We start from the raw sequence: 288358 nt of genomic DNA, 5'->3' as shown, positions 1-288358 counted from the left end.
TCGACATCACTTCCGTCTCTGCCACAATGCACTATTTCCACAACCATTGAAGCAGGCACCACTGGAAGGCTGAGGCCACATCGCCATGCTACCCCGCAGCGCGGTCTCTTCAGTAGGCCTCACTTCATGAATGTCAAGCTGCAAACCTTGTGTCTATGAAACATAATGTGGCGAAAGTATAAAACTACCATGAACAATCCTACCAGTTCACAGGCCGTAGCTTTGTAAAGTTTATAATAATCAGATTTAACTTGTATCATTAGCCACTGAAATGCAGTCAATGTATGCTGAGCGTGAACTGCTTGTGCCATCAACTTTGCACTGGTGTTAATTCAACTCCTTCACTGTCAACAATATTTTTGTCAGTTTCCCCAAAGGCATCTTTTAACAATCAAAGCTAACAGGCACTTGAGTAGATATTTATTTGCCACTGAATGTGCAAAACACAATAAAGAAAAAAATATTTGCTTCTGAAGCTCCATTCCATTGATTGTATAATAAGTACAGTTATGTCACAGACCAGTAGCAATAGAGTTTCACCAAGACAGTGTTATTGTTTTCTTTTAAAATAATATATTTGTTAATACCTAATCATAATTTAACGCATTAGTTAATCAAACCCGACGATGCGTTAACTGACAAAAGGCAAAGGAGGAAAAACCCAACCCCAACCAACCAATTTTCCCCTGCAACCGCTGCAACCGTGTCTGCCTGTCCCGCATCGGACTTGTCAGCCACAAATGAGCCTGCAGCTGACGTGGACATTTACCCCCTCCATAAATCTTCGTCCGCGAAGCCAAGCCAAAGAAAGATGTGTGTGTGTGTGTGTGTGTGTGTGTGTGTGTGTGTGTGTGTGTGTATGTGTTGGGGTGGGGGAATACCCAAACCATTACAGCATAAGCACAATTTTAGAAAGCCATTCCAAAGTTCAGTCTTACAAATCCTGTGTTGAAATGCAGACTCTTAAACTGATGCCCAGAAGTAACCATGAAGGAAGTGGGAGAGAATGAGTGACCAAACTGCGGAAAACTCATGAATCCTTGTTGAGTTTCTTGCTGAGAAATATCCTTTTGGATAAACGGTTGTTACAACTCCGCTTTTCCTTGTGTAGGGGAAATGAAACGAGTGACTTGCATGATGCTTCCGCAATGCAGGTATGGGTGAGTTGAAGTGACCTTTCCTTTGGTCGCGGTGTGGTTCGATAATTCCCCTGAGCTGAATTGTCCATTTCATACAGAGTCATTCCACCTCAGTGTTCCATTAGAGGGCTGGTTGTTAATAAATAAATGTTGTTTCCTTCAGTGTTCTGCTCACGTGACTCTTTCACCACCTGTGTCCATGGATAAAGCAACAAATGTTCTTTTCCTTCCTCTAGGGTATCAATTTTGGGTATAGACTGTACAAGTTGTTCTTTTCCTTCCTCTAGGGTATCAATTTTGGGTATAGACTGTACAAGTTGTTTCTACCCAGTCACTCCACAGGTGTGAATGGTTGTAGCTGGTACTAGCCCTTAAAATGATACTAACACTAAAAGAATTGGGAGCTTATAATACCTCTACAACAAAGAAAAATTTGAGCTGTAAGAGCAAAATTTGAAGTGCAATGATTGAAATAATAAGTTCACTATTGTTATGCGATATAATACAAATATAACAATTTTCAGCAATGAATAAAAATAATGTTTCAATTTGCTGTGAAACATTGCAAACTTAATGTCTTGAAATAAAAAAATTACATTATCCTTACCCTTAATATTCATTATCATTAAATCATATTCCTGTAGAATTAGACTCCAGTTTAACAATGGTCTATTTTCATTTTACTTAAGTACGCTAAGGGATTATGGTCAATATACACAACAAGTAGTCCCTGATCTTTGCAGATGTAAACATCTAAATGCTGCAAAGTCAGTAAAAATGACAATGTCTATGGTGGAATGATACTTTTGATGTTCATTGAATTTCTTGAATAAGTTGGCCACTGGATGGTCAATATCATTATAATTATTATTCTTTTGTAATAACACTCCTCTCACAGCTTCATCACTAGTATCTACTGCTAAAAAAAAATGGCCTCTAAAAGTCAGGTGGCTTAAGCACAGGCGGGAGACATAAAATTGCTTTCAGTTTATCAAATGCTTCCTGACAAAGTTCTGTCCAAACAAACTTTAAAGCCTTTTTCAGAAGGTCATTCAAAGGAAGGGCGATATCAGCAACATTTTTTACAGAACTTTCGATAATACTCAACCATTCCTAAAAATCTCCTAACAGCTTTCTTACCCGTAGGAATGGGGAAACTCAGAAATCATCTGAAAAATTTTAGCCTGAATAGGCGCCAACTTGCCTTGACCAACAACATAGCCAAGATAAGTCACGGTGGCATGGTAAAATTAATTTTTATCTAAATTAGCAGTAAGGTTTGCTTTTGAAAGTTTGTCAATTTCTCTAACACAGAGATATGTGCTTCCCAGGTGTCATTCCCCATAACCAAATCATCAATATAAGTGTCTGTATGCTCTAAACCTTGAATCACAGAATTAATCATTCTTTAGAATGTCCCTGGAGCATTTTTCATTCCAAATGGTAATTTTTTTATTCATGTAACCCTGATGAAGTCACCATTGCAGAAATTTCCTTTCCTCTGTCTTTTAAGGGAACACACAATAACCTTTTAATAAGTCCATCTTCATAAGAAATTTAGCCTTTCCAACCTTGTCCACACAATCATCCACCCTTGGGATAGGATAAGCATCTGTCTTGTTACGGCATTAACTTTTTTAATAATCAATGCAAAATCTAACTGTCCCATCTGGTTTAGGCACCAGGACACAAGGTGAACTCCAATCTGAGGTAGAATATCTCATAATATTATTCTTTAACATATATTCAATCTCTTGATCTACCTGTTTGCACTTTTCAATATTCATTTGATATGGATGTTGATTGATAGGCTTTACATCTCCAACATCAACATCATGACAAGTTATTGGGGTTCTCTTAGGCACTCCTCAAAACAAGTTCCTAAACTTTAAAAGTAGCTGTTTCATTTGCTCCTTTTCCCAGTGCTGGAGATGAATGAATTTAGCATCCAAATTCTGCAAAACAATCAAATTAGACAGATGGATTGGGACAATGTTTTGTTTGAAGTGACCCTCATGAGAGTCAGCTTGTACCATCTTATGGTCCCTAAACTCCTTAGATCTATCAACAACCAATATCACTGGTGAAGTCTATTCCTTGCTAAAAAATGAGTTCTCAAATAAGGTTTTAACATGTTGACTTGACAACTCTGCATTTTATGTCTCCAATCAGGTGTTCTAATCATGTAGCTGACTACGTTCACCTTTGATCCTCTTTCATTCGGGCCTGAAAATGTAGCCCTAAGGGATTAGAATTTGTTGGGAAAATGATTAACACCTTATCTCCTGGTTTAAAAGTTTTCACCATAATTTTAAAAAAATCATACTAGACCTTCATTTTGCTTTGAGCCATTTTCAAGTTCTCTCGAGCTAGTTTATAGACTTTCTGCAAACAATCTTTAAACTTTGAAACATAATCTAACAAATTCAACGTATATCCTCATTAACCCATTGTTCCTTGAAATAATAGCCAATTGGCACTTTCTTAATTTCATCATCAGAGAAAACCTTATCTCTCACTTCAGTAAGATCAGGATTTCTGTTCTGCCAGAACACCAGAACTCTGGTCCAATCAAGAAGGGAGTAAAGGTTTTGGCAGGTCATTACAACCTGAGTGCTGTTTTGTACTATCACAGATTCTGGAAAAAAAATCTAATTTGGAAAAATTGGAAATTGACATTTGATTATTTCAAATAAATTTTACATAAAATATGGGAAGAAATCTCCATTTTTTAAGAGCCTAGATTAGTAATATGCCTTCCTTGTACATTGCAATAGTTACATTACAATACACAATAGCTATATTACAACATAACAAATGTGTGACTAACAAAAAGTAGATTTCGGATTGTGTTGAGTAATTGTTATTTGCAGATATGTCTCATGGCCTAATATATTTCTCTATGGACATAAAGTGCATATTAAATCCATACATTGTGAAACATGAAAGTGTGCAGATGATGTAATTGTGGTAAAAACTCAAAAAATACTCAAGGAACTCTCAGGTTGACCCTGTTTTTGAAATGCAGTGCAGTCATTTATATGATGGTCCTGAAACAGAATCTTGGCCTGAAACAGAATCTTGGCCTGAAACATCAACTATCTCTTTCCCTCCAGAGATACTGCCTGACCTACTGATTCCTCCAGCAGTTTGTTTCTTGCAATAAAATATGTTCTGACCAGCAGATAATTTGGTTATAGAGCAATTAAGGCAGATTTGCCCCCTTCATAAATTATTCTTATAAGAACCTAGTACATTTTCCTCCATTATTTTCCAGAATAAAGGAAGTGTAATAGCTTAAATATATGGATAGCAATTTCATCAGACACTCTTTTCAGCAGTGGAAAATGCTTTGATTATTGGGAGTTTGCCAGGAAGTTTGGTTGCTGGTCAGAGATGTACTTCATGGGACGGGATGGGGTGAATGTGGTGGTGAGTGTTAAATGTGAGTTGCTCTAGTAGGATATCAAAGTTAAGTTAAAGGATGATTTGGGAAAAATCCTCCTTTTTTTGAAAAGTTCATAAAACCAAATAACTATATTTTCAATTGGCAATTAGCAAGAATGAAATTGAAACAGCCAAATTTCAGGCATGTGTTAATTGATCATTCATTAGACAAGGAATCGCTAAATACTCAGCAACTGAGGGTGCAAAGTGTAATCAGGCCTGACAAAGCAAGGTGTAGTTGAATTTCCAGGTATGTAATTGGTGGTAGTGGAGCTTGAAGAACATAACACGGCTTGATAGTTGGCTCTTTGCGTGTTGACAGAAGATGAGAAAAAATTTATATGAGTTGGAAAATATCCATGCCTTGGAAAATCTGGCTCTAAACCTATAAGAAATTTCACAATCTTGAAGAGAGCATAAATGTGTGAGATGAACATGAAATATAAGGTACAATCCACACAAACCGAAAAAGCAATAATCTATATTTAATAGAAACACAAAAATGCTGGTGGAACTCAGCAGGTCAAGCAACATACTTAAGAAGTAAAGATGTATAACCAACATTTCTGAGCTGAGCCCTTCCTCAAAGTATATCTTTACCTCCTATGGACACTGCGTGACCTGCTGAGTTCTTCCAGCAGTTTTGTGTTTTCACTACAATTACAGCATCTGTAGACTTTCGTGTTTTATACACTTTATATCTATAGAGAAATGTTTCATTCTTATTATAGTCTTTCTTGTAAAGATCTTTTACTGCTAGCATTTATCTTCTGATCTACTTGCTTATTATCTGTGTTTCACTGATAACATTTCAGAAGGAATAAGTTTTAAGGGTTCATACTGCAAGTGACTTTGTTGAAATAATGATTGTGCATCAGATTGTTGAAATGCATGTGTACTTTCTAAATCACACAAACACACAGGGCTACTTTGGATGAAGCTTACCTAAAGTGTAGAATTTTATTCATGTCTCAAATGGATTGATAGTTTGCAGATAGGGTCTCAACCTAATATTGACCTGCTGGAGTTCTTCAAGCAGACCATTTTTTTGCTTCAGATTCTCTCATCTTTATCTACTTTATGTCTCCTTAATAGGTAATATATTTGTTTTACTTTGGAAATTTTAAAAATTCTTCAACTTTAAAAATTAGTCTAGCATAGTACCCCATCACACCTCCGAACAATTTGAATCTGGTGAATTAATTTGCACATACACAATTATTTACATGATAAAATATATGAGAACCAAGTTTTGCATGGATCATTAAAAATAATAGAAACTCTTGTCCTGAAGAGCATAAGAACTTAAAACTGAAAATGAGGTACACAAGAAGATATGAGATTTAAAAAAAAATGCTGGAAATACTCATTTGGTCAAGTTGCATCTGTGGAAATAGAAACCAATTTAATGTTATGGTTGAGGAACTGCTTAATGATTCAGGTTGTTGATCTTTCTTTAGCTTGTCATAGTATAATTAAAAATCAACTGAAGAATATTAGTCCAGATGACAAAAAGTATGTTCAATTTTAAAGATTTTTTTTGGAATAAATTAAAAGATGAAAGAGAAGAGGAGGAGAAGTTTAGAGAAAGAAATATAGACCTTGTGGTCTTTCGACCGTGAGTCCACAAAGATGATATGTTTGACTGGAGTCAATGTATGTCAGGAACCAGATCTTAAGCATTACTTAATGAAAGTAACGTGGCAGTGGAGTTGAGGATAACTTCAAGTTCAGATAGAGAGGATAACCAAGTTCATGTAGTGTATAAAGAGGGAGACTGACCAGATATGCATGAGAATCATCAAATCTGATAGTAACAGCTATTAACCTGAGACAACAGGACAGGTTAAAAAATATTATTGGGTGGCTACATCGCCTCTCTCATCCGGGGAGGTGTACTATCTTGGGCACAAATTGATATGCACCTGGTGGGAGAGAGGATGGCATTTATTTATAAATGGGATGCATAATAGCTGTCAGGAAAGAAGGGCAGCCCCATATTAATATCTCAAACAAAATTAACCAATGTTTGAACATCAAAGTGGGGCTGTCCCCAAAAATACTCCTGACTCCTAATAAATTAATACCATTAATGGTAGGTAACAAGATCCTGGACAACTGGGGCTGTTACAAGCAGGGCCAACTAATGTCGTTTGAGGAACTCAAAAATAAATATGATTGGCCAAATCAGACATTCCACTCCTATCTTCAAATAAGATCTTTTTTTAACGGGACGTATTGGGTCCAAGTATGGCCCTACCTCGGTGCAGTGCCATAGAGACCATGATTCGAAGGGGGAGTGGAAAGAAATTCATTTCTGTCATGTATTTCCTGCTGCAGTCAGATGGACCCAAACTGGGCCTCCATAGATTGAGAGAAAGATGGGGAGTCGGACTTGAGTATTGTAATTGATGAGGGATGCTGGTCCGACTTATGCCTAGACGGCATGATCAATGCAAGGTACAGGTTAGTGCACCAGCTGTATCTAACGCTATAGAAAATGAACATGTCAAAACCAGAACTCTCAGACCAATGCTTCAGATGTGGCACGGCGACTGGGATGTTCATGTATACATCCTGGCCATGTGCCAAGGTGAGGCCTTTTTGGGAAGAACTAGGCAAAACCCTAGAGAAAATCATAGGTAAATGATTCCAACAGGACCCAGAGTTGTTCTGTTGGGAAACATAATGGACATAAGGCTTACAATGAAGCTGTCCAAATTTCAAATCCAATTTGTGTTAATCTCATTGACAGTGACCAGGAAGTGCATTGTGGCTACCTGGAAGTTTGACTCTAATCTTAGTATCGAACAGTGGAATATAGAAATGCAGAGCTGTGTTCCCTGGAGAACGTAACATAATTTGATAAACAAATATGACACTTTTCGAAGGATTTGGCAGCTGTACATACACCACATAGGCGTATTCCCCCATTGATTCCCCCATTCCCTGCTGTGGTGTCCTCTCCCTTGGCTTAATCCCGATCAAAGAAAGTCAGGGATATATATCGGCCTCTCGATGACCCACCGAGCAGTGACAGTCCCTGTCCCTAATTATTATTTATTATCCAGGTGTAAAGTTTTCTGTTGTTGGTCGAAATCTGAATGAGCTGTCTCCTGTGTTATATATGGGGGATAGATGGACTGGAAAAGACACAAGCTGGTGTATGCAGTCAATAATGAGAATGGAGTGTATGTAAATTTGAATACGAGCTGCCGGGATGACACTAATAATATATATGATTGTGCAAGCTTGTGTGAAAATATAAATAAAATATTTTTTTTAAATCATGTCACCGTGGGATCTTACATTATTTAAACTGTGGCAATTTTCAAACAATAGGGATGAGTCAGATTAGTTAATGACTCATTCAAATACTCCCAAAATTGTGGAACATTCCAGAATGTCATCACGCAATCCCGATCTGGGTCATTTGGGTCAATTCAATGTTATTAACTCAATTATTATTTTAATATTTTGAAACTTACAGATAATCAGACACACTATTGTCAATGTTATTAATTTAAATTTGTGTCATAATTTCCACTTGTCAATTTGTACTGATCTGCCAACAACAATAAGTAGGCTTCCAATGCCACCTGCTGGTTGATGTAGGAGGAAATTACTTCCTGAGAATTTTTGACAGAAACTTGCCTGTTTCAGACACCATTGCTGCCATGGTTTGAGCTGCTTATATTATTTTACCCAAGTGAAAAGTCTTTATGTTAAGCTTCCTGTGATTATCTCATGCTACATTATAGATCTGCAAACAGAAAAGTGAATAATCTGAGAGAGAGACAGTTAAAACTGGAACAGCGGATGGACCTATTGTGTCTCATTGTGGTGCTCAGGAACTCTTGTTCTTTTGCTAATTTCCACTTGACTTTTGTAATTTCTATTTAATTTCGAATGTAACAAATACTCTTGCCATTATTAGATGCTCCTTTGGGTGCTAATCATTTCATCTCTAAGGCTCTGACATGCTTCTTTAAATAAGACACCAGGACCTTAATCTATGATCTGTAAGGGCTGTCCCAGATTTTTTTTATTCTTGTTCTTCATTACTCTATTTAAAAAGCCAAGAAGCCCAAATGCCTTTTGATCAGGTAAATTATTTTTCCACTATCACAGGCATATTTATCCACAGTCCGAGTTTCCCTATTCCTGAACTCATCTAAATGGGTACTTTTTAGCTTGTCTTGCCTTTCCTTCTTCTTCCTACTTAGGCATTAAGTTACATCAGTTTTTTTTTCCTATTTCAGTAGGCTGGTGCTGTCATGTTGTATCTCTTGCAAGCCCAATGTGTTTTACCCACCCCTAATTGCCTTTGTGGAGTAGTGATGACCTGCTTCCTTGAACTGCCTTGGTCCAAATATTCAAATGGTGAGTTCTGAGATTTATAGCTAGAGACAATGGAAGAATAGTGATGTACCTGAAATTAAGAGGTAGTTTAACTTGGAAGGCACATTTACTGCTGTTCCTGTGCACTTGTCCTTTTCTTTCAAGATAGCTCATAGGCTTTATTAAGAAATCATTTAGGCAAGTTACTGCAATGCACTTAATAAATGAGACCAAATTTAGCCATTGAATATCAGAGACGGAGAGAGTGAATGTTTAAGTGAATGAGGTAGATGCAAAGCCAGTGGACCTCTTTTTCTGATATGTGTTGAATATTGGTGGAGGTCCATTTATCCAAGTAAGGAGAAAATATTCCTTTAGATTTCTGTCTTCTGCATTGCAGATGTTTGAAACACTTTATTAAGCATGTGACCTGCTCATGTAGCATATAAAGATCAATTTATTGTTATCTGCTTGTACTTCTACTTACTGTGACCTCCATAATGTTTGGGACAAAGACTATTTTTCCCCCTTTATTTGCCTCTGTGCCCCAGAGTTTTAAATTTGTAAATAACACAAATACGATTAAAGTGCATATTCCAGATTTTATTCAAGGTTATTTGCATACATTTTGGTTTGACTATGTAGAAATTACAGCTCTTTTTCTACATAGATCCCCCATTTCAGGGCATCATAATGTTTGAACATTTGCCTTCACAGGTGTTTGTAAGTACATAGGTATTTTTAATTGCTTCATTGGTGCAGGTATAAGAGAGATCAGCTTGCTACTAAGCTTCTGATCACCTTTGGCGTCTGTAGTTCCCATTTTTCAACCCGAAGGCTAGACTTGTTCCAATGAAGATCAAAGAAGGAATAATGAGGCTGAAAAACAAGAATAAAACAGCATCACCCAAAACTTAGGATGACCAAAACCAACTGTTTGATGTGCTCAATAATCAAAAATGACTGGTAGGCCAAGGAAGAGCTCCACTTCTGAAAACAGAAGAATTCTCATTAATAGGAAGAAAAAATCCCGAAATGCCTGTCTGACTGATCAGAAACACAGGTCAGGATTAATAACTGCAAACAAACTGTCGAAGCACTAGAAGAGTTTTTCATAGCTAAAAACTGGAAAACTTTGAAGTCCATTTGCTGAAGACAAAATGTATGGGGATAAGCCCCCCCCAAAAAGCAAGAGCTGAAGATGGTTACAGTAGACTTCCTAGAGAAGATACTCAGTACTTCAGATGACAGATGCAAAATATTCGAGTACTGCCATGCCCTTTACCTCCATGTTTCTGAACCATAATTGACACCTTACTTCCTTTTGGGAATTAAGCTTATGAAAATATCGTGTTTGTTTTTAATGTTGTTTCATGATCCATTCCTTGATATGTTTTCTGCTCTAATTAACAACATTAACATTTTTCCCTGCATGTGTTCACATTGGTGGGTTCCCCACAGATTTACATGAATTTTATTAGTCAGAAACATTTTGCAATTTTATTTTATCCTCTGCATTTTTAATCCTTTTTACTTATTTGGGGAATTCTAATTTGGCTACCTTTTATTTCATCATCTTTGAAATTTGCCAGTTTGGTGCACAATTTTTCTCTTTGAAAGCTGCATTTGACTCATTGGCTGTTTTATGTGCCAAGTTTTTATATAATTTTTATGTATTTTTATTTCCTAAATAATAGACTTTCTCCATTTGAGTTTCCTAATTATGTTTGTTGCTTTGTCTTCCATGAACATTCCTAAACTAGATAAATAATGATGTTTGTTTTTTTTTCAGTGCTGCCACTCGTAAGTGCTCTTAAACACTTCAACTATTGCAACTAAATACAACTTTGTTCATTGAGTCACACGACCGGTACTTAACCAAGGCAATTCAAAAGTGTCAAGGACATTTATTACAGATTCAGGTGGATTCTCCTGAGATGATGTGGGTAAAAGGGAAAGGCTCCATTATTGCCATGTAATAATACATTTAGAATGTAATATACATGTAATTCTTTAACTTTGTCTTCCGTAAGGAAGATAGAGAGTCCAGTGCCTCTCTCAAAAATGGGTTATTGTTTCCCACTGCTTCCCTTGATAAGTGCAAACAAGAATATCCTCAGATCAAGATTGGGGTAGACATTCTTTTAAAAGAAAGCAGACCAAGAGTTGGTTTAATGAAAGGTCATTGACCTGAAGGTTAACTCTATGCAAATATTGACTGACCCACTGAGTAGTTCCAGCAATGTTGTACGAGCAAGAATTGAGCATGGGATTAGTTTAAGTTGTTCTTTTCTGACTAGCATGGAATGAATGGGCTTTTATATTGTAAACATCTGTAATTTTGTTTTCTCAATTGGATACCTGCAATGACGTTGGTAGTATAGCACCTGAGGTGAGCTCAAGTAAAGTTAAAACACTCTTCAATGAGATTCTCCTCCATTTCTTAGTCTCTGTTGCTACAAATAATACAATGTGAAAAGGTGACACATACTCAGCAGGTTGGCCCACTTCTGTGAAGAAAGAAGACTATTTCTCTTCTTTGATGCAGCAAGATTTACTGAATGCATGACACATTTTTTGGGTTTCTATTTTTCACAATATTTTCTATATGACAAGATATCAATAGAGTTTATCAATGTGGAAGCAAGGGTTTATAAAGGGTAGGCCAGATATCACAAATCATATCAGATTCCTAACTAAAATAGTGGACAGGAGAATGTCTGTGGATTTTATTTATATGAACTTCCTAGAAACATTTGTTAAAACTTTTGGAATTACGGGCAAATCAGCGATCAGACTAAATGGCATGAGGCAGGTTAGGGAAGGTTCTGAAATTTGGCAGGATGTGATTAGTGAGGTTCTGCATTGTGACAGCAAATAATAATGGCATTTAAACGTAGAGAAGATTAGGGAGAACATAACAGCTGTACTCAGAAAGGATATGATTAAGAAATTGGCCATGAGGCCATGTGAATAGAACTTTGGAATAAGAGAGGAGTAATCACTTTGATTGGGTTGTACTCAAGACCTCTCAAAAATCAGCAGGAATTGGGAGAACAGATATGTAAGCAGATTGCACAAACGTCCAAAAGCAATAGGGATATTGTTGTGGGGGAGTTTTACTGCCCCAGTATTGACTGGGATTACCTCCGTGTAGGGACTTAGATGGGGCTGAATTTATTTTTAAATCCAAAATATTTTTTTGAGACGTACGTAGGTAGTCCCATTGAGGCTCTACTTGGCCTTATCTTAGAAAATGAAATTGGGCAGGTGGTGAAATGTTCGGAACAATAGCATTATCTACAAGTTTTTGTAGTCCACTTTTTACCGACCTGAGGGAGAGGGTTTCTCTCTCCACCGCGGGCCTCTTCGAGCAGGTAAGGCCTTCTCCTTCTTCTTCCGTTGTCTTCTCTTCCTCTCTTCTTACCGCTGGTTTCGATTTTTCTTTTTTCGTCGCCATCTTCTTTCCACCTTTATACTCACTTTTCTTTAATTTTTATTTTTGTGCCTTTGTGTTTTCCTTTGTTTTTTCTGACTTTTCTGGAGAGGGCTGGAGTTCACCGTCCGGCCACTACTCCATCACGTGACTCCTCCTCATTATCTACAAGTTTAAAGGTGTTTATGGAAAGGAGTAATGTTAGTGTGATGAGGAAACAGGTTTGAAGGGTTGAAAGAGTAGCAATCCTGGACATGTGTTAGTGCTGAACAGTAAACTTGATTTACACATGGGGGGAATAAACAACGGGACAGACACACCATGCACATCAGATACATTAATGCCAATGATCGCAACACCACACTCTGATTAGCAAAGAAATACAAATCTAGTTGCAATATGTGAGCGAGACATGACAGTCTCTCCTGGGTTATAAATAGCCCCATCCTTTTCCAGCATGCACCTTACAATTAGTCCTCCAATGTTACCCTTAGCTGGAAACCTGGAGTGCAGCTCAGGGATGATCTCAAAGGGAATAAAAAGAGTGAACTAGTCCCCGTGCTGGGTTTTTACCCTGCAGTCGGCTAGGGGGCTGGCCCAGATAGGCCTATATGATCTTAGGTGGGGTCTGGATTCGCCTGCCAGCCAGCCCAGTGAGCTGACTTAAATTGTTGGACGCTAGTTCAGTTCTTTCGTTCTCCAGCTCTCTGGTTTGCGTGACCCGGTCCACTTGTTCCATGATGTACCAATGCTCCTGCAGCATTTCCACTTCACTTTTTAACTGTTTAGATGGGCTTAGATCTCCCCAGGGCTTCATGTTGGTGCCTCAGGATGGCTGCCACCAGCCAAAAAGCACCTCGCTGGCTGAGGAGGGACGCAAGATAATGCCCAAACTTCTCCCATCATGTGTCCAGGCTAACTGACCAGTTCATGGGTTTGCAGTAGTCTCCCAGCAACCTGGCCAAGCTGCTTTCTTTTTAAAGCATTATATATTGATTTCAATAAAGAACTTATACAAACAAAAAGGGTACAATTTAATAAGATAGTATGGACAAATACATGAACTAAAAAAGATATTCCGTATGTCACTAAAATAAATAAATTATATCCATAATTCACATTCTAAATAGTATATACCTTCTTTTGGAAAAAAAAACCCTCTAATAAAAAAAAAGAGGAAAGAAGATAATAGTAAAAGAGAAAAACTCAAACCCTTTACCGTGTTGCCAGATGCTATATATAACTGGTATTAAAAGAAAAACGAAGGTTAAAAAAAATAAGGAAGTGCAAAAGATACAAGTCAAACACTTTAATTACATTGGAGAAAATTTAGAAAGTAAGATAATGAGTCATAAACTACAAATTTCTGAAACCAGCACTATTGTTGGTCGGCCCCAGGATTCTGTCCCCTGTTCCAAAACATTGCAACAATGCGTTTGCCCATCTAAACACCTTGAACCCTGCTGGCAGCAGCAATTGTAATGAGAGAACAAGTTCAAAATGTTCAAAGAGTAACAATCCTGGACACATGTCAGTGCTTGACCGTAAACTTAATATACAAGTGGGGAATACAGAACAGGAGACACACACACATGTAAACCAGTAATACATAAATCACGCACATTGGATCCAAGTTAATTGCCAATAATCACAGCACAACACACCTATTAGGAAAGAAATACAAATCTAGCTACAATATACAACAGTCTCTCGTGGGTGAGTGACATAAATAGCCCACACCCTTTACTGACAAACATCTTACAATTAGTCCTCCAACATCACTGATGGTTCGCAATCTGAAGTGGAGCTCAGGGATGGTCTCGAGGGGTAAAAAGAATGAACTAGCCCGTGTGCTGGGTTTATATCCTGCAGCTGGCTAGGGCACTGACCCAGGTAGGCCTATGGGACCATAGATGAGGAGGGGGACCAATTCAAAAGTATCTTTACTGTGGTTAGGTCAGACCTTGATTGATATGGGGAAATGACTTTTGACCTGCTTCCTGTCCGGCTGGTCAGATGGACCTCTAGGTGTAAGAACATGGAAAATCTTTTGCTCTGACCAGCTACCTGTCCGACCTGTTGGATAATCCTCCAGGTTACAGATGTTCCTTGAGGAAAGGCCTGCAATCTGAAGGGGGCTGGATTCATGTTCATAAGGAAGGATCTGGCAAAAGTAGAACAGGAGTGGATGTTTGTGCGTAAAATGACAGCAGACACAAGGAAACTTTTAAAAGAGAGTTAACAAGTTCAGTGCCTGCAGGGTGTAGATTAAATGGAATATTAGGAAGTGAAATAGGTGTGGAACACATGCACTAAAAATGATAGTTCTCTAAGGGAAGTGGAGTCTTGGGATTTAAGTCCACAGTTCTCTTAAAGTGGTAATATCGCTAGAGAGAGTGGTAATGGAAGTATATAGTATACATGCCTTCAAGGTTGGGAATTAGAATATGAAAAGTGGGAATGTCACATTTTTACAAAACGCAGATTGGACTGCACTTGGAGATTTGGGTACAGTCTAGTCATCACACAATCGGGAGCATATGGTTGTGCTGGGGAGAATGAAAGAGATTCCTGAGATATTGCTTGGATTGGATTGGATGACTTTAATCATTGAGAAAGATTGGAGAGGTTGGGTTTGTTTTCCATGGAATGAAGAAGACTGCAAAATGACTCTACAGATGTACATTAAATTATAAGAGGGAGTTGCATCTTTTTCACATGGTGGGAATCTCCAAAAACAAGAGGTCAAGGGTTTATGTGGGAGAAAGGAGTTTTAAAAAGGAAATTGAGGTGAAATTATTTTTGCACAGGATGTGATTGATACTGGGTAGGGGGTGGAGCAGATACGTCACTACATTTAAGATTCATTTAGACAGGCATGAATAGCCACGACATAGAAGGATACAGATATGTCATGGGTGTGGGTGGGCAAAAATCTTGGCACGGACATGGTGGGCCGAAGGGCCCACTTCTGTGCTGTACAACTCTAGGATTTGAATGGGGTGGAAATCTCTGTACCCAAGTTTGGAAATGACACAAATGAATGTACACTACAAACAGCGAGACAGGAAATGAAAGGGCAAAACTGTGTTAGATGAACTTTGGTCAAATGAGCGATGTGTTTGGAACTAAAACCGAGAGAATAACACACTTTATAAATGAAGAAATCCTGGAAGCAGAGGGTATGCAGGGAGACTATGTTTATTGATATTTGACCCGTCGGCACAAGTATAAAAATATTCCTGGAAGCCTCATCATTATATCTGGAGGAGAAGAGTGTAAGGGAATTGAAGCCATTCTACAGCTGGTTAGACCATACTTCCTGTGAGCAAGCTGTTCTGCCACATAAAATTAACAGATTAATGCACTCTTTGTTTCACTCTGCATTTGTTTTGTCTTATTTCCTACTTCAGCCAGGAAGTTAAGACAGATTAGTGGGAACCATCATTTATATGGCTGATGTGAAATGCAACACTGAAGCACATTGTGAATGCTATCCAAGTGCTATGAGCAAGCCACTGAACTAACCAGTAAAAATGATAAGTGGTTTTGTGACTGTGGAATGTACTTGGCTGCAGCAGAGTTTAGTCTGTGCATAACATCAGTACGCTGAGCATTATAAATAAATCTATCAACACAAATTACCAGATAAAAAATTAGTATAAATTTATGGTGAGTTTACATTAGAGAGAAATAAAAAGAAGTTTCACAAATGCTAGGATTCTGAAAATAGAAACATTTCAAATTTGTCTTGGCTAGTGAGCTGTTCAATTTGCTCTCACTGAAACATTAGCAATTCTCGAGGGGATTATACCACCCCTGAAGAATCACCATCCCAGGGTTACAGACCCAGAATAAGGGATAGGCAATTTAGGACTGAGAAACTTGTTCATACTGAGGTTGATGGATCTACCCCTAGAGAGCGGCAAGGGCTCAGTTGTCAAAACAGAAATTAATAGATATCTGGATATATTTTGGAATGAGGGCTATCGGGATAAGGCAGAAAATAGATGAGGAGGAAGGGAGCAATAAACATGTCAAATGTCATAGCAGGCTTGAGGGGGTCAAATGGTTTGCTTCAGCTTTCATTTCAGGTTCCATAAAATCAAGAATGATACCAAGATGGAGAGAGCTACAATATGCTGGCAACAATTTGCAATAGTAAGATGAAAAGGGAGATGAATGATCCTTGTCGGATAAATGGGGAAGGGAATGTTTTGTGGTAATTTATGTCAGTATGCTGACTGTGGTAAATACCTGTTCAAGAAAATGAAATTCAGACAGCAGTACGAAGTTAAGGGAGGAAAGTTTAGGGGGTACATCAGGGGTAGGTTTTTTTTACATAGAGAGTTGTGGGTGCCTGGAATGCCTTGCCTGGGGTGGTGGAGGCTGAAGCATTAGGGGCATTGAAGAGATTCTTAAACAGGCATGTGGATGAAAGAAAAATAGAAGGTTATGAGCTGGAAAGGTTCAATTTTTTTTGATACGCACTTTGAGAGGCAAAGTATCTGTACTGTGCTATAATATTCTATGTTCTGTTATAAAATCTGGCAAAGGCATTGATACAGTATCTGTAAATTTTAAGGTGCCTATTTTGTTGCATTGAATCATTATTTTTTAGTTCTTAGTCCAAATTGGGTGTGCAAAAAATAAAAGGCAATGGACAAAGCTGCGTAAAGACATTTTACACCAGCGGGGGGGGAAGAAAAACATTAAAAACTAATTTGCATAGTGTCTGCTGGGACATTCACCCCAGAAGCTATCAGTTTACTGAGCAACTAAGAAAGGAACAATCCCCATGGCAGCCAGACATCCTCAAAAAGGGGCTCTTTCTAGAGTTCTTGCTCCTGTACCAGGACACAGAAACACAAATTTCATGCTGGATCTTCCTTTCACCTTCCCTTCTGCAGAGGAACATTCAAGTTTACACAATTGCTTCTGTACAGTCCCAGCCTGATGAGATCAGGTTTCCACCACAGAGCAGTTTTCAGGATTTGTGATACATTACAAGCAAACACCTTAATGTCCTCAATATGCAGCAGGGCCCCATTCCTGAGAAGCTTGGTGTCCTCATAGAGCAAGAAGATGCCATTTATGAACCCATCCTCCAGGAGTAAGGGAATGCTGTATGTTGCCTGACTGATATCTAACATGAGCCGAGATGTACCATGAGTGAACTCACCAGAGAAAAATAAATATGTGCACCTCTCTAACACACACTTCATCGTGAGCCCAATTCTGTTTAGATTGTACAGAGAAGTGAGTTGCAGGAAGAATGAAGACATCAGTGATCAGACACTCATGACTTGGAGCCTGTGAAGGGCTGAACTGTGGGTTTGGTGGACCTATCTAAATGCCAACAGATCACAATATCAGTCCTCTGAGAAATTGCTATATCCAGGATATGATTTCTACCCCTCAAAAGGACACCAATTCACTTGTCATCAAACCCTCTCAGGCCGTCAACTTAACCAGGCCTTATCACCACCCCATCTGCTCCTTCATTTGACTGTGGACATTTGGGATAGCTGTGAGCATTCAAAGTGAATGAGAGCAGCCTCCCAGCAGTCTGTCTGCAGCCACAGAAAGGATGCTGCTATCCAGCACAAGGGCATAAATCCCACCTGCAAAGTTTTCAAATGGAAATTACTGTCTGCATGCGAATTGGGTCAGTCCAGATTTTTGGGCGTACTTTTAAAATTCAAATCTAAGGAGGAATAAAAAAGAGACGTATAGGTATGCTTTGATAGTTTATTCTTTAGCAAATGCAGCATATTTTATTTATCAAAACAAGCAGTTTTAAAGAAGAATGAAGTCAACACCACAAAAATTTAAACATAAAATGTTAGCTTGTTTCCACTGTGCATTTGTGGCACTTATGCATGCATACACGCATTTAAAAAAAGACATTAAATTAAAACAAGTTTGAGAGTTTATGAAAAATCTGGATTCTTGCAATAGTGCAGAGTTTGGCCTTCAGATTTTTTGGACTTCTACTGTAATTGAATTGTCATGTCCACTGAGATCCAGTGGAAAACCTAATTTTTCGTGCTTTGCAGGCAGTGCCCAAATTGTCACAGACGGTAGGGTGTCTAATTAAAAGTCAAACATCATGATCAATCTACTTATGTATTGTTGGATTTTACTTTACTAGTGTCCTGAGAATCAGTTATAATGATAATCAGATGCATTGCCATTGAATGGTCACATTGCACACTGAAGTCATTCAGGTCAGAGGAGCTGGTATAGTTGTTTACAATGAGCTGTCTCGCTTATAAGTTTTCTTGCTATTCTTCTGCTTCATGTTAATGTGCCGGAGGAAAACCTTGACCTTGGGTAGCGAGTGACAATTAAAAATGATTGCTTTAATGCAATAGAGCACATGATTGTGAAGCAATGATTAATACCATATTAATGGAGAAGAGGCTATTTCACTCATTGAGTCAATGGTAGTTCACTGCAGTGCAATTTAATTGATCCTAATTCCTTATTTATTCCTGCAGTTCTGCAAATTAATTTCCATTTAATCCAATTTCCTTTTGAATTCATTGTCCATCTCTATTTCCATACTCCCAAAGACAATGGGTTGTGGGTCCTAATGGCAAAAGGATTGATGTGATGGGCTGAAGAACCTTTTACTGTATTGCTACTTTTCACTCTGTGGAGCAACCTTTCCTCATAATCCAATTATTTAACTACACCTTAAGCCTGTTTCCCTTAGTCCTTGTAACAGCAGCTAATGGGAAGAATCTCTCAACCTCTTACACACCTTTATATCTTCCATTGGCCTCTTCTTTCCAGGGAGAACAACCAAAGCTTTTCCAATCTAACCTTGTGGCCAAAGTCCCTCTGTTAAAGATCTCTCCTTCCCCAGATTACTTCTATTATATGGAGTGCAAACAATAAGATGCTGGAATGACTCGGTAGGTCAGGCAGCATCCATTGGAAGAAAGGGAATAATGGTCGATCAACATTTTGGCTAAGGACGCTTTAATGAGTGAAACTGCATCGGCAGTTCTTGTGTTTCTCCCCTCTTGTATGTTAACCAGCATTGGATGCAAAACTCCACTTGTGGCCAAATTTATAAAGATTAGCGTAGCTTTCCTCAATACCTGTCACTAGAAAGCAGAATATCCTTAATGGCATAAATACTCCCCTACTTACGATGGTCCGAATTACAATTTTTTGAAGTTATGATGGTTTGAATCTGTAGTTTCAATTTCGAATTCTGATTTGTTCCTGTGCCTGCAATATGCTGTATGCTCTTCTCTCACGATGATGGGCAATGGCAGCATCACATGAGAGTATCACACAGCATAATCTCTCATGATGCTGACTCAATCACACTCGCAGTCTCAGTAGTGATCACGCGAATGAGTGCACTGTATCAACCCATCATGTCTACTAAACGCCCATGTGTGTCTCCTGCTTTTGGTGAGAAGGAAAAGATGAAAGCAATTACTCTGGAGATGAAACTCAAGATATTTGCTCAGCATGAAGGCAGCAAGCTCGTAATGGCTGTAGCATGAGTTATTTTTTTTCCAGTGTGCAATAAAGGTATTCAAAATTTAAATTTAAATAAAATCAACTTATGATATTTTGACTTATGATAGGTTAGCCAGAATGTCACCCCATCGTAAGCACCTGATTAACTACTTTTTAAATACGTATTTCCATCTTCAAAATTCTGTACACAATGCTTCTTTGCTCCTGTAAATTGTTTCAAATTGTGCACTCAAATCAATGTTGTCTTACATTTGGTTTGTAGCAGTGAACCATGGTTCATTTACCACTGAGAATTCGTTAATTCTGCCCCATTTTGCACTATGAAATGGTCAATTGGTAAAGTAGCTGAAAATGAATTTCACTTGGAGAACTATGAGGGGTTACTCATTGTTGAAGGAGTGCAGACCTTGTTGCCTTGATCACTCAATGCATTTCCCTTCCCACTGCACACAAATGCGATCAGCATGTGCCTCTCTGTCAAGTGTGTTGGCTACAATGGCTAAACTGCTGACTAGCAGCCCTCAAGCAGAGTGGAGAGTTTCTGGAAAAAAAAAACCCACATTTCTTTGCTTGTTTTTATTATGTTAGCATGGTTCCGCTCAGACGTTGTTTAGCAAATCATTCTGTACTTGGATCAAGCATTGCTGTCTAAAAATCAGTGCAGGCAAACCTACACAGAATGGTGTGAGCAGATATTTTGCATCATCTCTCCTCCCATACCTAAGTATTGGTTTTAATAACATGGCGATTGGTGATCATTATTTTGCAGATGTTTTTGAGAAGCATCCTTGAATCAAGGAACCTGTTGTTGTTATCTTTACTGACAATAAATTGCCTCTGTCATTCAATTAGGAAGTGAGGCTACTCATCCTGAGTGGGGACACTCACCTGGTGGTCTTTGTGGTGCACCTACAATTTTGTTTGGCTTCTGATGACTTCAGGTTCCGGTCCATGATCCTTTGTCTCTGGTTCTCCAGGTTGCCCTCCCTCTGAAACTGGCTGCTGTTTGCAGTCTGTAAAGTTGCATAATGTGAAGCAAATTGCGATAAAGCCTCCACATATACTTCCTGTGCATTTTCTCTTGAAGAGATCGTTTGTGCTTTCCTCTGTGGTCCTCCTCTGCTGCCTTTTGCTTTTTCAGTGCTCAGCAGGTGTGTCTGGAATTGAAGCTGGTACAAGGATCTAGAGTAGTAGAGAGCAAGGTTCATCCTCAGAGATAATGAAGAAAATGCCCTTTGGCCGATGGATTCTGCACTAATCATCAATCACCCATGTTTTCGCTTATTCAATGTTAATCCCATTTTTTACTCTCTCTGTATATTCATCAACTCCACCCCCAACCCTTTGGATTCTTACATTCTACCACTCACCTATGCACCGGGGCAATTTACAGTGGCCAATGAACTTGGAATGTAGGATGAAATGTGAGCACCCTGAGGAAGCCCACATGGTCACATTATCCAATGTCAGTATTCAACTGGGGTCTCTGGCATTGAGGTGGCAGATTTACTAACTCTGCCATTGTACCACCCGCATTGAAAATAGCTAGCAGCACAAGCTCTTTCAGGATGAACACGCAAGGAATCTATCTGGAGGATCACCACCATGATCTTCTCTCGATTAGTTCATTTTGAACTGCATAGTCCTTTAAAAAAATACCGCTGTGATCTTGCTTTCAGTCTTCAGTGGCCCTTTCATTTGTGCTCTTGGGTGCAGTTCTTGTGTTTTCCAGCAGGTGGTCTGATGAGCACATTGGTGAGAGTGAATAAAAGTTGTAGCAAGTCTCATTTACATTAATGGAGTTAAACAGGAAAGTCTGCGGATGCTGTAATACACATAAATGCTGGAGAAACTCGGCAGGGAATGCAGCATCCATAGGCAGCAAAGGGATATAACCAATGTTTCGGGCCTGAGCACTTCATCAAGGTATGAGCAAAAAGCAGGTGGGCACCTGGATAAAAGGTAAACGTTTCAAGTCCAAGTCCCTTCCTACCTTGGAGTAAACTATTTACTTGTAAGTTGCAGAGAAGGTAGAGAGGACAAAGTAAATATTGATGGAAGGTGAAGCAGGGGGCAGGCTGTAGATGTCGCATTGAAATGCTGAATAACTCAGCAGGTCTTTTCAGCACTGAAAGGAGGCAAAGATATATTTCCAATGTTTTGGGCCTGAGCCCTTCTTTAAGGAAAAATAAATCAGAAAAAAGCAGAAACAGGATATTTCAGAAAGTGTCAGAATTCAAACAATGAGGGAGGAATCCAGACCAGACATGATAAATTCTCACGTAGTCCCTTATCATATCCAGTTAACACCTTTTGTTGGTCTGGATTCCTCCCCCATTGATTCAATTCTGAGACTTTCTGATATATCCTTTTCTGATTTTTTTCCTTGAAGAAGGGCTCAGACACAAAATGCCGGCAATATATCTTTCTCTGTTTCCTATAGATACTAAATAGACCAGCTGAGTTCCTCCAGCATTTTGGTGCGTTTAGTACAATCACAGCATCTGCAGCCTATCGTGTTTCACTCTTTTGTAGATATCATCAGGTTGAGGGGTTAATGGCGTACAATTAGAGAATGTGAATATAAATAAGAGTATAAAAATGTGAAATGCAAGGCTTCGAACATGCCCTATAACTGTAATAAGACTTCTTTACTCCTGTAACCAAGCCATCTTGTAATAAAGGCTAACATACCATTTGTGTTCCTACTTGACTGTGGAACCTGCTTGTTGGCCTTCAGTGAGTATTCACACCTCGGTCCCTTTCCCCATCAATGCTACTCAGCCTTCAGCCTTCTAAACCTCACCTTGAATGTGTATTACCATGTTATCCATAGGAAGTTTTTAACAGGGTAGATAAGCTTAACCTCTGACCACTCTCTTGCCCAAGATGCATTTGGCAGAAAAGCCAATTAAGTTTGATGTCTATTTAGAATCTTGGTGATTCTTGCCAGAAAGTCCATCCTGTATACAATAGGAGAATATTTAATCTAATCAAATTATGAAAGACTGACTGGATGAAAATAGCAGTAGCTAGTTCATTGAGAAAGCAGTCAATTTTTATCATTGAAGATTTGGTATTTCTTCTTTTCAAAGCTTAAATGAAACTTCATGAATTCACCTACAAAGATCAAAAGCTCTCAGGGATTGTAGATGATGCAGGTCCTGTAACATCATTGTCATGTCTTGGAGTGCAATCACTGGGTTCACTACAATATAGATCTGAGGTAATGGACTGAGATGATCACAATTTAATTGCTTGTACAGAAAAATGTGACAATCAAAGCCTAATATGAAGTTGATTTCTTCCAGTACCTGCTGACTATATTAGGTAACAAATCCAAAAATAACCTTGGAGTCAATTCCGAGATTAATTAGTTTCCAAAATGAAAACCAAAAAAAAAGTGCAGCAACGACATGGTGGATCGGACAATATCAGTGGAGTGAAAAACAGAATCAATGACCTTTCATCAGAGCTGTAGAATCATGGAGGTTTGAAGAGAACAATAGGGAAGTCAGAGAATAGATGCTATTGTGTCCCTTTGATTGTATCATTATGCACACTTCTCTAAACTTCTGGCAGGTGGTTCATTGACATTTCAGAAGATGACTCAGCTGGTGAATCATTAAGCTGCTATATTTTACAGAGTGTAGTTAAGGTAAGGAGTTACAGCTGAAGCAAGTCTCAGGTTATCGATCTTGAATCCCTTTGTATACACCAACAAAATCACATTAGTCGGCTAATATTGTTTCATTTGAGTCACTCACGAATACATACTGTTGTTGACCTGTAAATCTAAATGCAAGAAGATATGAAAAACTATGAAGGAACAATCTAGCATTGCAGTGTTCAGATATAAAGTGCATGATTGGGAAAATCTGTAGTTTTTAAAAAAAAATAGGTTCTTGTAAAAAATAATTTTCTCTGTTATAAACATTTTGAAGAAATAACTAAGTCAGATGAAGATCAAAATAATTCTGCAGCTTCAGTTATTTTGCACTCCCTTGATTAAGTTGTGACAAAACTTGTTTTTGTTTGCAGTTAACTATCAACAAAATCCATTCAGTTGTTTAAAAATTGAATATTCTCTCAGTTGTGCAGTGAGCAGGGCTTTAATTAAGTTCTTCTCACATTTTTGTGTAGAAGTCAGGCTACATTCCTAACAATTAGAAAATATAATTGCTATGGGTGGGCACAAATGTTATTCAATTAAAAATGCATGGCATAGTGCAATTAAATTCAGGGAAACAGTTACAGCATAATAATAAAAACAAAATGCTGGAAGCACTCACTCACTCAAAGGGGCTTCGATCTGAAACATAATTCTGTTTCTTTTATTTCAGATTTCAAATATCTGCAGTTTTGTTTTGATATTTGAACAGTAATAGCAGATGGGTACTACATTTACTTAAACCAAAAGAATGCAGTAGTGCTTATTGCAACAAAATTCACTATAATCAGACAAAAGATTTACATAATTCCATTCTAAACAATCAAATTAAATAAATGACTGTTAACTAAAGTAAGCTGGGTTATTAGTTTGGATTCTGTTACAAGTGCAACCAATTGCACCTATTCCGGCTCATATGTTACTGGCAAATATTTGGTGATATTTGCCTGATTTTTAGAGCTGCTTATGGCCAGGCAAATATCACAAAGCATTTGTCCGTACCCTAGAAATCTATTAAATTCTTTGTGTTACCAAACTTCCAATTTTCTCTTATATCGCATACTAAATACAATCTTGTATTGATTTCTAATATCCCCTGTTAACGTCAGGATCAGAAACTTCTAGTTTAACACATAACAGGCCTCAGGAATCAATTTAAGATAATCAGTCATACACATTTTGTATCTAACATTTCCAACATTCAGGTCTTTTTACGTTTGTTTTCCTCTTCTGGTATTTTGAACGATTCATCTCTTTCTATTTGCATCTTCTCCAGAAATATCATATTACCTAAAGCTCATTGAATTGACAACTTGGACATACCTTGCATGAAACTGGCCCTTCAGATGGCCTTAATTTCAACTTTTCTGGTTTATGCTGAACTGCTCTCCTCTTCTCCCCTTCCCTTCCCCCTTCTAGTTCCCCTCCCCCCCATTCACCCAGCCATCCCTCCTCCCCTTGCTTGCTGCTGTCCCCTCCCTCCCTTCTCCACCTATTACCCCTTGCCTTTGCAACCATGGTTCCCCCCTCCCCCACTCTTTTATTCTGATGCCTGCTGACATTTTCCCACACTTTGTTAAAGGGCTCAAGCTGGGAAACGTTGGTTCTGCATTTTTAGCTTTGCTAATACAAAGGAAACTGTTTGACCTGCTGAGTTCCTCCTGCATTGTGCTTTTACTTAACTATGGTGTTTACAGATTTTAATGTTTTACTTTAGTCCCTTCAGCCCACTGAGTCTGCTCAGATCATCAGACACAAAAGTGCTGGAGAAACTCAGCAGGTCATGCAAATTCCATTAGGAAGTAAAAGGTAACGATTGTTTCTGGCCTGGATCCTTCATCATATACTGGATAGGCCCAGTTTTTTTTTTAATCTGACTTTGGCAGATTAACTGGAATATCCATGATTTAAAATATTGCAAAAACAATTATATGATTGAGTGTCAGAGGTCACATAACTCCCTGAGTTCAACTTGGAAAACAACCATTTCAAAATATTGCCAAAATACTTTTAGATTCCTGTTCAGTCCAAACAGAATCATATTTTTGTTACGATCCAGAAGGAAACCATTCCCCTCACTGAGTGAGTAACTGCTATTTTGTAGACCAATCTGATCCGTCCCTTTGGCCTGCTTTTTCATTATCACCTTGAAAATGGTTTAGCCTTCAGATACTTGTTCAATTCCCTCCTCTAAAGCTCCTCAGGAATCTACATCAAATGTACATTCAGACCATTTAGTTCAGATAATGATTACTCGCTTTACAAAGAACACAAAGCAGTATAACACAGTGCAGGCCCTTCAGCCCTCGTTGTTTTGTCAACCCATATATTCCGACCAAAAAAAAACAAGATCCTCCCTACCTCATAACCCTTTCATTTCCTTTAGGAAGTAACTGTCTTCTTTTAAAAAAAATCTTATCACCCCTGGATCTTTTGCGAATTGCTTTAAATCCTCCTCAATATCCCTCAAAAGAATGTTTCCAGGAACATTGGACAATTATACATAAAAAAATAAAGGCACCGGACTCTAATTTGGTAATCCTTGAAGCCAGTGGTTGAAAATAATTTCAAGATAAATTGAGCAATGACCTCATGCAAATTGGGCTATGGTGGTGCATCAGTGATTTTGTTATTGGATGTCTGTAGCATGCCTTATCAGTGAATGCAACCACGTACAATTTAGAATCCCATGCCTTCAGTTCACGTTTATTTTTCATTTATGAAAACTTCTGCACAAATTTAATTCCACAATGAGCTCACAGGGTATTGAAAAAAAAAATGAATGGAACATAAAAGGCAATGCTGTTGAAATTCAACAGGTCAAGTGTTGTTGAAAAAGATCAATTGGAGTTTGGAATGTATTGAATCTTAGTAGTTACTTGATTCATTAGATGCCATCAATTAATATTAGACTACTATGACTATATGTAACTTAAAAAAAGATTACATTATCATTTGTTTCACTCACACAAATATCAGAATAATATGGGTTATATCAGAATTAGTTAATTTAGGCCCTATCTGAAGATAAAGTTAATTTAAAATAATCCCCTTGCAATATTAACTGCACAATCTCATTTCTTCTTGGATTGCATGTGTTTAATTGTCAGTTGAAAATTATTGATTCTGCTTGGAAATACTGAGTGCTTCATTGCCAAATGATGTGGATTAGAAAAAAATTACTAATTGATTCCATTGCCTTTCTTAGGGACCAGAACAAACATTGCTTATGTGCTTCTTCATTTTGTGTAGTATTTTACCACATAAGTAATCAATTAATTGTCTTCACAAGTATTTTTCTGGTCATATTTAGTCATGCTCAAAATAAATCAGCTGAAATTGTTTTAAAGAAGGGAGAGCATATTACAATGTATGTTTATTGAGAATGTAATAGGAAGCAAGAAGAATTAGAGACAAAGAGCGAATAAAAGGGTGGATTAAGTGGAAAAAAGACAAAGGAATAAATTGAGGATGGATTTCTTTGGGAAATATTGTGTTAGTGGTTGAGAAGTTGTGAAACAATGGCAGGACAAATGTACAAAACAAATATTGATTCTTCACCCATTGTGGTAAACCACTGTTATGTTATGATTGGCTGCTATCGGCTGGAAACGCCTCCCGAGACCAATCCTACCCATAGCCCTTTGCCTGCTCCACATTTCATTCTGCCTTGATCAGTCGAAGAGGTTAATGGCTGTTCCAGTCTATAGTTAATAAAAGCCTATCAGTTTCACAACTACAGTCTTTTGTGAAATACTGAACAACCATGAGTAGTAGCACAAAAAGTATATTTTTCTTGGGAATCATCGTAAAATATCTATGTGGGTTATGTTTTCCCATGTTAGTAGTAGAGTAATCAGTCTCTATCAATTGGTGTACAAATCCCCCCAGATACACCTTTTTAACTGGAAGTCCAAAATCATGTTTGCCATATACTTATCACAACATGTTACAAGTATCAGTAACTTATTTATTATATCTGAAATCATTTGTTGCTGATCTTTTAGAAACTATGCATCAGTCAATTTCCATCTTGTGCTGATACTTGGTTTAAGTCTTTTATTTACCAGCATTAGAAGTCCAGAAGAGACTTACTGGATTATTTTCTGGGTTGAGAGATCATCATGTCACAATCAGTGGGGATTGGTAAGAACATCTTCTCCACACTCTCAGTGTACCAAAACACCACAGGGGCTGCATTCATAGCCCCTGCTCTACTCACTTTACACCTACGACTGTGTGGCTTGGTACGACAATAACACCACCTACAAATTTACCAATAATACCATGGTAGTGGGTTGTATAAAGAAAGGTGATGAGACAACATACGAGAGGGAGATTGTATGCTGGATGGTGCACCAATAACAACCTTGTACAGGTACACAATCTTTTATCCGGAACCCTTGCAGGACAGTGTGATCTGAATTTCAGATTTTTCCAGATTTCCACTGCCCCAGATTTAAGCCCACCCGAATTGTGCTGCCGTATCTACCCCCTTCCAGTCGTGCTGGCGTCTCTCTCTCCCCCTCGCCCACCCGAGACGCGCTGCCGTCTCTCTCCTCCCTCCTGCCCGCCCGAGTCGTGCTACCATCTCTCCCCCCCACCTGTCCAAGTTGCACTGCCGTCACTCTCCCCCCCCACCCAACCAAGTCGCGCTGCTCTCTCTCTCTCTCTCTCTCTCTCTCTCTCTCTCTCTCTCTCTCTCTCTCTCTCTCTCTCTCTCTCTCTCTCTCTCTCTCTCTCTCTCTCTCTCTCTCTCTCTCTCTCCCCCTCCATTGTACCAGCACCAGGAAAAAAAATGATGGATTTTGGAGCTTTCCACATTTTAGATGTCTGGATAAATGATTGTGTACCTGTACTAAATATCACCAAAACCAAAGAGCTGATTGTCAACTTCAGGAAGGGAAAGCCAGAGGTCTACAATCCAGCGATAATTGAAGAATTAGAGCTGGAGAGGGTGAGCAAATTTAAGTTCTTGGGAGTCTCTATCTCAGAGGATCTTCCTGGGCCCAACACACTAATGGCATTGTGAAGAGAGCATGCCAGTGCCTCTTCTTCCTCAGGAGTTTCTGAAGGTTTGACGTGACATCGGAAACCCTACCACATTTTTACAGATGTGTGGTGAAAAGTGCGCTGTCCAGCTGAATCATGGTTTGGTATGGGGACACCAATACCCCTGAGCATAAAGCCCTCCAAAAAGTAGTGAATACAGCACAGGACATCGTAGGCAAAACCCTCCCCAATATTGAATACATCTACAGGGAACGCTGCTGTCAGAAAGCAGCAGCAATCATCAAGGATCCACACCACCTGCACATGCTCTGTTTTCACTGCTGCCACCAGGAAAGAGGTATAAATGCTACAAGACTCACACCACCAGGTTCAGGAACAGCTGCTACCCCTCCACCATCAGACTCAACAACAAACTCAATTAGGGACTCATTTAAGGACTCTTACTTGATTTTTTTTTAAAATTCTCAGTCAGTTTGTATACATTTGTTATCTGTTTATAGTTATTTATTTGTTTACATGTATGTGCTATGTACAGTTGTTTTTTGCACTACCAATAACTGGTAATTCTGCCTCGCTTGCAGAAAAAAAGAACCCAGGCTTTTCTGTGATGTCATGTATGTACTCTGACAATAAATCTGAAATAATAAAGGACGTGAGGTTTGTATTCTTTCAGAAGAATGAAACGGGTCTTATTGAAACAAATAAGACCCTTGGAGGAAATGTTGAGATGGTGCCACTTGTGGGGAAATCTCAAATGAGCGAACATTGTAACAAGATGAGGGGCAGGTTATTTAAAACTATGATGTGTTGGAATTTCTTGGAAAGGGCGTTGAGAATATATAGAATACTGGAGTCTGCAGATAGAATTTGGTGAGATCAGAGAATTGAGGCCAATGGGGAACTGGAATAGAAAAAGAGATGAGCCCAGGAATAGATCAACCGTGATCATACTGATGAGTAATTAAAGCTTGAGGAACTGATTAGCTCCGAGTTTCTTGTGCTCTTAGACATGAGAGAGCTAGAAATCAAGAGAAAGATGTTTCCTGTCCACTGGTGCCAGATTTAAATGGATATTTAAAAGTTATTTTTGAAGAAGGGCAATATTGGCCATTCATTTTGTCTAAAATATATTCTGCTGTGGAAAGATCATAGAAACCCTTTCATGATTGAATAAAGCAGAACTTTCTTTGCTCATAATTAAGATGCAAAATGAATAAGAGATTGGGTGATTCTTATGTGTTGTGTTAAAGATAATTATGTTTGATGAACAGTCATTTTCTTTAGAAACAAGGAATCATGATGTCCTTTAGTCATGGGTCCTCTACCGGCACCACCTACGGCTCCTAGAACGCTTCCACCAGCGTTGTCTCCGCTCCATCCTCAACATCCATTGGAGCGCTTTCATCCCTAACGTCGAAGTACTCGAGATGGCAGAGGTCGACAGCATCGAGTCCACGCTGCTGAAGATCCAGCTGCGCTGGATGGGTCACGTCTCCAGAATGGAGGACCATCGCCTTCCCAAGATCGTGTTATATGGCGAGCTCTCCACTGGCCACCGTGACAGAGGTGCACCAAAGAAAAGGTACAAGGACTGCCTAAAGAAATCTCTTGGTGCCTGCCACATTGACCACCGCCAGTGGGCTGATAACGCCTCAAACCGTGCATCTTGGCGCCTCACAGTTTGGCGGGCAGCAACCTCCTTTGAAGAAGACCGCAGAGCCCACCTCACTGACAAAAGGCAAAGGAGGAAAAACCCAACACCCAACCCCAACCAACCAATTTTCCCCTGCAACCGCTGCAACCGTGTCTGCCTGTCCCGCATCGGACTTGTCAGCCACAAACGAGCCTGCAGCTGACGTGGACTTTTTTACCCCCTCCATAAATCTTCGTCCGCGAAGCCAAGCCAAAGAAGAAAAAGTGTGTCTTATCCTTTTCTGTAACAATGGTAGTTGACATGATTAACAACATGTTTATTGTCTTTCAAATATTTAAAATCTTTGAATTACAAACAATGTAAACGGAAATATTTGCAGTCTAGTTTTGGAGAGGTTTTAATCTTAAAAGCATTATTAAGCTTTCAATGCCTAGATTTTTATTGGCTGAAAATTTATCAACCACAATATGTGAACTTTTAAAAGCTTAAGGAATCAGGGAAAATCTTCAATGTTTTGGACACTGGTAGTTCCAGTCAACTGATAATAAATGTTGACTTTTCCCCTTATCACAATGTGATTTCAGGGAGAAAAAAAAGGCAATCGAGCATCTGTTGTCCAGCAATTTTTATTTTCACTTCAGGAACTTACAGGCACACACATGCAACATTTTGTGTTACCTTATAATTTAGTTGTGAGTATTTAAATGTTATTTGAAATTTCTGTGGTAAAATTGTATACCTGGGATTTTCCTAGGTAGCATTCAGAATGTCCATGCCTTCTGTGTGAATATGTACAAATGGAAAAGGTGGAACACAAACTTATCGTTTTCGAGGAAAAGTAGGCCTGCTGAAATATTCAAGTCTCTTTTGTTGTCATGCATGTAAAATATACAAAATTGTTTTCCTTTGTTTGCCCTTTATGGGTCCTCAAAAGTTATCACTAGTCCAATGCCACTATCAAGACTAGAATGACAGCAAAAGAGAGAGGTGCCTTCAGAGACATTAGGCGCTTTCAAATTCCAGCACCCAGGTCACCCTCCTGGGACCCGGATGAGATTACTGGGGCATGTGGGCAGGATGCGCCTTCCAAATAGCAGCCTAAACTACCTGTTAAATCACCAATCCTCTTTGGTACCAGGATGATGGTGGCTGCCTTGAAATCCATGGAAACAAAGGAGTTTTGCAATGATGTGCTGAAGATCTCCATAAGGACCTCCATCAGATGGTCTGCACAATCTTTCAGTACACGGCCAGTATGTTGTCTGAACCTGCTGCCTTGTGTGGATAATTTCTCCTCACCTCCGCTGCAGCTTTGCAAGGATCCTGCTTTTCAGGGTGAGGCTGAATTTTCTTCGGCACCAACCTCTTCTTCTTATCCAGTTGTGCACAGGAGATGTTCAGTCTGGGCAGAAGGGGGGCGTTGTTGTTGTGACTTGCAAGGTTTTTTGTGATGTGTTATAGTTTTGATATCTTGCCACATGAACCTCGTGTCACCGGTGTCCCACAGCTGCCTATGGATATTCTGTGTATACCCACATTTTTCCTTCCAGATTACACAGCAGAGATCAGGCTTGGGTGATTTTAGTGCCCTCCTGAAGGCAGCATCATGAACCTTGCGAAGTGTCCGGTCCTCTGCATTCAACCACGATTTCTGGTTCGCCCTGGCTGTGTAGCATTTGATCTCCATGACATCCTCAATGCATTTGCTGATGTAGACAGTCCCTGAACTCATGTACTTGCCAATATTTATGTTGCCATTTTAGGTGGCTGGATTCCTGAAATAGCTCCAGTTCATGATCTCAATGCAGTCCTGAAGCATTGCTGTGATTCCCCTCCCCGTCACCTCCTCCCCCTGCCACGCCTTGATCTCCCTCTGATCTGACTTTATTAATTTTTCCAATGCAATGCATGCTGGGGTTAGCAGGACATGTATGTGGTCCAATTATCCAAGGTGGGGTGAGATGGGCCTTGTACATACCAGGGTCATTGGTGTACACCCAATCCAGGGTGTTCTCTCCTCTGGTGGCAAAGTTGGCATGCTGTTTAAACAGTGGTAAGACTGTTTTCGGGTTGGCGTGGTTGAAGTCACCTGTTACAATTATATCAGGGGTGGGACATCTGAGCTTTGCAAATTGCACCATAAAGCTCCTTCATGGCTTCACCCTCATTACCTGCAGGCAGAACCTAAACTGCACCAATCAGAGTGGCTGTGAATTCCTTGGGCTGGAAGAAGGGTCTGCATTTCATCAGGTACTCTATCTCTGCTAAGCAGAAGGTCTTTGCAACAGATACATTCGTGCACCATTTCTCATTGATGTAAATACACAGACCCCTCCCCCCCCCCACCCTCCTCATATCTTGCCAGAAGCAGCAGCATCTCTGTCTGCCCTGAAGGAGATAAGGCCATCGCTGGATCGCTGAGTCTGGAGTGGAGTCTTGGAGCCATGTTTCTTTAATCACCAGAGCACAGCAGCCAGGCAGTTCTTTCTGGTTCTGATGCAGCCTCATTTTCTTTTCTTGTGATCTTACATTTGTAAGATCGTCAGGAATGCCTGCCTGAATGGGTCAACTCTCAGTCCAACCCTAAAGCTGGCCTACTTGCCCTGCATAGCGCTTCTGACAGCATCCAAAGCATCTCCAGCAATCCGCTCTGCAGTTTACTTCAGTCTGGCTCGCTTCCTTCACTAATTTAAAACCGTTCTGTCACTTACCAGTCAAATCCTCCAGTTTGAAATTCAAGGCCATATTTCTTATTTTCTCTTGTGTTACCCGATCATAGACAATATGTGTAGGGTAGGGAATTTCACCGTTGTATAGAAGCCAAATTGGCTGCTGTCACCTCATGAGCCTTCACTTTTTTTTAATGCACTCCTTCCTGGTGGTTAATCTTATGATCAGATCATAGTAATTTAACAAAGTAAATTGGCTAGGTTAATTATTGACTGGGAAATTGCTGAAAATTAAATAGGTGCTATTTTGATTTTTGTTGCTGGCAATGAATCTTTCCCAAACCAATGGGAATTTTATCCATGATTTTAACTCAGTGGGTGAAATATAAAGATAGAATCACTTTCCTCCGAGTGGCCAAGTAGGCAAGAGAATCAGGGCAAAGATGTTTTGTTAATATTTAAACTTTTTCTCAATGGGAGGAGGAAGAAAGCCTGGGCTTAATCTGGTGTAAATGTTCTTACCCTTCCAGCCTCTCCTTCCAAATGTGGGATTCCTGTAGTCCCCAACTACTCTTACCAAATCACTATCATGGAACCAAAAAAGACATTCAATTCAATGAGGGCAATGTTCCAATTGATCAAAATGTGTACATGTGTACTAGTTGCTATGTTCTTTTGTGTTCTGTTGGACTAGTCAGGTTTTTTTTTGGAGTTGCAGCATTAACCTTCATTACCTTGATTATTCTTCAAATAATATATAGAGTCAAAAAGAATACATTTAAATTGCATCCAAATTTTGTTCCTTTCTCAGTTATGAATATGTTCCAGTGTTCACGTGCACACTTGGAACAAATAGACGGAAACTTTTTCTCTATTCCCGTATTGTTTATACATACTATTAAACAGGCCAAATTTAAATGAACCTTTACTGAATTTATACTTGTCCATAAACAACAAACCAAAAGAATTACAATAACTTTTTGTAAGTTTTCTTGCATAAAATCCACTAACAAGTCTATGAAAAACATACAGGTGGATCTTACTTTCCAGATAATATCACTGTTGACAAAAGGTACAGTGTGCTTAAATAGAGCTTATAATACAGCAGTATCACAAATGATCAATATCTATATTTTTAAATCAGTAGATTATGCTCCGCTCTGGTATTTGCTTCTATTTTCAGTCTGTCTCTTAGACATTGTCATGACCTTTACAGGTGACTGGTGCTGCATTGAATCGACTACCTTCATTGTTTCCACTGCAGTTATTTTCAGAAGTGCTATGTACAAATACATCATGATTCATTTGCATTCCATCATACTGAGAATGTTTACTTTTCAATTACTCTTCAATATTTGAATTGCAGGGATTATTTTCAAAGTAAAATTGGATAATTTGATAACATATCAATAATTGGTCTTCAGCTTTATCCGCACTTAGAAAGTTTCCTTTAAAACCTGTATGGTTTATGTGCCTACTTGATTTTGATTATGTGGCGCCAGCAGGGAGATCCAGCAATTAAATTACCAGATTCGGAGCCAGTGTGATAGCATCTTGGCCCTCAGGCTTTCTAAGTAAGATCACTAAATCTTAATCACTGCAATATGACCTGTGCTCCATTTTTACCATTGATAATCAATTGCATTATATTTATGTTACCAAGCTGTTTGGGTTTTAGTGTTTCCATGATATCCTGTTCTTTGATACTTAAGGAAACTAATATTTTCTCCAAAGTATTTAATCTCAGACATTTAAGTGACATGATTTCATTTAAGCTTTTTGGCGATAATTACAAGTTTTTCATTGTTTTATCAACAAATCTTTATTGCAAATTATTGCTGAGTTTGGCTGTGTTTGGTTAAAACAATAATAACTTGAGAACAAAGAAATCCTGTTGGGTCAGAGAGTAAAAGGATGAGTACATTGCAATTTCAAACATTTTTATGATGAATTGCTGTGAAATGAAATGATGTTACAGTCACAGAAGTTATTTAATATCTTTTTCTGATTTTTTTTTCAACCCAAATATTACTGAAATATTAACTCTGTTCTTCTTTCCACAGACACTCTCTGGCCTGCTGAGCATCTCTGGCATTTACTGTTTTATTTCAGGATTCAAGCATCTGGAGATTTTCACCTTTCTGTAAATGGCCATTTTAGTTTCTTGACTGTGGTTCCTGTCTCATTGGTCCACAGGCGACTAATTTTGAGGAGTGATTATTTACCCGCTTCAGAATGGTAACTTTATGGCTGAGAAATTCAATTTATAACATGAAATTTCACTGTTCATAACCAAGAGAAACCTCTCCCCTTTGTTTTCACATAAACTTCCCTGCTTTGCTTCACCAAACAATATTTCAGAGCGTGTTTTCACCTTTCTTAAGTCAGCTATTATTCAGATTTTAGTGTCATAAATTGAAATTATATTCCAGGTGATCAATGCACATTTTAAACTTCTGGGCTTTTATTTTCTGCTATTTAATCAAATCACATTCCCTTCCCTACTTTGCTTCACCAAACTATATTTCAGAGCGTGTTATCACCTTTCCCAAGTCAGCTTCATCTCGTCCACTGACAGCATTCGAAACCTCCTGTGTGAAAGGGAACATAGAACATAGAATAATACAGCACAGTACAGGCCCTTCAGCCCTTGATGTTGTGCCAACCCATATATTCAATTAAAAAAATACTTAACACTCACAACCCTCTATTTTTCTTCCATCCAGGTGCCTCTCTTCTTTTCTTTGGCTTGGCTTCGCGGACGAAGATTTATGGAGGGGGTAAATGTCCACGTCAGCTGCAGGCTCGTTTGTGGCTGACAAGTCCGATGCGGGACAGGCAGACACGGTTGCAGCGGTTGCAGGGGAAAATTGGTTGGTTGGGGTTGGGTGTTGGGTTTTTCCTCCTTTGCCTTTTGTCAGTGAGGTGGGCTCTGCGGTCTTCTTCAAAGGAGGTTGCTGCCCGCCAAACCGTGAGGTGCCAAGATGCACGGTTTGAGGCGATATCAGCCCACTGGCGGCGGTCAATGTGGCAGGCACCAAGAGATTTCTTTAGGCAGTCCTTGTACCTTTTCTTTGGTGCACCTCTGTCACGGTGGCCAGTGGAGAGCTCGCCATATAGCACGATCTTGGGAAGGCGATGGTCCTCCATTCTGGAGACGTGACCCACCCAGCGCAGCTGGATCTTCAGCAGCGTGGACTCGATGCTGTCGACCTCTGCCATCTCGAGTACTTCGACGTTAGGGATGAAAGCGCTCCAATGAATGTTGAGGATGGAGCGGAGACAACGCTGGTGGAAGCGTTCTAGGAGCCGTAGGTGATGCCGGTAGAGGACCCATGATTCGGAGCCGAACAGGAGTGTGGGTATGACAATGGCTCTGTATACCCTTATCTTTGTGAGGTTTTTCAGTTGGTTGTTTTTCCAGACTCTTTTGTGTAGTCTTCCAAAGGCGCTATTTGCCTTGGCGAGTCTGTTGTCTATCTCGTTGTCGATCCTTGCATCTGATGAAATGGTGCAGCCGAGATAGGTAAACTGGTTGACCGCTTTGAGTTTTGTGTGCCCAATGGAGATGTGGGGGGGCTGGTAGTCATGGTGGGGAGCTGGCTGATGGAGGACCTCAGTTTTCTTCAGGCTGACTTCCAGGCCAAACATTTTGGCAGTTTCTGCAAAACAGGACGTCAAGCGCTGAAGAGCTGGCTCTGAATGGGCAACTAAAGCGGCATCGTCTGCAAAGAGTAGTTCACAGACAAGTTTCTCTTGTGTCTTGGTGTGAGCTTGCAGGCGCCTCAGATTGAAGAGACTGCCATCCGTGCGGTACCGGATGTAAAGAGTGTCTTCATTGTTGAGGTCTTTCATGGCTTGGTTCAGCATCAAGCTGAAGAAGATTGAAAAGAGGGTTGGTGCGAGAACACATCCTTGCTTCACGCCATTGTTAATGGAGAAGGGTTCAGAGAGCTCATTGCTGTATCTGACCTGACTTTGTTGGTTTTCGTGCAGTTGGATAATCATGTTGAGGAACTTTGGGGGGCATCCGATGCGCTCTAGTATTTGCCAAAGCCCTTTCCTGCTCACGGTGTTGAAGGCTTTGGTGAGGTCAACAAAGGTGATGTAGAGTCCTTTGTTTTGTTCTCTGCACTTTTCTTGGAGCTGTCTGAGGATAAAGACCATGTCAGTAGTTCCTCTGTTTGCGCGAAAGCCTCACTGTGATTCTGGAAGAATATTCATATCCCTATTGTTTCAGCCTCCACCACCATCCGTGGCAAGGCATTCCCCCCAGCTCTCTGCATAGAAAATACTCCCCTAAACTTCCCTCTCTTCACTTTGTACTCCTGTCCTCTGGTGTTTGATATTCCTGCTCTTGGAAACAGACACTGGGTGTCTATCTATGCCTCTCATAATCTTGTCAACCTCTATAAAGTCTCCTCTCATCCTTCTATACTCCAAAGAAAAAAGTCCAATCTCTGCAACCTTGCCTCATTTTTAAAATCCAGGTAACCTTCTGATAAATCTCCTCTGCACCCTCTCCATAACTTACACATCCTCCCTGTAATGAGGTGAGCAAAACTGAACACAATACTCTAAGTGTGGTCTTATCAGAGATTTGAGGAGTTGCAACATGACCTCTCTATCCTTGAACTTAATCCCCCTATTAATGAGGCCCAGCTCTTAGGCCTACTTAACATCAACCTTGCAGCAACCTTGAGGGATGTATGGATTTGGACCCCAATGTCCCTCTGTTTATTACAAGCCTTTATCCAATTATTAGAATCTTACACAAGCTGCACAATGTTTGCTCAGGTTCCACAAACACTGGCACAGTCAGACACCCATCTTCAGGTTTTTCCAAACTAGGTTTAAGAGAAAATGTATTTCTCAATCTATTTAAAGTAATTTTTGTGCACCACATATGTACGATTTGAAGTAATAAGGTAGACTTTAGATTCAGTGGTAAGCTAGCACTGTCCTCTGAGCATGGTGAAGGACAGGAGATTGGAGAAATAGGTGGCAAGATATCAATTGGGCGGTATGGTTGGTGCAATGCTATTACAACACCAGTGACCCTGGGTTCAAATCCGGAGGTGTCTCTGTGTTCTCCCTGTGTTTCCTTCGAGTGCTCTGGTTTCCTCCTACCCTTCAAAACATACAAGGTTTGCAGGTTCAAAACATACAAGGTTTGCAGGTTAATCGGTATATTGGGTGGCACAAGCTTGTGAACCAGAAGAGCCTGTTACTATGTGGAATGTCTTTTAAAAAGTTGTCTTTGGTCATCCTTCAGTGGGAACTTGAAGTTACCCTTCAGTGGGATTCTGCATCTTGATGAGTGTTTTGTGCTGGAGAACCAAAGCAAGTTCTGTCTGTGAAAGACAAAGAAAGACAAGCAGCTAAGTTAACACCAGAATCATCTGAAATCAAAAATTGTTAAAACAAAATCAGTGCCAGCCATTTCTCAAAACATTCCAAAGACTTTGAAAACATTGAAAAACTATAAAAGAATCCATAAGCAGACTAAGTAAAACATTTAAAACATTTAAACATATTTAAATACTTTGATTAGAGATTTTGAGATTTTTTTGGGGAGACTATTTGACCTTTTTAATACTAATTACCCAATTTGAAGGCCTTTCTGAATGACCAATCTCCAACCTGTGGAGCCCCTTCCTTTGAACCCAATGAGAGTACATCATTTACATTTTCTTGGACATGGCATTAAATGATTCATTGAGATCATAATATGTGAAGGGCATTTGTCCACATTCACCTTCCTAAGCTAAGTTCAATGGGCTCTCCAGTGTTGGAAACTATTGTGTTGCGCAGCAGAAACTTACTGACAGGATAAATTTGGCTTTACATGGCTGCATACAGATATATGGAAATCTGAAGGGGTCACGGTCATTTATCTAGGAGTGTGACAAAGAATGCTAAGGGCTTCATCACCATCAGCTTGCAGGGAAGACCCTGATGTGTGTGAATTCTGTTCAGGGAAGGCGATATCAGAAGTAATTGGTCAAGTGCCTTTTCCTCTTGGGTTATTTGAGAGATGAATGCTTGTACATCAGTGAAGCTGCCAGACTTTGTACAAATCAAGTAAGATGGACATGGCCTCTTGCTCCTCAAAGAGAAGAATGGATCATTTGAGAACAACATTTGAATGATTCTCTGGCTCCATTGAAATATTTTCTCTCCTAGTGCAGGAAAATAGAATGCAGGCCAGCAAGGAATGAACTGAAGATACCTCTACATATTTCACAGTTCAACACAATAGAGGACAAAACTAGTTCTGATATTCCTGACTTCACAGTTACCTGATAACAGCTAAATCACAACTTCCTGCAGTCACTGCCAACATATGTAATATTAACTGCATAATGGTAGGATTAATGATACTGACTTGTATCTTTTTTCTATGATCAGGGCCTTTGTGCTGCAGAAATAATCGATGAATGTATCCATCAAAGAGTTCTTTCAAGGGTAAAGGCAGGACAATGCTGATTTATTTTGCACAGCAGGAAACAACAGTCCAAAACGTTCCATTCTTACCACGCAAAATCTTGAATAGAACCATAGAGCCATTGAAAACGACAGCACAGAAAACAGGACATTTGGCCCTTCTGGTCTGTGCCTAAATATAATTCCTTTGGTCTCACTGACCTGCGCCCATTCCGTAACCCTCCAGTCCTCTCCCTTCCATGTATCTACCCAATTTATTCTAAAAAATAAAGAGTGAACCCACATTGACACATCAGATATTAGCTTGTTCCAAACTCCTACCACTCTCTGAGTGAAGAAGTTCCCCCAGATGCTCCCCTTAAACCTTTCACCCTAAATCCATGTCCTCTCATATTTATCTCTTCCAGACTAAGTGGAAAGACCCTACTCATATTTACTCTGTCTATTCCCCTCATAATTTTGCAAATCTCTATCAAATCTCCCCTCATTCTTCTACGCTCTAAGGAATAAAATGCCAACCTGTTTAATCTTTCCCTGTAACTCAACCCCTGAAGACACAGCAACATCCTAGTAAATCTTCACTGCACTCTTTCAATCTTACTGATATCCTTCCTGTAGTTTGGAAACCAGAACTGCACACCAAACTCCAAATATGGCCTCACCAATGTCTTATACAACCTCACCATAACATCCAAACTCTTGTACTCAATACTTTGATTTATGAAGGCCAAGATGTCAAAAGCTTTCTTTACAACTCTGTCTACCTGTGATGCCACTTTTAGGGAATTATGTATCTGTATTCCTAGATCCCTTTGTTCCTCTGCACTCCTCAATTCCCTACCATTCACCGTGTATGTCCTGTTTGTCCTTCCAAAATGCAACACCTCTCACTTGTCTGCATTAAATTCCATCTGCCATTTTCTGGCTTATTTCTCCAGTTGGTCCAGATCCCTCTGCAAGTTTTGAAAGCCTTCATTGCTGTCCACAATGCTCCAATCTTAGTGTCATCAGCAAACTTGCTGATCCAATTTCCCACACTTTGTGTGCTTTGGTTCAATTTTATTCTTGATAAATCATTCGAAAGAGCAAGCAGTGGTTGAAGGGATTGCTCTGAAAAGTCTATGTTCCACGTTTCATCTCTACCCAACTAGGCATCGACTTGAATATGAGAGAAAAGTCACCACACTCATTTCTCTGCATCTGATGCCGTATCCTCGGGCCAATGATATGAATTCTGATCATTGAGGAGTGTTACAGAGTATATAGAAATGTTTTTGGGAGATATATTCGGAAAGGTTTGTTAGAGTAGGTTACATACAAACACTTTAAAATAGATCTTATTTAAAATACTGGAGCTGTTCCCCATGCTAGACATATCAGGGCCTCAGAGGTTTTGCAAGAGCTTTGAAGAGTCCTCAAGAGCTTTGAAGAGTCCTCAAGAGACTTCACTAATGGATTGTTGTTTACAAAAAGCAACAGATGAAAGATAATATCAGAGCTGCTTCTGTCTGTTAAAGAGGATCATGTCGATTTTCAAGCAGAGAGTCAAGCAGGCTTTCTCTCAGAGAGGGGCGGGGGTGACTCAGAGTTACAGCCAGCAAAAGCAGCTGGAACTGGAACAGGATAAGCTGGTAAGCTTATGGAAAACCCATTTGTAACATGGCCTGGTCAAAGTCCTTGTGGTTCATGCAAAAGGAGAGGATTGGCTGTCTAATGTTTCACTTGGAATAAGGGAAACAAAAAGGAACTCTGTGGTGACCTGAAAGAAAGAAGTTATCATCTGGAGAACCCTGAAGTGGCAAGTTTTTTCAGCAAGACACTGGAGTGACTGATGGAAGTACATCAGTTGTAGATGTCCTGGAACAACAAATCTCTCTTTGAAAACTGACAAGAACTTTGGAAAAATGCTTGAAGCTGTCATTAAAGATGAAATAGTGAAACTTTTGGAATGTAAGGGTTCAATCAGGCAGATGCAGCATGGTTTTAGAAAAGGAAGATCTTGTTTGACAAACTTGTTAGGATTCTTTGAGGATATAATGGGTGTGGTGGATAGAGGGGAACAGGTTGATGTTGTATATTTGGATTTCCAGAAAGCATTTGATAAGGTGCCACACAAGAGACGGGATAAGTGGGAGTTTTTCAGGTTGGCAGAGAGTGGTAAGTGGGGTGCCGCAGGGGTCGGTGCTAGGCCCACAACTGTTCATCATTTACATTGATGACTTGGAGGAGGGGACAAAATGTGGTGTAGCCAAGTTTGTGGATGACACCAAATTGAGTGGAAGAGCAAATTATAATGAGGATGTGGAGAGTCTGCAGAGGGATATAGTTAAGCTGGATGAGTGGGCAAAGGTCTGGCAGATGGAGTACAATGTTAGTAAGTATGAGGTTATCCACTTTGGCAAGAAAAATAAAAGAGCTGAATATTATTTAAAGGGTGAAAAACTACAGCATGCTGTTGTGCAGAGGGACTTGGGAGTGCTTGTGCATGAATCGCAAAACGTTAAGTTGCAGGTACAGCAGGTTATTAAGAAGGCAAATGGAATGTTGGCCTTCATCGCTAGAGGAATTGAATTCAGGAGTAGGGAGGTAATGTTGCAACTGTATAAGGTACTGGTGAGACTGCACCTGGAGTACTGTGTCCAGTTCTGGTCTCCATATTTGAGGAAGGATATACTGGCTTTGGAGATGGTCCAGAGGAGGTTTACTAGGTGGATCCCTGGCATGAAGGGGTTGACTTATGATGAAAGATTAAATCATCTAGGATTGTATTCGCTCGAGTTCAGAAGAATGAGAGGAGATCTTATAGAAACATATAGGATTATGAAGGGTATGGATAGGATAGATGTAGGAAGGTTTTTTGAGCTGGCCGGGGAAACTAAAAGGAGAGGACACAGTCTCAAGATTCGGGGGAGTAGATTTAGGACAGAGATGAGGAAAAATAGTTTTTCCCAGAGAGTAGTGAATGTTTGGAATTCTCTAACTAGGGAAGTGGTTGAGGCTGCTTCATTAAACATATTTAAAATTCAGTTAGATAAATTTTTACATGATAAAGGAATTAGGGGATATGGGGAGAAGGCAGGTAGGTGGAGTTAGGTCATAAATTAGATCAGCCATGATCTTATTGAATGGCGGAGCAGGTTCAATGGGCCATTTTTGGCCTACTCCTGTTCCTACTTCCTATGTTCCTATGTTCCTATGTAATCATTTACCTTTCAAGCACCAAAGCTTGGTGAACTTAATAAATTTTAAATTCTGTGCACAATATAAGAATTGCCCGCAACCAGTGAACTTGGAGGAATGAGAAGTGAGATTGGACTGTGAACTAAAGAACTTTTCTGAACTTACACACACATTACATACATGTGCAGTTAGAATTAGAAGAGGGTTAAGTTAGGTTAGTTAAATCAATAGTGATAAGTTAAAGTATGATTCTATTTTCATGTTTAAAGATAATTAAAAGCAACTTTAGTTTAATTAACCATTTGTCTTGGTGAATATCTGTTGCTGCTGGGTTTTGGGGTCCTCTGGGCTTGTAACAGGAGCAAAAGCAAATGTGACAAATTGATAAACCTTTTATGCTTGTCATTGGATGGAGAATGGAAGATTTGATCTCAGGTATGAATGGATCAATGTTGCAGGGTGTTATGAGACTACCTTTTTTCCATTATCATTAATCACAATGAACAAATGGAGTCCTTTTAGATGTACAGACCTCTCCAGCTGCCTGGAATCTGGAACACAACAGGATGAACTTTTATTGCTCTCACATCAAGTGAACATGAATGAACTAGATCTCGTCGAGATTTATGAATCCTACAGGCGATAGCATTGATTGCCTTGTTCAAGGAGTTAATGTTATCCGATATTAATGGGAATCCAATTAAAAAAAAATTTGCAAATTCTGACTAGTGTTTTGTAAAATAATGCATTAGTCCCTACTTATTCATGAGTATCATTCAGAGCCAATAAAGTTGAAAGTGGTGATCATTCTCACAGGTAAAGTTTGCTTCTTTTGAGGGCAAGTCCGAGGAATCTAAAATTCTTGTTTTCCACTGGAAAAGACAACCTCAGTTTGGAGAACTGAGGAAATGAGCTCTGTCTTTGCCTCTTTGTTCCTCCTCTCTCCGCACCCTCCTCTCTCCGCACCCTCCTCTCTCCGCACCCTCCTCTCTCCGCACCCTCCTCTCTCCGCACCCTCCTCTCTCCGCACCCTCCTCTCTCCGCACCCTCCTCTCTCCGCACCCTCCTCTCTCCGCACCCTCCTCTCTCCGCACCCTCCTCTCTCCGCACCCTCCTCTCTCCGCACCCTCCTCTCTCCGCACCCTCCTCTCTCCGCACCCTCCTCTCTCCGCACCCTTCTCTCTCCACACCCTTCTCTTTCTGCACCCTGTTGAAAATCTGGACATTTTCAGCACCTTCCAGAACATTAAGAAATTACATTTTTTTTTTGACCTGTGAAGCTTTACTTGATGCTTCACTCCTGGTTCTCGATGAAATTCTCCAATTATATTTGGCTTGGGTGGATTAAACAAGTGTGTGCAACTGGAGAATAAAGAAGCAATATATGTTGGTCTTCTTAAAGTTGAATGGTTTGCTTCTTTAAATGTTACTTTTTAAAATTATTTATTTTAAAAACTTAGTCATGCAGCCCTTCCCACCCTCGAGCCCGTGCTGCTCAAGTACACCAAATCAACCTCCATCCCCCATAAGTTTGGAAAGGTGAGAGGAAACCAGAGCACCCAGAGGAAACCCATGTAGGCACAAGGCTAACTCCATACAGACAGTGCCAGATTCAAACCCGGATCACTGGCCTTGTAATAGCGTTGCACTAACTGCTACGCTGACCCTGTCACAGGGCTGAGTTTGCTATTGAAATATTTTCTTAAATATTTTCTTCCACTTTAGTTTATTTTTTTCATCCTTGTTCATCATCTCCTCCTTCCATCTGGCAGAATTTTCCTCACCCTCAAGAACTTCTCCTCGGATATATCCCACTTTCTACAAGACAAAACGTGTGCCATGGGTACCTGCATTGTCCCCAGCTATGGCTGCCTTTTGGTTGGCTATTTCGAACAATCCATGCAAAAGGCCTACAGAGGCAAAGCTCCTCAAATCTTTCTCCACTACATCAATGACTACTTTGGTGCTCCCTCATGCACCCATGATGATATTGTTGGCTTTATCCACTTTGCTGACAGCTTCCACCGTGACCTCAAATTGACTTGGTTCCTCTCTTGCAACACTCTCTTTTCTTGATGGCTCAATCTCCATGTCAAGATATAGACTCCTGACAGATATCTTCTACAAATCCACCAACTCCCACAGCTACCTTGACTACACCACTTCCCAAACTATCCCCTGTAAAGATTCCATTTGTTTCTCTCAATTCCTCCGTCTCCATCTCATCTGCTCCCAGGACGAGTCTTCCATGCCAGATCATCCGAGATATCCTCCTTCTTTAAACAATGTGACTTCCCCTCCACCATCATCAACTTGGCCCTTACCCACAGATGTACTCTGGTCCCCTCTGTCCCCATGCTGAACAAGGACAGGATTCCCTTTGTCCTCACCTACTTGGCTTTGTATCCAACATATCATCCTCTGCCATTTCTGCCACCTATTACATGATCCCACCACCAGACTCATCTTCCCTTCTCCTCCTCTCTCCACCTTCTGCAGGGATAGCTCCCTCTGTGATTCCCTCACCCGCTCTTCCTTTCCCATCAATTGTCCTCTATACATCTACCCCTGAGACCGCAGGTGGTTTTCAAGTGAAGCCACACCACTTGTGAATCTGCTGCAATCATATACTTTATCTGGTACTCCAATTGTGTGCTCCTCTACATCAGAGAGACTGGACGCAGACTGGGTGATTGCTTTATTGAGTATCTCGGCTCTGTCTGCCACACTAGCATTGATCTCCCAGTGGCCACCCATTTCAATACCCTGCACCATTCTCTTGCCAGACTGAGACCACTTGCAATATGAATGAACAACATCTTGTATTCCATCTGGGCACCCTCCAACCAGATGGCATTAACATTGACCTCTCCAGTTTCTGTTATCTTCCCACTCACCACCGCCCCCACCCCCAAATCTTTTCCTTGTCTTCTCTCCACTAGCTCTGTATCTCTAGGCCATTTCATGTCAGGCCTCCTTACCTTTCAGACTGCAGCCCTAAAAGTCTGCTCCAATGTCCCATTCATATTGAGAGGTGCCTTGTGGCGCCCTCCGGAGCCAATGGAGGTGGGGTGACTGGTGCTGTAGTGCCAGCCATCATAAATTCGCAGCAGAGCAATGGCTGTCTTTCCTACCCATAATCCCCCATGCAGCTGGAACTGCTTAAACCACAGAGCAGTTCCAGCTGCATGGGGGATTATGGGTAGGGAAGACAGCCATTGCTCAGTTGCATTTTGAGCCACAGAGAGTGGCCCCAAAGGCAGATGTGGCCCGATGAGGCTGTTACAGCCCGTGCCGGCCACCCCCTGACAGCTCCCGCTGCCTTGCAAACTCCCATTGTCCTGCCAGATCCTGCTGCTCTGCCGGCTCCTGCTGCCCCAATGGTCCCCACTGCCCCGCCGGCTCTCACTGCCCTGAAGGCTCCTGCTGCCCCGAGGGCTTCCGCTGCCCCAATGTCTCCCACCAGCAGCCCCTGAGAGGGGTGAGTAGGGAGATGGGTCACAAGATGATGGCATCTTCAGCCCGCCCCTAACCAGCCACTTGCACCAACCGTACATTCAGATCAGGTGGCAGAGTTCAGTGCTCCACCAATTATCCTTCCCCGAGAAGGGTTGGAATCGTCACCTCGGAGCTGGCCACAGCACATTCAGGAAGGTATGTCTTTAACTGTAAAGGCGAAGAACCTCCGCCTTTGCAGACAGGTGTTCTCCCTGCTTGAAAATGCTTTCTCTCTCTTCCCTTTTCCCTCTGTCACCTTTCACAGAGCCAAAAACTACTCCCCCTCCCTTCTCAATTCTCATCTTTCCTTTCTCTTGTCCTCTTATCATATCCAATTATCACCTTTTATCTGTTGATCTGCACTCCTCCCCCTTTCCATTCTTTCCTTTTCACCAGTTTTTTAATGTAGGCCCCTTGCCTCCTATTCACCCACCTCTTGAGGAAAGACTAGGTCAAAAAGGTCGGTAATATATCATAACCTCCTGGACGCTGCGAGGCCTGCTGAGTTCCTCCAGCATTTCTGTGTTTTTATTCAATGACTAAATTTCACTTAATGAATATTAGTTCCTTATTTAATCTCAAATACATGTTGTATGTTAAGACTTTGCTGAACTGAGTAAAAAAACTGAAATGGCTTCATCTAATTGCATTAGTTTCATTGTATTTATATTACGCCTAATTATTATCTCAATATTTAAAATAAATCTATAATTCTTGATGTCATTTTAAATGGAATGCAATTTTTAAATTTCCGCATCTTCCAATACTGTTTATTTATCTTAGAGTTCTTGGGTCATTGACAGATTGATACAAAATTTCATATATTCTAAAGGCAGTGATGTCAGTTTTTTGATTTCCCTGGATTGCACGCACTGTTCAGTTCTATTATGTTTAAACTTGCTGTCTTCCAAAACATTCCTGCTGGTGTTCTGTTCATGCATGGCTTTTCACCATCCTGATGTCTGTGATCTGAACTTGTCAAATAATGACATCTAAGAAAACATCTTATGGTAATTACTAAGTGTTTCAAACCCCTCTAATCAGGATGCAAAACAGATGCAAGGAAAAGAAATACACTATGTCTAAAGCCACTTTCATGTGGCCAGAATACCCAAATATAAAGCTGTCTAAAATACCCAAATGCCGCTGTTGGGAGGCCACCTGAAAGCAGAAAACCTGTCCTCGAGCAGCATTTACTCAACCCACCTTGGGGAGGTATATTCTCTGCTTCTGAGAGCTCCCCCTAGGCACCTGAAAGCAGCAAGGCAGTTTTTAGGTACCTAGAAGAGGATGGGTTGATGACATTCAGCCACTGACTCCCCTCCCCGGTGCCGACAGCCCCCCCGCCCCCACCACTGCCTGACAGACTCCTGGCATGGGACGTCAGGGCTGAAGTGGCCAGCTTGGGACTACAGGGCTGGGATGGCTGGCATGGGACTACAGGGCTGGGGTGGCCGGGATGGGACTTCAGGCCCCTAACATCCCGCGCTGGCTGTTCGAGCCCCGTAGTCCTGCACCAACTGCTCCAGCCCCGTAGTCCCACACCGGCTGCCCCTACCCTGACGCAGGAACCAGCATTTGTTCTGCGGCACCTCTCCCCGCTGCAGACCTTTCAGGTGGTAGAACACCACCTTCAGTGCTGTCACCTGAATGTCTCTTTGCAGACACCTGCAGCCGTCTCCAGAGCTGCATTCTCCCAACAATTCCACCTGAAAGCGGCTTAAATGTGACAAAATTTCCAGCTATTGCTTGGATTTTTGGAGCAATTGAATATACTTAAAAATTTTCAATCTTTGTAATTGATGTTATGTGGAAGATGGCCGCATTGTAATGGCGAACAGGGAGTGGAGTCACATCATGACAGCTGTCACCTCTGTACAGGCTTTAAACAGCCTATAAATGGAGCCGACGGAGGTTTTATTTAAAAATTCTGCGACAGCAGGGTCTGCACCCAAGTTGGTGGCGCTTATGATTGGCAGCAGCCATGAGGGGTTGTAGACTCTGGGGAAGCACAGGCCACCAGAAAATGAGGAGAATGATCCCCATTTGAGAAGGAGAAGCAGAAGAATTGACCCACGGGATGGGGGCCCCAGTGGTGGGCCAATGAGGGATTCTGTGGTTGAAGAAACACACAGATGGCGGGCTGCTAGTGACTTGAGGTGAGGAATCGATGAAGGCCGTGGGCTGCTGGTAAATGTGGTCAAACATTTCACACCAGGTTGGAGTCTGGCTCAAGAACTGGGTGAAGGGGTATCAGGTGTTGGGGTTGGGATGCGAGAGGCTACCGAGGATGACGAATGACTCCTGATTGGGTCTGCGGTGATACAATCAGCGGATAACTGTTACTGCCTGCACCTGTCTGCATTTCCGACCTGCCTACTGCAGGGGAAAACCCACTGTACCTGCAGGGAGCTAACCTGGGAGGTTAGCTCCACCTACTTCCTGCCAATCACTGGCCCCATATAAAGGCTCATATCAGCCCTTGTGTAGGCAGTAGAGCACATGGAGCCAGAAGGGATACTGAACCTTGTGTGCAAGTTTTAAGCTAATTAAAGCCTGTAGTACAGCCTTTGTAGTTTGAGCTTGTTTGTTCGCACTGCAGAGCATCACAGTGTCCGAGGTTCCAAACTGGAGCTCGAGCTTCTGATGGTTTGGTCTAGACTTTGTGTGGCTGCGGAGGCTGCAGGAGGGCTGGAGGCAAATCTACAGACACTCAATGATGCTGCGAGGATTCTCTTTTTTCTTTTCTTTCTCTGTAAGAGGCACTTCGTGCATTATCTTCCAATGGCGAATCTGCCTGCCTTATTGCAGACAAAAACAAATTCCATGTAATATTACACTGGCATAAATTGAATCTTGAACTAAAAATTGAATGGAAGCGCATTACAGTATGCAACTTTTAAATTGCAGAGTCTTTTTAAGTCTGAAGGAACTGAAATCAGCATCAGCTTTGGACTAAGTTGGAGGCCACTACAGAACTGTAGATCGAAATTAGTACTTGGACACAGAGGTGGCTGTGGATTGCACTTGGAACCATAGAAGCATAGAACACTACAGCACAGAAACAGGCCTGTTTGGCCCTTCTAGTCTGTCCAAACCATTTTTTGGCTTAGCCCCACTGATCTGCACTCAGTCCATAACCCTCCATACCTCTCCCATCCATGTACCTGTCTAAATTCTTCTTAAATGTTAAAACTAAACCCTCATCTGGCAGATTGTTTCACACTCTCTCATGTTTCCCCTAAACTTTTCTCCTTTCACTCTTAACTCATGTTCTCTGGTCTGTATCTCATCTACCCTCAGTGAAAAAAAAACAATCTACATTTATTCTGTCCATCTCCCTCAAAATTTTAAATACCTCTGTAAAATCTCCCTGCAAACTTCTACACTGCAGGGAATAAAGTCCTAATCTCTTTAACCTTTCCCTGTTACTCAGTTCCTGAAGTCAGGGCAACATCCTAGTAAATCATCTCTTTATTCTTTCTATCTTATTGATATCTTTTCTGTAGTTAGATGACCAAAATTGTACACAATACTCTAAATATGCCCTCACCAATGTCTGTACTCAGTACTTTGTTTTATAAAAGCCAATAAGCCAAACACCCTTCTTATAACCCATTCCACCCGTGAATTATGCATCTGCATTCCCAGGCCCCTCTGTTCCACCTCACTCCTTAGTGCCTACCATTCACCGTGTATGTCCTTTTTTTTTGGTTTGTCCTTCCAAAATGCAACATCTCACACTTGTCTGCTGTAATAGTTTTCCAACGGAGCCACCTTTTGGCACCACTGTACAAAATGCAGCTTCTACTACATTGGGCATCTCATGCATGCAACAGAGGGTGAAAAATCTACCCATGTTATGCCAGTGATTTTTCTTTGCTCTTTTGATCTCTCCACTGTATGTCCAGAGAGCATGTTCAAATCCTACCATGACTGATTGAAAAGGTGAATGCAACTTTTCCCAACTTATTTTTCTGTTTTGTCTTCTTTCCTTCTCCCAAGGGAAGAAAGCTTAACTCTGGGCTGAATCTACAGATTTTTTTCCCAACTATCTTGCCAAAGTAGCCTGTAGTTTTAGGGTCTTATCTCAATGATAGAATGCTTAGGCACAGTGACACACTGCAGCCAGTACCGTCAGCTGCCTGCAGACTTGATCAGTTGATGTTGATTCACAACATACCATTAAAATTACAAATTAACAGATAACTCCTGAAATGAGTGCTGAGATTGGAACAAGTGACCAATCCATTCTTGTTGATTTTGTTGTAGGTTGCTCACAGGCCTATCTGCTCATTGCATTTATTGCAGCATCTATCCAATGATTGCTTCTGCTGTGGGGATTGAGGGGTAGGTGGTGGTTGGGGTGGGGGGTTGTCAGTGTCCAATTCTAATTAAAGCTAGCTTTACTACGTAGTGCTATTCTACAATGCTTCAAGAAGGTATATGCTGTGATATTCAGAAACTTGTTATACAAGCAAGTTTGATAGCAGTGGAGAAGGTAGAACACGGAAGATGATGATTTCCAGGTTTTTCTTTAGACCTTGCAGGTGGAGACAAGCCTGATGCATTCAGATGGTGGTGACAGGATTGACCCTGAAATCAATGCCAGGAATCAAACTCCTGAGATGGGGATGGAGTGCATGAAGAAATTCCTTGAATGCACACAAATATTCCAAGTGAGTGAATACATCTTCAGTACTTTTTCTTACCAGCTGTGTGACATATCTTAGATTCTGTTCAATTCATCATACATCTCTTGTTTGTCTATTAACAACCTTTCATTCAGCACTCATTCTGAACATTGGCATGTTCCACCACACCTTTGCATTCTACGCCCTTTTGCAAGCCTCACACCCGCAGCTCAAAGTTTGTACACACTGCCTGCTTGTCACCATGTCAGCCAAACCACACAAGTGGATTGCACAACTCTCCCTGATGGACATTCTTCTCCCTTTCAGAATTAGGTGTGGTACAAATGAACGCAGTTAGGAATTACCTTGCAAGTCTGTGACACCCAAAAGGGCTCCATGCTTGCTGATAGAGTAGGACCAATATTTCTAAGATCTTGGTTGAAATTGGGCAGAAAATATTTAACATAGTGGTTCTTCCATGCTTGATATTTCTTTTCACTAATCACTTCCTTCCTATCCCAGTCTCACATCAGATTTATGAAATGCAGATGGTACAAGTTAGTAGCTTTTTCTTTTCTGACTGTTATCAACATGTTGTGATGGCTCAAATTCTGTTGGCACAGATGATCAGTCCAAGACAAAAGAATCTTAAACGACTGCTAGAATACTGACCATTGGCCGACACCATACATTGCTTAAGGCCAGCTGAAAGTGTGGAATATCTTTCACTTGTGGACCAAAACAGAATTGGCATGTAGTTTGATAAAGAGATGTTCATATATTCACTGACAGCCTATAAGATGTCTGTGAAGGCTGGTCTGCTGCCTATGGGTCTCAAGAAAATCAAATGGTCTCTCCTTAGAGACAGTAATGGATGGGAAACCACGCTGCATTGCCAACGTCCCTGAGTTCGGGCTCAAGTCAGCAAAACTCAAAGTTCCATGCCACTGTCAGTTTGACAGCCACTAGTAACATAATCCGTGTTTGCTCAGAAGTTTTAACTGCATCTTACAGCAAATTCCAGAGAGAGCATCTGTATTAAAGTGTGGGGTCCCACACAACATGTTATCCTTTCCTGTAGTTCAAGGCAAGTTTTTGAACCCTCAAATCCAAATTCTTTCTGACGACTTGTCCCTCTCTACATTTCCTCTCCATATTCTCCCAGACAGCTGGAGTTGGGAGGAATGTTAAACACAGAGGAGAATGCGTTTGTACAGAAGCTTCATATCAGCAAAATGTCTAATAGCACATGCAAAAGCATTCCCTGTTGATACTTGTAACATTACACAGCCATAGATAATACTAAAGTACTTAAAGTAATTCAGCTGGATGAGTAACTTACTTGTAGGTTGCACCCACTGGTGCAGGATCTTTTGCAGTTGAAAATGAGCACACATTGTCAGTGGTCTTCACAAAGCTCTCACTGATCTACTTCCTCTGCATGCTTTTGAATACCTGGCTAATCTCTGTGCCTCATTTACATAGCATCCAATGTGACAGAACTCCCTGTGCACACCTGTCACACACACTCCTTTGAGATTCTGAGGCCACACACTACTGATCCCATTTTCTTGTTATAAAATTTTCGTTTTCAATTTATGTGGAGTAACACAATGTTATTTTCTGTTTAGCTCATTTATATTCTCATGCAATGCTCAATTAGAATACATTTACATATTACACAACCATTGAAATTACCTTTTTTATAGCAAATATCCAGATTTTTCACTAACATTTTGTCACAGTACGATTGATATAAATTGATTAAATATTTGTTCAGCAGACTACGGAATGTCACTGTTATTTAGGATTGAGGTGTGCATTTGTTCATTAAGCTATTGCTTTGTGCAAAATTTACGCCAAAAGTATTAAAAGATCAGGACAGGAATGATAAAGGTCCATTATTCCATTAACGTCACGTCATATTACATTTAGAATGTAAGGCAGATAGAGAGCCGCCACTTTGTCCAGCACCCCTCACAGAAACCTGCAGCACCTGGTGTTCCTAGGCACTGCATCATCCTGGATGGATATTTCATTCGCTTTTAATGATTCACACCCATCCAACATGTTTTATAAACCATTTGAAGAAATAACAAAGTGGAATAAAGATATGTCAACTCCTATAATGTCACAGTCTCGGTTATTGAATCATGTTAAGCATACTTTAATAGTGTGCAACGATGAAAAAGCACGATTTCTGTGTCTAAATAATAACAAATTTAAGAAAGAGAAAACATAACAGTTCTATTTTTAAAAAATAATAATTTTTGTGTTGGCGTAACTTAAGGTTTACTTACAGATGCTTGTTATTTTTTGTAACACCTATGTTGCTTAGTCAGATATTTGGTACTCTCCTGATATCTTGATATTATGCAGTATCAAAGGTGCTACAAAGGTTTCAATTTTTTTTAAGAGGTTTATTCACGGAGAGAGTAAATGAAATTTTCAAATTGTTTTTCACCTGATTTAAGACCACCTCATGCTGATAATGGTCACCTCGATGATGTCCTATTCAATAGAACATCAAAGTTTGATCCTAATGATCCTAAGTCTATGATCCTAATGAACTCCTTCAAGTCCTGAAAATGGTACCAAGTAATTTCTTCGTTTAATTTGATTCAATTCCTCCATTCAGTCAAAGTGATATTTCTACCTCTTGTCCATGGATCAGATTAGACCAGGTATTGAACAAAACAACATATTTGCTTCATGCACATCAAGCAAATTATTAACTTGAATAATGTTTTTTCTTTTTTTTCTTTGGCTTGGCTTCGCGGACGAAGATTTATGGAGGGGGTAAAAAGTCCACGTCAGCTGCAGGCTCGTTTGTGGCTGACAAGTCCGATGCGGGACAGGCAGACACGATTGCAGCGGTTGCAAGGGAAAATTGGTTGGTTGGGGTTGGGTGTTGGGTTTTTCCTCCTTTGCCTTTTGTCAGTGAGGTGGGCTCTGCGGTCTTCTTCAAAGGAGGTTGCTGCCCGCCAAACTGTGAGGCGCCAAGATGCACGGTTTGAGGCGTTATCAGCCCACTGGCGGTGGTCAATGTGGCAGGCACCAAGAGATTTCTTTAGGCAGTCCTTGTACCTTTTCTTTGGTGCACCTCTGTCACGGTGGCCAGTGGAGAGCTCGCCATATAACAGGATCTTGGGAAGGCGATGGTCCTCCATTCTGGAGACGTGACCCATCCAGCGCAGCTGGATCTTCAGCAGCGTGGACTCGATGCTGTCGACCTCTGCCATCTCGAGTACTTCAACGTTAGGGGTGTAAGCGCTCCAATGGATGTTGAGGATGGAGCGGAGACAACGCTGGTGGAAGCGTTCTAGGAGCCGTAGGTGGTGCCGGTAGATGACCCATGATTCGGAGCCGAACAGGAGTGTGGGTATGACAACGGCTCTGTATACGCTTATCTTTGTGAGGTTTTTCAGTTGGTTGTTTTTCCAGACTCTTTTGTGTAGTCTTCCAAAGGCGCTATTTGCCTTGGCGAGTCTGTTGTCTATCTCATTGTCGATCCTTGCATCTGATGAAATGGTGCAGCTGAGATAGGTAAACTGGTTGACCGTTTTGAGTTTTGTGTGCCCGATGGAGATGTGGGGGGGCTGGTAGTCATGGTGGGGAGCTGGCTGATGGAGGACCTCAGTTTTCTTCAGGCTGACTTCCAGGCCAAACATTTTGGCAGTTTCCGCAAATGTTTTTTCTATTAATATTGAAAAGACTGTATTCTAGAAATGGGGTTGGGGGTTATCTTATGAGGAAAGATTGAGTAGCTTGGAACTATGCCTATTCATTGGAATTGGGAAGAATGAGAGGAGCATCTTTTAGAGACATAAAATTATGCAAGGAATGGGCAAGATAGATGTTTCCACTGTCAGATGAGATTAAAATCAGGGGACATGGCTTCGTCATTGAGGAGAGTAGGTTTAGTTCAGAGAATAGTGAATCCGTGGAATTCTCTGCTCAAGGAACCAGAAGAAACGGTCTCATTGTCTCATTGAATGTATTTAAGGCACGAATATTTTTGAAGAGCACCGATAAATAAATCTTTGAAGAATAGGCAATTCGAAGAGAGGAGACAGCAGGTACAGTAGAGGTAGAGCTGAGCCACGGCCAGATTAGCTTGATTTATTGAATGGCGAAGCATGCTTGACCAGCCAAATGGTCAATTTCTCCTACTTCTTATGTTCTTACATAGGTTGGCACTGAAACAACTTGAAAATAATTTAACTGAAACATTAAGTCAAGTCAGCTTTATTATTTGTTCATACCATGCTCAGAGGGTAGGACGAAATAACATTTCTCCAGGACCACAGAGCATATTTACATAGATATACGTTAGGAAAGACATTAACACATGAAAATATTAAGGTCTTAAGACGTACACACTGCAAGTCTACAGTACACTATCCACATCTGTACTGGGAGTTAAGGAACCTGATGGCCTGGGAGAGAAAGCTGTTTCCCACTCTGGATGTAAGGGCCAAAGTGCTACGGTTCCTCCTGCCATCTGGCAGGAGGGAGAATGCAGGATGTGTGGAGTCTTCCACAATGTTTATTACTTATCACCTGTGTCAAGGAAAGCTAGGAAGAGGTTTCCCAACAGTCATTTTCCACTGACTTCACTATCCTCTTCAGGGTCTTATAGTACATCTTCCAAACCAGGCAGAGATGGAGTTGCACAGGATGCTCTTAATCCATCCTCTATAGAATATAATGAGGATGGAAGGAGAGAGATGGACTTTCCTCAGCCCTTGCTGAGATCATATATTCACATTTCAATTGAAATCCTCTAATTAATCATACATCATGATCCCTGTCCCTGAAGTAAAACATTCTTTCAATATTAACCAACATTTAATAGCAAAATCAAAGGTGTTTTTTTGCAGTTCTGTTTTTTATTCATAAATGAGACTTGAACTGAACCTCTTATGTTCTCTCCAGGTTGTTTGTGATGAGGACTTAGATATCAGGTATAGATCTATTGGTTTGTAATGCTTATCATCACAATGAACACAAAGTGTTTGAGAAGAGTTTCTTGTTTTAAATGCTCTTCTGGTTTTGAAATTGTTCAACAACGCTTGTTCGCTCTGCGCTCAATGAGTTATTTGAGGTGGGATGTATAAAGCTTCATGAGCTTTTGTGTCCCATTTACTCTGGCTGCACCATTGTGACTGCACAGTAATGTGACTTATCAAAAGTTAGGCGGACTCATGGAGCAAGTTATATCCTTCACAGATTCATTGATTCACTTCAACTCAAGCCATTGTTCAGTATTTTAAAATTCCCAATGTATAGCAACCAAGCAAAGGCAAGTCATGGAATTTTCAAAGCTGAAATACAAAATACGATCTGCCTGATGACCGATAGAAACATATCTTGGCTTTTATATTGTGGTGATATGTAATTACACCACTAGGTCACCAGGGATCATCCCGATGACCTTGTATATAAAGCAGTCCAGAGCTACAGTCTAACCTTCCAGGTTCATCTTGCAGAGAGACAAGACCTCTTAGTGTACATATTAGTTTATTAAAGCTGTCGTATACTCACACCACTGGTGTGGTTATTGTCAGTACAATGTAATAAACTAATATGTACACTAAGAGGTTTTGTCTCGCACCACTGGTGTGGTTATTGTCAGTGAATGTATAATTTCTAGACAATTATTGTGGTTGAAGTAATGAGATAACAATGAACATTCAGTACTAATTCATCCCTGTGAAAAATCTCTGTTCTACTCACATTTTCTATTTAATTATTCTGACCTTTTCTTCCAACATATTCAAAAAAGAATTATTTTTATGTTCCTTGGGAACACTCTTCACTCTCTTGCTAGTAAATATAAAATGCATGTAAACCCAAAATGTTTTAACTTCCCTTTCATTCATAAACACCCTTGTCCAAAAATTGGATGTTTATCTTTATGTGGTAGGCTAAGAATATTTGTCCTATTGCCAAATTGGAGACATCAAAAATCATATTATTGGGATATTATCACTTTAAGAAGTCATGATCATGGTTCACTCATTTAGAAATGATGGAATATAATTTTCTTATTTGCAAACAGCAGCTCCTTGCGAAGTTGGCAGTGGCATCTCATTTGCATTCTGCTTTCTGGTGCTTAGAGATCAGACAGTCTGCATCCAGTCCACCTGCTGTAAAGGAGGCTGCATCGGGAGCACTGGATGCTATAAAAGACCTCTACAGATGCACAGGTGAAGCATTGCTTCACTTGGAAGGATTGCTTGAGGCGAAGGAGTTGTGGACGCAGGTGTAGCACTTCTTGTGGACACAATAGACAGGATGTGGTCTGGAAGATCGCTCATTGAGCTCCCTCACTCTGTCTACTGCAACAGCAAGAACTTCCAAGTGGCCTTCCAGTTCAATTCTGTCCACAGCCTCATTTAATGCCGTTGAGCCCATCCGCAAATTGGAGGAACACCACCTTTTATTCCGTCTTGACAGCATCAATATTGACTTCTCTCATTTCTATTTACCTGCTCCCCTGGTCTCTCCCTTTTCCCTCATCCCCTTGTCTCCTTTCCTCCAACTCCCCTCCTCCTTTCCTTCCTTCTGCTGTCAGACATCCATCTGTCTTAGCTGTTTGCCTTCTTCCCCTATCTCTTGGCCTCTTTCTCTTCTATCCTCTAACGTGTACCTCTTACCCATTAGCCTGTGTTCCTCCTCATTCGCTTTCCCCCATCTTCCCCCCACCATTTTATTCAGGTATTTTCAACACTCCTGGGGAAAGTTTCTGGCCTGAGACATAGCTGCCTTTTACTTACTCAGCAGGTCACGCAGCATCCATAGATTTTCCAGCTCTTTTGTGCGCTGCACTAGACCCCAGCATCTGCAGAGTTTCTTGTTTACCTACAAGCATAAATATGTTCAGTTTTTAGCCATCTGTTTCACTACCCCATCTACCTCACAGCTTCCTTTCTTCCATTCCCAACACAGATCTCAAGATTTCTAAATCCTTGATGTACGCTGTACTCTTTAGCTTTGATTTTGACTGCAGTTCCTCTACACGAACATTACATATTGGCAAACCACCTGCTAATTTTGTGATGTGATTTCACTTCTTTTGGGGAGGAGGTGTTGTAAAAAAAAAACAAGCATCAGTGATTTGTTGATCAGCTATTTATTTTTCCCATATGGGTATATTAAATTAAAGTCTATAATTATCTGTCATCTCTTCAATCGACTATTCATGTACAACACAGCAGGGTTCTTCTGCAGAATGATCTTGGATTGCTGAAATAAATGGGGGAAGGATCATGTTGATGATATGATCTGAGATTTATACAATGGAAAAATTGGCAATGTAAACCATAATTTAGATGTTATGTTCGTCAATCCACCTGTGGCGAACTTACGTCATAATTTTACTGAAAATTGAATTATAGTGTTCTGGGTTTGGCAGTGCATTGGAGATGTGCAGTTATTGGCTTTTATTCTAAAGGAGACTGAACAGAGTTCTGTGTCAAATGCAGTTTGGGGTTTGAGGTTTATAACTGTTTTGCAGAAGAGACTGTCTTCCTGCAGGTAGACCACTTAAACTTCAGGTTGATATAATGAAAAGAGACAGATGCATGTTAACAAATGAACAGGATGTTCTTACAGGTATCTGTGCATTATGAATTTAATGTGAACTTATTACTTCATTGACTATTGAAGATTTAACAATTTTTTTTAGAACTGTAGCTTTGGAAAATGGTAATTTGCAGCAAATAATGCAAAATAAATTACAAATGAAATTATATTGAAATGATGCCTTTGTATAAGGTTTTAATTGGATGTAATCCATGCAATTGGACACTGGAACAATACACAGCAAACTCAATTACCGGAGGAAGTTTTATAATTCACCCTTCAACAATATTACATGCTTTGTTTCAAAATGAATAGTCTTTTCTTTTGAAAAACTGTAGCCAATATTTTTTTTCTTTCTGAGATGCAAGACCTCAGAGCTCAAACATAAAATAAGGTATTTGCATTACATGATTTAATAAATATATGGTAAAATGATCCTTTGCCAGTTTAGAATATAGGCATATAAGTCACAGTATTTTGTACCAGACACGTTTGAAGGACAGCACCATTTTTTGGGCCAATGGTGATCAAATGGCATTGATCTCCAGCAAAAAAATACAAACTACTAAATGAACTCAATAGATCAGGCAGCATCTATGGGAGGGAAAGAAACTGGCAACACTTTGGGTCAAGACCTTCCATCTGGACTGGAAGTTAGAGATAGCCAATGAAGAGGAGGGGTGAGGCAGGATCTGACAAGTGAAAGGTTGATCCAAATGAGAAAGGGTTTGATAGGCAGATGGGCCCAGGTTGGGGAGGGGAAAGAAACTGGATAGCAGGAGTATAGAAGGTGGGGTTGGAAAGAAGTGGGTATGTGTGATGATCTGGATGCACCAGAATAGGGAGATCAAGATGACGATTAGTGCAACGCTATGACAGGACAAGCGACCCATGTTTGAATCTGGCACTCCTCTATGAGAGGTTTGCATGTTCTCTCATTCCTCCAGGTGGTCTGGTTTCCTCCCATCCTCCAAAAAAATTATAGGGTTTGTAGGTTACTTGGTCCATTTGGACAGCACAGGCTCATGGGTGAAAAGGGCCTGTTACTGTGTTGTATCTCCAAAAGAAATTAAAATCACTGCTAAACAAGAAAATCTGTGATTGTAGTTTACATAAAAATTCTGGAGAAATTCAGCAAATTAAGCAGCATTCTTTATGTAGCAAAGGCCTGAGTCCTTTAAGATTTGAGCAAAAAGCGGGCAGGCACCTGAATAAAATGGTGGGGAGAAGGGCAGAAGATATGAGTGGGGTGGGGGGGGGGGGTTGCTGTTGTATTTGGAAGAGTATCAGGTTTGATAGGTTCACAGAGAGATGAGTCTGGGGATGTGTTACAATTGCAGGCAACTTTTTTGAACACACAGGAAGCAAACAGGGGAGAACGTCCAGCCAATACTTTATTACTCTACTACTAAACAACTATATAAACATTCATATCAGACCCAGGTTGGACTCCGATACCAATGACTGCCTATCTTCTACATGCTCATGCATGTGTACAACTTCTACAGAGAGGGATTTTCACACACACTCCCAGTCCCTGTACCAATGGGGGGTGGGGGGGGGGGGCGTGGGTCTCTGCAAGCACTGATCTATCATTGTTCTACAGCTCAGCTTAAGTGTAGTGCACACCTTACCCGAGACTCTTCCAGCGATATCCACAATTGCAACCTGGCTAGGAGCGATGTCCAGGGCTTAGAACACGAGGCAGAGAGAAATAAATGTGCTATGCAATGATGTTTTATACAGTTCTGAGCTGGGCGTTTGTCCAATTATGATACTGAGTAATTTAAATGAGCCAACGGTAAAGGTGTTCACTAATGAGTGGCCGGAGTCCAACCTTGAATGGCAGGTGAGGCGACTTCCAAACAGGATTCAGACAGGGAAGACACGTCATCATCCGCAACCCACAATATTCCAGCCAGACAGTGAAGCCATGTGTTTCTCCACAATCCATGTACAACAGAGGCACAAGAGAATAAACCTGAGAAGTGAAGGGGAAGGACAACTACAAAGCTGGAGGAAAGTAGACAGAGGGATGGGAGAACAGAGGGAGAACAGGGAATTACCTAACAGAAACCAGAGAAGTTGATGGTAATGCCATCAGGTCAGACAGTGCACAGTCAGAATATTAGGTGTTTCTCCTCCAATTTACAGGTCACCTCAGTTTGGCAGTGCATGAGACCATGGACTGGCATGTCAGTAATGGGAGTGGGGTGTGGAACTGAAATGGTTGGCTACAGGGAGATCCCTGCAATTGCTGAGGACAGAAATAAGGTACTGAATGAAATGATCTCCCAGTCTGTGTCCAGTCTCTCCAATATAGAGAAAGCCCCAACGGGAGCATCAGATACAGTAGATGACCCTCATACATTCACAAGTGAAGTGTTGGTTCTCTTGGAAGAACTGTTTTGGACCCAAATGGTGGTGAGAAAGGAGGTGTAGGCACAAGAGTAGCAATTCCTGTGGTGACGGGGGTTGCTGCTGAGGGGATGATTGGTGGGAAGGGAGAAGTGGATGAGGGAGTCACCCAGGGAGTGGTCCCTGTGGAAGGCAGAGAGGAGAGAAGAGGGGAAGATGTGTCTGGTGGTGGGATCATGTTCTAGGTGCTGGAAATTACATCTGGGGGAGAGGGGGGCAGGCCAGTGAAGGTAATGGAGGGGGTGAGGGCCAAATTAATGATGGTAGATGGAATGCTATGGTTTTTGAAGAGAGAGAACATATTTAATGATCTGGCATAGAAGACCTGGTCCTCGGAGCAGATGCGATGGAAATGGAGGAATTGTGAAAAAGGAATAGAATACTTACAAGGGACAGGGTGCAAAGTGGTATAGTCAAGGGAGTTGGTGACTTTGTAGAAAATGTCTGTAGAAAGTTTGCCTCCTGAGATTCAGGTTGAGAGATTGGAAAAAGGGAGAGTGTGGCTAGAGAAAGACCAGGCAAATTTGAGGTTGGAGTGAAAATTAGGAGCAAAGTGGATAATGTTGACCAGCTCATCATGGGTACGTGAGGCAGCACCAATATATTTGTCAATTTAGTGGAGCCTTGCCTGAGTAGGCTTGCAGTACGACTGCTCCACATAGCCAACAAAAGGCAGGCATAGCATGATACTCACGTGGGTACCCGTGGCTACCTATTTGAATTGGAGAAAATGGAATGAGTCAAAGGAGAAGTTATTAATGGTGAGAACAAGTTCTGCCAGGCGGAAGAGGATGGTCGTGGAGGTGGACTAGTTGGTCCGTTGTAGAGAAAGAAATGAAGGCTTTGAATACATCTGTGTGAAGGGTGGATGTGTACAGAGAATGAACATCCATAATGAAAATGAGGTGGTCGAGTTCAGGAAACTGGAAGTTGATGTGATGGAGGGCATGTGAGGTATCATGGATGTAGGGAGGGAGGGACTGAATTGGAGGGAAAAGTGGAAATGAGGTAAGATAATACCAGTTTGGTGGGGCAGGAGCATGCAGAAACAATAGCTCTACCAGGACAAGTGGGTTTGTGGATCTTGGGTAGCAGGTAGAACTTGGAGTGTGGTATTGGGAAACAATGAGATTAGAGGCGGTGGGAGGGAGCTGAATGGACGTGATGGGGTTAGAGATGGTATGTGAAATAGTTCTTTCGTGGGACCCTGTTGAAGGGGTAAGTCAGAGGAGGTGTCTGAGTACTCTCGCCTGGCTTCGGCAACAACAACAGCTCCTTTGATAGTGTGGTTGGGAATGGTGTAGAGAGAGCTGAGGCAGAGCATTCTGAGTGGGTGAGCTCTGCTTCTCTGTGTCCACTCCTCAGCATCTCTCTTCCTTCCTCCCAGGCTATGGGCCTCAGCACCCTGGACCCTTCACCCTCTGGCCCCAGCGGGCACCGTCTCTCCTCACCCCCCATGGGCCTCCACGCTCCTCGGGCCTGACTCCCTCCACTCCTCCTTATTTTGCACGTTCATTCCAGCTCTTTCCGGTTCCTCGCTGCACTCCTGCTCCTCGGTCCCAGCGCCCTTGGTGCGGTGGAGTGGGAACAGGAAGAGGACATTTCCAGGTGGCAGGAGGGAGCCTTAATCTCATCACCCATTACTGTGGGAGCGCAGGTGGTGGCTCCTAGGTCGCAGGCTGGTGACGTCGTCAGCCTGCCCCTAAGCAGCCGCATTCAATGGCATTACCTTTATGGAGCAAGGTGGAGGGACTCTCTTCACCTCTTGGGCTACGCCCCGGACGAATCGGAGTCCGCATCCAGCCTCTGCCATCAGCGTTTTTATAAAGGTAGGTGAAGCAATGTAAAGATGGAGAATATCCACCTTTACATTAACTTTTTTCCACTATAAAAGACCTTCTATTTCAAAATGCTGCATATAAATCTGTGATGGTACTGGGGAATAGGATACACTAATTTTCCCACACTTGCATGTGAATTGCATCTTGTTATGCTGGTGAAAGCATTCGTGAGATAAGCACATTGCCATCAATCTGCACAGCAGCGACTGAGCTATTGTCTTCACTGCTCTGATCCTTTGTTCCTGCCTTATTTTTGCCAAATATAGAAGAGCAAAATGAACTAAATGACATCAATTATAAAGCAACACCGTGTCTAATTCATTGGACACACTCCTCTTTAATATTTCTATTTGATATCTTTGGACATACTTCTGTCTGAATGTGATAGACAAGAAACAATGGTTTTCGTGAATGTTAATTCCTGTTTTCTTACAATGATGTGGAACTGTTCTGAATGCCAACTAGAAAATTGAGAGCAGGATGGGAATGGAGCTATGATTGCCTTTCTCCCATCTCATTTTATTTTATTTATAATTATAGCGCATGGTAAGAGTAAACTTGGATGTTTGTATCAAACATGAAGTTTTACTCATTATTGCTGGTTGCAATAAACAAAAGCAACTCCGATAAAACATCGTTATTACAAAATTATTGCATTTTTCTCTTCAATAGAACTGTTTGAACAAGACAAGACTCTCATGCACCGTTTTGATCTAATTCTTTAGTACGTAAAACAACGAAGTATTTTTCAAAATATATTCATAAAGACCCTTCAGCAAAGAGCTTTTGACGAGAAACATTAACCGTTTTTACTTCCACAGATGCTGCCTGACCTGCAGAGTATCTCCAGCATTAATGTTTTTAATTTAAGATTTCCAACATCTGCAGGTTTTTTTTTAAATTTTCATGAGTGTTTTTCATGAATACTAAATATTTTGCTTTGTTTTGCTATTTTGTTTCCTCCTAATTATTTGCTGTTTGCTTTGGTGTGAGAAAGCATTCAGTTATAAATACTCCAGCACTTTTGTGAACTGCATTAGCCTCCATCAGCAGGTTTTCTTGTTTATCTTAATTCCTCATCACTACCTCAGACATTTTTATGTCATTTGACTCTGGAAGTAACACTTGGAAATAACAAAAAAAAATTGGAATAATTCCTTTATGAATTACCCCATTGTGTCTGGGGACTTTAATTAAAAATGATTTCCTACTCACTAATGACCAGTAATGAGATTCCTCTTTTAATGAAAAACAATGATATCTCATTTGTATAATCAGCAAATTGAAAATGAAATTATGGGATTGTGCATCTTTTAATTTTGTGGTATTTGAGAGTATAATAGCAGTTGATTAATAAAATGACCACCTGTCATAGGGTGACACAGTTGGCATAGCGGTTAGCGCAACACCTTTACAGCACCAGCTATCGGGACTGGGGTTCGAATCCCACTTTGTCTGTGGAGTTTGTATGTTCTCCCCATGTATATGTGGGTGTTCCCCTGGCGGCTCTGGTTTCCTCCCACCATTTGAAACGTACTGGGGGGGGGGGGTTGTAGGTTAATTGGGTGTAAATTGGGTGGCATGGACTAATGGGCCGAATTGGCTTGTTACCATGCCGTATGTCTAAATTTATATTTAAAATTTAAGTGTTAAAAGTTTCCACCAAGTGGAAAACATTGCAAATCAAGTTCTATATATACTGAAACCTTTTAGAGAAGGAACGAGACAGGTACATTGTTGTTGGCTTATGTTCAAAATGTCAAGTGCTTTGAAATCTAAACTAACCACAGGCTTATGCAGTGTGCATAGTCTAGAAATCCAGCCCTGCTTTTGCTCCAATATTAATTCCATTATGTATTCCTATGAACGCATGGATTGTACATTTCTCATATTCTACAAAGAATGGACAATGATTTTACCAGCCACCTATCTTGAATTTTTGGATACTTTGGCAAAATATTAATGGCACAGAGAGTGACCATTTTACCCATCTGTCCACCTGGCCTTCAGCTTCTAATCCATACTTAGCCCGTTATCTCACACTCAGTCCACAGCCTTCAGTCAATGGCATTGAAAGTGCTCATTTAAATTCTTCTTCAATGTTGGGAAAGTACCTGCTTCGACTGACAGCTGGTATTTCCTTAGGTAATTGCCGACTCTGGGCTGTCTGTGTCTCAGCTTGTCTTTGACATTTTTGCAAACTCAGCTAAAACATGGACATGTGAAAAAACCTGGGAATTTGTGCCTGCTGTTGGATGCAACATTGTGCCAAATGGCAGAACTTGGCTTTTGAAGAGGGAAGCGATGAGCACATGGCATCTGCCCTGTCACTTCATGGTGGGGAAAGCTGATGACTCCATTCATTTTAATGGACCTGCCAAAAGAAAATATTTGTTCAAATTACTTTATATACTTTTATCTAGTTTTAATTCATCCGAGAGAGGGATTATTTGTTTTACTCAAATATCTGCACGTCTCCAAGTTAGAAATAAACAAATTGATTAAAAAGCAGTGGTCCTCAAACTTTTTCTTTCCCCTCACATACCACTTTTAAGGAATCCCTATGCTATTGGTGCTCCGTGATTAGTAAGGGATTCCCTAAGGTGGTATGTGAGTGGGAAGAGAAGGTTGAGAGTCACTGCTCTAGACCTAATTATTACTGAAATATTTTGCTTGAGGAAAATGGTCATTGGTCCATTTCCTTTGGAGTTATGAAACAGTGCACATAATGAGTCAATTAGGTATGATCAAAACAGTGGTTTTTGAACCTTTTCTTTCCACCCACATACTACATTAAGCAATCCCTTGCTAATCTATAGCATAAGGAATACTTAAAGTGGAATGTGAGTGGAAAGAAAAAGGTTGAGAACCTCTGGATTAGAACCTTATATAATGAACCTAAAGCTAACATTGTAATAAATGAGCAGGTTTCTTCTCCATTTGAGTTAACTAGATTTAGTTAAGTATGTCCATTATAACCACCTTTATTTATTCTAGCCATACAACCACTTGCAGGATTGATTTGATCTGATCCTGATATTAAGGAATTTAAAGATAATCAAGAGGAATAGAAAATAAATTTATTTGCTGATGATGCTTTGATTTATTTGACAGAGCCATAAGATTAGGGGATTAGGGGATATGGGGAGAAGGTAGGTAGGTGGAGTTAGGTCATAAATTAGATCAGCCATGATCGTATTGAATGGCGGAGCAGGCTCAATGGGCCACTTTTGGCCTACTCCTGTTCCTACTTCCTATGTTCCTATGTTCCTATTTGATACGTAAATTATATTTACAATTGAAAGAATATGGGAAATATTCTTGGGATAAATTGGGATAAAAATGAAATTAAGCCCCTCACTATAGGGGATTATACTCAGTGTCAAAGAGATACCCAATTTAAATGGCCAACTAATGGAATAAAATATTTAGGGATACGGGCAGATATTAAATTAAGTAACATATATAAATTGAATTATTTACCTTTACAAGGAAATTGGTGAAGATTTGAATAAGTGGATGGCATGGCCAATAATATGACTGGGAAGAGTTCACTGTGTTAAAAATAATATATTTCCTAGAATATAACACCAATTTCAAACATTGCCAATAATTCTATCACCAAATTTTTTCAAGAGTTAAATAATTATATAAGAACATTCCTCTGGAAAGGTACAATGTTGAGGGTTTCTTTAGATAAATTGGCATGGAAGCTTGAGTTAGGAGGCTTAAAACATCCAAATTTTAAAAATGAGGTTTCTTGCTTAATTTTTTGAAGAGGGAAAGAAGTCAGCAGGGATTAGAATAGAAATCGATAAAATGAGAGAGAGAATTTCAGAAGATTTTATATATAAATGAGAACCAAAATTAATATCTGGGGAGAGGGGAGCACTTTTGTTAAAACCTAATTAATATCTGGAATAAGATAAAGAATGAAATTAGAATGGTGGGGGGAGGGGGGTTGTGCTACCCAAAATTCCTTTGATCCAACATAGACATTCCATTTTCAATAGTAAATCAATTTTTAAACATTTGGTCTCGTAAAGGAATTAGATACATAGAAGATTGGTACGAAAGAGGAAATTTAATGTCATTTGAACAATTAAAAAATCAATATGGGGTACAAAACAATGCACTTTTTGTTATTATCAATTAAGGGCTTTGTTAAGAGATAAATTGGGTCCAACAATGTCATTAACGAAATGTGGTGATGTGGAAATGTTGATTTGTGACAGACAAATAAAGAAATTTATTTAAGCTATGCACACCTTATTGCAGAAGGGGACTCCCAAACAGGGGACATATAGGTCCAGACAGCGATGCGACTTGGATTTAAATATTAATATTGATGAACAAAATTGGTCAGAGTTAGAGTGATATATAGTATGACAAACACAATAACTGTTAGGTACAGATTATTTGAATATGACTTTTAACATCAATTATATCTCACGCTACAGAAGGTAAATAGATTGAAATCACATTTATCAGATCAATGTTTTAGATGTGACCAGGAGATATGTACCTTTTTACATTCTACTTGATCCTGTCCCAAAGTGAGTCTTTTTTGGGCAACTTTTTTAGAATAGGTTACAGGAATTAAATTTCCACAAAATCCAGTGTTATTTTTATTAGGTAATATTGAAGGGATAAGATCAAAATTGAAATGATCTATATATCAAAAGAATCTGTAAAGATTTCAGGAAAATGTATAGCAGTAACGTGGAAATTGGACTCTCCCCTAGGTGTGGAGCGATAGAATGCAGAAATACATAGCTGCGTCCCTTTTGAAAAGATTATTTATAATCTGATAAATAAATATGGTATACTTTTGAAAATTTGGCACCTATATTTACAAATTGTGGGAATTGGTTTATGGATATTTTTCCTCAACTTTGAGAACCTTATTAACCTCCTTGAATGAATTAAAAGGCATAACTGGTTAGAACCATGCGGTGAGAGGTGTCTTCAGGAAATCAGGTTTCTTTTCTTGATTTTCTTTCCTTTTCTCTTATTTCTTTTCTTTCATGCTTTTTTTCTTATTTCTTTCTTGAGAATTTTTTAAGGGGGATGGGGTTGGGGAGTTTGGAGGTTTTACTTCATGATGGACTTGATACTTATACCTGATATTGTATTTTGTATTTGTATTTGGCTATGTACATGTATGGATAAAAAAATTTAAAGCCACCTTATCTGCTTCATCCTACAAAAGATTCATTCTCAGGTTGATTCATGTCCCAACCCAAACTTTATACATTCTGTCTTCCAAGTCCTCAAAGACCCCTAAATCCAATTTATCTTACAAATATCATTTCTTGCATGAATATTTGTGTCATGATCAGCTCTGTTCGACATTGAAAATTAAACCACCAGCTTCCCCTCTCCATCCCTCTCTGTCTTCCACAAGACCGCACCCTCCATGACTCCCTTGTCCACTCCTCCCTTCCAAATAATCACTGACATATCTGTTCATGGTCTCATGCACTGTTCAACTAAGATCACCCGCAAATTGGACCTCATATTCTGACTGGGCACCCTCCAATTGCATGGCATTAATGCCAACTTTTCATTTCTGTCAGACCCCCTCCTTCATCTATCCCTAGTTCTTTTTTTCCTTTAGTTCTGTCTGTCTCCTTTCTTTAGCTCTGCATTCAAAAGCCATCTCTATTCCAATCAATTCTCACCTTTCCTCTCTTCTCCTTCTATCCTTGTCTATCTTTTGTCTATTAGAGTATGTTCCTCCTTCTTTCTTTTTCTCTAGCCTTTTAATGCAGGTGCATACCTACTTTTTACTCATACCTTGAAGAAGGCCTCAGGCCCAAAATATCAGTAATATATCTTTATATCCTAAAAGATCTGTTGAATTCCTTTATCATTTCTGTGGTTTTACGACAATCACAGCATCTGCAGACTTTTGTGTTTCCCATCCTAATCTTGCCACCCTTTCTTCGATCAAATGTCCAACTGCATTAAATAATCTTTCACCAATTTTTCCACTTCCTGATAAACTCTGAAATGGTTCAGAAAACATGGAGATTCATCTCCACTGTCTTAGGAGTCATTTAGTATGGACAATAAATGCTCACGTTGCACATAACACCCAGAACTTGAAAATACTGAAGAAGTTTTAAAAAGTAAGTGATGTTAAGAGTTGGGAACTATAATGGTTGATGCAATCAAAATCTTTAACAAAGGTCCTGAGAGTACAGTGGTAAGAGAGCACAAACTTAAAAATGTCAATAAATTAACTGAGTTGTTTCATAAAGAGAGGAATGTCAGCCCCATCAGATCACTTCCTCTGCCAGGTGAAATCTTCAGAATGCTTCTTGTATCTTAGAATAACCACAAGCGTGGGAAGTGTTGCCAGATGGAGGAGCCTATGTTCCAGGTTTTGGATTTACAGCATGTGCTGTTGTCACCACATTCAATCCATAAGACTGAGAGATAAAGTGCTTGAGAAGGTTAACTCCAGATCCCAACAGTGTGAAGGTACAACTGCTGTGCAGCCAGGGAGGACCATAAGCAGCTGAAGAAGGAATGCGTGGAGTGCCACCATCCATATTTGGCTCTAAATGTTAGAAATCGGTGTTGGTGCTGTGCGATTGCTCAGCAAAAGGAGGTGTAAGGCGTTCCTTCCATCCGATAGCCGACAGGTGTGGTATCTCTCAATCAGGGACACATGAAGCCATGGATTGGAGGTGGTGGGTGGTTTTTACAAGCAGATACTACAAATTGGAATTTATGGTTGTAAAACTAAAAACGCTAGGCATACAAATCTGCTTATCAATGGCCAGGGTTACCCATCGAGTAAGGACCCTGCAACTAAAGAAATCAACAGGAAACCACTTCGGTATTTTTCCCTTGTATAATCATGAACTTAACATCGACTATGGTCTCAGCTGAAAGATGAAGCCTTCACTGAAGGAGAAGAGGCAACAACTACAATTCGGAGGGTCAGAGATCATGATGGATGAAGAGACATGATCACCCACTCTGAACGGCAAGGCACCTGAATGATGATTTTAAAAAGTAAGAGCTTATGCAAAAAAAAACACAGCCTAAGCAGTCTATGGCACCATGGACTTCAAGAGTGCCAAATTAGCAGATTTCCTGGGCCACTGAATGTTATTCAAATTAATCCAATACTTTTATTTCTCTTTTTATAAATGTAACAATGCGGTACAGGTTTTCCAGTGAACATGATGAGACTAAAGGCAACAGCAAATATGCAAGTACTCTAGTCTTGCTGCAAACGCAAACCTGCTCACTTCATGACCCCTTGTCGGATGCAGTATTATGGGAATTTTACTGGGATTGAATAGAGAGGGGGCAGATGGCAATTCCTTAGGCTGTAGAATGTTTTTACCACCATGTTACATTGTTTCCCTCATCACAGGCTCAGGAACATTCTCTGGGAGAGTAGATGAAAAGCAAGGAGTTGTGGTCCAATTCCATAATAGTGACCAACCTAGAATTAGGAATAGAGCCCTTCGAGTAGAAATTAACAAATAATTTATAGAATTAGATCCAAAGGTGAGTACACTCTGCAACACTCCAAGTACAGGTATAAGTGAAAAGAGTGAGATTTATGCCTAATTCATATTTGATTGACACCATCCTTCCTGGAACTAAATAACTTTCTTGAATGGAATGCAAGCTAACAATATGGTAGCAAACTCACTTAAAGCAAGCAGTGACAGGTGCAGAGCATACATATTCCACTGGTCCATCACCTGTCAGAAGCCTTAGCAGTTACTTATAGATTTCTGATATCTTCAATGAAGATGTTTCGAATGCCTGCCATTTCACCCAATTCCTTTTCCATTTTGCTCTCTCCCTCTGGCCCTTTTACCATTTCTTGTTGTATCTCCTTCAGTACTATCTCCCTCTCTCTATCCACTCATGCACTTTATTTAATTTAATCAGTGAATTGATATTTTAGGAATGATGAGAAGTTATGTGTGAAGGTAAAAGGAGACATTTGCCAGCATTGTTCCAATCTACAGGGGTTTCAGCGATAAAGCTGTACTGAGGAAACAAGGGTTGTTGAAGTGGCTGCAAAGAAGACGGAGGAGGTTTGACAGATTTTGTTGGTTTGTGTAGGGGAGGCAGAGGGAAGATGTTCTCAATAGCAAGTGAGTCAAGGATCACCAGACACAGATTTAAAGACAAAATATAGACTGGTGAAGTCTAACACTGAGTGTGTTGTTGAAATTAGCATAGATGCAGAATTTCTCAACACTTTCGTAAAGCAACCAGATGGATAATTGAAGGAAAATAATTAGAAGGGCTTTAGGAAATGTAATATGGCATTTGAAATGGAAGGCAAGGAGCTCATAGAAAAATTAGAGGAGTGGGAAAAAAAGACTAGAAAATACAATAAAGACGATAAGGTGCTTTGCAGTCAATAATTCATTGAACAGTCCACTGTACAAGACAGAGCTAAATGTAGGCACGTGACATGATGTCCTTTGTGTTACAGAAGAATGACAATGATATCTTGACATTTTTGAAGCTTTTCAGGTGAGATAAAGATAGAATAAGAAAATAGAGTCAGGATTTGGGGAGAGGAGGTTGAAGAAGGAATTATAGCTCTGGAAATGGATTCTGGTCCAGAAGATCAGTCCATCTGCGATGAAATAAAGAACACAAAGTGGTCAGTCACTTTATAGTGGGCATTCTAGACCTTTCCATCACATCTCACCTGCCCCAAAGGCAGGTAGGGATTTTTTTGCTACCCAGAGAAGGTAGGATCTGGAAATCACTGCCTGACAAGGAAATAGAATCAGGCTCTCTCAAGGCATTTAAAAATTCCTGCTTTAAGCACATCCGGCACCATCACCCACAAGGTAACAGATTATGAAATAGTGAGATTGGTCGGATAGCTTTGACTTTGGTTGAAAGCTTTGAACTGTCCTAGTTTCCATCACAGCACCATCCTTGACTTCAGATGCATGGTTTGGACTTAGCTTTTATGAAGTCTAAAATCTCTACCTCACTTTGACAATTAAAATGCTGCAGTGTTAGGATGACATTTAAAGTTCTGCAATTTTGCGCCTGAATTTGCCATCCTCGATTAAACTGATCTTAAAAATGCACAGCCTTGGTATCAACTTTTGGTCCAATTTTCTTCCTCCACATCTAAGATGCTGGTATAATTCACTAATGCACAGGTCAACTCTTTTCTCACTTTGCCTCCTACAAATGAAAATCTTCTCTTTATCTTCTCCTACTTTAATAAGTTTTAAGTTTAAGTTTAGACATAGAGCATGATAACAGCCCATTTCGGCCCACGAGTCCTTCCCACCCAATTTACACCCAACTAACCAGGGTGCATATCGAATGGTAGGAAGAAAGTGGAGCCCCGAGGAAAACCAACATAAATACGAGGAGAATGTGCAAACTCCTTGCCGACAGCGCGGGATTTGAACCCTGGTCCCAGTCATTGGCTCTGTAAAGGCATTGAACTAAATGGTCAACCTTATGCCTATTAAATTTAGGAATTTTTTTTCCCAGGCCTGCTGAGGTTATTTTTCCCAACAACTCAAGTGAATAATTTTTTTTTCAAATAGGATGTAACAACTTGAATATTCAGTTTTTTTTATTTGAATAATATTCAAAATGCAACGTCCAAAGGCAAAATATCAAACTAATATGTTGTTGAGACAATAATATTTTTAAAAGAGACTTAGAGGAAATGTATTTTATAATTTTAAATATTTATTTTGCTCTCAAAACATCTGTCAGCAGCATTTAAAAAAAATATGGCCTACATTATTAAAGCAAGGAAACAATTCTTTCACGTGATGGAACAAAATCTGACAAGCATTTCGCTTCTCTGAAACTATTCCTATTTCATGAATTACATATACAGTATAAATATAGTGTATACATAGTTATAAGAAATCACATTCAATCAACATAAATAATCAATTCTTTTGAATATTTCTACAAATATTATAACTTCATCTAAATTCAATTTACAGAGACTTGTTTTAGGTCATATCAATGATTGAAATAAGGCCCTGTTAAATATTTAAGCATTATTTTATTTTTTTGAAAAACTTTGGCTGTGTGGGAATTACAGTAAAAACTTGTGATTCCATTGCTGCAAGAGTTAGTAATCATTCCTGTCAATAAAAGCAATACAGATTTTAATTTACCGGGAGTTTAGCATCCTAAACCTCCCTTCACAATGTCAAATACTTTCACTGAAGCAGACAGCATTTCTATTTTAATGACATTGAAGACACATTTATATGTGACTTGGCTTTAAAGCTTACAAATAATACAATCCATTTATCAAGCTGAAACTTGGAACATCGAAAAATTACGTGCATTTGATCTTTGAATTATAACATGTGAGTAGATATTTTTGTTCTTTTCCACTGTAGCTTTGTTCCATACACTTGGTTCAAAACAGTTGTCACTTGTAATGAGAAAGTACAACACATCTCTTCAACTATGAGACTCATTCACCCACATTTCTTTTAGAAGCATATGTTATTCACCATAACAAATATTTACAAATTACCTGCTCCAATCGTGAACGGTAATATTTTGTTTTGTGGTGCTGTAAACATAGTTTTGGATTTTTGTTGATGGGGTTCATGTTTAATGTGAACAGAAACATTAAATCCAGTTCTGGGATAAAGCCAGACTTTGTGTGTCACAAATTTGTTTAGAACAATAATTTCTATAATTCAATATCACTTTGGACAGATGGATTTTCGTGTTCCTGAAGATAGCCATCACGTAAAACTGTGTACCTATAAATATAAAAAATAAACAGTAAACAGGAGATGAATAAAAAAACAGTAAAATTGTACTTTATGATCTAGAATATATAGAATTCCCTTGTAATGTGTTCATGTGATTTTATAATCTGCTTCAGTATGTGGTAGATTTCCACCATGTTGCCTGGATGTAAACCTGGCATTGCAGAAAAGCCTGATATTTGTTGGTGTTCGTCTCATTTTAAAACTGGCCAACAATCTGAATCCTGCTCAACTGCATGTAGTTATTAATTTTGGTTGCGTTTTTAGATCTTATCCATTACAAGCATTTCTCATTTGCCAAAAGGAGGGAAAAAAAGAAAATAACTTCTATTTTATGTTAGTAAAATCACTCCATTCAATTAACTTTGAAATATTGGTTAATTTGCTTTGAAACTTTAAGGTTCTCCTGTTCCATTTAATTAAAACTGGTTAATTCAACCAGATTTGATTTTCTTAAAAAAAGAGAAAAACTAATTTAAAATAATGAATAAGACAATGCAACCAGATCAAATTGAATTTGTTTTTTTTTTAAACCAATATTTATCCTGCAGGAAACATTAAATGCACGAATGGACCATCAATTTATTATCAATATTACACAAAAGAATCAAAGTTTGAGTTTATTATTTGCCACAAACATCAATGAGATTATAGCCAGGCACTCAATTTTAATGATGGTGAGTCATGGAAAAATATTGGGGTTAAGTGAAACTATTGGGGGGGAGGGAAAGTGGCATCATGCGGAGAATTTCCTTGCTGGTTTAAAACATGCTATGGTATCTTTAATAATAACATGACTGTACCTTATAATAAAATCTCATTTGATGGTCCAGCTCTTTCTCACTTCACTGAAATTACATCTAGACTATTTACTCATTCTCTGGAATGGAGCTCAGACCCACTTCATTCTGAATTAGAAACATTTGCAAAAATTGTGTTATGGTGGACCTGTTGAAGGCATTTATGCAGGTTTTCAATTTGGGTCTTTTGTTTTCATAGTTAATGAGGAAGCCATTTTAATTAGAAACAAAATGGAAATAATAAAATGTTAACCTAGTATATTTTACTGTATTTGATACAGTGGGCATATAAGACCCACTCTTTCCCCGAAAACATTGGCTCAAAAAATACCCACGGGTCTTCTATGTGAAATTGAAATTGACCAGGTCACTAGCTACTCGCCCAGCTTCAAGAGCCCCGTCGAGGTGCTGTAGCTGTCAGGAAGCCGGCCTTCCCTCGAGAGGGGGAGCTGTCACCACCGCTGCTCACTTCCCCTGCTGAGAAAGCAGACTGCGGCGGCCCCCACCAGTACCACAAGACCGCCCAGAGCCAGTGCCGCCGCTCACTCCCCCCAGTGAGAAGGCCAACCTGGTGGCCCCCACCAGTACCAGAGTACCATCCAGAGTTGCTGCCACCACTCACTCTTCCTGGTGAGAAGGCCAATAACAGCAGCCCCGCCATTGGCCCAAGAGGGACAGGAGGAACCCATTCGCCAACTTACCTGTAAATATCCTGAAACTTTTTTCTCAATATTCCATGCTGAAATGGGAGTGGGGTTTTTATATGCCATCAAATAGGGTAATTAAAATGTGTTAATAACTCATACTTAACTTGAGCAAAAGGGAAAGTTATTTCTGATTGGTTCAAGAGGGTACTTTGAAATATTTATTGAGCATTGAAACTGATTGTCAGCTTTTGTAGTTAAAGGTTATTAGACTGTGTGAATGAATTTGAACAATTTTTACACTTATTATGCTTGCTAGGAGAAACCCTGCAGAAAAGCACATAGACTATTGATGTTGGAATCTTGAACAAAGAAGATGCTGCTTGAGGAACTCAATGGATCAGACAGCATTGCAACAATTGAGTTATGGCTGACCTGTTGAAGGCAGGTTTTCAATTTGGGTCTTTTGTTTTCATGGTTTATAAGAAATATTTCCATGGGTTGAAATAGTCAGTCAATGCTTTTGATCAGAACCATTTATCGAGACCAAGGTTTTTAAAAAAATGTAATTTGGATTACATAAATGGGGAAAGAAACAAGGAAAGGTGCCAAGATGTGATTGGATATAGGACAGAAGGTGTTGAGAAGTAGAGAGATCACTAAGGTGAGGGGGAGGAAAACTTAGAAAGACAAAAAAAAAATGGAACCAGATGGGTGTGGGTGTGTTATTATGTTTGTAAGTAAGAACCACATTTCCCAGCATGCAATGCGTGCAGATGCCCAGAAACCAGAAGTGGCATATGATGGGGTTGTTGCTGGAAGTTGGTTAAAGCAGCTCAAGAAAAATAAAGTTGGTTAAGTGTTAAACCCACATAAGGTTATTCTTCTGGAAAGAACAAGAATAAAATGGTATCAAAAGTGTGTCTGAGTGAATAAGAGAAGACAATAATTTGTAAGCACGGATAAGTTAAGTCCTCCCATACTGATGCAGTTCACTGGCAATCTGGCCAATAATTGGAAATGCTTCAAACAACAATTCAACATTTATTTAGAAACTGGTGGAATAGGAGAGACTGATTGAAAATGGAAAGCATCTATGTTTCTGCAATGATGGGTGAAAGATGCCTTGGACATCTATAACAGTTTTCAAATTGACGAGACAGCTTTCATTTTGGATACTCTGACGACAAAATTTGAGGAGTATTTTGTTCCAAGTAAAAATGTCATGTTTGAGAGATTCAAGTTTTTCTCCTGTGACCAGGAGCAAGGTATGAGCTTAGACCAATTCTTAGCTGAGCCTCACACACTGAGTAAGTCCTGTGAATTTGGAGATTTGAAAAATTCACTCATTAAAGACAGAATCAAGGCCATCACTGGGGTTGGTGTCATCCAGTGCAGTAACTCATGGTATCACCCCCCCCCCCACCTACCCAGGGACGTATCTACGGAAAATGGCACCTATAGCAGGGGTGATCAACCTCTCGCGAGATCTGGCCTTGGTGGTCACCATGTTGTATTTGGCTTCAGCCTTTTAATAAATTGAGAGTGAACAGAGTGGAGAAGAAAGAGATGTCTGTTCTTTGTTGGAAGGGGGTATTGTGGCGGCATTGGATGGAGGGGGGTGTTATGGTAGCTCTGACCAGAGCACATTGGAAGGTTCTAAAAGTAAATTAGCGTTGAGTTTTAGCCTTGTCGGTATATTGATACATGTAAGCTGGGTTTATGATAAAATAATTTTGTAATTATAACTAACTACAGGATTATTTTTATTAAAAATAATAAAACACTGCCCAAAAATTTTATAAACAGTCATTTTGATATCACCCCCTCTGTTGGTGTGGTCTGTAACCCCCCTAGTGACACCAGTAGACAGAAGAGTTTGCGGAATCCCAGGTAATGGACTGTTGTGTTAAAAAAATCTGACTCTGAAAAAGGCTGTGAATATGTGTAGGGCAGCAGAGACCACATGAGCAAAAGTTAAGGAGCTGCACAAGATAGACACCACAGTTAAGGAGCTGCAAAGGATAGATACAACAGTTCATGCAATGAAAACAGATAAGCAGAGCACCAGGAATTTCCCAAGGCAACAACAAAGCAAAATGGTAGGCTCAAACGGCAAATGCAGCAGGTGCGGAGGAAGACATATTTGAAAGATGTGTTCTGCCTATGGAAAGTCCTCCTATAAATGTAGGAAAAGGAATAATTTTGCCAGTGCTGATACCAAGAGAAAGGTACACACAGTGGATGAAGAGATAAAGGAATTCTTTGTGGATTCACTACAGACTATTGCTGGAAAAACAGAAAGGATCATTCCAATGACTGTGAATGAGACAGTAATTCCATTTAAGCTTGACACCAGAGCCCAGGTGAATCTGTTATTTATGGATGATTACAAGACCCTTACCATAAAAGCAAGATTTATCCTGTGAAATTAAAAGTGACAGGCTACACTTTTACTATTCCAGTAAACATAAAGAGAAGCATCTAAAATCACAGCTACTGATTGTAGAAAGGAGAGTACAGCCAAAATTAGGTCTGCATGCATGTAAGGAGAATGACCTGGTGAAAAGAGTTTTCATTATGGCTTCACAAGCCAAAGATAAGAAGACAACACTCATGGAAGAAAGGATAACTTCAAGCGATACCTTAATGTACGAAAGAACCAACATGGCATGAATGACAAACTGGATAATGAGTTGGCAAATAAGGATGGCTTCTTATGCCAGCTAGAAGAAAAGAATCAGGAACTGAAAAGGGCCTGACAGAGAGAGAAAATGGCGGAAGAACTCAATAAGCAACTGTCAGACTGTTAGGTACTCAGATAGCACCAATAGAAATTCACAAAATCAGTGTAATACTTAAAATAATATTTTATTATTAATTACTAATAATACAACAACTTATCTAACTTATGTAAACTTAACCCCCAACTATGCATATATATACATGTGTGTGTGTGTGTGTGTGTGTGTGTGTGTGTGTGTGTGTGTGTGTGTGTGTGTGTGTGTGGATATACCCAAACCATTACTGCTTAGGCACAATTTTGGAATGTTAGTTAAAATTTTAGTCTCAGAAATCTAGTATTGACACGAACTCTTAAATTGATGAAAAGAAGTGGTCACAAAATTGGTGGGAGACACAGGGTGCCAGACTGTTGTAAACTCACAAAATCCTTGTTGAGTTGCTTCCAGAGCAATGTCCTTTCAAATGAGTGGTAGTAAAAATTGGCGTGGGGGACATGAAGTGAATGACTTTCACAAAGCTTCCAGAAACATTCTGTGGATCAGTTCAAGTGATCTTTTCTTTAGTCACTGTGGGGTTCAACCATTCCCTTCAAAATGACCTTTCCTTTGGTCACGGTGGGATTAAACAAGTCTCCTTCAAAAGTAACCTTTCCATTGGCCACACAAAGCCACTTCAGCACCATATTCCTCAAAGAGCTGCTGCTTCTTTAAAAATGGCCCCTGATTAAACAGTGTATTGTTTCTTTAATCTGTTGGTTGCATGGTCTCTGCACCTATGTTCCAGGGGCACTTCCTCTCTCTTCAGCAGTAGTGAAAATGAGTACATGCTGTCCCAGCCTGCCAGCCCACAGGTTTGCAGCTTGATTTGTTCTCTTAAAGTGACAGTCCCTCTCAAATGAAAATCAACTGGGAGCTTGTAATAAGAGGCAGTGGACAGATTGTTGACAGAGTCTAATGAGCAACTTCAGCTGCATCTAAAAAAAGAATGGATACATTAAAGGATAAGAATATATTGATACAAGAGATTGAACTCTTAAGAAAATAACTTGAAGAGTCTCTTCATGATAAGAAATTGGAAAATGCAACCCATCTTCCTTCAACGACAAAGCATGCAGGAGCCAGCACAATATCAGAAGAGGAACTGGCAGCTCTGTTATTCACTGCAGTAGCTGTGGCCAAGATTGTGAAGCCTGGAATGAAGCTCACAGAGTTGTCTAATGGATATGTGGAAGCCCAAGATCAATTTTTATTGGTAAAACATGATAATAAGAGATTGAATATTGGATGAAGTTGTGAAAGAGGTGGCGAAGAAAGCTCCGCTTCAAGTGCCAACTTGAAGAATATGAATGTGTGCAAAAATCTGTGGAAATCTCTCAGCTAAATTAGAAGATGCCATGAAGGAAATTTTCCATCTATAAAAATGCACTAATGAAGCAAATAAGCTTCGTTACTCAACAGGGAGAATCAGTGTCAGACCTTTCACAGCAAAATAGGATGCTTTTGATGGAACTAGAAGATGCATGAGGAAATCATATCTTTTGTGAAGGTGAAGTTAGTTCTGCTGACATAAGCAGTTCCTCTGAAGTGATTTCTCAGCATCTGATGACCTATTGAGGAACTGCAACAGCAAAATCAAAAGCTACTGGTGATTATTTGAGAACTTGCTGATAAAGAGGGAAAGGAAGAGCAGGTCAAAAACTCTTCACAGATTTCTGAACTTCAGCTGAATCTTGTTGATGACCTGAATAAACTTGAACAACTTTGTGAAGCCAAAAGCCATCAGATGCAACTGATGGAAAGAAACTGACCACAAAATGTAGATACTTTTGTTATGTAAACTTAATATTGTTTTTGTGAAAAGGGAAAAGATATGTTGATATATTTACATATAAGAACTACATTTCCCAGCATGCAATGCACATAGTTGAAAAGGAACAGGAAGTGACAAATGATGGGGGTTGTTGCTGGAAGTGGGTTGAAGCAGCTCAAGGTCAATAAAGTTGGTTAATTGTTAAACCCTTGGAAAATTGTTCTTCTGGAAAGAACAAACATAACAGTGGGGATTACCTTAAATCAGAAAAATTGATGTTCATGTCATTAGGTTTAATGCTGTTGAGAAGAATTGGATGTGTTGTTCTTCAAGCTTTGGTTTGTCCTCAACCTGACTGTGGATGAGGAATGATACATCTCTGTTGGCATGGTTGAGAGAGTTAAAATAGTTGGCTGCGGGAAGCCCAAATTTAGAGTTTTTAAGAATGTTTCAAATTTGCTATCAACTATTTTGTACAAGATGATTTATCCTGCTTTGTGGAATTTTTTTAGGAAGTGGATGGCCCTGGAAAGGTCGGTATTTGTTGTCCATCTTCAACCACCTGCGAAAGAGGTAAGTGAACCATTTTACTGAACCTTGGAGAACGTAGTCTTCAGATTTCAGATTTATTGTCAGATTTATTGGGATCACATATTACCCTGAGATTGTTCATTACTGTGGGCATGACAGAATTATCACTTGTTAGTAGTCCAAAAAAAATACACAGCATAAACATGTAAACAAATAAAGAACTTTAAACGGATAACAAATGTAATACAGAGAGAATTTTAAAAATCAATAAATTGCACAAGTAAGAGTCCTTAAATGAGTCCCTGATTTTATTGTATAGGAGACTGATGGGGGAGGGATAGCAGCTGTTCCTGAACCTGGTGGTGTGAGTCTGTGGCATCTATACCTCTTTCCTTATGACAGCAGCGAGAACAGAGCATTTGGTGGGTTGTGTTGATCCTTGATGATTGCTGCTGCTCACCGCTCACTGATGGCAGCATTCACTATAAACTATGGGTCCTCAAAATGGTTGATATTGGGCTCCCAGGGGTTGATGGGACCATCCAGAAGGTTGATGAATGCCAGGGGTTGAAAAGGAGTCAATAATATCAAGGACAGTTGATAACATGGTGGGGGGGGCATCAATATAAAATAGCACCTTCATCATCATCCCCCTGTCCAGCACTGGCCACTGGCACCACCCACCTACTGTCCAACACCACCACCAACCCCCCCCCCCCAACCCACCCGTCCAGTGCCACCACCCACACATCCCCTGTCCAGCGCAGACAGGGGGTGGGGGAGGTTTGCCTGCCATGAACCTTCATGTACTGCCATCACACCCCCCTCATCATGCATGCACCAGCTGGCTTTGACGCATGAGCGCAAGAAGAAATGTGGTCGCGCGTGGCCTGTGAACCCCGGGATGCTGCATTTAACAGGTAAGTGCCTTTTCTGTCCCTTAACCTCCTCCATTTGAGGGGGTAAGGTGCTGGACAGAGGACAGAGGGTTCAAAAGCCGGACTGTCTGGCCTAAAACTGGATGTCTGGCCACCCTACCCAGTGCTGCCACCACCGTCTCCACTGCCCCCCCGCCCCCTCCATCCAGTACCAGTATTCCATGCCTGTGAGTCAATGAGAGACCTCTGAAGGGGTCAATGGCCTAAAACCTTTTGGGACCCCTGCTATTAGATGTTCTTGATAGTGGAGAAGGTTTTGCCTATGATGTCCTGGACAGTATCAGCTACTTTTGCAGGGGTTTATGCTTAGGGGTATTGGTGTCCCCATACCAGACCATGATGCAGCCGGTCAGCACACTTTCCACCACATCTGTAAAAATTCAGAGATTTTGGGTCATCTTTTTTAAAATGTGCATTTTGTGGCAGATATGCTAATTTTGTTGGACTCCCACTGATATCCTGTCAGGGCCAGGAAACCACTGGTGTGGGTAATTGGCATATATAAATTATTAAAGCCTTGTCAAAATCTAACGGCAACAAATCTTTCAGAACTATTCAAGCTAAAAATAAAGTCTAGGTATTTATTTCTATTCAGACAGGTAACTCTACTGTTTGATGGACAAGCAAGATGTGAATGTGAAAGCAGGGTTTCAACAACATACAGCATGGATTAATGTACAGCCCACACAACAGAATGTCATGCAGGTTTGTGTACAGTGAAATACACATTTTTAAAAAAATCAATGTATAGGATAAAAATGAAGAGTAGCTTTTAAAAACATTGACAGTGATCAGACATGAAGAGTCAACGTGTAAAGATGGTACAGACCTAATTGCTATAGTATAGAAAGAAACACTGGATCCTTGGCCAAAATATTTTTTTGTTCCATAAACATAGGAACTGTGCCTGAGGACATGAGAAATGAAAACATTACATCTATTTTTTTTTTAAAAAGCACAAAAAACACCAATGATCATCATTCAAATATAAGGAAGTTTACAGCGGTGTCCCCAAGAATAAGTTGCTGGGATTATAGCTCCTGTTACATATTACTTGCCTGGACACATCTTAGGTCTGAGGACAAAATTTATTCACGTCATGAACGATGGAAATTAAACAGCAAGGTGGTTAGAAACAGTTTGAAGGAGGATTTTGGCAGCCTGGAGAAAAGGCTGGATATATGCAAGGTGAGAAGAACAAGTGAGGAGAGTAATATAAACTAAATTATACAATTTTAAAATGGGTGCAGGAGTTTAAGGGCTCTTAATTTTGCACTTTATTAGTTTTTTTTTTCTTTCTCTGCATTGTAGAAAATGTAAAGGGTTAAGGGTTAGAGGTGTTCAAAATCTTGACATTACTTTCCAGAGTAAATAAACATAAATTGTTTCCAATGGAGAACAGAGTGGTAACCAGGAATTATAAGCCCTTTTTAGATTGGCTAACCGGTAAATTAGCGGATCAACGAACTGGTTCAAAATAGGATTTTTGCCGTTCACATTGTAGCAGTGTTAACCAGTTCTCTGCGCCCTTTCGCACTCACCACCTGGCATCCCAGAGCAAAGGGGCATTATCCTCCAGAGGTGACATCCTGCACATCTCCTGTTCCTTTCACACAGGGCTAACCGGTATGCTGATTCAAAACAAATCGGCGATGAGATACCCTCCCTAGGCGGTTCATCCCCAGGGCAATCTGATGCCTGCATGCCCATTGGTGAGCATTCACACTGGCATGTTAATTGGAAGATTGGTATTTAATTACTGGATTAATGTGCCAGTGTGAATGGTTGAAATAGGAAAGAGAGTATCAAATTTCTGTTATCTATAATCCAATTTCTGAAGTGATTGCAGAAATAGAAACTTCAACTGGAAACGTTCAACTAGAAATGGAATAAACATTTGCTGTGGAACAATGAGGAGGAAAAATGGGAAGATCCAATTATTGAATAGACCTTTCAAGGAGCATGAAAGGGGTATAATATTTGGAATGGTCTTCACTAATATATCATACGTGTGATTGTATGACCTGTGGATGTCGAGTCATTAAGGATGAGATGGATTAATTTTTGAACTACAAGAGTATCAAGGGTTATGGGAATAACACAGGAAAATTAATTTAATACCAACAATCAGATCGACAATGACCTTATGGAATGTTGAAGTAAACTTGCTGGTCCATGGTTTTAGTTCTGGCACCATTGGTTGGTTTGTCAAGTTTTTCCTAGCTTCGGTCCAAAGGTCAGTCTCAAGACTATGAAAAAAAATTAAGTACAGCAGCCAAAACTAGTGACTTGACATGCTTAACTAATGACTTCAGGCACACAGGAGACTGCAGATTTTGGAATCTGAAGCCAAACACAATGTGTTATAGGAAGCTAATAGATCAAGCAGCATCACTGGGAGAGAAGGAATGGTCAATGTTTTGAGCTGAAACTATTTATGAAGACTGAATGATGTTGGTAGAGAAGAAGACAGCATGGGAGGGGCAAGGCAGGCAGTGCCAGAGAATATGCTCTCTGAGTGTTCACCAAGTGATTACCAAGATATTTTGAGTATTGCTAAGGCTTCATGTACTATTTAGCATTGTGTTGCAAACATAACCAAGGCTGTAATGTTGGTTGTTACAGACACAGATGCAAGGCTGGCAGAGATGTTTCTACCTTTGTGCCAGCAATGTTCTTTGCATATTTACCTAGTTTAAAGTTGTTTATTTCTAAAGAAAATGCACAAGAACACCATACAATTATACAAGCATGTAACATAACATCTGGTACATGGTTTGAAATATATTTATAACATGGGGATGGCAAGGGGGTAATATTTTCCTTTAGGCATCTCCGAGCATCCAAGAATGATTGTAAACTGCAGCTCCATTTAGCACAGCCTTGTTGCAAGTTAACAACTTGACAGTGGAAGTGAGTTGTGAATTGTCTCTTCTTGGATAATTAAGCCTCTAATTGACAATTAACCATTGGCGATTGAATTCTGAAGAGGTTCCATGCCAATCTGGTAGCTTCTATTTCAATGGTCAATCTCTGCTAATGGTGGTCAGCTGAAGTATAGTTTAAAAACAATTGTGGATTTCATGTGGTACTTAAAACCACTCTTGCACTTTATAGATGGCATTTGAAGAGAATCTTTTTGAGAAAAGCCAGAAAGTGTGATGAAAACAGCATTACCTTGCTATTGACATTTCTCCTGGGCATTCATGGGGGAATTCACCAAGAAGTGAGTCCTTTGTTATTGCTACCAATTGAAGTGTTTATCAGAGTTGTTGGGAGAAAGTAATTTTTGGTTACATATTCCTTCCCTCTAGAAGTGAACAATAAAGAGGTTCTGTAACCAGTTGGTACAACATTAGTTATTGCAAGTGAGTAGGATGGGAGGTGTGTACGGATATTTTTCCCCTTGAAAGTAACTCTCTCTTACTTCAGTTACTCCTTTTCCTCAGTCTTTGAAGTTTCTGATTGTGAGTCAAAACTCCATCTTGGGTGGAAGATTGTGTATTTAAAAACTACAAACTACAGGAACATTTGCTTTCAATTGATGCTTTGGGGGTAAATCTAGATTAGTTTTTATCAGCAGATAATTATTAATTGTTTCAAACAAATGTCATCGTTCTAGAAGCATGGAAAGAGGCCCTTCAACCTAACTTCCCCATGCTGACCAAAATGTCCCATTTGCCTGCTCTTCCCTTGTATCCCTCTAAACTTCTTCATGTATCAATCCAATTTTTTTCTTAAACATTACAATAGCATCTGCTGCTTCAACCACCACTTCAGCAACCCTTTCAGTTCACCCACCACCTTTAAAAAAAAAACTGCTCAGGTGCTTGTTGAATCATCTCTCTTCTTCCCACCACACCCCGGTTAAATCTGTTGTTTTGTTACCAATTCCCTACTCTGAGCAAAAGACACTCTATGTTCACCTAATCTATTCCTCTTATAATTTTATATTCCTCTATGAAATCACCCCTCAACATCCAATTCTCAAAATACAACGAAATAAAAACATGCAACTGGAAATCTGTTGTGAAAAGTTATGGACCTGAAATGTTAATGCTGTTGCTAATCTGTATAGAAGATGCTTGACATTGGAAATGTCCCCATTATTTTGCACTTTGTTTCAAATAGTCCTGTCTTATTAATAAATTTAATGCTTGTTTTTATCCTTACCTCAAAAGAACGTGAGCTTGAAACATTGGTGGCTTTTTGCCTCCAATGTATACTGTGTGACCTGCTGAGTTTCTCGATTACTTTTCAAGTGTTTTATTACACTCCTGAATTTCTGAGGACCTGTTTCTCTTTCCCTAAAGCATGTTACGCTTGTATGTGTGTAGTCCATAAAATGCCCACAGATTATATTTTTCTCCTTGCAACATTCATTTTGAATTGCCTTGCTGAAACTGAAATGGTGAATGATAAAGTAACTGCGTGGCAATTTGTTTGAAACAGTGTTCCACATCCAATGCTTGCAACACTATATAACTTGGCCAGAGAATCAATTGCATGTCAGATGATGCTGTTGGAAGATTCAATGAATCATCCCAGCATATTCCTACCTCCAGTGTTTCAGGAAGCAATGTCCATCACCTGATTCGAGCTCTATCCATGCTCAAACATCTCTGGATCATTTCAGATCTTGAATGGTCTGTTCTATGTTTCTCAATTCATTGTTTTGTTGACATCAAGGATAAGATTTTCTGATTGAAGGATAGTGGCAGCTTTTCCTTGAGTAAATTGTCAAGGCTTTGGATTTCTGAGAGCTGTTGAGCTCATGTGGCATGTTGATCCTGGGGATCTGAATGAAATGCAAGGACAGTTGCCACTTAAACATCAAATTCTATGCCACCAAAAGGTGAATTTTTGGGGAGCTCATGACTTTATTTTCATGCTAGCTGTGGTAGAGATGGACTAAGTCAGCAGATTACGGTACTATAAGGGGTTTCTGCATGTGCTGTAAGTGCGCACTTCAGGAATTGACTTAATGGTCCCACTCCAATGGCTTTGCTTGCAGGCAGAGGCAATAATTGGAACAACAATGTTACTACTTGGCACCACATGGTTTTTGGATTGTCATATTAATTATAACAATTGAGTATATCGATTGGGAATATCTGTATCAAATTTAATAGATGCAACCTCCTTTGTCTGTTGAATGAGCAACTCTATCAATATGTAATGTCTACCATGTGCAGCTATACCTACATTGCTCTATTCTGTGCAATTACCATCATATTTCTACTTTTTGCATCAGAGGTACATGGCCAAAGAAACAAAGTAATGGGAAAGGGGAGGATGGCGAATAGCTTATTGGTTTAGGCATCGTAACAGCCAAGTTACCACCTTGATATGACCAAGGTAAGAAAGGGAAGCAAACTGCTCACTGCAGGAAGAAGCTGACCCTGTTTTCACTGAGGTTGATGAAACCGACTCACTGGCTATCTCATTGGCTTACACTGGATCTTTGCAGTTAATCATTTACACCACATCTTCTCTGAGCACCCAAGGTGAGAAGAAAATAAAGCTCCTGTGGAAAATCGAGTAAGTTGTAAGGGAAAAACTACAATATTAAAAACATTAGAGTGTCAGCCTGTCATCTGGATTCATGGGATACCACCAAATGCCAGCTAATATAGTTTTTCATAAGGTTGCTGTCTTGTATTAAAAAAAGACTTTCCCACCTCGCCATACTTTCTTCAGCTGAAGGGAAGAAGGTTCATGATCAGACGCGACCAGTTTAAGGATAGCTTCATTCCTGCTAGTATCAGACTCCTGAATGAACTCCAAAATAGAACATTACATAACCTTTGCTCTGTACTGACTGATCTCTCACTCTCTAACTTTGTGCTTTTATACTGCATGGTTTTTTTCTTGTTGCATGAGATATTCACTGGATTGCTCACAAAAGAACCTCTATCGGTGCAGGTAATGATGGATATGAACTTGAGTTCATGGCAGCTAGGTGTGGCTGTTATGGAGTGTATCAAGGTGGCTGATTCGACCAACCTGGGCTTGGAAGTTTCTTTTGCGTAGGGGACAGGTGTGGGGAAGCAATAGTAACAGTGAACTCCCAGCTTGAGGTTAAACATGAGCAGCAAATGAAGCAAAGAAATCATCCAGACATTGAGTCATTTCTCTGGCTATGCTCTGGAAAGGCTGAGAATGAGGTCTTGCTGTCAGGTGAGGACTTGTACTGCAAGTCAGAGACATGTAACTGTGTGTGGGTGTGTGGGTGTGTGGTGTGTGGGTGTGTGGGTGTGTGGTGTGGTGGGGGGGGGAGGGAGACAAAATTGTACTTTTGTGTAGTAAATCTCCTAACAGCATTAACCTTGATCAAACAAATCATGTTTTTCACTTAGCAGTGATTCCCTATGAAACCTAAATCATTGCAAATTTGTTTGGGTGGAACAGATGTTCCTGCATCATTAGTAGAAAGCACCTCACCATTTCAACGAGAATATTTCCAAGATAATCAAAAAAAATCTGAATGTTCACTCCCTGAATAGCTTCCTAACATTTCTAGCAGTCATTTAAATGCAATACTGTACAAATAACATTCACCAGTGGTGGACTTGAGATCAGACACAATTTAAGGGCTAGAGTTTTGATCATCAATTTGAACAGAATTGGCTTCACTGGTGTATGATATTTATTTGATGGTAAGCACTTGACATTCAAGAATAGAGAAATCAATGTGCTATGCAATTTAAATGTGCTTGCTATTTAAATGTATTTGCTATTGCATGAAGAGTGTAATCTCAATTCACACTCTAGGGTCAGGAAAAAGAGACACGCTGCTCTGTTCTGCCACTTTCAAGTAAAGTCAAATGGCGTTTATTTGTTGTTCATACCATAAACCTTGCAGTATACTGTGAAAATGAGTTAATGTTTCTCTGGACAGTGGAGCTGGTTACTTACCTGGATAAATTGCCTCAAACCTTTTTTATAAATAACATATCACTTGTAAGTTTAATGTTACGAAGACTCGCAACTTGTGGGGGGGGGGGGGGGGGCAGGGGAAACTATTTCGTAATCTGGTATGAGTGCCAAAATGTTTCGGTACCTCTTCCCAGATAGCAAGAGGGAGAATAGATTGCTGTGGAAAAATATCCATCATGGCAGGGAGAGAGACCCCAATAATCCCCTCAGCAGTCTTTACTATCCGCTACAGGGACTTGCATTTTGAGATGATACAGTTCCTGAACCAGGTGGTAATGCAGTTACATAGGATGTTCTCAATGCATCCTCTGTAGAATGTAGTGAAGGTGGAAGCTGGACTTTCCTCAGCCTCTGCTTGATGTAAAGGTGTTGTTGGGCCTTCTTGGCAATGGCTCTAGTGTTGGTTCCCGCATCTATTTAAGAGCCAAAAAGGTTCGAGTGGTTGGACTTTTGACTTGCCAATTAGCTAAAAAATGGTGATATCTTTAACATTTTTTATGATATTTATATCCATATAGTTAAACAAGTTGTTCAAAAACAAATAATTGCATGAAATACCTTGTGGGGTTATAAATTTTATTTAAAATTGATGGAATTCTCATCGTCTACTACACTGCAATATATTTTGCCGCCTTATAATTTTTTTCACAGTCCTGGAGTATGTTAAACATTCAAGAATCCTGCAAATGTCAAAAGTACTAGTACATAATGGGAAAGAGATTTGTATCCTATAAATTTTAGATGCTATAAATGTAAATGGCTAGAGTAAAATACAATTCTGAAACCAACTAAAGATAAAAAGTAAAAGTTCTTGGAAAAATAAATACTCGTTCAATTTGCATTATGACGGCAACAGTATGAAATCATTAAAAAGTGACTGTTAACACTGTTTCAAACAACAATTCCAGAGATTAAATTGTGCTTATACTGCAGTTTACTCTCTGACGTTATTGTGGTAATTGAATTGGTTATAGGTCTTAATGCTGCATAACACATCCAAATTGTTTCCTTATTGCAGACTTTGAAAGTAACAGCATCATTCAATAGTTCTTGCATCATTAAAGCAAGATCTCCAATTTTTTTCTTTCATTTTATCAAAATTAAGTTAATTGCTAATTTTAACTGTGTTCAGTTGCATTTGTGACTTTTTTCTCCTTTAACCCTGAGAACCATTCACCAACCTTAGTTTAAAATTTCATAAAGACTGTTGTCTAGAAATTCATCCCTGGTTTGAAGTAGACAGCATTGAACATTCAGCTCTGCCTCCACTGAATGAATTTCAGAATCCGTAGTGTTTGACTGAATTTTGAGTCCATTGTTGCAGTTCTGATTTTTAACCTTGGGGACAATCGATGTTGGTGAAGTCGGGTTGGCCTGAGCAATTTCAATTCCCTGAACTAATTTGAATTATTCTTGCTGAATCTTGTCTAAATCTGGAAGGAATTAAGTCAAAGCCTGTCACCTGGTGTGTGAAAGATGAACCCCATCAATACAATAGGGGGTGATCACTGATGTAACATCAATAATGGGAAGGAATTAGCATTGAAAAGAAAGGCTAGTACAGGTATACCCTGCTTTATATAACTAGAGTGTTTCTATGGAACCTTTCGTAAGCCAAAATGGTGTAAGGAGAAGAAGCGATTACCATTGATTTCTATAGAAAAGATTTTTGAGCGTTCCCAGACCCAAACAATAACTACCAAATAACACACAAAGCAAAAGAAAACACTAAAAGCAGGAATGATGCATTATTTCTATTTTCTTTCTTTGGCTTGGCTTCGCGGACGAAGATTATGGAGGGGGTAAATGTCCACGTCAGCTGCAGGCTCGTTTGTGGCTGACAAGTCCGATGCGGGACAGGCAGACACGGTTGCAGGGGAAAATTGGTTGGTTGGGGTTGGGTGTTGGGTTTTTCCTCCTTTGTCTTTTGTCAGTGAGGTGGGCTCTGTGGTCTTCTTCAAAGGAGGTTGCTGCCCGCCGAACTGTGAGGCGCCAAGATGCACAGTTTGTGGCGATATCAGCCCACTGGCGGTGGTCAATGTGGCAGGCACCAAGAGATTTCTTTCGGCAGTCCTTGTACCTCTTCTTTGGTGCACCTCTGTCACGCTGGCCAGTGGAGAGCTCGCCATATAACACGATCTTGGGAAGGCGATGGTCCTCCATTCTGGAGACGTGACCCACCCAGCGCAGCTGGATCTTCAGCAGCGTGGACTCGATGCTGTCGGCCTCTGCCATCTCGAGTACTTCGACGTTAGGGATGAAGGCGCTCCAATGAATGTTGAGGATGGAGTGGAGAAAACGCTGGTGGAAGCGTTCTAGGAGCCGTAGGTGATGCCGGTAGAGGACCCATGATTCGGAGCCGAACAGGAGTGTGGGTATGACAACATTGCAGCATTTTTAATTATGACGAAAATCGCACACGAGGGCTTCAAGTTCAGTCTCGAGCCATTTGCTATTGCGTTTGGTTTTGATTTGTATCCTTTCGCAGTCTTTTCATCTGTCAGTTCTTGGTCATGGGATGCCAAAACCTCTTCCGCATCGTCTTCGTTCACTCCCACAAACCCAGCCTCCCAAGTCAGATTTGTTACTTTTGTATTTTTGTTGTTGGTTTAAAGCCTTTAAAATAGTTCCCTCTTTGGGACACCGTTTCCTCCAAATGCCATTTCTCATCGAGACTATTAACCTATCGAGAGCATCTCCAAGGTTGCCGATTGCCAATTTTATATTGCAGTCTTTTGCGATCTCTCGCAAAGATGCTTCAGAGTTGCCCTCTCTGTCAATGGCTCTTACAATAAAACACATCACACTGCGTGTGGAAAGCCTTAATTTTGGCTATTCAGCATTGGTTGCACAGTTGCAGCAACGACGTCATATTCAACAATGAGAACACAACACGAATATTTCCTCCATACTCGGTAATGCCAGGTGGATGAGCAGCAGAATTATTGACAATCACAAGACACCTATTATTGATTTGATTTTTCTCTTCAAAAGGACTAATGTATCCACTCTTATACTCAGAAAGTACTTGGGTGTTCCAACTGCTTGGATGTGAACAAAACACAACAGGAAATGCATTCTTATCTGCTTTTAAGTGCCCTTGGATTTTCTGAATGGTACACCAGTGGAGGGCTGTGAACCGGATCACCAGTGATGGTAATAATAGGCATTAGGGTAAACCTGTCCTTCAATGCCTTGTGTCCCTTAGCCTGCTTTTCTTCCATTGAAAGAACATCTTGCTTGGCAATTTTTTCCAGTAATTTGCAGTTTTGTCACAGTTGAACACTTGCTTATATGAATAAGCACCTTCAGTGATTGTTTTCTTCAGTTCTTCTGAGAAATTTTGGGCAGCTTCAGTATCAGCCGAAGCATTCTCTTTGGTAATCTTTAAGCTATGAAGCTGCCCTCACCTTAAACATTGATCAAACCACCCATGACTACCTTTAAATTCCGCTTTCCCAACAGTTTCATCACCATCATCCAATGCTTTCTGTTTCAGCTTATGAAAAAGAATGACTGATTTCTCCTTAAGTATAAGCTAGCTTAACGGAACACCATGCATTGTACACTCATTGATCCGCTCAAGCAGTAGACTTTCCATTTTCATTGGATGCATAATATCAGTGGCATCACTAGTGTCGATGTCACCCTCCACCCCCCCCCCCCCCCCATGAACCAAGTGTACGAGCGTAGGGAGTGTAGAAGAAACAAGTGTGTATTCTTGTATGTCCAGGGTGGCGGTATTAGCGGTGCTGAGTTGGGGGGGTGGGGAGAGAGTTGACGGTGGTGGCATTGTTGTCCGGGGGGGGGTTGGCTGGTGACGGCGCTGAATTGGGGGGGGCAGGGGGTGTGACAGAGGTGCTGACCTTGTAGCACCTGTAGACAAAACCACGTGATTCATTTCAGTGTCACACTGTCTGATAATGTCACCTGGTGCAGTCCACATCTCTTGCACCCTGCTAGTGACAATATAAATCAAGATAAAACACAGATGTTCACAGACACAGTTCAAAGCCTTGATGCTGGGTGTAATTCCAGGGAAAGAAGCTGCTTGAGGAGCATGTTCAGCCTCCATAACAGCCCACATTTTTCTTAAAAGTGAAAACCCTTTTGTAAAAGTGATCACTGCTTTCTTTGTAAAAGCAAATCTTTGTCATTCAAGTATTTGTAAAGCGGGGTATACCTGTATGTGGAAATATCGAGTCCTTGTTGAGCCAGGAAGGTGATTCTTGCTCATCCTTGTCTTTTGGGGATTCCCATTGTAATAACTGAAATACCTCTTACCAACTTCTGTCCACACTGGTGCTTTCCATCAGCTTTTGCTTGTGGACATGCCAATCTTTACATTAAAATAATAGCATGTGGGATAACAGCCCCAGTCCCTGACTCTACAAAATAGATTGCCTTTATTACGTGCTCCCAGTTCATTTTCATTTGAGTGGGACTGTCACTTTAAGAGATCAAATCAAGCTGCAAGCCCTGCAGGTTTTGGAGATTGACAGGCTGGGGACAGCATGTACTCAAATTCACTACTTCTGAAGAGAGAGGAAATGGCCCTGAAAAACGGAGGTGGAGACCGTGTGACCAACATGTAAAAAAAATACTCTGATCAGGGGCTATTAAAGGAAGCAGCGCTTGGAGAAGCATCTCTTTGAAGAGAAACTGTGCTGAAGTGGCCTTGTGTGGTAATAGACACACTCTCTGTAAGAAGAATGAGTATATCCCACCTGGGCCAAAGGAATGGTCACTTTTGAAGGTGTATTGGTGTACTACACTGTGAGCAAAAGGGAAGGTCACTTTGAAAGGCTGACCCATGAAAGGGTTCTGGAAGCAGAGAAATACTGCATTTGGATCATAACCATTGTGAGGGCTATTTTGGCTGACCCACAAAAGGGTTCTGGAAAGCTTTGTGAAAATCGCTTGCTTTGTGTCCCCTCTACAAAGAAAAGAGGAGTCCGATTGCCATTTGTCTGAAAAGGACACTTCTTTGGCAGCACCTTGACAAGGATTTTGAGAGTTTACAACGGTCTGTCACCCTAGTCTCTCCCACCTACCCTGATTATTTCTTTGATCATTTTAAAGCCTGCAGGACAACACTGGATTTTCTGAGACTGAACTTTGAACTGACTTTCCAGAATGGAACTTAATCTGTAATGGCTTTGGGTATTTCCCCCCCCCGCACACACACGCACATAATTATATTTGTGCATAGTTAGTAGATGCATTTAGATAAGGTGGTATATTATTGGTATTTAATAATAAAAATATTATTTTAAATATAACACTGTCTTGGCTAGTTTCTATTACTGCTGACTCAGTACGCAACACCTTACTGAATAAATGATTTCCTTCCTCAACTCCTAAATTTAATACAGGAATTCAGCATAACATTTTAGTACATTTTAACAACCCATCCTTCCCATATGCATCAATTGGTCTGGGTTCAAATCAAGATTTTTATAATATTTAGAAATCGACTTCAGATCCAATGATAAAATAAGCAACTTTTAACAAGTTACTTTCCTCTCCAGTTGTCTCCGTCACCTACAAGCCATAAGGCTGCCTGCTCTTAGGCACATGGATGAAAGAAAAATGGAGGGTTATGAGGCAGGGAAGGTTTAGTTTATTTTTTTAAGATGTGTGTGTGTGTGTGTGTGTGTGTGTGTGTGTGTGTGTGTGTAAGAGAGCTCAACTCAACATTGTGAGCTGAAGGGTTCTTATCTCTTCACTGGCTCTACGTCTGCTTCTTTGGTAACCCCTGCCAGTCATCTGGTTCTGCCCAGCCAAGTGTCTTCCAGCTTATGCTGCTGTTTTTCATTATCTTTGACGTCTTCCAGCTTGATACTCCATGAGTCACTGCACATATAATAAGCAGAAGGATGTTCCTTTGGAGCACAATTCAGAAACTTCAAAGTGTGGAATTACACCCCTCATTAGCATTTTTCTGTATTCCCAATCTTATGAGCATTTAGAACTACAAAACTCTTCAATGCATCTTTTTCAAACCACATATTATCCGTTTAGGTTTAGAAAGTAAAATGTGTGACGTGGGTTGTCTGTTTCCTTTTTGAGCTTCATATGTGCAACGCAGGGAAGTATGGCAGCTGCAGTTAATTACCGTTTTCATTATTTACAAGAGGAACCATCTGATGCATTCACTCACTTTCCATTTTTAAATTGCCTCTTCTTGGCCTCCTGTATCATCCTCCAAACATTTTTTTTTTGTGACTCTCTGGTGAAACTGGTACTTCTTATCTGTGATTTATTGACACTGTATCTTTCAACATTATTCACTGTCTGTCACTGACAATTTCATTGCTTCTCATTTCTTTCCAAGCTATTAAGTGCTCAAAACCATTCATTTATTTAAGCTTCCAAACTGCTTTCATGCTATCTTCTCAACTGGTGTACACCCAATGTCTTCTCATAAACAGAAAATTGTAGGAAACAACAAATCGGGCATCATCTCTGATGAGAAACAGTGTTAAATTTTCATGTCAATGACCCTTCATTATGGACTGAAAATTGGTTTACAGACAAGAAACAAGATTGAAATAAATGGACCCTTCATAGATGTCAGTCAGCAATTTGTGGGGTACAAAAATTGGCCTTTAGGCTTCAACTATTCCCAATATTTATCAATGATGTAGAACTAAGTAAATCAGATTCAAGCAACTATAGGGAGAAATTGAAAGCTGAGAAAGGTGCAAAAACATTTCTCGGCATTTCAGGTGTTTTGTTTAATGCATACCAGTTAGCTCCATATTCATGAGAATATTGAAGACTGAGGGGCGATTTCACAGAAATATGTAAAATTTTGACAAGATTATATAGACAAGATACACGGAGGATATTCCTGATGGTTGGGGAGTCCAGGACCAGGAGTCATAGCCTCAGAATTAGAACCAAGATCAGAAGAAGTTTCTCTGCCTCAAGTTTGGTGAACTTGTAGAATCCTCTCCAACTGGCCAAGTCACCATCTCATCAAGAAGGGATCCAGGGATATGGAGAGAAAGGGGAAACTGCATATTGAACTAGATGATTAGATTTGACTATATTGAAAAGTGGGGCATGCCCAAAGTGACAAATAGTTAATTCCTGCTTCTATTTTCTCTTTCTATAATGCTGATTGTTTCTAGCAATTTCTAATTTTGTTTTAAATTTCCAGCACCTACAGTTTATTTTTAACTTTCAATTTTCCTTCTAAAAGCACATTAAGTTTCTATGTCCCTGGCATTGTGGGGAACGGCCTCTATTTTAAGCCTCTCACTCTGTCTCCTTCTTCAATAGAGTCAGAAATATTCCAACAAAAACACTTCCATCTTCTATCCTTAGCAGTGAAATATGGCTTGAGGCAGATGACACACTAATTCCTGTCAGATTTTGACAGAAGTAAGTCTTCAAATAGCAATATAGTCAATAAAGTAAATGGCTAAGAGCCATTAATTTCCCACCATTAATCAGAAGGCATTAATCATAATTTGTAATGATAACTTATGTTGGCTTTGTGCTGGTTGGTGGTGCTGGCTTCAGTCCTTTGCTTCAACCCTTCTCTTGCTTCGGCTAAAGAGATGAGGAATATCCTCATAAGACCAAGATTAAGCTTCAAAACATAATGGGACCAAGTTGTGCTTGATTGTGTCCATTATGCAAAATAAATTAAACAGTGATGTATTATCAACAGCTCACTTATCACATTGCCATTTGTGGATCTGACGCATGGACAAGTTGGTTTCCACTATTACCTGGATTGTAACCATTTGGAGCAAACTCATTGGCTATGAATTATTTTGGAACTGCTATATTAAACAGAAGTTGTTCCTGTGAAAGTTTAAAGTAGTTAGACTTGCAATCTTTAATTTTGTCTACAAGTCAGAAAAATGTAGATTATAAATGAAATTTCATAAGATTATTTTTTATTTTCATTTAATGCATTTCTTTAATTTTCGTATTAATGCAATTTATTGTTCAAGAAAGAGCACTTATGGAATTGTAATAGTGTCCATTTTATAAAAATAAAATAGACCGATTTCTGTCCAATTATTTTTATCCTATCCAGATCTTAATAACTGGAAATTTGTTCTCCGATGTTTGCAAAGGTGGAATCAACTCCTGAGAGATAAAATAAACCTGTCTATGAATGAATTCTTGAACGCACACACAGAGACAAACCACCCCCCACCAATGTTTTGAGGGACAGCCAACAAAAATGCTGATCCTGATGCGACTTTGAATCCTTGATCATATTTCTACTTTATAGAGGACCAGCCCCAAACGCACTGAGAAAACACTTGGTCTGCTCCTCTCTGTGTGTGGGTATATGAAGGTTTGAATGCACAATTAAGTCTTGCTCCTCTGAGTGCGAAATGTATTTTGTGGCTACATTGGGAATCCTTCACTGTAGATAAAAATTATACTTGCAGCACTCCAGTTAACAGGGAAATGGGAATTCATTAAAAAGCACAGTTAATCCTCAAATCGATAGCAAGGTTTAGCAGTTGAGAAAAGATGAATACTAACAGCTGGAAAGAATCCAGTTTTGATGTCATGCATGCCTATTGAACTTGCAGTGTGGTAAATTGGATTTAAGTTCCATTATACAAATACATTGCTTCACTTCACTATGCACACTATACAACCATTCCTTTTTGTAGTTCATTACCTATATTTTAGTGTTTTTTTTCAATGTTCTTAGGAGTTCCAATCAAAGATTAGTAGAGATAAAAATCAACAACATTAAGACTCATTTCTTCATTTGTACTTGGGTAAGGGTGAAATCTGCTTCCAAGGTATGATGGAAGATTTTATTGACCTACTCAGATTTACACTTCAATAAATGTTCTTTGTGTATAGATCTTTACTGAAGTCCTCTTGAATAAATGAAATGCTGCAAATTATCTGAGATTTAAATTCTTTTGTACATTGTTGCATCTAGAACAGGTGATAATTTTTCTGCATTGACTTCAGATGGAACCACTTAATATAATTGTAGTTCTGTGTCTATTCATCCAAAAGGCATGAGTGATGAAAGTGGCATTAAACAGTCTTTTATTTATTTATATATATATTCTTGCAACAATCACATAGGTTAGAGGGAAATGAGAGTGAGAATGGAACTGATGAAAATGCTCTGAGAGATGACACTGAATCGAACAAAATCTGTATTGTAAGAATAAATGAGAGAAAGGTGTACAGCACCATGCACATTCTGCAAAGAATGACTGTAGGGAGATAACCTGCTACCATGCAGCATTGCACTGCTTTTGGTGGTGGTACACCACCAGCCTACTGCAGGGGGCAGCCTCTGTACCTGCAGGAGTGTAAGGGAATAGGGCAACACCTGGCCGGCTGCCAATCAGTCGGCCTGAATGGATCAAGCCCCACCCAGTCAGGTGTCATTCGCCCTCCGGGATTTAAGCCTGTGTCGGCCTCACACTGAGTTGCTGCAGCCACAGCCAACCTGGCTCTGTGGAAGTTTTTGTGGATTAAAGCCTGTTGTTCAGTCTTTACCTTGTGTGTGTCTGATTCTGTCTAACAGCGCACCACAGTAACCAAGGTAATTTTTGTTGGTTGTATATGATTTGATGCATAATTGTGTTCCCCTCCCCCATTCCATCTGCAGTATCTGCTGTTGCTCTCCCTCCACGAAGCCCCAGTAAATCTGGAACTTTCCTTCCTTCTCCACAATGACGAGGATCCCTGCACCCTCTCCAAAATGCTTCTCTCGGGTTCTCTCACTTTCTGTCTTTTTTCCTCTCTCATCAGCTTCCTCTTGTGCTATGCTCCCCCTCCCTCCCATTCTCCCTTTCTAACACCATTTATTCTTCTCTTCCCACAATATAAATTTGCCTTCCCCTCTGTGGAGCGCATCGAAAGAATCAAAGGCTTTTTGATCCAAACCAAGGCTTTTATTAACTAGAAGCCTGGAGCGTATCACATGTAGGTTGACCAGTCCAGAATGACCTGGTCTGGCTAGGAGCAACCCTTTAAGACCTGCCAGTAGGTGTGGCTATGCACTCAGCCAATCACAATCATCCTACACTACAATCTATGCATACACACTGGTGATAGAATCTGTACTATCACACCCTCCCACTGTACAACCTCCTGGCCTTCCCCTCACCATAGTTTTTCACCATATCTGGTTCTTCTATTTACTTTGCTGGCTAACCAGTTGTACCACTGCTTTTTCCGCAAATTCACTGCCTCCTTTCCTCTCATTGCTTGTTCTCTACCTCCCTTCCACATACTATTATCTTTTTGTTCTTCATACTTTTCCACTCTTTTACCTGAATCAAGTTAATTATCATCTGACTACATGGGTAACCTGATGAACCCCTCTTTCTCCGGATCACAATGCACACACTATGCAGTACACAGGCATTCAAGTCCATAGATCCAGATCACTACAGAAGGAGCAGGCCGTTCTTTGGAAAGACATCTCTTGGCGTAGTGGAATTTCTGGATGAAAATGGAAAACAATGATGGATACGCAACAACTGTGGCAGAGTCTAAATGACAAAACCTGCTACAAAACCTAATGCAGTAGGAGACATCAACATTTCACTCCCAGATGAACTCAATGCTTTTTACTCCTGATTTGACCACAAGAACAAGGAAGAAGCACCACTGTGCACCCCCATGTCCCCTGATGATCCTCTCCTGTCTGTCTGTGAGGATGAGGTGTGGACTCCCTTCAGGAGAGTGAATCCTAGTGAATCAGGATGGAGTATCCTACCAAATATTTAAAAACCTGTGATAGCTAACTTTCCAATGTATTCACAGATATCATCAATATCACACTCCAGCAGGCCTCGATTGTACTGGCGCCCAAGAGTGCATTAACCTGCCTAAATGACTATCAACCAGTGGTACTCACTGATGAAGTGTTTTGAAAGGATGGTTTGAAGCATATCAGCTCATGTCAGCAGTGGCACAGATTTGTTCCAATTGCCTACCATAACAACAGGTGTAAGATGGGTGCCATAAATGACTACACAAAACCCCTGAACACTGGGACAGCAAAGATGCATACATCAGGATGCTCTTTATCAACTGCAGTTCAGCATTCAACTCCCTTATCCCCTCAAGACTGCCACAGTTGTTGCGTATCCATCATTGTTTTCCATTTTCATCCTGCAAACTCCAAGACCTGGGTCTCAATACCCCACTGTGTAATTGGATCCTCACTTCCAGACTACCATCAGTGAAGATTAGTAAGAACATCTCCTCCACATTATTTATCAGTAACGGAGCACAACAGGGCTGCTTTCATAGGCCCCTGCTCTACTAACTTTACTCTACAACTGTGTGGCTCGGTTCGGCGACAACACTATTTACAGAATACAGGCCATCAACCTCACAGAGATCAATCTCCCCAGGCTGGCTGTTCTGATTTTGAAGCTCCATTCCTGCTTGATGCTGATAATGATACTGTGTGATAGATGTGAAGGGTCATCTATAATTCTTTAAGCCTTATTGAAGCAATGCTCCTGGTAAATGTTGTTAATGGAGAAAATGGAGACCTCAGTAGCCTTCTTGGCTGTTTTGATGATCCACTGTATTGACTTTCAAACTAACGCTTTGCAGCTATCATTTGGCACTTTATATTGTTCATTATTTAACCCGCCAGTTTTTGTTAATTATGTTGATGTGCCTCTGTTATTAATTGTGAGACTGCCATGTTTGTATGGATGATTAGAAAAGTTGTATAATGGATTACCATGTAATTTGCATACCATTGCCAGAAGTATAAATTACTCCCAGTGTGCATAAGCATGAGAAATTAGTACTGAAAAAATCTTGCTCCATGTATCATTCGGCCAAGCAAATGCTTTGAGAGCATCTATTGCTTGGCTTTTTTGCATTGCATCTCTAACAAGGTGTTAACAGATGTGTTGTTTGATGTCCATTATTTATAAAATTTAGGTTCAACAGGATGTTGGATCCAGTTAGAAATAATGGGCAGGTCCAGTTTAATCTGGACAAGTTGAAGGGTTGCACATTGGGAGGCCAGGGGAGGGGAAAGTTTATAGTAAATGATGGGGCATTAATATATTTTACACCCTGGGGTGTAAAATCACTGAAAATGACAACATCAGCGGAGAGGATTATAAAGAATGCATATAGCATGCAAGGTATTGAGTATCAAGGTCAGGAAGTCATTTTGGTGTTTTGTGTGCAATTCTAGTTGCTGCAGTACAGGAAGGACGTGGAGACTTCGGAGAGGGCACAGTTAAAATTCAACAGGATGTGGCTTGGATTGGAGACTCGGCTATCTGGAGAGATTGGACAAAATTGCAGTAATAGCAATGGAGAGTGGGAAGCTGAAGGACATCCCAAGAGAGAAATGTAAAATTCTGAAAGGTATGGATAGGGTAGATTGTCAGTATTTTTTTTCCGAGAGTAGAAATGCCAAATATTATAGGGCACAGCTTTAAGCTGAAAGGGTTGGGCATTGGAAGGAGCTTTACATAGTGAACTTTGTTACACAGAGTATGGTAGATGTAGTCCACACTGCCAATTCAATATAGATATGAGAAGCATTTAAATGGTTTTAAGGCGCACACATGAACGGGTGGAGAATGTGGACAACTTGCAAGCAGATGTGCAGTTTAAATTGGTGTCACAATTGGCATAGATATTGTGCACTGAATGGCCTGTTCCTGTGCTGTACTGGTGTATGTTCTATGTAAGTACAATGCTGATTTGAATTGTTGAATGAAGATCTTACCAGGGTTGTGCAGCACAGTGGCTCAGCTATTCTGAGCTCTGGCAGATCAGATTCCAACCTAACCTGCGGTGCTGCATTGAACTGTGGGGAGTCTCCTAAAGTTGCTCCATAATTTCTCCCCCTTCCCCCCTACAATCAGTTCAAATGTGTGCAGGATGGTAGTTTAAGAGGCCTCTCGGATAGATCTAATATGGATGCTTGAATTAATGGAACTAGAGGGAGCATAGGTTACAATAAAATTACTCGAGGAATGAGATTGCTTGATGAGCCAGCATAGAAAAGATGGGCCAAACTGGCCTCTTTCTGTCATAATGAAAAATGGCGAGTCTACACAGTTGGGTAGAAGAATCCGCCACCCATTAAACCAATGCAGGAAAGTAACTGGGTTAGAAATTCTTCACTCTGTGTTTTCACTAGTAGAGTTGCTGCACAGGATATCCTCTTTTGCCTCAAATTCTGCTCGACAGTTTAAGCATTATTATGAGGCTGTGCTGTCCTGCCATGCTGTCATGCTCAAAGATGTGATCTCCCACTATTAATAAGGAAACATGGGAATCAGATTGCCAAGGAGGATGTGAGTTTGGTGAGTGGTGAGGGAAGCTATTGTTCGAGAAAGTATCAGAAGAGGCATGAAGATTTATTGGGTGAGGTGGTGTATGACTGGGCTGAGGGCAGAGAGAAGATCATAGGCACTGGTCTGTCAGGGAGGGGGAAGGGAGGGTACTAGTTGGGAGAAGGTAAAACAAAAAATTATAGGAAGGACATCTACTTCATATTGTGCATCAATGGGCCTCAATTATTTAATTAAGATTTTCACTGTGTTTGTGAACCGTGTTGATAGAGTTAAAAAATATTGCTGGTGACATCTGTTTACAACCTTCTGAAGTTGCTCTGCATTCAGGGGTTCCAAGTGAGCAATGAGAACCAAAGTTGTGGAAGTGGGTGTTCCAGATACCCATGGTGTTTCAGATAAGAACCAATAAGTCGACCATTTTTAGTTTTATTCCTATATTCTATCTCCTGTTTTCACCTGAGAAGGGCGTAAAAGTCCATTCTCCTTACCCCTTCACTTTTCATTTAAAACTAGACATATCAGTATTTTCTTTTTGATGATTTGAAAACTATGATTTAGCCACTTAACATACTCTGGAAACAAATTAGTGTGAGTTCATTGAATTTTGAATCATTTATCATGAACTGACTTGGTAAGGAAGGGGATCGCAATGGACGCAGGACAGTTTTAAATGTTACATTCATTAGTGGTTATTTTGTTCCTGGAGAAATGGTTTGTTCATTTATTGTCCAGTACTGTAGCAGGTTCCCTTCTGATTTCCAGATATGGTTGTATCAACACAAGTAGATGATAGAAAATAAAATTCTTTGATCGTTAGTGTAAAATGTTCTAATCTGTTGACAAAATGTAATGCTTCTTTTAAACCACAAAGTACTAAGGGATATGTACAATAAAGCCCCTGGTATCCAGAATTCAAGCAACCAGCAAAAAAAAAACACAAGAAAATAAATAAAAAAATAAGAATAAAAGTTTTTTAAAAAATTGCAAGTTTAAAATTGTAAAACTAAATGTTCTCTTCAGTAACGCATGAACCTTTGAAGATGGGAGCACATATTCAGTCAGCAGAATGACTTGGTCATGCTTTGCTTGTTGCAGCTGTTTCAATAAAGTTGTGTAAAATAGCAACAGTGTTGCCCAAGATGAAGAGCTGGTTGATGCCGCTCGCTGTTGGGGTGACTCTCTTAAAGTGTCTCCTTATCCCTGCTTAGTAACTCACCCTAGTCAGAGGTTTTACCTGAAAACTTCAGAGGGAGGGGCTCATTATCTATAATCTTACTGTTGTCTTTCAGGCAGCTCCATGGAGGGGAATGAATCTGCAGATGCAATGACACTTAAATGTTTTCAAAAAATATGGCTGAAAGTAAAGTCAAATGCTTTAAGGTTTATGTATTCATGCAAGTGAAGTTTGTTCTCTGTAAGCACAATATAGCACTTTTGTCTTTTCTCTTTAAAACAGTTTATTCTTAACGCAGGAACATTAGTTGGGCTTCGTAAGAGGAAGTCTCAAGCAAATGGAAAATACACATATGGCATCTAGCAATCCCCATAGGTACCTGATATAGGCATTTACTGTATATTGGGGGTGGGGGGGGGGGGGGGGAGGGGAAGAGAACAAAGCAAGTTTATTTTCAAAATGACTGAAAACTAAGGGTAACTTGTTTTCTCTACATTATTATGGTTAAAGATTCTGCAGTTGAAAGAACAACCCAGTCTGTCTGATGGATGGAGGACAAGATCTGCACAAGTAAAATCTAAAGATTTCCAAATTGCATTCAGTACAAACCATGAGGTAATTGTTATAAATAATAGAAGAAAATTATTTCAAATAATACTAGAAACTTGGTTAAAAGGGAAGATTGCGGAATAATGTAAAACACATATAGTGGTTATTTATTTTTACTAGTTGACTAAGCATGACTGATGTAAGAACTCGAATAATATATTACCATTTTTAAAAATAGGATGTCATGTATTTTTAATTTAAAAAAAAATTTAGACATACAGCATGGTAACAGACCATTTCAACCCACAAGTCTGTGGTGCCCAATTTTCACCCAATTAACCTACACCCCTCCAGTACGTTTCAAATGGCGGGAGGACATTGTAGCCTCCGGTGAAAATCCTCATAGAAAAGGGGCGAACATACAAATTTCTTACAGACAGCACAAGATTTCAACCACCCCCCCCCCCTGATCACTCGTGCTGTAAAGGCGTTGCGCTAACACATATGAAAAACCGTCCTCCCATTTTTCATGTGATTTTTGAGCCTACTTTCTAATAACTGTAGGTTAGATTATCCACTAAAGAAAATTATATCGACCTGGAAATCATTTAAAATAAAACTTGGTCTTATTGATTCTTAATTATAATTCCTGGAAATCCTTTAAATAGTTAACAGTTTTGATTAGAGTGTACTGAACCAAAAGATGAATCTGACTTCCTCCCCAGATAATCCACCTGAAGCTGCATTTATCCAGCAGTTTTTGATATTTTGGATGTCAATTTTGTGCAGTATTTAGCTTTTTTTTATATATTAAATGTATAAGACCTGTTTTAAATCAGACTTGAAAAATACAGCAAATGCATTCTTGTTTCTATTACTTTGGATGATGGTGTTTGAGGTCACAAATGTACAGTAAGAGAAATCCGGCAAAAAAGGAAAATGATTTGCAGTCATTGGTGTGAACCAGAGTTCAAATAATTTGGCCAGAATTGTGATGTGTCATGAGCTTATCAGTGTCAAAATTCACATTTTCATGGAATTATTAAGCAAATTCATTTGCCAATTAATGAAGTGATTGAAAATTAATGGACAATACAAAATCAGTCATTGATAATTATAAAACTGAGGTTGTTTGGCCAGTTGTGATTACTCTATTCATGTTTTATGATGATATTAAAGTGCAGAGATTTAGAATGACAGGTTGGGTTTGACCCTGTCAACAGCACTAAATGCACCTTGTAATAGCAGCTGTGCAACCTAATCACATTCCGAATTTTGATTTCTATCAGGTGTGAACAGTTAACAGGTTTTAAACAGGTTATATTGAAGTGTCCTGATTCTGACAGCAATGTTAGGAAGCTTGAAGAAACTTTGAATAACCTTGCCAATAACACTGGACAAAGAAGATTTTGCTTTCTGAACACTTTTGGGTGTATATTATGGATCTTGGGCTTCTGATCATGAAAATAACCTGAACATTTTTTAATCATGTTCCATTTATTAGATGCACCCTATTTTTGTGATTTACTGTTATATTTTAAATCTTCTAGCATATTGCCCACAAGACAAACTGTTTTGGTCAGTCCAAGCATGGGCATGCACTCAGTGCAGGTACTATGCAAATGTTGTCTTTGGCCTGTGGCTTGGGCAATGCTTTGTCAGGATAGATTTAGACAGGCTATAAAAGCAACTAACATGCACAGATGCTCTGCATTAAATCGATATAGATTGAATGCATGTTGATGCACATGTTCTTCAGGCAATTGCATACTGAGTGAACCTAACAACAGCTTTTATTCCAGAAGATTCAATACAGCAGAAATGTCTCATCACTGTTGCAAGAGCTGTGGTGCATTCTGTGACATTTGTGATGAGTAAATGCTTAAGAGTGAATGCACTTAGTAAGAAAGCCTATGAGCTCTACTTCAGTTGTAAAATTGGTGTCCATATCAAAGCCTGGGCTCCTCACGTTTGTTCTACAACATGTGCAGTCAACCTAATGCAATGTGTCCACATCATTATGTGATGGGACACCAGGTGATGACATGGTGTTAGGACGTGGAATCCCAACTGTCCTGATGTATCAGTTTAAAAAGTATCTAAAAAATGAAAGCTTAGAATGTTAAAAAAAACTGTTAATTGTTTTAAACACTGAAGTTACATTTTAAAAACTTCTCCAAAAAAGAAAAAAAAAGATTAAAAACGCTGCAGACTTGCCTCGAGCCGGACGTGAAGAGCAGACTCGAGGGCCTACAACGAGTTTGAGACAGTGGACTGGAGTTCGAATGGATCCTGTGACAAGTGATCTTGAGGTGGAGCTATCTGCTGGTGCCCGCCCAAAGCAATGGGGATATGGCAGAGAGAGCTGAGAAAGAACCCGGAAGTAAGAGCACGTATGTGCAGTAAGCCAGGTCCCTCAGCAACAATGTTGGAGATAGAGTTGGACTCAGAAAAATCTGCAAGTGACAAGGAAGATGAAGAAGAAATAATAGCTATCTGAAGAGGTGACGTGGAAGGAAGTGAGATCTTTAAGTAGTAAAGGTAAAACTGGCCATATAAATAATATTGAGTGCAATAAGGAAGGATTTTAAAGAAGTTAAAGAATCAGTAGATAAAATTAAGAAAAAAATATATAAGCTGGATGAAAAGGATGCAGCAGGATGTGCTACAATTGGATGATCGAGTATCACAAGTCGAAGATAATCCTACTGCTTTGAACGTGGACATTCACAAGCTTTAACAAAAGGTGTTGGGAAAACTCCAGCAGGAGAAATAACATCAAAATAGTGGGCCTTAAAGAAGGGCTGGAGCAAGAAAACGCTATTAATTTTTTTCAAAAGTGGATTCCTGAGGTTTTGGGAGAAGAACATTTTAGATATTATTGAGATTGGAAGAGCTCCGAGAGGGAAACTATCTCCAGGTCAGAGACCGCAATCAGTGTTGATTATACTACTTCAATACCAGGTGAGAGAAAAGATTTTGAGATTTGTGATGGAAGGGGCAAGAGATGGGAAAGATCCCTTTGTATATGAAGGAGAAAGTGTTGTTTTATTCTGACATAAGTGAAGACCCGTTGAAGATTGGAATGTACTTTTTTTAAACATTTTTTGCTTTTTATTTCTTTAGATTGTCAGAAGAGATGCATGATGGCATGCTGGACAATGAGTAATGGAATTGATGAGAGGGCGGGGTGAAGGGATTAAGATAGAAGAGATTGAATATGGTTAATTAAGATGAGTAATACATTGAAATCTGTAAATTTTAATATTAATGGGATAAACGGGAAGGTCAAAAGGAAGTGAGTATTAACACATATCAAGAAAATGGGAGTAGTCCTGGCTTTTCTGCAAGAAACCCACTTAACAGAAAAAGAACATTTGAAATTGAAAAGGAATTGGGTTGGAAATGTAGTGACATCTTTATCTAATTCTAAGGCAAGAGAAGTGGCAATTTTGATTTTTTTTTAATTACTAATTTAAATTCATAATGTTGAGACTGATCCAGCATGAAGATACATAATGATAAATTGTCAAATATATTTGGAGTTTATGACATTTTTTATGCCCCTAATGTGCATGATGAGAGATTTATTCAAGAAACATTTCTTAACTTAGCAGAAGAGCATGAAAATATTTTAATTGGAGGATATTTTAATTTTTGTTTTGATCCATTATTTGATAGATCAGCTAGAGGAGTGGAAAAAAAAATGAAAGCAGCTAAAGTGACATTGGTTTTGATGAGGGATTTAAATTTAATAGATGTATGGAGGAGAATACATCCTAGAGAAGGTTTTTTATCCAAATAGGCATGAGTCTTATTCTAGATGTGACATTCTCGATTTTAGCCCGGATGCAGGATAGAATTTTGGAAGTGGAATATAAAGCAAGAATTTTGTCTGATCGTTCACCTTTATTAATGACAATTGTAATTCCTGATAAAGAGAAATTAGTATATGGTTGGAGACTGAATACATCCTTGTTAAAGAGAACAGATTTTTGGATTTTTTTTTAACCTGAGAACATATTTGAATATTTTCTGAAATAAATTTGAACTCTGTAAATGTTAAGTTTATAATATGGAATGCACTGAAAGTGTATTTAAGACGACAAATTATAAGCTTTACCTCTAAGATTTAAAATGAATATATGAATGATTTAGTTAAGTTTGGAAAAATAAATAAAAATTTTGGAAAGATCTTCAAAGGAGGAGTTCTGAAGATGAACAGACATTTGATCAAAAAAAACTTCAATATAATGCAAACTTTATAGAACAGAGAAAGCAATCACTAGAACTAAGCAAAGGTATTGTGAATTAGGTGAAAGATCACCTAAATTTCTTCCATGGTGATTAAAGACAAAAGTTTCAAGAACAATTAACTCAGTTAAAATTACTCTAATGTTATCAGTTATAAACCTCAAGAAATAAATGAATCTTTTAAGATACAAAGATAGGGGGAGTTGTGGATAATGAGGAGGGTTTTCATAGAATACAGAAGGATTTAGACTGTTTGGAAAGGTGGGCTGAAAGGTGGCAGATGTAGTTTAATGTAGGTAAGTGTGAGGTGCTTCATTTTAGGAGGAATAACCAAAATAGGACATATGCAGTGAAGGGGAGGGCATTGAGGAATGCTGAAGAACAGAGGGATCTTGGAATAATGATTCAGCGTTCCTTGAAGGTGGATTCACATGTAGATAGGGTGGTGAAGAAGACTTTTGGTATGCTGGCCTTTATAAATCATAGCATAGAATATAGGAGCTGGGGGGTGATGTTGAGACTGTTTAAGGCATTGATGAGGCCTATTGTGCGCAGTTCTGGTCTCAAAATAATAGGAAGGATATAAATAAGGTTTAGAGGGTGCAAAGAACGTTTATAAGAATGTTGTCTGAATTGCAGTATCTTGAATACGGAGAAAGATTGAGTGGACTGGGACTTTATTCATTGGAGCGTAGAAGATTGAGGGGGGGATTTGATAGAGCCATTTAAAATTATGAAGGGAATAGATAGAGTAGATGTGAATAGACTCTTTCCACTGAGGGTAGGGGAGATTGGAACAAGGGGTCATAAGTTGAGGGTTAGGGGGCAAACCCTTAGGAGTAATATAAGAGGTAGCTTCTTCACTCAGAGAGTGGTAGCAGAATGGAATAATCTTCCAGAGGAGATTGTTGTGGCAGGTTAGATGAGCACATGGATGTGAGGGGGTTGGAGGGTTATGGGCAAGGGAGTGGGTAGGTGGAACTAGTGGAATTTCATGTAAATCGGTGCAGACTAGAAGGGCTGATATGGCCTGTTTCCATACTGTTAATTGTTATATGATTTATTTAGGTCAGAATCTTTAAAGGATGACAAAAAAAAATAGAGGAATATTTATCTCAGATAAATATACAAAGATTAAGATTGGAGGAACAAATAGAATGGAGTACTTCAATAAAAGAGAAGCAATGAGTTCATTACAAAGTAATAAATCCTGAGGAGAAGATGGCTTTCTGACTGAATTTTATAAAGAATGTAAAGATTTACTAATTCCTATCTTTATGGAAATATTGGATCAGACATCAATATCTCGTATATTTCCAGAATAATTTTCAACAGCAATAATTTGATACCAAAAAAAGATAGAGGTCCTTTGAAACCTTCATGATACAGACCTATATCATTGTTAAATATAGATTATAAAATTGTGGCTAAAATTTTAGTGAATAGAATTACTAATTTTTTTACCAAATTTAATGAATGGATCAGACAGGTTTTATGTGAAAGAGATTATCTAATGTAACTAGACTTTTTAGTATTATGCATTTAGCACAAAAAAAGAGGATAGTTAAGTTTTGCAGTGGCTCTGGACATGGAAAAAAACATTTGATAGATTGGAATGGGACTTTTTATTTAAAATATTGGATAAATTTGGATTTAGACAAATTATTATAAACTGGATTAAGGCATTATATAATCAAGCTAAAGTAGTGACAAATGGACAGATATCTGTTCCATTTCAATTAACAAGATCTAGTAAACGAGGATGTCCTTTATCCCCAGCTTTATTTGTATTATCTATAGAACTGCTGGAAGAAGCAATTAGAAATTATTCAGGAAAAAAGGGATTTGGGGTTAGTCAAGAAGAGCACAAAATGTTTATTTGCAGATGACGCTTTAATTTACTTGACAGAACTGGAGAATTCTTCACCAAAATTGTATATTAAATTGGAAGAATATGAAAAATTATCAGGATATAAAGTAAATTGGGATAAAAGTGAAATTATTCCACTTACAGAAGGAGTCTACAATCAATGTCAAAAAGGTACTCAATTCAAATGGACAAAAATGGAATTAAATATTTAGGAATTTGTATAGAGAATATTTTTTTTTAATTATGCAAATTAAATTATCATTACTTAAAGGTTGAAGAGGATTTGAATAAATGGATGAATTTACCTATAACATTAGTAGGTAGGGTAAATTATGTTGAGATGACTATATTTCCAAGAATACAATATATTTTTCAAACTTTTCCAATATTATTACCTCAATTTTTTAAGGATTTTATTAAACATGTAAGGAAATTCCTCTGGAAAGGTAAAATGTCAAGAGTCTCTATATAAAAATTAACATGGAAGTATGAATTTGGAGGATTACAGCTTCCTAATTTTAATAATTAACAAGCAGCACAAATGAGATTTCTTGCATTCTTTTGAAGGAGAGAGAAAACCAGCATGGGTTAAAATAGAATTGGAAAAAATAGGAGAGAGATTAGCAGAATGTAAATGGCATTCAAAATTAATGGTTTGTATAAAAGAAACACCATCATTGAAACAATTAATGTTTGGAATAAGATAAATGATGAAATTAAGGGAAGTGTTATTTCAAAATGATCGTGCACCCTTTTGAAAGGATAACCAGTTTTCAAGTAACTGGTCCTGTAAAGGGATCAAGAATATTGAAGATTGTTATGAACAGGGTCAATTGATGTTGTTTTAACAATTAAGGAATAAATATGGGATAACTGGTAAACCTCTCTTCTTTTATTTCCAATTGAGAAGATATTTAAAATAAAAATTAGGTTCAGCTATGTCATTACCTAGATGTAGTGGTGGAAAATCTCATTAGACTGGGCAATATTTAAAAAAAACATAATTTCTACAATGTATCTATTAATACATACAGAATACCTAACATGAATTTTATAAATCTAATCAAAGGTGGGAGACAGATTTGAAAATTATAATTAATGAATGACGATGATCATTGCTATGCTGAGACTGTTTGAATAATACTATTAATGAAAGGAGTAGACAAGTTCAGTATAATTTTCTACATCAATTATACCTTAAACCACAAAAATTGAATATAATGAAATCAAAATGATCAGCACAATATTTTCCATGTGGTGTGGAGGTGGGAACTTTCTTGCATTCAACATGGTCATGTCTCAAATTGTCAGTTTTGGGTGGATTTAGGAAGAAAATGTATTTTCACAAAATCCAGATTTATTCCTATTAGGGAATATACAAGGGAGGAAACATAAATTAAAATTATCAATATATTAAATGGAATTTGTTTAAATTGTATTAGCAGTGGCAAGAAAATGCATTGCAAATACTTGGAAAACAGACTCACATTGGGTATGAAAAGATGGAATGCAGAAATTGAGTTGTATTCCTTTAGAGAAAGTTGTATATAATTTGAGAAATATAGTATATTTGCACAAATTTGGCATCTCTATATGTAAACATTAGGTATAAATATGTAATAGTCTTTTTCTTATCCTTTGAGCCCTGTATTGATCCTCTCTAAATTTTCTATATAGAAGCTTGGTTAATGTCCTGTGTGTTTTATTGTGCATCTCAGAGGAATTATTGAAGATTTTCTTTTTATTTTACATTATGTTATACATTTAAATCATTTCTTCTTCAGGATAGAGGGGGAGGAGGGTAAGAGTATCCTCATGTAGTGTATTTTCAAATGTTGTTATTGTATTCATTGCTAACTACATGTTTGGAAAATTTAAATAAAATATTCAAAACATTCATTCTATGATTTTAAACATGCTAAATTCAATAAAAGTTAATTTAATGTTTCTCCAACTTCCTACATGATACAGCAAATCTGAAATTTTTTGCATTCAGCTTGAAGTCGTCTATCATAATCCCCTATTTTTTTAGGAAGCAAACCTTTTGGGGGGGGGAGGAGAAAGTTTTGTCCAGTGTAGTTTGAAGTCATCCATTCTCAATTCTTCTCAGTTTGAATTCTTCGCTGATTTTTTTCAAGGATGCATCAGATGTTGGGTCTTTTTGGGCTTGAATGGGATATATACTGAAGAATCTTTTAGCAGATGGTGAGGAAGGATTCTCAAGGCTTGCAGATGGATCAGGACCAGCTAGTAAAGTGGGCTGAAAAATGGCTGATGGAATTTAATGCAGACAAGGGTGAGGTGTTTCACTTGAGGGACAAACCAAAGTAGGATAGGCATGGTAAATGGTAGGGCACTAAGTGTATTTTCTTTAATTTTTAAAAAAGGACCTGGGAATACAGATACATAATTCCTTGAAAGTGGTGTCACAGATACATAGGGCTGTAAAGAGAGCTTTTGGCCTTCATAAATAAAAGTATTGTGTATGGGATTTGGGTGTTATGGTAAAGTTGTATAAGATATTGGCGAGGCTAAATTTGGAGTATTGTGTGCAGTTTTAGTTACCTCACTACAAGAAAGGAATCAATAAAATTGAGATGGTGCAGAAAAGATTTATCAGTATTTTGCTGGGACTTGAGGAACTGGGCTACAGGGAAAGGTTAAACAGGTTAGGACTTTATTCCCTGGAGCACAGAAGAATAAGGGAAAATTTGATAGAGGTAAATACCTTGTTGACTGAGAGTAGGTGAGATACAAATCAGAGGACATGGGTTAAGGTTGAAGGGGAACATAAGGGGGTGTAGGTAATAAGATGTCAACTGAAGTGGTAAATGCAGGTTCAGTGTTCACATTTAATAAAAATTTGGACAGTTACATGGATGGGAAGAGTATGGATGGACATGGAATGGTACAGGTTAGTGGGAAAAGTCAATAGTTCCAAACAGACTAGAAGGACCTAAGGGCCTGTTTTCTGTTCTGTAATATTCCATGGTTCTATATTGAGAACCACTGATTTGCCAAACACACACAAATCATTAGTGCACAAATCTGGTCCAATATTACAGCAGTGTTTTCTTTAAATAAAGCTATGTTTAGCAAGTGGCGTGGGAGTAAGATGAAGAATTCCACAGTGATCTTATAAATAATGATGCAAATAATTGATCCTCTTTGAAAAGAGCAATTTCTGGAGGCTTTTTATGACTACGTCGATTAAATATTTTGTTTAAGAGGAGCAATGGGAGAAAATTAAAGACCACCATCTCCCTAAAAGTGAACAGATGATTGGGGTTATTTCCTCGCTGGCCTGTTATTAAGGTTACTGTACTCGGAGACTTTTAAGCTTTTGGAGTTGATCCAATTAAGTGTGCAAAGTCATAAGGTTGTTCCCGCTTTGGATTGAGCTGAGGAAAAGGGGCAACTTGAGCTGAAATTGTCCATGTGAAACCTTAAAACAGTCAGGGACCAGCAATTCCAAGAGCCGGTGATTTTTCCAAGGAGGGTTTAAGCAGATATTTGAATCTTTCTCCTCTTGAATTAATAACTCTTCTGAGAATTTGAAATTTTAGAAAACTGGTGTTGGACAAATTTAAAAATAAAGTAGGTGATAACTTCCTAGAACTTGAGAGTCTTGCCCTCAAGCATATGGGAGGGCAATAATTAATGCAGCCTGATAGCCCATGAGTTTTATGCCACATTTGTGGCTTTGATTTTCAAACCTTATTTTCCTCAGTCAGCCAAAGATGATGATGGAACATTTTGAAAGTAATGGTGAAATTTAGTGTTGATATTTTGCTTGCTCAGAGGTGGCACTCAAAAAGACATAATTCATTTTGTTTGAGAGTTTCTTGCCACAAAAGTATTTATTGTTAGTGAGCAGAGTCTTCCAGTGAGGGCAGTCAGTAGAAGATTTTTGTTGAGTGTCAGGCTTCAAATATGCACAAGTGCAAAGTGTCTGGCTACTGAAATTCATCCACTGAGCTTGGTGATTTTTGGTCCTGAAGTATGGCTTCCAAAGGTTTCCATTTTTTCTATAGAATTTGGGAGGAAACCCATCCTTCTCTGGAGACTTATTAGCCTGTAAATTACCCAAGCTTTCTCAATTTCTTCTCTTGTGAAAGGAGCATCTAAATCAGCCTGTTCTCTATCATCTAATTTTGGAAGTTCATTATTTGCTAAAATTTATCCATCTCATTTCCTTCTCCGAATAATTCTGATTTATCCAATTTTGGAACTAAACAGGTTTAAATCTCCTTTGGCCAGTATACTTTGTGTTTTCCCCCCTGCAGTTTTTTTTTAAAGTTATCCTTCATAAAGCTTCAGGGTCAAAATTTTGTGCATAAATATTCATAAACATCCATGATTCTACATAAATTTTACAATGTGCCATTACAAATCTTCCGGTTTGATCAATGTCTCTTATTATTATTGGTATATTTTATTAATGAAAATTGCTACTTCTCTTCCTTTTCAGTAAAATGAAGATATTACTTGTCCAACCCATTCTCTTTTTAATTTAGCAGGTTCTGATTTGGTAAGATGTGTTTCTTGGAGAAAGGCTACATCTGCCTTTATTTTTTTTTAGGTGTGCCAAGACGTGTTCCTTTTCACTGTTCCATTTATCCCATTAACATTAAGATAAATAAAATTTAACATTCTATCCATACCGATTTTTAAACAAATTTTTAAATAATAAAACCTTTTTAATTGTTTAAGTAATAGTGATCTTTCCCCTTTAAAATAAAATGTGCTATGTCCCTGCCCTGATGGTGAGATAAACAGGAAACCCCAAAAGCCTGTGGGGGAAATAAAGCCTGCGGAATGTTTTGTGAAGAAGAACTTCTTCCTTTAGAACCATCATTTACAGATTCTCTTCTCCAGGTGCCATTCTCCCCCTTAGACTGACTCTTCACCCTGCTACTACTTTTCTCAAGTTTTCGCTCTTTTCTGAGTTCTCCACGAACATTTCAATAAAATTTCCTTTTCAATAATAAATACAAGATGGTTTAAAAATACAATTTTCACAGTCCCATTGTAAACATTATTCAGTCTTCTCTGATAACCTTAGTCTTTTCATAATCCTCACAGGAACCCATCCACCTATTCTTGGTCTTGAAAAATTGCTGATAACCTTTCGGTCTTTCGACCCTCAGAGTCATGGTGTATATCATCGAGTATTTCAAATTTTTAGAATGCAATTGTCTTTTTAACGTCATCAAACTCCTTCTTTTGCTTCATCAAAGTAGGATTAAAATCTTGGAAGAATAGGACTTTTTTAAGGTCAATCTCGGGTGGGCCATTATTTTGCTTAGATTATTCAAATGCTGTTCCCAGAATTGTCTCCCGTTCCTGGTAGCTCAAAACTCTTACCAGGACTGGTCGTGGTCACTGATCGCTGGGTCCGAGGGCCCAGTGAACCCTTTCTATATTTAATTTTTCTCTGAATTTGTCTTCTCACAACACTTGTGGGATCAATGTTTCAAAGAAATTCACTGGATCTCTTCCCTCGATCCCTTCTTTAAGTGGAATAATTCAAACATGATTTCATCTGCTAAAATTCTCCACATGGTCAATCTTGTCCAGCCGACTTGTCTGTCCGCTTCCCATTTCTTTGCATCTTTTTCCATAGCTTTTATCTTGTGTGTTTACCAAGTCTACTTCTACTTGGGTCTTCCTTCAACAATTTCTTTAATTTCAGTCATCCTCTTAGACATTAATCTCACTAAGGTTTCAATGCCTGCAAATTGATTATTCAAATTATCCATCTCAAGGATAATGTTTAGTTCTTGTCCCAACTCTGCCAGTCCCAAGGCCAATCTTGCGCCACTCCCTTTTGACCTTTTGCTCGATGTTCCTGGTTGAGTTGAAACTATGTTGGATTTTTTTTGTTACCTTGGTACTTGCTCTGTCCATTTTTGATCAAAAAATTCATGATTTTTATCAGACTTTAACTGTCTTTTTGATACATTTCGTGGAGAGCTCAACGAAAACATATCCTTTGCATGTCTACCCCATCACCTTATACTTCTCCATATTGAACTCCCTCCGCCACTTCTCCTCCCAACTCCGCATCCTGCCCATATCCTCTTATAACCTTCGTCAACCTTCAGTTCCGTCTACAACTTGTCCAACCTACGTATCATCCTTCTACCTCTTTACCCAGGTCATTTATATTTTTTAAAAATCACAAAGAGCAGGGGGTCTCAAAACAGAACCTTGCGGTACTCCACTAGTCATTAATCTCCAGGCAGAATATGTTCCTTCCACTACTACTCTCTGCTTTCTATCTGAAAGCCAAACTTTTATCCACACAGCAAAGGTTCCATGGATCCCATGCTGTAATGCGCGTCGAAAAAACCAAACACTTGTTGATCCAAACCAAGGCTTTTATTAACTAAAAGACTGGAGCATATCACAAGTAGATTGACCAGTCCAGAATGACCTGGTCTGGCTAGGAGCAATCCTTTAAGACCTGCCAGATAAAATCTGTACTATCACATATGCCTCATGACTTTCTGAACAAATCTTTCATGGGGGACTTTGTTAAATGCCTTATTAAAATCCGCATGGACCACATTTACTCCCCTCCCCTCAATAATTTATTTTGTTAACTCCTCAAAATTATTTAATTAGACTCATGAGGCACAACCTTGCCTTCACAAAGCCATGTTGACTATCCCTGAGTAGACTGTACTTCTCCAAATGCTTATAGATCCTATCCTTAAGAATCCTCTCCAATAGTTTGCACACCACTGATGTAAGACTCATCAGTCTATAATTCCCAGGTTTCTCCCTATTACCTTTTTTTAACAAGGGGGACTATATTTGCCATTCTCCAATCCTTTGGCACCTCCCCTGCAACCAAAGAGGACTCAATAATCATAGCTACTGCCTCAGCTATCTCTTTCTCTCCACACAGCAACCTGGGTATATAGTGTCCAAGCCTGGAGACTTATCAATCTTGATATTTTATCAGAAGATCCTGCACTTCCTCTTGCTCAATCTCTACATTGTCCAGCACACAAGCCTAATCTATTCTGACATCACCTTAATCAAGGTAATTTTCTCTTCTAAATACTGAAGCAAGTTAGTTATTTGGGACCTCCCCAACCTCTTCTGCCACCAGGCACATATTACCTCCTTTATCCTTTGGTGGCACCACCTTTATTCTCATCATTCTCCTGTTCTTCACATATGCATAGAAAATCTTGGGGTTCTCCTTAATCCTAAATGGTAAGGTCTTCTCAAGCCTCCTTTGAGCTCTCCTGTCTTTTCTTAAACTCCTTCCTGGCTACCATATACTTCTCATTAACTCTTCTAATAGTGTATTAGACATACACTATGTCTAATGTATGCTTCCTTCTTCCTCTTGACCAGCTGCCTCGCCTGCTTTGTCAGTCATGGTTCCCTTTGCTTTTTATTTTCTCTGCCCAGTGGGACAAACCTGTCCTGAACCTTGCACAATTGATCCCAAAACTTTCTCCACATTAGTTCTGTGCTTTCACCCTTGAACATCTGTTTCCAATTTACTCACTAGTTCTGCCTCATCCCATTGTAAATATTTCTTCCCCAATTAAACACTTATCCATTTTGTCTGCTTTTATCCTTCTCCATTTCTATGCTGAAGCTAAGGGAGTTTTGTGGTCACTCACCAGAAATGCTCCCCCTCCAAGAGGTCTACCACCTGACCAGGTTCATTACCCAGATTTAGATGCTGTATGGCCTCTCCTCTCATCATCAGGAATCCTTCTTGAACACACCTCACAAATTCAGCCCCATCTATTCCTCTAGCCATTAGGAAGCGCCAGTCAATATTAGGGAAGTTCAAATTACCCATAACTACAGTCCTGTATTTCCTACAGCATTCCAAAATCTGCCTGCTTATCTGCTCCTCAGTATCCCAAGGGCTATTTGGGGCATATAGACTACTCATAGTACAGTGATTGCTCCATCCTGTTTCTGACTTCCACCCACACTGTCTCAGTGGACACTCACACTGGAGCATCCTTCCTTTTTATAGCTGTGATACTATCCCTGACCAATAATGCTACACCCCCACCCCTTACCTTCCATCCTATTCCTTTGAAAACACCTAAACCCTGGTACCTGTGTCAGCCAATCTTGCCCTTCCTATCTCTGTAATGGCCACAACATCGTAGTTCCACATACTGATCCATGCTCTCAGTTCATCCCCTTTATTCCTAATACTCCTAGCATTGAAATGGATACATTTTAAACCCTCGAATTACTTTTAGGTTTTGTCCCCTGCCTGTTCTTTCTCACAAACTCAGAAGACACAGTGTCATACTTTTGACCTTCCGTCCTGTTCTCTGCACTCCTGGTTCCCACCTCCTGCCAAACTAATTTAAACCCTCCCAACATCTCTATCAAACTTGCCTGCCTGGACATTGGCCCCTTTGAATATTTACATGCTGCAAAACAACAAATTTTGTGACTTGTTCATGACAATAAATTCTGATTATATTTTTTTATGAAATATTACATGACAATAAAAGGAACCTTGAATCTTTCTCTTGATGTCTTACAAAAAGGATCTTGGTTGATTACTGTCGGCAAGTTGTAACATTATGACCAGAATTATACCTTCATGATTTGTTCCACAGGATGGCTTTTTTGAATTTTGTGACATTAATGGAAAGGAATATGTTCACTAATTATTTGCAAACCCAACATTTGAGCAGAAATCCCTAGTTGGTTTACTTGGCTTACTCGTTGTATAATGTGCATAATTTTGTTTTTATTTTCCTTGCAACTACTGGGTCTATCTATGCAAGTCTTCTGAGGATAATTTGGATGAATATTATTAATCAGCTGTAATCACACTGGCTGGAGTTGACTCATTAACTCATTCGTTGCCATTTAAATTCCAAAGGCACAATAAAAAGTCCCACTCAGATTATTATTTTAAAATAATAAATACATTTGTATAAGGTATGGTAAATTTACAACAATCAACTATTTCAAAGCCTGTGTATTCAAAGGAGCTCCCCTCATATAAACCTTTATTCCAAGGGATGTTTGAATGCAGAGGTACAATCACATCAAAAGTAGAGAAACAACACCATCGATTCAAGTTCACTTTCAAGCCTAAATGAGCACCTGGCATGAAATCTTCATGCAAGATGCTGTTGGACAGAACACATGATGAAGAACTGGGACCCTAGGCATATTTTAAGGCTTCTCCTGCTCTCATTCTGGACCTAAGCAATTTAAGCAGCCATGAGCAGAATCAGCCCTGTCATCTGTCAACATTTCCTGCTGTACTGGGGGAAGCTTATGAATAACATGGCAAATGTTCCTTTTTCATGTCAATGTCACAAAATTTAGAGGACTGACCAGTGGACTGCCCAATCACAGGCAGGATGCGGAATGGAGAGGGTGGTGGCTGGAATGAGCATTACTTCAAAAAGTTGTCAGTGGATCTGTTGGATTTTTTTGGAATATAAAATGAAGGAGCAGAGATAGTGATAACCATTTTCCCCATTGTGAAGCCCTCGTGGGGGAGGGCATGAGTTTAAGGTGTGAAGTTTAGAGGAGATCTGAGATTTTTTTTCCCCACACCGATGGTAATTGGAATGTGGAAGGTGATGCACAACACTGAAGTATCCAAACAAGAACTTGAATATCTAAGGCATAGAAAGCTATAGGTGTGAATGAAATTAGTTTTGAATAGGCACAACAGGTGAAATGGACAGAATTTTTAGTACACAATTCTGACTCTATCTTCACTGTTTTTTGTTTTAATTTATTTCCATCTCCTAGCTCAGTCACGTGATCACGCATGTGACTTTTTTTTCTCCAAACAATTAATTACAGCAACATGACTTTTGGTTCCCCAATGACAGCTGAGCCCTGAGATACAGAAAGCAATGTTCCTTCTTCAGCTACGGTATGGTGCATGAAATTATTGGGGGCAATGGGGGAGGAATCTGTCATTGAAAGGACTCACCACAAACATATCTAGCCTTTTGGGTAAGACGCACATCACAGAATGAAATACTCTATCACCATAATATTAATAGCACTTGTCAGATTCAAATGAGCTTTATCCATGTTTCTCTGCTAAAGCTAACATGTTGTTTCTTCAGAGTTGAATCACTGAGCTGGTGCATTCCATCAGCTTTTGCTTTCATTAAATTATATTGTCACTTTTACAAGTTTAGTTGAAGAGTAGCAATCATGTAGTTAAATACAGACAGAGAGATAATGTGTTTTTCTTGTAAATCCTTCACTGAAATGTATAAAATTAACCTTTGCTGAAATATTTGAGCAAATTTCTGGTGAAAGTATTTTGGAAAAAGTGCTAATAATCGTTGGACTGTGTTACAAGCAAGATATTCACTACATTCTATCAGTTAGCTGTCCAACTCTTTGATTATTTAATGATCTGCTGTAATCCTTCAATAGCTTTTTAAAAAATTTTATTTTTCATTTGCATCAATCATAGATAATAATAAAAAATGATGCAAAAAAAATACATTTTCTCTCTCCCTCCCCAAAGAAGTAGTAAAGATAGGAAAGCCTGTCTGATAATCATACATCCTTCATTGATTAGTTAAATTTCAAATTTACATAATGATCTTGAATCTTAAATTTGCTAAGGTGAGTTGGAGCGGGAATGACGGACAATGGAGATGAAGTCGTAGCAATAAAATCCATGCAAGTTTTCCAAATTTTATCGAATTTTTCTGGTTGATTCTGTAATGATAATTAGTAATTCCATTTGCCACTTATTCAATCCCACATTATTGTCTAATTTCCACATTACAGCCATACATTTCTTTTTTCTGATAAATATCAAACTTCAAAAATATCTCCTAATAAAAATATTTTGGGATCTTTCAAAACTTGTCCCAATAGAATACTCATACCTTTCCAAAATTTTTCTACTTTTTCACATTGCCAAACTGAATGTTTTAAACAAAGGTTCATACTTCTTTATTACATCTAAAACATTGATCAGAACAATTTGAATTAATTCCATGTAATTTATATGGAGTATAATATAACTGATGTAAACAATTAAATTCTACCATTTTGTATCTGACAATAATTGTATTAGTTACACTTTCATAACATGCTTCTTAAATTTGTATATTTCAATCTCTTTCCCATCTCAATTTAGATTTAAGTAGATCCTTTTTCTGCATAGTCTCTTGTAATTTTATATACATATTAGTAATAAATCTTTTAATACATGTATCAGTTATTAAGTATTCCAATGGTCTTTGTTCAGGTAATCTAAAATTTGCCCCTAACTTTCTTTTTAAACATGATTTAAGATGTTAATAAGGAAAAAAATGGCATTATTTGGTATATTTTACTTATCTTTCAATTGATCAAGTAAAAAAAAACCCAAAACAATCCTTTATCCTTTTTATTCCACAATTGTACCAAAGGAGTCAAAGAATTTTGATTTAATAACATTCTAGCCAACTGATAATTCTTCATTCCACTTTCTATGTTTTCCATTCCATCCTGTATCTATATGTTTCAAAATTGATATATCTATTTGCCCTTAATCCTTCAATAGCTGATTTTGATAAATGATAAAACATACTGCTTTTTGACCAACTCCTAATTGGTAGATACTAAATTAATGTAAATATTTAAGGTCACTAACATACTATAATAAAAGTTGGAAACCATCAACTGAAAGTATCTAAATTTAGTCAACAAAACTGTAATATTTTGACATTTATGTTCCAACTGAGCTTTTAATTAGAACTGAGGATCTGACCAGTCAAATGAGAACCACTTTCTGGAGAAGCCATATTAAAGTATCAAGCGCTGAACATTATTTAGTTCCGTTTTCTATTTAAAATATAGTCTGTTGATGATCACCATGGGAGTTTGTCCAACATACTTGATCAAGTTGTTTGGGTGCTCATGCAGTGGGATGGCCCTGTGAACTGGTCAGATGAGTCCTGCTGGAGTTACAGCATGACTGGAGCCATCTGGTACTTGCAAGCAGGAAGCAGTTGTTTCAACTCCTGGGAGCAAGCGGTGAGAATCTGGAGATTCTCTGGTCAGGCAGCATGCATGGAGAGAAAGAGTCTGTCCTGTTTGGTCCCTTTTACAGGACTAAGGAAGGAGGAGAGATATCAAACATAAAATAGAGGGTGGGGTGGAAAAATTGGGGAGGGACCAAGATGGATGTTACCTGGATTGGAAAACAAGTCTTGTAAGGCAAGGTTAGCAGAGCTGGGACTTTTTTTCTTTGGCGCGTAGAAGGATGAGAGGAGACTTACTAGAGGTTGACAAGATTATAAGAGACAAAGATAGGGTGGACAGCCAGTGCCTGTTTCCCATGGCAGGAATAGTAAACATCAGAGGTCATAAGTGAAGGGAAAGAAGTTTAGGGGAGACATCAGGGATGTTTTTAATGTAGAGAGTTGTGGGTGCCTGGAAGGCCTTGTCAGGGATGGTGGTGGAGGAGGAAACATTGGGGGAATTTAAGATACTCCTTGACAGGCACATGGATGGAAGAAAAATGGAGGGTCACAAGGTATGGAGGGTTTAATACTTTTTTTAAGGAATACATGGGTCGGCACAACATCAGGGGCTGGTACTATGCTGTTGTGTTATTTAATAAGGTATTGGACAAAAGAAGATATGGATGGCAGAAAGATAGATAGAAGAGGAGACGACAGGGTGTGGGGTGGGTGTGTGGAGGGGGATGGATTTGAGAGAAAAGGGAGTGCAGTCGTAGGTAAAGGACAGATGGAAGTGGAACCGGGGTTACCTGAAATTGGAAAGTTCGATGTTCCACCAGCCCATCCAGTTCCACTTTCTTCCTGCAGCACTCACTTTTCTCTCAAGCCCCCTCCTCCCAACTTCTACATTCTCTACCCATATCTGTCTCTCCACCACACCAACTTTTTTATCCAGTGACATATAAACCTTTTCCTTCTCACTGCTTCTTTCCCATCTTAGTATTGAGAAAGGTTCCCAACCTTAAATATTCATCGACTGTCCATTTTCTTCATGGAATCTGCCTGATCTGCCGAGTGCCTCGAGCTTCTCGTTATTTACTCAAGATTCCAGCACCTAATATTTCATTTAATCATCTCCTTGGAGATTGAGCATAGTTGAGGATGGTACTGACTTAAACTCCACAAGGATACACTTAGGAGTGACCAATGGGTAAGCGTATGACCAATCTGAGCAACTCGCTGAGATAAATAGGATTGCGGAGGGGTCCACGCTCACTTGGCTGGTACAGTGGCAGGAAATCTTGCTTCCCATTTTGTAAGATATTCACTTTTCTGAACTAGCATGTTGAGGAATTGTGGTGATTAGGGAAAAGCTGAGGCACACAGTTCCAATCATCCAGAGCTGGAAGCAGCAACAGACTGACTCTCAGGACAGCAAATTGTTGCTCTACAGGGCAGCAGCCTTGCTGTAAAGATCAGACCCTGGAGTTCCCAAGTTTCAATGAAAGTTGCACTATTTGGGAGGAAAATCAAGTGCTGATGTTGACTGTTACAGTTCACTGCTGGAATGAGGACCTCTCTTTCAAAGTTGGGATTTCCCCTGTGTCCTCTGACTTGGTGTTGTGGCTGCACTCAAGCCTGATTTGCCAGTGATTCCCTTGATTGCTGGCATGTCAGTATGGAGGAGTGTGAAACCTGCCTTATCAAGGGCATGGACACCTGCATAACAGGGCCAAGAACAGAGCTCTCCTTCCCGTGCTAGGTACTAACCACAGGGAAATTATTGTGGTCTAGTGGTAGAGTTCCAAGCCTACATGGAAAATTACTGGCACTAGTGTGCAGATTTTCATTTGATCTTTCAGTAAAGTTCCTTTCCAAATATTATATACTTTGTTCCATTAAAGTTATTGTACCTCCATTTGTGTAACTTGTGCTGAGCAAGGCCCATTTAATGAGATTTACCAGTATTTTTCATCTGCCAGTTCTTTGTCCTAAACAAATTATGCCAAGACAGCCAAATATCTTGGGAGTATTTGTGCTGTTATTACAAAAATCACACAATTTCTTGTACTATAAGCTTCTTGTCCAGTCCTGTGATAACTTTCAAGCAATCTTTCAAAACTTTCTGCTTGTGCATGGCTAATTTTGAATACCATGTTATGAAGCCATATAAGGTAACGCAGACTCCCTTTTGAAGCCTGACCTTTGAGGCTATCAGCAGTCTGCAATCTTAGGCCTCCTTTTTGCATTGTGTCTGAATGTTGGTTAAAATAGTAGACTCCTGCGTTCAAAGAGTTACAATGGTGATTTACTTCAGAGAAAATGTTTCCTCAGAAATTCTACAGTGGCGCATAATGATTCATAGTAGTTCTAAAAGGTAGCCCTATGCTTAGAGTTGGTAGGTAAAAAGTTGATGATTGGTCTGACAGAATTCAAACATCTAGAGTATCTTCCCATGTATCATGTCTTTTGGTTGGAGAAATATCTATCAGTGAAAAGACAGTTCTGTTTGAAAAATCCCAGAAGGGTAGAAGTAGACAGATCTTTGAAGCATGCCATTACAGAGTTGCAGTAACTTTTTGCATAGGCCTCCAGGGAACACCGGGACACAAGTGTGGTTGTCAATCTCTGAATTCTGTGATTGCACGGATTAATATGCCAATTGAATTGCATTGTTCAAAGTTGGTTGTAATTTCAGAGAAAACCAGATGGTTTGATCAAGTGAGGCAATAACTGATTTTACCTAAAATGATTAAATTTGAGACTTATGAAGGTACCAGAGAAGGGTTATATTTCATTTATGTATCAAATATTAGAGGATGGTATGGATAAAAAGGGTTGGGATAGATCTAAAATTAAATGGGAAGCGGATATTGGTTTTACTTTTTCTGAAGAGGATTGGTTAGATATCTGTTATGACAGTGTAACTAGATTGATAAATGCATGTTATGCAATGATTAATTACAATTTTTTACATCAATTATATTTGACACCTGAAAATTTAAAAAAAATGGTTTTCATGAATCAGATTTGTGTTTTAGATGTGGTGATACGGTTGGAACTTTTTTTCATGCTGTTTGGTCATGTATACATATACAATCAGATTGATCTGAGGCGCCTGCAAGCTCACACCAAGACACAAGAGAAACTTGTCCGTGAACTACTCTTTGCAGATGATGCCGCTTTAGTTGCCCATTCAGAGCCAGCTCTTCAGCGCTTGACGTCCTGCTTTGCGGAAACTGCCAAAATGTTTGGCCTGGAAGTCAGCCTGAAGAAAACTGAGGTCCTCCATCAGCCAGCTCCCCACCATGACTACCAGCCCCCCCACATCTCCATCGGGCACACAAAACTCAAAACGGTCAACCAGTTTACCTATCTCGGCTACACCATTTCATCAGATGCAAGGATCGACAATGAGATAGACAACAGACTCGCCAAGGCAAATAGCGCCTTTGGAAGACTACACAAAAGAGTCTGGAAAAACAACCAACTGAAAAACCTCACAAAGATAAGCGTATACAGAGCCGTTGTCATACCCACACTCCTGTTCGGCTCCGAATCATGGGTCCTCTACCGGCACCACCTACGGCTCCTAGAACGCTTCCACCAGCGTTGTCTCCGCTCCATCCTCAACATCCATTGGAGCGCTCACACCCCTAACGTCGAGGTACTCGAGATGGCAGAGGTCGACAGCATCGAGTCCACGCTGCTGAAGATCCAGCTGCGCTGGATGGGTCACGTCTCTAGAATGGAGGACCATCGCCTTCCCAAGATCGTATTATATGGCGAGCTCTCCACTGGCCACCGTGACAGAGGTGCACCAAAGAAAAGGTACAAGGACTGCCTAAAGAAACCTCTTGGTGCCTGCCACATTGACCACCGCCAGTGGGCTGATAACGCCTCAAACCGTGCATCTTGGCGCCTCACAGTTTGGCGGGCAGCAGCCTCCTTTGAAGAAGACCGCAGAGCCCACCTCACTGACAAAAGGCAAAGGAGGAAAAACCCAACACCCAACCCCAACCAACCAATTTTCCCTTGCAACCGCTGCAATCGTGTCTGCCTGTCCCGCATCGGACTTGTCAGCCACAAACGAGCCTGCAGCTGACGTGGACTTTTTACCCCCTCCATAAATCTTCGTCCGCGAAGCCAAGCCAAAGAAAGAAAAGAAAGAAGACATATACAATCTTTTTGAAAGAAAATGCAATCATTTTTAGAATATCTCTATAAGATTAAAATAGTTTTAGATCCAACAGTATTTTTATTGGGTAGTTTGCAACCTCTGAAATGTTTGGGATTAGATAAGTTCCAGCTTGCTTTTGTATATTTAGCTTTATCCGTAGCGAATAAATGTATTGCTAGCACGTGGAAAGATACAAATTTTAACTGATATCAATAGATGGCATAATGAAATGAAATATTGTTTAATAATGGAAAAAATTACATATGTTTCGCATGATAATTATAATTTTTTTTATTAATAAGTGGCTTTTATACTCGGAATATTTACATTTCAATTTATATTGACTAGATTTTAATATGTATATTTAACTCTTTTTTTAATATTTTTTCTTTTATGGCTCTCCTTAAAAGAGTTGGCTGAAGGGGGGGGGGGGGTTCTGTTTTTCTATATATTAAAAAAAAACGTTCATGTTCAATTGCTGTATATGTCATATATTATTTGTTTTTTTGAACGAATAAATAAAGTTTTAAAAAAATGTGAGGCAATAACTATTTGTCAGCTGCTGCCTCTGTATTTGACTGAATGAAGAGCAGGTCATTAGGGAGGATTCTGACCTCACTGATTTGGCCCCTGGTCCCCCAACTATCCATCAATATCATGATTTCAGTCATCCATGTGATGAACACCCGTAAGTTTTATAAATAGGAGGGGGTGCTTGCCATGAAAATATTGGACTCTGAGATTAATTTAAGATGGTTGGAATCTGAACACAATGTAGACAATGAGCAGTAGCATAGGGTGCACATGGCTATTAAACAATGTTTACTTCATTGGTTCGAAGAAAACACCTTTTGTATTGCCTGGACGAGAGATTAACCTCCTGTTTATTGTTAAAGTTAGAATCCATTTTAAATTAAATCACTTCTGAAAGTCATGCAGTTGGAACGGGTTAGCAGAGACCAATAACATCACATTGCTGGATAATGGAATGATAGTTCAGTTGTTTAACTGACCTGAGAATTGCGTGGGTGTGATTTTGGAAAGTGCGCACGGGCTTACGAAAACCTTTAGAGGAACATGTGCTCTTCTCACCACCGAATCCAAACAAAACAGCTTTGAGGGCTAAATAATTAACTCAACAACTTTCCAGCCAAGTACTGAAAATCTGTGCTGACCAACTTGTTAATGGCTATCTTCAACATCTCACTTGGCAGAGCATGGTACCCACCAATTTCAAACAGGCCTCAATCACACTGTGCCCAAGTAGAGGGTGGTAACCTGCCTAAATGACTATTGATCGGTGGCACTCATATCCACAGTGGTATGGTTTTGAGAGGCTGGTGTTGAAGTATATCAGATCCTGGCTGAGTGATGATGTGGGTCCATTCCATTTTGTCCACTACAGCAAAAGGTCCATGGCAGGTGCCCTCTCATGAAGCCCTGGAATACCTGGACAGCAAAGACGCATATATCAGGATGTTCTTTATCAACTACAGTTTGGCATTCAATACCATCAGCCCCTCAAAACTGATCAACAAACCAATATCTGGGCCTCAACGCCCCACTATATAACTAGATGGTGTTCAGATCACAGCCAGTGAGGATTGGTAAGAACATCTCCACACTCACTTTACACTTATAATTGTGTGGCTCAGAACCACAACAGCACCATCTCCAAATCTTCTGATGATACTCCAGTAGTGGGTTGAAGAAGGTGGGGGTGGGGGTGGGGGGTGGGGGAAATGAGTCAGCACACGGAAAGGAGATTGAAAACCTGGCTGAATGGTGTAGTAACAACAAACTTGCACTCAGTGTCACCACAACTAAGGAGCAGATTGTTGACTTCAGGAAGGGAAAACCAGAGGTGTGCAATCCAGTGATCATTAGGAGATCAGAGATGGACAGGGTGAGCAAATTTAAATTCCTCACAGTAACTATTTCTGAGGATCTTTCCTGGACTCAACACATGAAGAGAGCACATCAACATATCTACTTTCTCAGCAGTTTGTGGAGGTTTGGTATAACATTAAAAATGTTGGCAAACTTCTTCAGATGTGCAGTGGAAAGCTTATTGACTGGCTACATCATGGCCTGGTATAGGGGACCAATAACTCTGAGGGGAAAGTCCTACAAAAGGTAGTGGACACAAAGGCCTGTACTTCACTATCAAGAAAATATACAGTGCCCACCAGAATGTTTAGACTTTTATTTTCCCGTGCTCCACACTTTTAACTTTGTAATCAAACAATTCGTGTGTGATTAAAGTGGACATTCCAGAATTTATTAAAAGGTATTTCTGTACATTTTGGTTTAACCATGTAGAAATTTACAGCACTTTTGTACATTGTCCCCTCATTTCATGGTGCCATTATATTTGGGTCAAAGCAAGGGAGGGTATGTATATTAAAGTGGTCATGTGATTCACCAGGTGCTGAGTATCTTCTCTGGTGATGCTCTGCCAGGACCCCATTGCAGCTATCTTGAGCTCTTGCTGGTTTCGGGAGCTGTGCCTTAACGTTTTCTCTTCAGCATATGGAAGGCATGCTCAGTTGGATTTAGATTGGCTGTTTTTAGCTTTGAAAATCTCCTTTGTCACTTTAACAATATGCTTGGGATTATTGTCTTGCTGTAGGATGAAGCGCTGTTCAATGCGTTTGGAGGCATTTGGTCATATAATAGCAGATGTTTCTATACACAGAATTCATTTTTCTACTGTCATCCACAGTGACATCATCACTCCATGTTTCACAGATGAAATGGTATGCTTTGGATCTTGGGCAGTCTGTTTACACCTCCAGACTTTGCTCTCACCATCCCTTTGATACCAGTTAATCTTGTTCTCATCTGTCCATAAGACCTTTTTTCAGAATTCTGCAGGCTGTTTTAAATATTTTTTGATAAACTGTCATCTGGTCATCCTGTTTGTGTGGCTAACTTGTGGTTTGCATCTTGCAGTGTAGCCTCAATATTTCTGTTCATGTAGTCTTTTGCTGACAGTAGTCATTGACACATCCACACCTGCCTCCTGAAGAGTGTTTCTGCTCTGTCATACAGGTGCTTGGGGATTTTTCTTCATTATGATGAGAATTCTTCTGTCATTGGTGGTGGAGGTTTTCCTTGGCCTACCCGTCCTTTACAATTACTGAGCTTATCAGTATGCTCTTTTTAGATTGTTTTGTTTAAGTTTTAAGAAAATACAGAATATAGGACTCAATTAGTATAACAATAATGCAGTGAATATAAAATCATAGAAAAACATTCACAAGGTCCGAAAAAGGAGAGTCCCTCTTCTCCCAGCTCCTCCTCCCCAGATTCAAAAGAAAAGTGGACAGATGGCAGGGAATAGAGGGAGATAAAAAGAAAGAAAATAGAAAAGAAAAAGCAACAGGAGCAAGGTTTGACATCTCAGAGTCATATCATTTTAAAAGTATTAAATTTCTAATAAGGAGTACACTAATTGATAGATATCAAAATAAATAAATATACATTCTGGGCATTTACGTGATCTAAATAAGGTTGCCAAATTTTGATGAACATACTATATCCATTCCTAAGACTATAAGTAATCTTCTCAATGGGAACACAACTTTACACTTCCACATTCCAACAATCAATGTAAAAATAGGGAATCAGATTTCCATGTTACTGCTATATATTTCCTGGTTATTGACAATGGTATTTTAATAAATTTAGATTTTCTTCTTGAGAAATTGACTTTTATAACTGCCAAATTCTCCAGAAGAAATAATTCCGGGTCTAGAGGGAAGTTCACTCCCACAATTAGTCCACACTTTCTTTATAATGATAATTTCAAACAGTTGATTTTGGTAATCTTAAGTTTGAGCTTGTTGAAAAATGGCAATTTAAAAACTCCAACGGTGATCAGAAGTTTAGAAGTAAGCCTAGCTCTCTTTTAACTGAACCAATGAAGCAATTAAACCTACCCAAATAACCACAAGCACATCTGAAGCTAATGCCCCAAACATTATCAGGGAACTATGTATAAAAAGTGCTGTAATTTCTACATGGTCAAACAAAAATGTAAACAAATAACCTTGAATAAAATATGGAAGGTGCACTTTAATCACATGTATGTTGTTTGATTACAAATTTTAAAGTGTGGAGCACAGGGGCAAGGAAAAAAGTGTCCCAAATTTTATGGAGGGCACTTTATGAGGAACGCTGTTATTGGAGAGCAACAGCAATCATCATGGATCCACAGCACCCAGGACATGCTCTGCTCTCACTGCTGCCATCAGGAAAAAGGTATAGGTGTCACAAGATTCATATCAAGAGTAGTTACCTCCCCTCCACCATCAGACTCCTAACAACAAACACAGTCAGAGGGTCCACCCACGGTGTCTACAGATTTTTGTGTTTTACTTCAAACTCAGAGAGTCACTTAAGGTCTTTTACTTTCTACAGTATTTATTGTTGAATATTTATTTTCTTAATTGCACAGTCAGTATTTTTGTACTTGATTCTTTCTTTTAATTTCTCTCTTTTGTTTATGTATCTTTTCTTGAATGGAGTTTTTTTTTGCCTTACTGAGAAGTCGAAATTCTGCCTGGCCTGCAGAAAAAAAAAGAATCTCAGAGTTGTATGTGATGTTATGTATGTACCCTGACAATGATTTTGAACTTTGAATTTCAGATTGTATGAGAAAAGCCATCAACTGTAATGTTAACTGCTTTTTTTTTCTATCCATGTTGAATGGTCTGTTGGATACTTTCTGATTCTGAGAGAAGCTGTCCTTAATGAAGCTTGGTATGAAGTTCCAATGGTTCACCCCTCATCTTCTACCTCTTGGACATCTGCCAATGCTCTATATCTTGTTTCTTCTAGTCGTCTTGCTCCTTCTCAGCAAGCAAAAGATTAAATTGTATAATGATCAAATCCTGTAGGTGTGCAGCAAATCATGAGTGAATTCATGCAGACAGCAACAGGCAGTTTTTTTTTTCGGCTGTCATCCTGTGGTCTCCACTAAATTCCTGGTAGAAGCATGGCTGTCTTAGCATTGATCATTTGGTATTTATGAAGCTCAGAACTGTCATATCAGGAGAGGGTCCTGGTTCCCCCAGAATAATTCTGCAGGGGGCACTGCAGCTCTTGAAAGGGCTCAGAGTGAATGAAGTTGGCCAGCATGTTTGGAATGGATTTCTGGTAGGGTTTTCATTAATGCAATATTACTGAATACTTTCCTGTTGATAAATATTTATAGTTGGGAATGCGACCTTTAATGGTCTCATGAATGCATTCTGAGTTCCTGCACTTGATCTCTGCAATAGCAGTAAGCCTTCTACCAGACTGCTGCACTTGTGGGCTGAAGGGGAAATAAATAAAATGTGTTTTTTTTTTTCTGAAGTCTTGCACGTCAGTGACCTTCTGAATGAAATAGGGAGAAGCAGACTGTGAAGAGGGTGTTCATCGGCAACTGGAATTCTCTTGCTGAGAGCAAGAAGGAACTTGATTTCCACTGTGAAAGTGTGTATACATGTGAATTTGTATTTGATGCTTTGAGGTCAAATACCTCCATTTTGAGGAGGTGCAGCCTGTAGTGACCTGTATTCTGCAAGAAACCTCAGAGTATGGCTCCCTGTGACCCCAGTAGGGCTTTCAATTATAAGTTGCTCATTGCTTCCCACAGGATGAAACTGTGGCTGCCTGCAGGGTCCCTGAGGCATCTGTCCACATCAGCAGGCCTGGACAAATGCCAAGTTTTTCTTCCAGCCAAGTGGTTCAGAATGTAAGGAAAGATCAACCTTCAGTGTGGGCAGTGGCACAGAGGAAGTCTATTAGCCTGGAATGTACAGAATGGCAATGTGGCCATTCATACTGACTGCTTGTGACTGGACCTTTTTAGACAGTGCTGTTTCTGAGCAATTGTCATTCACAAAATCCAATTTATTTGCAAGTGAGTGACAACTGATTTTCAGATCATTGTTCCTGGGAAGGAAAAATAACAAACTGGTGGAATTTAGCAACTGGAATAGTGTGTGACATTTCGCGTCAAGGCCCTGCATTAATAATTCCCCACTGAGTTCCTCCAGCAGATTTTTGTTTCAGATTCCAACATATGCATTTTTTGTAATCTCTTGAGTCTCAAAAGTTGTTGACCATCTTGTTGATTATGTATATTGGGCAATGTCCCTTTGCTGATGTCACTTGGGTCAGGAGTACCCAAAAGTACGTACACAATGTTAACAACTTAGGGACACACAGAGCCATGCTGTTTAATTGTTTTAAAAAAAACCACGATTTTCAACTTTGCAGAATGTTTAGTTTAACATTTTCTACAGACAAATTTCTTGACTATTATTTCTCTCAATACCTTGTTCTGTATTATAAGAAGCATGCTCTCCCAACAGAATTGAAGTGCAACCAAAATGATTTCTCCAATTAAATATGTACGCATGAGGAATTTCATCATCCCTCTAGATGCACAGGTCTCAACCAGGCATGATTTGAACTGCCATAAATGTCTAAAAGAACAACCTTTTCACTTTGTTTTCACTACATTTGGGCTTTAGTGCTGCAGTGAGATGTTTGCTGAAACATCAGATACCCAAGTTTAATTTTGACATTGGACACTGTCTGTGGAGTTTGCACATTCCCACTTTATCGCTAGGACTTCCTCTGAGTGCTCTAGTTTTCTCCATTATCCCAAAGAAGATAAGTAGATTTATGGGCTGAATCTGGGTTTGCGGTGGTGGTTGGTGGGTGGGTGAGTGGAGGGGGTTGGAATTGTTGAGAATGTGGGGAGAATTTAAAAAAAGACAAGGTTGAAAGGGTGAGTGTAAATGGGTGGTCAGTGGTTGGTGTGGAGTGCAGGGTGTGTTTCTGTGTGGTATCTTGCTATGACTCTATGACTACTCTTTTATCAAGTACCATCCTGATAGCAGAGATAGTTTTGGGATGCTTGGCAAATACGAATACAGTTGTTTCTCAGTTTACAAAGAATATGCATTTGTGGAAATATTTCGCCAAGCATAATTGGGTGCATTAAAAAGTCTGGGTGAAATGGATCACAGAAATTTAGGTAGAATGTTCTGTACAAAGAGTAGCCTAGTATTTAACATAGTGAAAATGGCTTCATTACCAAACCATGTACCCAGACTTTTCAGTGTTTTAGTGAAACTTTGTAAAGTGAAATTTTACAAACGGAGACATTTGGGTGATGGACTGCTTTGTGTGTGGTTAGGTAAACCCGTGTCATGCAAACACTGATGTGGAGAGTTTTCTTTCTCGGCTTGCATTTCTATGTGATGTTTTTTTAAATATTTTTTAAAATTTAATACTTCACCGTGAACTATGTCAATAATAATATATACAAATATCATTAAAATATACACAGTGATATTTTCATTTCCCTCCCCACCCCCCATAATGTAAAGCAAGAAATAAAAAGAAGAAAAATAAATAAACAATAAAAGAACACAAAATAAAAGAAAAAAAAGAAATCGTGTCATCCAAAATTCCATATTTAAGTATTTTCGTACTTGTCTTTTATCACTTTAAGGGATGGTCTGAAATTGGCAGTTTCTAATGTATTCTATGTCTGGTTCCCAAATTTGTTCAAATAAAGTATGTTTGTCTTTTAGATTGTAGATTTTTTTTTCTAATGGAATAAACTTGTTCATTTCTATGTACCATTGTTGTATTTTTAAGGTTGCCTTTGTTTTCCACGTTATCATTATGCATTTTTTTTTTGCTCCTGCAAGTGCAATCATTATAATTTTTTTTTGAGCCCTGTCTAATTTTAGGCCTAATTCTTTGTCTTTTATGTTTAACAGGAAGATTTCTGGATCTTTTGGTATTTAGTTTTGTAATTATATTTAATGTTAAATTTAAATCCTCCCAAAATGTGATGTTTCAATGACTGATCCACTTGAAGTGTCTAGCTGCAGTAAGAGTATAGTATAAGTGAAGCTAGGAAAAAACGGTTTTCTCTGGGTTTGGTATCTGAACTCTAACAGTTAACTTGTTCAGCTGATTGAATTCATGAAACACAGGCAGACATTTTTTTTAAATTATTGTTATTTCACTTGGTCCCTCATCACTTGGCTGTTAGAATCAGCGTGTAATATAGAGGCACATCATGTCATGCAGAATTTACACTACAAGAGCCTGCTTCCACTGAACCTCTTGTGGAAGCCCCTCCAAACAGATATCTTAAATTAGGTTAAAAATTCTATACAGTATTCAGCAATAACATATGTTCTGAAAGAATGAAGCAGGTCATTAAAAAATAATGTTGTAGCATTTAATTGCTGTTCTGCAGATGATTTCCTCCTCACTATGAGCTTCTGCTATTGTGTTACAGCCAGATTAAGGACACAGTTTCAATGCACAAATAAATAACAGATTACAAAATTCATGTTCATCTGGCATGATGCCAACAAGCAAAACATCTCCCCTTGAATTGAGGATTAAATAATCCTGATTTGTTTCCATCTAAAGCTAAACAGGTAATGATGATTTAAATCAGTAATCCCATTTTTGTTTACATCACTGAAAAGACAATAAGTAAATACTTGGCAATATCTTTTTCAATTGCCATTCTTGCTAGAAAAATTGGTTTTAATGCAAGATAAGAACAAAAGAACAAGCTTTCAATACACAAGAATGGTTTATATATCTGGATGAAAATATCAACTGATCAAAGGTACAAAGAACTGGGATCACTTACGGTCATTTTTTCTAGATCTACACGGGCTGAGGACTATTACAGAAGAGCAGCAACAGCTTGGAGACAGCAGAGCAACCACTTTAAAGTTCAAACAGGTAAGGTTGAAGGGGAACATAGGTAAAGAGAGAAAAAGGAAATGACAGTTAATATGCAAAGAATATCAAGGTTCAAGACGATAGTGAAAGAAGTGAACAAACACATTGGAATTCATTCCTTGAAACAATGTTTTCGATCTGAAACACACAAAATATATGTTTGTACATAAAAACTGAGTTTTAGCTCTTGTTTATATATTTCGACCAGTATTTTAACCTTTTTCATTGTCATTGATAAGACTTTGCGTTCTGGATTTAATTTTTTGCATACCAGGTGACCATGGGTATTTCATTCAGCTCTTGTAAACGTTAATTTATCTACGTCTTCCATCTATTTAGCACAAGCAATAAACTAATTCGGTGAAGATGAGGAATGAAGTTAGGAAATTATTGACTCTGATGGTTCATGATTAGTTGGAGAAACTTCTTGTTATGGTTGATACAGCCTGTTACTTTGTAAAACAAAGAATGGTAATGCTTTGATAAATCTTTGTCTGATTTCTTTCCTCTGCAACACAGTATTAGCAAAAAGATAAACTTTTAATTCAGAGATGTAATGCACAGAATATTAATGTACTCATCAAAGAGAGACGTACAATTATTTATCACAAGATTGTTAATGTGTGCATACCCACTGTATGTTCAATGCTATTAATGTACAAATTTAATACATGAGAACATGATTTTTCTCTATATTGTTTATATCCTTAGCTGTTTAACCCCCTTGTAATATTTAATCTTGATACAACTTCTCATATATTGTGAATCAGTAAATCACATTTTTATACAGATGCATTTTATATTTTATTTTCTTCCTTCACTGAATTGTGAAATTGTTGCTTTATAACAATCGTGCCACATATTTTGATACAAAGTTGGGTAGTGCACAGGAAAAGGAGTTGGTCATTCATCTCGTTGATCCTGTTTGGCCATTCTTCCACTGAAAATTTACTGATAGCTAAGGTTATTAAACTCCCATTATTAATTGATCAAGCATTTACTACTTTTTCAGAGCGACTGTTCCAGTCCCTATATCTTTTTTTTTAAACTTTATTTAAGATTTTATAACATGTAGTCCCTATATCTGAAGAAGAATTTCTTACTGCACCTTCCATTGGGCCCAGCTCATTTTGATGGATATTATATTCTTTTGTCTTTGTTTACACCCTGGCAGGAAGGTTCCTCTTTGCTTAACATCTTCATTCCTTGTTATGTTAATGTGTTGTTCCATTCTAGTGATTTATTGATTTCTTTCTTGTATCATTGAAATATACTCAGATATCTCCCTTATTGAGTCATAATGAGGTGATCACTTATATACTCGTTTGTATTCAATCCATCTCGCACTATACTTGAATCCTCAATTAATCAATGCATTTTTATTGTTTTATATTCACATTTCTACTGCTTGTATTACCTATGTCTGAATCTTTGGAAACTTACATATGGTACTCTCTAACTGTGTGGGATTGGTGGGGTTGTGGGGAGATGTGGGGAAGGGTCCTACGGTATATTTAAAACAGAGACAGATTTCAGTGAGGAAATCAATGGCTAAGTGAAAAGGGTGGGAACATAGATATGAAGAATGTGGTCAGCCTTTAGCCCATTAATTGATGTAGGAATGTTGAAACATTCCTTTATCTTGTCAATTTGTGAAGTAGGCATGATGGTCTAAATGACCTATAACTGTTCCAATTTCTTAGCATCCTGTTGTCAGTGTTATCAATGCCATTTATAAATATTGGGAAATTTTCAGGCCCAGCAAAGATTCCAATGAGATATCAATTATAATTTCTTCCTATTTGAATATATCTATTGTCCTTGATGTCAATTTCCTCACAGCAAGATCAATAATTTTTCATCAATTCTGTGTTCCATTGTTTTTGCTGCTACCATCAGGAAAGGGATATAGGTGTCACAAGACTTGTACTACAGGTTCAGGAAGAGCTGCTACCCCTCCACCAACAGGCTCCTAAACAACAGTCTCAATTAGAGACTTACTTAAGGATGCTTATTTTTCACATTATTTATTACTGATTTCTTTCTTTGTTTACATTTTTCTATTTTGTGTATGTATCTTTCTTTTTATGAATATTTTATTTAAAAAAAAAATTCCATACATGTCATAATCAAGAATGAATATCATAATACACATTCCAAAAAGAAAACAAACTAGAAGTTACATACATAATATTTACTCCCCCCTCCAATGTTAAAAAGTACAATATAGTTATATATAAAAGAAGAAAATTAAACTTCAGGATTGCACATAAGGATGTCATCTAACACATGTTTAGAAAATTCATTAATATAATTCAGAAGAGATTTTCACAGGCCCAGTGGCATAGCAGGGATGATTTTTACAAATTTAAACCTAATATTTAGGTATACAGGTGCCAAATGTGCAGAAACAAAGCATATTTATTTTTCAGACTATATGTATTTTTTCCCCACAGGAATACAACTTTGTATTTCTGCATTCCATCTTGTAATACCCATATCTGATTTCCAAGTAACTCAGTATATTTCCTTGCCACTGCTAATGCTACTTTTGCAAATTCAAATTGATATATTGGTAATTTTAATTTGGGTCTTGTTCCTTCAATATTTCCCAATAGAAATGAAACTAGATTTTGCTGAAATATGACACCTGTAACTTGTTCCAAAAAGTTTCCCTAAATCCACCCAAAAAGGTCTTACCTTAGGGCAAGACCATGTTGAATGCAGAAAAGTTCCGACATCTTCAACACAGCTAAAACATTGGGCTAATAAATATGATTTCAATCTATTCAACTTCTGTGGTGTAAGATGCAACTGATGTTAAAAAAATATATACTGAATTAATCTAGACCTTGTAGTATTAAGCATACAATCCCTACATAGATCTGTCCATCTTTATTCATCAATTACAATGTTCAAATCTAATTCCCACCTCTGTCTGAATTTATGCTCTCCACGCTTAGGAGTTCTGACTTGTAATAAATAGTATATCATAGATGTAAATTTCTTTAAGAATTCCTCTCCTAATAAGTTCTACTTCAGTACAACTAGGTAACAACATGGTTGGTCCTAACATACCTCAAATATGTTCTTAATTGAAAATAACAAAAAAGCATTTTGAGTTATTTCATATTTATTTTTAAATTGCTCTAATGACATTAATTGGCCCCTTTCATAACAATCTTCAACATTTATAATCTCCTTTTGAAACCAAATATAAAAAAATTGATAATTAAAAAAAAAATTTATGAGAAATATGAATCAAAGGGATTTTGGGCAATTTACGTCCTCTTACACCAATTTCATCATTTATTTTATTCCAAATATTAATCAAATGATTTGACAATTTTTTTATCACCAACCATAACATTTGCATCCCATTTATATATAAATTCTTCTGCTTTTCTCTCACCTATTTTAACCCATGCCGGCTTTATTCCTATTTACAAAAAAATATTTTTTTTAGAAACTCATGACATTTTACCTTTCCAGAGGAATTTCCTTGCATATTTATTTGATTCTTTAAAAATTTGAGGTATTAAAATAGGTAATGTTTGAAAAAAATATTGTAATCTTGGAAATATATTCATCTTAATACAATTAACCCTTCCCACTAAAGTTGTAGATAAATTAATATATTTTTAAAAATCCTCCATAAACCTTTCAAGTAATGTTAAATAATTAAATGTATATAAATTATTCAAATAGTTATCTGTGTGAATGCCTACATATTTAATACCCTCTTTTGGCCATTTAAACTGGGTATCTCTTTGACATTGGGTATAATCACCTTAATGTTACCGTTAATGGCATAATTTCACTTTTATCCCAATTTATTTTATAAATCAAAACTGTTCTGTATTCTTCATATTTAACATATAATTTTTGTAAAGATGTATCCGGTTCAGTCAAGTATATTTAAACATAATCTGAAAATAAAATAGTGTTATGGTCTTTTTGATTTACCCTAAATTTGTTAATTTACAAATCACTCTGAATTACTTCCGTAAATGGTTCTATATTTAAAGAAAGCAAAAACGGAGATAAAGGACATCCTTGTCTACTTGACCTCACCAACTGAAATAGTGCAGATATTTGTCCATTAGTCACCACTTTAACAAAGAATATTATACAATGCTCTAATTCAGTTCACAAAAGTCAATCCAAATTCAAATTTTTCTAGCACCTTAAACAAGAAGTCCTGCACCAATCTATCAAATATGCTTCTGCATCTAGTCCCACTGCAACACTCAGCTCTCCTCTTTTTTGTGCTAAATAAATTGTACAAAAAAATCTAGCTACATTTTCAAATGACTGTCTCTTTTTTACAAAACCTGTCTTATCTATATTTATTAATTTACGCTAACAGTTTAGTCATTTTATTTGCCAGGATTTTTGCCAAAAATTTATAATCTACATTTAATAATTAAATAGGTCTATAAGATGAAGGCTTTGAAGGGTCTCTATGGGAATCACCTTGGAAATTATTTTGGGAGAGTATGGGTTTCCAAAGCTTGATATAATACTTTCATAAAAATAGGAATTAATAAATCTTTGTTCTTTATAAAATTGAGACGGGAATCCATCCTTTCCTGGAGACTTATTACCCTGTAATGAGCTCATAGCTTCCCTCACCTCTATCTGTGTAAAAGCAGCATCATTTCAGTTCACTGTTCCAAAAATAATCTAGAAAAAAATATCTATTTTGTTTTCATCTTTTAAAGATTTGGACCTATATAATTTTGAGTAAAATTATTAATTTATATCTTGAGGCTTATAAGTAACAACATTAGTATCCTTTTTAATTGAAGTAATTGCTCTCAAGACCTGTTCCACTTTTAATTGCCAAGCAAGTACTTTATGATTTCTCGTCTAATTCATAATATCTTGTTTTGTTCTTGTAATAGCTTTTTCTGTTCTGAAAGCTTGTCATATGTTATATTGAAGTGTTTTTTATTAACTTTCCTATGCTTACCTTCAGAATCCCATTTTTAAAGTCCTTTTCCAAAACTGTTATTTCTGTTTCCAACTGATCAACCTCTCATATACTTATAATTTTTGAAGTAAATCTTATAATTTGGCCTCTTAAATACACTTTCAAAGCAGCCCATAGAATAAACTTATCATTCATCGAGGTCAAATTTGTATCACAAAATGTCTGAATTTGCATTTTAACAAACTCACAAAAATCTCCATCTATAATCATTTTCTCCTTATCAGGCATTTCTATCGTTATTAAGCATGAATGTTCAGATAGAATCCTCACTTTATAAATCAGCTACAAGAATCCTCTCTTGCATTTGTGTTGAAATTTTAAAAAATCAATTCTAGAATAAGAGTCATACCTACTCGAATAAAAAGATTAATCTCTCTCTAGGATGAATCCTCCTCCATATAACTATTAAATTCAAATCTCTCATTAAAACCAATGTAGCTTTTGTTCTCATCTCTATTTGAGTAGATCTATCTAACAATGTATCTAAACAGAAATTGAAATCCCCTCTTATTAACCTATTATTATGTGTCTCTGTCAAAAGAAGAAATGTTTCTTGAATAAATTTCTCATCATCAATATTTGGTGCATACAAATTTTAAAAAGTCCAGAATTCTGAGTATATTTGACAATACACCATTACATATCTCCCTACTGTGTCTGTCACAACATTTTGAATTTTAATTGGAAGATTCTCTTTTAAATTAAAATTTCCACACCTGTTGCATTAGAATTAAATAAGGAAGACAGCACATAATTCATTTTAAAATTATTTTTCAATCAAATATTTATCTTGAAGAAAAGCTACATCAACTCCCATTTTCTTAAATGTATGTTAACACTCTCTTCCTTTTTACATCTCCATTTAATTTAAAATTTACAAACTTCATTACCTTACTCATCTTGATAAAAATATAATCCATCCCCTCCTGTTACCCCCTCAAGTCTCTTCCTATTTCTATTGTTTAATATCCAATCTGTCAGTATGTATCTCCTCCATCAATCCAAATAGAAGAAAAAAAGACAAAATTCAGAAAATGTATAATTCCACACTTATAATTATATTTATATAAAAGAAACCCCTCCTTATAAATATTGTTTAAGTATACAAGATCAAATAAAACACATAATCCCGTAGCAATCAGCACCTCCCACTCTTCCCAACTCCCCTGGTTCATTTAGTTCAAACACTTTAGTTGTCCACAACTAAATTAACTGCCTGGAATTCAGAAAGGGAGAAAAAAGGGTAAAAAAGAATAATTTTTATTTTAATTTCTTTCATGTTACAAACTTCCTTTTTTCCCCAATAATAATGAAATGGGGGGAAAATATCATCTGAGTTACAGTATCTTCTTGAAGGTGCACTTGAGAAAGATCCTGGGCTAATTCTTCTGCTTGAGCAAAATTGGAGAAGAATCTATTTTTGGTCTCCATATACAATGATCTTCAAAGACATAGAGTAACGCAAGACAAATTTATATCCGTTATCAAAAAGAACTTGCTTAACTGGGTTGAATTCTTCTCTTCAATAGATTTTCACTCAGGTCAGGATAGAACAGAATTCTATTTCCATCCCATTGAAGCGGGCCTTGACGTTCCCTTGCCAGTTGCACAGCAAGACTTAAAACCTTTTCTCTGTCTTGATAACGTAAAAATTTAGAGGTTTTGGTCGTAGAGCTCTGAGCTCTTTCAATTTCAATTGGATTTTCAAACTTCTGCTCTCCCAAAACTTCAGGGATCCACTTTTTGAAAAAAGCTAATTGTATCTGGACCTTCTTTTCCTTCTGGAAGGCCTACTATTTTAATATTATTCCTTCTGCTGAAGTTTTCCAGTACATCCACTTGCTCTAGAACCTTTTGATTCACTGTAATTAAACCAGTAGTTGTATTTTCCACAGTTGATACCCTGTCTTCAATATGTCACATTTCCTCCAGTATGCTTGTAATTTTCTCATCCATTTTCTCCAATTTCTTCTTAATTTTATTCACAACCACTAACACTGTATTAGTTTCCCATTTCATTTCTGCATTCAATTCTTCTTTCATTTCTCCTTTCATCTGGTGCATTAAAATTGTGGTTAAGTCTACTTTCGCCTGTGGAATAGTTTTAACTCCTTTAATTACCTCCTCTTCCTGTTGTTGCTGTTCTTCTTCTTCATCTTCAGTTACAGATTCTTCATCTTCAGTTACAGATCCTCCATTAGAGCCTGATTCTTCATCATCTGGCGCTGAAGTAGAGACCCCAACTTGATGCTTTGTGTTTTACTGTACTGTGTATGTGCAACTTCTTGGCAATGCGCAATTCATTTCCTAGTTCTTCTCTGATGCTACCTCTCCATTGTTGCAGATAGATGATGCCGGCAAAGGGCCCTTCAAGAGGGGATCAGCTTCGTCGTCAAGATAGGCCTCAGGTCTCTTTTCATCCTTTCTTCTCGTCGGGCTCCAGATAGAGCTGCAGGTAGTTTATCTTTTCTCTGAGGCATTTTTAAAGTAATGTACAAGTATTTAAAAATATTTTAAAGGTATTAATTAATTTTAAACATTACTTAATTAACACTTTTTTTTAACTAATTTACTAAGGGAGACTGGACCTTGTGTGTTGATCCAATGGCATCATGTGACATCCTCTGTATCTTTCTTCTTGAGTACAGTTTACAGTTAGTGATGGGTAGAAATCATATCTGGCCCACTAGAAAAAGAATCTTGGGGTTGTATGTGACGACATGTATGTGCTATGAAAATCAATTTTAATTTGAACTTTGCTGCTGTATTCACCCAAAAAAATGTCCTGTTGGGGTACCACATCAAATGGTTTCTGGAAATCCACGTAAACTAGATCCATAAATATTTCCCTGCCATTTAAAAATTAATTCAATGTGGCAAATATGTGGAAACTGTACCACCGAAGACCGTTCAACCCTAGAGTATTGTGGAGTCCGCAGAGAAGATAATTGGGGTCTCTCTTCCTACCAAGACGTGATGCATATGGAAGGCAAATAACATTGTGAAGGTCTTCACACACCCCTCTTGGAAACTTTTCTCCCTTTTGCCATCTTGAAGGAGGTATCATAGCATTCGGCCCCACACGTCCAGATTGTGCAACAGTTTTTATCCCCAAGACATCAGACACCTCAATTCCTGGAACTAGTTTATCAAGGATTTTTTAAAAATTGTATAATTACATAATAGTTAATTCCTATTTATATAAATATGCTCCATGGTCCTGGAGAAACGTTATCTTGTCTTTACTGTGCACTGCATTAGTAGTTATGTTATGAATGATAAATAAAGGCGACTTGACTTGATATAACACATGCATAATTTTTATTTTCTTTTGCCTAAGTACCTACCAGTTTAATATGAAAATCAACATCTGAACTTTACTCAACACCTTTGAGTAGAATCAAACATAGCCCATGGACTTGTATTTGCATTTTCTAAGCAGGGAAATGGGAACATGAATTTGTAATTCACCTCTTGAACTTGTTCTGGTTTTTAATAAAGCCTTGCTAAACTGTTCTCATACTGTTCTCCCCCCCCCCCCCACCCCCCCATGTACTTTGACAAGCTTGGTTAACAAAAATCTATCAATTCCAAATTTTAATGAATAATTGACCTTGTGTTAATTTGTCTTTGTGGAAGAGAATTTTTTTTAAAATTCCAGCGCACTCTACTTGAGGGGGTAAGTGCTTCAGACCTTCTTTCTTGAAAGTCTGACTTGTATTTTTAGATCTATTTCCCAATCTTAGGTACCTGAAACTACATGAAGAATGTATCTTGTTAAGATCAAGAGAGATTGAATCTTTTATTTTCTGATGAGGTTTGGTATTCCATTTATAATCTGATTAATACAATCTCCCTTTGTGCATGACACTGCTTATTGCAATTTAAAGTGGTCCATAGAGTACATATGACTAAAGTTAAATTATAATTTTTATTCTAATATAAATCCTCTATGTGACAAATGTAAAATTACTGAGACTTACCCTAATTTAGAAAAATATTGGAAAGGTATTTATCAAACATTATTAGTGATTCTCAAGGTTAAATTGGAATGTTGCCTTTTAATTGCTATTTTCGGATCATTTCAAGATAGTGATGTTTTATTGACTTCAACTCAAAACCGAATTTTATCTTTTATATCTTTGATAGCCAGGCATACAATTTTGATTAAATAGAAATATAACACTCCACCCACACACAATGGTTAAATCAGCGGTTCTCACATATCACTCACATACCTATGCTGAAATAGAACAGCTGGAAAGGGAAAGAGTACGTACAGAAAAAGAACTAGCAACAAGGGAAGATACAGCAAAAAGAAGAGAATTGGCAGACAAAAAAATAAAATACAAAACACTACAAACGTATAAGATGGAGAAGAACATAATAAAAATAAAGCAGAAGTATTACGAGCTAGGAGAAAAAAACTCACAAAATACTGGCTTGGCAGCTTAAAACAGAACAAGCTAAAAGAACAGTATTGGCATCAAGGAAGAAGGACAAACTAATTACATATAACCCAACAGAGATCAATGAAAACTTTAAGGAATTCTACGAGCAATTATACCGAACTGAGAACGAAGGGAAAGAAGACAAAATAGATGAGTTTCTAGCTAAAATTGAACTACTAAAATTGCAAGAAGAGGAGCAAAACAAATTGATATATCTTGTATTTCCTCGATTTCAAATGGTTTTATTAAAAAAGCTACCAAACAATAAAACGCCTGGGTGGATGGACTCCCAATAGAATTCTATAAAACATTTAAAGAGTTACTAATTCCTCCTCTCCTGGAAGTAATGAACTAGATTGAAGAAACACAAAACATGCCAGATTCATGTAAAACAGCAATAATTACAGTAATACCAAAGACGGGGAAAGATCCACTAACACCAGCATTGTATAGACCAATATTTCTACTTAACTCAGTTTATAAGATAATAGCAAAACAGTGATAATAATGAACAGATTGGCCAACTGTGTACTAAAAATAGTAAACCTAGATCAAGCTGGATTTATTAAGAAAAGACGAACAATGGACAATGTCTGTGTTCATTAACTTAATCCATGCAGTACAAGGAAATAAGACGCCAACAGTGGCGGTTGCTTTAGACGCAGAGAAAGCCTTTGACAGGGTAGAATGGAATTATTTATTCAAAGTACTACCGAGGTTCAACCTACCAGAGAAATATATTAATTGGATGAAAGCATTATATAAGGGACCATTGGCGAAGGTGACAGTAAATGGATATATGTCAAACCAATTTAAATTAAGCAGGTCAACTAAGTAGGGATGTCCACTATCTCCCTCACTGTTCGGTTTAGCTATCGAACCCTTGGCAGAACTGATAAGAACAGAAAATAAAATAAAAGGGATAAAAATAAAAGAGAAGGAATATAAAATCAGTCTATTTGTAGATGACATTATAATATATTTTACAGTGCCAGAATTATCAATAAAAGAATTACATAAGAAATTGAAGGAATATGGAGAAATATCAGGGTACAAGATCAATGCAAATAAAAGTGAAGCGATGCCAATGAATAATGCCGATTTCACAAAGTTTAAGGAAGAATCACAATTTAAATGGCAAACACAAGCAACCTGATACCTAGGTATTTGACTAGATAATAATCTAGGCCATCTATACAAATTAAATTATCAGCCATTAATAAAGAAATTACAAGATGACTTAGAACATTGCAAAGATTTACCACTAACACTGATTGGAAGGGTAAATTGCATTAAAATGAATATCTTCCCAAGGATACAATAACTATTTCAATTGTTACCAATTCCCTTAACAGAGAAATTCTTCAATAAACTAAAGAAAATAATAAGGATATTCTTGTGGAAAGGGGGAAACTGAGGATAGCACTAGATAAATTAACAGAATGGTACAAACAAGGGGGCTTACAGCTACCAAACTTTAAGAATTATTATCGAGCAGAACAATTAAGATATCCATCAGATTTTTATCAAAAAAGGGAAAAACCAGATTGTACCAGGTTAGAGCTAAATAAAAAAAAGGGGAAAAGGTACCAGAACATATACTTTATAAGTGGGATGAAAAACTGGTGCAATATAGAAGTTCACCAGTACTGGACCATCTGCTTAACATTTGGAAGAAGATTCATGTACAAAGGAAAAAAAAAACAAATTCCCAACTACCAAAATTATTATTGACGCAAAATCAACTAATCCCTTTCAAAATAGATAACCTTTCCTTTAGAGAATGGGAGAGAAAATGGATTAAAAGAATAGAAAATTGTTTTTTGGGAAATAATTTATTATCTTTTGAACAAATGAAGTACAAATATGGAATAACTCACAGTACAATATTTGCATATCACCAACTGAAAACCTACTTAAAGGACAAATTGGGAAGCAGGCTGAGGTTACCAGAAGGAAGCAGCTTTGAATATGTGATTACAGACACAATGATAATTATAAGATTTATAACAAACAAGCTGCAAGAGAAAGAGAATGATGAAATAAGCTGTAAACCCAAACAAAAGTGGGAACAAGATCTAAACAAAGATAAAAAAATTAAATATGGGAAAAGCTATGCTCCAGAACTATGAGAAATACAATAAACACGAGGTTATGCATGACACAATATAATTGGTTACACAGGCTATATATCACGCCCCAAGAGTTAAATAAATGGGACCCAACAGTATCAGATAGATGTTTTTACTGTAAGAAGGAAATGGGAACAACAGTACATGCAATTTGGACATTTGAGAAAGTGGAAAAGTTTTGGGAAGATCTAAATCAGGTATTAAATAAAATCACAAAGAGCAACATACCAAAAAATCCAGAGATCTTTCTTCTAAGTAATTTAAGAACTAAAGAATTAGGCCTCAAACTGAATGAAGCACAAAAAAGATTTATTATGATAGCCTTAGCTGTAGCAAAAAAATGTATAATGTCAACCTGGAAATCAGAAGAGAGCCTGAGAGTACAGCAATGGTACATTACATAGAAATGAATAAATGTATTCCATTGGAAAAAATAACATATAATTAAAAAAAATAAAGTTACATTATTCACACAAATTTGTGAACCATACTTGGAACACAACAGAGAGGGCCTACTGCAGACCTCCACCCCCTAAAATGATAGAGAAGAAGACAAAATGAACTAACCCAGTGTGTAAAAGTAGATGACACAATTTTCTTGTTTATTTTCATTGTGTGATGACATTGTTTTAATGGTTTATTGTATTGTATATGCTGAACTTTAATGGATTGGGAGGGGTTGGGAAGGAGGGACAGAAGGGAGGGGGGAATAAAGGGGAGAAAATGATACTGTGTATATTCAAGAGGGAAATGTTTGGGTGTATTTTGGTTAATATGGTTCATAGTGTGAAAAAAGTTTTAAAACAATAAAAAAAGTATTCCCTATGCCATGGGTGCTCTGTGATTAGTAAGGGACTGCTTAAGATGGTATGCGGGGAGAAAGAAGTTTGAAAACCACTGTTTTAATCATGCCTAATTGACTCGTTATGTGCATGGTTTCATAACTCCAAAGGAATGGGACCAATGACAATTTTTCTCAAGCAAAATATTTCAGAAACAATTGGGTCTAGAGCAGTGATTCTGAACCTTCCCTTCCCACTCACATACCTTCTTAAGTAATCCCTTACTAATCACAGAACATTTATGGCATAGGGATTACTTAAAGTGATATGAGAGTGGAAAGAAAAAGATTGAGAACCATTGGGTTAAATGATATGTCTTGCTTAAATTTAGAAAAATTTAGATATGCCATTAAAGATTCAAATACTAATTTCATAAAGATATGGGGCCTTTTATGGACCATTATCACAATCTAAAGTTTTAGGAATAGTTATAAGCTTTGATGTTGTATTGTCTATTTCCAGGTTGTCGTCACTTGATATCCACGTGTTAGTTTTATTTTTCCAATTTTGTATTGTAGTAGAGGTTTTGAATTAATGGAGGTATTTTTTTCTTGTAATTTATATTTCAATACATTTTTAATATTTACATTGTTTAATTTTTATATTATTGCAAACTTTAAAAAAATGTTATTTTTTAAGACTGTATCTCTATCAAACTTGTTAGTTTCCCTTATTATATTGCAGAAACTTCAATGAAATCACCACTTTGCCTTGAAATTACAGGGAGTAAAAACCTGTTAATCTCTTCTTGCAATTTTATAGCTATAATTCTGATAAACCTCTGCTAAAATATGGCAAATTAAATGTTCTAAATGTGTATAATCATGCATTTTATAACGTTATTGCATTTCAGGCTTCTTAATATAAAAACCCATATATTCCATTAGCCTTTTAATGAATTTAATCACCAGTCAATGATATTTTAATTTCCTGATTATTTAAATCATTAAGTCTCCTAAAACGTCGAATTTTCAATTATTTTCACCAAGTAGAAATTGCATGAATTCTTCTTTGGGCATCTCACATTGAGATGTGCCATTCTACTCCATCACTTCATAACTGAGGATTTCTGATCATTTTGAATATCCTCATTTATCTGAAATATTTCAGAGGCGAAATGACATCTAATTTGTTAAAATACGGTCTCAGGAAAGAATGGTAGGCCTTGCTTTTCTTGGTGTAGCAGTGATCGTGTCCTGGGAGTTCTGGTACAGCAGGTGATATGCTGGTGGTAAATGGGCAGGGTTTTCTTGGAAACTTGGAATTCCCAAGTTTATTTAATGTGAAGAAACAATATCTAAATTGTGAATTTTAAAAATGTGCAATGCAAACCATCCTAATCTGGTGATTAGTTCCTTAGTTTTACCATTATTTTACTCATCTTACAGCCTCTGATTTAGAGGAGTATTTTTTTCTGGATGTCTGGGATGTAATCTTTATTTTGTATGTAAACATTTTCAGAATTTATGTATCTGCAATTTTCATATTTTCATTTACATTATCTCTATTATCCATTTATAAGAGACTTGAATTGCTCGCAATCACTGATTTTTTTTTCCACCGATATTAAAAGATTTTTTTTTAATCAGTTATCAAAATTTCTTGCTGTCCCTGGAATTATATCTCATTTTTTTTAAACTCAAGGGAATATAGACCAATCTTGTTCCTCTTCCCAGAGGACAATTGCAGGAAGCAATGCATATAATCTGGCCTTTTTTTTTAATGTCAAGCCAAATGTATCCTGCTTTATATATGGAGTTGAAAACTTAACCATAAACCCCAGGTGTGATCTCCTCAAAATCCAAAGAACAACGCAGCCAGACAATTTTACTTCTGTACTCAAATCTCATACATAATTTTTATAACAATGTTGAGAACATGTTACTTACAGATACTATTAAAATAAATGACTTTCAGGATTTGACAGAATTCCCATCATGATCTTTTAAAGAGCAAGATGCTCAAGTGCCCAACATGTGACTTCAAGACAAACAGATTTGCTTTCATTACTCAACAGCTGAATAGGGTAGATTAAAGGTCGACCTGCAATCATCAATTAGTTGATCACTGAAGGAGGCCATCTATCCCCTCGAATCTGCACGTTTTTTTCAGAGCAAGCAAATTATTTCCAAGTCCTTGCTCGTTTCACATGATTTCCCATTTTTAAAATAGTTATCCAGGCCATTTTCTAAAGCCATTATTGGAACTAACCCACCTCAAACTCTATTCACTTGCGTGAAGATTTTCCTTGCATCACCTTGGCTATTTGATCCTTCAAACATTCAAAACACTTACTCTACTGAATTTTAATTGACTTCATTATCAAATACCTGTTAGTCTCTCCATCTGAGTTTAATTCCTCAACTCTGCATACATTCAAATGAATCTCTGTGTACCAACTCTACGCCGTTTGTTCTCAACAGCATAATGCCTGAATCAATAACCTAGCATGACTAAACAAGATTTAGCAATGACATTTCCATATATTGAGGTCCATAAGTTTGCCAATAAAATTATAGTTTTCTACAGCAGAGTTGAGAATTTTAAATGTCAAGACTAAGATTCAATTTCCCACTTACTAGAAAAAAGTAACAATTGACATTTCTTAGTAATTTTATGTTTCGACTGCTGAAATAACAATGATGGCACAACTTGTGTAAAGGAACAATGTCCCAAGACTGCAAAGGAATGTCACAAAGTAAGTGAAATCTTACAAAAAGGATCGTTTGCAAGGCTCAGCGCTTTGGCGGAACAATCAATTTGCAAGGAGAGAGAATTACACACAGGTCGGGGAGAAGAGATGAAAAGAAGCGATCGCGGGGCTCAGCACTTTAGCAGACTACCGGTAATCAAATTGTCTCTTATTAGCAGAAACAAATAAAAGTAAAGAAGGCACACTCAGAGAGGCCATTGTTGGAGAGGTAAGTGTGAGATGGAAAGGTTAAAACCTTGTGTTGTTGATTCTGTTAATTTTGTGACTATCTCTTTAAGAAGAAGTATTGTTTGCGGTGTTACCATAGAGACTATGACATAATGTCATAATATTCGAGCAGACTAAGCTTGCATCTCATTCTTCGGCGAACTATGAAGGGAGCATAAGCTCAAGAAAATTTTCTTTGAATTTGTCTTATTTCTTCTTGTATATCTTTTTAAAGTTGAATATCATTATATCTTTAAATATAGCTTATTCATCGTTATGAAAATCAAAATGCGAAGCTATGCAAAATGTTTATCCATTTTATCAATGAATTAAAGCTACATAAAGCTGCACCTACAAAGTTTGGTTGATTGGATTAATAAGATAGTAATTCGGAATATTGTCCTCACGTTTCCTTGAAGGTGGCACATTTTTAATTTAGGAAATACTAGAACCTGGAAAGTGTTGTCTATATGAGAGTGATGCAGAGCAAGTGTTGGGATTAGGCTCAAGGGACTGTGGTGAGCAGAGGCTGAGGTCATGCTATAGGTAAGGTTGGTTAAGATCCTTTCCTAATAAGAGTAGGTCGTGAAGATGGCTGCTAAGGCAGAGCAGAGCACCCCTGTGGCCATTCCCCTCAACAATAATTATGCTGTTTTGGGTACTGTTGATGGGGACAATCTACAAGGGACATTTTGTAGTGGTTAGGTCTCTGGCACAGATTCTGGCCCTTTGGCTCAGAAGGGAAATGTGGGGGTGGGGGGGAAAGGAGACCTATAATGTTGGGGATTTGATAGGGGAACAGACAGGAAATTCTGAGAACAACACTGAGACTCCCAGATGTTATGTTGCCTACGAGGTGCCAGGATCAGTGGTGTCACAGATCAAGTTTACAACATTCTCAAGCAGGAGGGTGAATAGCCAGATGTCATGGTCCACGTTGGTACCAATGACAGATAGGAAAAGGGATGAAGTCCTGAAGAGGGAATATAGGGAGTTAGAAAGGAAGCTTAAAAAGTAGGACCCTCAAAGGTGGTAATCTCTGGATTGCTGCCTCTGCCATGCACCAATGAGGGGAGGAATAGGAAGTTATGGTAGAAGAATGTGTGGCTGAAGGGTTGGTGCAGGGAACAAAGGTTCTGATTTGTGTATCATTGTAATCTTCTGGGAAGGTATGACCTGTACAAAAAGGATGAGTCACACCTGAACTGGAAGGGGGGCAATATCCTGGCAGGCAGGTTTGTTGGAGCTGTTGGGAAGGGTTTCAACTAGTTTGGCTGGGCGGGGGGGGGGGGGGGTGGTGGGGACCAGAATGAGAAGGCAGTGAATAGAGCAGAAGATGCACAAGCAAATGCACTGTGGTGAGATTGTGAGGCAGTCAATAGGGCAAACTTGCAAGTGTAAGATTAATTATTTAACTTTGGGTACTTTGCAAACAGGGTGATGAACACAGAACTGAAGGTCTTGTATTTAAATACCTTCAGTATAAGAAATAAGGTTAATGATCTAGTAGCACAGCTGTAAGTTAACAAATATGACATTGTGGCATCACTGTATCATGGCTGATAGAAGATCACCACTGGGATCTAAATATCCATGGATACACAATGTGTCAGAAGAACAGGCAGGTAGTGAGAGGGGTAGGGTAGTTCTGCTTTGGAGAAAGGAGACATTGGATCAGAAGATATAGAATGCTTGTGGATAGAATTAAGAACCTGTAAGGGCAAAAGGATCCTGATGGGAGTTGCATACAGGCTTCCAACAGCCAGGATATTACAAGATAAAGAAGGTGTGCAAAAAGGGCAATGCTACATATCATAGGGGATTTCAATATGCTGATTGATTGGGAAAACTAGGTTGGGCTGGATGCCAAGAGGATTTTTTAAAATATTGAATGCTTTCAGCATGGCTTTTTAGAACAGTTTGTGGCTGAGCTGACCAGGGAAATTTCATTTCTGATAAGGGGGCTGAAAATAAGGAAATCCTTAGTAAGTAGTGATCATAATATGATGGAATTCACCCTATTGTTTGAGAGGGATAAACTAAAATCAGAGGTGTCAGTATACCAGTGGAATAAAGGGGACTACAGAGGTACGAGAGATGGACTGGTCAAAGATCATTGAAAAGGCTCATTAGGAGGGAGGATGGCTGGGATTTCTGCAAGAAATAAGGAAAGTGCAGAACACATGTATTCCAAAAAGGAAATGTTTAAATGGAAAAATAACTGTGACTGACAAGAGAAGTCAAAGCCGAAGCAAAAGAATGGGCATACATGGAAGCTAACATTATTGGGAAGCTAGAGGACTGGGAAGGTTTTAAAAGCTTACAGAAGGTAACTAAAAGGAAAAAGGAACTTTGTAAGGAAGTTAGCAAATAATATTTTAAAAGATGCTAAACGTTTTTTTAAAGTATATTATGAGCAAAAATGAGACAAAGGAAGATATAGGACCGGTATAAAATGATGCTCTAGAAATTGTAATGGGAGACAAGGAGATGGCAGGGGAACTAAATGTGTATTTTGCAACAGTCTTCACTGTGTAAGGCATTAGCAGTGTACCTGACTTTCAAGGCTATCAGGGAAGGGAGGTGCACCAAAGAGAAGGTGCTTGGAAAGCTGAATAGTCTAAGGGTAGAGAAATCTCTCAGACCAGATGGAATGCACTCTTGAGTTCTGAAAGAAGTAGCTGTAGAGATTGTGGTGGCACTGGTAATGATCTTCCAAGAATGGTTTTGGAGGATTGGAAAATTGCAAAGGGCAATCCACTATTTAATAATAGAGGGAGGCAGCAGAAAGGAAATTATAGGCCTGCTAGCCTAACATCGGCAGTTGTGAAGATGTTGGAGTCGATAGTCAAAGATGAAGTTGTGGAATACCTGGAGGTGCATGACAAAATAGGCCAAAGTTGGCATGGTTTCCTTAAGGGAAAATCTTTCTCGACAAACCTACTGCAATTTTTTGAGGAAACCACAAGCAGGTGAGGCAAAGGAGACACAGTGGATGTTGTATGCCTATTTGGATTTTAAAAAGGCCTTTTACAAAGTGCATCACAAGAGGATGCTTAACAAGAGGAGAAATGCATGAAAGATGCCAGCATGGAAAGAGCATTCTCGATTAGCAGAAAACAGAGTGGGAATAAAGGGATCCCACATGAAAAAAGAATCTCTGGATGTGATGTCATGTATGTACTCTGATAATAAATCAGAATTCTGGAGAAAAATCCTCTAGGTTGAGTCAGTGGTGAAGAAGGTGAACGCAATCTTGCCATTCGTATCTAGAGGAATAGGATACAAGAGCAGGGAGGTGATGCCGAGGTAGTGGTGAGGGCTCACTTGGAACACAGGTTACAGTTTTGGGATCCTTATTTAAATAAGGATGTGCTAGCATTGGAGAGGGTTCAGGTATCCTGTCATGGAAGAGTCTAGGACAAGAGGACATAACTTTGCAATTGAAAGGTGGCCATTTAAAATAGCAATGTGGAGGAGTTTCTTTAGCTAAAGAATGGTGAACCTCTGGAATTTTCTACCATGGGTGGCTGTGGAAGCAATCGTTTGATATATTTAAGAGGGAGATTGATAGGTATCTAAATATTAAGGTATCAAAAGTAATGGGGAGAAGGCAGGGAAGTGGGGTTGAGTGGGAGAATGGATCAGCTCATGATGGAATGGCAGAGCAGACTGAATGGGGTGATTTTTTTTTTTGCCTTCTGCTTTGATATCTTGTGTGTTCCATTTCAAATTTTCCCCAAAGATGATGATGGTTTTATATTATGAAAGAAAACAGGAAAATGTCACTTGTCGTAATTCTTGATTTTTTTTCTCCTTTATAAGAAATATTAAGACCATAAATAGCGGGAATCAGAGGAGTAATTCAGTCTCTTGATAATTTTCCAACACTCGGTGTGGTCATAGCTGATTCCACATTTCTTCAAATGCACTTTCCTGTCTGTTTCTCATAAACCTTGGGTCTATGTTGATGAGAAATATATTTATCTCCAGATTAAATATACAGAAGAATTCTTCTTCCATTTTTCTCTGTTGCAAAAAGTTCTAAAGATTGACTAAATTCTTCCTCCTCTCATTCTTGAATAGGCAGGCCCATTTTCTAACACCCTGCCCTCAAATTCTGGACTCCCAGAAGAGGAAGTATCTTCTCAGCATTTTCCTGCCCCCATACATCTTGCCCACTCCGCTAAGAATTTGTTACATTTTAACAAGATTTCCTCTCATTCTTAGTTCCAATGGGTAGAACCACAAATTGCTTAATTTTTGGACAGGCAATTTTTCTATAGCCAAGAATCTTCTTTAAACTGCCTCCAAAGAAATGCTAGCTTTCCTAAACAGGATATCAAAATTGTTCACAGATATCTTGATGTGGTCTCACCTGTACCTCTATAGTTGCAGGAAGACTTTCTTTTTGAATTAAATAAATAAACAAATAAAAGTTGGGAATTCAGCTCAGTAACAGGCCCTTCCAGCTCACAAGCCCATGCTGTCCAACTACCCCAAATGACCTTTAACCCCCTTACATTTTCTTATTTGAATATTCCTTGAATTATGGGCAAATATTCCATGAATTTTCATATTCCTTACTGCACTTGCGTGTTAGTTTTCAGTGTTTCTTGGATGAAAACTCCCAGATCTCTTTTGTGATGCAGTTCTCATCTCTCCCGTAGAATAGTTCCTCTTTACCAGAAGGCTGCATTTAATTTTACCTCAATCACTGACTGATTGAACTGGCTTTGCACTGGACAGAAGGAGGAAATTACATGTTTCTTATTTTGTTTGAAACCATGTCAGAACAAAACCACAATCACTTCCCATTGGAGATATGCTGGTCTATTTTCTATTCAAAAAAGTGAAGCTCAGAAAACGAGAGCACTAAAGCAGGAAACAATATATCACAAACAACATGCAGAGAGATTAAGAATATGCTTAAACTATTCATCTCATTCTATGATGCATCCTATTTGAGAAAATTCTTTTGCAAAGTGGTCGATTGCTTCCTCTAAGTCAGTTGCTATAAACTGGCAATGGTCTTGGAAAAACTAGTTACTTATTTTGCATAAGTGGTAAATTTTAACAAATGGAATTCATTGCCACAGATGGCTCTGGAGACCAAGCCATTGGGTAGATTTAAAACAGAAGTTCATAATTGTAAGGATGCCGGGTTGAAAGGAAAAATTGAACACACATGATTGAAATAGCAGAATTAACTCGAATGGCCTAATTATACTCCTATGCTTAATGGCTACGTGGAAGAAACTGTCCTTAAGTGGTAAATATGTCTCGTCAGTCATGCCAATACCTGAACCCTGATATGCAATGTGTGCCCTCCAAAATGGTTGGGACAGAGACAGTATTTTTCATTTATTTGCCTCTGTGCTCCACAGTTTTAAGTTTGTAATCAAACAATTCATGTGTGATTAAAGCGCACATTCCAGATTCTATTCAAGGATATTTGTATATTTGGTTTGACCATGTAGAAATTACAGGACTTTTTATACATAGTTTCCTCATTTTAAGGCACCATAATATTTGGGAATTTTGGCTTCACAGGTGATTGTAAAGTACTCAGGTATGTTTAATTGTTTCATTGGTGCAGGTATAAGAGAACTTGGCTTGCTTCTAAGCTTTGGAGTCTGCCATTTTTCAACATGAGGATCAGATTTGTGCCAATAAAAGTCAAAGAAGCCATTATGAGGCTGAAAAACAAGAATAAAAACATCACCCAAACCCTAGGATCACCAAAATCAATAGTTTGGAACATCATTAAGAAGAAAGAGCGTACTGTTGAGTTCAATAATCATAAAGGGTATTCCATGGAAGATCTCCATTGCTGATGACAGAAGAACTCTCATCATAATGAAGAAAAATGCCTAAAGGTATGTCCGACAGATCAGAAACACTCTTCAGGAGACACATGTGGATACTGTCCTCAGTAGAGTTCATGAAAAGAAATATAGAGGCTACAATTCAAGATGGGAGCCATGAGTGAGCTGCAGAAAGGGTGGCCAGATTACAGTTTGCCAAAAAGTATTTAAAAGAGCCTGCAGAATTCTGGAAAAAGTTCTTTTGGACAGATGAAATTTAGATTAACTTGTATCAGAGTGATGGCAAGAGCAAAGTTGTGGAGGTATAACGAACTGCCCAAGATCCAATGCATACCACCTTTGCTATGGTTTGCATTTTGCATCATTATGACGGCACTGTACATCACATTGTCTTGTCCAAAATTAAAATAGGTTACTTCTGCTAAGCAATTGAAGTTAGAGAGAGCAGTTAAATTTATTGTCACAAAATACCTTGTCCACAGAGAAGGATACATCTGCAAACAGGTTATCTCTCATATTTATACAGCCATGTAAAGAGCAAAATTTATAGGGTATAGAACTCCAATGAAAAGAAAGATCAATAGCATCAACCAAGGGCAGCATAATAGCACTGTTATGGGGTCTATTGAAGAGAGTCTAGGACTAGAGGGCACAGCTTTGGAATAAAATTATGTCCCTTTAGGACAGAGGCGAGGAATGATTCCTTCAGTCGGGGATTAACAAATGGAATTCATTGCCACAGATGGCTCTGGAGACCAAGCCATTGGGTAGATTTAAAACAGAGGTTCATAATTGTAAGGATGCCGGGTTGAAAGGAAAAATTGAACAGCCATGATTGAAATAGCAGAATTAACTCGAATGGCCTAATTATACTCCTATGCTTAATGGCTACGTGGAAGAAACTCTCCTTAAGCCTGTTTGTGCATGTTTTCACACTATTAAGCCTTCTCCCCAATAGATGAATGCCCAGGGAGTGATGAATCCTTCCCCAGCAGCAGAAGATCTAGATCGAGTCTATGGAGAAAGGTAAGTTTGCATTATGTTCTGAGCTGCATTCACTATCTTTGTGGCTTCTTCTGATCTTGATCAGAACTATTCCCAATGTTTTTGATGTTTTACCTGTAGAAGTTGTGGAGGCATAGGGAAGCATGCCAAACTTCCTTAGTATTCTGAGAAAGTGGAGGTGTTGGAGCACTTTCTTGACCATCACAACAATGTGCTTGTCCCAGGTCAAGTCATTGGAGATGCCTTTTCCTAAGAACTTGAAGCCAGCTACTCTTTTGACCTCAATGCCCTTAATATGGATAGGGTGTAGATGCTGCCTTCACTCCTAAAGTTGATAATCATCTCCTTCATCTTATTGACATTGAAAAAGAGATTGTTATCTTTGCACTCTCACTTAAAATTCAATCTCTTTCTAGTGTTTGACTCGTTATTTGATACCTGGACCACTATTGCGATGTTGTTGGAAAACTTGAAGATTGAATGGGTAAAATATTTAGCTGCACAGAGGGAGTATAATGGAGAATTGAGTACACATCCTTGGGAAGTGGCAGTGTTGAATTATTTGTGGAAACCATTTTTTCAGTGTTTTTAAAAATTTTCTGAGCAACCCACGCTTTTACTGCATGAGTGATTTGGCTTAATACTGTACCTTTGAACTTAAAGTCCTGGCATTAACCTCAGATTTTTTCCCATATCTCATACTAAAATAGAACTTTCATCCAACATCTAATTTATAACCTTATTAAGTTAAAATTATAAAATTGCTCATTATATTTCACATCCCCTATTCATGAGGCAGGAATTCATTATGTATTATACCCAATTTCCAATTATGAACTTGCCATTTGGCAAAATAATTTCAGGGTCTGGTAATCTGTAGCCTGTTCTTAGAGGAGGTTTGAATTCTTTTCTGTATTCCCACCCCTCTGGTCCCAAGTGGTGCTTAATCCCATGAACTAAAATAATCAAGATTCTGGCTGATGGAGTCCAGTGAATATGTTTTCTGTTTCACAGTTACTTAAAGTTCACAAAATATGAAACTCTTCCCATCCCCCATTTACAACTGTAATCCTGAAAGATGCCATATCACCTTTCAAACATTCCAGGACCTACCTAAGTCTATTGTTGACAAAAACTAGAAACACGCCTCCTCAGAGCCATACGGTGTATGTCAAATTCTAATAGATGGCAAGACAATAGCAGGCATGGCTTCTTGCCATCTGGTTCAGCCATGACTTTAGGTTCAAAGTGCATGTCATTTGGTACCTTCAGTAGAATATTTTTGACTTTAATTTTTCTGATCCTCTGTATTGCTCGACAATGTCCTCTATAATATTTGGGGCAAAGGAACTTCACACTTTTAAATTTGTAATCAAACAATTCATATGTGATTAAAGTCCACATTCCAAATCTCTTGTATACATTTGGTTTGACCATGTAGAAATTACAGTACTTTTTATGCATAGTCCCCTTATTTCAGGGCACCATAATATTTGGGACATAGCAATGGTATGTATAATTAAAGTAGTCGTGTTTAGTACTTTGTTGCATATCCCTTGTGTGCAATGACTGCTTGCAGTCTGTGATTTACAGACACCACCATGTTCTTAGTATCTTCTCTGGTGATGCTCTGCCAGGCCTCCACTGCAGCCATCTCCAGCTCCTGCTTGTTTCAGGGGCTTGTCCCCTTAAGTTTTCTCTTCAGCATATGGGAAGGTATGTTCAGTTGGATTTAAATTGGATGACTGACTTGGTCATTCAAGAATTTTCTCATTTTTAGCTTTGAAAATCTCCTTTGTTGCTTTAGCAGTATGTTTGGGATCATTGTCTTGCTGCAGGATGAAGCACCGTCCAATGAGTTTGGAGGCATTAGCTTGAATTTGAGCAGATAAGATGTTTCTCTACGCCTCAGAATTAATTTTGCTACTGCCATCAGCAGTTACATAATTAATGAAGATGTGTGCCAGTACCTGTGGACACCTAAACACCCCCACCATCAGGTTTCACAGATTAGGTGGTATGCTTTGGATCTTGGGCAGTTCCTTTACGCCTTCGCACTTCACTCTTGCCATCACTCTGATACACGTTAACCTTGGTCTCATCTGTCCATAAGACCTTTTTCCAGAATGCTGCAGACTTTTCAGTATTTCTCGGCAAACTGTAATCTGAACATCCAGTTTCTGTGGTTTGCATCTTGCAGTGTAGCCTCTGTATTTCTGTTTATTAAGTGTTTTGAGGACAGTGGTTTTTGACACATCCACACCTTCTTCCTGAAGAAGGATTTTTCTTCATTATGATGAGAAGTCTTATTATTAGCAGTGGAAGTCTTCCTTTGGCTTCCAATCCCTTTGCAATTACCGAGTTCACCAGTATGCACTTTCTTCTTAATGATGATCCAACCTGGTGATTTTGGTATCCTAAAGTTTGGGTGATATTTCTTACTGTTTGTTTTCAGCCTCATAATGGCTTCTTTGACATTTATTGGCACAACTCTGGTCCGCATGTTGAAAAATGGCATCTACAGACTCCAAAGATGATCAATAGCTTCAAAGCAAGCCTAGAACTTTTATACCTACACCAATGAAGCAATTAAACATACCTGAGTAATTTTCAAATACACGTGAAGCCTAATGTCCCAAACATTATTGTGCCCTGAAATGGGAGAACTATGTATAATTTCTAAATGATCAAACCAAAATGTATGCAAATAACCTTGAATAAAATCTGGAATGTGCTCTTTAATCACATGTGCATTGTTTGATTAAAAATGTAAAAGTATGGAGCACAGGGGAAAATAAATGAAAAATGTTTTTGTACCAAACATTATGGAGGGCACTGTAATCTCTTCCTGAATGCTATTGCTCCACCAATACCAATTATCTTCCTACTGTCAAATGTCAAGATTCTAATATTCCTCGAAATACCTCTCCACCTCTTTGGCTGTCCTTTGTTGAAGGTGCACATTTTAGTTTGTCTCTTGACAAAGCTCTTAGTCATCTGCACTTTCACTTTGAGAATCATTCTTATGACGACTTTTGGGATACGTTTTCTACATTTAAGGCAATGCTATCACTGGTTGTTGTCTTTTCCTTCAATCAATAGGATTGGAAAATACATAATTTCTTTGAGGTCAAGCGATGTTTGTGATACCAAAGTATTAGCTGCACTCAAATGGACACATATCTATGAGTCTGCAAAGTGTCATTAATGGAGATCAATTTCTAACAGATTCCCAGCCATATGATGTATAAGTCATTAAGCAGCAATGAGTCTTGCAGGCAGCTCCTCTTTGGTCCATGCATTGTTCTGAATTAACTGACAAATTTTATTTGTATCAACTTTAGTTGCAGAATCTATTCAAGTTGCACATTTTAAGCTGTCTATTCTGTGTTCAAATTGAATCATAAATGATCAATCTGTGATTGTTTTTTCCATGTGCTATAAACCTTCACAATGGACCACATTGTTTAGAGATGAATATCTGAGAATCTCATTAGGATGTATGAAATAATGAAGACTGTGTTTACATATTATCCTTAGTATTATTTGACCCTTTGATTTTGTCTGGAAACTAAGAAGTGGTGCAAGGGGTTTATGGGAGTATGTTAAAATATCACAGGTCAATTGCCTCCCTTTCTGGTGTAACCTGTGTGAACGTTGTGTATTGGAGAGAATGATGTACACCTTAAACCTGAGGGTTAAGCTGAAGAGGATGAGAATAAAGTATTGCTTTTGGGTCATATCTATCAAAAGTCTAGAAGTGATCATTTTAAATTCATTTTTCTTTTTCTTTATGGTTCAAGATGTCTTCTACTGGCATCAATTTTTTTTTAATGGCCTTTGTACTCCCCCACTTTGACCCCAGGTCTCCACGAATGGCCAGAGACTGTACCACAGTTTTCCATTGAGGTTTCCTGCTACAAATTTCTGTTCTCACTGTGCTTTCAGTTTGGTCAGCTATTGACTGGACCCAAAAGATAATTATAAGTGATGGCCTTGTGTTTAGAGCATTTTCTTTCACCTTGCTTTGTAGTGTCACAGAGTTACTTGTTCAGCACAAAACCAGACCCTTTAGCCCATCATATCCATGCACCCATCATGTTCCCATTCTGACTCATTCCATTGTTTAACACTTCATAACAAACTATGCTTTGGCAATTTAAGTGATCGGAAAGTCTCAATTTCCATCACTCCTTTGAGAAATGGTTTTAATTTTCCAATCACCTTTTGAGTGACAAAATTCTTCAGATCCCCTTTAACCTTCCTACCCTTTCTGTAACACTATGCTCGCTCTCTAATGGGGAAAAGTTTCTTACTTTCAGCTCTATTTAAGCCTCTCATAATTTTTAGATCTCATATGCCCATCCCACCTCACTACTCAATCTCCTGCTGCAAAGCTATGAGAGGACAGATGTGGTTAGATGTTTACTGTGCAGGTGGAGGTTAAACTACAACTCCAGCGACAGGTGCCAATACAGTGCAATTGTCCAAAAGCGATCTGGGCGAAATCTTGCCCTTCGGAAGGTAAGTGGGCTGCAATACATACTGTAATGTAAATCATGGTTGAAATAATCACCTGGATATTTTATTCATTTAAATTATTTATAGTAGAATTATTCTGATTTTTTTTTGTTTAAATTCCAATCTCCAAAACTGACTTATTTTTCTAAATTTTTTTGCCTTTCTCCAGAGCTTGTTGTTGATGAGTTGTGAATTACAGGTTCAAGTGTCCTCTTATTCTAAACAACAAATTACTGTGCTCTTAACACAATGCTTTTGTTTCATTCTAATTTGTAAATGTTCAATGATGGAGCAAATGGGTATGCAGAGAATGATCAGAATGTTAAAAATGTCTTTATTGAAATGATATACAGAATAATATTTAAGGTGAGTTGAAGCTCTTGCAATCTATAGCCTTTTTTCCACTGGCATCCCAGTGTCCCGGGATAGGAAGCCGTTTGTGCTGTTTTCTCTGGGCCCCCTTTAACCGGGACACTGACTGCTTTTCCACTGAGCACAACTCATTCCCAGAGAATCTACCTTCGAATGGTTGGATGAAAGCTGTCCTTTTTCCACTGGTTTAATCAGCACATTGACATTAGCTGACACCAGGGATTTGAGTACGGGTAGAGGCCATCAATCCCCAAAGTGATTTGATGACGGTGTGCTGATTGCTTTCCTTTTTCATTGGACCCTTAACCAGTTAATTCCTGGGACAAGGTACCAGTGGAAAAGTGGCTTACATGTCTGCCTTGGAGGTAACAAAAAAAGGGGAACAGCTTCGCATGAATAGCTTCAGATTAATGCAGACAATTAAAGGTACAAAGTATATTTTTACAGTGATGTAGCTCTTTGGTCAAGATTTTGGTCAGCAAATATCACCTTGTAGTCTCTCAACCTTTATAAAGTTTAATTTGTGTGTTATTGAAGTACAAATACTGTATAAAACACTATTCTTTTCCTAGAACTTGTTTATACTCTATCCCAAGCAGGAGCTTAGGGACCTGGATATTTCAAGACTGCCAAACCTAAGCATGATAAGATTTGACTTATTCAATAGTACATGCAATTTAAAAAAAAACCCACCAGTGATAGTTCGGCAGCTTTATTTCTGCATTTTTTCTCATTTTGAGAGACAAGTATATTTTGGACTTTCACCAATTATGTCACAATATAATTTATATATTTATGACAGAGCTTCAATGTTAATGATAAGATTTAAATAAATTAGAACCTTTATCTGCAGAAATGAATGAATGAATAATTACTGTATCTATTAACCTGAATTATTCACATTCTAAAAGTTCATTCATGACTGCCTCCATTAAATGCATTTTATTTTCCTGAAGATAGCATTTATTGACTTAAGCAATCATGGTGGGGAGATTGGAATTTGTATTTCTCCATTTGTAACTTTCACAATGTAGTAAATTAATATCAAAATGGCTACAAAAGGAGAACAAGAGGTTCAGAAATAAAATTGGATTAAGAAAAAGATGTTTTAACAGCATTTTATAAATGTATAATCTTATTGCCTGCAAAAGAAATAGTTCATTGATAGTGTTTAGTAGTTACATTTGATGGCAGAATGGCTGTCTAGCAGTAATTGACACTGACTTACCAAATACTTTTGTACATCTGGACTAAATTAAACAAAATATCACCTTTAGTGATGTTTAAATTGAACCTACCAGGTAATTACATCACATTTAATGTACTTCAACAGTAAGCAAGTCAATGAGATGCCAGTCTGCAGACACTGCAATTGTAATGAAATACACAAAAGTGCTGGAGAAACTCAGCAGGTCACGCGGCATCTATAGCCCCTCTCAAACCACCGGTTCTGTGTGGGTTACCCAGCTAATTTAGTGGGTCCGTTCCCAGTAACCGTGTGATGTGAAACATCCCAACCTGGCAGGGTGAGATAAATTCAACTGGTGGGGGAAAGTGTCAGAGCCCAGCCGAGTTAACTCACTAATCACCTTCTGGCAGTGTGAAAGCACAACCTGTTCTTGTATTATCACTGCTGGAGGCGGGACCCCACCCCACCCTACCCCCTTTAAAATGTCAGGTTACCAATTAACCGGGTAAATCATGGTGCAGTGTGAAAAGCTTCCGAGTGCAGTAGGCCCGGTTAAGTTTTCCCACTTCCTTGTAGGGTTTGCAGTGTGAAGGGGGATAATGGAAACCAAAGGGATATAGCCAATGTTTTGGGCTTGAGATGCCATATTTGCAAAAGTAAGATCACAATAGCAAAGCTCAGATTTTTGGTACCTTCTGTACATGTGCCTTCACCTATAATTCTTTGACTGTTTGTGTCTACTGCACTGTCAGCTTTGTCAAATTATATTTTCAGTTGTCCTTTTCAAACTTGAAGTTAAAAATAATATTGCTTCATATGTGCAGTTCCTGCATTATGCAGGAGTAGTATGCTTGCTAACTGACCTCTGTTTCATAGAGATCAAACATCATCTCCCAATGCATTCTCAGATCTCCCATTGGATGATCACTCACCCACAAGCAAATATCAAGCATTGTCTCCCTAACATTTATGATTTTTTTTCCACTGGAGGTCTTTTCTTGCAGCTTTCAGATTTGTCATTCTCCAGCCCCAAGCAGCCTGCATCTCAACCCTTCCAAAACATAACCTACTGGGCAGACCTATTGTGTTAGTTTGCTCTTGCCCTCCAAACCGATCCTGCCACCACATTTTCTTCACAGATCTATTTCCTTTCTGTGTTCAGTAAAGGCCCTGGTATTTGCAATTCAAGCAACCAACAAAAAAAAGGAAAATAATAGATAAAAAATATGCAAGTTTAAAATCAGCACACCTCACCATTAGTTACCCAATCCACACAATCTCAAGGAACCAGAAAATACACTTACCCAGTATCTACCAATCCCCACAGAGGCTTTACTGTACTTGTATAACACCCCCATTATCGTCTGTCACATTGTCTATTTCCATTTCCCCTGCCCTAATTTTCGCTTCCCCTACCCAAATTAGTTTAAACTTTACCAAATAATCCCTCTCCACTTCAGCTAATTTGAGGGTCGTACACCCAAACACTCATTCTCCTGGCTTAACATTTTCTCATATGGAACAACTCCAGTCACTTTCTTTGCATTAAGCTTTGGGAGTTTGCTTTGTCCAACTTCAGCTTGTAATTTTGAGGGATACATGGAACAGTCTTTGTTTCAGTTCTACTGTGCCACACCCTCTCCCCTTCAGTATATTGACAACTGCAAGAATATTGCTTCCTGTATTCATAGAGAACTCAGAAATTTGATTAAGTTTTCTGCCACTTTCCAACTTGCTGTTACATTCACAAGGCCCATTTGTAACTCTTCCCTTTCTAAATACCATCTCCGGGAGTAACTGACGACAAACATCCATTACAATACCTTGATGAAGAACTCAAGCCAGAATCGTTGGTTATGTATTTTTACCTTTGCTACATAAAGAACACTGACCTGCTGGTTTCTCCAGCATTGTGTGTTCTTTACTTCAACCACGATGTCTACATATTTTTGTGGTTTATTTCTATTACAAGCTGGCGCCCACAGCATGCTTCCTCCCCAATTTGCATCCTGCAGATTCCATTCCATTCTCCCAGTTCCCCCATCTCTGTATTGTTTGTTTGAATGAGAACCAAGGATTTGGCAGTATGCTAAGGAAACTAATCCTTATTTTTGAAGTGCTGCATTTATATTTCTACAAGTTGCATCCCCCACTTTCTGGGGAAGTAATCAAAGTGAAACAATTGTCCTGTGTCACATGGCGCCTTTACTACAGAAGAGATTAGATAAATTGGCTGCAACTGATTGTTGGTGCTAGATTTATCTTGCAACAGCTCTCTCAGCTTGTCTGTATTATAGACTAACCCCATTAATGCCATCTAAAAACTAATTTGAAAATCAAGGGCAAAGTATGTAAATGGCATTACCTGAAATAGCAAAGGGTTGAAGTTTAATCTCTGAATGCAATCAGCCAGTGTGCTCAAAAATGCACTATTTTTTTTCCAAATTAGTTTCATTATTCAGGTTATTTGCCTAATCAGGCACAGTTTTGAAAGTTAAACAAAAATTGCATCATAAAATATCTGACATGTAGAAATGATGTAATTGTCATCCAAAGCAGCCTATTAGTGAAATATAAGGAGGCCTTTCGGACCATCAAATCCATGCCATCTTCCAGGTAGTAAACCCTTTAGTCCCATTCTATCCCTCCTCATTTCTCTGCACCCTTGGACTTGTTCTCTATCACTCAGTCATCAATTGTCTTGTTGGCCATTAGCCTATACTGTTGGAAAATTACAGTGGCTAAATAATCCTGTAGAATGTCTTGGGGATGGAGGTAAAACAAAGCTCCTGGAGGATTTTGAGTGAATCCGGAAACGCTAACCAAATGTCCAGAGCTCAAAGGTAATAGTTTGCTACAGTCATCCATACTTGTGCAATTCAAAGTTTAAAAAAAAATCAAAAGATCATTGTTTTAATTGCAGTTTTAATCACGCTGTTAAAGACCATTGAAAACAGACCTATCTCACGGAAAGGCTAAGCCTATTTAACTTCTAATGATGCAATTTATATGCCTCAGAGTAAGATCCTGGTTTCAAATCTCTCAATGGAGTTTCCTCTAATTGCAACCTCTTTCAGCCCTCTTTGCTCTTGCATTTTTGGCTTCTTTGCACTCCCCAATCACTTCCTCAATTGGCAATTGGTCTAATCTCTCTGCTAAAGACAGCATTTATGATGGTTTCATGTTCACAATCTAATTTATTCAATTTGTTAAATTTTACAAAGTCTTGTATCCAGGACTCTGAAAACTAATGCAGTATTTTCCACTGTAACTCCCTTGATGAAATGGAGTTAGTTGCAGTGCAATATGTAGGATGTAACTCCCCCCTCTCTCTCTCTCTGGACTAAAAGACCTCATCTTGGAAATAGGGGCAGTAGAAATGGAGAAGGGACAGGGTGTGAGGAAGTGTAGTTGTGGGAGTTGGTTGGTGAAATATGTCAATGGAAAGCTTGTCCACTGAGATGGGAGACTTGAGATCCAGAAAGTGGAGAGAGTTGTCGGAGATGCAGCAGGTGAGTTTAAGATCAGGGTGGAAGTGGCAGCGAAGTGAATAAAGTTGACGAGCTCATTGCGGGTGCATGAGGCAGCTCTAAGTTATCATTAATTTAGTTGAGGGGGTTGGAGGGTTATGGGCAGGGTTATGGGTGGGGGGATCTAGCGGAGTTGTTTGAGTGAACCAGCGTGGACTTGAAGGGCCGAGATGGCCTGTTTCCATGCCATAAACTGTTATATGGTTTCCTGTGCCATAGGCACTACCTTACTGTCTTTTTCTTGAACTATTGTGTATAAATATTTGTGACACACTGCTGCAAAACAATGAATTTCTTGACATGTTCAAGACATTAAATTCTGATTTTAACTCTGCAAGAAAACAGGCACTTTCACTGTCCTTCCAACTATCTGTTCAACAATTATCTTTATTCTTGCTTTGGACTTTGGGAATTTCTTTTGTCAATTGGAGAGAAAATGGATGGTGAGTTGGATTTGTCTTATGAAATCTGATATAATGCACTGATGTTGCTATAATCCATTTCATATTTTGGTCTTCCAAGATATTTCAGCAAAACACATCTAAGTACATGATTCATTCACAGCAGCCTTGCCTGTATTGAAGAATTTATTCAATTTTATTTGAATGCTCTTTGACCCTGGTAATATATTTCTCAGCTTGTTTGATGGTAAGGGATTAAAAAACAAAATATTTGGCTTGCAGGTAGAAAGCAGAGAGCAATAGTGGAAGGAAAAGATTCTGTCTGGAGGTCAGTGTCAAGTGGAATACCACATGGTTCTGTTCTGGGAAACCTGCTCTTTGTGAATATTATGAATGACATGGATGAAGGGGCAGAAAGATGGGTCAGTAATTTTGGAGTGGAGATGAAGGTTGAAGAAGTTGTGGATGGAGCTGTCAAAGGTTATAAGAGGATAAAAACAAGATGCAGCGTTGGGTGTAGAAGTGGGAGATGGTGTTCAATCCAGATAAGTATAAGGTAATGTATTTTAGAATGACAAACCAGGCTGAGTACAAGGTTAATGGTCAGTTACTTAAGAGTGTGGATGAACAGTTGGAGCTTGGGGTCCAAATCATGCACCCTTCGAGGTTTCCGCACAGATTGACAGGATTGTTAAGAAGGCCTATGGGATGGTGGGCTTCATTAATAGGGGGATTGAGTTCAAGAGGGGAGAGGTCATGTTGCAAATCTACAGATCTCTGGTGAGACCACTCTTAGAATATTGTGTGCATTTCTGGTCAGCTCATTATAAGAAGGAGGCAGAAGCCATGGAGAGGGTGCAGAGATTTTCCAGGATATTGCCTGGATTAGAAAATAATCTCATGAGGCAAGATTAGCAGAGCTGGGATTTTTCTCATTGAACTATAGAATTATGAGGATAGGATGGACAGCCAGTACCTGTTTCCCAGGGCAGGAATAGCAAACACCAGAGGACATGAGTACAAAGTAAAGGGAGGGAATTTTAGGGGAAACATCAGGGGTAGGTTTTTCACACAGATACCGGTGTCTTCATGGAATGCTTTGCCAGGGATGCTGGTGGTGGAGGCTGAAGTGTTATGGGCATTTAAGAGATTCTTAGAAAGACCCATGGATGGAAGAAAAATGGTTTTATGAGGTAGGGAGCAGTTTCAATTTTTTAAAGGAATACATGTGTCAGCACGACATTGAGGACTGTATTGTGGTTGTTCTCTCTTTGCGCTCCCACTCTGCCTCTATCCGTCTCCTCCTTCACTCTCCCTCTTTCTTTCCCCCTGTGCATGCAGGCACCATCCAAACTTGCATGTGTCTTCTCCCCTCTCCTGTGCCCATCCCTGTCTCTTTCTCCTCTCTCTCCCTCCCCATCTCCTCCTCCTCTTCCTCATTCCTTTCCCCTTACACCTCCCCCTGTGGTGGAATATGGCATTGCATGCATCATATTACCCTACTATACAGGCTGCTCTGCCTCCGACCCTGTAACTCCTCTCTGTAAATTTCCCCAATAAAGTCTGAGTTGCCCTTTTCTCTCCCCTTCATACCAACCTTGGAACAAGGCCAACAATATATGAAGACATGCCTATCGTTTCAGGTTATTAAACCCATTAATTACTCATTTTGAGTCTGCTTGTTGTTGATTGTGCCACAATACTCATTAGTCTAATTGAAACATTGATTGCCACCAGAGTAACAGACTATTCTGACAACCTCATTTGCATTAATTTCAGGAACAATTAAAAATATATTCACTTGGTTTGCACAACATTGAGGACTGAAGGGCCTGTACTGTGCTATGTTCAGTCCAGGATGTAGTTGCTGTATTGTCTAAATGGGTTATAATTGAAAATGGGTTAGTTTCAATGTTTTACAACAAAATTGTTCACCTGTAAATTGGGTAAAAGGCAAATGATTCTATTTCCATTCTGTGCACATCAGAGATCAATGTTCACCAACTGAGAGTTTGTTGGTGGATCAGTGGATACCACAATGGAGACTGGATGTAGCTGGCACCTTTAAATGCTGATGGGCTGGGCTTGTGTAACAAATTTTCAAATACTAATTATTGCAGGACTTTTAAGAGAAAATATGAGTGCATTGAAAAAGGTTGTATTGAGTTGATAATAAATTGAATGTGGGGGAAAAAAACATCCTGATTGTATTTACAGTGAATGTTATGAATGGTTTATTTTGGGGGAAAAATTAGAGACTGAAAATTTCTCCAAATGCATTAATGTTAAAAGGTTCTAAAAATAAGCAAATCAGTCATTCTAATGTGTTCTGTACAGAGTCCTAATGCATACAAAAATAGTCTGTTAAGAAAGCTAAGCAATATACCTTTTACTCCAACAAGTTTCTATTCTAGACCAACTATTCCTGTTAAATAAGAATTATATGAAGGACCCCTGTTCAAAAAAAAGTCCATGGTCAAAGTCAGATAAATGCAAATAGCATGATGGGTGGTAGAGTTGTAATGTGGGAGAATTGGCAGAGGAATTTTGATGGACATTTTTGTCAAAGCTCTGATTTTCTTGCGTGCTTCAATGAAAGAATGTGCAATGACTTGGAGATGAGCTTCCAAGTGTGTACAGAGATAAGCAATATTGAAGTTCTGCAGTGCAATTCCTGATGTGGGATGATCTTGGATCTGGAGACTGAAGAGGTTGAACAGATTCCCATTCACCCTGAAGAACAACTCTACTCATTTCTTGGAGGTGAGTTGCAATATTGCAGTAAGAAAGAATGAGTGGGTTGAGCTAAAGATTAATGCACTAATAAAGCTTGCTCAACCTCAGTCTGTACCTTGACTGAATCTATTGGTGGTGATCAATGGTTTCAATGAACTAGTATAAACAGCTATAGAATTAAGACATATTTAAGAGCAACCAAATTTGAGAAGGATCCCTCATCTTTAGTGAATAGCAAACATTTTTCTAAGATAAAATGAATATTCCTGACTTTTTTTTCCACATCATGTCCATTATATATCTTAATGGACAGTTTACAGTGAGCTCTTCAATCTCTGAAAAGTGACAGTTAATGAAAACTGATGAAAGACAGCAGGGACCCCTCCCCCACCCCCTCAACCTTTGAGGATAGTTATGATTACTGAAGTTGCCTGGTACATCGTTCTCTCTCCAGATAAGGTGTGAAGAATTTTTAAATGTTCAATGGCTTTGAGAAAAGGCAAGAACCAGAAATAATGCTTGAGGGCACAGTTTCAGAATTTTTTTGATATGTTCAATGTGCAGGTGTTGGGTTTTAAAACTGCCATTTGTAGTATTTTTTTTAAATCTCATTAAAGCTAGGTGACTTACTTCTGAAATGCTCTGTCTATTTTTAGCTTGCAAATATGATTCAATTGGCTCCATTCTAAACTATTAAATCGGGGTGTTCTTTGTTCTGCGAAAGGATTTTTCTTTAAAATCTGCACTCTGGGAAGGAAGTAAATGTATCTAGCACTATGGTCAGACATACTGATGTGCGCATATCCTCATTGTCCGATGCATTGAAAACTGATTGAATGGGGAGTAATTTAGAAGGCCAACTTCTGCATGAGCTGAGTGATCAGCAGGCAAGGCAGATACGAGCTGCTCCGCTCAAGCAGATTTGTGAAAAGAGATTTTTGAAAATCTTGGCAGAAGGAGGCGTTGGAATGCTTTGGCCACTTTCCAATCATCCCAACCGACTCTGTCACTAATTTTATCCTGAGCTGAACAATTTTGGATAGTTGCCCCAATGTGCTCTAGTTTCCTCTCAGTGCAAAGATATACAGGTTAGTAGGTCACAAGGTGTACTTGGGCACTGTGGACCTGTAAACATACTCCATCCCTAACCCTTGTTCAATAAACAGTTAACCCAACAATTTCAGTAAGGGCTGTGAAGACGACAACATGTTGTTTCATCTATTCCTGCTTTGAGTAAGACCTTAAATGAATCCCCTCACTCTTACCTCAGTACATGTGATGATCCATTTATCGTCGTTGAACAGGGTATCGTCTGACCCAGTAAAGATGATCGCCGGTGCCTCTCTCCGCAGCACAGAATCGTCAGGAAGGCACGCCTGAAGGACTTGTTCAAATAAGCATACAGAAATGGATTCAACCCTGAATTGATGTATCCAAGCCAGAGAAATGCTGTCCAAATCTTGTCTGGAAAAGTGTAGTTTATAAATGGGTCCACAATATTTGTGATGAAAAATGGTGCCCAGCAGAGGCAAAAACAGCCCATGATAATGCATAATGTTTTGGCTGCTTTCGTTTCAGTCTTCATTCTGTGATTGCCAGGGTGATCAGTTTGATGTCCAGACTCATTTGAGGTTCCTGCACGTTTCAACATTTCAATCTGCTGGGCATGTTCTCTGGCAGTCACATATATCCTTTGATATGCCAATACCATTAAAATAAGAGGGATGTAAAATGCAACAAAAGAGCATGTTATGGCATAAGGTTTGTTCACCATAAAGATACAGTATGTTGTGTTGGTGTCATTTCTGAATTTTCTCATTTCTACCTGCAAAGTGACAAATATCAACATTGTTATTTATTTGAAGCAAACATTTAATAAATATATAAACCAATCAAAATTTTAGTACTTATTTGGCTTGCTGAAGAATCATTAAAATGGTGGCCAATCTTTCCTGGCATTTAACTGCCTTCGATGGGGATGCCGCTTTGACTAGATGTCTTGCACCAGAATCCCAACACCAGCACTTTACTGTGGAGTTCAGGCATGTCAAGAGCATTTGAGGCAGAGAAAAAAAGCTTTGGATAGAGAAACGCCCAAGAAGTCTCCAAGCACTTAAAATTTCTCCATCAGGAACGTGAAGGCCAAATTCAAACAGTAGAAGAGCTACACAATGTTAAAAGATGTAATTTATGACTGATTGTGACATGGCAGAAGCAGACTGAAGGAATTTAAACCAAGTTGTGAGAAAGCGGCTTGTTGTTTTTAGGCCTGACAACTCCACTTAACATTTCCAACAACATTGTGAAGTACCACGTTTCATATCAGAATGCTTTTTATTTTGCTGTACTTACCAGATTCTGTATCCCAATACTGTTCCAGCCTTGCATGATTGGAAGAAATGAAATAAATGAGGGGATGATCCAGCAGCCTCCCAGCATTATTATAACACGCAAGGGTGTCATTTTGTTCCTGTAAACCAAAGGTTGACAACAAATGGCGTAGTACCTAGCAAAACAAAAAACAGAGATACTTTTTTCTTCAATAATTATGTCCATCCTTCAGATGACAATTGTGTTCCCTCATTCCCATGCTTATCTCTTAGTTTTGAGGAGTTCCTTTTCACATCATGGAGGCAGATCTGCATGGATATTCTTCTCGATGTGTTTCCCCTCCTACTTTTGCACTCAATTCCACTGGCAACAAAGGCTGCAAAATGCTTGGAACCAAATTATAGGATGCCCATTTTGATTTCACTTTCATGCCCTCTTAATGCAATGAAATACTCAATTATTTTTGTTGTACACACATCAGTAATGAAGATTAATTACTGCTTAAAATTGTTATCACTTTAAGGATGGGCATGTGTGTGTCTAACTGCTCTCTGGGCTGCCATGATAATAGCATCACAATATCAGTATTCAGGTGAATGGCAACAGGAAAGGGGTCAGTCAAATTTCCCAATGAGTGCGTCTTCAATGGGAAATGGGCACAAGCTTGTACTGTTTAAACACTGAAAGGAGACACAAATGATTCCACTCCCTTTTAATTTTCAAATCATCTTGGGATTGGGAATTTTGGCTACAATTACCAGATATGCTGCAAGTTTCTCTGAGAAGTTACACAAGGACAGAAATGATTCAAGGACAAGGTCCAGTGTCATCTGTGTAACTTTAACCGACGTGCCCAACTCCAGAGCACAAAACAAAGTGACAAAATTATTGCTGCAATTTAGTTGAGATAATTGATAGAATGATAGGGTGCAGAAGACAACTATCAGGTACAATATTTCTCTGCAGACTCGTTGAAGTCTTTTCTTTGGCTTGGCTTCACGGACGAAGATTTATGGAGGGGGTAAATGTCCACGTCAGCTGCAGGCTCATTTGTGGCTGACAAGTCCGATGCGGGACAGGCATACACGGTTGCAGAGGAAAATTGGTTGGTTGGGGTTGGGTGTTGGGTTTTTTCTCCTTTGTCTTTTGTCAGTGAGGTGGGCTCTGCGGTCTTCTTCAAAGGAGGTTGCTGCCCGCCGAACTGTGAGGCGCCAAGATGCACGGTTTGAGGCGATATTAGCCCATTGGCGGTGGTCAATGTGGCAGGCACCAAGAGATTTCTTTAGGCAGTCTTTGGTGCACCTCTGTCACAGTGGCCAGTGGAGAGCTCGCCATATAACACGATCTTGGGAAGGCGATGGTCCTCCATTCTGGAGACATGACCTACCCAGTGCTGTTGGATCTTCAGCAGCGTGGATTCGATGCTGTCGGCCTCTGCCATCTCGAGTACTTCGATGTTAGGGATGAAGTCGCTCCAATGAATGTTGAGGATGGAGCGGAGACAACGCTGGTGGAAGCGTTCTAGGAGCCGTAGGTGATGCCGGTAGAGGACCCATGATTCAGAGCCGAACAGGAGTGTGGGTATGACAACGGCTCTGTATACGCTTATCTTTGTGAGGTTTTTCAGTTGGTTGTTTTTCCAGATTCTTTTGTGTAGTCTTCCAAAGGCGCTATTTGCCTTGGTGAGTCTGTTGTCTATCTCTTTGTCGATCCTTGCATCTGATGAAATGGTGCAGCCGAGATAGGTAAACTGGTTGACCGTTTTGAGTTTTGTGTGCCCGATGGAGATGTGGGGGGGCTGGTAGTCATGGTGGGGAGCTGGCTGATGGAGGACCTCAGTTTTCTTCAGGCTGACTTCCAGGCCAAACATTTTGGCAGTTTCCGCAAAACAGGACGTCAAGCGCTGAAGAGCTGGCTCTGAATGGGCAACTAAAGCGGCATCGTCTGCAAAGAGTAGTTCACGGACAAGTTGCCCTTGTGTCTTGGTGTGAGCTTGCAGGCACCTCAGATTGAAGAGACTGCCATCCGTGCGGTACCGGATGTAAACAGCGTCTTCATTGTTGAGGTCTTTCATGGCTTGGTTCAGCATCATGCTGAAGAAGATTGAAAAGAGGGTTGGTGTGAGAACGCAGCCTTGCTTCACGCCATTGTTAATGGAGAAGGGTTCAGAGAGCTCGTTGCTGTATCTGACCCGACCTTGTTGGTTTTCATGCAGTTGGATAACCATGTTGAGGAACTTTGGGGGGCATCCGATGCGCTCTAGTATTTGCCAAAGCCCTTTCCTGCTCACGGTGTCGAAGGCTTTGGTGAGGTCAACAAAGGTGATGTAGAGTCCTTTGTTTTGTTCTCTGCACTTTTCTTGGAGCTGTCTGAGGGCAAAGACCATGTCAATAGTTCCTCTGTTTGCGCGAAAGCCGCACTGTGATTCTGGGAGAACATTCTCGGCGACACTAGGTATTATTCTATTTAGGAGAATCCTAGCGAAGATCTTGCCTGCAATGGAGAGCAGCGTGATTCCCCTGTAGTTTGAGCAGTCTGATTTCTCGCCTTTATTTTTGTACAGGGTGATGATGATGGCATCACGAAGGTCCTGAGGCAGTTTTCCTTGGTCCCAACAAAGCTTGAAAAACTCATGCAGTTTGACATGCAGAGTTTTGCCGCCAGCCTTCCAGACCTCTGGGGGGGATTCCATCCATACCTGCTGCTTTGCCACTTTTCAGTTGTTCAATTGCCTTGTATGTCTCTTCCTGGGTGAGGACCTCATCCAGCTCTAGCCTTAGGGGCTGTTGAGGGAGCTGGAGCAGGGCGGAATCTTGGACTGAGTGGTTGGCACTGAAAAGAGATTGGAAGTGTTCTGACCATCGGTTGAGGATGGAGATCTTGTCGCTGAGGAGGACTTTGCCATCTGAGCTGCACAGCGGGCTTTGCACTTGGGGTGAGGGGCCATACACAGACCTTAGAGCCTCGTAAAAACCCCTGAAATTACCAATGTCCGCACTGAGCTGGGTTCGCTTGGCAAGGCTAGTCCACTACTCATTATGGATCTCCCAGAGTTTGCGCTGAAGATGGCTGCATGCGCGACGGAAGGCTTGTTTCTTCTCTGGCCAGGATGGCTTTGTATGGTGGGCAGCTCGCTTCTTTGCCAGCAGCTCCTGGATTTCCTGGCTGTTTTCGTCGAACCAGTCCTTGTTTTTCCTGAAGGAGAAGCCCAGTACCTCTTCAATGGATTGCAGTATGGTAGTCTTCATCTGATCCCAGAGGGTTTCAGGGGACGAGTCCGTGAGGCGGATTGCATCCTCGAGCTTTGCTTTGAGGTTTGCCTGGAAGTTTCCTCTCACTTCGTCTGACTGCAGGTTTCCAACATTGAACATCTTTCTGGGGGCTTTACTGTTCCTGGGCTTTGGCTTGAAGTGAAGGTTGAGCTTGCAGTGAACCAGCCGGTGGTCAGTGTGGCATTCTGCGCTGGGCATGACCCTGGTGTGGAGCACATCTCGTTTGTCTCTTTCTTGCACCAGGACGTAGTCCAGGAGGTGCCAGTGTTTGGATCGGGGATGCATCCAGGTAGTCTTCAGGCTGTCCCTCTGCTGAAAAAGGGTGTTTGTAATGACAAGCCGCTGTTCTGCGCAGAGCTCCAACAGGAGGCGCCCATTGTTGTTGCACTTGCCGACACCATGCTTGCCCAGGATTCCTGGCCAGGTTTCTGAGTCTTTGCCGACGCGAGCGTTGAAGTCGCCAAGGATGACAACCTTGTCGGCTGTAGGGGTGCGTTGAATGAGGTTGCGCAGGTCAGTGTAGAACTTGTCCTTTTCTGCTGGTTCCGCCTGGAGGGTTGGAGCATAGACACTGATGAGGGTGATGCGACGCTTGTTTTGAAGGGGGAGTCGCATGGACATGATCCAGTCCGAGTGGCCTATTGGGAGGTTTTCGAGTTTGGAGGCAATGGAGTTCTTGACCATGAAGCCTACACCAGATAGGCGTCGTTCATCCATAGGCTTTCCAGACCAGTAGAGTGTGTAGCCTGCACTGCGTTCTTGGAGGCTGCCTACATCTGCAAGGTGGATTTCACGGAGAGCGGCTATGTCGATGTCAAGTCTGAGGAGTTCATGTGCAATGAGGGCAGACCGACGTTCAGGTCGGTGGCTGTCAGCCTTGTCTAGCATGGTTCTGATGTTCCAGCATGCTAGCTTGAGTTTGAGCATCTTTTGAGGGGGAGGACGTGGAGGGGGAGGACGTGGAGGGGGAGGACGTGGAGGGGGAGGACGTGGAGGGGGAGGACGTGGAGGGGGAGGACGTGGAGGGGGAGGACGTGGAGGGGGAGGACGTGGAGGGGGAGGACGTGGAGGGGGAGGACGTGGAGGGGGAGGACGTGGAGGGGGAGGACGTGGAGGGGGAGGACGTGGAGGGGGAGGACGTGGAGGGGGAGGACGTGGAGGGGGAGGACGTGGAGGGGGAGGACGTGGAGGGGGAGGACGTGGAGGGGGAGGACGTGGAGGGGGAGGACGTGGAGGGGGAGGACGTGGAGGGGGAGGACGTGGAGGGGGAGGACGTGGAGGGGGAGGACGTGGAGGGGGAGGACGTGGAGGGGGAGGACGTGGAGGGGGAGGACGTGGAGGGGGAGGACGTGGAGGGGGAGGACGTGGAGGGGGAGGACGTGGAGGGGGAGGACGTGGAGGGGGAGGACGTGGAGGGGGAGGACGTGGAGGGGGAGGACGTGGAGGGGGAGGACGTGGAGGGGGAGGACGTGGAGGGGGAGGACGTGGAGGGGGAGGACGTGGAGGGGGAGGACGTGGAGGGGGAGGACGTGGAGGGGGAGGACGTGGAGGGGGAGGACGTGGAGGGGGAGGACGTGGAGGGGGAGGACGTGGAGGGGGAGGACGTGGAGGGGGAGGACGTGGAGGGGGAGGACGTGGAGGGGGAGGACGTGGAGGGGGAGGACGTGGAGGGGGAGGACGTGGAGGGGGAGGACGTGGAGGGGGAGGACGTGGAGGGGGAGGACGTGGAGGGGGAGGACGTGGAGGGGGAGGACGTGGAGGGGGAGGACGTGGAGGGGGAGGACGTGGAGGGGGAGGACGTGGAGGGGGAGGACGTGGAGGGGGAGGACGTGGAGGGGGAGGACGTGGAGGGGGAGGACGTGGAGGGGGAGGACGTGGAGGGGGAGGACGTGGAGGGGGAGGACGTGGAGGGGGAGGACGTGGAGGGGGAGGACGTGGAGGGGGAGGACGTGGAGGGGGAGGACGTGGAGGGGGAGGACGTGGAGGGGGAGGACGTGGAGGGGGAGGACGTGGAGGGGGAGGACGTGGAGGGGGAGGACGTGGAGGGGGAGGACGTGGAGGGGGAGGACGTGGAGGGGGAGGACGTGGACCTGGCCTTGGGCCTGCGCATAGGAGCTTTTAGGTGGAGTGCAGTGCTTACACCAATGGTTCGTGTGCCATGGCCAAGCAAGCTGGGACGTGGCAGCGAGGTCCTTGGGTCGTAGGTTTTATATTGGAGTGGCCTTCTCCTATGCAGGTTTCTTACCTGGGCTGGAGGGGTCTGCCTCCCCTCCTAGGTCGGTCCATACTACCCGGACTGGGGCCGCCGCCTCCTACTTTCTGCCCGGACCGGGGCCTCCGCCTCCCCTATGCTCTTGCCCGGATCAGGGCTGCCTCCGCCTACCTTCTGCCCGGATCAATTTTTCTCCACAGCAAATTAAAAACTCTTAATGAGAATCAGGTTTATTGTCATGAACATATCATTTATTTCAGTGTATGTTGAGTCATAAAAACTTCAAAAGTCACAAAAGAAAACATGGGGTTGATTTGAATGCCAGATACATTTAAGACCTTAAATTCGGGTTCAAAAATGTTTGACACCGATTCAGTGTTTAAGATGACCCTGTAAGCACCAATTCACTGTATTAGTTGCCCCTGGAAGCACCTCCCTACCACTGGGAGCCACCATAACCTACCCAGACGTCGTACAATTATAGAGCCCGACTTCCCCAGTCCTGCCCAGTAAACCAAGGTTCCCGCTTCTGCCACGTAGGCTGAGGGTGTTTTTTTTTTATTTTTAGCAAAACAAGGTACAGAATTACTATAAATTACAATTCCATAAATGCAAGATTTAAAAATAAATAACCAGACAAAAAAAAAGAGAAAATACTGTCCATAGTACAACTCCAGAGGGTTGTTAACTTGAGGACATCAACATGAGGTGGTGTGTTAGAAAAGCAGCCTCTATCCTCAAGGACCCCCACCACCCAGGCCATGCCCTTTTCACTCTGCTACCATCAGTGAAAAGGTGCAGGAGCCTAAAGATGAGCTCTCAATGGCAGAAAGTCAGCTTCTTCCCCGCTGCCATCAGATTCCTGAATAATCAATGAATCAAAGACACTGCCTTACTTTTCATGCACTATTATTTTTTTACATTATTTTTGTAAGATGGTTATAACATGAATGTTTGGACTCTGATGCTGCCACAAAACACTATTTCAGGACTTGTTCATTACAATACATTCTGATTGTCTGTTCAGAAATCTGATGGCAGAGGGGAAGCTGTTTTTGTGACATTGAGTGTGTCTTCAGGCTCCTGAACCTCCTTCCTGATGGTAGCTGTGAGAAAAGGATGGCAAGGTTCGTTGATGATGGAAGCTGCATTCTTGAGGCACCACCACTTAGATACACAGAATGGAGTGCAGATAAATGCACTTGATGGCACTGGCTGAGTTTACCACCCCCTTAGCCTGTTCTAGTTCTGTGCATTTGCAACTCTGTACCTGAAAGTGCCACCCCACCAGTTTCTGCATCCAACATATCATCCTCCGCCATTTCTAGGTGATTCCACCACCAGACACATCTCTCTTCTCCTCCTCTCTCCACCCTCTGCAGGGACCACTCCCTCCATGACTCCCTCATCCACTCCTCTCTTCCCACCAATTGCCCTTGACACTTACCCCTGTGTCCAGAGGAGGTGCTCCACTTGCACCCACATCATCTCTCTCACCACCATTCAGGGCCCTAAAGAGTCTTTCAAAAATGGAGCCACACTTTACTTGGGAAGGTCATCTACTGTATCTGGTACTTCCGTTGTGGTTTCCTCTACATTGGAGAGACTGGACACAGACTCGAGATCCCATTTTTGAGCACCTCAGCTCTGTCTGCCAAAACAGAATGGTTCTCCCACTGGCGACTGGCATTGTAAAGGGGGTAGGGTGGGGTAGGGTCCCACCTCCAGCAGTGATAATACAAGAGCAGGTTGTGCTTTCACACTGCCAGAAGGTGATTAGTGAGTTGACTCGGCTGGGCTCTGACACTCCCCCACCAGTTGAATTTAACTCACCCTGCCAGGTTGGGACGTTTCACATCACACGGTTACTGGGAACGGACCCACTAAATTAGAGAAACACCTTGTCTCCTTTCCTTCCTCTCTCCCTTGACCTTTCCCTCTGTCTCCTATCAATTCTCACCTTTCATCTCTCCTGTCCTCTTATATCCAATTAACACATTTTGTCTGTTGATCTGTACTCCCCCCCCCCCCTTCCATTCATCCCTTTTCACCAGCCTTTTAATGTAGGGTCCTTGCCTGCTTTTTGCTCCTTGAGGAAGGGTTCAGGCCCAAAACATTGGTTATATATCTTTACCGCCTTTGGGCACTGCAAGACCTGCCGAGTTCCTCCAGCATTTCTATGTTCTTTAATGTAACCAGTCAGAATGCTTTCTCCACAGTACACCTGAGAAATCTGCAAATGTCTTTGGTGACAATCCAAACCTTCTCAAACTCCTAATGATCACATCAACATGATGGCCCTGGGATAGGTCTTCAGAGATGTTGATACCCAGGAATTTGAAGATGATTTTTTACCTTCTCCACTGCTGACCCTTTGGTGAGGACTGGTTTGTATTCTCCTAGCTTCCCCTTCCTGAAGGCCACAATCAATTCTTTAGTTTTGTGCAAGGTTGATGTTGTGACACCACTGAACCATCTGATCGATATGTAGATATAATTTGTCTCACTTTTTTTGAAAACTACCAAATCAAATTCAGTCTTTTACTATTGAATTTGATAGCCTTACCTTCTCAAACAGTGCATTCTACCTTAGAATCAGAATTTATTGTCATGAACAAACCATGAAATTTGTTGATTTGCGGTAGCATCAAAGTGCAAACATTCATATTAGAACCATCTTACAACATTACTATTTTTAAAAAAGTTAAAATAATAGTGACTGGAAAGTGAGGCAGTGTCTATGGTTCATTGATTATTCAGGAATCTGATGGCAGTGGGGAAGAAGCTGTCTTTGTGGCACTGAGTGCTCGTCATTAGGCTCCTGTACCTTTAACCTGATGGCAGCAGAATGAAGAGGGCATGGCCTGGGTATAGAATGAGTCAAGCAGCGGGCTAAGCTTGGAGTGTGCCTGTGTGGATAATCAGTGAGGACGAGACGTCGTTTCAAATTCGTACTGACTGTGGTCTTCTAATGAGAAGGTCAAGGATCCAGTTGCCTAGAGTTTGAATAGTACATAGGGAATAATAGTATTGAAGGCCATTGCAAGTGCAATTATGAGTTCTTAACCTTTAATGAAGTTCATTACAATGAGTACAGACCAACAAGTGTCAAATCCAAGGTAATCAAACAAGTCTCTTCAGTCTTGTCACCAACTGCCTCAGGAATGGTCTCAATACATTGTTGCAGCTGAGATAGCAGTTAGTCACGTGACAGAATCCCCAAAAGAGGCCACAATCTTAAAGCAAAAAACATTACAAACTGCAACTGGATATTTCAATGCCTTAAAATAGCAAAAAAAAATCCAATGGCAAATTGTGATTAATTTTATTCATTTTAAGGTGCTTAAAACATCTGTTGAACTTGTGGCAGATACGCATTTAATTTTGTCATGTCTAAAAATTCTCTCGTAGCATGTAAAGAACCACGACACTATACCCTCTGACCCATTGTCAGAAATAGTAAGACCATTGCAACAGTAAAACTTGGTCATGTCACAAAGAATGTACTATTTACATACACCAAACCTTTTGTCTCTGTGTATTCTGAAACCGCATAGAACTCTCCATAGTTTCACTTACCTGTCTAAAGAAATACAACATAGATGAAGTATCGATGCTGTGGTTAGCAAAACATCCAAAGAAGTCCGGACAAGACAAAACGTATCTCCATATATCCAGCTCTGTTGTATTAATTCAATTGCTCCAAAAGGCATCACCATGACCGAAACAAGCAGATCAGCAAAGGCCAAAGAGACGATGAAGTAATTAGTCTTGATCTTCCTATAATGCATTAGAAAAATTATGAAAACTCGTTATAGCAAAACTGCTCCAGAGAAAGAAACCCAGTAAAAACAGAGCAAGAGATAAAGCCAGTGCTTCAGGCCTAAGCCATTCTTCAAAGTAGGAAAAATGGTTGGGGAGAAGGGAGGAAATGTCAGGGGAAGCACAGGCCAATAGACAAAAGGTGATCATTAAAAATGGATAGGACTAGAGATTTGTGGATAATTTAGAATATGCAAGTGAGGGCTGAGTTGATGGTGGCAGAGGAGAAATCATTTATAAAAAAAAACATATGATCATGCACGGAAGACATGGTCCTGCCACCAGAAACATTATCCCCATTCTTCCTTCTCCGCCTTCCACAGGGACCGCGCACTCCATTCCCCCCCCCCATCCACTCCTCCTTTCCCACTAATCGCCTCCTTGATACCTACCCTCATGACTGCAAGAAATGCTAAATTTCCATCCACACCTCCTCCCTCATGACCATTTAGGGGTCCAAACATTCCTTCCAAGTGAAGCACTACTTCACTTGTGAATCGACAGAGGTCATCTACTGCATCCGGTGCTCCCTCTACATCGGCGAGACTGAACGCAGACTAGGATATTGCTTCATTCAGCACCATAACTCTGTCCACTGCAATAGCAGGGATCTCTTACCAACAACCTATTTCAATTCCCTGCCCCATTCCTATGCCAACATGTCTGTCCATGATCTCATGCACTGCCAGACTAACGCAAATTGAAGGAACAACACCTCATATTCCATATGGCCCCCCCCCCCTCCAGCCAGATGGCTTTAACATCACCTTCTCCAGCTTCCATTAGCCCTCCCCCCAACCTCCATCTCTCCCCTTCCCCATTTCTCCTTGATCTAGCTGTGTCTCTCCCTCTCTCCCTTCCCCCCTCACTCTCCATTAACACTGCCACCCCCTCCCAGATCAATTATCACCTTTCCTCTTGCCCTCCTATCCTTATCCAATTATTACCTTTTGACTATTGACCCATGCTTACCTCCCACTCAACCCCCCTGCCCTTTCTTCCCTTCTCCCCCAATCCTTTTATTCAGCCACCTGCCTGCTTTCTGCTCACACCTTGAAGAAGTCCTCAGTCCCAAAATGTCAGTTATACAAGTATACCTTTACCTCATATGGATGCTACAAAACCTGCTGAGTCCCTCTGGCATTTCTGTGTTTTTACTACAATCACAATGTCTGCGAACTTCCATGTTTTATTCAAATAAAGAAACCATAGTCTTGAATTTTAAAAAAAAAACATAAATTTTGTATTGTCAAAGATCTTTGTATATGACAGTCTCCCAATGTATATAGTCTCTTTATATCTGCAAAGGAACTTTATCATATCACAGGACAACTCTAAGCAAAATACACATGCTCTGACAGGTTCTACTTAACTGTATTCTCCTTTTGCATTCCACTCTCTTAAGGTTGAAATCAGAACCAACAATTGATATGAACAGTGGCAGATTCAATTACGCACTTGCACATTTATCAGTACATCAGTGGCTCACATGCAAAATAAAAGTGAATTCTCCTTCAGATGCCCCAAAAGAATTCTCCACCGCTTACAGTTGTCTTGAATTTCTTCATAACACAAGGGAGCAGATGTTGCCTATAATACCTGATGTGCAATGTTACTGAGAGAGTAGTCAGTTTATTAATTTATTTATTCATTATAATCTTGAGTGCAAACATATTATCAACTGTTAACGTACAAATATGATAAGTGAAAATAGCATTTAATGTTAAGTAATACAGGTTATGTATTACTGATTACAGGTATTCTCTGATTTGCGACTTGCGTCCATCCGCACATACGGCCAAAAAAAAAATTTTAATGAAGAAAAAATATATAAAACTGATGGCAGTGGGGAAGAAGCTGTCCTTGTGGCACTCATGTTGGCTGGTGGCCACCCTCCCACGAGAGCTGGCCTTGGTGGCCATCATGTTGAGATATTTCACTGCATTTTAACTCCTTGTGTCCAGTTCTTTTCTGATTCAGTTGCTCAATATTCTGATAAGTCAGAAGATTTTAGATACCAGTAGAGTCTGCAGGGTGCTCAGGGTCCGCAGAAAAAAGAGAGAATGAAAAGGATTCGGAGATAGAGAACAGAAAGAAATTGACAGTTTTACTCTTCAGGATCACAGGTAGGCAATTCCCTGATATGTGTCCTTTCGGAAATATGGCCAGTCATCCAGAATGGAACACTGACGTGCGTCGGGGTAGCCTGTATAGATTTGATACTGAGAGACTCTTACATTCCATGATTTTTGAATTGAGTGTTGAATGTAATATTAATTTTTTTGGCATATTTAAACAAAAAAAAACATTTTAAAATCAGTCTATTTTGCTTAATGCTTTTGCTATGGATTTTCATTTGCACTACAAGATTTGCAATGAATTTGCATATACTTTGAATAACCGTTCATTTTATGAATCCATTATTTTTGTCTTATCATAAAGTCCAACTTAATCTAAAGTGACTCTTTTAATTATGTAATTTATTTTGCAAGAGAACATCATTGGGCCTCTGAGAATGTTTGAACATATCCTGATCATGGAGTAATGTATACATCTATGGTCCAATCGGAACATTATATTTTGTCTTGCTCTCTTGTATAAATTTGCACCTCATGGGATTTATTTTCATTAAGCATCTCAATAGCTGTCTGAGAAACGCTGAAGGAATAATAGAAGTTAAAGTGGCCAACATTTGCCAATGTTGTAATATGTCAGCAGAGCTCAGCAGTTTGACAACAAAATTTATAACCAGTCACACTTACTACATTCAATAACCAGTCATACTTACCATGCATTACTGCATTCCATGGTTTGGCTTTGCGAATGAAGATTTAGGAAGGGAACTATCCATGTCTGCTGCAGGCTCACTGATGAGGCCATTGTGGGACACACATGCCTGGCCGCAGCGGCTGCAAGTGAAATTCTGTTCTGGGTTTGGTGCTGCTGTGTCACAGTTCTTCCTCCATCTCCTTTTATCATCAAGGCCAGCCCTGCACGTATTCTCGAAGGAGACAGACTGGTGAACGGTTGTCGCCGGGCCGCGCAATCGGAGACTAGAGCAGACCACTGGCAATGGTCAATGTGACAGGCACCCAGGGATTTCTTCAGAGTGTCCTTGTATCTCTTTTTTGGAATCCCTCTGTCACAGTGGGCAGTGGAGAGTTCAACATACAACACAATCTTAGGCAGGCGATGATCCTCAATCCTAGAGACATGCCCTGTCCAGTGTAGCTGCATCTTCCACAGCATGGTCTCAATGCTGGTAACCTCTGCCTGTTTGAGGACTTCAATGTTGGTGACGAAGTCACTCCAGTGGATGTTGAGGATGGTGCAGAGGCAGTGGTGATGGAAGCACTCAAGGAGCTGTAGGTGATGACCCATGACTAGGAACCAACCAGAAGGGTGGTCAGTACGACAGCTCTCTACACACTGATCTTTGTGCCTTTCTTCAGATGCTTGTTGTTCCAGACTCTTGTACAGCCTGCCGAATGCTCTGTTTGCCTTTGCCAGTCTGTGTCAACCTCTTTATCAATCTTGGCATCTAATGAGATGGTGCACCCAGGTAACTGAACAGGTGGACTGTCTTTAGCTCAATATCACCGATGGTGATTCTCTTTCTGAGGTGTGGGCTGATGAAGAACTTCCAAATTCTTCAAGCTGACTTCCAGTCCAAAGAGCTCGGCAGCCTTCACAAAGCAGGATGTTAGGCGCTGCAAGGCTGTCTCTGTAATAGGCGACAGGGCAGCATCATTTGCATTGTCTTGGTGTGGGACTGTAGTCACCTCAGGTTGAACAGGCTGTCATCAGTGCGGTATCGGATGTAGACACCGTCCTCGCCATCAATGCCTCCTGTGGCCCTTTGGAGCATCTTGCTGAAGAAGATGGTGAAGGGAGTCGGCGCGATGATGCAGCCTTGCTGTATGCCATTACCTATTGAGAAGGGCTCTAAGAGGTCGTTGTTGAGTCTGACTTTGACACGCTGATCTTTATGTAGATAGATGATCATGCAGATGAACTTTGGGGGCGTCCCATTCATTCCCTGATTTGCCACAAACCTTTCTTGCTCAGTGTCGAACACTTTGGCAAAGTTGACAAATGTCACGTACAGTCCCTTGTTCTGTTCCCTACACTTTTGGAGATGCCAGAGAATACCATGGCAATGGTGCTCCTGTTGGCTCTGAAGCCACACTGACTCTCTGGGAGGTGTTCTTCTGCAATGATGGGCACCAGTCTGTTAAGGAGTACTCTTGCAAGGATTTTTCCTGTGATAGAGAGCAGAGTTATCCCCCGGTAGTTGGAGCAGTTGGACATTTTCCTTGTTCTTGTACAAAGTGATGATGACTGCATCACGGAGGTCCTCTGGTAGCTTGCCTCATTTCCAGCAGCAGACAAAGAACTCATGGAGTTTGGCATGTAACACTAGGCTCCCATGCTTCCTAACTTCTGGTGGGATTCCATCGACTTTATCAGATGGTTTAATATCATGAAATGTCAGAGTTAGTTCAAGCTCCTGCTGTTTAAATTTAGTTTATGATTCATAAAGGGAAATTAATTTGTGGATGTAAACTGGTACAGAATTGATTCCAGAGACTTAATAACCTGTTTGAATGCAGACAGAATTGCTGATGTCTGGAAACTTTGGTGGATCAGAAGAAGAGACAAGGTTTTCTAACCACTAGGCATCAACTGGTCAGTAAATGGCATGAGAAAATGAACGAGATCAATACTAGAAAGATTCCAAAACACAGGTGCAATTCTGGATAGGCATCTTTAAGGTCAGTGAACATAGCTTCAAACACAATTACCCACCAAATGCAATACACTGCTCATCCCGCCACACTTTAAAATTCACCTACCAACAACCTTAATCCTAAAAGAGACATACACGACATGTTATGCACTGCTACATTCTTAGATACACGGCCCACACCCACACATCACAATATGAACAAGGAATTCAAATATAACAGGCTGCTCACCAAAACCCACCACTAGGCAAATGAATAATACATATCTATCACTTTTCCAAAAGGTGGTGGCATACCTTTTAATATGTAATTTTTCTCTTCTTTCAATCCAATAATTCAGACATTATTTTGTCTGCAAAATTCTCCATGTGGTCAATCTTGTCCAGCAGACCTTGTCTGTCTGATTCCAATTACTTTACAACTTTTTCCAAAGCTTTTAGCTTCTCCTGTGTTTTTACCAAGTCTGTTTCTGCTTGGTTCATTCATTCCATTAAATCTTCAATTATTTCTTTAATTTCAGTCATCCTTTCAGTCACGTCTCTCATTACATTTTCAACACCAACAAATTGGTTGTGCAAGTTTTCAATTTTCTCCAGGATAATATTTAGTTCTTGTCCAAACTTCCCACCTCTGTCAGTATCCGCCGGTCCTGAGGCCACCCTTGCGCCACTCCCTTTTGGGCTTTCACTCTATGTCCCTGGCTGAGAAGAAACTTCTTCAAATTTTGTTTTCGGCTGCTTTGGTTTCTTAGTACTTATTTTGTCCATTTTTTTTAGGTGAAAAAAAATCTTAATGGGCACACCCCCAGAAATGCTTATTTTTAATCACAAGCAGAAATTTCCTTCTAATCCTGATTAAAATTATTGTTCTGTCATTCAATACAGAAGCATCACTTTTCTCTGCTAAAAGATGCAATACAGACTGAAATAAATTAATTAGCAATGTAAGGGCAACAAGCTGTTCAGTTCACAAACATTCATGGAATATCTGTGGGATATTTAACTGGTACACATGGTGATTAGAAAGAATTAATAGGGATTTGGGACCAATGTGATTTGGAACCAATGTGATAATTCACACAATGAATATTTCCTTAACCAATTGGGTTGAAAATCATTTCTGAGCTACAAACCGGCTGGATGAGGAAGTGATAAAGCTGGAAAAGTTTGGGGCTCAAGATGAGACCATGGCTGACAGAAAATAGATGTTTAAAGAAACAGCTAATTTTATGTTTAGATGCCCAGCAATGATTACAAGCTGAAGGAAAGAAATCCCAGCCTTGTAAAATTTGTTGTTCGTTCTCAAGGAGTTGTTTGGCAGTAATTATGATATTCATTATGTTTAAAAATAACATGCACTGGAATGGAAAAGCTTGAAATTTTTCTGTCAAGTTTATCGAATATATCGCACATAACATCAGTAACATCTTTCCACTGTACATGTCAGATCGCTCAGCAAATTAGCAACTCAATTCTATGCGTATGTGAAAAACAGAATGATGACAGAAATGAAGGATAAAGGAAGCAACATGTGCCTGGAGGTGGAGAAGTTTGGGGAGGTCCTAAATGAGTACTTAGCTTCAGTATTTACCAGAGGATAAGACCTTGATGAAAGTGAGGTCAGAATAGAACAGGCTTATGTGCTGGATGATATTGAGATTAGGGAAGAGGAAGTATTGGATCTTCTTAAAAGTATTAAGATTGATATTCCCGGGGCTGGACACTATGTACTCCAGGTTGCTGTGGGAAGGGATAGCTGGGGCATTGGGAATGATGTTTGAGTCCTTCTTTGCCACAGGGGAGGTGCCGGAGTATTGGAGAATAGCTAATGTAGTCTCCTTGCTTTTTTTTTTAATGTAATCAGGTGAATCCTGGCAATATGTGTCTTACGTCAATGATATACAGACTATTGGAGAAGATTCTTAAGGATAGAATTAATGAGCACTTGAAGAAGTACAGGGATAGTCAGCATGGCTTTGTGAGGGGAAAGCCATGCCTCACAACCCTAATTTCATTTTTTAAGGAGGCAAGAAATTGATGAAGGTAGGATGATAGATATTGATTTTAGTAAGGCATTTGACAGGACTCCCAAGAGATACTCAATGACAAAGTCGTGAGACATGGGATCCATGGACCCTTTGGCTACGTGGATTAAAAATTGGCTTGTATGTAGAAAGCAGAGTAGTAATGGATAGAAAATATTTTGCTTGGAGGTCAGTAATTAGAGGAGTTCCACAGGGATTTATTCTACCCCTATTCTTTGTAATTTTTATGTGACCTAGATGAAGAAGCAAAAGGATGGGTAAGTAGGTTTGCAGATGATGTGAAGGTTTAAGGAGTTATGGATGGTGCTGAAGGTTGTTGTAGGTTGAAAAAGGATATAGACAGGATGCAGAGTTTGGTGGAAAAGTGGCAGATGGAGTTCAATCTGTATATGTGATGTTGGTATATTTGGTATACCAGAAGGCTGAGTACAGGGTTAATGGTTGTATACTTAACAGTGTGAAGGAACAGAGGGGCCTTGGGGTCCAAATCCATACATCTCTCAAGGATGCTGCATAGGTTGATAGGATAGTTAAGACCACCTATATAGGATTTTGGGCTTCATTAATAGGAGGATTGAGTTCAGGAGTCGAGAGCTCACCTCGTATTGGAAGGATGTGGAAGCTAGGGAGAGGGTGCAAAGATTTACCAGGATGTTGCCTGGATTGGAAAATAAGTCTCATGAGGTAAGGTTAGCAGACTGCAGGCTTTCTCTTTGAGGCAGAGAAGGATAACTGGAGACTTTAATAGGTCTACAAGATTATGAGAGATAAAGTGGGAAGCCAGTGCTTTTTTTCCTAGGGCAGGAATAACAAACACTAGAGGATATCCGTACAAGGTGAAGGGAGGAAAGTTTAGGGGAGATATCATGGCTAAATGTTTTACACAGAGTTGTGGGTGCCTAGAATACTTTGCCAGGGATGGTAGAGGAGGCTGAAACATTAGGGGCATTTAAGAGACTCAGACTGGCAGTGGATGTAAGTAAAATAGAGTTATGAGGTAGGAATGGTTTAGTATTTTTGGTAGGAATTTCTAGATCGGCACAACATGAAGGACCAAAGGGCCTCTACTGTGCTGTAATGTTCTATATTAACCTGTAAGGGGTTAAATTGTCTTTTTAAAAAAATATTTTTCATTTTTTGTAAATATACATAGTGAAATCTTGTATATTAAAATAAATTATGATATTAATTAAAATTAATATCATAATATCATAATACCTTTTCATGCAAAAAACAAAATTCCCTCCCTTACAAAATATAAATCCACATACCATTAGCACTCACGTTTATACTAATCCTTAAAAATCTATGTGGGGAACATTTCGGCAAATATCTTTCCAAAAAGGCCTCACCTTCACACATGACCATGTAGCATGTAAAAACATTCCTGTTTCAATCCCACATTTAAATCACATCTCCGATATTTCAGATTTTGACCTATGTAGCTTCTGTGGTATAATTGATGTAGGAAGTTCACATTTTGCTTTTATAATTGATGTCATATTATCCAAAACACCAATCAGATGAACATCTTTCTGATATTAAAACACCCAAGTCCAAGTCCGATCTCTCTCGATGTCTGCAAACCTGGTTTTCCACTTTCACTCTGGAGAGCATATTGTTGAAAAGTTAGTTTTATTGAAATGTTCAGAGAGCTCAGAAAAGAGAGAAAACTTAGGAAAAGTAGTAGCAAGGTGGAGACTCTGGTCTAAAGGGGAACAATGGCACCTGGAGAGGAGTATCTATACAAGATAGCCCTAAAAGGACTATCTTCTTCCTCTAGAGATTCTGCAGGCTTTTCTCACGGGGTTTCAGGGGTTACCCGATTACATCACTGTGAGGCCAGGGGAATTGTATATGCGCTTTTTTTTTTAAAGTGGAAAAATATCCATTATTTAAATAATTGAAAAGGTTTTATTGTTAGACAAAGTTTGTTTAAAAAAAAAATCAATATAGATAGAATGTTCAAATGTATTAGTCTTAACGTTAATGGGATAAATGGGATGGTGAAAAGGAGGAATCTTAAAAAAAAAAGGCAGATGTACTCTTTCTGCAAGAAACACTTCTTACCAAATCAGAACATGCTAAATTAGAAAGTGGGTCAAGTAACATCGTCCACATTTAGCTCAAAAGCAAGAGGAGTAGCAATTCTATTTGAGAAAAATATACCAATAATAATTGAAGAGACACTGACTGGCCAAGCTAGAAGATTTGTAATGGCACATTTTAAAATTCATGCAGAATCATGGATGTTTATGAACATCTAATCGTCAAATTATTATAATGAAGCCTTTATGAAGTATACCTTTTTTTAAAAAAAATAACAGCAGAGGGAAGATAAATAGACTGGTCAGAGGAGGCTTCAATTTCTGTCTAGGTGAAATATTGGATAAATCAGCCAGAAGAATAACAAGGCCAAAAGCTGAAAAAAACATTATCATTTATGAAGGATTTAAATTTCAATCATATATGGAGGCAGCTTAATCCCATTCTACTCAAGGGTATATGATTCACACACAAGGATTGATTTGTTTTTAATGTCTGCCCAGTTAAAAGGTAGAGTGGTAAAAATGGAATATTTGACAAGATCATCTGCCATTAACTTTAACAATAATGGAAAATAAGAAAGTGTGTATAAATGGTGTCTCAATGCCACACTTTTGAAAAGGAAGGACTTTGGGGAGTTTATTAATAGACCGAAATAACTATTTTGTGAATCTAATCTTCCTTCTACTGATAATAGCTTTTTCAATAAGGGATACACTGAAATCTTACCTAGAGGACAAATTATTTCTTATACAAAAAAACTTGAGAGAATATGCTACAGACCTGGATGGTCTAGAGAATGACAATGAAATTGGAAAAAGAATATCAGAGAACAGGGTTACAAGAAAAAATATAGATTATTAGAGTATAAAAAATTGAAATACAACACATTACAAAGGTATAGAATAGAAAAAAAAACTATATTAAAAATTAAACTAAAATATTATGAATTAAGAGAACAGACACAAAGTTTTATCTTGGCAGTTAAAGGTAGAGGAGTCATCTGGAATCATAAATGCAATAAAAAGAGATGTTGATATTATAACATTTAATCAAAAAGAAAGAAATAATATTTTAGACAATATTATATGAAACTATATAATTCAGAATTATTAGGAGATGAAAATGAGATGGACAAATTTTTAACAAATGTTGAACTTCCAAAATTAGAAGATAGAGAACAAAATGTTTTAGATGCCTCTTTCACAAGAGAAGAAATCAAGTGGGTTTTCTCCTGAGTTCTACAGATAATTTAAAGATTTATAGATGTCTCTTATGATGAATGTATTGGACCAAGCGATGGAGACCCAGACCCTCTTGGAATCTTTCTCAAATTCTGTAATTACAGTGTTATCGAAAAAAAGTAGAATCACATGAAAAACTTCATTTAGACCTATATCACTCCTGAATGCTGATTCTAAAATATTGGGAAAAGAATTAGCTAATAGATTGGGACAATATCTACCAAAATTAATACATACAGACCAGGTGGGATTTGTCAAAGGAAGATGTTCTTCAAATAGTCCAGGTTGATTATTTAATATAATGCATATTGCAAAATCAAAATTGAATCCAAATATAATTATCCCCTAGATGCAGGAAAAGCATTAGATTGATTAGAATGGTCTTTTTTATTTAAAATATTGGAAAAATTTGGTATTAGGTAGAAAATTTATAAACTGTACAAGAACTCCATCATAAACCATAAGCCAAAATTATAACTAATAATCAGATGTCAGTGGTTTTTCCCTTGAGTAGATCAAATAGGCAGGGGTGTCCTGTCTCTGGTGTTTTTTATCCTTGCTACTGAGCCACTGGCAGAGATTATAAGGAGTGATCCGGATATTAAGGGATTCAAAGTGGGACAGGAAGAACATAAAATTAACTTATTGGCTGATGATGTGCTATTATGTGTCTGACCCAGATGAATCCTTAATAAAATTACAAACAACATTAGAAAAAATATGGAAGAATAGCAGGTTATAAAATAAATATGGACAAGAGTGAGATAATGCCATTAAATAATTTTGATTATGAAAGATATCAAAAAGATAGTAGATTTAAATGGAAAATAGATGGAATCAAATATTTAGGAATAATGACAGATAATAATTTACAGAACTTGTATATGTGATTGCACTCCTCTTTTAGAAAAGAAATATTCACGGAAATTGAAAGACCTGCCAATTACTCTAGTGGGAAGAGTAAATTGTATTAAAATGAAGGTTATGCCAAGATTACAGTATCTTTTTCAATCATTGCCTATTGCATTATTTAAAAATGTATTGAATAATTACATAAATAAATCCCTATGGAATAACAAAGTGCTGAGAACTTCATCGCAAAAGTTAGCATAGGATCATAAATTGGGAAGACTTCGATTTTTGGACTTTAAGTAATACTATTTATCAGCACAAGCAAGATTTTTATCATTCTTTTTTGAAGACAGACAGACCCCTTTCTTGGATCTGAATGGGATTAATTTCAACAGAAGAAGACCATGAAGGACTTTATTTACAAGTGGAATGTTAAGTTAATAACAAAAAAAAAGACAGATAACCCTACATAAATACATACGATTAGAATATGGCAAGAAATAAATGAGTGTATTGGGAAAAAAAGTATTTCATTAAGAACATCATTATATAAAAATGTTTTGCTGCCTATGAACCTTGGTAATATTGAATTCATGGCATGATAAAGGAATAAGATATATTGGAAGGATCTCTCTTGTCTTTTGAACAATTAAAAATAAATATGAAGTAGCTAATGTAACTTTCTTTTGTTTTCTCCAGCTAATATCATTCCTAAGAGAAAGATGGCGACCAAGTTTGGCCCCACTTGAAATTAGTGAAACGAAATGAACAATTTGGCTGGGGAATGCACCTAAATTTATAACTAAGATGTACTGCAGAATGAAAGTGCGAAACCAGGTTTACAGAGATCGAGACAGAGATGAAAGTTGGATCTAGGTGTTCAATAATGGAAAGATGTTGGTCTGATTGGTGTTTGCATAGTATGACATCAATTCTAAATGTGTGATATGGATTAGTGCAATATAATTTTCTATGCCAATTATATCTCACACCACAGAAGTTTCATAAATCAGAATCTGAAATATTGGCAATGTGCTTTAGGTGTGGGACCAAAATAGGAATGTTTATACATGCTACATGGTCATGTGAGAAGGTGAGACATTTTTAGCCAGATATTACTGAAATATTAGCAAAGATAACAGGGGTGACCTTCACGGGTGACCCAGAGCTTTACCTTTTGGGCAACTTTATTGAAATAAGCAATAAATTAATTAAATTCCACATTTCATTTCTTAAAATAACCTTAGCAGTGGCTAGCAAATGTACTGCAATTACTTGGAAACTGACTCCCCTCAACATATAGCATGATGGACTGAAGAGATGAATAGTTGCATACCTATGGAAAAAATTACATACAACTTAAAGAACAAATATGATTATATTTACTAAGATATGGCAGCCATATTTGGATCATATAGGGGCCCAATAGTAATTATAAATACAATAATAAAAGAGATAATAATAAATGCTGCTAAAGTATAAATGCAAGTGACTTTGTTACAAGCCCTTCATTTTCCCCCATGTCTGAAAGCTTCTCAAGGTCCACGTCTATTTGTGTCTATTCACTCCTTTCCTCATGATCATACACAGTTTTAATTTTCTATTATTGGTGATTTCAGCTTCAGAAGCTAAACCACTAAGCTATGAAATTCTCTCCCAGACCTCTGTCCCTTTAATTTCAGCTCTTTTTTTAATAACATTTATTAAAGCTTTGATGAAAGTTTTGAACATTTGCCTTAATATTTCATTATGTGATACAGAGCCAAACTTTTCAAGTACATTGGTATATTTACCAAGTTAAACTGCTCCATAATTGCCAATTGTTGCAGAAAACCACCATGAAGCATTGTCACTCCGAACCTAAAAAAAATTGCAACACTTTTGCTCTTTGGTTTACATTGCTTTACTATTAAATCACTTACCGCAATTGTCTGTCCTTGCAAACAGCTACCATGACCAGTAGATTTCCCAAAATAGTCATTATCATAATCGCTGAAAGAAATGTGATAAGGATTGTCTTCTGAACCATAGGGAAACCAGGAATTTTAGGTGGTTCACTGTGGCTTCTTGCACTGAAATCAAAAATAGAAAGCAGAATTAATTTCCTTCATGTACAAAACTTCAAACAGAGATTTTCATTTATATCAAAGTAATGCAAATGAAAATTGGATTGTAAATAATCTGGAAATAAAAGAGCAATATAGAATTATCAAATAACTAATTGCAATGTATGAATAATTTCCAAATATGCTAAATAGTTAAATTCTGAAATATTATGTAGATTTTTGATTCTAACTTCAAAATTAACCTTGCAGCCAGTATTGCAGCATGTTTCAAGGAGCTTTGTTGGATTTTATAAGATCAAGTCATCCCTTTGTTCAGCAAGAAAGAATTTGATGAGAGTTCCTGGAACATTGTTTTTATCTCAGATTTCCATCAGCATTAACCTGATGTTCCTGTTATGTTCCAGTCATTTTAAAAATGCTATTATTCAAAATGAAAGGCAATTGATCCAAAATGGAGAAACAAAAAGCCAGATTTTGGAAATAAATTACACAGGATAGAAGATGATCATGGTGGAGATGGTGCACATTGTTTGGATACAACAGATCTCTCACCACACAAGGCCATGATGTCAATAGAATTTATGTTCCTTAGCAATTTCTCTGGTCAAAATCTTTCTGTGGCAGTGATATATTCACATGAGCAAAGGGAATTCCATCACAAAATAAGACATTACTTTTGCCTTCAACAAGACTGTACCAAGCCCAGGTTTTTCTGATAGGGCTCATTAATAATCTCTTATCCATCAGCAAATAAGTTGCGACTTGCCTGCGTAGTCGGATCCTTTTGACCCCAAAGACTGGTAAATAAACAATGGAACATTGCAACTATTAATTGACTGGGCACAGATCTGCATGATGCTTGCAACCAATGGTCAATAGACCATCTGCACATTCAGGAAGTGGATTTTCCTTTCTATTGAAAGGGGCCAGAATGGCAATGTGAAGCAGCCAAGGAATCACAAGTACATCCCACCCCACAATGAACCTATAGGATGGCTGCAGCTGACCCAAAGTTTTGTGTCTGTTTGTTTGTAAAGTATAGATATTCTCCCTGCCACCTTTTTATGTTTTGGATCCAAAGTTTCTTCTCCCATTTGTTGTTGTTTTTTTTTGTTTTGGCTGCCACCATTTGTTCTCCAGCTTCAGACCAACCAAACCTCTCAGAGCTGAAAAAGACCCAACATTTATCTATACAATACTTGCAAGAATACAAAAGTGGGGAAATGGACAGTGAAGCACAACCCTGTACCAAGTGGAAAACCTTTCATATAATGTGATTGCAGGTTCTTGCTGCTTGTGAGGGACATAAGCTGGTAACAACACTATTCACTTTGTGAATCAGTTCAAGGGAAGCAAAACTTAACAATTTGATAATTGAAAAAAATTTTCAACACTTCTCCCATCAATTCTGGATGCCCATGAAAAAGGTTGCTCGAATCTAGTAGAACATCCTCAAGGAACAAATGCAAACCTGCACCTTTCCAAGATTCCTATGCCTCCAGTAAAATTTTCGGCACACGTTGAACAAAATGCTCTTGTCTCATTCATTCATTGTTGTGCAGTCTTTAAAAGTAATTGCCTTTGAATTTTGTTTGTCCATAGCGACGAAAGAAAACACATTTCCAATCTTATCGCCATCACTCTTTAAATCAATATCTGGCCTGACCTCTCATCCTTTTGAAACAGGCATTTTTTTTCCCCTGTGACAAACAGGTTTCAACTGATAATGTTTTGCCTGATCTCATTTTCACTGATGTTTTTCTGTCTCTCTTCACAACTCCGCTCATTATTCTCTGAACAACAAATATTTGCTAAAGTCAACTTAGCATTTAATTCGAGAGCTTTATTCTGCCACACAGTGTTGTGATTTTAAATGAATATTCCAGTTCCTCATTAATGCCTAAATCCTAAGCCATTGTCAGGAATCTGCAGCATAGATTGGAGTATATGGGACTGTGACTATAGAAACAGCTTTTACAGAGGCTCTAGATCACACATGTCAAACTCTGGCCCGCGTGCCAAATTTGGCCTGCGATATAATTATATTTGGCCCGCAAGATCATATTAAATATATATTAGAGTTGGCCCGCTGGCCGCCGCGCCAGTATAGCGTATGCACACTGAAGATGAAAATGAAGACGCCGGAGGTGTGGAGGGATCTCAGAGTCCCGAATCCCGGGGATCGGAGCGCCGCACTCAGCCCGCCCGGCTCCTGGACACACAGACGCGGCTGGAGTTGGGGACCATCCTCGCTGGGTCTGCGCTTCAGCGGCGACGCCGGACCAAACGTCTTGTTGGTGATGCCTTCCCCCTCGCTCCATGCGCGGCGGACCCTGCCTCCCGCTCCTTTTGTTGGAGACGAGCCTGGCGCCGTGAGATCACAGTTTAATCCCTCTCCAACCATAGGAGGGGGGGTGGGAGCAACACGCTCTTCTCAGCCAATTCCTCCACCGCCCCGGACGCTGGCGTTTCAACGGGGGGTTCAAGTGCCTTCGTCAGGTGACCGACCTGTTGGTCCAAGACAAGGGGAGAGCGTACAAACTCCACACAGACAGCACCTGAACTCGGGTGAATGTGGAGCTGCGACCCCACATTCCACATCAGGACTGTGTGTAAGATTGGGAGCAGTGAGACGCAAGCTTATTTTGTTCCTGTGATTTAAGCCTTTCTTGGGGTGGGGGAGTGTCCTTCTTTGACCACTTGCCTAACAATTAACCTAATCAGATGTGGAGTTACCACAATACAACAATTCTCAACCTTTTTCTTTCCACTCGCGTCCCTGTGCCATTGGTGCTCTGTGATTAGTAAGGGATTGCTTAAGGTGGTCTGTGGGTGGAAAGAAAAAGTTTGAAGACCACTGCTTTAATCATCCCTCATTGACTCGTCATATGCACGGTTTCAGAACGCTAAAGGAAATGGGCCAATGACAATGAAAGAGTTTATCCAAAACTATTATTAAACATTTATTTTAATAAGAAAAAGTTTAACATTACATATGTTGAAAGAAGAGAAAACATTCAGATGTTGTTGAAAATTTTCAATAAATATTTAGTTCAGCCCTCGACTTAGTCCAAGTTTTTAATTTTGGCCATCCGTGAATTTGAGTTTGACACCCCTGCTCTAGATCATTCTTCCAACAATGCAAAGAAATTTGTCCAAAATTATCATTTGTATGGCAACATAATAGGAATCCTGAAATAATGCATGAATGAAAATACTATACTGATTCAGATTTAGATGGAACTGGTTTATTATGACAAATTTTAACCAAGGGAATGTATGGGCTTGTGTACAGGTGAAGTTGCGAAAAGTTATTTCATCTCGAGAAGAAACCAAGTACCTCAAGCTCCATCGTTCTAGGTTTCTTCATTTAACCTCTGTTGGTCACACTGTCATGGTCATGTACTTACGCAGGTTGGGAGTAGAGCCGGTCGCCACTGCTGATGCATCCGGGGCGGTGCGCGAGAGAAGTAACTAACATGCAAGCGTGGGTCAGAACAGGGGAGTGCAAGCAGCATGATGGATCATGTGCATTCGCAGAGTCACAGGAGGAGGAGATTAGGAGCATTGCGGTTGCCTGTGTGGCAGAAAGCCAAGGAAAAGGGCAGAGGCAGGTTTAGTGAGAAGTGTTTTATGGGAAGAAGAGGAGTTGTGTTTTGGAGAAGAATTGAGAAGGTTGACACCATTTGTATGCTGAAGAACAAGTGAATGTGTTTTTTTTTTAATTATCATACAACTTACAATCCCACAAGTGGTGACCCCATGGGTTCACACCGCCTTATAAGTAAAAATGGAAAGCTAGGAGGATAAACCCATTGCGGAGGCAGTTGGGGAGGTCAAACTTGAGGTTACTCCCCTTTTTACCAACAATATGCAGGCATGGTACTCGATCCTCAAGGCACACTTCTCCTTGCTAAATGTGACGAGTCAGAAAACTGTACTTGAGAATGCTGTGATGCTTGTGCACCAGAAGCCCAACGCCTTCCTCTTTCTTACCACGGATACCTCCCTCAGTGCTGTGAGAGCTGTGTTACAACAAAGATTCAGTGGGTGGTTGAAGCCTCTGGCATTCTTTTCAGCTATGCCATCACCTGCTCAGGCAAATTATAGAACGTTCAGGCGAAAACTCCTAGCCATCTACTTCGCAGTGAAGAACTTTTTTTTGGTAGAAGGTCGCTCTTTTACCATTTATACAGACCACCAACCTCTTAAGTAAACAAGTGTGCACCAATACTCACCACGTGAAATTTGGCACTTGGTTTTCATCCTACAATTTTCCTCAGACATTAGGCACATCCGAGGCAAGGCAATTGCGGTGGTCGATGTCATATCCAGGTATGACATAGAGGCCTTACATATGATGGCTACCATCAATTTAACTGCCATGGCTTGCAAACAACACTGATCCCAATCTCATCCAGTACCGCCTGATCAACACTGGTCTTCACTTACAAGATGTACGGCTGGATGACTCAGGTGAAACACTAGCTTGTGACTTTTCCACAGGTTGAGCCAGGCCTTTTATACCTGCTGCAATGTGGCAGGAAGTTTTCAATGCCCTCCATAACCTCTCTTCCAGGCAGGAGAGCATCGGTCAAGCTGATTACAGAATGTAATTATGAAATAAGTAAGTAGATAGATAGATAAAGTGATCCCTCACATTAAGCAGGATGTCAGATTGTAGGCAAGGACCTGCTTGCCATATCAACATTCTAAAGCCTCCAGACTTGGAGATTTTCCTGTTCTAGATCATCTTCGGTCGGTCCACTTCCACCATCACAACAAAACACATGTGAAGACCACCATACCAGGTTGCAGGAGGCCATTCCTGTCACCAACATCTCTGTGGAGATTGTCACTCAGGCATTCGTTGATCGTTGGGCTCCGGCTTTCAGTGTTTTGGGCACCATTATGACAGATCGAGGGTCTCAGTTGGAGTTGCCATTGTTCTGAGCTCTCATTGATCTTTTAGGCACCACCCACAATCAGACCATGGCCTACCACACAAAGGCCAACAGCCTCATTGAGCATTTCCACCATCTATTGAAAGTAGCATTGACAGCGTGTGGTGATGCATCCCTATGGAGCGAACATTTGCCCATGGTCCTCCTTGGCATGTGTACTGCTGTAAAAGCGGATCTTGGTTGTTCAGCTGCAGAACAGATACATGGCTCCACCCTGACTCCTCTTGGTGAATTTGTTAATCCGTGTACAGTAACTGTACGGATCTATCCGATTATGTTGACCACCTAGGGAAAAGCATGAAATTTCTCAGACCAATACCTACGTGACATGTGTCACCTGTAGCATATGTGACTGATGATTTACAACACTGCATTTATTTGTTCAACATGATGCTGTTCGCCAACCACCCAGAAAGTTTTGTGATCTGTGGAATGGAGCTGATTCTGTCTCTGTTGACCTCGTGAAGCTGGTGTACATTGACGATCCACTTTCTTTGTCACTGCCAACACCAAAGAAGCAACTGAACCCCTGCCAGATGGATCATCCACCACTTGCCTTTCAGTATGAGATTAAATCGGTCATCCCTCCAGATCAATATGTAGTGGGACAGATCCAGTCAGTCGCACCTTTGTGTGGCTCAGGGGCTGTGAAGGGGGGGGGGGCTGCTGCAGTGTTACGCGGTCAGGAGTAGAGCCTCTCACCTCTGTTGATCTATTCAGGGTGATACACGAGAGAATTAATGCACATGTGTGAGTCAGAATGGGGAGGAGTACAAACAACGTGGTGGATCATCTGGATGCACTGGGTCAAAGGAGAAGATTAGGAGCATCGCGGTCACCTCCGTGGCAGAGGATCAATGAAAAGGGCAGGGAAGCTTTGGTGAGAGGTGTTTTAATGGGAAGAAGAAGAATGGTGTTTTGGAGCAGAATAAAGAAGCCATTTGTGCTGAAGAAGGAGTGCGTGTGTTTTTAAAAAAAAATTATACAACCTATACACTCTCCAATACACAACTCAAATGGAATTATAGCTCACATCTTTAAGAACAGCCACTCTCTTATGAAATACACAAATGTGCTAGAAAAACTCAGCAGGTTGCGCAGCATCCACAGGAAGGAAAGGGTAATCAATGTCTCGGGCCAGGTCTCCTTCCTATGGATGCTGCGTGACCTGCTAAGCTTCTCCAGGATGTTTGTGTCTTGCACTTGACCCCAGCACCTGCAGGTCTTCTCGTTTCAAACCATGTTTCTTTTTTAAAACTAATGGGCTTTCAAAGAATTCTGAAACATACCACTGAGAGCTGGGTGACATGTCAGCAACAAAATTGAAATATACACATGAAAATAAAGATACAATTTTTTGGAAATATTACAAATGTGCCTAATATGTGCAGCTACTTCCTTATTTAAAGTGTAAATAGAGTGTTGGAGAATCTCAGTGGGTCAGGCAGCATCCATAGAGAAAACCCTTTTTGGGTTGAAACACTGCTTTAGGCCTGAAGTATTCTTTGAACCTGAAACATTGACTCTACTCAGTCCTGAAGCTGAGTTTCACCTCAAGACTGGCTGTACTTAGTCCTGCCTAACCTGGTAAGTTCCTCCAGTAGTTTGGTTTTATTTTTGGACTAGATTCTGGCATTTACAGTCCCTCGTCCCTCTACTTCCTGATTTACTTGTGGACATTTCACTTACACTGTAATTTTATAAGAGTTTGTGACCTATACTTTGGAGTACATACAGGTATCCCATGCTTTTCCAAAGTTCGCTTTACACCAATTCGCTTTTATGCAAGACCTACATTGGTATCTGTTTTTGCTAACTGAAAGAAGTCGGAAGAGGATTTTCGCTTTTATGAAAAAAGCCAAAAAGTGAAAATAGCCTTCAGCTATTGTGTTGCAGCGAGCAGTTGCAGAGGTCCCATGCACCCCGAGCAGCGAGAGTGGCACCGCCAAGCTCCTTCCCCGGGAAATGCACACAGCATCAAGCCGCCTTCGCTTTGAACATGTCTGTGAGCATCTGTGCTTTATCTCGATTTATTTTGTGCATCCGTTAACAAGAGTCCTCAGGTATCAGAAAAACCTAAGCTTAGCGTAAAACTGGATGTAAGTGTTTAGAATGTGGTGAATGAAATAAAGACATTTGCTTGTGCGTTGAACTTGCCTGAATCCTTCATTTGTAATATGGACATGCAGAGAGAAAGATTAGGTTTTATAATATTATGTAATTTAATAAATAAAGTTTTGTGTGTTATTTGATACAATTTGGTAGGTTTTTTTGGGTCTGGGAATGCTCAAAAAAAATTCCCATATAAATTAATGATTATTTGCTTCTTCCCTTTACCCATTTCAGCTTACAAAAGGTTTCATAGGAATGCTCTACTTTTGGATAGTGGGGGAATGCCAGTAGCTCGCTAAGAGGTTGAGGGGTGGGAACACAAAAGTCTGCAGACGTTATGATTGCCATTAATTATGCAGAAATTCAGAGTAGGCAATTCTGGGCAATAACAAATGTGGCAACCAGATACATCCATGGCCACTCACGTTGCTGTAATGTGACTTACAATCAAAGAAAAGCAAATTTACAGACTTTCCAGGAGAATGGAAGCAGTGAACTTGACCTATGAGGGAGCAATCTGATTGATTGGTCCACTCCCTCTTCCAATCATAGCAGAATCTTTCCTTGATGCAACTGGAGCAATTACACGTGGGCACAACAAGTAGAAGCTGTTGAGCCATTTATTCTACTCGCTCTACACTGGCTTGGTAGGACAACAACACTGTTTACAAATTTATGGGTTGTATAAAAATGGGTGATGAGTCAGCATACATGAGGGAGATTGAAAACTTGGTTGAGTGGTATACTAATGACAACCTCTCACTCAATGTCACCAAAACCAAGGAGCTGAATGTTGACTTCAGGAAGGTAAAACCAGAGATGTACAGACCAGTGATCTTTGGGGGAATCAGAAGTGGAGAGGGTGAGCAAATTTAAGTTCTTGGGAGTCACTATTTCTAACTTGGACCCAACCCACAAATAGCATTGTGAAGAAAACACATTAGGACCTCTATTTCCTCAAGTTTGCAGAGGTTTGGTACAACTTTGAAAATACTAGCAAATTTCTACAGATGTGTGGTGGAAAATGTGCTGACTGACTGCACCACAGTCTGCTATGGGGACATCAATACCCCTGAGCACAAAGCCCCTCAAAAGGTAGTGGACTCAGCCCAGGACATCACAGGCAAAACCCTCCCCACCATCGGGAACATCTACAGGGAATGCTGTTATTAGAGAGCAGCAGCAATCATCAAGGATCCACACCACCCAGCACCCACTATGTTCTTGCTGCTACCATCAGGAAAGAGGTAATAGGTGCCACAAGACTCGGACCACCAGGTTCAGGAATAGCTGCTACCCTTCCACCACCAGACTCCTCAACAACAAACTCAATCAGGGACATTTCAGGACTCTTACTTTTGGACTTTTTTTTCTTTCCATATTGCAGTTTCTTTACATGTGTTTTTTACACTTCCAATGAGTGGTAATTCTACTGGGTTTGCAGAAAAAAAAGAATCTCAGGGCTGTATGTGATGTCAGGTAGGTATTCTGACAATAAATCTGAAATCTTTAAATTAGGCTCCTCGATAGATCATGGCTGATCTTCTATCTCAGCATCATATTCCTGCTCTATTCCTATTACCACTGATCCAGCTATTAATCAGAAACCTATACATCCAGTTTTGATTTAACTCAATAACTCAGCCTCCTTCTTACTCTGGTTCTCTGTCTTCTAACCAGGAGACAATCCAAATTAATATATTGTTCTCAATATCTCTCAATCAATTTAGAGCCTACTTAGTTTTCTTATGAGCAAATTTGGTTCCCTCAGCCAAATCCTTGATAATATTGTGAATCTTTGGGTCTCAAGTACCGATCCCTGTAATATGATTCTAGTTACAATCTGCCAGTCTGAGAAGGATCTATTTATTTGTAGTCAATATTTTCCCTGTTAACCAATTCCCAGTCCATGTTAGTATGCACATGACCCTCTCATTCATTACAAGATCAAGGAACAGAATTAGGCCATTCGGGCTATCGAATCATTGTGCCTGAACCTCATTTATCAAATACACCACATCCACACATTCTCTCACACCTAGTCTCTGAAATTGATCCTTAAATAACTTTTAATGGATTCATCAAACACAACTCATTATGAATTTCTTTGTCATCCTTGGTAGACCTCTAAAATATACAACTGATGGCAATTTTATAAGAATTTCCCTTAGATTAAGAAGATTATACATTTGTTGCAAATCACATACATTTACCAATAGGCTGACCATTGCATTAAATTGTGTGACAGTGTACAGTCCACGTAAATACCACAGCTAACCTGCACCCATGTTAGTTTTTGCCAGAAGCTACAGAGGGTTCTCGATTCCAACCTTTAATTTGATAAAAGATGCAGGCTGATCAGAATCAGAATTTATTGTCATGGACATGTCATAAAATGCGTTGTTTTGCAGATGCATCACCGTGCAAAAATTTCTATAAACCACATTTCAAAATAGTGAAAAAAAACAAAGTGAAGCAGTTTCTGTGGTTCATTGTTCATTCATAAATCTGATGGCAGAGGGGGAAGAAGCTGTCCTTGTGCCACTGAGTGCTTGTCTTCAGGCTCTTGGACCCGTTTCCCCAATGGTAGCAGAGTGAAGAGGGCATGGCCTGGGTGGTGGGGGTCTTTGAGGATAGAGGCTGTAGATGTCCTCGATGAAGACTGGTGCCCTTGATGTCACAGGGTGAATTAACAACCTCTGGATTTTTTTTTCCTGTCCTGAGCACCTCCATATCAGGCAGTGATGCGACATGACAGAATGCTCTCCAAGGTACACCTGGATAAGTTTGAGAGTCTTTGATAGCATATCATAACTACTCAAACTCCTCACAAAGCATAGCTGCTGGTGAGCCTTCTTTGTGATTGCATCGACCTCTCTGTCTCACTTGGTCAAAGTACAAGTTAAGATCAAAAGTAGGGTACTGCACGGTTGATGTGCGTAAGTCACGGGTGTGATTCTATTTGGTATCTTTCCAAATTTCTAGCAAAGTATCATGCTCTCATGTATGAAATATTTTATATAAAAAAGAAACCGAATAATGTAATTCGTAAGATAATTGGGTGGCATGTTTCAATGGATGGAATGGATTTCTGCTGTACTGTAAAATTTAATTTAAAAAACAAAATTTAAAGGTTACAGAAAAAACTGGAATATTGGAATAGTGATAGTCTACTGAAGAATTTAATAATATTTTATTTGATATTTTAAGTATCTTATCAGCAGATTATTGTACTATATTACTGTACTGTAATAATAGTTAATTATTATTCATACATTTGAGCAGAGCTACAATTAAGTTGACGTTCATGAAATTACATATAATCGGTACACCCCTTCAAGGTTTAACACCATAATAAACAAGAGGAGAGTAAATATTTTGAGATTTTTCATACCTCTCATTTACATCAGCTTCATCCATCACAGAGAGTCAAGATGCAAGTATCTGATGTCAGTGTCCATACAAGACTTGCCCTATAAACCATAAGAAAATTTTACACGTTACAAAGATATTACTCATTTTCACTTTCTCCATTAAAATTAAACAATTGTTATTTTTATTCTTTTATTGATGTGTAATAGTACAGAACTTGAAATAGCCTTCAGCCTACTGCAATGCAGACAATTCAGTTAAAATCATTTGCACTACATTGTACTTCTTCATTTCTTAATGACATCTGAAGAACTTTGTAGATACCTTGAAGCGTAAAAACCTTTCTTTTGGTATTTAAGTTTTCCATTCTCTCAAAATGGAAATATTATCACTTAAATGAAATCAAAGCATCCGCGATATAACTGAACCTCTTGGGCTTATACAAATCAGCAAATTTTTCGAACTGTGGGTCACTTTGTGAAATTGAGTGCAGAACAATCTTTGAAAGGCCATTTGATATAGTCTTCTATCGCAGAGAGTCAATATTCAAATATGGCCTAAACCAGTGGTTCTCAACTTTTTTTTCTTTCTACTCACATCCCACTTTAAGTATTCCCATTGCTATCAGTGCTCTGTGATTAGTAAGAGATTGCTTAGGGAAAGGAAGGTTGGGAATCACTGCTCTAGACCCAATTGTTACTGAAGCATTTTGCTTGAGAAAAATTGTCATTGATCCAGTCCCTTTGGAGTTATGAAACCGGGCACATAACGAGTCAATGAGGTACGATAAAAACAGTAGTTTTCAAACTTTTTCTTTCCACCCACATACCTCCTTAAGCAATCCTTTACTAATCACAGAGCACCTATGGCATACAGAATATTTAAATTGGTATGTGAGTGGAAAGAAAAAGGTGGAGAACCACTGAACTAAACATTTCTGTCACTAGCGAGAAAGTGTTAATGCAAACCAATGAGAATAAAGACAAACATGTCCCTTGAACCTGGCTGTCTGCACTGTAGGACATTAAAACAAGTAGCTGCAGAGATGGAAGATACATCGGTTGTGATTTTTATAACATTTTAAAGGCTTAACTAAGTTGCCAACTGATTGGAATGCCACATATGGAATGCCGCTCTTCAAGAAAGGAGAAAGAGAAAAGATACAGCAAACTACAACGCCCTCCATAATGTTTGGGATAACAAAACTGTTTTTCCTTTATTTGCCCATGCTCCACAGTTTTAAATTTGAATTCAAACAATTCACATGCAACTGAAGTGCACATTCCAGATTTTTTTCAAGGTTTTGTTTTCAGCACTTTTTATACATAATTCCCTCATTTCAGGGCACCATAATATTTGGGTCATTTGTTTTCCACAGGTGCTTGTGAGCACTTATGTTTCATTGCACCATTGGTGCAAGTACAAGAGATTTAGGCTTGCTTCTAAGCTTTTGATCACATTTGGAGTCTGGGGTTGCCATTTTTCATCAGGAAAGCCAGAGTTGTCAAATGAAAGTCAAAGAAGCCATTATGAGATTGAAAAACAATGATAAAACAGTATGAGACATCGCCCAAACCTTAGAATTACCAAAATCAACAGTTTGGAACATCATTAAGAAGAGAGAGCGTTTGGTGATCTCAGTAATCACAAAGGGACTGGAATTCCAAGGAAGACCTCCACTGCTGGTAATAGAGGAATTCTCATCATAATGAAGAAAAAAATTCCCAACCACCCATCCAACAGATCAGAAACACTCTTCAGAAGCCAGCTGTGGGTATGTAAATGACTACTGTCTGCAGGAGACTACATGAACAGAAATAAAGGTTTCATACAAATCACTAGTTAAGCACAGAAAGGGTGGCCAGTTTACAGTTTGATAAATAGCATTTAAAAGAACCTGCAGAATTCTGGCAAAAGAAATTGTGGACAGATAAGATCAAGATTAACCTGTATCAAAGTGTGGAAGTGGAAAGGAACTGCCCAAGATCAAACATTTGCTTTAGTTTGCACCTGCCTCCTGAATAATGTTTCTGATCTGTTAGACACGTGTTTGGGGATTTTTCTTCATTATGGTGAGAATTCTTCTGTCATCGGCAATGGAGATCTTCCTTGGAACACCAGTCCCTTTGTGATTACTGAGCTCACCAGCATGCTCTTTCTTCTCAACGATGTTCCAAACTGGTGATTTTTGGAATTCTAAAGATTGGGCAATGTCTCTTACTGTTTTACTCTTGTTTTTCACCCTCATAATGGCTTCCTTGACCTTCGTTCGCATAGCTCTGGACCTCATGTATAAAAATGGAAACTACAGACTCCAAAGGTGATCAAAAGCTTCGAAGCAAACCCATCTCTCTTCTACCTGCACCAATGAAGCAATTAAACATACCTGAATATTCACAACCACTGTGAAGCCAAAGGTCCCAAACATTATGGTGCCCTGAAATGAGCAGACTATGTATAAAAAGGACAATAATTTGTACGTGGTCAAACCAAAATGTATACAAATATCCTAATGTGCACTTTAATTGCATGTGAATTGTTTGATTACAAGTGCAAAGAAAGGAAAAAAAAATGTTTTTTTCACTTCCCCCCCCCCCCCCACTCCAAACATTATAGAGGGAACGGTATAATTAAATGAGCCTGCAACGGATCTATTGTTCAGGAAATAGCAGGACATTTAGAAAATCATACAATCCAGCAGCAGCCACATGATTTTATGAAGTGGAGTTTGATAAAGTTATATAAGTTATTTAAAAATGGAATGAGCAGGGTAGATGAGTTTAAAATAGATTTGAAGGGGGAGGAGAACCAGAATATTAGAGAAGTTAGTGAGAAGGAAGAGGATAAAGGTCACGTGAGGACTGCAAGTAGAGACAGAAATCAAAGGTTTGTATGTGCTAAAAATTTTCTCAGGAGTATTTATTTTAATGCAGTGGTTCTCAACCTTTTCCTTTCCACTCACATACCACTTTAAGCATTCCCAATGCCATAGGTGCTCTGTGATTAGTAAGGGATTGCTTAAGGAGGTATGTGGGTGGAAAGAAAAAGTGTGAAAACCACTGTTTTAATCGTATCTAATTGACTCATTATGTGCATGGTTTCATAACTCCAAAGGGACTGGATCAATGACAATTTTTATCAAGCAAAATGCTTCAGTAACAATTGGGTCTAAAGCAGTGATTCTCAACCTTCCCTTCCCACTCACATACCACCTTAAGCAATCTCTTACTAATTGTAGAGCACCGATGGCATAGGGATTATTTAAAATGGTTATGAGTGGAAAGAAAAAGGTTGAGAACCACTGTTGCAAGGAGTATTGTTGGAAAGGTTGACAAGATTAAGACATGGATTGACACATGGTATTACAATATTATTGCTACTAGTCAGATTTGGTTTCAGAAGGGACAGGACTGGCAACTTAATGTTTCATGGTTCCATTGCTTCAGACCTGATTGAGGGGGAGGGATGAAAGGGGAAGGAGCGGCATTGCTGGTCAGGGAAAATATCTCAGCTGTGCAAAATCAGGACAGCCAGGAGGGTTGGTCTTCAGAGATCATGTGGATGGAGCTGAGGAATGGGAAAGGTGTGATAGGGCTGTATTATGAACTGCTCAATAGTCAGAGAGAATTAGAGGAGCAAATCTGTAGAGAGATAGCAGACCGATGTAAGAAGCAGAAAGCTGTGACAGTAGGAGATTTTAACTTTCCAAATATTGGCTGGGACTCCCATAAAAGGTTGAATGGCTTGGAGTTTGTGAAACAAGTTCAGAGAAGTTTTATAAATCAATATTAGAGATACCAACTAGAGAGGATGCAGTACTTCATTTCCTATTAAGGAACAAGATGTAGGCAAACATTTTGGGTCCAGTGATCATAATGTCATTAGCTTCAAGTTAATAATGGAAAAGGACAAGTCTGGTCCTCACATCAGGATTCTAAATTGGAGAAAGTCAAGTTTTGTGGAAACGAGAAAGGATCTAGGAAGAGTGGATTGGGGTATGTTGTTTTCTGACAAGGATGTGTTAAGCAAGTGAATGGCCTTCAAAAGTGAAATTTTGAGAGTGCAGAGTTGGAATGTTGATGTTAGGATTAAAGACAAAGTTAACATACATAAGGAACCCTGGTCTTCAAGGGATATTGGTGATCTGGTTAGCAAGTACTGTAGAGGCAACAATGAGCTAATGAGATCTAATAAAGAGTACGAAAAAAGTAAGAAAATGCTCAAGAAGGAAATCAGGAAAGCAAAAAGACATGAGGTTGCTTTGGCAGATAATGTGAAAGTAAACATGAAGGGGTTCTACAAGTGAAGTCCCAGTTGATGAAGTAGACAAAGACTATGTGGTCAAACAATAATCATGGCTTTTATTAACAGAAACTCATGGTACAATAATGAAAGACAATAGGTGCACTCCCAAGGGGAGTGTCCTTAACAGTAGAGATAATGCACAGCCAATGTTAGTACAGCAAGGCTCGCCAGAGGGGGGACAGGCAGCTTGGCAGACATTCACCACAACAAGTATATTAAAAGGATAGTAAGGGACAAAATTGGTCTCTAGAGGATCAGAGTAGTCAAGTATGTGTGGAACTTTATGTAGTGGGGGAGATCTTACACAGTATTTACTCTGGAAACTGGAATAGTGCCCAAGGAAGGAAGGGAAACAAGCAGAAGGGTCATGGAACATATGGAGATCAAGGAGGAGGAGATACTTTCTGCCTTACAGTGAATAAAGGTAGATAAATCCCCTCAGACCTAGCGTAGAAATTGCAGGGGCCCTGGCGATATATTCAAAATGTCATTAGCCACAGGTGAGGTGCCAGAGAATTGGAGGGTAGCTCATATTGTCCCATTGTTTAAAAATCCAAAAGTAAACCAGGTAAATATAGGTTGGTAAATTATTCGAAGGGGTTCTGAAAGATAGGGTATATTAGATATTTGGATAACCATGGCTGATTAAGGACAGTCAGCATGAGTTTGTGTGTTATAGATCATGTTTAACGAATCTTGTAGATTTTTGAGGGAATTGTCCCACATTGGGAGATTAGTTCAGAAGGTTAAGATTGTAAATTGGATTTGTGCAGGAGACAATAGAGAGTGGTAGTGGATGATTGCTTGTCAGACTGCAGACCTAGGACTAGTGATGTGTCTCAGGGATCTGTGTTGGGACCATTGTTGTTTGTTGTCTATATCAATGATCTGCATGATAATATGGTAAATTGGATCAACAAGTTTGCTGATGACACAAAGATAGGAGAGTTGTGGACAGTGAGGAAGATTTTCAAAGCTTTCAGAGGGATCTGGAGCACTGGGAGGCTCGGCCAAATTTTTTTTTAAATGGCAGATGGAGTTTAAAGCAGACAACTGTGAAGTGTTGCATTTTGGAAGCAAAACCCATGGTAGAACATACATAGTAAATGGTAGGGCACTGAGGAGTGCAGAGGAGCAAAGAGATCTGGGAATACAGATACATTGTCCCTGAAGGTGGTGTCAAAGGTGGACAGGGTTGTAAAGCAAGTTTTTGGCATCTTACCCTTTATAAATCAAAATATGAGTAGAAGATTTGGAATTTTGTTGAAATTTTTTAAGACATTGGCGGAGGCCAAATTTGGAATATTTTAAGATGTTCTGGTCACCTAACTACTGGAGAGATATCAATAAGATTGAAAGAATGCAGAGAAGATTTATTAGGATGCTGCCAGGTTTTTGGGAGTTGAGTTACAGGGAAAGATTAAACAGTTTTGGACTTTATTCCTTAGATCAAAGAAGAATGAAAGGAGATTTGATAGAGGTTTCCAAGATTATGAGAGGTTTAGACAGAGTGGATGCAAGTATGCTTTTTCCACTTAGATTGGGGGAGATAAATATGAGAGGTCATCATTTTAAGCTGAAAGGGAAATGATTTAAGGGGAATATTAGGGAAAAGTTCTTTACTTAGAGAGTGGTGAGAGTGTGGAATGTGGTGAATGCAGGCTTGATCATAAGTTTTAAGAATAAATTGGATAGAAACATGGATGGGAGAAGTCTGAAAGGTTATGGAATGGGAGCAGGTCAATGGGACTAGCAGAATAGTGGTCAGCAAAGACTAGAAGGGCCAAGTGGCTTGTTTTCTGTGCTGCAGTGTTCTATGCTTCTATGATTCTAGATAAAGGGAAATAGAAAGCAGCCGTACAATATTTGCAAAACAGTGCACAGATGAATTAAAAATACAGATTATCCAAGTCCAAATTGAGTTTCAAGCAAACATTTTAAGGGAACAGAATCCCTCTTGTATCCCTGGTATGATTACAAAAACCCCATTATAATCAGAATCAATTAAAAATTAAGGGTCAAAATGCTATTTTGATAATCAGCCCTCTGACCATTTCTCACTCCCACTCTGTCCTGCAACCAGAACTCAAGCATATTAGAGCACATTTATGTTGGAAGATTTGTTTACACTCAAACACACAAGCAATGTTCAGGGTGTTGTCCTCTAACTCTATTTACCATTCTGTGATTGCCTTCATTTTCTTAAAAAGTAAGTATCTTGTACTTCCCATGATTACATGGGGATTTGGGAAAGGGAGAGGGTACTTCCAGATCTAAAAATAAAATTGTCATTTACGTGGTATGCATTGTGAGCCAGTTTCACATTCACCGAGACTAGAATTACCATTATCCAACACTGTTGTCTAACTCACGTATCCATTGTCTAACAAAAATCTATACTTTCTGCATTGGAATTTTCAATAGTTCAACTTCTCATAATTTTGGGAGAGAGTATCACAAGTTTCATTATCGCTTTTTCAGAAAATCTAGCCCTAAAAGAAAACCTAGAAGAGCAAAATTGACAGCCTTACAACAATAAATAAGTATTTACCAGTTGTTGAATATGGATCCTGCTTCTACCCCAATTTCATTGCTTAGAGTACAATAAGAACTATTATGTCCCCCCCCCCCCCCACCAACCCTTGTTAAAAAGATGGGGATGTCATTACAGGTTTCATAATACACCGTTTGGTTCAAGAAATAGGAATGGCAGGAATTAGAGTAATGGATTGTCCATCTTTATTCCTTAAAAATGTACAAGTGCTAAGGTGTTGAAATAATTTGTGAAGTATTTCCACCTTCTATTAGCCTTAGAGGCACCAAATATTGTAACCCTGGCAAAGTAGAAGAGCCTTTTGAATCAATACTGGAACCCATAGGAAATCAAACATCTCCATGACCAACAGCTTGAAACCAGTTGCCTTCCTTCTACTGGCATCACAATTCAGATGGGCCATGAAAAGTCACTGCAAATATTATTCATTTCAATCATTTCCAAGAGGAAATATGTGAATATTAATAAAGAACAATGCTCTCTGCTTATAAGCAAATGCAATAATTTAGCATGTTTCTGTACTTAATTACATAACCTAACATGGTGCATATTTAAGATTTATTCCACATCTGATTGTTTGATGGCTTCAAACTTCATTATCTTGAAGAGACTAGTTATATTGCAGGAAGATCAATTCTGCTTGAATTGTAATATCATTGCAAATCTCTTCTTCGTGAAAGTGTATATGATTTTGGGGACAATGAACCGAACTGTGTCTTTAATAAATCAAACCGTATGAGTATTGCATATAGATATACAGTTTCCAGTACTGTAGAAAGAACTTAGGAGCTAAAAGTCACCATTGCCTTGTTCAGTACGGACATGGGTTGGAAACTGATTGACAGACAGGAAGTTAAACCAAATTACATTGTATTTTCTCCAGTGAGAATGCACGAGCTTCACATACTCACAATAATCTTTAATTATTTGGATGAGGGAACTTTATAAGTTTGCCAACAACTCAAAACTGGTGAAATTGTGTTTTCAAAGGATATAAGGAGGCTTCAACATAATTTATACAAATTGAGTGAGTAAGCAAATGTGCACTTGGTGAAAAACACAGAAAAACAGAGTATGATTAAATGGTGATTGACTGGTAATTGTTAACATTCAAAAGGATCTGGGTACCAAAATCAAAATACAACTGCAGCAAGCAGCTGAGAAGCCAAATGATATGTTGGCCCTCTTTGCCAAGAGGTTTTGAATACTGGACCGAAAACGTCCTGCAGTAATTTTGCAGAGTATTGGAGCAACCACTGTCCATATGCAGTTTTAGGCTGCTTACTAAAGAAAGAATATGCTTGCCGCAAACTGACTTTGTTGGCCTATGTCCATTGAAATTACAAATTAATATAGGCTTCAATTCATATGATACAATTTTATAAATAAACATTTTAAAAAGTGACGACAGCTATTTATAGCAAATTTAAGATATTAGCATCCTAGAAGACTTTGGAATATATCAAACAGTGATACTTTTAACAGTAAAATATAGAATAATTTACTGTACATAATTGCAAAGATAGATTTGCCATACCGCTCACTAATTTGGGTCCAGAAATTTGGCTGTTCCTGGTGAGGTCTTGATGCAAATTAATTAATTCCTAGCATTCCCATTGTAAATCTGATTTCTCCCAGAGATTGCAATGCTGGAACCAAAATCTACCATTCAATAGTTCCACTTCTCATAATTTTGGGAGAGAGTATCACAAGTTTCATTATCGCTTTTTCAGAAAATCTAGCCCTAAAAGAAAATCCAGAAGAGCAAAATTGACAGCCTTACAACAATAAATAAGTATTTACCAGTTGTTGAATATGGATCCTGCTTCTACCCCAATTTCAGTGCTTAGAGTACAATAAGAACTATTATGTTCCCCCCCCACTTGTTAAAAAGGTGGGGATGTCATTACAGGTTTCATAATACACCGTTCGGTTCAAGAAATAGGAATGGCAGGAATTAGAGTAATGGATTGTCCATCTTTATTCCTTAAAAATGTACAAGTGCTAAGGTGCTGAAATAATTTGTGAAGTATTTCCACCTTTTATTAGCCTTAGAGGCACAAAATATTGTAGCCCTGTTACATATCACGCGCTAGTTTCATAAAGGTTACTCCCACTTTGTCTTCACATTTTTTTTCCCAGCAACTAAATTTGACATTAGTTTTCTTTAACACGAGTTAATTAATGAGTTTAAGACATCTAAACTCTAAATTCTTCTCTGCCTCTCATTTACAATTATAATCATCTCCTAAACAATATTCTACTATAATATCCTTCACAATTTTCTCTGGTCTTCTTAGTTATTGACTTCAAATTTCGATATTACTTTCATGGGTTTCATAACTAAATTATTGACTGTGCTGGATTTCCAACAATACACTACAAAAATTGCTACCTATTCCCAGGAACTCTGAATAAACCCTCTTTAAACTTACTATCTCATTTAGATTCCCCCTCTCCTGAAGCCATATTCTTAATTTTTTTTCCAACGATCTCCCATGGATTGAAATATTTCTTATATATCCACAATAATCATAATGGCTGGATTTCCCTCATCTAACCTCTTTTGCTGCTGTTGTTAAAAAAAATCCTTTAGCAGGTTTAACAATCACATTGTTTGAAGCCTATAATGTTTGCTTCTCATGACTTTTTCTTCATTTAGCTAAAATGCAGAAACTCTGTATTCTGTGAACATGTAACGTGCTTCAATGATAAATACACCACTTTAAAAAAATGTAAGACTTAAAATGTCTCAGTTGTGTAAAATTATCTCAATCAGGATATCTGTGTCAATTTTGTAATTCGCTTTATAACATCCAGAGCAGAGAAAGGGAAATAAGAAGTTGTGTCACCTATTCCTGTTATATTCAGCAGCCCTATTTGTTGGTGGAAGTCACGCTTAGAAGTCATTGTCCAAAATCCATTGCTATCATTTAGCTTGAGATCGAGAACTAGCCTTGGTCCTTGAAGCTGTTATCACGGAGGTACTATTTTGATGCATTATGAAATATTTTTCAGATATCAGTTACAAAAGTAGTAAAGAGTGTAGAACAGTAGTTAGGAACAGGTCCTTCAGCCCAGAATGTCTTTACCGATCGAGATGCAAATTTAAACCAATCCCATCCACCTGCACATGTCCATCCATTCTCTGCCTGTTCATGTTCCAGTCCAAATGCCTTTAAAAGTTGTGATCTTGTCTGCTTCCACCACTGCCCAGACGCCTTCCTTTATAAATCTCCTTCAAACTATCCCCCTCTTAAAACTACGGCTGCAAGTGTTTGGCATTTACATCCTGAGAGAGTAAAATCTTTGGCTGTCCATCCTATTGATGCTTTGCATCATTTTATATCCTTCAATTAAGTCACCAATGATCCAGACAAAATAAGTGAGGCAAACAGATATTTTCTTTGGATTATTTTGTGAAATATTAGTTTTCTGATGCAGAATCATTCCTGTACAAAGACGTACTCCTTATTTCTCTATTCTAAGGTTGCCTTTCAACTTAAGCAAGCCAGAAATCTGTTTCACCATTAAGTAATGTTGTGTCCAAAATTCTGCAAGTGCTGATTTCTTCCAGCAGTTGTGTTTAAAATTATATTTACTACTTTCCAATGGAAACTAGCATCAAGAATCTCTGGAATCTTCAGAACCAATGCATCATAATCTATGCAGTTATATTTTTGCCATCACATCTGAAGGATTTGTCAGGATTTATTTCCGTAGATCATTCTGATTTGTTTTCTTTCTTAATATTAATTCAGTGCTGCATTTTCATTATCCCTGTAGTTCCCTAGCAACATTGTTATTGTTTTGTGTGGCACTGTTAGCGTAGCTGTTAGCGGAACACTGTTACAGTGCCAGCAACTCGGATTCGAATTCAGCACTGTCTGTAATGAGTTTGTATGTTCTCCCTGCATCTGCATGGGCTTCCACCAAATGTCCAGTTTCCTCCCACCTTTCAAAATGTTTGGGGATTATAAGTTAATTGGGGTAATTTGGCAGCACAGGCTTGTGGGCTGGTAGGGCCTCTTACCAGGCTGTATGTCAAAATTTAAAATTTATGTTAGCTGTACCTTTTTCTGAAAAAGAAAACATTTACTTCACGCCACTGCCACCTTAGTTTCCATTCTAATTCTTCCCATTTTCTGCTCATTTATTTTCTATTCATTCTTTAATTTTTTAGTGCACTCCTCAACTTGTAGTGAATGCAAGTTCCAGGTACTAACATAACTCTCTAGGAAATTAGCCTTAAAACGTTCTGGATGAAGTTTGAACCTCAGGATGAGTAGTTTTTTTTAAATAATTTCCTGGGTGACTCCGCTAAAATGCCTGAAACTAAAATATTTCTGGGATATTTTTCTGTGGTTGCAAGTTATTTTTCCCCCCTTTATTCTGGGTTGAGTTAAAGCTGGGAAGATAGAAATGGAAATCTGTTTCAAATTACTTTGCATTGAAATATTTTTTTTTTAAATCAAATAGTCTAAACAATAACGGATCTTTTCTTACTTCCAAATAATCCTTCTTGAAATAACAGAGGAAAGACTTATAAACATAAATGTAATAATCCTCAAAATTGACATGCTTGTCTTTTTTTGGGAAAATCTAATTCCTCATTCCAACTTAGCTAATCAGAAATCATTCAGATCATAATTAACATATGCTTCTTCTCACTTAAATTGCCCGATTTCTTCATTTCTGCAGCCGTCATTACCAGGGGTAGTGTCCAAAGTAGAAAAGAGCTCTTCTAAGGGCTCTTAGCTTAGAGCAATTTTAATATTGTACTTACACAATTCTATTGAAAGAAGAAACAAACAACAAGCAGCTTCGGTAAAGATCAGGCTCCTGTTCCAGTGCATTAAGAGGAATACAATTTGCTCAGCATCATCAAGTCTATTAAGGTTTTGATCTATGCCTAATTAATGCATGCTGCTTCATTTCCAAGTGCACAAAGCTATGACAAGCTGATGAAAGTGTCCTGAACATGTGTTTATACAAAACCAAAATTATTTATTTCAAGATACGAGCAATAAAGTCTCAACAATCTTAACTATTTTATTCTCAATGAAAACAAGTTAAAGAAGTTTCTGCAGAAGAGAAAAAAAATCTTTTTTTCTTGTAGTTCATTTTGCATGCATTTCAGTGTGTTTTGTGATAAACGGTTTTAGCAGTGCCTTGTACAATCTTCACGGACATTCAGGTCACCTCTAAATTCAACAGGGTCTATATTTAGTTAGTTCGCTCAAATGAGTCTAAGCATCATTTCAATCTTGAGTAAAGAGTTCAAAGCTTAACACAAACTTCTTCAGGCAAGTACAAACTTGTGATGCAATAGTAATAACAATCCTACTGATGTCGATTCAAAAATCACCGAACTTGACCAAACCTTTGGGTTCATTTTGCCAAGGTGTGTAAACATTTTTAAAAAGGAGGTTCCAGACAAAGGATGGCCAAATAGAACATTCTTGTCAAGCATCATATACCAAAGATTAGGAGCATCATATACCAAAGATTAGGAGCATCATATACCAAAGATTAGGAGCGTAGAAGGTTGAGAGGGGATTTGATAGAGGTATTTAAGATTATGAAAGGGATAGACAGAGTGGATGTGGATAGACTATTTCCGTTAAGAGTAGGAGAGATTGAAACAAGAGGACATGAGTTAAGAGTTAAGGGGCAGAGGTTTAGAGGTAACATGAGGGGGAACTTCTTTACTCAGAGAGTGGTAGTGGTGTGGAATGAGCTTCCGGGAGAAATAGTGGCGGCAGAGTCAATTTTATTATTTAAGAAAAAGCTGGACAGGTATATGGATGAGAAGAAGGTGGAGGGTTACGGTCATTGTGCAGGTAGGTGGGACTAGAGAGGAGTGTTTGGTCTGGTGCGGACTAGAAGGGCCTAATGGCCTGTTTCCGTGCTGTAATTGTTATATGTTATATGTATATGTTAAGAATAATAATGATGAATTTATTGTCATACACATTGTACACATATACAAAAATTCTTAGTTGCTGCAGCCAAATAGGTAGTTGGAAAGAAAAACTAATCTAGTAAACTAATTGAATTAATTTAAAAGAGACAATACACAAAATAGATAGAAAATATTCACAGTAATCCTAGAGCAGAAAATAAAGTGACATGCAATAGTGTAGATGGTCCTTTTGCACTGTCTGAACAATCCATGAATAGTAAACCAAGAGAAGGTTCAGGAGTCTGACAGCTGTTGGAAAGAAACTATTCTTGAACCTGGAGATGCTGGTCTTCAAGCTTCTGTACCTTTTGCCCAAAAGATAACAGTAAGAAGATATTGTGACCAGGGTGGTGGGGCAGCCTTACGTTAGCTGCCTTCTTGAAGCCGCGTGTCACCTAGATGTCTTCAATGGATGGGAGGTCAAAGCCTGTTTTGCTACCTTCCACACCCTACTATGTTCCTGGGCACTTGGAGATCAAAGCCAGCCTATGATGCAACCAGTCAGTATACTTTCCACAGTGAACCTGTAGAAGTTTGAGTAACCCTCAATGTGCCAAATCTTTTCAGACTCCTTACAAAGCAGAGGCGCTGGTGTGTCTTCTTCACGGTTGCCTCAATAAGATAAGTCCACAAAAGATCTTCTGATATACAAACTCCCAGGATCTTGAAAGTTCAAACTCACTCCAGCTCCAGCTCATCAAGGTGTGTGGCGCCTTAATCTCTCCTTCCTAAAATCAACAAAATCTCCTTGGTCTTCTGGTACCACCCAACCTGGTTTTTGATTTCCATCCTGTATTCCAGCTCATCATTTCCAGTTATTTAACCATCAATAATGGTGTTATTTACAGGTGAATTTACAGATTGAGTTGGAGTTGAACTTGGCTATGCATTTATGGGTGTGCAAAGAATAGAGTAGGGAACTAAGCGCATAGTTTTGGGAATCTCACATGTTGATGATCAGCTTGGAGGAGGTGATGTTGCTAATTTACACTGATCAGGGCCGGCTGATGACGAAGTCAAGGATCCATTTGCAAAGGCACAGACAAAGTCTCAGGTCCTTCGCTTGCTTAAGATTTCTGCTGATATAATGGTGTTGAAAACCAAGCTATAGTTGATGAACAGCCTGAAGTAGGTTCTTTTTGTGGTCCAAGTAATCTAATGCACAGTGGAGGGCCAAGTGAGATGGTGTTTACCCTTGACCTGTTGTTATAATAGGAAAACTGAAATAGGTCCAGGTCCTACCGAGACAGGAGATGATTTATTCCTTAAACAACCTCTCCAAACACTTCATCACAGCAGATATCTGTGCCACTGGCTGGCAGTCATTGAAGTCAGTCACCTTACTATTCTTGGATACCAGAACAATGGATGTCCTTCTGAAGCAGTTGGAGACCTCTTTTCGTTGTGGTGAGATATTGAAAATGTCTGCAATGATTCCAGCCAGTTTGTTCATGCAGGTTTCAAGAACATGGCCAAATATACCATCTGGGCCAGACACTCTCCAAGGATTCACAAGCTTGTAGGGACTGTTCATGGCAGCCTCAAAAACTGGGAGCACAAAGTCATCAGGGCCTGTGGGAGCTCACAAGGATTCTTCATTATTTTCATATACGCATTGGGCTGATCAGGGAGCGATGTAGCGTAGTTGTCCCTTTTGGGGTGTATTGGCATGCAACCCCCATTTTGATCAAGTATAGGTATTTATTTCAGTTTTGTACCACTAAAAAAGGACTTCACCTCACTCTGTATGTACTGCCACCCTATTAATCAGACATCCAAGGTCTCATGACCTCCCCTCCTCAGAGGGTTTCTAACCATTGGTCAACTTTCTGCCAGGATGATCCCATGGATGTGTATTCAATCTTTAATATTGTCAATATTAGTCATGAAATAAATCAAGAAAATACTGTGAGGCCACTGAAATTTATTGTGGCAAGTCACACAGGAAAAGATATTTGGCAGAATCGATCCTAAGATGCAGTAAAAATTCTGGGACTTGGAATCATCCATCAATGCTGTGAAGGATTCTATGGAACAAATGAGCTATGTGGAATATGATGGAAATATCCATTTGTATATTTTTCTATTACCTATTTAATGCCACTAAAGTAAAGAACAGGTTTTTCTTTCCTGTCTAGCTTGGCCTTATTCTTCCAGCTGTTGAAGAGTAATACTAGAATGCGATTGAAGTTTCAAAGTTGAGACTCAGCAAATTCAATTCTTTATTTTTTTTTTAAAAAGTGGGTAACAAAGTAGAATACAAACCTTATCAATTTACCAAAAGTCCACTCCTTTCAACTTGCAATGTTACTTATATGCAATTCTGGAAGGTTTTACTTTATGTGTGACATTACTATGATGAATATCTCTTCAGTTCTTGTCTAGGTTCAGCACAGAATATGAAAACAGTTACATAAATAGTGATACTACACAGACAGTGACATGGATTCTCCTCCTACCAGAAGCATCAGATTAATACAGAACTGCCCCATCACCACTGATTCATCTCCCACTCCTTACACAGAATCATTTTCCACAAGGGCAGAAAACAATAACAATGATAAAGTTCTCCTTCGCTCTCTGAAGGGAGTTCTGTGGGATTCTCCCTTCCTCCTCCCCATTTGTCATCCCTGCTGCTCTCAAGCTTTATGACCATGTACTCACCCAGACTCACTTCCACAGCCACATTGCCTTCCTCTCTACTCGCCTCCATCGCCATCTTGTGCCTTCCAACTCTGGTTCTGGACTTTCCACTTTGGCCCCCACAAGTTTCTCAAGTACCTACACTGCATTGACTGTTGCTCTCTTCTCTTCTTTATCTTTGCTATATAAAGTACACTGTTTGGCCTGCTAAGTTTCTCCAGCATTGTATTTTTACTTCAACCTCATTATCTGCAGACTTTCATGCTTTACTTCTCTGGAGGATGCATTAATTACAAGGATAATACAAAGCACGAACAGTCAACTGTGCCTGCTTCTTTTCTTGCAATCAAGAGCAGGGAGGATCCTTTGACATTTTCTTAAGATATCCATTCCAAGTAGCTCAATGTAGCAGATTGGGGCACTTGTTTTAATGTTGATAATCACTTCACTTACACAACACATGTGTATGGAAATGTTTCATAGGGTAAGGTGACTGAAAATGAAAGATCAATGAGTCCAGAATGTGATGAAGCAGGCATTAGGAGAAACAAAGCTGAGTGAGAGACTGGGACAGAGAAAATATTCATGCCTGTCCTCTCGAACTTAGGAGACCTTAATTAAACTCTGAAAAGAAAGTTATATTTGAAATAAAAGATAGAAAGTGATTTGAAGAGGAAATAGTGCAAGAAAACAATAGATTCGGTTATGTACTGTTCAATAACAGCTCATATTTCACATCATTCGATGCAATATTTGGTATACACCATCAGAGAAGAATATAATTTGGAATCAACACAGCACAAATTACTTTCATTGAAGTCTAGATCCTGCACTTAAAGGTCTCAGTGGATTAAAAACCATTGCAGATGATAACCAGAAGTTGAGTGTTCTGGTGAGCAGATGCAAAGATAAACCTTTATGGGTCACTAAGGAGGCAAAGATCAGCCACTGTTCAGAGTTCAAAACACAATGAAGATGAAACCATGTGAACAACAGTAGATGCAACACAAGTCAATGGACCAATGAAGAAGTCTGCATGATGGAAACAGATGAGCATTCCTCAGGCCACACTACTATTCCCATTGGGCAAAGAAACCACAGTTCTGTGACAGGGCCTGGGGCCATGGCAACCAGCTAGTACAGAGTTGTTTGGATAACTTTTTTGATATTTGATACATTTTTCTAATTATTAAAGAAACATAACTTGTATGACTGATCTAATATTGGACATACTCCTTTAAGAACATGACCAACTGGTGTGTGCATGAACGGTTATCATTGAATAGGGTAGATCCAGGTTTGTTGTCTGTGTGTAGGTTACAGAAATGCCCTCTGCTTATTTCTGTTAAGCAAAGCACCTTGTTAATTTAACTCACAAGAACAATAAGGCACATGGGCAGAACACCATCTAGCCCTTCAAAATTGCACCACATCCATCATAACCACGACCAATCTTCAGCCTTGGTGCTATCTCACCATCCCCACATCCTTTGATTCTCATAATAGCCAGAAAGCTTTTAATCTCGGTTTTGATTGAACACAATGCCAGCATCCTCACTACCCTTTGGGATACAGAATTCTCTGTATGAACGGATTTCTTCTCTTTTCTAAATGGTCAACCTCTTATTCTCAAATTGTGACTAATGGTCCTAGACTCCTTAGTCAGGGGAACTATGCCAACCTCAAGAATTTTGTAAGTTTTGCTGTACATAGTTGCAATAAGACTTATTTATTCCTACATTTAAATTCCTTTGTAATAAAGACGAATGAAGAGGGTGGCTTTTGTAGTAAAGCGTGGCATGGTTAGCGCAATGCAATTACAGCGTCAGAGACCTGGGTTCAAATCTGCAGCTGCCTGTAAGTAATTTGTATATTCTGTCAGTGACTATGTAGGTTTCCTCCAGGTGCTCTAGTTTCCTCCCATGTTCCAAAGATGTCCAAGTTAATGGGTTAATTGATCAGAGGGATGGAGTTGGTTGATGCAGGCTCATGGGCCAGTAGTGTCTCTTACCGTATCTCTAAATTTAAATTAAACTCATTTTCCCTCTCTTTGCTTGATACACCCGTGTATTGCTTTCAGCAACTGTATACAAGCACATTCAGGTCCTTCAGATTGTAATACTACCCCATTTTTTTGCTACTTATCAAAACTCTGCTCATTCGGCTTGTCCACATGACCTTCAATCCCTTTCCTATCTATCTCCATCTTCACAATCCCATCTACTTTATATCATGATCAATCTTGAAAAATTCCCTGATCTAATTTGTTAATACAGAATGAGAGATGCTATGGTCCATGCACTACTTCCTATAATCCCATGGATTATCAATCAAGAATTGGCTATTTATTACTACTTTTTGTCCAATAATCATTTTGGAATCAATGTACTCCCAGTATTATTTATTGACTAATATTTAGTTCTTCATTCTCATCAGATCTGTGATACTCTAATATACATTGTAGATTTTATGAAGACAAATGAAAAGTAATTCCTTGTCCATTGTTTATTCTTCATTATAAATCCTCATTGGCAACCCTCCAGATTTCAGACTGAGATGCTTAAGGCATAATCTTAGTAATTCAGTAGTAAAGAGGAAGGAAATAAAGATTTGTGTCCCTGTATTTTCAGATAAAGTTATACAAAAAGAATTATTCCTTGATTTTATGAAACATGCTTACGGTTTTCATAACAAACTTGGGCTTATTAACATGGATGAGATGGAGAAAAAATTGTCCTTCAATAATAATTACATATAAGACACTATTTCACTCAACAGAAGACCAGTCTGTCAATGCTCAAATATACAATCATGTTGAATTTATCTCCTTGTAACCAGTGTATTTGGATAAACCTGGGCAAGATGGACATGACCCGGTCACCTGCAAATTACATACACTGCAGTTCAGTGTTTCTGTAAAGACCATATTAATTCATAAATGCATTTTATTTATTTGCATGGAACTTTCAAAGTCATTTGATCTCAAACCAATAAATAAAAGCTTTCCACATAGAATTGCAGCTGCATCACAATTTGCCAATCTCTTCTTTTTCATTTCAAAGATCATAAAGGTGAATTTCTTCCTTGGGTCATACGTCACGTTGACTCAGTTAAGGAGCAATTTTCTGTGACTCACACTGCTTATACCAGAGATGCACCAATATATGATTTATAAATTGTTAAGCTACATCCTGTCACTGATTTCCATTGGTTTAAAGAATCTGATCTTTTGGTCTGCAGATTTTATTTATCTATTCTGGCAAGCTAGTATATCTTCTGACTCAGCCTTTGCATTTCACAGATCCTCTCAGAAACCCATTTCTCCCAGTATCTTAACCTCAGCAACTCTAAGACAAGGAAACAACTTAAAACTCTTTCCCAAACATGTTTGCAGAGGAAGAAGCTTATATCAACCAAATAGCGCTTATAATTATTATACAACTTCAAGTTAGATACAAGGAATGAAATACTGGCCTCATATAATCAGTTGCTGCTGGTCTATTCTAAGTATTTCAAAGGAAACAAAAAATTGAATTTTACAGAAACCACAAATCCTCACAGCATTCTCTAACTTTTCTGCAAAGTATCAAACTTCTTTCCCACAGACCACTGCATTGTAACATCAGCAAATCAATTGACTTTGCAACAGATTTCAACTTTCCGCCACTTCATCTGTAGTCTTAAAATAACATTGTAATTCCAATTTTTACATGATATGAAAAAAATCCATTGATGCCTTGTATACATTATATAATAGAGACAGAGAATGAATGAATACTTGTGCATTGGCATAATGGCATAAGGGGTACCTGTACTAAAAAAAAACCTCAAAAATATTGTTGTTTCAACAAAGAAAACTTCACTGAAAGCTCTTAAGCAAATTTAATGGCCTGTATTTGCAAACATCATCAACTTGATGGTATTTGCTACTGTTCTTGAAGAAAGATCTTGTCACCTTTATGACATCAAATTATTTCCAATGTTGGATCTTGCCGAAATTATTTCTGAGAGCCCCTTTCATTTTGTAGAGTTTCCATCCAACTAGCAGAAGTTTCTGTTGCATTAAATAATTCTCAGACAGAAAGCTAAACCATTCAAAAATACACAATATTTTTAACTAATTTGTAAACAATTTATAGCATACAATAATGATGGGAGTGTAGAAATAATAGTTGTAAAAGCATTTTTTTAAATGGCTTTCAAAAGCAAAACTCGTCGTTTTGAATTTTTTCTCTTGCAAGTATTCTATGCACTGAAGTGCCCTGATTTATGTGATTTTGCTGATAAGAGTTTTTATTGCTTAGTACATAATTAAAAATCCTCATTAAAAAAAGCATATTGCACAGTGAGAGTATTTCATGTATGAATTTCTTGTAAGTGTGCAGATTTCTAGATAATACAAGAGTAAAGAAACTGGTTGACCGTTTTGAGTTTTGTGTGCCCGATGGAGATGTGGGGGGGCTGGTAGTCATGGTGGGGAGCTGGCTGATGGAGGACCTCAGTTTTCTTCAGGCTGACTTCCAGGCCAAACATTTTGGCAGTTTCCGCAAAGCAGGACGTCAAGCGCTGAAGAGCTGGCTCTGAATGGGCAACTAAAGCGGCATCGTCTGCAAAGAGTAGTTCACGGACAAGTTGCCATTGTGTCTTGGTGTGAGCTTGCAGGCGCCTCAGATTGAAGAGACTGCCATCCGTGCGGTACCGGATGTAAACAGCGTCTTCATTGTTGAGGTCTTTCATGGCTTGGTTCAGCATCATGCTGAAGAAGATTGAAAAGAGGGTTGGTGTGAGAACGCAGCCTTGCTTCACGCCATTGTTAATGGAGAAGGGTTCAGAGAGCTCGTTGCTGTATCTGACCCGACCTTGTTGGTTTTCATGCAGTTGGATAACCATGTTGAGGAACTTTGGGGGGCATCCGATGCGCTCTAGTATTTGCCAAAGCCCTTTCCTGCTCACGGTGTCAAAGGCTTTGGTGAGGTCAACAAAGGTGATGTAGAGTCCTTTGTTTTGTTCTCTGCACTTTTCTTGGAGCTGTCTGAGGGCAAAGACCATGTCAGTGGTTCCTCTGTTTGCGCGAAAGCCGCACTGTGACTCTGGGAGAATATTCTCGGCGACACTAGGTATTATTCTATTTAGTAGAATCCTAGCGAAGATTTTGCCTGCAATGGAGAGCAACGTGATTCCCCTGTAGTTTGAGCAGTCTGATTTCTTGCCTTTGTTTTTGTACAGGGTGATGATGGTGGCATCACGAAGATCCTGAGGCAGTTTACCTTGGTCCCAACAAAGCTTGAAAAACTCATGCAGTTTGGCATGCAGAGTTTTGCCGCCAGCCTTCCAGACTTCTGGGGGGATTCTGCAAGGATCGACAATGAGATAGACAACAGACTCGCCAAGGCAAATAGCGCCTTTGGAAGACTACACAAAAGAGTCTGGAAAAACAACCAACTGAAAAACCTCACAAAGATAAGCGTATACAGAGCCGTTGTCATACCCACACTCCTGTTCGGCTCCGAATCATGGGTCCTCTACCGGCACCACCTACGGCTCCTAGAACGCTTCCACCAGCGTTGTCTCCGCTCCATCCTCAACATCCATTGGAGCGCTTACACCCCTAACGTCGAAGTACTCGAGATGGCAGAGGTCGACAGCATCGAGTCCACGCTGCTGAAGATCCAGCTGCGCTGGATGGGTCACGTCTCCAGAATGGAGGACCATCGCCTTCCCAAGATCGTGTTATATGGCGTGCTCTCCACTGGCCACCGTGACAGAGGTGCACCAAAGAAAAGGTACAAGGACTGCCTAAAGAAATCTCTTGGTGCCTGCCACATTGACCACCGCCAGTGGGCTGATAACGCCTCAAACCGTGCATCTTGGCGCCTCACAGTTTGGCGGGCAGCAACCTCCTTTGAAGAAGACCGCAGAGCCCACCTCACTGACAAAAGGCAAAGGAGGAAAAACCCAACACCCAACCCCAACCAACCAATTTTCCCTTGCAACCGCTGCAATCGTGTCTGCCTGTCCCGCATCGGACTTGTCAGCCACAAACGAGCCTGCAGCTGACGTGGACTTTTTACCCCCTCCATAAATCTTCATCCGCGAAGCCAAGCCAAAGAGAAGAGACAAGAGTAAAGATTCACAGTTGACAGTTTATAAATTTTTGCATTTGACTGAACAGGTTTAGAAATCCCAAAGCCTTGCCAATTTTTGGAAGAAAAGATAACAAACAATTATTGTTTATTTTTTTCTGTCATGACAAATTAAAAATCAATCCATTTATTTTTGCACAAATTAATATTTATAAACTTCAACTGAAAATCTGCTTTGAAAATGACTGGATTATTTCCTTGATTAATCTCTACATGCCCAAAATATTTTATTCATATCTCAGTAACTTTCAGTTGACAAGTATAGAATTAGAGTTCATGACAAAAAAGTTTATAAAATTGTTTCTAACTCAGCAAATGCAAGATTACATTGATGGTGATTTCATTTTTGCTCATCTTTCATGACTAAAATTGATATTTTCAACTCAACTGTTAAAGAATACAGGAGCCAGTGCCAGGATAAACTTGCAGGTTTTACAATTGTATTAATTTAACTTGATACTTCACAGTTTATCATCTGGTTTCTGTAATTTGTATTGCCTTTTGTACAAGAAAGGAGCTGCATCTAAAAGCAATGCCAAACTATTTAAAGCCTGTCCATTTCACAAATCTTAAAACTACAACAAATTCACAGACAAAACTTTTAAATCTGTTTACTGAACAAAATGTCATCCAGCGTTGTGATGTCAAAAAAAAAAAATTTATTCAAACACCTTTGTGCCCATAATCGGGAAACTTTGAAGTCTATGTTGACCTGGACTCGATCTGATCTTATAATTCTTGTGTTGTGTTCTTGTTTTCAACTCAACCTCCAGAAAGACAAGTAAATAAATGATATACGAGAAGAAGAATTCGACTTCTTTTGACAAATTTGTTTTTACTGCTCAGGAATTGGGTTGGTCTGGATTTTCGGGCAGTACTTTTAAAATTCAAATTTAAGGAGGAATAAAGAAGCGATGATAGTTTATTCATTAGTAAACAGAGCATGCTTTATTTTTCTTTTAAACTGCTCATTTTGATAAATGAAGTCAATACTTGACAAAAATGTAAATTTAATTTTTTTTTCACTTCAAAAAAACGTGTAATGCTTGAAATTATGTTAAAAAGCAAAATACTGTGGACAAATTTATTTGTGATAAGATTACCTGTATTAAGCATGGTCACTTGCTGCCTCTATGCATCTGTGGTGCTTATGCATGGATGCATGCAAACACCTGCTAAATTTGAAAAGTTTGAGAGTCCAGATTCTCAGGTGGTCCAGATTTCTGGCATCTGGATTTTTTGATATTCACTGCATCAAATGTTCTTATTTGGGATGTGATTGAATTATATATGCAGCTCAATGGAAACTTTCAATTGCATTGCCAATTCATTGAAATCTGACAATGAAAATCTTCATCAGAAACCTGCCCCGTCTTCACATTAATTCAAAGTTTCCAGTCTAATACACATTCTGGCCACAAAATCTGGCATTCTATGTACATTGGTGCAAGCTGTAAATTCAATTGAAAAGTTGAACCCATAGATTTGTTTTGAGCCACGAGCATTCACCTGGTTGGATTCATTCAATGCTGCACAAAAGGGTACATTCTTGGGATGCAAACCAAGGTTTGTGGATAGTGGATCATTCAAATTAGTGAATGATTAGAACACAATATCTGAAACGCTGCTCTTTCTCCTCGTGACTTGACCAGATGCTGATAGTCTAATTTTGACTGCTCCACAAAATGGTTTAGGCACGCACTTCATGGAAAGACAAAAAAGTTGTGCATGTGTCAGGTACGGATGAGAGGCTGCCCTATGATTTAGGCAAGATCGAAGAAAATGTAATGAGTCAGAAAACCAAACATCAACACAAATGTAAGCTATTACTCCTGTCGCTGCAAACTCAAATGAAGTAACAAAAGATATTGCCTGCCTTATGTTGATATCTGCACAAAACAGCACCAGAAAATAGCAGGAGTTGACCACACAAGCTTGATGTTTTCTCCACCATTCAATACGTCTACAGCTGATTTACTCCAGGCCTCCACTTCTACTCTGTGCCAGTTCTCCATAGCCCTTAATTGCCCAATCTCCCCAGTGATTGATCCTCCATAATCCTCTGGGGTAGGAAATGTGTTAGGAGGGAAGATTGACCATCTTTACTTGGAGGTGGTCTTCCATAATTTGAACATTTGGGGTGCCATAGTGTTACAGCTGCTACCTCACAGCACCCATGATCCAGGTTCTTTCCAGACCTTGGCTACTGTATGTCTTGGGTCTTCCCATGACAATGTAGTTCATGTCATCCAAGTGCTCTGATTTCCTCCAACATTTCAAAGGCACGTAGATTCAGGTAGGTGGTGGTAGATGGTTCGGGGTGATGTTGATAAGGAGTAGGTTAGGGAAAAGAAGTGATGGATTGGGGCAGGTGGGTATATTAATAGCTAGCAGAGACTTAGTTGGGCCAAATGGCTTCCTTGCACATGATGAAAAGAAAGATGTATTTGCATTTCATTGTGGAGGTATGGAGAAAGTGGAAAAAAAATAGTAATCCATGTGTTTTCACCCATTTCCTCATCTAAAGACAGGGTTTCTCAACCAGGGGTGCAAGATAACATTTCAGGTATTTTTAATAAATCATTCTCCTTTCATTTGGATAATCTGTTGGATGATGAAGAGCTGAAGGAAGATCTTATTGAACTGCGCACAAATTGTGTTCTTGAAAGGCAGTTTGAAAGCAAAACTTTGGAACAATATTGGTGTTCCCCAATGGACACGTTTCCAAGACTTTGTGAAAAAGCACCAACTGTGCTCGTCCCATTCGCGACGAGCTACTTCTGTGAGTCTGGATTTCGTGCCCTTTTGTCAATCAAGACAAAATCTAGAAAAACTCAAGCAATAAACAAGTACAAACGAGTCATTAAATTTAAATTGGCTTATGAACATTAGTTCTTTATTTTTTTTAAAGAAATTTCATGCATGGATGAAAATTTAAATTTTTTTGTAGGGTTTATACAACTTTTAATTTGTTGTAATATTTTTTTCTTTTCCATATGTTTCATTTTTGTTTATATATTATTAAAAATCGATTATACAAATTTGTTTTGGTCGTCTTCACCTTTATTCTTAAATAAATTATTACTTTAAGGGGTGCGAGAACATATTAAAAATTTTTAGGGGTGCGGGGCATAAAAAAAGTTGGGAACCACTGTCCTAAGAGCCAACACAATTTTTGTTATTTTTTGCATATATTCCAGAACAAAGACCTTTCCTCCACCATTCCTTGGATGTCTTGCATATTAGTAGTTTCTTAATCCAAAACACAGTGCGCCTTAATTGACAGTCCATTTAGAGCCTTGACCCTTCTTTGACACGTTACCATTAAATGCGGTTCAATTTCTCCACATGGGCAACTCAATACCAAAGTGCCATCTCCTGAGCATCTCTCGTTTACCAGAGAGCTTCATGACAAGTCATCCGCGGTGACTTGAACATCACAAAAGGTCCTCAGTCAGCTGGTCAAGTTTCCAACAATCAATATTTCTCACTTATTCAGTGCTTCAGGCAGACCATGTGTATGTGGTCTTTCAACCCTTAAAACAGAAGACGAGCTGATGTTTTGTATAGACCAGACCTCTCCATCCCACTAATCATTACTAAAAAAATGCACAAGAAGTTTGGGAATCTCGAAACCGTCTTGACGATTTTCTTGCGTTCGTTTTTTTTTCCGTCACGGATATTACACGATGTCGGTGCATTGATTTCGCATTGAATGCACTGGTGACTTCGGGTTAACATCATCTACAAATTCACTGACTCTACCACTGTAGTGGGTTTATTACAAAAGGTCACGTTAAACGTGGTGCAAAATGGATAATAATGAAACACTGTCTAACTGGTCCATTATAAAGGTTTGGTGCACAACCAGTTCGCAACCCCTAGCGAACGTTGTCGAGCAAGGTGTAATAGAAGGGTTTATTCCAGTAAAAAACAAGGTTGGAGAAACTCAGCAGGTCAAACGGTGTACTTTATGTCGCAAAGATACACTACAAACGTTTCAGGCTTGAGCCCTTCTCCGCGGTTTTCAGGCGGAATCCACAATCGCACACAGCAAACGGCAATCTCGAATCATAACCCCCTCCCCCAGCATGTGGTAACAAACGGCGGATACAGCCCCCATATGGACACGTGGATTTTGCCTGTTCTCCACGAACAGACGAACCTGGGAGTTTCAAATTTCGGACAATGTGATTCTCTAGCCCTTAATGCGGGTTTAATTTGCATGTTAATACCGAATTGACTCGGCAATGATTTGTTGCCCACCCCCTTCTTTCACCGCTGTGGCCAATGTTTCTCGGTGGCGATGCAGAACCACGATACCCGTGTGACTTGAGAGAGGAATCTGCAAATGATGCTTCGTTTGGGGAAAGACTAGATTTTTGAACATTGGGGACCTGCCTCAGTATTTCAGCGTCAGTTTCTACACAATCATTATCCCTCAAGGTGCACAGTCGTTGGCTTCCTCCAAGTGGGTTTCAGCTGGTAACTTCAGCGTGGGGATCCTCTCAAATGGCTATTCCACAATCAGCACTTTGAAGATGTCGATTCGAATACTGGATTCTTTCTGATGCCCATTTGCAACAATTCAATTGATTTTGCAGGCATTATCCAGAACCGTGACAAAGAACATGGGGGGAAAAAAAACCCACAAGGATGTGACATCTCTAGCCGGAATGAGTTATCAAAAGAAGTGGTTGGAACCCAAAAGTGACTACAATAATATAATGGCGTGGTAGTCTTCTTCCGACCAAACGATACCTAATTGCATTAATGGCCCGAGGCCAACTTTAATCTATTGTGATAGCCTGTTGATTGTTCTAAATGAATGAGAGCCAAAGGAATGTGGGAATCACTCAAGGATGTTGCACCCCGTTCCGACATAGTAGTCAGTTTTTAAAAACTGATAGAGATACATCGCCGACGTTAAGGGCCCAAGCCCTTCTTCAGGGAAGAAGCAAAGTTCGCCAAAACTCATCAGTTTGCCAGTGTTACTTCAAAACTTACAACACATTGCTTCACACTGTTGGAAAGAGAATGTTCCAGTGTTACTTGAGCTATTCTACAAAATGACGGTGAAGCTACATGGGTCGAGTTAGAAATATCATTTTATAGACCCTCATTTCCCGCTGTATGCAACTAGGACTGCGTTCAATATAATGTTTTCATCTGTAAAATAGAGTTAATGATATTCCAATGCATATCACTAGTGTTTTGCCATACATTGAAATCTAGCAATTCAAGGTTACACACCTACAAAATCTACTGTAGATTTATTGCCTTTACTGGTTATCCTTCACCTGCTGGCAACTCTCTCCCCCACCTCCCCTCCACTGAATTGTGACAATGACTCCAACTTGTCCTCCTTCCACTTGCATTCAAACAGCCACACACGGCTCAAACGACCCGAACACGACATGTGCGACTTGAAGAAGTGCCAGCATGAGATTGCATTCAACTTGCAGGACATTGAGTTATTCAGCCGCCGAGTCCGAGGAGGGGTGGTGCGCGCTCACTTACCAACAGGCGAGGAGACCCGACGATCCTCGTCCATTGGATTCCCCAGGAGTTCAATCCGATGCACCGCGAAGTCGGAGACATGCATTACATTCTTGCGGGCGACCGTCTTTGTCAACAGCGTTGATTGAGCTCGTTCACCCAATAACGAGGAAGTGGAATCACTTACCATTTCAGTCCGGCGGCGTGACAATACACTAAGGTGGTGAAATTCTGGAGGTCTTCACGACCACAGCCACGGTCCTTGCGATCGCAAGGACGTTTGCCCCTTTACAATTGCGACGGAGCCGTCTGTTCTCCAAAAGATCTCATCATTTCAAAACCAGAGGAGGCATGTGGCTGGCACTCCTCGCTCCGCTGTGGAAGGCAACGAGATCGGCCCTGGGGAGGGGGGTCTCTTCGCGATCAGAGAGTGGGCATTCTCAAGAACACGGTGTCAGTTTGCTGCCCAGGTCCTTGGCGGATCGAAAACATCCCGCGCGAACGGAGCAATTCAAAGAGCAAATGATGAAGAGAGGTTTCCTCCCCTCCGCCCTCCAGCTGTGCGATGGTGTCTAGCTGGAAACACGAGGGCACTGCTGCGGGAGGGACAGAGGCGATGAGCGCTCCTTGCTTGGCTTTAGAGCAATGGGAGAAGAGAGAGCCGGAGCTCTCGGGAGATTGCAGCAACTTGGTCCCCGTCACTCACGTCTACCCGAGAGAAGTCTCCTGCTCAGATGGGGGGGAGGGGGGGGGGTGTTGACAAGCCGCCCCGGCTCATTCAACCGCAAAATTCATTCGCAGACCAACACGTGAATAGGACCCCCCCCCCCCAATTAAAAGAGTCCAGTTTTGCAGCTTTTGATAATTTGACCCCTTAAAGCAACAGCTGCAGCGGATCTTAGAAATGGTAACCGTGAACTTCAGACATTCCCTTGCAGAGAAATGTAGAGCCCCGTTTCACCATCAACAAACATAACCAGGGAACGTGTCGCCAAACACAAAATCTAAAACAAATGAAACAATCACGTGATGCTAAACAAAAGTTAATAATTACTTTTCATTGGAATGCTACAACATGGAAACAATTCGTTCCACCCAAGTCTGTGGACATATTTTCTCTGAAAGTTCAACCCAGTTCCAATACTTCCCTCTCTGCTTACTCCTTCCTTTAATTTAAAAAAAAACTTTCAATTATTAGACATTTTAATTTGAGGTGAGGCCCGTGATATTTGTCAACTGCCTAACCAACTCGTTTAATTTATTCCATTGTATCACAAGCAATTCCTCTTCTGGACTTCGTTTCCAAGCTACCACATGATAAGTGACATTGTATCAAATGGGGTGGATTAGAAAAAGAACTTAAAATGGAGATGATAGAATTGGGGGGAAATTTTTTTTTAGAAATCTGGACGCAATTCCTGGAGAAACTCAGCAGGTTGAGCAGCAATGGGAGTGTCTGTGTTGCAAGCTGGAAGCCTTAATGATCCCTACCTGTCTGCTGCTCTGCCCTGTGTGATTCCTCTTCTTCCAAATCACTCCTTTCCTCTTCCCTTTCTCTTGATCTGGCACCTGACAGTCAACTGCCTTTATTGGTTATTCTTCACCTGCTGGAAGCACCTTAGCCCCCACCCTCCCCAATGACTGTGCCTCAGCAGCAGCATCTACAAATTCACTGACTATACCACTGTAGTGGGTTGTATAACAAGGAGTCAGTATACAGGATGGAGACTGAAAACTTGGCCGAAGGGTACACCAGCAACAACCTCAAACTCATTATCACTAAAACCAAGGAGCTGATCGTCGACTTCAGGAAGAGAAAACTGCATCATTGAGGGATCTGAGATAGAGAGGGTGAGCAAACTTAAGTTTCAGGAAGATATTTCCTCAATCTCACACTCTAATGGCATCATGAAGAAAGCACATCAGTACCTTTACGTCCTCAGGAGTTTGTGGAGGTTTGGCATGACACCGGAAACCCTGGTGAATTTCTGCAGATGTGTCCTGACCAGCTCCATTATGGTCTGGAATGGCAAACCAATACCCCTGAGCAAGGAACCCTGCAAAAGGTTGTGGGCACAGCCCAGGACATCACAGGCAAAACCCTCCCAACCATCTAGAACATTTACAGAGCACACTGCCAATCATCAAGGATCCACGTCACCCAGCACTGTTCTCACTGCTACCATCAGGAAAAAGGTATAGGTGCCACAAGACTCGCACCATCAGGTTCACGAACTGCTCCTTCCCCTCCATTATCAGACTCCTCAAAAACACTCAATCAGAGACTCATTTAAAGACCCACTTTTGCATGTTGCTTTTCCTCTATGTATTGCAGTCTGTTTACATTTCTTTATTTGTTTCCATGTGTACATTGAGTACAGGATTTTTTTGCACTACCAATAAGTGGTAATTCACCCTCACCTGCAGGAAAAAACAATCTGAGTTGTATGTGGTGTTATGTAGGTACTTTGACAATAAATCTAAATCACCACCCTCTGGTCCACCAATCACCCATTGGTCCTGGTTCACTTCCTTCCACCCCAGCTCTCTTTCTTTCACACCTTCAGTCTCGATGAAGGATTCTGCCCTCCAACACTGATAATTCTTGTCCTACTGAGTTCCTCCAGCAGACTGAAGGTAATTTTCCCCAGCCAAAAATCAATTTAGACCAGTGCCTCTGGACTATTAGATGTTTCTTCAAATATTTAAAAGGATCCTTTTAAAAGGATCTTACAGATTCCTCTTCCATCTGTGACTCTGGAAACTTTCTTGAGCACCAGTAAACAACTTTTTTGCAAATGAAAACTTCCAACCTCAAGTAATGGTGAATGTCAGAAATACTACTAAATAGAAATAGCTCTCCTCACCTGACTAACACCCCCACCCCCTTCACCACAGTTATTATGAAAAACACAACATATTTCTATCAGGCCTGTTAGATGTCCCTGTAGCTTCTCAGTTCGTTTAATTCTTCAAACCCTTTCAACTTAAGTCCAAAATCAAAATAATTCGCTTGCTGAAAATATGCCTTCTTAATGTCAGACGGCAAGGTTAGTGTTGCGGTTAGCACAACACTAGTGCAGCACCAGTGACTCATGTTCAAATCCACCGCTGTAAGGAGTTTGTTCATTTTCCTTATGACCATGTCTGTTTCCTCCTTCCATGCTCCAAAGACATGCTAGATTAATAAAAGTTAAACCGGTTTAGTAAGTTAATAGATCACATGAATATAATTGGGTGGTGTAGGTTTTGCTGCATCTCTAAATCATGCAATATTGGAAATACTCAGAAGGTCAGTCAGAATCTGTGAAGAGACAGTTCGGTGAATAACCTTACTTCACAAAATAGTGATAAAACTCATTAACCTATAATATTACATCTGTTTCTTCACAAAATCTCTGACTTTCATTCTGTGCCAGTTTTCGGAAATCTGAGCTGCTCACAGTGCACCATCTTCCTATTTTACCTGAGGTATAGAACTACAAAATGGATTCAAGTATACAACTTTCAACTTGTCACCTAAAAAAAAAACATACATATTGAAGAAGTGCAGATTATGTAGAGATAAGGACAAGGGAGTTTTACCACATTTGAAATAAACAAATCCTAAAAATAGGCAGGAATTTAAGTTCAATTTCAACATTTTTGTTGCATGTTCCCAAGGTGCCATAATATAGGTTGTTTTGCAAGCACACCAGTTAGACACCTCATCTGTATTACAACAAACCAGGCAGTACAAACATGCAGATCAGTTGATGCAGAACAAAGGGGAAGATCCAAATGATCTTTGGGGGATCAGAGGTGGAGAGGGTGAGCAAATATCTGGGAGTCACTCCTTCAGAGGACCTTTTTCTAGTCCCATCATATTAATCAGGCTCATTCAGGAGTCTGATAACAGTGGGAAACAAATCATCCTTGAATCTAATGGAACATCTCATACCTGCGAGTCTTCTTCCTGACAGGAAGGTGTGAGGGTGAATAGAGTAAGGGTGGGGTAATGTCCTGGCACTAAGACACAAGTTTCCATATCTCTCTTCTTTACTCCACCTCATCGTTGTTAGAGATTTTAACAAGAAAGCAACAATGAGTTTAAGTGGATAGTAGGAAAAGGTTTTGAAGGAATGCTTCACACAGAAGAAGTACAAAAGCAGTTGAAAGCATGGGTGTGACTTGGATTTGTAGATGGCTAACACTTTTGTATAGGAGGCTGCAAATGGATAAAGAGAAATGGCCTGGAGTAGCTGAGAATGAGTTGGTGTGTGTGAAGGTAGAAATTGGTCTATATTCCCAGAATACAGTGCCTAACTGTTTGGCATGGCCAAAATTTGGTGGAAAATACTGCTGGCAGATTTTTTTTTCCAAAGTACATTTTGTTATACAACTCTAATTCTTAGTGTAGTAAAGAAAGTGTCAATTATTCAAAATAACCCAGATCAGAAACATACTAAGCTTTATTTTAGTTAATAAGTTGGTAGGTAGGCAAGATCAGGAGAATTTCCATGTTTGGGAATCCATGCTAGCTTTCCAAGTAGTGAGCTCCATGAAAAAGAAAATCATTCAACCTTCACACACCTGTCTTGTTCAAAATGAGCTGCATTTTTAATCTCAGATTATGCAGGTGCATTCCAGCTAAATTCATGATGAGGGCAATCCCCATGGTAACAATGAACAGCTTCAGATAATATAAATTATACGATTCTTTAAAGAACAACAGCTTCACTCTTTATTTTGGGGGGGAGGGTTGGATTAATTTTAAATTAGATGATTAATGTTGTGTTATAATTATTGGGGAGGTTAATTTGTGTAGTTTAATGATGTAGTATTCTAACTTTTATTATCTTATTTTTTATTATTTCTTTAAATGTAATTTTTATTTTATTCATGTCATAAAATTTTAAATAAAGTTTAAAAAAAAGAACAACAGCTTAGCCAATGCAGCCAAATCAAATCCAAGTAATTCTCATATGGATATAAAAGTTACAAGAAAGAATAGGCCACTCAGCTCCTCAAGTTTTCTGTATGTACCATTTAAATAAAATCATGGCTATTCTGATTGTAACCTCAGCTCCCCATACTTACCTTTCGACTCTCTGCTTATCAAGAATTTGCAACCTCTGCCTTAAAAAAATAACAAAGATCTGCTTCCACACTCCTTTGAGGAAATAATTTCCTTAGATTCACAATGTTCTGAAAGAAAATAAAACCTTGTCTCAGTGTTCAATAGGTATACACACATTTTATTTAATGGAGACGGTCTCTCCTCATATCCAGTTCCATGTACTCCCACACTGAAGCATCCTCTTCTTATCCACTATGTCAAAATGTCTCAAGATTTTTTTTCCAAATCAGGCTCTCATTTACTCTTCCAAACTGCAGTGAATTAAAGTTGAGCTTAAACTACGATTTTTATCTGCCCATTCCAACAGTTGTTCAGAATAACTTCAACTGTTTTAATATTCTTTCTTAAACTAGCTCAATAATACTGTACACAGTGCTGCAGGTATAATCTTATATAACTAAAAATGGGAATGATGAGTCAGCATGCAAGAGGCAGTTTGAAAACTTGGCTGAATGGTGTACCAACAACAACCTCTCACCAAGATCAAATATCTAATTGTAGAGGTGGAGAGGGTGAGCAAATATCTGGGAGTCACTATCTCAAATGAACTTTTTGGGCCCGTTATATTAATGCCATCATGAAGAAATCACATCAGCGCCTTTACTTCCTCAGGAATTTGCAGAGATTCAATATGTTATCGGAAACCTTGACAAACTTCGACATATATTTAGTGGAAATTGTGCTGACCCACTGCATCATAGCCTGCTATGGGGGCACCAATACTTATGAGTGGAAAGCCCTGAAAAAGATAGTGGACAAACCCAAGTACATTACAGGCAAAGTTCTTCCCACCATCAAGATGGTGCTGTCGGAAAGCAGCATTTTTCTCAATGATGCCATCAGGAAAGAGGTGTAGGTGCTACAGGGCTCATAATTCCAGGTTTAAGAATAGTTGCTACCCTTCAACCAGGAGACCTCTAAACAAAAGAATCAGAGACTCATGCAAGGACTCTTATTTTGTTCGTTATTTATTACCGAATATTTATTTTTCTGTATTCACACAGTTTGTTTACATTTCTTTCATCTTGAGTACAGTTTAGTTACAGATAAATAAAAATTCTGCCTATCCCACAGGAAAAAAAGAGCTTCAGGCTTGTAATGCGATGCCATGCATGTATTCGGACAGTAAGTTTGAACATTGGGCATCTAATCTGCTTGCATCACAAACCTCTTAAATCTCCCACTTTTTTTTAAACAACATATTTCATTTCTATTTTCTCTGCCAAAATAAACAACTTCACATTTTCCCAAATCATTACCCAGAACCTTTTCCATTCACTTTCTTTATTCCTTTGCAGCCTCTTCAAAATTTGCAACTTAACTTTATTTTTAGTAAATAAATTTGTATCATTGTTAAGTTTAACAACCATACCTTCATTGAAGTTATTTACATAGAAACATACAAAATTATGAAAGGAAAAGATAGGAAAGAGGTAGGTAAGTTCTCCCCCCCCCTCCCCCAGTGGTAGGTGAGATGATAACTGGGGGAGTAGAGCCTCAAGATTCAGGACAGTAGATTTGGGAGAGAGATGAAGAGTAATTGCTTTTCTTAGAAGGTGGTGAATCTATTGGAATACTCTGCCCATGGAAACAGTGGAGGCTACTTCAGTAAACATAAAATTTAAGAAAAGATTGGATAGACTTTTCTATAGTGGGGGAATTAAGGGATATAGGGAAAAGGCAGGTATTTGGAGATGAATATCAGATCAGCCATGATCTTATTGAATTGCAGTGCAGGCTTGAAGGACCTAATGGTCTACTTCTGTTCTTATATAAATTTTGAAAAGTTGAGACCCCAACACTGATCCATGTGGTCCATCTCTATTACATCTTCCCAATCAGAAAAGGGTGCATTAATACTCACCCTACTTTCCTATTAATCAGCTAACCTTCTATCCACAACAATGAGCTTTTATTCTCCACAATAATCTTGGAAGAATTGTACCATCTTTCTTGGACAACAAAGGAAGTTTGACTTGTTCCACCTTTCCTTCAGCAACTTCTACAGCAATATCAAAAAGATACTTGCTGGATGTCTTACAGTGTGGGATGCAAGTTGCTCAGCTCAAGATTGGAAGAGGCCACAGAAGTTAATAAGTGCAGCTCAGAACAACAAACTTTCTTCCTTTTAGACCATCAACCCTTCATGGAATCCTTGATCCCTCATAGACCCCCAGGCATATAGAAAAACAAATAAATAATTAAATAGACTTGCCATTTCCATATGCATTAGTGAGGGAAACTACAAACCATATGCGTGGTGTCTGGGCCTCCCAATAACCACCCAGACTTTGTATCAACACCTTGATCGCCAAGTAACATATCTGTAAATTAAGCAAGCAAGTGATTAAAATAACAGTTTAATAAAAACCTTTGGTTCTGGCCAGGAAGATGCCATACGGAGCTGGGTCCAAGTCTTTAGCATCAGCGATGGCGACTCCATTCTCTACATCGGGTGCAGTATCGTCCGCACGGAAGAAGTCGCTTCGAACTCCCAGGCAGGAGCGGGGGCCTCAGGCTAAAAGTTCGATTGACCTCCTGGTATTTTCAACCCTTTGGATAGTCCCATTGGTGCCCCCTCCCCCCCACCCCCGGGTCAATATCGACCACTTTGGAGACTCCTAGTCTAGATCTCCTGCTGCCCAGGAAAGGCAGCCAAGGAATTGAAGGTCCCACCACAGACACACTTTCTTCACCCTTCTCTGATTGGGGAGAAAGCTTAAGAGTCCCAAAACACTCACCAACAGACTGCAAGACAGTTTTATCTTTGCAGCCAGCAGGCTTCTGAAGAACCCATCATTGTGTGGTAATGCAGCCCTTGCTTGGTACTTCTTGACTGCTCTTTCATTGCAATCTTTTACTCTAAAATTGTGCTTTTACATAGCTGTATGTAATGAAGCAATAACCTGTTAAGTCTGCTCACAGAAGAACCCTTCTCACTGCACTAGGTATGTGGTGACAAATATACAACTTCAATTGTGATGCAACACCTCATCAAATTTCCTGAAAATTTGCTCCCCATTAACTGCAAAATCTTATTTATTTAAATAATACCAATAAAGTTGTCCAATATGATTTTGTCTTAACAAAAATCATGTTTATTTTATTGCTTTGATTTGTTCCAAGGGACCTGCAAAAACATCTTTAATAAAAGCTTCTAACATTTTATCTGGGTAAATGTGGAGATAAATAATTGTCTTTATGCTTTCTGTCTCCCTCCCTTTTTGAAATAAAAAGGTGCAATTCTATTTTCCAATCCAAGAACGGAGGGGATTTTAGAAAATTAAAACCAATTCATCAACTATCTCACTAGCTATTTCTTTGAGTCCTGATGTATGTCAGACCAAGGTCCTAATATCAGCCCAGAGCTCCATCAATGCCCTCAGTGCAACTTCCTCGGTGATTGTAATTTTCCTGAGTTTCTCCCAATCCTCCAATTCCTAAATCACATCTATTTCTGGATGCTGCTTGTATTCTCTAAAATGAAAACTGAATCAAAAATATCAAGTTGAATGCTAATCTCATGTTCTGTTCCCAGACTTAATTTCTATTGGAAAAAAAAGTTCACATTAGTCACTACTTTCTTTTTTAAATATCTATGAAAACTCTCCCTCTGTTTTACATTTCTGGATAGCTTAGCCTCACACTCTATTTTTCTTTCCCTTAATCTTTTGGTTATTCTTCCAAATTTATGTCTCTTTTTTTCTGAGCAGCACATGCTTTCCCTCAAGTCTCCTGTTATCTTCAACTATTTTTATTAATCATGGATCATTGGTTTCGGTCCAAGATTTTTTCTTTTTTATTGAAATGCAATAGATTGCCTTAAACACCTGGCACTGCATCTTAATTGACTGAACCCTTAATGTAATTTGCCTGTAGTTCTGCATTCCCAACCTTATTTTTAGTTTTGAACCTATTCTCCCTCTCCAACTGAATGCAAAATTCTGTCAAATGAAACCGTAATCACTGCCACCTCAGGGCACACTCACCACAAGATAATTAATTAACCCCATCTCATTTCACAATAAAAGTCTGGTAGGTCTGCTCTCCGCTTGGCTTCCAAATTTGTAGCTCTACATAACTAAACCATTCTACATACTCGCCAATGAGGTTTCTTGCAGTTTACATACAAATTAAGATTCTTCCAGGATTTCCTCTCTGACAAATTCTCATTATTTCTTTCTGTATATTGTGTTTGACCATTACCATATGATTATTGATAGGGAGAAGGGAGCCCACATACCATTCTCACAAGTGATATTTTGCTTTGATTATTTTTTAATCTCCATCCAAAGCAATTCCACCTGTCTTTCCTGAACTTAGGTCATCTCTCCCTTTAGCTCTTCAATATGCAGGTCCAAATCGATGTCATTTTGCACCCAAATTTGGTAATGGTCATTCCCATTTATTGGTGTTTGCACTCACCCCAAAAAAAAAGTGTTTGGTAAAATTCTACAGGATTTAATCTTTCTGGTAGTGAATTACAATTATGAAACACCTCATTATATTAGTAATTGCATAACCTATAACTCATCTGTGAGAAGTCAGTAATTTATTCTGCATTGTCCTGTGAAGAAAATATCACGTTCGATTGTCTCAGAGTGAAAGTATCATACGTGCTGCATAGGAAATGTCCATATTTTCCACGGGTAGTTAAAATGAAATTTCATCTCGAAGGATAATTCCTTCCATAATTGGAGGCATTATTAAGTTTGTAACATTTGTTTTTATTCCCCTCATAGGACTGGATCATGCCAGCAAGGTCAAAATATTGTGTCCATTTCTAATTGCCCTCGAGAAGGTGGTGAACAATCTTCTGAACTGCTGTGGGTCATTATGTTAAAGAGACTCAAACTGTGCTATTGAATTACGAGTTCCAGGAATCTGATCCATTGATGGAGATGTTCATCGGAGTCATGACAAAGCTGGACTTGGTCTCATCACAAACGTTACCTGATATTACAATTTCACCAGTTCGTAATCAGATATTGGCAGAAGGAAAGCTACATTGGGAACATGGAGGAATCTTAGGTCTCTGGTGAAGGGTTGAGTCATGAAGCTAGCGCACCATCCACCACTTGCTGTAAAGTCCAAAATTCCTTCCTTCCTTCCATGCATGGATTAGAATGGCACCTTGAGTAATATATTTTCAATTTTAACAATTTTCAATCATTTGTTTTCCTCCTAATTATGGTCACTTGCTCGGATAACCTCCATTATCACACCTTCTCTTCGGCATTGTCTGAAGTTTGCTTGATATCTTTCTCTAGTCTCACGAGTTTCTCCAAAACACAAATTTCTCTTGCTGCTATACAGTTATTTGTCTTCTCCGCAACTTCAATAACTTCTAGTTTAAATACTGCTGCGTATTTGCTTTTTTTTCTGGAGGGGATTTTTGTACAAAATGGCAGCAAAATTTAAAAACCTCAACTGTATGACTATATTCTACAAGTACTGAATGAGAACAGAGGTCAGCTGAGCTGCGAGAGTTTGTGATCTGATGCATTTTTAAGTGTTCGCTCCAAATTCTTCAATTTCCCTCTGTTTTCTCATCTACGTGTTTTTTTTTCTTAATGATTAAACTAAAATTTTAAGCATTTTCTTCTAATTAAAAATGTTATCAGACACTTGACTCACATACAATCTCACTGATCATTGGAGCCGAGAGAAATCAACAACAACTGCATGTACAATTGAATCCTGCATGAAGCAAGGAGGAATTTTTAAAAAAAAGTGTTAGGTTGTGAACCAAGAGCAAAGTCCTAATAAAAAAAATAGATCAGTAGTATATTACTGGATTCAACAAATTTTTCAATCTGAAACTGTATTTCGGCTAAATCAGCCTAGCTGCTATCCATAGCTATGTTCATATTTGCAAACAGTAGGCAAACCAAGTGCTGTATCAACATACTGTAATTTTAAGTTAATAAAGTACCCATTCAGAAATACAATACTTAATAGTGAAGTACTGTAAATGCATGTTGGCCTAGCTTTAGCGTATACAAGAATTGATGGTGACATAATAGGGTAACATAATGTTATTGAATTTTGGCCTAGCTGTGTTCCTACCCGTGATCATTTACATCTGCCAACACTAGCAGACTAAGTGTTGTGCTAAGGCTTTCATAATTTTTTAGCATTTTGTACCCATCCAGTAATTATCATGAAATAAATTTATATGGTCCAGCTTATATAAGAAATGGTGGTATGATGTTCTTCGTTATAATCACAGGAATTGCACTACCGGTAATTATAGTGCTTGGTCGATAATTAACTTAAGGAATCTGTACCCTAACATTTGTATGAATTGTACATCAAAACATAATAACAGGAAAAAAAAAATTTCCTCATTGTAACTTGTATGAACAGGTACTTGGAATGTTGATCTGTTATCTGTGAAGAACTCGGGCTGACTTTTTCATGAGATTTGGAAAATTCCTGATTTTTTGGCCAAAAATAGGGGGTCAACTTTTACATGAGATCCATGTTTACATAAATATATAAGGTTATGAACCCTTCTTTATTCTGCATAGAGTTACTTTGCAGCAGTAGAATAATTTACACTTCAGGAATTTTTGAACTTGTGCACAGTATCTTTCCCAAGTATGGAATGCAATTTTTAGATCTCTTTCTGTTAATAACTTAAAAGCTGAAGATCTTGCGTCAGTGTTTTAAAAACAAAGTTGACAAGTTTATACACACCATACCTTTGTCTTCCATTATAACACTTCTGCGGCTTAAATTCAAATTCATATACACTGAAAATACACATTGAAATATTTTCATCTATCCCAAACAATGAATTGCATCTCTTCACTTTCTTGATTAAACTCCTTCTGCTACTTCTCCATCCAACTCTGCATCGTATGAATATCCTTTTGTAACTATGACAACTTTCTGCACTATCCATAACACCGCCAGCCTTTAGGTCATCTGCAAACATACTGACCCACCCCTCTACTTGTTTGTCATTTTAAGAGGGCCATTAGAACACACACATACAGACTACAAAACATTATGGGTTTCTTAGCTTCATAAATATCAAAATATAATTTAAAAAGTTGGTGTAGCAGTTAGCGCAATGTCTTTAGAGCGCCAGCAATCGAATCCCACACTGTCTGTAAGGAATGTATATGTTCTCCCCATATCTGCATGGGTTTTCCTCAAGGATTCTGGTTTCCTCCCACTGCTCGAAATTGGGCAGTACAGACTCATGGACCAAAATGGCATGTACAGTGTTGTTTGTCCAAATTTTTTAAAAAACTTAAAAATTAAAGAAAAATAAATTTGGTTCAAACTTAATTCACTGCCTAGACCTCTGTTAGATCAGAGTACAACATTTCAGCAAAATTGTGAGTGGCAGAATGATTTTACAGAATATTGATAGGAAGTGCATCTTCAATCTGGACCAATGGTTGGAACATTTAAAATTCCTTTATTCACAAGCAGATTTAAAGACATTATAGGAAGGTTAACAAGTATTACAGTGGCAATTTTGCTAGAGTTGGAAGGGAAAATCTCCTTTTGGTGAGTGGTTAGTCATGAGAGATCAGACATTCGAAGTCATGGCAAAAGATCTGGAGGTGAAATAAAGAATATTCTTGTTCCACTCAGAAAATTGTCAGTATTGGAAATGCTCAGCTGAATAGAAAATGGAAACTGAATTCATAAATTCTATTAAAATTTATTATCATCTAATTGCACAAGTACAATCCGACGACACAACATTCTCCGGTCCTTGATGCAAAATATGCAAACATACAACCATGCACACAGACAAGCAATACAGTTGCAGGACATAAATAAATAATGTTTCAGAAATATAAGCGTCTAGGATGGTTAGTGTGAACAGTTCTTTTGGTCATTCAGCATTCTCAATGCCTGTGGGAAGAAGCTATTTCTCACCATGATGGTGCTGGCTATGATACTCCTGTATCTCTTTCCCAACAGGTGTAGCTGAAAGATACTGCATGTGACATGGTAGGGGTCCTCAATGATTTTGTGCACCCTCTTCAGACAATGATCCTGGTAGATCTCATCGATTGGGGGGGTGTGGGGGGGGGGGGGAGGAACACTCCAGTGATCCTCTCTGCCTTTCTTATGGTCCTGTGGATTAGCCTCTGATCCATTTCTCTGCAGCAACTGCACCACATTGTGATGTAGCTGGCCAGGATGTAGAAGGTTGTCACGATGGTGACCAGTCATCTTACCCGCTTTAGTTTTTTCAAGAAGAACAGTCGACGATGCACCTTCCTGATAAGTGAGAAGATGTTGTATGTCCAAGATAGGTTAAGTGATCTCCAAGGAACTTAATGCACTCTACTCTCTCCACTACAGAGTTTTTGATGTATAGTGGAGGATGGTCATTCCTGGTACTCCTGAAGTCCATGATCATCTCCTTCGTCTTCTCCACATTGTGACTCAGTTTGTTACTCTTAAATATTGCCAACTTTTCCACCTCTTCTCTGCAACACGGCTCATGAGGACAACTTCTGTTGTGTCATCTGCAAATTTGATGACACTGTTAGAGATGGATCTGGCAATGAAGTTGTAGGTCAATAGCGTGAACAGGAGTGGGCTGAGACACAGCCCTGAGGTGCGCCAGTGCTTTACAGTGCTTGACGTTCTGCTACTGACCCAGACTGACTGAGGTCATGTCCAGAATCCAGTGACAGAGAGGGGTGGTATTGAGAGGCAGTGTTTCCTCTTGTAAACACAAGAGATCTGAGAGAAGGCAGAAAAGTGTTTTAAGAGAGTAATATAGGTACAAGAGATGAGCAGTCTCTTCAAAGGCTATAAGAATCCAGTTAATTTTAGTTGCAAAAGGGAAGAAAATGTATATCCATCTAGCTCCCATTTTTTTTTCAATCATATTAATTTTGCATTAAAACCAAATGATCTGTCAATTTACAAAAAGACCACATTACCACAAATAATTTACCACTTTACAAGAGATATTTGTATTCAGTTAGTTATTCCACACCTCCACCTATAGTGATATAATTTTCTACCTTGTAGTCGAAGCAAATTTCCTGTCTCAATATTTTTGTTTTGCACAGCTTTCTCCCAATGTTCGTAATGCACAAATAAACTCCAAGAGAAAGCAAGTCTGCTTCCACGCTCAAACAATTCAATGTTCTGCATGACCTGCAGTCTCTCCAGCACATTTATGTATTGTGCTTGACCCTAGCATCAGCAGATATTGTTGTTTAAGTCAAAAATGAAGATGGAAGGGCAAAGGCCAGAGAATGTTTGATGAAAACGATTTGAGGCTCTAATCATTCTGTGTGGAGATTTACACTCTTTGATCATTTTCTCCCAGAACTTCAGACATTTTAACATTCCCTTAAAATTAAGTTCTGCTGAAGATTATTAATAAAATTAATGGGATCAATCAAATAAATCTACAATTGATTTAACATAAGAATACATTTAAATTTTGTTTGTGATTTATTTTAATGGAAAAAACTAAAGATGATGCTGCAATAGAATATTAAATATGAACATAAATGGGTTCATGACAATTTTCCCTTTCATTTTCTTTTATCTCCATGACAGCTCAAGTTTCTGAAGACACTGAAAATTGCATCTGAATATAATGACACTATTTACATCTGCACTGTTTTGCCTGTTACATTACTTTTTCATTATATACACATATTCAACATAAATTGGCATATTTTTAAGTCAATAGGTTTTTTTGGATGGTTAAAATACATTTTTTTTTTCCTTAAAGCAACTCCAGAGTTTTATTCTGATGTTATTAATTTGTTTCCATTCACATTATCTCTTGCTGTGTCCTTTAGTGTTAAATCTTCAGGCAGCTGTGCTCATTTATTTATGATACTGAGTTAATGCCATCAACATTGAACAATAGACATATGGACCAAATTTTTAACTTGCAATCTTACTTCCATTCTTCAATCAGGCAACGATGCAAGGATAGAATGGTCAAAAGAAACTCCCTGGTAAAGGAAGCCAGAGAGGCCAAAAAAATATTAGAATCTACTCATTAAAATAAATCCCATGATACTTAGATCAAAACACATCCAGAGTGACAGCAAAAAAAAACATGAACAATTTAAAACATTTTATTCCAGTTATCCATTTACCTCTATTTCCTTTATATGTTTACAATTATATAGTGATGGTCCATTAATGCATTTCCGGGCATCCAGAAATTATAAATGTAGAAGATGCTCTCTGAGGAACAGCCACATATATTTTACAGCTGTATGTCCAGGCTTGAAATTGGCACTGAAGACCGGTTATTGAAACCAACCAATTTCCATCTCAGTGACTGATATGTAAATATATGCAAAACATTTCATTTTCTTATTTGACTTATGCCTGAGAAATACAAAGATGATGATTACTTCAAAGAGTAAAATCCAAAGCTTCAATCTTTATCGGAGAATAAAACTCCCACATTCAGAAGGAAGGAGGTTCATCCTACTAGACCATGTTAATAATCAGTGAACTGAGTCAGGTAACTCAAGGACAGATAAATAGTTTGATTTCCATGTTTCCTTCTGACATCGCAGAAGGCTATTTGATAAAGAAATGGCAATCCTCACCATTTTTATCTGCAGACAATTCGCCCCGCCTTTCCATCAATCATTAGCTTTCCTACACATAAGTGACAATTCACCTACCAACCTGCGCTATTTTAGGATGGGGGCTGCAACCCATGCCTGTTTCAGGCTTCTTGTTATTTCAATTAGTTGATAAGTAAGTAATTGTTCAGCCAGGTGTTTGGTTATAAGCGAGAATAAACCATCCTGGATCTGTCCCACCTAATAAAAATTCCATCAATAACTTGGCTGCAGAGGTTCAACTGCTGAGAAACCCAGTTTCAGTGAAACTACATCTGATTTTGGTGAGACCAGAATTTGATGTGAAAAATCTAACCTTACAATTAATTACCCATGATTAACAATCAATCAAAGCAAATACATCTTAAAAATGTTGACATGAACTATTATGTCAAAAGAGACCAAAATACTCAGCATGTAGAAGGCTGTCAATTAGGGACATAAATTTTCTGGAACTTTAATTGTATTCACCTGATGGATAATTATATTTGATTCTCTCAATACTGCCTTACATTTCTAAGTGTCCAAAGTTGTTCTATCGGATACAATGGTGAAAGTAATCGGATCAATTGATGCCATTACCCTGATCATTTTAAATAAAATCTGACTCTCCCACATCACACCCACCCTTTTTCATGGTGCTTTTGTTGATATCTGACATCCACCCTTCAATGCTACTCATGATGCCATAATCACATGCTGGCCATCACGCACCATTATTGAGCCACATGAGTCACCTAACACAATCAATGAAGTGAACTGGAGATCTTTGTTTACCTTATCTTCGCCAGCGATTGGAACCGGACCAGAGTTTGAATCCTGTGCTGTCTGTAAGGAGTTTGTATATTCTCTCCCAGTGTCTGCAAGGGTTTTCTCTGGGGGCTCCAGTTTCCTCCTACCCTTCAAAAACAAGTATTGGGGATGTAAGGCACAGACTCATCGGGCCAAATTGGCCTGTTACAATGTTGTATTATCTAAACTTTTAAAAATCTTGCTCTATTATATCAGGAGTGGTCAGGCTAATAAAAATATATTTCATATAAATGATCATTGGGCAAGGACACAACATTCCCATGAGAAAGTTGTCACCAACCTGTTCTTAATTACATTTCCTTGACTTTTTTTCACAAATGTATTTGTGTGTGTGCCCACACAGTATTCAATCAGTCAGATAATGATTTTAGTCTCCCAACTTTATTGTAAAATATCCTCAATTACATAGCAATTATTTGTTTTATCCCCCCTCAGGAGCCCTGAAACTTTATTATCAACTACAGCATATTAATTGCCTGAATATTTAACAATGAGCAAATCTCTCCTTCAATCAGCTTTGAAGTTAGTGTATGAATAATCGCTTGAAATTATTTTTCAGCCTCTCTACACATTGCCTACATCAAGAATTTTATATTTCTGAAGCTTGCTGTGCATCAAATTTTGATCATGTCTGTTCAAATATATACCTGGTAAAATACTTAACTTACACAAAATCCCTGAGAAGTGGGCAAACAATGCAAGAATATGCAGCAATTGCTTTCAATGCAGTAGGTTTGCCAACTTGTTAAGCTTTGTTTTACCTGATTGGTGTGTGCATTAATTGATGTAAACTGCATTATCATGGGAACTAAGGGTTAATTTTAAGAGTGGTCAACAACATTTTTAATGAACATATTTCTTAAAGAAGTGGTGAATTGTGGTGGGGCAAAAGTGGGAAGGCATTCTGGAATGGATTTTGATCTGAGAGATTTTGCAAGAGCAAGAACGTTCCATAATGTCCTGTCCATGCAATAGAGATTTGGACCAAGAGGTGTATAGGAGAGATATGCTACACCTATATAGCTGCCAAAGGCAGCAGAAATAGGGAATACATGAGGTAAATGACAGTGGTCAAGCTCTGGGATCCAAATGTGGTTTCTCAAAGTTTAAATGATCTCAGTTGCATGGGTTAAGAACCATCTTCAAACACTATATTTCAACCAATGCAGCAGTAGCCTCAGATTCTGCTCAATGTACAGCACCATTATAATTACTTTAAAAAAACACAAGACTCAAACTTAATGTTCCCATATCCTATTGTATTTGGTACTAATTCCAGATACATTGCTTGACATCACCAGCATGTCTTGAGGACCTTCCATCTTGAGGGTCCACGTGCTGAATAACCACAGGCAGCAGAAGGTAACCAATGGCAGCACTTGTTCCTTCCATGGGGTACAAGGCAATATGACCCATCATTGAAGAGGCCAATACAGTGATGATTCTCAGGACGAGCTGACACTATAAGTGATGATGATGGCATTAAAAGTATGTGCTGACCAACGTACCAATCTATTCACGGATATCGTCAACGTCTCACTCTGTTTCAAAGGGGTGTCAATCATACCTGTGCTTAATAGCCTGCTTTAATGACTATTGACCAGTAGCACTTTCATCAACAGTGATGAAGGGTTTTGAAAGACTGGGGTTGAAGCAGATCAGCTCCTGTCTGAATGGCAACATGAATGCATTCCAGTTTTCCCATTGTGGCAACAGGTCCATGGCAGATGACATCTCAGTGGCTCTACACAAAGCCCTGGAACATCTGGAGAGCAAAGATATATTCTTCAGGATGTTCTTTATTGACTACAGTTTGGCATTTAACACCACCATCTCCTCAAAACTGATCAGCAACCTCCAAGACCTGGGAGTTACCATCCCACAGTGTAAATGGATTTCCTCACCTCCAGACTACAGTCAGTGAGAATTAATAAGAACATCTCCTCCACAATCTCCATCAGTACCGGAGCATGACAGGGCTGCATTCTCGCCCCGTTATACTCACTTTACTCAATAAGATGGTGTGGCTCAGTATGAAAATAACACCGTCTCTAAATTTGCCGAGAATACCATGGTAGTGGGTAGTATAACGAAAGGTAATGAGTCCTCATACAGGAAGGAGATTGAAAACTTGGCTGAATGGTGCATCAATAACAACTTTTCAGTCAACGTCACCAAAAATAAGCAGCTGATTGTTGACTTCAGGAAGTTAAAACCAGAAATCAGTGATTATTGGGGAATTAAAGGTGGAAAGGGTGAGGAAATTTAAGTTCTTGGGAGTCACTATCGCAGAGGATCTTTCCTGGTCCCAATACACTATAGGCATCTTGAAGAAAGCATGTCAGTACCTCTACTTCCTCAGGATTTTGCAGAGGTTTGTTATGACACTATAAACCCTGGCAAATTTCTACAGATGTATGGTGGAAAGTGTGCTGACCAACTGTATCATGATCTGGTATGAAGACACCAATACCTCTCAGCCTAAGGCCTTCTAAAAGGTAGTGGATGCAGCCCAGAACATCACAGGCAAAAGCCTCCCCACTAACAAGAACATCAACAGTCAACGCTTCCATCAGAGAGCAGCAGCAATCATCAAGAATCTGCACCTCCCAACACATGCTCTGTTCTCGCTGTTGCCATCAGGAAAGAGGTACTGGTGTCACAAGGCTCACACCACCAAGTTCGGGAACAGCTTTGATCCCTCCGCTATCAGACTCCTCAACAATAAACTCAATCAGGGACTCACTTCAGGTCTCTTTTGGACTTCATTGATTTTTTAAAATTCTCTGTATTGCACAGCCAGTTTGTTTACAGTTCTTTATTGGTTTGTAGATATGATGTGTAGATTTTTTATTGCACATACCTTGCCCACAGAAAAAAAGAATCTCAGGGTTGTATGTGATGTCATGTATGTACTCTGAGAATAAATCTGAAATCTGATCCTCCAAAGTGGTCTTCTCATGTCCCATTTGCTCCTCATATCAACATGAAACTCAAAATAATTTTCCATTGTATTTTTTACTTAGTCCCCATCCAGCCTCACCACACCTTGTGTGAAGTTGAAAGATAGCGCAGATTCAAGAACTGCAAGCTGGCCAGAGAATTGACAAAGAACCACCAGGAGCCAACATGTGTGTGATTCCATACCAGCTCTGCTGCAGCAGATCCTGACCATGCTGATTGATAGACAGAATAAAAGACCATCCCCAGGTTACAAATGCTTGACTTAAGAACACCTGTACAAATGAAGAAGCTCCCATAGCATTATTAAATACAAAAGTCTGACGTATCTACATACATTCATTCCTACAAATGGCAGAACTAGTCTCCTCCTTCTCCTTCTATCTATCTCCACTTTTAGTCATTGTTCTTTCTCATTAGTTTAATGTAGCTTTGATGTCATTCCTTATTATTCTGTGCAGTACAGTTGACAAGTAGTTTTGTGTATCTTCCTACTGACGGACAAAAGTAATTGACAGACGTGTAAAAATGGAAACTACTTGTAACGTGGTACATTTCAGATCACTTGAAATCTGGTGTAAAAATGCCGAGCAGCATCAATTACTCCAATACTAATCTTGGTCAAAGATTCATGCAGAGCCTTACCCTTTCCAATAAAGACAGGACAAGGGAAGTCAAATTTTGTGAGACAATTCTAGTATGTTAGAGACCTTCGAAGTATTGATGTACAGAGAGACCTTTGGGAGCATCCATAGTCCCATGGAATTAGCCATATATGTGAGTAAAGGTATATGGGATAGACATTAATTATGAGAGAAAGGAGACACAAGAGACTGCAGACGCAGGAACAGACTATAAAATCCTGGAAGAACTCAACAGGTCAAGCAGTATCTGCAGAGGCAAAGGGGTGGTGTAATGTTCTGGGCCAAGACACTGCATAAGGATCCTGCATCCATTCTTGGTTGAAGAACTGAAGACATGATGCAGGTATGAGAGGACATGGTGTGGTGAAAATACGTCACACCAGTCCAGTCCAATTGAAACATTGACTATTCTTTTGTCTCTGCAGCTGGTTCTTGATCTGCTGAGTTCTTCCAGCATTTATTTTTTGCATTAAGTGTAAGAGTTGGGACTAACATTGTAGCAGCAGCGGATGGATCCATTGTTTGGATGAAACCTCAGATTGGTGTTGCGCAAGGTTGACTTGCTGCCATGCGAGCCTTGTGGACCTGCTGTCTTCAATCATCAGCATGCCGCCATGGATACCAGAGGAGGGTTGCAGTGTGCCACTGCTCATTAGTCTATCCTATAGGGCTGCTGAGGCTCAGGCCTAGCTAAATGGAATTAATGCTGTCAGGGTGGAAATACTTGTGATTCCATTACAAAACCACTCCCTTTTTTATTGCCCATCAACCACTTATCCAAATCACTGCTACTGGTCCAAGAAATCAGGACATGCAGTAGACCGGTTAACCTGATGTCAGTGGTTGGGAAGACGTTGGCATCGATTGTCAAGGATGAGGATACAGAGTACTTGGAGACATATGACAAAAAAGGCCAAACCCAGCATGATTTCCTCCAGGGAAAATCTTGCTTGACAAACCTATTTGTATTCTTTGAAGAAGGGACAAGCAGGCTAGACAAAGGAGATGCGGGGGATGTTGTGCATTTGGAACTTCAGAAGGCCTTTGACAAGGTGCCGCACATGAGTCTACTTAACAAGATAAGATCCCATGTTATAACATGAAACATACTACCATGGGATTTGTTGATTAGCAGGAAGCAGAGGGTCAGAATACAGGGACTATATTCTGGTTAGTAGCTGGCGGAGTTCCACCGGGGTCAGTGAAGGGGCCACTTCTTTTTATATTGTATAATGATTATTTATATTATAGAATGAATGACTTTGTGGCCCTGTTTGCAGATAATACTAGGTAAGTGGAGGAGCAGGCAGTATTGAGGAAACAGGGAGGCTGCAGAAGGACTTAGATTAGGAGAATGGGCAGACAAGTGGCAAATAAAATACAGTGGTGGAAAGTGTACAATCATGCAGTTTGGTAGATAAAATAAATGGGCAGAGTATTTTTTAAATGGGGAAAACAATTGAAAGTACTCAGATGCAAAGGGACATGAGAGTCCTCATGTATGATAGCCTGAAGGTCAACTTGCATGTTGGGTTGTAGTGAAGAAAGCAAATGTGTCGATCTATTAATTCAATTTATTAATTTAAAGAGGAATATAATACAAGCAGGGATGTGATGTTGAGGCTTTATTAGGAACTGGTGAGACTCACTTAGATTAGTGTGAACAGTTTTGGGCTCCTCAATTAAGAAAGGATATTGGAAAAGGTTTAGAGGAGTTTCACAAGGATGATTTCTGGAATGAAAGGTTATGAGGAGCATTTGACAGCTGTTGGCCTGTACTTGTTGGAATTTAGGAGAATGAGGGGGATCTCATTGAAATATTTTGAACGTTGAAAGGTGAGTAGATGTAGAAGGGTTGTTTCCCATGGTGGGAGAGTCAGGACAAGAGGGTACAACTTCAGCAAAGAAGGACATCCTCTTAGAACAGAGATGCAGAGGAATTCTGTTAGCCAGAGGGTGGTAAATCTGTAGATTTTGTTGCCATGGACAGTTGTGGAGGCATTAGGTGTATTTAAGGGAGAGATTGATAGATTCCTGATTAGCCAGGGCATCAAAGGTTATGGGGAAAAGGGCGGGCAGTGGGGCTGAGTGGGACAATTGGCAGGGTCGGTGCAATGGGCTGAATTGCCTATTTCTGCTCAGAAATCTTATGGTGTTGAAGTACACAACATCCCTGGTGGGATAAATATTCAAGGACTGTTGGAATGGTCAAATACTCTTCATCCAAACTAGATTGCTCCACTCACTGCCATTCGTGCCGAGCTCAGCAGTTATCAGAATCCTTTGCAATCTGTTCCACTGAAAGTCAACAGCTCTCCAGTAACCATTGGGTAGTTTTGTAACAATCTACCTGGAATATAGGTTTTAAGGGAGAACACTTCCTCTAGCAGCTCAGTTTAAGTTTTAGTGAACTACTTTAAAATTCAATGTTGTAGTCTTCCACTTTGAGGGAATTACAGTAGGTAATCATGATTACAAAGGAATAGCTGGTAGTGATCATTTATTGCCAAATTGGAAAACAAAGATCAACAGCTGGAAATCTAGCTATCACCATTAGGAGTTATAATATTCAACTAAAAAAAAATCTAGCAATCAAGTTCATTTCCAAAAGTAATAAATCATCATTAGGAACAGTTTCTGTGGAAAGCTATGGACGTCACTGCTTTTGAAAAAGTCAAATATTTCTGGCACTGAAATATTTACATCAAAAATTGAGAAAAATGAGATTACAACAAATAGTGGGAAGTATTTTATGATTATCCTTTGGCCTTCCTTAGTATTTACTCAAGCTGCAAAGCAAACAAAAAAATAAAGCATGTAAGATAATAAAGGCTTGTAGTTTGATGTTGATTACTTACAGACTTTCAGTTCTCAACCTTAATGACCAGATTCCATTATTCACTATGGAATGGTATCCAAGGAAACTGAGATGCTGAACTTCTAACCACATTGCTGATAGTGAAAACACAATGCTGGTCAAGCAGTGTACTTTATAGAGCAAACATAAAGATACATAACCAATATTTCCGGCTTGAGCCCTTCATCAAGGTATGAGCAAAATGTAGGCGGTGGGGGGGAGAAGAAGGGGGAGGAGTACAGGCCAACAGGCAGGAGGTAGTAGGTCAATAAGAGAAGGAGAGCATGAGAAAACGAGGAGGGGGAATATCTCTGTGAATGGAGAGGGAAGGGAATGGAGAGCTGGAGGAAAGGAGACAGAGGGATAACGGAGTATTCTAGCATAAATTGAAGAAGTCAACGTTAATGCTATCTGGTTGGATAGTGTCCAGATGGAATATTAGCTGTTTTTCATCCAATTTGCAGGTGGCCTTGGTTCGGCAGTGTATGAGACCGTGGACAGACACAGGAGTGGGTGCAGAATTGAAATGGTTGGCCATTGGGAGATCCCTGTCACTGATACGGACAGGACAGTGAGGCAAACACAGTCTTCTTCCAGTCTGTTCAATGTAGAGAAGACCACAATGGGAGCACCAAATGCAATAGATGTTTCCAGCAGATTCACAAGTGAAGTGCTGCTTCACCTGGGAGGACTGTTTGGGGCCCTGAATAATGGTGAGTGAGGAGGTGTAGGTGCAAGGGTGGTACTTGCTGCAGTCAGAGTGGAATGTGTCAAGGGAGCAATTAGTGGAAAGGGATGAGTGGTTGAAGGTATTTCAGAAGGAATGGTCCCTGTGGAAGATGAAAGAAGGAAGATGTATCTGGTGGTGGGATTATAATTTAGGTGATGGAAAATGTAGAGAAATGCATTGGGAATGTATTAATTGGGTGTAAATTGGACAGCACAGATTAGTGGGCCGAACTGGCCCGTTACTGTGCTGTATGTCTAAAAAGAATTATATGTTGAATGTGGAGGCTGGTGGGGTTGTAGGTGAGGACAAGAGGAATCCTGTTCTTGTTGGATCTAGGGGCAAAGGAAGCCAGGACAAATGTTCGGGAAATGGAGGACAAATAGGTAAGGGCTGAGTTGATAGGGGAAGTCACATTTTTTGAAGAAGGAGGACATCTCAGATGATCTTTCACAGATGTGAAAGAGATAGAGGAATTGAGAGAAAGGAAGAGAATCCATACAGGGGAATGGGTGTAAAGAAGCATAGTCGAGGTAGTTGTGGGAATTATAGGTTTATAGAAAATGTCCTCCTGAGATCAAGAAAGGGGAGAAGTATAGCCAGAGATGGACCAAGTGAATTTGAGGTTGGGGTGAAAGTTCGCAGCAAAGTGAATAAAGTTGACAATCTCGTCATTGCTGCATGAGGAAGCACCAATATAGTCATGAATGTCATGGAGGAGATGAGGAGCCTTGACTGTGTAGGCTTGCAGCATGGATTTCTCAACAAACCCAACAGAAAGGTAGGCATAGCTGGGACCCATGTGGGTACCGAGAGCTACTTCTTTGACTTGGAGAAAGCAGGATGAGTCAAAGGAGAAATTAGAGTGAGAACAAGTTCTGTCAGGCAGAGGAGGGTGGTGCTGGAGGGATTGGTTCGGTCTGTTAAGGGCTTTGAGACCTTCTATATGGGGGATGGAGATGTACTTTATTTTACATTTACTGTTTTACTCTAACATTGCTGATAGAATTGGATCCTTTATAATACCATAAATATATATTAATGAAGTATGACAATATGACAGACACATTCTCCTTATTTACTGTGGTGCTTGGGTTATTAAGGACTTTTAACCCAAAACTAATTTCAAACAGAGGATGAAAAATCATCTGTATTATTATGCTAGATCGAAGAGAAGAAAAAAACATGCCCCAGTAATTGACATGTGGATTTCATTCTGGGTATGTAATAATAATTTCAAAGTTAATATTTCCACACCGCTTGTGTCCTAAAAAGGTCAAAACAAAACTGTGATTTATCTCACCATCTCTGATACTCAATTTGCCAACGTAAACTCATTGTGGTGAAGGGTTGTCTTCTCTGCTGCAACCACTTTGATTCCATCCTAGCGTTGAAACCCTGAGTTCTATTCGGAAATCATTGTATTCACCCAATTCTTCACAATTAACCTCCAAGGCACAGACACCAAATCTGGAACTTATAGTTATGACGGAAAAAAATGGGGTTAACCTTAACTGTGCACATCCTGTTATTTACTGAATCAGAACATTCAATGTTTCAGCTGTTTTTTATAGGACCTGTAGGATTCTGCATACAGATAAGGTTTCTGCCGAAAGAGGTTATCACACCAACCAGATGTAGAACATGAGCTTGGTAGGAACCAGGAAGACCACAAGTGGGTCTAACAACCTTTTTGAGGTCAAATGAATCAGGGGCACATATAGGATCTGAGATGTAGAATTCTCCTGGCTCTTCACAGGAACAAAAGCACCATGTCAAGTTTCTGTTGTTGGTTTGTGACTGCGAGTTTGGTTTGGAGTGGATGGTATGATCAGCAGAAAATCACTGAACAAAAAGCACAAGAAAAAACGAGTTCAGTGGTTCTCAACCTTTTTCTTCCCACTCACATACCACTTTAAGTATTCCCTATGCCATCGGTGCTCTGCGATTAGTAAGGGATTGCTTAAGGTGGTATGTGAGTGGGAAGGGAAGGTTAAGAATCATTGCTCTAGACCCAATTGTTACTGAAATATTTTGCTCGAGAAAAATTGTCATTGGCCCATTTCCTTTGGAGTTATGAAACCGTGCACATCACGAGTCAATTAGGTACAATTAAAACAGTGGTTTTCACACTTTTTCTTTCCACCCACATACCACCTTAAGCAATCCCTTACTAATCACAGAGCACCAATGGTATAGGGAATACTTAAAGTGGAATGTGAGTGGAAAGAAAAAGGTTGAGAACCACTGAATTAGTTGAAGAAAGAAAATATTCTCAAAATGCCTAGAAGCCAAAGAGCAATTTAAAATGGCAATCTTTGTGGAAAAGATGAGCCCATAAATAGCACTGTTGCATAATCCAGATGATGAGTTAGATGTGTTTTACCTCAATCTTTTCTTCCAACAACATGAACGTGATCTTCATATTAACATTGCAAAACATAATTTTTAATACACCAAATATGTCAACAGAGGAGGCCAATACAACCAACCTGATGGAGCTTTCCCTGTTGCGCAGAGAGCTTTGCATATGCGTAGCAACTTGGAGTCCCACAGGCCTGGGTTACACCTGTTAATCTGGGCTGCAAAACAGATGGGATGCAATTGAATTTCTGGGCCATTAATATCTGATAAAAACAAATTAAAATTAGAATGTAATCTGACAGCCCTACATAGTGCTGAAAGATCTCATTGATCAAGCATGTAATGATTATTGCTCGAAATGAAGTCAGAAGGAAATCATCTTAAAAATAATTTATCTTGTTTTTCACAAATGTCCACATATGGTTTTCTGTTAAATCAGGTGGGATACTACTTTATAATTGTTTCCCATGGATTTGAAAACAAGGCTCTGAGTTGTAGTTATACAATATTTGTAACATCAACTTGAGCAATAAAATACTGAAATTTTAAAAATAAATAAAGATAACTAATATCAACAAACACATTTTTTATTCCATTCATGACATTGGAATTAAGTGCTATGGAACAGTGAAATCTAATTTCAAAGATTAAAATTAGATTCAAGATCCAATTTATTGTCATTGTAATAAAACAGTGTCATATTACACAATTTTTTTTTGTCTGCTGTAAGGCAGACAGATTTATAATTGGCAGATATTGCCTGATGCGTCTCTTCAAGTCAGAGAAAGAGAAGCAAAAGAGAGTTCTCCCCAGAGTCATCAAGTGTCCATAGATTTGCCTCCAGTGCTTCCGCAGCCTCCGCAGCCACACAGAGTCCAGTTCAAACCATTTGCAACCCAAGCTCTAGATCCAAACCTCCAACATAGTCAGGAACTCTTCAATGCCTTTGGCACCCCCTCACATAGTCAAGAACTCATCCACAGACTTGAATGAATATGCAACAGTTATCACCAACTTCATTAAGACAGGTGTGGATGAGTGTGTGCCCACATGCACATACCAGGTGTTCCCCAACCAGAGGCCCTGGATGAATCTGAGGATTCACAACCTGCTGAGGGCAAGAACAAGGGCGTTTAAGGCCAGGGATCTAGATCCCTACATGAAGACCAGGTATGACCTGCAGTAGGCCATTTCTAAGGCAAAGTGGCAATTCCAGAGGAAGTTAGAGTCAGAGACAGATAAAAACCAGCTATGGCAGGGAGTTCAGGCCATTACAGCCTAAAAAAGCAAGGACGAACACCATAGATGGCTGTGATGCTTCATTACCCGGAGCTGAACATCTTCTATGTCCGCTTTGAGAAGAATTAACCAAACAAACAGTGTCTACTAAAATCCCTACAAAGGCTGAGGATCCTGTGATATCTGTTTCTGAGGATGATGTTAGAACATCATTCAAGAGGGTGAACCCTCACAAGGTGTCAGGTCATGACAGTGTACCTGGCAAGGTACTGAAAATCTGTGCCAACCAACTAGCCACAGTGTTCACGGACATTTTCAACCTCTCACTACTGCCTCCCAGTAGCGCTAACTTCTACTGTGATTAAATGCTTTGAGAGGCTGGTCATGGACAGAATTAATACATACCTAAGCAAAGATCTGGACACAATGCAATTCTCCAATTGTCATAAGTGCTCCACTACAGATGCAATATCACTGGCTCTCCACTCAGCTCTGGAACACTTTGTAAACAGCAACTCATACATACGACTGCTCTTCATTGACTACAGCTCAGCCTTCAACACCATTATTCCCTCAGTGCTGATCAAGAAACTAAAATGGACCTCTGTACTCCTCTCTGCAACTGGATCCTTGACTTTCTCACTGTCAGTATGAATTGGAAACAACATCTCCTCATTGATTATCAACATGAGCACACTCCAAGGATGTGTGCTTAGCCCATTGCTCTACTTATTATACACCCATGACAGTGTGGATTGTGAGTGGGAAGGAAAGGTTGAGAATCACTGCTCTAGACCCAATTGTTACAGAAATATTTTGCTTGAGAAAAATTGTCATTAGCCTATTTCTATTGGAGTAATTAAACCATGCACATAACGAGACAATGAGGTACGATTAAAACAGTGGTTTTCAAACCTTTTTCTTCCCACTCACATACCACCTTAAGCAATCCCTTACTAATAACAGAGTATTTATGGCAATAGGGATTACTTAAAGTGAGTTCAGGGGGGCAGTTTGAAAACCATTGCTCTGCAGCAACAGTCCAATACTGTGATGCAGTCAGCCTGGATCTTCTTAATGGAGCTCCTATGGAAGGTCAATTGTACAATATAAAATAGTTGAATCAACAGACAATCTATCTTCAAATGTTGAATGAAATATCATTAACTGGTCCAAAATGAGAAAAGTTGTAACATGAACTGAAAGAAATGAGATTAAAATACTACTTCTACATGACTATTTAAATAAGATCAGAATTACAATAAGAATAAAAATATAATTCTAAATATTTTGGTTTCAATCTCTTTTACCATGAATAAAAAAAAAACACTCAAGTATTTAGAAGTCTTATTATGCTAATAAGACTTTGTAATAAACAACTTTGTCATGCAATTGACATTTTAAAAATATTGGTCATATACCATTTCTGTTCATCAATTGTTTCAAATGGATTAAGATGTATTTTGAGGTTCTGTTATTTACAAAATAATTGAACAAACTAGCAGACTAGATATTCTGATTAGAAAAAGGACCAATGTATGTGTACATATTTTTAAACATGTAAAGAATATTACTGAAAATATTTTAATGGCTAAATTAACATAGAATCTATTTATTTTAAAGGAAGTCCAATATATATTCATTAGATTTGAGTAAATTCATTTGCAATGATAAGTTTAAAAATCTAATGTATTCTCTGCAAAATGAATACAAGCATCTTCATAGTCCCTGATTCAATACTTTTGTTTCTTAATGTACATGGAAAATTCAGTATCTGGGACACCAAAGGCATTTGGAATCAGTAAGTTAACTGCAAAATCATAATTATTAAACTTAAAAATAAAATCATTCTGCAAGAACGAGGAATCAAGTTAATACAAGTAGAATACATTGGTTACACAATAGCATTAGTGCACACCTTACTGTTGGCTCATTTAAATGACTCAGTGTCATTATTGGCTAGATGTCCAGCTTAGAACAGTATAAAACATCAATGCATACCACATTTCTTTCTCTCTGCCTCTTGGTCCAAGTCCTCGACATTGCTCCATCTGAGGATGCCACTGTGGACATCACTGGAGGAGTCGTGGGTAAGGTGTGCACTACATCGAGTTGAGTCGTAGTACTGCAATAGACCAGTGCTTGTAGAGAACTACATCCACCCCCCCACATTGGTACAGGGAATTGGGTGTGCATTTGAAAATCCCTCTCTGTAAAATGTGTACATGTGCAGATAGGAGGCCGGAGGTATCAGAGTCCAACCTGGGTCTGATGTGAATATCTACTGTTACAAGCCCCAGAGGACTCCAAAACCCAGCAGCAATAGATATTCACCAAGACAAATGGTTACTTAAACAAAAGTTGCTTTTAATTATCTTGAAACATGAAAACAAGATCAAACTTTAACCTATTACTATTAGCTTAACTAACCTAAATTAACCCCCTTCTAATTCTAAGTGCACGTGTATGTAATGTGTGTGTGTGTAAATTCAGAAAAGTTCTTTAATTCACAGTCCAATTTCACTTTTCATTCCTCCAAGTTCACTGCTTGCAGGCAATTCTTATTACTGTGCACAGAATTTAACATTTATGAAGTTAATGCTTGAAAGGTAAATAGTTACCGCTCAGAAAGGTTCTTGTCGGTTTTCAGAGAGAGATTTGTTGTTCCTGGATGTAAACTGATCCCTTTTAATCAATGTCTTGCCGAAGAAACTTGCCCCATCAGGGTTTTCCAGATGATAACCTCTTTCTTTCACGTCACTACAGAGTTCCTTTTCTGTTTGCCTTATTTCAAGTGAAACATTAGGCAGCCAGACCTCTCCTCTTGCATGAACCACAAGGGCTTTGACCAGGCTGAACTAAGCACTCACAACCTGTGGTGATATATAATTACACCACTAGGTCACCAGGAGTCATCCCGGTGACCTTGTATATAAAGCAGTCCAGAGCTACAGTCTAGCATTCCAGGTTTGTCATGCAGAGAGACAAGAACTTTTAGTGTACATATTAGTTTATTAAAGCTGCCTTATACTCACACTGCTGTTGTGGTCATTGTCAGTACATCTTCAAAATTGGGTTTTTCCACAAGTTTGCCAGCTGGTCCTGTTCCAGTTGCAACTGCTTCTGCTGACTGTAACACTACAAAACTGATTTCACTCTTTCTCTTTCTTCCTCTCTCTCTTCAGAGAAAAGTCTGTTTTTTCCTCTCTGTTGCAAAACCACATGACCCTCTTAGAACAGCATCCTCTGAGTTCTTTTATCTGTTGTTTTTCAAAACAACAATTCAATAATGAAGTCCCTAGGGCACACCCAAAGCATTTCAAAATATTCAGAGCTGCCCTGCCTAGCTTGAGCAGAACTCCAGTATTTTAAATGAGATTTGTTTTGAAGTGTTTGTATGTGACCTGCACTAAAAAAAACACACTTTATCTCCCAAAATCATTTTACTTTTTTAACAGCAATAAATTGAGTGGTATGAAAGAGTAACACTATTTCCTCCGGGTGCTCCGGTTTCCTCCCACCATTCAAAATGTACTGGGGTTATTGGTTAATTGGGTGCAAATGGGTGAAATGGGTTCGTGGGCCAAAATGGCCTGTTATCATGCTGTATGTAAGTATATTCAGGAAGTTGAAAACTATGGGCAGAATCAAGAAACAGGAAAAGAATGAAATGCTAGTACAGGAAACCTTGTTGGTAGCGAATGAGTGGAAGCATGCCAAAATCCTGGAAGCATGCCACAAAATATCAGGGGAGGCCACAAGATTTTTCTATTTGTGAATAATTGCCTTACGTTTTATTACATTGAGCAGGCCCTCCACTCATACTTCTTAAAACACAGCTGAAAAGTGAATCTTGTTGACTGAGACTAAATTCCAGCCCAGCTGTAATGCCCTGGGTGGAAAAGGGGAATGAGGCCTCAGTAAAGGCAGAAACAGACGAGTCTTCACTGATCTATATGAAAATGGCAGACTTAAATTAAGCGCGTACTTTATTTCTCTTTTGACAGAGGAGGGAAGTGAGAAAATATAATTGGTGCAAAGAAAAGTAAATCGGCAATGTAAAAAAAATCATCATTTGAATACAACTTTTAAACATTATAATTTTAGAAAATTATGCTTCAACTTTCAGGATATATGGTTTTCAGGCCATAAGAAATGTGAGGAAAACAGAAGATGAATTAATCTTAATTTTCCAAACTCAGTGATTTAGCAACAGCAGTATTACTTGACAGAAAATAAGAAAAAAGGTAAGAAGTTATTAGAATCAGTCTTCAGTGACAGGCATCCAGATTCTGGCAATCAAGATGCATCCAAGGACGAACAAAAAGATAATAGCATGAATATTGAAGGTTAGGCAAGCCGGACCAATCCAGTTGAATTTGTTTTTCATTGAGGAGGAAGAACTCATAAAGAGGAACAAGACGACAGGTAAAGAGATTACATGAACTAGTCCATATGGATTTCAAAGAAAGCAAAGCTGGCATAGAAGACTCCTTACAGACAGCACGGGTCTTGAACTCCAGTACCAATCGCTGGCACTGTAAAGGCATTGCGCTAACTGCTACGCAAACTGTGCCACCCAGGTAAACTCATTATTAGAGGTTGATTATTGGGAGATCAGACTCTTTGATGACTAATTCTGACACATGTGCTCTCAAGCAATCTGCACCATCTCAGATTTCTCGACATATATTAAAGCCTCAGATGAAGGAATAAAGAGGTTTTCAAATGATACTGAATTTAGAGGCACAGAAGTATGCAAAAAAAATTATAAAGGGCATTCTGTTTATGGATAAAACCATGGCAGAAAGAGCTCAAAGTGGCTTAGAGTGAGATCAGTCTCTTTAAATTTAGACATGGAGTCCTTCCAGTCCATGAGCCTGTGCAGTTCAAATACACCAATTAGCCTATAAACCCAGTGCATTTTTGAAGGGTGGAAGGAAACCGAAGCACCAGGAGGAGACCCACGCAGAAAAGGGGAGATTGTACAAGCTCCATATAGACAGTGTCGGATTCAAACACGGGTCGATGGTGCTGTAATAGGGTTGCACTAACTGCCACGCCAGTCTGAGAATGATGAAGCAGGATGCTTGCTTATCGAAATGAGAGTAAGAGCTTTAGACCAGCAGGGAGAATTGGTAGAAATGTAGGCAAATTACTACATTAAAAATTCATTATTCAGAAGGAATTCTCGAAGAGGATTGAAATGTAAGAGTGAAGTGATTCTACACTTTTACTTGCCATTATACAGACATCACCTGGAGTAGATGTGAAAAAAAAAACCTCATGTCTCAATGACTAATACACAAAACAAAATGATCAAATTATGAAGAAATATTTCATACATTTATGTGGCTTCAAATTATTTAATCTAGACCTTTAAGGAAAGAAATGAATTGCACTGATAGAAATGTAAAATAATGACTCGGTTATTATCAATGCTGAGCCCAGTCCTTTTCCTGCAGTTCTGACCTCTTGAGCATGCCTGATTTTAATTGTTCTCCAATTAACAGCTGTGGCTTCAGCAGTCAGTGACCAAAGCTGTGGCATTGGTTCTTTAAACCTCTCGGCCTCAGATGTGAGATTTATTTTCTAATACTAATGACATGCCATGAATATTAAGCAATGTTGAAGGCGATTAGAAAAGGATTTTTTTTAAACTGAACTCACCGTACAATTAGCGCTTGGCCATATTGTTATGAAAAGCAGGAACCACTTTTTCTGCCTGATAGAGGTATGAATCTGGAACTTTCTTCCCACAAAAGCTGCGAATGATGGATGAACTGAAATTTTCAAGATTAATAAGTTGAGATTCATTTACAAAGTGAAATTCTGCAGATGCTAGGACTCTAAAATAATGACAGAGAATACTGGAGGAGAAAAATCAACAGGCAATGCAGCATCTGTGAAGAGAAAAACAGAGTTAGTGAAAAGCCCATTGAATGTTCCTCCCAGCTGGCAGTGTTGCTATCAGAGACAGTTTGGAGGTGAGATGAGATCCAGTGGTGAGTCCATTGGTGAAACAGTGCTGGGTCCAGCTGGAAAATCCAGAGCTGAGGGGCTTATATCTTGTCTCTCAGCTGTATGGTAGTCATGGCTAACTTAAATAACACAACCTCATATGTAAGAATGGGATTGCTATATTTAATTAAAAATGCAAGTGCACAGTGGTTTGTGCACTTTATCTTTTTTTAATTAAAATCCAGTAGTTTGAGGTAGTTAAAAGTATTTTTATTATTACATTTTTAATAGTTCAAATCTGTTTGAATTATCTTTAAAAGTAATGATTATCACCATTTTAAAAAGCCTTTGACAATATTGAATCTTGCAGTTCTGGCGAGATATAAATGGGAAGGGCAACCACAAGAGAAGCACAGAGGTCAGTGACGGGGAGGTGATGGGGGATGGGCAAGCACAATCAGTCAAATATATTGTATTAGCCAAGAATGTCAAGGGATTTAGAGCAAATCTGAGTAAATTAAGCATTCTTGGCACAGGTCAATAAGTATAACCTAAATACAAAACAAATTCAAGGAAAAAAAATAAAAGCTGCTTTCTAGAACACTCCTTTTATGAGCTCAGAGTTCTTTTTAAATTTAGACATATGGCACTGTTACAGGACAATTCGGCCCTACAAGTCCATGCTACCCAATTTACACCCCATTAACCTACACCCCAGTACGTTTTTGAAGGGTGGGAGGAAACTGGAACCCCCAGAGAAAACCCACACAGACAACGGGAGAATGTACAAACACCTTACAGACAGCACGTGATTCTAACCCAGGTCCGGCCCAGATTGCTGGCACTGTAAAGGTGTTGTGCTAACCGCTACACCAATCATGCTGCCCTACATTGTGCACTGCATGAAAAACAGAAACGTATTTACTCGTTGCAGATTTCCACAAACAATAATCTGATAATAAAGGGTGGTATGTTTAATGCAGGGGTTAGTGCAACGCTATGACAGCACCAGTGATTGGGACTGGGGTTCGAATCCCGAACTTTCTGTAAGGAGTTTGTATGTTCTCCCAGTGTCTGCATGGGTTTCCTCTGGGTGCTCCAGTTTCCTCCCACCAATCAAAATGTACTGGGGTTGTAAGTTAATTGGGTGTAATTGGGTGGCACGGGCTTGTGGGGTGAAAGGGCCTGTCACCGTGCTGTATGTCTAAATTTAAATTAGAATTTAAAAAAATTAAATAGCTATGTGATATTGTTGGAGCACTTGAGGGATTATGCACCCTTTTTCTTCAGATTGAGATCTTTCATACCCATCTGAGAAAATGTATAGGACTGCTAGACAATGTCTCTCAAAAAACAAGATGCTTTCAGAAATGTGATAATTCCACACAATGACACGTTCATTGTTCTCCTCAGAACCCACAACAATTTAACTTAGTCTGAACCACAGCCATCAATGAGTGAATGAGGGTAAGCCCCAGTTTATGGTGTCTTGCTAACGGAAAGTGCTTTGAACTTTTTGTAATATATCAAAAACTGAATTATAGGCTGATGGTAAAGTATTAAACAGGAAATACATAAAAACTGCCTTTCATCTGTGTGGCCTTTAATCAGACCCTGCACTTAGAAAGACCAGTAAGGCTTCTTTTTAGCTATTAAAGATGTCAACTATAAAATGCTCTGTTCAGTGAATGTTTAGTCCTCCATTGAACGTTAGATGTACTACTACAACCACGTTTTGTTCTGAAGATTTCAACGTGCCACATTTTAGCTTAGCTTCAAAGCAAAGCATATACAGAATAAATTATTGGTGTAAGTACTTGCAAATGATATAAAAAAGACTTTATCTGTAAATATGAAGGGGGGGCTAATTATGACATTGGCATGGTTACAGCACCAGCAAATGGGGTTTGAATTTAAATTTAAATTTTGTAAGATGCGGGAATTGCCTGATTAAAGTGAACTTTACATAATTAAGGACTACAATACTGATTGTTCAAATTACTTTACATTTTATACCGTCTTTTGTCTTTCACACTGTTTAATTTTAATGCTGGTGTATTAGTTAGCCATTGTAATAGTTAGCCTCAGGCAACCAGAAAACTCGCTTTTCTGTCATCTACCAATCCCCGCAGGTGTCGGATACCAGGGTTTTTTCTGCAGTAATTTTACTGATGATTAGCTAATTTTGCACACTGTTGATTTTACTACTTATCTTCTAGGTTTAACACTGTCATTTGCAGAATGAAGAGTTGTTCACAAGATTATCGATAATTAAGCAATGTTTTGATGTTAGTTGGAGAACTATTTGAGGTGAACCATCAACACATTATAAATGTCAGTTGCAATGGTTTTGTATTTATATCATTGATACTTTAGCAGAACTATGAAATTATTTCTACTGATAATTTATACAAGTATCCCACTACAAATATACTGGACAATCAAGGTTTTGTTTCCAGAACACTTTTTGGTGTATTTTATGGATTTTGGGCTGCTTATCACGAAGATCACCTAAAGTTTTTCCTATCACATACCATTTTTTTTTTAGATATAGCCCATTTTTATGATTTCATGTCATATTTTAAGTCTACTTCAAGCAGACAAAACCATAAAGTTTAACATGTGATTGAAAATTCAACTTCTGCATTTGCATTTGGACTTCTTCCCTGCTGATCTTGGTAGTCAGTGACAAACACGGTGAAAAGATTCACCAAGGACATTGTGACCACTGACAAAAAAGATTTATTATGATAGCCTTAGCTGTAGCAAAAAAATGTATTATGTCAACCTGGAAATCAGAAGAGAGCCTGAGAATACAGCAATGGTACATAGAAATGAATAAATGAATTCCATTGGAAAAAATAACATATAATTTAAGAAATAACATCACAGTATTCGAACAAATTTGGGAACCGTACATGGAACTCAACAGAGAAGTCCTACCGCGGACCTCCACCGCCTAAAATGACAGAAGGAGAAGAAGACGAAATGAACTGACCCGGTATGTAAAAGTAGAAGATGCAAATTTCTTATTTATTTTCATTGTGTGATGACATTGTTTAATGGGTGTAAATCGACAACGAGATAGACAACAGATTCGCCAAGGCAAATAGCGCCTTTGGAAGACTACACAAAAGAGTCTGGAAAAACAACCAACTGAAAAACCTCACAAAGATAAGCGTATACAGAGCCGTTGTCATACCCACACTCCTGTTAGGCTCCGAATCATGGGTCCTCTACCGGCATCACCTACGGCTTCTAGAATGCTTCCACCAGCATTGTCTCCGCTCCATCCTCAACATTCATTGGAGCGCTTTCATCCCTAACGTCGAAGTACTCAAGATGGCAGAGGTCGACAGCATCGAGTCCACGCTGCTGAAGATCCAGCTGCGCTGGATGGGTCACGTCTCCAGAATGGAGGACCATCGCCTTCCCAAGATCGTGTTATATGGCGTGCTCTCCACTGGCCACCGTGACAGAGGTGCACCAAAGAAAAGGTACAAGGACTGCCTAAAGAAATCTCTTGGTGCCTGCCACATTGACCACCGCCAGTGGGCTGATACCACCTCAAACCGTGCATCTTGGCACCTCACAGTTCGGCAGGCAGCAACCTCCTTTGAAGAAGACCGCAGAGCCCACCTCACTGACAAAAGGCAAAGGAGGAAAAACCCAACACCCAACCCCAACCCACCAATTTTCCCTTGCAACCGCTGCAACCGTGTCTGCCTGTCCCACATCGGACTTGTCAGCCACAAACAAGCCTGCAGCTGACGTGGACATTTACCCCCTCCATAAATCTTCATCCGCGAAGCCAAGCCAAAGAAAGATCATATATGTTGAATATTGAGTGGGTGGGGAGGGGGGTGAAGGAGGGAGAGGGGAAAAGGGGAGAAAATGACACTGTGTATATTCAAGAGGGAAATGTTTGCATGTATTTTGGTCAGTATGGTTCATAGTGTGAAAAATTAAAAAAAAAATTTAAAAAGAAAAAAAAAGAAAAGCATTATCATGGCAACTGGAATCCATCAATACTGGCCAACTATTGTTGGACACTGACACGAGAGGCATCAGATGTTGGATACAAACGAAGATCAGCGGCAAAACATTGGACTAACACAATGTGTCAGCCTTATTATGTGATTAAACATGCTAAATTCAATTAAGGTTAATTTAATGTTTCTCCAACTTCGTGTGTGATACAACAAATCTGAAATTACCTTTATGTTCAGCTTGATGGGGTCTATCATAATCTCCAATTTTTTTTCAGGGAAGCAAATGTTTTGAAAAAATATATTGACCAGTGTAATTTGCAGATGTTAACCTTGCTCTTTTCAAATGGTGTCTATTGAACTATATCTTTGTGTTGATTGAATATAAAATTAGTCTTAAAATGTTGTGATCCTTGTTGTAATGCAATATAAAATGTAAGGACAAAATGTACTGCACTGATCTTGTGACTTTCCTCTGGTAGAAATTCCATCAAAAAAGTTGTTTATGCTTGATTACCCAAGTGTTATCAAAATGTTCATCGGCCTGAAACATTAATTCTGTTTCCCTTTCCATGGTTGGTGACTGCTGAGTGCTTCCAGCAGCTTCTGTTGTTATTTCTAGCACCTTGCTTCATTATAATCGTGACTGCAATTCAAAAGTTTGTCGCTGACTATGGAACACTTTGAGACATTCTGAGCCAATATAATTAGAAATTGTTGCTTTTCTTTCTTGTGATGCCAGTAAAAGCATTTACTATGTCGTCTGACGAGGGAAGTCATAGAATCAAAGATAAAATCACAAAAAGAGTTCTTTCAACCAACTTGCTCTCTCTGTTCTTTGCCACAGTCTGCAACATGTTTCTCTTATGTAGATTTAACTTCTAACCTGAAAATTGACTAAAATGAGAAATTAAAGAAAGCAGAGAAGGCGATGAAGTCTGAAGATTAGAAATAAAGAGCAATAAATTATCAGCATAAAGTGAAACTTTCTGGGTTGTGCCATTCCTTAAGATGCCGGTTATGTCATTAGATTCTCAAAAAGCGATAGCTAGGGGTTCTAAAGCCAGGTCAAAAAGCAATGGACTTAAAGGGCATCCTTGTCTGGTTCCATGCTGAAACCTAAATGGTTTAGAATTCTGAAAATTAGTAAGAACACAGGCAGAAGGGGATAAATATAATAGGTTAGTCCATCGAATAAAGTCAGCCCCAAAATTACATTTTTCTAAAGTCTTAAATAAATAATTCCATTCTACCCAATCAAAAGCCTTCTCTGCATCCAGAGGTATCACACGTTCTGAAACCTCCTTAGAAGGAGAATAGGTAACATTTAATAAACAGTGTCTATTGAAATGGGAGTACTAATTTTTAATAAATCCAGTCTGATCATCAGATATAATAAGTGGTAAAATATTTTCAAGTCTATGAGCCAAAACCTTAGGTAAAATTTTAATGTCAACATTGAGTAAAGAAATTGGTATGTTTTGCAACATGTTTCTAAACCCAAAGACTCTTAATGTCAGGCACAATAAAATGATAGTTACTGATGAAGGGTCTGGACAGAATAAATAGCTGGAGGTTGGTGCAGAGGTTGAGAACTAGACAACACAGGCATAAAGGAGATGAAAATTAATAGTTACAGAAGGATAATCTTCTTATCAGGATTTATTCAAACTTAGAATACGCTCCCTGAAGATGATAATGATAACACTGAACAACAAAGATTTTGCTTCCTGAAATCGTTTGGGTGCATTTGATGGATTTTGGGCTGCTGATCATGAAAGTCACCTTAAAATTTTCCTATCACATACCTTTTTTAGATATAAATTAGTTTTGTGGTTTCCTGTCATATTTTAAGTCTACTTCAAGCATACAGAACCACAAAGTGCACCATGTCATTGAAAATTCAATTTCTGCATTCATACTTGAACTTCTTCCCTGCTGATCTTGGTGCAGTCAGTGATGAACATGGTGAAAAGTTTCATCAGGACACGGTATCAGAGCAACTGGAATTCATCAGTGCTGGCCATTTATTTGTTAGCCAATGACACAAGAGGCATCAGATGCTGAGTACAAATGAAAATCAGCAGCGTAACATTTTTATGCATCATTTTGCGATTACACACGCTAAATTCAATTAAAGTTAATTTAATGTCTCACCAACTTCCTATAGCAAATCTGAAATTATCTTTGTGTTCATTTTGCAGTTTTCTATCATAATCCCCAATTTCAGGAAGCAAACCTTTTGAAAAAATGTATTGCCCAGTGTCACACGTTTATTCTCAAATACATTGTCTAATGAACATATGCACCACAATTCTTTCTTGCTGCAGCCAAACTGGTACTTTAAAAAAAAAAACTACAATACTAAACTTAATTAAAAAAAGACAACAAATACATATGATAAATAGTCAATACATATTCACAGTAATCCTACTTCAAAAACATGACCTGCAAACATGCAGACAGTCCTTTTGTGCAGTCAGAGCAGTCCAAGATAAATGTAACAAGGGGAGGTTCAAGATTCTGACAGCTGTTCTTGAACTTAGAGGTACTGTTTTTTAGTACCTTCTGTCCAAATGTGGCAATGGCAAGTTCCTTTCAGGGGAATTGGACAAATATATAGTGGGGGAAAAAATTGCAAGGCTATGGAGAAGGGTTGGAATTCATAACTATGGAACTGCTCTGGCATAGAGCAAGTCCTACTTTCAAGGCCTAGTGCCTTTCTCCTGTTCTGTTACTATTATCTATGAACAAATAACCCAGAGATTTTGACAAATGATTTGCAGACATAATCTCATGGGTCATCAATACAGATGGTGAATTCAAATTCAACCAAAGTGCAAAGACACACAAGAAATGTTAGATGCTGGAATACAGAGAAACAAAATCCACTGGAGGAACTCAGCAAGTTAAACAACAAACGGGGAAGAAAAAGCACGGGCAGGAACCCTTCATTAGGACATTATAGATACTATTAATTGTAATCATGAGATGGCCAATTTGTTCTTTGTACCATTCCTATTAGAAATGAAAATCTGCCATCCTAATCCAGAATGTGACCTGACCTGGAAGGTCACCCTCAGCAGGTCTGGAAGAACAAGCTATAATCTCTTAGCATTTTAATGTTGTGATTGAAAGTTGGGTTACATAATCAAATCAAAACCAGAGAATGAATAAACATTAAACAACTCTCTGTAGAACTTGGACTTGAATATGAATGACAATGGAACATTTCTTGAGACTACTGACTTAGAATCGAAGCAGATGCTCATTGGATTCACTGCTTGATCATGCCCTTGAATGGTTCCAATCTACTTTTATAAGACTGTACCCTATGAACTGTTTAGCCCATATATTTGTGATCAGTTATGCAGTTCAGCATCACACATACATAGAGAAAATTGAAAGGAATATTTTGATTTTCTTAATCTTTATCAATGCTCTCTATTGTTTAACTTTATTATATTGTTTCTTGCAATAAGGTTTCTGCTCATACTCAGTGATATCAGAAAACAATCCCACTAAATTGGCCGTTCAGTGTCCCGGGATAGGAATGAGGGTTTGGCTTTTCACACTTGACCACTCCTAAGTGGGACACTGGATGCTTTCACACTTGCAAGGAGCCATCCTCAGGTTAGGACTGTTCTACCTTCTAATGGTGATGTCATGACGCAACAAGTGATGGTGGACCTGCCCTAAATCCTGATCAATGTATTATTATCTTATTATAACATAATTATGCTTTATGTACAGCACAGTATGAGCCCTTCAGCCCTTGTTGTTGCTGTGCCGACCTATATAAAATTTTATAAGGGACCGTGGGAAAGTGCTAGCAATAGCGGACAATTTTTAAACAGCGTGGGAAAGTTGGTAGCATTTTCCCATGGTCTTTATAAATTGTACACTATAGCATGACCAAATTTCCCATGCTGTTTAAAAATTGTCTGCTATTGCTATTTATTTCCTCTCTCCCTCTCTCTCTCTCTCTCTCTACCTCTCCCCCACCCCCATCCCCCACTGTGAACTTTCCCACAACAAAGTTTATACCTTCATTTTAATCTTTTCTTCCTTCACGTTCCTGCCCTCATGAAAAAACTTGGGTCATTTCAAGCCTACAATGCAATTACCCATTGTGCACTTGCCTGATTGCAATACCGGCATCTGCAGATGCCGGGGATTGTACTAGAGGTCGAGGCCATCAATCCCCAGCATGAGATGTTGAGCTGATTTTGCTTTCACACTAGCCACTTTAAAGGCATTAATTCCTGGGATTACTTGCAAATGTGAAAGGAGCTATTGTCTCCCATGTTAATTGTGATTGTTCTATTTCTTCTAAAATCTCAAGATTAAACAATTCCAATTACAAACAATTGATGTTTTGCAGAATTTGTGGATCCCTTTGTGGTGGTTATTACCAACACCTACAGATGGAGTAGCTTTCTTTTTGAGATGATCATTACATTTCACTAGAATCAGCTCCAGGGGTGGAGTTTAATTTGTTTTCATGCTGTTTTATTGGCTACTCATTGATCATCTACCTGATGGAGTATTTTTGGAATACATGTACACCGAGACACTGCAAGTCTGAGTGTAGCTGTTGGCATTTCCATGGGCAGCACGATTAGAGTAGAAGATAGCACAGTGAGGTTACAGCACCAGTGATTGGTGTTTGAATCTGGCGCTGTCTGTAAGGAGATTGTATGTTATCCCTACGTCTGTCCGGGTTTCCTCTGGGTGCTCTAGTTTCCTCCCACCATTCAAAATGTACCAGGAGTGTAGGTCAATTGGGTGTAATTGGGCGGCATGGTCTTGTGGGCCAAGTGGGCCTATTACCATGCTTTATGTCTAAATTTAATTTAATTTAATTTAAATTTTAATGTTGTTTTTAAAGAAGCCTTCACATGAGCTGTGCAGGTGAGCAATCTCTCCATTTCCTTGGTGTGCAGGGATTGAAGTGCGATTTTTGGGGGGCGTTGAATCTAAGTGTTGGAAAATGTGTTAAATCTCCATTGTGGAATTGTATTATCGTCACTGTGTATGGAGGGTCAAACAGTCCTGAAACATAATTAAGTCTTGCAATAGTAGCTTTTGCAGATGTAAGACTGACAAATCCTTCAAACATCATCTTATCATCTATTAAAGTACTCGACAAATACACATGAATAATTTCCAGTGAGTAAATCCATAAAATCACTCCTAATGTTCTCATGGCCTACCAGTTAACTTTGACAGTTGTTTCAGCTCTTCTAACTTTGATATTATGTTTATTTGACAGATAATTATGATTTTTTTTTAATCAACAAAGCAAACTATTCCTGGGAATCATTTCCATTTTTCAGTGTTTGGAACATAGAATATAGAACATAGATCAGGGCCTTGAGCTCACCACACATTCACTGACCATAATGCCAGTAGTCTAACTAATCCCATCTGCCTACACATGGCCCATATCCCTCTAATCCCTACCTGTTCATATGACTGTGTAAGCACCTCTAAAATGTTACGATTGTATCTGCTTCTATGACTTCCCTTGACAGTATATTCTGGGTACCTAGCATTCTCTGTGTAAAATAAAACCTGCCCTGCACATCTTTAAACTTTTGCTCTCTCACCTTAAAGCTATGTCCTCTAGTATTTGACATTTCCATCCTGGAAAAAAATACTGACTATCTATCCTATCTATACCTCACATAATTCTATCAGGTCATCCCTCAGCTTCCACCACTCCAGAAAAAAACAGCTCAAGTTTATCCAACCTCTATTTGCAGTTAATATATTCTAATCCAGGCAGCATCCTGGTGAATCTCTTCTTCACCTTCTCCACAACTTTCCTATTTTGTGTCAAACAAAACTGAACACAAAATTGTGGTCTAAACAAAGATTTAAAAAGCTACCAACATTTATACTCAATGCCCTGACTAATGAAGAGATGCCCTTGCATCACAAGATTCCTCTGGACATCAGTGTTTAACATAACATAACAATTACAGCACGGAAACAGGCCATTAGGCCCTTCTAGTCTGCACCGAACCAAACACCCCTTTCTAGTCCCACCTCCCTGCAAAATGCCCATAACCCTCCATCTTCTTCTCATCCATAGACCTGTCCAACCTTTTCTTAAATAATACAATTGACTCCGCCGCCACTATTTCTCCCGGAAGATGATTCCACACAGCTACCACTCTCTGAGTAAAGAAGTTCCCCCTCATGTTACCTCTAAACCTCTGCCCCTTAATTCTTAACTCATGTCCTCTTGTTTTAATCTTTCCTCCTCTTAACGGAAATAGTCTATCCACATCCATTCTGTCTATCCCTTTCATAATCTTAAATACTTCTATCAAATCCCCTCTCAACCTTCTACGCTCCAAAGAATAAAGACCCAATCTGTCCAATCTCTCCCCATACTCCAGATGCTTAAACCCAGGCAACATTCTGGTAAACCTTCTCTGCACTCTCTCCACTCTGTTTATATCCTTCCTATAATTAGGCGACCAGAACTGCACACAGAACTCCAAATTAGGCCGCACCAACGTCTTATACAATCTCAACATCACCTCCCAACTCCTATATTCCATGCAATGATTGATAAAGGCCAGCATACTAAAAGCCTTCTTCACCACCCTATTCACGTGAGTTTCTACCTTCAGGGAACGATGTACCGTTACTCCTAAATCTTTCTGCTCTTCTGTATTCCTCAATGCTCTCCCATTTACCACGTATGTCCTATTCTGATTCTTCTTACCAAAATGAAGCATCTCACACTTATCAGCATTAAATTCCATCTGCCATTTTTCAGCCCACTTTTCTAAGCAGCCCAAATCCCTCTGCAATCCTTGAAAACCTTCTTCATTATCCACTATTCCACCTATCTTAGTATCGTCTGCATATTTACTAATCCAATTCACCAACCCATCATCTAGATCCAAGGGTCCAATCAATTGCTGCACACTTTCCTCTTGCATTTGATCTCCCAAAATTTATCATTTCATACTTATCCAGATGAAATTCTATCGGCTATTTATCGACCCATATTTCCAACTGATCTACTTTCTGCAACTTGTTAATAAAACAAAAGAGATAGTTGTCAATTTCAGGAGGGTCCAGGGAGAACATGCTCCGCTGACCATTGATGATTCAACTGTTGAGGTCGTCAAGAGTATCAAGTTCCTTGGAGCACACTCGGTGGAGAATCTCACCTGGTCCCTTAACACCAGCTCCATAGTCAAGAAAATTCATCTCCCACCCTCCATCCTCATTACATTCTATAGAGGATGTATTGAGAGCACCCTGTGCAACTGCATCACTGCCTGGTTTGGAAGCTGTACTACATCAGACTGCAAGACCCTGCAGAGGATAGCGAAGTCAGTGAGAAAGACCACTGGGCGTTCTCTTCCTACCATGAAGGACATCTACAACACTCAATGCAGGCAAAAGCCAATAAACATTGTAAAGACTCCTCACACCCCTCATGTAAACTGTTCTCCCTTCTGCCATCTGGTAGGAGATACTTTAGCACTCAGCCCTTATGTCCAGATTGGGCAACAGTTTTTCCCCCAAGCCATCAGGCTCCTGAATTCCCAGAACATACGAGGATAGTGTACTGTGGACTTGTACTGTATATATTTTAATATTTCAATCTGTTTAACTTCTATTCTAACATATTTATGTAAATATGCTCTGTGGTCCTGGAGAAACACTATCTCGTCTTTACTGTGCAAGCATGATATTAACAATAAATAAAGGTGACTTAACTTGAAGATCTTTTTGTTCTTTAGATTTACATACCGTATGTGACCAATATTTATAATGCATTTCAGAAATGACTGTAGGATGACAAAAAGATTATCTTGAAACGTGATATCAGTGTGATCATGAGTTCACTGCTGGCAAAGGGGTATCTGCTCACTGTGGATATACCTAATGCTTTCAGATCAGCTTCTTCTCTCACACCATCCCAAGCCGATTTTTCTTCTCGCCTGTTATAATGTTGCATATGTGTTTTTGTTAACCTCAAAATAAATGAGATTCCAACATTATGAACTAAAATTTTCAGATCTAGAGAGATTTGTTAATAATGAATATTACTAGCAGTGGAATGAAATACATAAATGCAACCACCTTGGATTTTTTTCTAGCATACTTGGTAAGTTTTAGCAACATTTCATGTATATATGTATCTTCTCTGTTGTATAGTCACCTTTGCAGAATACAGGTACTTATATTGCATTTTCCATTTTCAGTGTCTAAGCATATCAAACTGTTTTAATCTTGCTTTCTCAATAATAAGTAAGACAGTATTAGTTTTCTTAGCCGAAGAAAGATAGAACGCTCCTTTCATTTAGAGGGACATTATTTCTTAACACCCACAGTTTAACTTTTTATAAGTGGTTATCCTTTTTTTTTTCCAAGAAAATGAAATGAAAACAATGAATTTGATTACCTGAACAAAATACTTTTGAATACAAGCTTTCTATTGTATCACTACCTGAAATATTTAGTCTGTAACTGAAGGAGACAACGTCACCTTGTCTGATTTAATGGAAACATTATATTCCTTGCCCACTGACATTTTGTAACAGATGCACAAAATTTAATTAGGCTGTCAAAAAATAAACAGGAAATTATGTAAAATTTTATCAACATATTTTGTATTATTTCATTGAAAATGTCAAATTATTGAATATAGATTTCATTCAAACACAAGAAATAAAAACAGATACGACTGAAATAAAATTAGACTATTATATTTTATACCTCCATTCATATACTTAAATGTACAACTTAAATATTGAAGCAAAACAAAAAAAAATCATGCCTTACCCAGGATCTAGAATCTAGTTTCAGTTTATAAATTACTGTATATTTACCATATGGAAGTGGGTGTTCTATAATTGCTGCTGTCCTCAATAATGTTATGAGTAACTCACTTTATTAAAGCAAAAATGAAAGACAGACATCACAAACAATCATTTATCAAAAATTATCAATTGTTTCAGCCTGCAGAATTTATTCTGCTCGAGTACAAGCTGTGTCATTCTACTTTTCTCTCAGTAAGTCATCGTAACCACAATTGTACCTATTCCGTGGAGTAGATGCAGATGGATAGAAATTGTTCCTTTCGGCAGTTCTCGCATGGATTCAAGAAGGGGAGGTCATGCTTACCTAATTTACTGGAGTTCTTCAAGGATATAATGAGTGCAGTGGATAAATGGAGATGGAAAGAAAAATAGTGAATCAAACTCTTAAATTTTGAAAAATTACCACATGCTGATGTGCAGAGGGACTAGGGGGCACTTGTGCATGAAGAGTAGAACATTACTTTGCAGGTGCAGCAGGTAATCAAGAGAACAGAAGGGATGTTGGCATTCATCGCTGGAGAGATTGAATTTAAGAGCAGGGAGGTTCTGCTGCATCTGTACAGAGTAATGGGGAGGCCACACCTGGAGAACTGTGTGCAGTTCTTAGAAAGGATATACAGTACAATTCCAATTATCTGAAATTTGATCCTCTGAAATCCTCATTTATTTGAATTTTTTTTAACATTTCAGATAAATTAGGATATCTGAAACATCTCAGAAATCCTCATGTATCTGAAAATTTTTCGGAGCCGAACTGGCTTCACAGGATGAAAAAGAAATTCACTCGTCGTGAAATTAGCACAAGGATTGTCCTCATTTCAGGTAACTCCCCTCCCCCTCTCTTTCCATTTCTTCTTTACCTTCCCCTATTAACTTTTCTCTCCAACTCTCCCTCTCAAACTGCGTGCCACTGTGTCCCAGCTGCAAATGGTGAGAAGAATCCCTTGTCCCAGCACCATCAAGGAGAGAAGCCTCCTGTGCATGAATGGGACCTCGAGCACAGTGGCATTCCCTCCCCTCCCGTCCCTCCCTCTTCGGCACACTGGATCTCCTGATGCTGACTCCAAACACTCCCCTCAGCCTACAACCAGAAACTTATTCAGAAGTCACATCTCCTGTTAATGAAGATTGATCTCCGCACTCCCCCCTCATTAGTGCACACCTTGCTCTTGGCTTGTTTAAATGACCTAGGGTAATTATTGGATGGGGCATAGATCAAAACTGTATAAAACATTGATGCATTGTACATTCTTTATCTCCACCTCGTGGTCCAAGCCCCAGACATCACTCCATCCCAGGTCGCTACTGCGGACATCACTGAAAGTGTTGCAGGTAAGGTGCAGGCAGAATTGCCACTTATTAGTAGTGCAAAGAAAACAGTACACAAGGTAAACATGTGAACAAATAAACAAATGTGAACAAATGACTGTGCAATACAGAGAGAAAATAAAACAAATAATATAATGGACAAGTAAGGCACTTAAATGAATCCCTGGTTGAGTTTGTCATTGTGGAGTCTGATGGTGTAGGGGTAGCAACTGTTCCTGAACCTGGTGGTGTGCGTCTTGTGGCCCCTATATCTCTTTACTGATGGTAGCAGTGAGAACAGAGCATGTGCTGGATGGTGTGGATCCTTGATGATTGTGGCTGCTCTGACGGCAGCGTTCCACATAGATGTTCTCAATGGTGGGAAGGGGTCTGCCTCTGATGTCCTGGGCTGTGTCTACTACATTTTGCAGAGCTTTACACTCAGGGTTATTGGTTTCCCATACCAAACCATGATGCAGCCAATCAGTACACTTTCCAGCATACATCTGTAGGCTTTCCTGGAAAACCTCCGCAAAATCCTAAGGAAATAGAGGCACTGATGAGCTTTCTCCATGATGCCATGAGAATGCTGGGTGCAGGAAAGATGCTCTGAGATAGTGACTCCCAATAACTTAAATTTTCTTACCCTGTCCACCTCTGATCTCCAACCATCACTGGATCGTCCACATCTAGTTTTCCCTTCCTGAAGTCAACAATCACCTCATTAGTTTTGTTGACATTGAGTGTGAGGATATTGTCAGTGTGCTATTCGGCCAAGTTTTCCAACTCCCTCCTGTCATGCTGACTCATCACCTCTTTTTATATAACCCACTACCGTGGTATCATCAGTGAATTTATACATGCTGTTGTTGCCGTATCGAGCCACATAGTCATAGGTGTAAAGTGAGTAGAGCAGGGGGCTAAGATCGCAGCCCTGTGGTGCTCCGCTACTGAAGGAGATTGTGGAGGAGATGTTCTTACCACTCCTCACTGATTGTGATCTTATAGGTATTTTCAGCACATCTTGGGTCTGTTTTGAATTTCAAGCATTTTGGATTTTTTATTTTGCTTGTATTATTGGTAATGTTGTACTCGAAATTATACTCATCTATCTGATTATCCAAAAAGCAGATGATTCTAAGATTTTTAACTTCATTGCTCACTTTAATAAAGCAGCAAAGGAGTCATTAAGCTAAAGAAAATTCAACAGTGGAAACCTAATCAATAAATGATTCAAGATTAATTTTGTTTTTTTTTTCCCCAACATTACTGAACAATTCAAAAGGATTACATTATTAGATCTTGATGTTGAAGGGCTCACCAAATACACTAAAACAAAATACGGTAGCCATATTTTAGTTATTTACTTATTCAAGAGATGCAGAAATGAATGACTCTTGAATGTCAAGAAGCTTTCCATCTTTAGTGGATTATACAAAAGTTCAAGAAACTCAGCAGGTCTCGTAGGGTCTATAGGAAGCAAAGGGACATAACGGCATACTTACCCAGGTTAGATATATCGCTTTGCTTTCCATAGACCCTGCATGGCCTCCTGAGTTTGGCCAGGACTTTTGTGTATTGCACTACAATCAAAGTGACTGATGTCGCTTGCGGTTAACTGCATTCCATCTTAGTTGCTCTCAAGGAGTTCAAAGCAACTACATCGGTGGATCTGGAATTGCAATAAGAGAGGACCCCCAGATAAGATCAGCACATCTCCATTTCTGAACAACATGAGCAAAGTGTAAATTCTCCAGATGCCATGGTAGGATTTGCACTTACATCTCTGAATTGATGGTCCAAAAATACCGACTGTTTGTCCAGTAAATTAATGAAAATGCTATCATATTGAGTTCAATAAAAACGAAATCATTCTGAGCCTTCACAGCAAATCTCATATATAAGGAACACACTTTTGCTGCAAGTTATCAAAAAGCATATTATCAAGCTCGTTGATTCAAAGGTTCTTGCATCACTCACTATACTGATGGTATTGAAAGAAAATGATAAATGCAATGACTTCAAAGATAAGTAGTGCACATTTCAAAATTTGCCTGGTCTGACGAGTGAATTTGAAATATCATATACTTGTGGAAGCTTAGCTTGTTAGAATTTGATAAGAATTCACTTTGCTGACCAATTTTTCAATGCTGTTTGTAAAGAAATGAGTCAGTTTATATGGGATCTTTTATTTCCCTTTCAACGTGGCCTAAAGTACTTCTCAACCGGAATTGCAGAAATAACTCATAATAAAGAAAATCCCAACTGTGGGAATGCCGTTTCTGATGGGTTCTTATCTGGTCTACATCACACAAATATCATTTGGTGTTGTTTCCTATACACACACTCAACATGCATGTGAGAGGACTGGTGGGTTATGGTATGGAAGCAGGTCAGTGAGATTAGGGAGATGATGGTCAGCAGAGACTAGAAGGGCTGAATGGCCTGTTTAGTGTGCTGTAGCATTCTATGGTTCTATAAATAGCTCACACTTAGCCATGTATCATTTAGGTTCCAACACCAGTGACTAACTGGAGGTTCATCAACCCCAGCACTTTTATTTAAAGCTTAATTATTTCTGCAGTGGTGATTAACAAATCATCCATTGCATTCTTAATTGCACTTTCAGTGTTCATCTTGATTGTCTTTCTTCCTTAACTTATTTATGCAAGCAAAATTTAAGGATTCAAAATAAGAATTGCCATAGTCATCATCATGGCTATTCCTAAAGGTTGAGGATGATGGCCTTCGTTCCATTGATCTATTTATGGGCTGTCAGATGGCTTATGAGTCCAACCTTGGCTTTGAAAGTTCTTCTGTATTCAGGACAGGTAGTTCCAGGTGGCAAATCTGGCTTTGGTTGTTGCTGCCTCTCTTTCCATTTTCTTCTCTTTTCTTCTGTTGGCTTCGCAAAATGCTGTTCCTTCTTGGTTGATGGTTTGCCAGAGTTTCCTGTCCATGGCATTGGTTTCCCAGTTGTTGATGGGGATGTTACATTTCTTCATGTTGGCTTTTAAAATGTCTTTCAATCTTTTCTGTTGTCCGCCTCTTTTAGGTTTGTCTTCTTTAAGGTGGGAGTTGAGGATTTGTTACTGCAGATGTTTATCCGAACAACATCTTAGCTGGTTGTTGATGACCAGATTTCTGATATATTGTCAGAAGAACCCTGCGGGCGTGGCAGAATGATCTTTAATTAGTAGTGCATGGTGTAAACATGTAAACAAATAAAAGAACTGCAATCATCTGTATGTGAACAATCTGTGCAATACAGAGAGTGCAAAAAAAAATCAATAAAGTGCGCAGGAGTCCTTAAATGTCTGATTGACTGTCGTTGAGGATTCTGATGGTGGAAGGGTAGCTGCTCTTTCTGGACCTGGTGGTGTGAGTCTTTCCTGATAGCAGCAAAAACAGAGCCTGTGCTGGGTGGTGAGGGTCTTTGATAACTGCTGCTGCCCTGTAGATGTACTCAATAGTGGGGAGATGCATTTAATACAAGTCTGAATAGTTGTATTTTTATGGTGTATAAACAAAGAGGATCGCAAATCTCTTTCTGGCCAAAGAAGTGCTTCATATGCATTGGGTAGATTTTAACCCACACATAACAAAATTACCACAGGCTCCCTTTTCTTAGCTGGCCTAAGGTAGAGGGGATCACAATCTGCAGAACAAAGAACATTGCAGTATAGAGTTTGTAACATATAATTACAAACATTTTGACATATATAACATTACAACAAGATTTAATTAGGGTCATCTACACGATACATAATAGACCCCACAATTAACATCCTGGAAGTCACTACTGACAGATTATTAAAAAGACCACATAACAACTGTGGCTGCAGGAGTAGGTCAGTGGCTCACCCTCATATGGTGAGGGGCTCTGCACCTGATACATCAAAAACTTTGCACCTTGCATAAGATAAACATCACCAATGAGATGGAAAACTTTTGGGTAAATGTAGCACCTACATCATTCTAAAAGCTTAACGTCATCAATTACAAAGCAGCCAGTGTCTTGGTACTCCCTTTCTCATCCTGTCACTTGTCTTGTGATGGATATTTCAACCATAGTATTATTATTAACACATTTTTTCCTAAAATGACACATATGTTACAAAAGTTACCAGGAGTGAGAAGGTTTCTCCTGCAGACTGACAGATTATCTCTAACATTCAGTCATATATATGAAATAAGAGCATGATTCATTTTGTTCTGCTTATATAATGGGTATGCTGGTCAATAAAGGCTGTTCAGCCTTCAGATGTCATTATTCCATTTTTAGCTTATTCCTTTATGACAAGATACATATTGCTAGTTATCAATTCAACTGAATTACAATTTATGGATATGATGCAAAAGTGTATTCTCAGCTCTGGATCGCCTAGACCACAGAAACAAAAACTGATTGTGAACTTCAGGAGGGGGAAATCAGGAGAACGCAAACTAGTCCTTATCAAGGGGTCAGCAGTGGAAAGGGTTAAAAACTTTAAATCCCTTGGTATAAACATTTCTGAAGATTTGTCCTGGGGGTCTCCATGTTGATGCAATCACACAGAAGGTTCACCAGCAGCTAAACTTTATGAGGAGATTTGGTATGTCACCAAAGACACTTGTAAATTTCTGCTGGTGTACCATGGAGAGCATTCTGACTGGCTGCATCACTGTCTGGTAAGGAGATGACAAGGCACAGGTCAGGAAAAGATAAGAGAATAATGAACTTAGCTGGTGCCATAATGGGCATCATTCTTCACTCCATCAAGGGCATCTACAAGAGGTGGTCTCTTTAGAAAGCAGCCTCTATTCTCAAGGACCCTCACCATACAGGCCATGCCCTCTTCATACTGCAACCATCAGAAAGGAGGTACAGGAGCCTGAAGAGGCACAAAAACAGCTTCTTCTCTTCTGCCATATAATTCCTGACTGGACAATGATTATAGACAACTCTTCACTTTCTCTTCTTTTGCACTAATTTATTTATTTTTTAAAAGGGATTCATAGAATATTTGCACCTGTGATGTTGCTGTAAAACAATGAATTTCATTACATATTCATGATAATAAATTCTGATTCTAATAATTGTAGTGCCTGGAGCAGAACAAAATTGGATATTCAACCCAAGATTTATTCACTGGTAGTAGAGAGAATGATTTGTTAAAGAAATATCTGTTACAAGTCCACAGATGGCAGACTCTGATTAGTGTACAGACAAAGAACACCAGCCTAAACCCAGAGAAGCAAGAGGCTTCAATATATGGTCCAGAAACATTTCCTAAGTTTCATTGTTGTGAAAGTCTATACTCGCTAAAATTGTAGTAAAAAAAAAACCACAGAAATGCTTGAGGAATTCAGCTGGTCTTGCAGCGTACATAGGAGGCAAAGATATATTTCCGATGTTTCTGGCCTGAACCCTTCTGCAAGGTATAAGCAAAAAGCAGCAGGCAAGTATCTTCATTAAAGACTAAAGATTAAGGGGGAAGAATGGGAGGGGGAGGAGTCCAGACCAACAGCCTGAACGGTGTTAATTATATATGATAAACGGAGAGGTGAGAATTGATTTTGCCTCTGTGAAAGGATACTGAGGAAAAAATGGGAGAGAGGGGGGAAGAGAGAGAGAGGGGGGGGAAGAGAGAGAGAGAACTATAAGGAATAAGGGAGGGTGGGCGGGTTCTTAACAGAAACCAGATAAGTTGATGTTAATGCCATTCAGTTGGAGGGTGTCCAGATGATGAGATGTTGTCCCTCCGAGTTTCATTGTTGCTAGTTCAACTTCAGGTGATATTAACACCACCTAGTGGCAGCTTTTCAGATTTCAGATTTATTGGCAGAGTACATACATGACATTCCTTTTTCCTGCAGGCATGGTAGAATTGCAAAAAATTGGTAGTGCAAAAATTTCAGCATATAAATTGAGTTGTGAAACAAAAAAAAACTTTTTTTTTTAAATGGCGGTTGACTTATATCCGAGATATACTTTTGAGACCTTAAATTCAGCTCAAAATCTAATCTGTGCTGATCTGGCTTATGTCAACCCTTGAAAAGCCGATTCAGCGTATAAGTTGACCCTTGAAAAATCAAAAAGCCTGTCTGCGACAGATTTTCATTGAGATTCTTATGGAAAACAACATCACAATCAGCACCCTTCAAAACTGCTATCATTGCCTGAAAACAACACAGTTAAAACCCTTCAAAATCACTCTCGCTATCAATGTCTGAAGTAAAGATACTCACTGTTTAAACAGTCATCATGTGGGTCCCAGTCTGTATCTGATGAGAAGGTAGGTTTCAGCTTCATCATTAGGGTCCCACAATAAATCATCAATTGCAATTTCTAAATGATTTTATCACTCTCTACTTTAACTTTGTCCCATGCCTTGAGCATGATGTTACACAGCACAACAACTGATGCAGCACACATTGCCCTGCCTTTTGTAAATAACTTTTCTGCACTTGACATCCATATATTCCATTCCTCGCGCACGTGGTCTTTGAATGGCTTGTTCAAGCGGACATCAAGAGGTTGTAATATAGACATCAAACCACCCAGGTTAACCGCCATGTAAGTATTATGTAGTGCTAATCTCTTTTCAGTGTTCTCAGTTAAGTGCTACGAAACCTATCCCAGACCAGTAAACATTCTTTGTGTAAACTTCCTGGCCACTTATTCCACACATTCTCTATCCATAATTTTACACCATTTTCATCCATCCATCCTTTTTCATGAAAATGTACAAAAATACCTGCATGAAATTTCATTTTCAGTTTCATTTTGCTTTTGAGGATTATCATAGATCTTAACTTTGTCCTATCAGCTATACACGGTAACACCACAATAAACCTGGTCCTTTCGTGGCCTGTGCTTCTGATTTACATGTAGATGTTCTTGTTAGTGGGGAGGGTTTTGCCAGTAACGTCCTGGGTGGTGTCCATTACCTTTTTAGGGCTCAGGGGTATTGGTGTTCCCATACCAGACAGTGATGCAGCTGGTCAGTATACTTTCCACCACACATCTGTGGAAATTTGCCAGGGTTTCAGATGACATACCAAACCTCTGCAAACTCCTGAGGAAGAAGAGGTGCTGATGTGCTTTCTTCATGATGCCATTGGAAAGATCCTCCAAGATAGTGACTCGCAAGAACTTAAAATTGCTCACCCTCTCCACTTCTGATCACCCAATGATCACTGGATTGCATACCTCTGGTTTTCCCTTCCTGGTCAACAATCATCTCCTTAGTTTTGGTGACATTGAGTGCAAGGTTGCTGTTGTTGCACCATTCAGCTAAGGTTTCAATCTCCATTCTGTATGCTGACTCCTCTCCTTCCTTCATACAACCCACTAACATGACATCATCAGCATTGTAGATGGCATTAATGTCATAACAAGCTACACAGTTGTATGTGAGTAGAGCGGGGGGCTAAGAACACAGCCCTGTGGTGCTCCAGAACTGATGGAGATTGTAGAGGAGAAGTTCTTACCAATCTTCACTGATTGAAGTCTGGAGGTGAGGAAATCCATGATCCAATTATGCAATGGGGTGTTAACTCCCAGGTCTTGGGAGTTTGCTGATCAGTTTTGAGTGGATGACGGTGTTAAATGCCAAACTGTAGTCAATAAATAGCATCCTGATGTATGCTTATTTGCTGTCCAGATGTTCCAGGACTTGTGTAGGGCCAGTGAGATGGCATCCACCGTAGACCTGTTGCTGCGATAGGCGAACTCTAATGGATCCATGTCACCGCTTAGACAGGAGCTGATCTGCTTCATCACCAGCCTTTCAAAACACTTCATCACTGTTGATGTAAGTGTTACTGGTCGATAGTCATTAAGGCACATTACTGCACTCTTCTTGGGCACCGGTACGATTGATGCCTGTTTGAAACAGGTAGGTACCACACCCTGCTGGAGTGAGATATTGAAGATACCCGTGAATATCTCTGTAAGTTGATCAGCACAGATCTTTAGTACTTGGCCAGGAACTCCATCCGGGCCAGATGCTTTCTTCAGATTCACTCTCCTGAAGGCAGCGTGCAGGTCATCCTCAGATACAGACAGGGTGGGATCATCAGGGTTCATTCATATATTGGTAGAAAGTGTTATAGAGTGGATTCCTGCATGATAATCCTTTCAGAAACATTTTAATAATCTTTTTCTTGAAATACACTCCATACTTTATTTTTCTGAAATGTCTGCATGTGCTGTCTGTAAGGAGTTTGTATGTTCTCCCTGTGTCTGCATGGATTTTCTCCAGGGGCTCCGGTATCCTCCCACCATTCAATATCATACCAGGGCTGTAGGTTAATGGGGTGTAAATTGGGCGGCAAGGGCTTGTGGGCTGAAATGGTCTGTTACCGTGCTGTACCATCTAAATGTAAAATTTAAATATATTTTTAAATGAGAAGGGTAATTTGTTGTGATCATTACTATTTACCATATGAAAGTGTTTAATCCACTGACTAACAGTGGACAGGTCCTACTTTTGCAATTTTCCAGGTGTTCAGATTTGACATCCTATACATGTTAAACTTTGTTGTGTTATGGTAGCACATAGACAAATATCTTTTTTTCCACAAGTCATTCTTCAATCTCAATGCTACATATTATGCGGAAAACAGAATAAATTAAGAAAAATTGGCCAACTCAGAAATTATTTGCATGCAGAATCTCTTTTCTGCTCTGTTGGTAAAGGAGTGTTTTTGGTAACTCATTTGCATCTTTTCTCATCTTCTAACTTGGTGTTCACAGTATGGCCCTCTGCTTCAGAGAAATCAAATGCAGATTGAATGACATTTCTGTGGAGCACTAGCATTCAGTCTACAAGAGTAAACCAGTATTTTCAGTTGCTTGTTACTTTGATTCTCCATCTAACTTGCACACTGGCCCACCTATTTATAGCCTCCAACACAATTATAATGAGGAATGATGTAAGCTTGAGGCTCCTCATTTTTTGTCAGGATACAATGCAGCCTTATAGGCTTATTTTTCAATTTTTTTTATTGATTTTATCAAATAAATGTTACATAGATACATGACAATAAAGTATTAACAAATCTTATATTGCAATACAAATAGTATTGAAACCTATGTTACATTATAAAAAGAAAACCACTATACTAATTATCTAAATATCCAACCCTTCCCTTTGGAGGTTACTGGCTTAACACAAACTGTCCACCACTAATAACAAGAAAATAAAGGAACAAAAACCAAAAACTAGTTAATCTCACAAATTTTAAAAATAATTAAGAAACGACCCCATATATAAAAAAAAGTTAAGATTCATTTCAGTCGTGGAACATCAATTTTTATCCCCAAAGTCTGACATGCCATCATATCGAATAACCATTGAGTATGAGTGGGAGGGACAGCACCTTTCCATCTCATTATAATGGCCCTTTTTGAGATAAGGGAGGTGAGGGCAACTACGCGGGATTGTGAAGCAGTCAATAACAGACCACTTATTCCAAAGAGAGCAATGAAAGAATTTGGAGCCAAATTAATGTTAAGAACTAAAGACAAGGTACAAAATACACCTTCAAAACATATGATACAGTGTACCTTCTTCAGTTACACATTTATCACACATTTAGAAGAGAGATTAGAATAGAATTTAGCCAATTGGACTTTGGAATAGTGGGCCCAGTGTAATGATGAGTGTCCAGCACCAAAGTGAGGATGAATGCACTCATGTAAAAATAGAATCCCATGTAATTTCAGAAAATATCTGTTGAAAATCTTGTTCCCATAGTTTTTTATTTTTAATTCTGTACAAGCAACTATCCCTCGAATTTAGAATTAATTCATGAAGGCCAGATACCACCCTTTTATAGTTAGGTTTAAAATTATAAATCATCCTGAAGGTTTCAGGTCTTCAGGGAGCTTCAAAATTAGAGAATTCAAAAAAATCCTAACCTGTGAATAACAAAAGAAATAATGTCTAGGTATTTTAAGTTTGGTCAAAAAAAGGCAAGATTTTGGTCAGTAAAAACATCTAAAAAGGACTGGATATCTAAATTTTAGCAATGATGATAACCAATATCTTAAACTGAAGGTTTTAATAAAAAAGGAA

General features: G+C 39.2%; 1 protein-coding gene across 2 annotated transcripts; it reads right to left on the bottom strand.

The window, feature by feature from the left end:
* Window positions 1-72458: 72458 nt before the first annotated feature.
* On the bottom strand, window positions 72459-203849 carry htr4 (5-hydroxytryptamine receptor 4). Of its 2 annotated transcripts, XM_069897787.1 has the most exons (7): window positions 203770-203849; window positions 193156-193305; window positions 180057-180257; window positions 171015-171168; window positions 169928-170487; window positions 133645-133722; window positions 73196-73252 (listed from the first exon to the last, which is right to left on the bottom strand). In XM_069897787.1, exons 1-6 carry the CDS (start codon window positions 203793-203795, stop codon window positions 133662-133664), a joined length of 1152 nt encoding a protein of 383 aa, XP_069753888.1. In that variant the 5' UTR covers window positions 203796-203849; the 3' UTR covers window positions 73196-73252; window positions 133645-133661. The 2 variants fall into 2 exon arrangements, with proteins under 2 accessions (XP_069753887.1, XP_069753888.1); XM_069897786.1 differs by lacking the exon at window positions 133645-133722 and having other exon boundaries at window positions 72459-73252.
* Between the last annotated feature and the right edge of the window lie 84509 nt (window positions 203850-288358).

This window comes from Narcine bancroftii, chromosome 9 (assembly GCF_036971445.1).
Source record: "Narcine bancroftii isolate sNarBan1 chromosome 9, sNarBan1.hap1, whole genome shotgun sequence".
In the NCBI taxonomy this organism is placed as follows: Eukaryota; Metazoa; Chordata; class Chondrichthyes; order Torpediniformes; family Narcinidae; genus Narcine; species Narcine bancroftii.
Note: the sequence above shows the minus strand (reverse complement) of the source record. Positions and strands in the feature narration are given on the sequence as shown.

Coding starts and splice junctions, on each gene's coding strand:
- htr4 (XM_069897786.1), bottom strand. CDS start 203,795: ATGGATGAAGCTGATGTAAATGAGAG. Junction 193,306..203,769: donor GAAGCTGATGTAAATGAGAG/GTATGAAAAATC, acceptor TTTTGATTTCAG/TGCAAGAAGCCACAGTGAAC. Junction 73,253..169,927: donor GGATCATCACATGTACTGAG/GTAAGAGTGAGG, acceptor TTATATTTATAG/GTACACAGTTTTACGTGATG.